The sequence below is a fragment of the Colletotrichum aenigma genome (genome assembly GCF_013390185.1).
Source record: "Colletotrichum aenigma strain Cg56 chromosome Unknown KSG_Cg56_contig06, whole genome shotgun sequence".
NCBI classification, from domain to species: Eukaryota; Fungi; Ascomycota; class Sordariomycetes; order Glomerellales; family Glomerellaceae; genus Colletotrichum; species Colletotrichum aenigma.
Window position 1 is genome coordinate 3,034,573 of NW_023500912.1, and position 224,941 is coordinate 3,259,513.

The 224,941-nt window shown below is 52.6% G+C and overlaps 43 protein-coding genes across 43 annotated transcripts; 26 read left to right on the forward strand and 17 right to left on the reverse strand.

Moving 5' to 3' along the window:
* Nucleotides 1-2,629: 2,629 nt before the first annotated feature.
* On the forward strand, nucleotides 2,630-3,640 carry CGCA056_v009847 (uncharacterized protein; the record flags this gene model as incomplete). Its single annotated transcript, XM_037325094.1, has 1 exon — nucleotides 2,630-3,640. The coding sequence occupies one exon, from the start codon at nucleotides 2,630-2,632 to the stop codon at nucleotides 3,638-3,640; it is 1,011 nt and encodes a 336-aa protein (XP_037177063.1).
* A 7,159-nt stretch (nucleotides 3,641-10,799) lies between these two features.
* Nucleotides 10,800-11,994, forward strand: CGCA056_v009848 (uncharacterized protein; the record flags this gene model as incomplete). The annotated part of the gene is made up of 5 exons (XM_037325095.1): nucleotides 10,800-10,944; nucleotides 11,015-11,308; nucleotides 11,369-11,647; nucleotides 11,842-11,855; nucleotides 11,962-11,994. 5 exons carry the CDS (start codon nucleotides 10,800-10,802, stop codon nucleotides 11,992-11,994), a joined length of 765 nt encoding a protein of 254 aa, XP_037177280.1.
* Nucleotides 11,995-17,517: 5,523 nt separating this feature from the next.
* STB2 lies at nucleotides 17,518-20,282 on the reverse strand (the record flags this gene model as incomplete). The annotated part of the gene is made up of 2 exons (XM_037325096.1): nucleotides 17,518-19,993; nucleotides 20,044-20,282. The coding sequence occupies 2 exons, from the start codon at nucleotides 20,280-20,282 to the stop codon at nucleotides 17,518-17,520; spliced, it is 2,715 nt and encodes a 904-aa protein (XP_037176935.1).
* A 1,246-nt stretch (nucleotides 20,283-21,528) lies between these two features.
* Nucleotides 21,529-22,918, forward strand: CGCA056_v009850 (LisH domain-containing protein; the record flags this gene model as incomplete). The annotated part of the gene is made up of 3 exons (XM_037325097.1): nucleotides 21,529-21,664; nucleotides 21,743-21,876; nucleotides 21,935-22,918. The coding sequence occupies 3 exons, from the start codon at nucleotides 21,529-21,531 to the stop codon at nucleotides 22,916-22,918; spliced, it is 1,254 nt and encodes a 417-aa protein (XP_037176440.1).
* Nucleotides 22,919-24,038: 1,120 nt separating this feature from the next.
* On the reverse strand, nucleotides 24,039-28,341 carry CGCA056_v009851 (UPF0658 Golgi apparatus membrane protein; the record flags this gene model as incomplete). Its single annotated transcript, XM_037325098.1, has 4 exons — nucleotides 24,039-24,530; nucleotides 24,583-25,045; nucleotides 25,103-25,632; nucleotides 28,315-28,341. 4 exons carry the CDS (start codon nucleotides 28,339-28,341, stop codon nucleotides 24,039-24,041), a joined length of 1,512 nt encoding a protein of 503 aa, XP_037176439.1.
* Nucleotides 28,342-32,007: 3,666 nt separating this feature from the next.
* On the reverse strand, nucleotides 32,008-32,387 carry tim10 (Mitochondrial import inner membrane translocase subunit tim10; the record flags this gene model as incomplete). The annotated part of the gene is made up of 2 exons (XM_037325099.1): nucleotides 32,008-32,191; nucleotides 32,290-32,387. The coding sequence occupies 2 exons, from the start codon at nucleotides 32,385-32,387 to the stop codon at nucleotides 32,008-32,010; spliced, it is 282 nt and encodes a 93-aa protein (XP_037176319.1).
* Nucleotides 32,388-33,216: 829 nt separating this feature from the next.
* Nucleotides 33,217-35,092, forward strand: CGCA056_v009853 (Lysine--tRNA ligase; the record flags this gene model as incomplete). The annotated part of the gene is made up of 2 exons (XM_037325100.1): nucleotides 33,217-33,595; nucleotides 33,675-35,092. The coding sequence occupies 2 exons, from the start codon at nucleotides 33,217-33,219 to the stop codon at nucleotides 35,090-35,092; spliced, it is 1,797 nt and encodes a 598-aa protein (XP_037176317.1).
* Nucleotides 35,093-35,819: 727 nt separating this feature from the next.
* On the reverse strand, nucleotides 35,820-37,946 carry CGCA056_v009854 (uncharacterized protein; the record flags this gene model as incomplete). Its single annotated transcript, XM_037325101.1, has 3 exons — nucleotides 35,820-36,994; nucleotides 37,049-37,442; nucleotides 37,497-37,946. 3 exons carry the CDS (start codon nucleotides 37,944-37,946, stop codon nucleotides 35,820-35,822), a joined length of 2,019 nt encoding a protein of 672 aa, XP_037176312.1.
* A 12,185-nt stretch (nucleotides 37,947-50,131) lies between these two features.
* On the forward strand, nucleotides 50,132-51,941 carry CGCA056_v009855 (uncharacterized protein; the record flags this gene model as incomplete). Its single annotated transcript, XM_037325102.1, has 3 exons — nucleotides 50,132-50,397; nucleotides 50,454-50,643; nucleotides 50,700-51,941. The coding sequence occupies 3 exons, from the start codon at nucleotides 50,132-50,134 to the stop codon at nucleotides 51,939-51,941; spliced, it is 1,698 nt and encodes a 565-aa protein (XP_037176311.1).
* A 3,381-nt stretch (nucleotides 51,942-55,322) lies between these two features.
* CGCA056_v009856 (uncharacterized protein) lies at nucleotides 55,323-57,795 on the forward strand (the record flags this gene model as incomplete). Its single annotated transcript, XM_037325103.1, has 3 exons — nucleotides 55,323-56,770; nucleotides 56,825-57,219; nucleotides 57,269-57,795. The coding sequence occupies 3 exons, from the start codon at nucleotides 55,323-55,325 to the stop codon at nucleotides 57,793-57,795; spliced, it is 2,370 nt and encodes a 789-aa protein (XP_037176438.1).
* Nucleotides 57,796-57,956: 161 nt separating this feature from the next.
* Nucleotides 57,957-59,640, reverse strand: davD-2 (Glutarate-semialdehyde dehydrogenase DavD; the record flags this gene model as incomplete). The annotated part of the gene is made up of 4 exons (XM_037325104.1): nucleotides 57,957-58,971; nucleotides 59,028-59,397; nucleotides 59,470-59,560; nucleotides 59,629-59,640. 4 exons carry the CDS (start codon nucleotides 59,638-59,640, stop codon nucleotides 57,957-57,959), a joined length of 1,488 nt encoding a protein of 495 aa, XP_037176437.1.
* Nucleotides 59,641-60,854: 1,214 nt separating this feature from the next.
* On the forward strand, nucleotides 60,855-62,656 carry CGCA056_v009858 (Beta-glucuronidase; the record flags this gene model as incomplete). The annotated part of the gene is made up of 3 exons (XM_037325105.1): nucleotides 60,855-61,098; nucleotides 61,151-62,061; nucleotides 62,108-62,656. The coding sequence occupies 3 exons, from the start codon at nucleotides 60,855-60,857 to the stop codon at nucleotides 62,654-62,656; spliced, it is 1,704 nt and encodes a 567-aa protein (XP_037176355.1).
* Nucleotides 62,657-73,804: 11,148 nt separating this feature from the next.
* On the reverse strand, nucleotides 73,805-75,197 carry CGCA056_v009859 (uncharacterized protein; the record flags this gene model as incomplete). Its single annotated transcript, XM_037325106.1, has 2 exons — nucleotides 73,805-74,004; nucleotides 74,198-75,197. 2 exons carry the CDS (start codon nucleotides 75,195-75,197, stop codon nucleotides 73,805-73,807), a joined length of 1,200 nt encoding a protein of 399 aa, XP_037176352.1.
* A 2,276-nt stretch (nucleotides 75,198-77,473) lies between these two features.
* Nucleotides 77,474-79,072, forward strand: GWT1 (GPI-anchored wall transfer protein 1; the record flags this gene model as incomplete). Its single annotated transcript, XM_037325107.1, has 2 exons — nucleotides 77,474-77,581; nucleotides 77,690-79,072. The coding sequence occupies 2 exons, from the start codon at nucleotides 77,474-77,476 to the stop codon at nucleotides 79,070-79,072; spliced, it is 1,491 nt and encodes a 496-aa protein (XP_037177106.1).
* A 13,038-nt stretch (nucleotides 79,073-92,110) lies between these two features.
* On the forward strand, nucleotides 92,111-95,363 carry FRK1 (Fatty acyl-CoA synthetase and RNA processing-associated kinase 1; the record flags this gene model as incomplete). Its single annotated transcript, XM_037325108.1, has 3 exons — nucleotides 92,111-92,734; nucleotides 92,790-93,383; nucleotides 93,438-95,363. The coding sequence occupies 3 exons, from the start codon at nucleotides 92,111-92,113 to the stop codon at nucleotides 95,361-95,363; spliced, it is 3,144 nt and encodes a 1,047-aa protein (XP_037176089.1).
* A 4,543-nt stretch (nucleotides 95,364-99,906) lies between these two features.
* VCX1-0 (Vacuolar calcium ion transporter) lies at nucleotides 99,907-102,914 on the forward strand (the record flags this gene model as incomplete). Its single annotated transcript, XM_037325109.1, has 6 exons — nucleotides 99,907-100,589; nucleotides 101,049-101,064; nucleotides 101,125-101,232; nucleotides 101,285-101,356; nucleotides 101,410-101,487; nucleotides 101,535-102,914. 6 exons carry the CDS (start codon nucleotides 99,907-99,909, stop codon nucleotides 102,912-102,914), a joined length of 2,337 nt encoding a protein of 778 aa, XP_037177104.1.
* Nucleotides 102,915-104,735: 1,821 nt separating this feature from the next.
* Nucleotides 104,736-105,986, forward strand: splA (Dual specificity protein kinase splA; the record flags this gene model as incomplete). The annotated part of the gene is made up of 1 exon (XM_037325110.1): nucleotides 104,736-105,986. One exon carries the CDS (start codon nucleotides 104,736-104,738, stop codon nucleotides 105,984-105,986), a length of 1,251 nt encoding a protein of 416 aa, XP_037177105.1.
* A 120-nt stretch (nucleotides 105,987-106,106) lies between these two features.
* AFT3-1-0 (Enoyl-CoA hydratase AFT3-1) lies at nucleotides 106,107-107,006 on the reverse strand (the record flags this gene model as incomplete). The annotated part of the gene is made up of 1 exon (XM_037325111.1): nucleotides 106,107-107,006. One exon carries the CDS (start codon nucleotides 107,004-107,006, stop codon nucleotides 106,107-106,109), a length of 900 nt encoding a protein of 299 aa, XP_037177102.1.
* A 536-nt stretch (nucleotides 107,007-107,542) lies between these two features.
* Nucleotides 107,543-109,591, forward strand: CGCA056_v009865 (uncharacterized protein; the record flags this gene model as incomplete). Its single annotated transcript, XM_037325112.1, has 2 exons — nucleotides 107,543-107,658; nucleotides 107,830-109,591. The coding sequence occupies 2 exons, from the start codon at nucleotides 107,543-107,545 to the stop codon at nucleotides 109,589-109,591; spliced, it is 1,878 nt and encodes a 625-aa protein (XP_037177103.1).
* A 700-nt stretch (nucleotides 109,592-110,291) lies between these two features.
* Nucleotides 110,292-112,309, forward strand: CGCA056_v009866 (D-lactate dehydrogenase; the record flags this gene model as incomplete). The annotated part of the gene is made up of 4 exons (XM_037325113.1): nucleotides 110,292-110,574; nucleotides 110,650-112,016; nucleotides 112,069-112,149; nucleotides 112,217-112,309. 4 exons carry the CDS (start codon nucleotides 110,292-110,294, stop codon nucleotides 112,307-112,309), a joined length of 1,824 nt encoding a protein of 607 aa, XP_037177101.1.
* Nucleotides 112,310-115,563: 3,254 nt separating this feature from the next.
* On the reverse strand, nucleotides 115,564-116,433 carry CGCA056_v009867 (uncharacterized protein; the record flags this gene model as incomplete). The annotated part of the gene is made up of 2 exons (XM_037325114.1): nucleotides 115,564-116,116; nucleotides 116,189-116,433. The coding sequence occupies 2 exons, from the start codon at nucleotides 116,431-116,433 to the stop codon at nucleotides 115,564-115,566; spliced, it is 798 nt and encodes a 265-aa protein (XP_037176492.1).
* Nucleotides 116,434-125,818: 9,385 nt separating this feature from the next.
* dhkK-0 (Hybrid signal transduction histidine kinase K) lies at nucleotides 125,819-130,473 on the forward strand (the record flags this gene model as incomplete). The annotated part of the gene is made up of 2 exons (XM_037325115.1): nucleotides 125,819-130,309; nucleotides 130,363-130,473. The coding sequence occupies 2 exons, from the start codon at nucleotides 125,819-125,821 to the stop codon at nucleotides 130,471-130,473; spliced, it is 4,602 nt and encodes a 1,533-aa protein (XP_037177099.1).
* Nucleotides 130,474-131,245: 772 nt separating this feature from the next.
* On the forward strand, nucleotides 131,246-132,481 carry CGCA056_v009869 (uncharacterized protein; the record flags this gene model as incomplete). The annotated part of the gene is made up of 1 exon (XM_037325116.1): nucleotides 131,246-132,481. One exon carries the CDS (start codon nucleotides 131,246-131,248, stop codon nucleotides 132,479-132,481), a length of 1,236 nt encoding a protein of 411 aa, XP_037177100.1.
* Nucleotides 132,482-132,702: 221 nt separating this feature from the next.
* Nucleotides 132,703-133,614, reverse strand: CGCA056_v009870 (uncharacterized protein; the record flags this gene model as incomplete). The annotated part of the gene is made up of 2 exons (XM_037325117.1): nucleotides 132,703-133,489; nucleotides 133,547-133,614. The coding sequence occupies 2 exons, from the start codon at nucleotides 133,612-133,614 to the stop codon at nucleotides 132,703-132,705; spliced, it is 855 nt and encodes a 284-aa protein (XP_037176261.1).
* Nucleotides 133,615-134,519: 905 nt separating this feature from the next.
* Nucleotides 134,520-134,907, reverse strand: CGCA056_v009871 (60S ribosomal protein L30; the record flags this gene model as incomplete). Its single annotated transcript, XM_037325118.1, has 2 exons — nucleotides 134,520-134,671; nucleotides 134,730-134,907. 2 exons carry the CDS (start codon nucleotides 134,905-134,907, stop codon nucleotides 134,520-134,522), a joined length of 330 nt encoding a protein of 109 aa, XP_037176260.1.
* Nucleotides 134,908-136,561: 1,654 nt separating this feature from the next.
* CGCA056_v009872 (uncharacterized protein) lies at nucleotides 136,562-138,489 on the forward strand (the record flags this gene model as incomplete). Its single annotated transcript, XM_037325119.1, has 3 exons — nucleotides 136,562-136,623; nucleotides 136,685-136,733; nucleotides 136,861-138,489. The coding sequence occupies 3 exons, from the start codon at nucleotides 136,562-136,564 to the stop codon at nucleotides 138,487-138,489; spliced, it is 1,740 nt and encodes a 579-aa protein (XP_037176264.1).
* Nucleotides 138,490-138,823: 334 nt separating this feature from the next.
* rad50 (DNA repair protein rad50) lies at nucleotides 138,824-142,801 on the reverse strand (the record flags this gene model as incomplete). Its single annotated transcript, XM_037325120.1, has 2 exons — nucleotides 138,824-142,543; nucleotides 142,598-142,801. 2 exons carry the CDS (start codon nucleotides 142,799-142,801, stop codon nucleotides 138,824-138,826), a joined length of 3,924 nt encoding a protein of 1,307 aa, XP_037176262.1.
* Nucleotides 142,802-145,896: 3,095 nt separating this feature from the next.
* CGPB (Cutinase gene palindrome-binding protein) lies at nucleotides 145,897-147,647 on the forward strand (the record flags this gene model as incomplete). Its single annotated transcript, XM_037325121.1, has 3 exons — nucleotides 145,897-145,974; nucleotides 146,216-147,422; nucleotides 147,481-147,647. 3 exons carry the CDS (start codon nucleotides 145,897-145,899, stop codon nucleotides 147,645-147,647), a joined length of 1,452 nt encoding a protein of 483 aa, XP_037176266.1.
* A 1,280-nt stretch (nucleotides 147,648-148,927) lies between these two features.
* On the forward strand, nucleotides 148,928-150,157 carry CGCA056_v009875 (uncharacterized protein; the record flags this gene model as incomplete). The annotated part of the gene is made up of 5 exons (XM_037325122.1): nucleotides 148,928-149,030; nucleotides 149,182-149,205; nucleotides 149,453-149,644; nucleotides 149,748-149,929; nucleotides 149,996-150,157. The coding sequence occupies 5 exons, from the start codon at nucleotides 148,928-148,930 to the stop codon at nucleotides 150,155-150,157; spliced, it is 663 nt and encodes a 220-aa protein (XP_037176265.1).
* A 229-nt stretch (nucleotides 150,158-150,386) lies between these two features.
* Nucleotides 150,387-152,427, reverse strand: FAAH-1 (Fatty acid amide hydrolase; the record flags this gene model as incomplete). Its single annotated transcript, XM_037325123.1, has 5 exons — nucleotides 150,387-151,445; nucleotides 151,495-151,511; nucleotides 151,572-152,088; nucleotides 152,140-152,242; nucleotides 152,297-152,427. The coding sequence occupies 5 exons, from the start codon at nucleotides 152,425-152,427 to the stop codon at nucleotides 150,387-150,389; spliced, it is 1,827 nt and encodes a 608-aa protein (XP_037176834.1).
* A 2,540-nt stretch (nucleotides 152,428-154,967) lies between these two features.
* On the reverse strand, nucleotides 154,968-156,380 carry CGCA056_v009877 (uncharacterized protein; the record flags this gene model as incomplete). The annotated part of the gene is made up of 1 exon (XM_037325124.1): nucleotides 154,968-156,380. One exon carries the CDS (start codon nucleotides 156,378-156,380, stop codon nucleotides 154,968-154,970), a length of 1,413 nt encoding a protein of 470 aa, XP_037176816.1.
* A 4,103-nt stretch (nucleotides 156,381-160,483) lies between these two features.
* Nucleotides 160,484-160,735, forward strand: CGCA056_v009878 (uncharacterized protein; the record flags this gene model as incomplete). The annotated part of the gene is made up of 2 exons (XM_037325125.1): nucleotides 160,484-160,522; nucleotides 160,574-160,735. 2 exons carry the CDS (start codon nucleotides 160,484-160,486, stop codon nucleotides 160,733-160,735), a joined length of 201 nt encoding a protein of 66 aa, XP_037176489.1.
* Nucleotides 160,736-164,174: 3,439 nt separating this feature from the next.
* Nucleotides 164,175-164,539, forward strand: CGCA056_v009879 (uncharacterized protein; the record flags this gene model as incomplete). Its single annotated transcript, XM_037325126.1, has 3 exons — nucleotides 164,175-164,285; nucleotides 164,342-164,393; nucleotides 164,454-164,539. 3 exons carry the CDS (start codon nucleotides 164,175-164,177, stop codon nucleotides 164,537-164,539), a joined length of 249 nt encoding a protein of 82 aa, XP_037176488.1.
* A 6,021-nt stretch (nucleotides 164,540-170,560) lies between these two features.
* CGCA056_v009880 (uncharacterized protein) lies at nucleotides 170,561-170,947 on the forward strand (the record flags this gene model as incomplete). Its single annotated transcript, XM_037325127.1, has 1 exon — nucleotides 170,561-170,947. One exon carries the CDS (start codon nucleotides 170,561-170,563, stop codon nucleotides 170,945-170,947), a length of 387 nt encoding a protein of 128 aa, XP_037176552.1.
* A 5,270-nt stretch (nucleotides 170,948-176,217) lies between these two features.
* Nucleotides 176,218-178,000, forward strand: HAS2 (Hyaluronan synthase 2; the record flags this gene model as incomplete). Its single annotated transcript, XM_037325128.1, has 4 exons — nucleotides 176,218-176,303; nucleotides 176,419-177,273; nucleotides 177,396-177,690; nucleotides 177,755-178,000. The coding sequence occupies 4 exons, from the start codon at nucleotides 176,218-176,220 to the stop codon at nucleotides 177,998-178,000; spliced, it is 1,482 nt and encodes a 493-aa protein (XP_037176554.1).
* A 6,770-nt stretch (nucleotides 178,001-184,770) lies between these two features.
* CGCA056_v009882 (uncharacterized protein) lies at nucleotides 184,771-185,118 on the forward strand (the record flags this gene model as incomplete). The annotated part of the gene is made up of 2 exons (XM_037325129.1): nucleotides 184,771-184,898; nucleotides 184,947-185,118. 2 exons carry the CDS (start codon nucleotides 184,771-184,773, stop codon nucleotides 185,116-185,118), a joined length of 300 nt encoding a protein of 99 aa, XP_037176556.1.
* A 5,675-nt stretch (nucleotides 185,119-190,793) lies between these two features.
* Nucleotides 190,794-194,558, reverse strand: CGCA056_v009883 (uncharacterized protein; the record flags this gene model as incomplete). The annotated part of the gene is made up of 3 exons (XM_037325130.1): nucleotides 190,794-192,081; nucleotides 192,136-192,591; nucleotides 192,859-194,558. The coding sequence occupies 3 exons, from the start codon at nucleotides 194,556-194,558 to the stop codon at nucleotides 190,794-190,796; spliced, it is 3,444 nt and encodes a 1,147-aa protein (XP_037176398.1).
* Nucleotides 194,559-195,620: 1,062 nt separating this feature from the next.
* On the reverse strand, nucleotides 195,621-197,744 carry ROK1 (ATP-dependent RNA helicase ROK1; the record flags this gene model as incomplete). Its single annotated transcript, XM_037325131.1, has 1 exon — nucleotides 195,621-197,744. One exon carries the CDS (start codon nucleotides 197,742-197,744, stop codon nucleotides 195,621-195,623), a length of 2,124 nt encoding a protein of 707 aa, XP_037177047.1.
* Nucleotides 197,745-198,159: 415 nt separating this feature from the next.
* Nucleotides 198,160-199,964, forward strand: HET-E1-0 (Vegetative incompatibility protein HET-E-1; the record flags this gene model as incomplete). The annotated part of the gene is made up of 2 exons (XM_037325132.1): nucleotides 198,160-198,413; nucleotides 198,467-199,964. The coding sequence occupies 2 exons, from the start codon at nucleotides 198,160-198,162 to the stop codon at nucleotides 199,962-199,964; spliced, it is 1,752 nt and encodes a 583-aa protein (XP_037177049.1).
* Nucleotides 199,965-200,182: 218 nt separating this feature from the next.
* On the reverse strand, nucleotides 200,183-203,133 carry CGCA056_v009886 (Isoleucine--tRNA ligase; the record flags this gene model as incomplete). Its single annotated transcript, XM_037325133.1, has 3 exons — nucleotides 200,183-202,770; nucleotides 202,828-203,027; nucleotides 203,084-203,133. The coding sequence occupies 3 exons, from the start codon at nucleotides 203,131-203,133 to the stop codon at nucleotides 200,183-200,185; spliced, it is 2,838 nt and encodes a 945-aa protein (XP_037177051.1).
* Nucleotides 203,134-203,699: 566 nt separating this feature from the next.
* CGCA056_v009887 (uncharacterized protein) lies at nucleotides 203,700-204,742 on the forward strand (the record flags this gene model as incomplete). Its single annotated transcript, XM_037325134.1, has 2 exons — nucleotides 203,700-203,940; nucleotides 204,087-204,742. 2 exons carry the CDS (start codon nucleotides 203,700-203,702, stop codon nucleotides 204,740-204,742), a joined length of 897 nt encoding a protein of 298 aa, XP_037177052.1.
* Nucleotides 204,743-205,629: 887 nt separating this feature from the next.
* CGCA056_v009888 (uncharacterized protein) lies at nucleotides 205,630-205,934 on the reverse strand (the record flags this gene model as incomplete). The annotated part of the gene is made up of 2 exons (XM_037325135.1): nucleotides 205,630-205,650; nucleotides 205,743-205,934. The coding sequence occupies 2 exons, from the start codon at nucleotides 205,932-205,934 to the stop codon at nucleotides 205,630-205,632; spliced, it is 213 nt and encodes a 70-aa protein (XP_037176979.1).
* Nucleotides 205,935-223,701: 17,767 nt separating this feature from the next.
* Nucleotides 223,702-224,605, forward strand: CGCA056_v009889 (uncharacterized protein; the record flags this gene model as incomplete). Its single annotated transcript, XM_037325136.1, has 3 exons — nucleotides 223,702-223,818; nucleotides 223,878-223,961; nucleotides 224,342-224,605. The coding sequence occupies 3 exons, from the start codon at nucleotides 223,702-223,704 to the stop codon at nucleotides 224,603-224,605; spliced, it is 465 nt and encodes a 154-aa protein (XP_037176980.1).
* Between the last annotated feature and the right edge of the window lie 336 nt (nucleotides 224,606-224,941).

Below are 224,941 nucleotides of genomic sequence, written 5' to 3' on the forward strand. Positions count from 1 at the left end.
CAGCCACACGCATTACCACCTCACCACCCGATAACCGGTTGCTACCAAACGTCGTCCCGTGGGGCTGAGCATGAGCAGCAGCAGCAGCTCTTGTCGTGCTCTCACAGGCTCAGGTCAGCAGTGAGAGCCTATCTCCGGTCGTCTCACCCGACTTGAAGCTGAGGGCTGACCCTTCACAGTGACAGGCGGAACGTGGGCGATTGAAAACCCGGTGCCAAGTGGTTTAGAGTGTCTTTTTGAGGGTGCAACCAACCTGCAGTAGCGAATGCAGTAGTGAGCTGCCGCAAAGGGACAGCAGAGGGAAGAAAAAACAAAACAGCTGAGCCTCCGCAAGATGACGACCACCACGCCGGGCCACTTTAATTGCGTGGACTTATGGAGCCCGACGTGCAGCTCTGGACGTGTCAGACAACGAACTGTTGTCGATCAAGGCAAATCTTGATGTCGATGGTCTCCTAGGGTGCCAATGGTGTTTATGGTGACTGAGCAACAGACCACCGATCGGCTTCCAGTGGCTGGTGATGGACGGTGAATCCTGGCAGAGAAGACGGGAAACAGGACTTTGCTGTGCCCAGCAGATGTTACTGCCATAGTAGGCCAGTAGACTGGAGGCAAGCTCATGTACCGATACTGCGCACAGTGTGGCAACACGATTCACTCTCTTCCCAGTTCTCATCTGAACCACAAGCTCACGACACACGAGTCCGACCGGCCAAACACGTCAAGGACGAATGAGAAACGCGAGAGACAGGACGCGTACCATGACCTCTTGCGGTCTAGCCCTGAGGTTTTACAGGCACACGAAATGTCAATTTGCTTGACTTCGCCGCCGTCGACCCGGTCTTCGGATGGAGGAGATGGGCAGGGTCGGTCGCTAGCACTCGCAGGCTCTCAGCCAGTGTTGGGTCGGTCTTGGTGTTGGTCTTGGCCCGGCAGTTTCTCATCAACCCGCGGCAGCATCGACAAGGCTCCTGTGCAGGTGTGAGCAGATTTGATGTGAGATTGGAATTTGGAGGGGTAGTCTTCCCTCCACGATCCCGCAGAACTGATAGGCTGCAAACCTAGCAAGGTGACGACAACGAGCGCAGATGCCTCTTTACATGAAGAACACCGACTTCTGGAAAGACGTCGATGGGATCACGGGAAGCAATGCCACAGGGCAGCTGGTACCTGCTCGTAAATGCAGCACATCCGCCTCTGCTAGGTTTGACGCCAGTGTCAGAAAGAGGTAGCCGTGCGCAGGCAGCACAGCCAAAAGGTACTTTTTTTCTGTCTCTTTTCTTAATTCTGGCGTCACCGGTTTCTGCCCTACGGATTCCATGACCCCTGTCCGCCGCTCGCAGACGCTATCCGTAAGTCGGTTCCGATAACCACCCCAGATCCTCCTCCTCATCCTCATTTCCGCATGTAGGCATTCGTGAGGATCAAGTGTTCGGCCATGATTCTCTTTTGGTGTTGGCGTTTTTGTCGTTATGCATCGGTCATCTCCAAAGCCCCTCCAGCAAAGAGTCAAGACACAACGTAAAAAGCCCTGCGGACATGTTCGAGCATGGATGATGATTCGAGCGATACAGTGTTCCCGCACGGCATGTGGGAGGTGGAGGATAGCTCTACTCTATCGCCGTACCGCAGTCGGCAGGTATTCGTAAGGCGCGCAGCCACGACGAGCAGCAGCAGCAGCAGCAGCAGCAGCAGCAGCGTCTGCGCAGTGTAAAGGTGTGGATTGGCCGCTCGACGCCGTTGCTCGGGCGAGGGATTCCCCCAACGGTCATGGGTGTTCCTAGAAGGACCGGGGGCTGAGTCGCGCCGCTAAGCTGTGTGGAGGCGAGTTGCAGCCCGTCAGCAGCCAGCCAGGGGACAGTGACGGGAGCAAGTGGGCACACCGTAGGGCAGGTCTGTTGACTTTCCTTCACCTCAGTGACAGTCACTGATGATTGCGGGCATTGTTCCGCAGGCAGGGCACGCACCAGGCTGAGATCATAGGTACGGGCTGCGGTAGAGACACGAGAGAGAGGGCTGGAGGAGCACTGGCAGCAGGCCCCACTGACCGCGACCGCGTCCGCAATGGCTTGGCTGCCAGTGCCGACCGACCGCCTGGTGCTGGTGTTGGTGCTGTTCCTGCTGCGCATCACTCTCACTCTCTGCTGCTGCTTCGTCCCATCTCCACCAAAAACTCGTCGCTGTACTGCGCCACGTCCGCGTCCTTGTCCCTGTCCCCAGTTCCGTCCCCGTCCCCAGCCTGCCTGCTTGCACTTCGCCCTCTGACATCGACGTCCCGGTCTATGGATACCACACGCATGTACGTAACCGCACCCCCAACCTACTACGAACGACCAGTTTTATAAACATCAACGCTCGTCCGTCTTATGTGTGCCTCTTGCTTCTTGCTCCCATCACACTCACATCCGTTTATATCTCTCCCACCTCCTCCCAACCAACACTCAAGGGATCTCCTCTTCTTCCCTTTTCACCTCCTCTCCATCTCCCAAACTTTAAATCAACCAACCTTCGCTTTCCGGTACATTCGTTGACCAACAAGCCACTCGACCCACTCACTACCCGAGATCCATTTACAACCTCGACGACTACTACTACTGATTTTCCGATACACAACACACAACAACCGAAAATGGGTGTCGGCCGTGTTATCTGTGTGGCCCTGCCATTTATCCTCACCGTCGGTTCTCTCATCTTCTTGATGGTGGCCGCTCTGGGTGGTGTTTCCAACAAGGACCTTTACTTGTTCCGCGTCAACCTCACCGATCTCGAGATCAACCCCGTTTCACTATCGAGCGTAGTAAGCCGCGATGTGAACGCTCGCGCTCTGCTCAGCGGCGGCTCCGCCCCCGGCCTCTCCAAGGCCCAGACCGACAGCTCTGGCACCCAGACCAGCAACGTCACCGCCGCTGACCTCGGCCTCGACAACCTCTACGACATCGCTCTCTGGGGCTACTGCACCACCGACACCAACGGCGACAAGACCTGCACCAAGGCCAAGTTCAACTGGGCCGAGGAGTACCTGAACACCACCACCCTGACCACCATCGGCTCCGTCACCGGCAAGAAGGTTGAGCTTCCCGACGAGATCACCAGCGCTCTCTCCGCCTTCAAGACCGTCAGCAAGTGGACCCAGGTCGCCTACATCATCTCCTTCATTGCTCTCGGCCTTGAGATCGTCTTCGGCATCTTCGCCAACTGCACCCGCGCCATGTCCTGCATCACCTTCCTGATCGCCTCTCTCGCTTCCGTCGCTGTCTGCGCCTCTGCTGCTCTCTCTACCGCCACCGCCGTCGTTGTTGTCGGTGCTGTGGAGGCTTCCGCTAAGTGGTACGGTGTCTCATCTTCCTTCAACAACAGCTTTCTTGCTCTTATCTGGATCTCCGCCGCTCTCGCTCTCGGTGCCGGCTTCTTCTGGATGTTCACCATCTGCTGCTGCGCTCCCAACCACACCCGCAAGGAGCGCAAGCGCCAGAGCGACGGCGAGAAGCTCCTGCCTACCGGCAACACCAACGCCTACCAGCCTATCCACGAGGAGAACGGCTACTACAAGCAGCAGCAGGCTACCCAGTACGGTGCTCCCCGCTACGCCAGCGGTGCCCGTGGTGACATGGCCTACGAGCCCTACTCCCACCGTTCTTAAGCGATCTTTTGGACTAATGGGCGGTAATGTCTGTACGAAGAAGCTGTGCGATTTGGCACTCATTTGATTTTGCATCGTTGGCGTTGGGTAACGGACTTTATTATCACGAGCACGAACGACATGCGCGGAGGAAGTGGTTTACGAATGGTCTAGCTTGACGGGAACAATGGGGGAGGGCGAGGATTCCTGGGGATGGATGATACCCAACCAGGCTTATTGTCTATAGAATTTATCATGCTTATACAGCACAAAAACAAACACATTAGATTTTTCACACGTTGTTTTTCAAAACCACTTGTGAGCCATTTATTCGCTGGTTTCAGCGTTTCATGTGGCAGAATTCGTCCGTCAGTCATCGTGACAGCAACGTGCATTCCTAGGGCCACTCGCACTGTCGATGGATGCTTCAAAATTTCTCCCACACAAATCACGAACCAAAAAAAAATCTCTCCACACACAGAGCGCGAGAGGGGTGGTTGATGACTCGATCCACCAACCTTGCTGACCGGAACTGAGGAGTAGAAGGATTTCCTACCGCCGATGCGACAGCTCAGCCGCACAAGCTAGCATCATGATCCTGGGACAGTAGGCAGCAACAACAAACTAATTCGCTATTTTTTTTTTCTTTCTCATTTCTGCAGTAGCTGCGACGGGGAAACGAAACGCTCGTTCCTGCGAGAAAGGACTACATCAACCCCTCCAGGGTCTGGTGAGATTTTAAGACCCAGGGAAGACCGAAACCGAAGGACTTCCCAATGAATCATTATGCAGTTAGTCATCATTCTTTGATATTCGTCTGCCTTCTCAACTTTTCAAAAATAGCCGCGCAAGAGGAAGAGAGATGGTTTGGCAATAAGACCCAGGTAGGCTAACCGCCTCAAGCAGCAGAAACCAGAGGTAGCCCGGCCCTCACTACGGCGGGACCATCAGCTTACCCCCGTCACCGGCCTCTGCTTCCTAGACCTGGGTGCCACATCGAGTAGTGATGATGGCGGGCAGCAGCAGTACCTCCTGGCCGGAGAGGACACGGACCTCAAGGTCTACGACGGGGAAGGCATCCTGCAATGCCAGCTGAGGATCTTCCGCGCCCAGCCCATCCACGGCATCAGCGTCGGGGGCGGTAGCGTGCTGCTCTGGGGCAACCAGGCCGTGGCGGTCCTGCCCGTCAGCGTGATCGAGGCGTGCTTGTCAGGCAAGGCTGACGACCACAGCCCGCCCAAGATCGTGGAAGCCAAGGCGCCGGACTGGATCTACGACGGCGCCATCTGTCCCGAGGACCCCTCCCGCGGTGTGCTCGTGACGGCGCACAACGAGGCTCTCGAGTTCTCCATCACGGACGACGGACGGCACGTCGTGTTCGGGAGAATCGTCTCCCCGTCCCGGCCGATCCTGTACTCGGCCAACTCGACGTGGGTGTCTGGCTCCTGCGTGCTCATCGCCGGAGGCACCGTCTTTGGCGAAATCCTGCTCTGGAAGTGCCACTTTGACGATGGCAAGCAGCAGCCGTGGTGCGAGGTTCTCTTCGTCTTCACGGGCCACGAGGGGTCCATCTTTGGGGTGGACATCTCGCCCGAGATCGCGATGGGCGAGGACGGCAAAACGGCACGGCTGCTGGCGAGCTGCAGCGATGACAGGACCATTCGCATCTGGGACATCTCGGAGCGCGAGGGGGCGCCGCGGCTGCAGTACGACTCCTTTGGCGAGGCGCGGGAGACCGGGTTTGGCGGCGGCAACGACGGCGGCGCGGCACCCGCGGATCTGTCGGCCACGCGCGTTGCGTCGAGCAGGCCGCTCGCGATGGTGATGGGACACATCTCGCGCATCTGGCATGTCAGGTTCCCGCGCACGTTCGGGCCCGCAGGGGGCACGGTGTACTCGTTCGGCGAGGACTCGACGCTGCAGAGGTGGAGGTTGGACGTTGACGAGGTGCAGTGGCGGCAGGGCCTGAGCGGCGAAAGCAGCGGCAGCGGTGACGTAGCCGCGAGCCTGACGCATCTGGAGACGTACGCGAAGCATGACGGGAAGCATATCTGGGCGACCGCGTTGGCGGAGAGGAGTGGTGGAGAGGTGGTCGTTGCAACGGGCGGGCAGGACAGCAAGATCAACCTGTTGACTGACCGGTCCACGGCCAGGGTCGGCGAGCTGCCTCATGGGCTGAGGACGCTGGTTCTGAAGGATGTGGTTGCGAAGTTGCCGGCCAGGGGCCAGGAGTTTGCGATCCCGGCGGAGACGAGGGAGGCTTTTCACCGGTTTGCCTTCATCAGGAAGGATACGCTGCTTGCGACCAGCACGACTGGGAGGTTACTGGTCGGCTCGTTTGGGACGGAGCTGACCTGGGAGGAGATTGGGACCGACGGGACAACTTTGAGCGCTTTGAGGGCTTGCACGAGTCTCAAGAGCCCGATGGAGGGACTGGCGTTATTGGGTACTGCGAACAAGAAGATTTTCTTGTTCGGGGGAGGAGAGATTCGCGAGATCGGGACGGTGCCTGGGAAGGTTGCCGACATCTTCTGTCTGGGTTCTTCCGAGAGCGGAAAGCTCGAGTTCCTGGTCACGATACTCGGCGGCGAGGAAGCGATGCAGCTCCTCACGCTCGATCTGGAGACCTCAGCCATCACATCCATGATCCCCGTCGACCTCGACAACCGCTTCGTCTTCACAGCAGCCTGTCTCGTCAACGACCTCCTCGTGCTCGGCTCGCGACACGGACACATGGACGTGTTCCGTCGTTCGGGGGCCCAGCTCACCCCCTTCCCCGCCCCGGATCGCCGGACGGCGGACAGCACCACCTCCATCAAGCCTCTGGCGACCTCGCCCGAGAAGCACATCATCACGACGAGCAGAGACGGGAACTACCGCATCTACGAAATCGGCCCGTCTTCGCTCGTCCTCCGCCACGAGACGGCGCCCACAGCAGTCCCGAATCTCGAAGACTCCTGGATGTCCGGGACGGACCTGATTCTCTGTGGTTTCCGCAGCAAGAACTTCGTGGTGTGGAACGAGACGCGCCACGAGGAGGTCCTGAGGCTTGACTGCGGAGGCGCCCATCGCGCTTTTGCGTATGATAGGCAGGACAGGGTCAGGTTTGTCTTCAACAAGGCTGCTACGCTCGGCGTGTATGAACAGCCCGAGACGCAGAAGGCGGTGGCCTGGCACAGGACGTTGAAGAGAGGCACGCACGGTAGAGAAGTTAGGGCCATTGCGTTCTCCGGGCGGTATATCGCCACGGGTGCCGAGGATACCGCTATCCGTATCTGGGAGCACAAGGACTCGGAGAAGCCGCTTCAGAGGAAGATGCGTTGCGTAAAGGTCGTCAAGGTCCACACGGCCGGTCTTCAATCTCTCAAGTGGCTTGGTGAGGAGCTCCTCTTCAGCTGTTCCGGTAACGAGGAGTTCATGGTCTGGCGGGCGACGGATCTTGGCGCCGCTGGGCTGGGACTCATGCGCGAGGCCGTCTTCGAAGACAGAAGCGCCGACGGAGACTTGCGAATCACGAGCTTTGATGTCGCGCGGGTGGAGGGGGTGGTGGGAATCACCATGGCATTCTCCAACTCGGTCGTCAAGACGTATCGCTACTCAGCGGACAAGGGATTCGAGCTCCTGGCGACGGGCCGGTACACGGGCGCGTGTCTCACTCAGGTGCGGCATTTGAAGGTCCAGGACGGCACGTGGGAGGTTGTCACTGCCGCCACGGATGGCTGTGTTGGTGTCTGGAAGAGCGAGGGTGGAGAGTTCGTATTGGAGCACACTGTCAGGGTACACCAGAGCAGTATCAAAGCTCTGGATGTCCACAGCACTAAGGAAAGGGTTGTACTCTTGACCGGAGGCGATGACAATGCCCTTGGCATCACGACCCTTGACCCGAAGGACGGGTTCAAGCCGGTTGGCAGGGCGGGTGTGAGAAAGGGGCACGCAGCTGCCATCAACGGGCTCACGGTACTGAGGGTCACGGAGCGTGGGGAGATTGTGTACGCGACTGTGAGCAATGACCAGAGAGTCAAGATGTGGCGGGTCGGCTGGCGACAGGGCGTTGAAGAGGTCGCTTTGTTAGCAGACCAGTACAGTGGTGTTGCTGACGCTGGTGATTTGGAGGTTATCGAGGGTGGCAAGGTCGTGGTTGGCGGTGTTGGGTTGGAGGTTTGGGACTTTGGTGCAACGGTTTGATGAGCATAAGATATCCGTGGATAGATAAAAAGGACGATTAGGGATAGAGGCGAACAGACGCAAGATGAAGTCTATATTGGCTATTTGAGTCATATTTATTACGTTTACCAATAAGTGAGCAATAACGACGACCATCATGGCATGTTCCATTTGTAGTAGTCAGATCCATTCTGCGGTACATCACACCGGCCTCATTCTTTTAGTTCGATGTCTAAGCCCATGGCCCGTCCGGTTATTACGCAGTCCCGAGGTTGGCGTTCTCCCGGAGCTTGTAGTAGTTCCTACAAGCCTGGTCTTCACACCATGTGACCTCCTTAAACTCATCGTCCTCGGTGAGGTTGTGAGACACCAGGTCCAGAGCAAGGTACCACCCAGGGCTCGAAGGCGTCAACGGTCGTCCTCGATCATCCGTCGTGGAAAAACAGCGAGAAAGTTCTAGTATCAAACACTTTTTATGCTTGCCACAGCGGCGAAATTCAGACTGTAAATACGACTTGGCGTTCTTTGCCCACTTGAAATTTTCATGGCCATCTGGATTTAAGTGAGCATTGGACATCGTCAAGACCTGGCCCGGTGGACGAACAACAACTTACCAGGACTACGAGGGCAGTCTGCCAGCCAGTTCGGCGCTTTTGGTGCTTTGGGGTGAAGAAGAGGTTCGAATATGCCTCTGCCTTCGGAATGTAGGCAGAGACAAAGATTGGGGTCGAAGCAACCCATAGGGTCCAGGCGCCGTGGCCCTTTCTCGGGATACCACAGCAATGGGTCGCGCGCTTGTTCTTCTGCCAGTCTTTGTCGCAGCTTATCGGCGTTCAAACGAAAGGCCCGGGGAATACGGGGAAACGACATATGCACCGTCTTCACCAAACACATCCACTGGCCTAATACGAAGGCATCGTACTCAACCGGTGGTAGGCCAGGCTGGTGAGAGGCGTGCTCGCACAATCTCAAATAGCCGCCGTCTCGGGGAAATTTTGATGCCTCTGAAGATGCCTTGACGAAGTCATCCCAGGTGAATGTCTTGTGCTCACACAAGCGGATGTTTCCCTCACGACCGATGCATATTCGTTCGAGTGCCGCCTTGTTGCGCTCGGCCGCCGAAAACAAGCTGGCGGTGTGCTTTTGTTTGCATCCAGAGCAATACAATTGACATCTTGCTTTGGAAAACTTCCAATCAAATAGGTTACGATTCGCATAGCAGGGCGCGCAGAACACACTCGGTGCTCCAAACTTCAACGCGTCCACCGAACCTGGCGCTTGCACTGGCGATGCCCATAGGAATTTGTAGTCGCTGCCCTTGTACCGCCACTTTTCGAACTCGTGAGACGAGAATAGGCGCAGGAACTCGCGAGATGCCCGCCGGAGCTGACATATTGCCGTCAAGTCGAGTCGTTGCATCATGTTGAGGAGTATGTGGTCGGGCAGTCCGCATAGAGGGCTCTTCGCGGCGTTCTGCCAGACCGCAGCCATCCACGGGTCAATCCTTGCGTTCTTTGGCCATCCCAAAGCATTCAAATTGTTTCTGGACTTGGAACCATGTGTCTTTGGAGTGCTCGCCGCTGTAGTTTTGTCGTCGGTGGCACAAGGCCTGTCCACATAGCACACTTGGACGACGTCGCTTTCTTCACTGTTCGCCGATCTGTCGTCCTAGCTGATATCAGCTTTTGTGCTTAACAGAGTGAACTTTTCTAACCTACTGATTCTTCGTCACTTTCTTCATCACTTCCTTTTCCACTCTCTTCATCGTCAGTAGTGGCCCAGTCGCTAATTTCCTCTTCACTTTCTTCGTCGTCGGTAGTGACCCAGTCGCTGCGTGCATCGTCGATTGTACCATCATCCTTCTCTTGGAGACGCATCGATTCTTCGAGACTAATCGAATCTTCGAGATTCAAGATCCTCTGTAAGAAGTAAACCAGGCAATGTGCCATTTTCTGACTACCACGTCGGAGCGTACCATGTTGGTTGCTAGAATTCTCGAGTCCACGCGGACAACAAAAGTCTTAAACACAGATAGCCGTCTAGGTTGAAGCCACATAGAAGCCGTATATACACGTCGTGACTTTACCACTGCACCATTGGCTGTTCTCCATTGAGGCATACGGCCAAGAGGGTTCCTAGACTTTCGGCTAGGCTCGGAAGCCTACCTTGAGGACAGAGAGTCGAAGCAGGACTAAAGACATCGACAACGAAAATAAAAAATCCAAACACCCCCAGTTCACGTGCCGACTTGCTTTGGACGACATCTATGGACAGACTCAACACAACAGAGACAGAGATCTGAATTATGTGCCGTAGATCTCTACTTACTAATGCGGTTCGCGAGTATGCCTTTCCGCAGGCTGTATTTGCTGTGTTCAACGTCCTTACCGTCGTCTAATTCCTCATTATCACTACTTTATCCATAACCCGCACTACCGATCTGCGAATCTTTCTTCAGAAAACCAACTAACCACGAGATGCCCATGCTCAGCGACTTTGAAGTTACACAAGTCGTCGATGTAACCACTAGAGCATGCGGAGAGCTTTAAACCCCTGCTCCATTCGCCAGCCTTAAAACCGAATCTGCCACTCAGGGTGTAAGCGAATCTGACATGCATACAACCAAGCCTCTTCCTGCTCCGCCAGAATGAGCCGTTCTACTCCGTTCGTACGCTCGAAACAGGAATAGATTGGCCCGTCTTCGTCTCCGGTAGGTGCAGGGCCCTCGCCTTTGCATCGCAGACAAGCTCCTGGCCCTGGTCGCGCTGAGTTTTAGTTTTTGGACCCTACGATCCTTCAAGAGAGTAGGTATGATTAGGTAGCAGCGGTCTGCCTTAACCCACCCTGGTCGATGGACGGTAACTGAGACTAGGACTCTGGAGGCAGCAGAATTAAAATCGATGACGCCCTTTCTTCCCGTGTTCCTTCGTTTCTTCGTAGTCCCCTCCGTCTCTTTCGGTTTTGCCGCTCGAGAGGCGTGTGTTCCTGTCTCACGCAGAGGCGTACAACGGTGACCATGCAATCCCTGGCTTTTGTCAAAGCCTGCGTCCTGACGGCGGCGGCGGCTCTCGCGTCTACAGCGATAGCTGAATCAACCTGGATCAGGCCAGACGCGAGTGGCGACTCCAACTTTAGGGGCTGGCACATCCAAGGCGTTACCAGTAAGTCGCCACTTCGAGACTATCACGAGCTTTCTGGACATGACTGACCTTGCACTTACATGATGAACAGCGAGTCCAAAGTGGTGCGCAAACGGCCAGTTTAGAACAACGTCCGCGGGCTACGCGGGCTGTTGTACGGATACGAAGTGCCCCCTTCCTACCGACTGCCGTAGTAATGTCATTACTTGGGATGGAGGGAGCACGCATGACTGCAATGCCGGGGCGACCTGCTGGACGATGTCGGTTTACGCGACACCACCTGCAGATGGGGCGTTCAACAGAGACATCTGGTGTGCTGGTGCCAACACGGAGACGGAGCTGTTTTTGTCGATAGCAGCAACAGCAACCTCTTCGTCTTCTACCGGTTCGTGAAAACCCAACTCTTGCCAGCAACTCGCTCTGTGTTAACTCTTAGACGAAATAGGCCAAGCAACTTCCACTTCCACCAGCGCGAGCACTCCGACGAACACCTTCGCGGGCTCAGATTCGAGTTCAGGTTCAGGCTCGAGTAGCAAGGCATGGATAGCCGGCGTCGTCGTCGGCCCGCTTGTGGGAATAGCGCTTGGAGTGCTGGTTTTCTTCATGCTGAGAAGGAGATGGAAGAAGAAGCATGCTGCTGCGGCCGCTCCAGAGGGCCAGGAGGGCGCTGCGGCCAGCCATGGAATGCAGCAAGACTGGTCCAAACAGACACCTCCTGGATATGGTCAGCAACAATGGCAGACTAGCCCACAGCCTCCTCCATCGGAGATAGAAACAAACCGGTGGGCTGGGGGTCCCAGGGAGATGGACTCGGGATATCCTGCAGCTGAGTTGGACGGAGGACATGTGGCAAGGAATTGACTGCTCTGCTTACAGCCTGGATTGCTTCTCAGAGGCACGCTACTGACACTGTGCTAGACAGGATATCCAAGGTAGCTTATCGAAACATGATTGGTGAACCCCTCTACTACAAGAAAACACGTTATTCAGGAATTAACTTCTTCATCGTCAGCCGTTGTTGCGATTTGCTGACGGTAGGAGATGCACCAAGTCTACGACTTAGTAACCTGATAGTAGAGCTAAGCGAGACTACAAGATCCCCCTAAAGAATGTCATTGAAGAGAAAGCCAACCTTTTCTGAATTTTCATGCTTATTGCATTCGCATTCACAAAGATTCAAAAAATTAAAATTAAGAATTCACATAAGAATCATAAAACAGTACAGTCTGTTACACTAATAGCGTCCGCCCCCCCTTTTTACTGAAATTATATATATATAATCCCTATATATATATATAAAATTACTTAACACTATATAGATATTTATAATATAGTAATTAACCTATTTTAATAGCTTTGATTAATCTATTCCTATTAAATCTTATAATCTAAAGGTGGTATAATACCTCTTAAATAATACTATATATTTTAGTAAGTAAATAACAATTTATCTAAATATTATCTATTACTTCTTATTAATAATATATAGAAATAATAATATATATAATAACTAATATAAAATACTGTTAAAGATTCTCTTTAATATTTTATTTTGCTATTAATTAGAATTATTACACTTATGAAGAGGACTTATTAAGCTATTATTATTAAAATAACTACTAAAGAAGTTACTAAAAAGATTATTAAAAAAGTTATTATTCCTAAAACTAATCTTAAAACTAATAATTTAATAGCTTTTAAGTCTATATTATAAAGAAAGTATATACATATAGCCTTTCTATTATTATAAAAACTTTAAAAATATGTTTTATTAAAAAATAATAATAATATAAAAGAAATAAAAAAAGGATTTATCATAGAAAATCTAGCTTTAAAATACTTTATCTTTATTAATACTATTATTTTAATTAAATTTGACTTTAGTTAACCTAACTTTTTATTAAATTAGTTATTTAATTTATAAATAATATATCTATTAATCTTTTACTATAATATTAATAATATATTTATATTATTTCTTAATATATCTAAAAAAGAGAAAAAGATAAATAATAATAAACTAGTTTTATTATAAATCTACGTTATTTATAGCTTAATACTTAAAAGTAATAGTTTATTTATTCTTAATTTAATTATTAAAAGTATTATATATAATAGATTTAGCTTTATTAATATATTAAATATAAATAATAAAAACTAAAAACTAAATAGTAGTATTTAATTTAAACTAGAAGTAGTATATTTATATAATCTAAAAAAAGCTAATATTACTATTATTATTATTTAGAGAAAACTAACTAATATATTTAAATTAATATTAATCTTCACTTAAATATATCTATCTATTAAAGAAGTTATTTAGTTAAATATCTTATTAGTTAATATTATTCTTTCTTTTAAATAAACTAAAAGAAAAATCTACTTCACTATTAAGTAGTAATATAATTTTATATTAATCTCTAATAGAATAGTAACTAATATATAAATATTTTAACAAATAATTAAATAAGCGTTTTAGCTAGTATATAAAAAGTAATTAATTATAAGCTTAATAATTTTATAAATATTAAGTGTTAAAAAGAAGGTATGTATAGATAACTTCTCTATATATATATATCTATTTAAAATACTATAAATATAAAAATAATTTAAGGAATAAGAAGTTTAACTAATACTATATATTAAATTAAAAGTATTATAAGATTAAATCTTACTATGTAGAGAAATAAATAAAAGCTATTCTAAATAAATAGATTAATATTAATAATATAGAACTGTTTAAAGAACTATTTAGTAAGATATTTTATAACTAGTTTATTAAGGATTAGAAACGCTAAAATAAGAGAAATAAAAATATTATTAAAGTTAGTAACAATTAGAAAATAATAGTAATAATAGAAAAAAAGGCTAAAAATGTTATATTTCTATTATTAAAATTAAGATTTAGCCTAACTAATATTAATAGTAGTAAGTTATTATTATTAATATATATAGTAATATAGAAATACTAAATTATTATTTTTAGTATTTTAACTTATATATATAGCTATTATTACTAATATTATTATCATTAATATATTAGCTACATATAAATATCTTATAATATTTATTATTAACTTTTCTATTATTAAACTTTCTAAATATTTATTAACTAAATATTATACTTCTAATTTATTTATTCTTATTAACAATACTAAATTTACCCTAAAAAACTTTAGATTAAATAGCTAGTTTTATTGAATAGTTTATATTTATTATAATAAATAATATAATATGAATAAAAAGTTAAAAAAAAAGCTATAGAAACTATAATTAATAAATAATAGCTTAGAAATGATTTATAAATTACTAAATATTTAGTTAACTAAATAAGGTTTTATTTAAAATCTTATTAAAAATAGTAAAAACTTAATTAAATCCTTTATAAATAATAGGACTTATTATAGAAAGTAGTCTAACGCTCTCTCTAATATAATTTCTTATCTTAAACTTTATTTATATTATTAAACGTTAGAAAGAGATATTTATATTAAAATATATACTAAACTACTAAAAAAGATAACAATAACGTTAGTTAAAAACTTTATAGCGTTAATTTTAAATAAATTAAAGTTATTTTAATATGTTAATACTTTAATATTATATTAATTTACTAAATAAAAGATCTATAATATATTAATTAAAGTTAATTAATATAACAAATATGTATAGATCTATTTATTATTAAATATAGCTAATTTTATAAGTATTTTAGAACTTTTTAGTTTTATTTTATTAGTATTCCTATTAATATTATAGATATTATTTATATAGTTATAGATTAAATAAAATAAAGTTAAGCTAAATAATAAAGATAGTTAAATTAAAATCTTAAGTAATATGTTATTAATAAAGATATATTACTTAGAAGAAAATAAAAAAAAGAGTAATATAATAAGAATAATATGAAGTGTAACTATATATATAATTTTTATATAGTATATTTAATTATAGAAAAATCTATTTATAGTTATAGATTTAATACTACTACTCTATATATATAAAATAATAAAATTATTATAATCTTAGATCTATAAATAATATAATCCATTTTAATATTTCCTAGTTAGTTATACTTAAAATCTCTAATTATACTTAAAATCTCTAACTATAGTAATATATTATTATTATAAATTATTACTATAAATATTAATAATATATTTCGGCTACTATATAAATAAAATTAATATATATATGTAGCTACTAATAAAAATAATAGATAGTTATATATTTCATATACTTTAGTATATTTATAGTTAAAACTTTTATAATGTTACTAGCTATAATTATATATTTAATAATCCTCTTTCTTATAATAATATAATTAAAATCTATTATAATTATATAATAAAGATTTAAATTACTTATTAACGTTTAATATTTATAATTTATCCTCTTTTTTATAATTTAATACTATTAAATATATATTTTATTCTATTAAAATTAATAAATAAATAGCAAAAATAGCTTTTAATTTGTAATAGATAACACTTAATCTCTATAATATAATTATATAGATATTCTATAAAATCCTAAATATTATTCTTATTATTGTTCTATTTTAAATATATCTTCTTAATATATTATTTTAGATTACTAAAATACTCCTTAATAAAACTAAAATCTGATAAATATAGAGGTAGAAACTTAAAATTAATACTTAATATTTAGTATAAATCTTCAATTTAAGATATATAATAATAAGAGAAGTTATTTATATTAATAATAATAAAGTTTAGCTTTAGAAAATATTTATATTTTAAAATAAAATACTCTTTTAACTAATGTAAAAAGCTATTACTATTAGTTATATTATAATATATAATTAAATATAAAATACTATTTAATATAAAAACTAATAAGATTAATACATAAAAATTTTAAAACTAATTAATCTCTATAATTTAAAACATAATAAGCTTTTTTAGTATTTATTTAGTCTTCTATATCTTAATATCCTTATTAATACTAAGTTTATTAATAAATACTAACTAGTTAGAGTAATATTATTATATATAGTATAAATATTTATATTATAGTTTGTCATTTTATTAAGTAATAATAATTATAAACTTCTTATTTATTTAACTAAATAAATTTAATTATTAACTAATTATAAAATAATTAATCTAAATCTTAAAAGTTTTAAATAGGAAATCTTATATCTTTTTAAGAAATAGATTATTATAATACTATAGTAGTTTAAAAAGGTTTATATAATATTATATTTCTATTTTCTATTAATTCTAATAATATTTCTTATATTTTTATATTTTATTAATAATACTATATTATAATCTATATTATTAAATCTTTTATTTAGTATAGCTAATAATACTTACTAGCTTGTAAGTTTTTTAATCTTTGAATCATAATATTATTATAATTGCTAACAGCTATAAATGTAATATTCTAGATATTATTATATTATTATTATTATTTAATATCTTTTTTAATATATCTAATATAATAAACTGTAAATATATACTAACTAATAATACATAAGTAATAATTAATAACTAAATGTAATTTATATAATAATAAATCTTTAATTATAAATAAGCTAAACTATCAAGAGAGTTATTACTTTTATTAACTATTAAAACTATTTATTCTAAAAAACTTATATTAAGCTTTTTAATATATTTTTATATTACTTAAAACTATATAAACTATATATTAAATAGATATATAAAGTTATGTAATAAGTTTCTTCTTCTATTCTTTAGTAAATATTATTTTAATTTCTTATAAAAATAAAAAATACTTTTTACTAGTTAATTAGTATAGAGATAAAATAACTAACTAAGTTAGTAATATCTCTATAAGTAAATTAACTACTATAGAAGTATTAGATATGTATTTTATATCTCTATCACATAGTTATATATTTAAATATTACTATAATTAGTTATAATAATTAATAGTAATTAAAGTACTAGCGATAGATTTAGTGCGTTTTACATACGATACGGAAAAATATATATCATAGCGTAAAATTAGCTTTTTTTTCATGTTTTTATATAAGCAGGGAAAAAAAGGGGGGGCGGACGCTATCAGTGCAACAGACTATAGAGACAACAACAGCAGTAGAGGACAACAATAACAACAATAACAAACAATAACAACAACAGCAGTAGACGACAGCAACGGCAGGGAACGACAACGACGACAGGGAACGACAACGACGACAGGGAACGACAACGACGACAGGGAACGACAACGACGACAGGGAACGACAACGACGACAGGGAACGACAACGACGACAGGGAACGACAACGACGACAGGGAACGACAACGACGACAGGGAACGACAACGACGACAGGACAGATAACAACAATAGAGACAACAACAATGGAGACAAAAACGATACTTAGCGGTCCAAACTTGCATACAAAAGGTATTATTGAACTAGCTGATGTAAGGACAGTCTGCTTTTCTGGCAGATAGATAGATATACAATACCGTCGCGCCTAATAACACACGCGAACACAACCTATAAATACTGTGATAACTTATATATGCAAACCCGCGAGGAGGTATTCCCGATGCCAAAGCCAAACGAACCACGCTATGCAGCCCACCACTCTGTCTACGATCCCCTTGTGATGTTGGGACCAGTCCCGATACCGGTCAACGTCCTGACAAACCAGTGTGCCCAGCTTTCCGTTTCGAGACTTTTCTTTAACTCCTCGGCGCGCTTCTCAACGTCCTCGACCTGTCTCTCGAACAACCTGACTCCATCTTCGACGTCGTCGACCTTGCTTACGAGACCGTTAACCTCGTACTCTAGTCGCGCAACCAGTACCTCCACCTCCTTAATGGCTTCAGTGATGTGCGCTCGCTCTTCGGCGATGAGCTCCGATGAGCTTTGCTTAACCCGTTGGTAAGCCTCGCTGAGCTGGTAGTAGAGGGTCTGAAGGTCTTCCTGTTCGTGAGCGTAGTGCTCGTCCATCCCTTCAACAGCCTTGACCTTAGACTCTACCCAGGGGTTGACGTCTCGTTTGATAACTGCGATAGAATCGTAAAGGCTACGGGCGAACTCGGCTAGACTGGCTTGCTGTTGCAGAGCATCGGCTGTAGCAAAGTGCTTATCGTCATAGACCTCGGTGATCTCCTCCCATCGCAGGACGGCTTCCTCTGCTTCACCAAAGGATAGCCTTCGAGGCCACCGAGCTTCATTGAGGGGATGTTTGTAGGAGAGCCTAGAGACCGCGATAGAATGACGCCGCTGCAGAAAACCCACAGCATTGTTATCACCTCGCTCCGCCTCGAAAGGCCCATGGAGGTCCGCTTCATCAACCACTGAACCAGCCACAGATGCTTGAATCTTTTCAGGCTCCTCTGTCACGGGCCCGTTTGGAGGTGTTGCGTAGGCACCTTCTACACGTGTCGAGCTGGGCTCAGAAGCTTCGCGAATTTGCTTCACCTCTGGGGACTTCAGCAGCTCCGGGGACCTCACTAGTTCCTGTGATGATTCCGGAATTGCCTGCGCTGCGTCCGCCTCCTTCTTGAACTGTGCCAGGTACTCTTCTGGCTTGTTCTTCCAAGTGAAGGCTCTACCAACAACGACGGGAGACGATAAGGCTGCTGCAGATGTATGCGCCAGTGCTGAGATGGGGGCGCTGTTGCTGTAGCCATTCTCACCAAAATCGTCTCTGCTAGGACGACTGGCATGACCTCTCAAACCCGTTCCGACGACGTCTTTAATGCGCCCAAGCCCGGACTTGGCATCGCTGACTCTGCCAGCAACCGACTTGAAGACCGTTTTCCTAAGGGCGTCTTTATCTCCGGGTGCGTCGACCACACTAACGGCCGAGGCAGGCGCGGGAGCTGAGTAGACCCCGGAAGATTCCTCTCTATGCTTCTGAATTTCTTCTTCGAGAGGCATTGATTGTGTTCGCTTGCCTGCTTGGACAGCTAGCTCGTCTTTCCCAAATAGCGGAGCACCAATGTCCGATGATTTTTCCTGGAGTTCAGGAACCGTCTTTCGGGGTCTGCCGTACCAGAGCCATTTTGCACGCTCACCATAAGCCAAGGCAATGAACTTGTCAATGTCGACGGTCTCGATATCAGCAATGCCAGCCTTATCTTTTCCGCCACTAACCATGCCGATGACCAGCTCACCCCTCTTGCCGCCAATTTCACCGACGGCAGACTTGACTGCTTTCTGCACGCCCCAACCTTCACCAGCGGCTGCTTTCGCAGTGGCGCTATGGAGCTTCAGAATAGTCGGACGATCCAGTCGTCTCGTCCGCTCGAGCTTGTTTGATTTTTGGAAATAAGCAATTCCTCGCTTAGTGCTTTCAATGTCGAAGACATCTTTGGATACTGGAGCACCGTAGTAGTGTAGACGATTTCTTGCACCCATCAGCATGCCCAACAGGGCCGCTACCGTTGTTGGTCCCAGGATGCCATCTGTCGGTTCGACGTTGTACGATTCTGCGCCGAGCTCCGTCCACCAGTTTCCGATGGACTCCTCCGTCTTGTCGCACAGTAATCCATCGATGTATTCGTTATCCAACTTCCCAAACATGAACAAGGAAACCTGGCACAGTTTGACGAGTTCTATGACTGACTGTGGAAAGGGGACCTTCTCGCTGGTTTTGTAGAGCTGGTAGAATTTGGCTTGAGTCGGGGGTATGGGGTCCGCAAGAGTCATGCCAGATCGACCGGAACATCCCAGTCGCTTGAGGTTCTCGTTGACGATGAAGGCCTGGCGATGGGTGCGAATGTCGCCCTCAGGCACGGGTATGACTGTCAGGGCCGAGGGAAAACTGCTCAGGTTGGTGACCATAACATCGCCCAGCGGTGTTTCCTTGGGTCGGGCATGGTATTGGTGGATGGCCCTGAAGTAGAATCGCAGTCGATCTGACCAAGTGCTCTCGTCCGCGGGGACGGCCAGCACGCCAACCACGACGGAATGCTTTGGGTCGCCCGTGTAGGTAACAATCACTAGAGTAGGTGACTTGCGCGAGCATGCCCATTGTTCCACCAGATATAGTTCGTAGCCTTGCAAGACGCCTCGTCGCTCGATAACGGTCACAGCTGGATCACTCTCAAGGTACCTGCAGAAATGTCAGAAATTCGGCCTCCCTACACTCGACGAAAACCTCACCTGAAGGCTACAGGATCGGCGAAGACCCATTTCTTCTTGGCCGCCGGTAAGGGAGATGGTGTCGCGGACTCGACAGAGGCCTCCTTTCGCGCCTCCAGAGGCAGGGGTGTGTCCAGGGGAGAAGGGCCTTTGCTCCGTTGCTGTTGCTGTTGCTGAGACGCAACCCTCGCCAGTGTCAAATCCTCCCCACGATGCATTCGCGGGTCGTTGGGGAAGGGAAATCGGAACGCCATCCCCATAGGAGCGCAGCATCGACGACACTAAAGCGCCCAGCAGCTCTACCTCCACGCGGTCGCAGTCGAGATCATAGTCGCCTCAGATCGTTCGGTCGGTCGAGCTCGCAGACTGTCACAGATGCAGAAAAAGGCGCAGAGAATTGAATGCCGCCCTGCATGTGACTTGCGCGTCTCTTTTGGTCGTTCTATATCGTTTCCTTCTGGTTCGGAAAGCGGTCGGCATGTGACGCAATGTAGGTAGGTGCTGCTGTCGTGGATTGGTTGGGCCGCTGCAGGAGCTGTACCACGGGCTGCTTCAGCGAATGGATAACGGGCAAAAAAAAGGGTGGCCGCGGTCAACGCTAATGTTCCAAGGTAAGGTCCCCCGTCTCTCCGCGATGGCCCAAAGATCTACCGGGCTCCCAGCCGCAGCGCGACAGCAGCAGCTACCCGGCCCCCTGCCCGTAATTATGCGAGACTACTGCCTGAGCACTCACTATTGTCATTGCTATTGTCGTCGCTGTCGCTGTCGCTGTCGTCGTCTTCATCCGCTGTCGTCGTCCGTTACTGTCGTCTGTAATCGCCTCTATCGTTATTACCATTGTTATTTCTACTATCGTCATAGTTGTACCCGTCGTCGTCCCTTATTATGATGATTTACAGTCGTCCTCGATCGAGGTTATGTTCATACTACAGGTATTAAGTACATAAGTACGAAATACATACAACCGCCGCAGCAACAGCAGCTACCCCGGCCCCCTGCCCATAATTATGCGCCCCCTCCTCGCCCACACCTGCCCGACTTCGTGCTGGACCTGACCCCGGGCCTTACCTGCCACCCGGGCCGCCCATTTCGCCGTTGCGGCAACTCAACCTATGCACTCTGGGCGGGCAGTCACAGCACTGTGTCACCTATGGGCCTGCGCACTTAGCCACCCGTGGACCTCCCCCGGCAACTCTGGCCACTGATTCAGCTACCGAGCACGCTACCTGTTGACGGTGACAGCCGTGTAGAACTCCATCCTGGACAACCATCCAGCGGGACTAGCAACATTCACCCTGCCGGCTCAACGACTGCCGTCATTTTCTCGGAGATCCGATAGACATCACCACTTCGTTGACGACCGGAGCTTCGATCGAATCTCCCGCTACCATGACCTACCCGTCGTAACTTCCATCACTCGAGCCCGCCGCAACATACACTACGCCATTTACACTACCAATTCCCACTTATCACCATATACGAGCCATCCCGAAGACCGCCCCCAACATGGCGGAACAGAACCCCATGATGACGCTCCAGGCGGAGCTTTCCCGGTTCCGCAAAGCGACTCTCAACTCGGCTGTCAAGGACGCCGATAAGCTCCTCGATATGCTCGTCCAGGCGCGCGAGCAAATTGCCAATGGTACGTTCGCTGTCCCAGGACGGAACCCCCGCCATCGCCCGCAGTCGTGTGCTCACATTCCCCCTCCTCGTGCGACAGCATCCGATCCGCACCGCGCAAGCTTGACCATGACGAAGTTGCAAAACCCCGTCAACGCTGGCTTCGATTCCATAAACAACGACCTAAAAGACGTCTCGAAAGCGCAAAAGGTCTTTGGAAAGGCCCTCGACAAGGTGCGTCTCACGAGCCCGCCATACATGGGACGAACATCAACTAACACCAGCTACACAGTCATTCCCCCTGCGACCTCTCCCGACAGACTACGATGCGATGGCTTCGTATCCTTCATTAATAAATCGGGCAGTTGCCATGCACATGCTGCGCGAGGGCCAGTTTAGCGTTGCTTCAACCTTCCTCCGCGAAGCCCATGAGCGCCCTCCCCCGCGCGCCGCCTCCCCCAACGGCAACTCACCAAACGACCTCGAGACCGACATACACTCTCTTCAATCTCAGGAACTGCAAGACAAGTTCGCAAACATGTACAGCATCCTCCATGAGCTTAAGAACCGCAACCTGGTGCCCGCCATCGAGTGGGCCCAGTTGAACGGTTACGACCTCGAGGCTCGTGGCTCCAACCTCGAGTTCGAGCTGAGCAAGCTGCAGTTCGTCTGGCTCTTCAAGGGCCCAGAAATAAACGGCCTCCCTGACGACCCTCCCGGCTCGAATGGCCGCGCAGGGGCTTTGGCCTATGCCCAAGCCAACTTTGGACGCTTTCAGTCGCGGCATCTGAAGGAGATTCAACAGCTGTCGTGCGCTATGGTGTACGCCTCTAATATTGGCCAGTCCCCTTACGCCAATATCTTCGAGACCTCGGCTGCGTTCGACGACGTCGCTCTTTCCTTCACACGGGAGTTCTGCTCCCTGCTGGGGCTATCGGCCGAGTCCCCGCTCTATGTGGCCGCGACTGCTGGTGCGATTGCCCTCCCGCAGCTCATCAAGTACACGACCTACATGAAGGCCAAGAGGACGGAGTGGACAACAGAGAACGAGCTTGCCTTCGAGACGCCCCTGCCCCGCAGCATGATCTACCACCCCATCTTCGTCTGCCCTGTCAGCAAGGAGCAGACGACGGAGCAGAACCCGCCAATGATGCTGCCCTGCGGCCATGTTATTTGCAAGGAGTCACTGCAGCGTCTCACCAAAGGATCACGGTTCAAATGTCCGTACTGCCCCAACGAGGGTCACATCAAGGATGCCAGAGAGATCAAGCTCTGATAGAGAGAAGAGACGCCCACATCGTTTGGGACATGTCATTCGATCGAGATACAATTCCTCTTTGCCCAAGCGGGGAAGTGTAGAGTACATTATTGATACAGGTAAACATTACAAACAAGGTGGGGCGGTGAACAGGTGCGACTTGGAGGGGATTGGGACCACAAAGGCGTCTAGGAACAGGGGAAATTCTGGTGTTTTAGGGGTTGGCGTTTTCTTTTTCACTTTGATGACCGGGTCGTTGGGGGGTTGGGAAGCGTCTTTTAGTTTCTTGAATATGAGATACAATCAAATAACCCACTTCACACACGTGTCTCAGGCCTTTGATAGATTCTGTCCGGGAGTGAGCTGATCGGGTACTGAGACCTATGAAGGTCAACGGCAACAACCGAGTGTAAATTAAACGCCCTTGTTTCTGGGGTTTACTTCTTTAGATTGGTTTGAACCATGCCAGAGCATCTTACATGTTAAAATTGCACTTTGGCTTTTGCGATGAATCCAGTACCTCCGTAGGGAATCTTAGAATTGGAAAAAACTGCTCATGAAAACTACTTCACTTCATAGACGGAAACACATTTCGTGGACACATTGTTTCATCAACGTTCTGAATTATCTCATGCTAGATAGGTTACAGCAAGGAAAGGTGGTGAAAGCAAATCGCTGTCTAAACCCAGAGGCGGCCTCGACGCTGTGAAGAGCCAGTGGTCCATATGGGCGCAGTCGGAGGCGCCGGTCCCAAAGGTCATCGTGGTATCCTGGGTTACAAATCAGTCGCCAGTGCGACCAAAGTAGAATAATCCGTAAACTCCGCTCCCAGTCTTCGTCCCCCACAGTTCGGGTGGCGGGAGCGAGCATCGTCAACGCCGTACAATGTGCACAAACAAGGAGAAAAAAAAAGAAAAAAAAAAAAAAAGCCGATGATGGGGAATCTCAACCAGTCCAACACGCTACCGGCCCGCGTGTCACCGTTCCGTCCGTCCACGATCCCTTCCTGGGCTTCAAGTCTTTTTTTGGATAAGAAAGGTGGCATTGTTCGTAAGTCATGTCTTTGTACAATCGCGCGGCGTCTCTTTTTAATCGTTCGGTGCCTCGGTTTCATCGGGTCAAGCCAGCTCCACCCTTCTTAGTCGATCGTCATTCGGCTCGCGACAGAGGGCTTGACATCTTGAAGGTTGATGGAGTTCAAGTCCGGATTCTTTTCCAGATCCTTGGAGGGCTTGCGCAGGTGAGTCTTCAGACCGGCGTTGAAGTTGCGCATGCAGACAACGCAGTTGACAATTGTGCAAATAATTAGGAGGATGGTGATGACTGTGAAGGCGGTAAGAGACTTTCTGACCGGTTGATACTGGTCGCGAGTCGCAGGTTGGTAAATGCGGACGAGCTTGAAAATGAAGTAGCTCAGAGCGCCGAAGTAGAGGACCAGAACACAGATCATGCCAATCTTGTTCTCGATTCTGGTGAACCAGGCCGCCATCAGAAGAATGGCAATCGTGACGGGGATCGCGGCGATGGTCAGGCCAAATTCGGCATCGGTTCTAGCGTTGACGATGACGAGGAATTGAACGGTGAAACCAAGGAAAAAGAAGAAATCGAACTTCAGGAGTGCGATGTAAATCTAGATGGGATTAGCAAGGAACGCCGGGGTGAAATGGCACAAATGAACGTACCTGGTAGTGGAGAAATCGCTTCTTCATTCTGTAGTCGGCTCCTATCGTCTTCAGAATGTCCCAAGCGAAGACCTGGTACAGCTTCCAGGCGACGAAACCCATGGTGATGGTGCCGAACGCAAGGATGCAGGGAATGGCGACAAGATACGGCTTGACGTCAGCCCACATGTCGTCGTTGGGGTTGATGAGCGCGTTGATTCTCTTGAGCTCGTCGACAGCCTCGGCGATCTGGTCCACCTGAATGGCAGTGTATACCATCAAGGCAAGGTTGGCAATGCAAACACCAATGACCTGAATGGTGTTTTTCGCCCTAAGAGCATCCCAAACGATAACCAACTCGTACAAGAATCCGAAAATGAAAAGCGTGAGAAAGGTGGGAATCGTTTTTCTGGGCGAATCCTCCTTGGCGTTGCCGGTCGGCGCATCGTCAGTCAAGCTGGTCTGGAACTTCCAGAAGACATAACTAAATGATTGTCAGCGACATGCGATCACACACTATGCGATGAAGCGATGGGCTTACGCCTCAAAGGCCAGGCAGATTATGGCCTGGACGAGAGTGATGCCGAAGAAGATTCTGGGCCATTTGGCACCCATGAAGCCGAAGCCCATGAAGCCCTGGTTGCCGCTAGCGGGATGAGAACCGTTCATTGTGGATGGAGCGAGACCTTCGCGAAAGGCGTATCCTTGATTATATGATGCTTGGGGTGGGTTGTACTGTTGCTGGTACTGTTGTTGATACTGCTGAGCGTACTGTTGCGCTGCGAGTTCTTGGTCGTAGCCGGCAAAATTCGGGTCACCGCCGAGCAATGAGCGGCGGGAGTCTAGCCTCGTAGCCAGGTCGACGGTGTTGGCGACTCCCCGGAAGGAGTCGAGAGTCAGGTGGTTCTTGTGAGGCGGAAGGGGGTCGTCGATCGGGAAGGGAGACGACGACACGGCAGGGCGGTCGAGACTGTCGTCGTGTAATGCGATTGACACAACGGCAGGCGGCGCCAGTCGGAGAAGGAGGGTCGGGGGCGGGTGAGTGTGTCGGAAAGCGTGAGGGCGACTTCTCTATTCGGGGGTGGCAGTGGTTAAGGGATAAAAGCGAGTGGAGAGCGAGGGAGGACCCCGTCGGAGGAAATTCGACAAACAATAAGCAGGCGCTTCTGGCAAAGAGGAAATAAGAAGAAGGTTAAAAGAAGGGAGGAAGAAAAAGCGACGACGGGAACAGAGAGTTTCGCTCGTGCCTTATTCTCCTTAAGGACGGGATTGTTTTTGGGTTTGAGTGACAGCAAGGGGGCAGCTGTTGTTGAAAAAAATAAAAAAGAGGGAATTGGGAGGGGAGGAGTGGTTGTTGGTACGAAGCTGAAACAGGTTGAGGAGTTTGATCTGTTCAGTACAAAGACGGCCCAGGGCCCTTTTTCGCTGTCTCCGGGTTTTGACAGGCAGGAAGGAAGGCTGGGCGTGGTCTGTGGTCTGCGGTCTGCGGCTGTGGAGGGAGATGCGAGAGCAGGAGGGGGGGGAGGTGGTAGTGTAGTAAAAGCAGGAGCCAGCACCCGACTTGCTGCAGCTGCGGCAGGAGGCAGAATGGCAGGCACACACACACACTCACACACAGGCAGGCAGGCGCACCTTACTGCACAGTACCACTGACCTGACCTGGGGGTAAGAGTAGGCAGTGACCGGGGTGTGCGCTAGGCGGAAAGAGGGAAACCTAGCAGGGGGGTGGAGACCCAGGAGTGAGCAGGTCGAGGTGTCGCGAGAGACGGGTGGAGCAAGGACCAAGGACGAAGGACCAAAGGGGGGGGGGGGGGGCCAAGCGACCAAGGACGACGGACGACGGAAAGGCTGGACAGGGAAGCCTGGGGTTTTGGAGAAGAGGAATTGGGCAATTAGTGGGGTGCAGAGGCCGAGGAACTGCGAACTGCCCTGGATGGGTTGATTGATGGGGATGCGAAGGGGGCAAAATAAACAAGTTGAATGAAGGAGAGTGTCGAAAGTCGAAAGTCGAAAGTCGGCGTCGCTCGATGACGGACGGCGGCAGCGATGATATGATGAAGTCAGACGGTAGCGGGATGGTGGTCTCTGGAAAGGTCCAAGGAGCTTTGGGACGGCCTCGATTCGCTGGTGCGGTCGATCAACACCTCATGGGAAGGATTCAGTGTCGTTCTGGGTGAGATGTAAGGCGAAAAGGCGGGTGGGGCGCTGGATGGTCTGGCCGCGCAGTGCGAGTGCGGTTTGCGTCGTCTGGTCTTGGGGGAGTTTCTTGGTATTGCGGAGCAGAGGCGTGTACTCTGTACTGTGTGTCTTGAGGCGCAAGTGCAGGTGCAGGACTCGGCGTCCTCCTTTTCTCGTATTAGTGCGGCGGATCGCGGATGGATCGATGGAGGGATGCGCTGTAGGGCGGCCGCGATTGTTAGAGGTAGGGACGGTAGGGTATTCGTCGTAGTCGTAGTCGAGTATACTAAGGTATCTGGCAGTAGGTATTCGAACGAATATTCGTCGACCGGTCGACAGTCGTGTGTTGCAGATCAGTTCAGCTGTGTGTAGGCTGTTGATTGATGTTGAAGAAGAGGGGGGGCGAAAAGTAAAGTCACAACCGCATCCAAGACAGCATATGCCCGGTTTATCATGAAATGGATAAAGGAGACGGAGAGGCCTCAAAAAAAGCACAGCACAGCAATCCTAGCTCCCCGTTCACCGTCACCGTCATCATAGGCAATAATTAATTACAAGACACTCCATCGACAATTGTACGTACTTTACTCCGTACCTGAGCAAGGACTCTCTCAAGTGTGAAGTAGTGCCGGCAACGCACAGCACAGCACAGCCAAAACGCCAGTGCACTACCACGGCCATGGACGGCCACGGCCGCTCCAGTCTCCAGACTTTCAGGCTTTCCCCCCCGATCCAATACCACCTCTTCCTTGGAGGGTGGGTGCTCCTCGCGCCAGTCCTGGAGGCAGATTGGGTGACTGGCAGACCCAAGAGAGGCTGGCTGGTTCTTCTTCCAGGGACAGTAGGGCTGTGCAGCGAACCCGGGTCCAAGGTTGCAGCGTGCAGACGGGACTGCGCCAGGAATAGAGTCCTCGACTCCATCTGACCAAAGGACCGACGTCTGCATTCGTGCAAGTACGAAAGTACAATTTGCTAGTGCACGACTGGAATCTCACTCCCACCGCCTGCCGAATGGCTGCCTCCAGAGTGTTGCCTGGTTGCTGGAGACGGCTCATGCAAGTCAGCCTGCAGCGACAGCAGAGACACGCACACGACCCATTCCCCTGCTAACATGCACGACTTGTGTTGACAGCACCCAGCCCGCGCGCCGCTAGAAGCCAATTATGGGACCGAACCTTCTCTTCGCTAATTACCTGCTGTAGAATGTCGCTAGATTCTCGCCGTGGTGGTCTTCAAACTTGTTGTGCAGCCAGCCAAAAGCAAGCAAGCAAGCAAACACCCTTCTAGTAATAGCAACCCAGCCAACCCTCCCTCCCTCCCCCGCAGGTGAAATCTGGAGAAGATGCAAGCAACAACTGCAACATGAGGCTTGTACAGCCACAGGCTTCTTCTTCGTCCTTGACTTGAGGTGCATCAAAGACCCTGACAGACTGCCCTACCGTACCACTTAACCTCACGGTAATGCACGACCTAAACATTACGCCCACGAGACTGCCCAACCTCGTCGCGGTTCCGGCACGACGTGCCCAGCCGGACGACGCCGTGGCTCCCGAGCTGATAGGCCCGTCAACGAACCGTCAGACCCATGTCCTCACATTCCATTGTGCGACCTAGACCTGCGTAGAGGGGGCTGAAATAGAGGCTGACTTGTTCTGACGATCCCCATCTATAAAAATATTCCGTCACATGCAGTAAAGCAGAGACGACTGAGGCTGAATCACACAATTTCCAAATCGTTCTTTCAGTTTTTTTGACTTGTTTTGTTTTGGTCTTGGCTTCTTACCGCACTACTTCAGACCAAAACAACCGTAGTCCACAGCACGGGAGAGACAGACACTTTTAGCGTCCGTATCCTTACCAACCCGCAGTCTCCACGGCATGCTCCGCCATGCGTTCGGTTCTTCCAACGGGGACCAGAAGAAGCAATATGTCCTCTCCTAAGACCCCGTAAGCGAAGGCAGAGAATACGCGTCTCTGGATACGCTCTCTCCCGTTCCCGTTCGTTTTTCTTCGCCGGGAAGCTCTGGTGAGGTTTGGTGGCTTTTCTTTCCTAGACTGTTTCGATACTTCAGACGAGGCCTCCTCTGCTGTGCTCTACCTTTCCATCGGCTGTTTTGTCTGAGTGAGGGAGATGCGTGTTTTTGCAATGCCACTCAACGGCATACAACCTACGTCAACTTCAAGACCCAACCCGACCCTACCTTCTTCGCCGTCCGTCATGTCATCTCCACGACCCGTCGGCCATGGCACCGTTGCACTCCCTGCATCCATCTCCATCCCCCCCTCCCACCTCGTCAATGCCGTGCCGCGTCTCTCTGCGTGTCCCACGGGCTCCGATCCCACACCACCAACCCAACCCAACCAACCCATCATCCCCACAGGGAACCCGTCCGTGTGAGCGTGTGTGTGCGCCGCTCCGAGAAATGGGCGATGGTGAAAGCGCGGTTGATGGCGATCGACCCTGTGCAGTGACGACAGATGCAACTTGCAAGGGAGGGCCGCTAAGCCACGCCGTAGAACTCCACCGCGGCACCACGGTTTGAGGCTCAGTCAATTGAACCACCATCCACCGAAGACATTTTGCCAAACACCACCACCAACATCAGACCTTGCCGCATGCCAGTGACATTCTTTGCGGGAGAGAGAGAAATCGGCCACGGCCAGGAATGGAAAAGAAGGGTAACCAACCGTCGCAAATCTCCCATTGGTCTTCCCTCACATGTCGTTGTCTTGCATATGCCTCTCTCTCATGCCAGGAAAACAAGCTCAGTCAATGCTCGCAGGCTTAGCCGCCGTAACCCAATGTCATCCTCATCATCCGAAGTATTGGAACGCATCAACCACACATTCTGTCACTCAACACACCCACCTAAACCCAAAATCAGAAGAAAAAAGTTTGCCCATCTCTCGTCCAGGGACAGCCTCCTCGCACGATCCTGCAGACCCCGTCAATGCCCGCCCGTCCCTTGGTGCCGCTGCCGCCGCCGCCGCCAGCCAGCCAGCCCGCCCCCTGTCGCAGATCTAAACGAGCGAGGCCCCAAGCTCTCGGGTTGAAGTGCTTGACAGAGTTGGGATTTGCATCATTTTTGCTAGGTAATCTTTCCCTTTCATGCCCAGCCCAACGACAAACCAGATTTACACGCGCGCATATCCGTGGCTAGATGCGCGACAAGCAAGAAAGGCCGGGTAGATGAACCGGCCACCACATGCTCTGCGGGGGCTGTTGGCTGTGGGCTTCAGGTGGTTCTTTTTCTTCCCTTTCCGCCGTTCGTCATTACCGTCCGTGGTCTCACCCACGTACCTTTTTTTATGTCGACGCATATCCGGCGAAGCGGGGAGCGCGGAGCGGATCGGCAAAGAATGGGAAAACAACCAAGGCAAAATCAACAGGTAATCTTGGGCCTGGCTAGTAGAGGAATTCTCGATTTCTATTTTCTGCTACAGTGAAAGCGAAGCAACAGGAGCCCCGAAAAAAAGGGACGTTCTGGACATGACCGACTTTTGTTGGGCAGTTCGGCACCGAATGAGGTTTCCATAATCTCGCCTCGAGGGAATCCTTAATTCCTCCCCGAACGAACCACAATCCTGCGGAACAATATTTTTATCCCCTCGTCTGCCGTGTACGAATACTCCGTATAACCATCCTGGACAATCCGGGGGCCCAGTGTTTTTGCCCGTCGAATACATTACAGCAGACGTGCCTTCATTTTGGGAGACCGTGGACGACCGTTTACTTCTTCTTGCTCTGCTTACCCCTGGTTGTCTGGGGTAACATGAAAAGACGGTCGACATTGGATCGCTGTTCAGTTCGCAACATTTGTGACGGGGGAAGAAGCAGAGTCATGTAACAAACTCATGACTTGGCTTTTTCTCACTGCTTCCCCCCTTCCCTCCATCCCTCCCAGTCCATGTACGGATACGCGAGCATGTATTGGTGGATGTGCTTGCATTGCTGGCCAAAGCCGGAGACTGGCTCTTGCGCGCATGTCAAATTCATTCGCGCCCCTTTTTATGTATTGTTTGAAAAATCGACAAACTCACTTTGATGACTTCGGATGACCAATCTAAAAAAACCAAAAGGTTCGCGACATCGTGGTCCAAATCTGGGTTCTCGCGGCACCTTATCTAATTCCAAGCCAGTAAAAAGCCAAAAAGTCTATCAACCGTAGTCCGGCACCCGATTTTCTGGGTTTATCCGTAATTTCTTGATTGCTCTGCCATGGGAAACTCAGATGTCGGGCTGATTCATGCCTGGCTGCCTCCTGGGCTGTGCAACGTCGCCGTAATATCATTTCACAAACTTGCTGTGTGTTGCGTGGGTTTTCTCCGACCAACAGAACGGTCTCGAGATGCGAGATGAATCCGAGCAGCTGGCAAGCCTTAAACTCACGTGGACCTTCTCCTCAACTTTGCCCGGGGAAATTCGATCGTTTTTCCTTCCGCGGGATCGGTGAGAGCACGTGCGGGCGTTTCTCCACGAAGAGCGTCTGAAACGGCCAGCGGTGCCGACTTGATTGCTGATGGGTGTAGATGGGTAAGAAGAAATCCACACTGGAGACGGCCAAGAGCCGCATTCGACATGCCGACTCCGGGCTTGCCGGATCTCTACACGATGAGGAATAGTTAACAGCATTCATCGGTTTGTGGAAAGTCCCTCTGCCCACCTTCATCGTCGAGGAGATGAGGATAACGTGATGCGAGATTTCTCGGATGAGATGATCGGGCTCTGCATGAGAAGATATAGGAAATTATTATGTCTTTACCAAAAGTCAATGGCCGACATTGATCCCCGGACCAGTCCCGACCTTGACAGGGCGAGTTATTCCCCTTGGTTTCTTGCCGTTAACATCGTTCGTTTGTAGTTAAGACTAAAGCTTTCAGAACTGTCCCCGATGTTGACCAGCCCTATGGCTATGTAAGCCAGTCCTACCCAAGCAAAGCAAAGGGTGTCACCTAGAGCAAAAGGTAAGGTGAAAGTGTGAGGGTGGTTCATTGATACTCCAAGGACATTCATCACATCCCATATTATACACGAAGCCCGTCTCGGTGCTTCAAAATACACCCAAATCCCTGGTGACCATCCAGACCATGCAAAGCCAGGCTCGCAATGCGAATACGAATCCGTTCACCCGGGACCTTCAATCCGTACAGTCTGTATTCACGGCAGATTTGCCGCACGGAGCGTCGTCGTAACGGCCTTCCAAACGGTCCCATCCATCCCGCTCTTGTTTTTTCTCCATCGCTCATCATCTCGGTTCGTCAAGAGACTTAGAACATGCCGCCGCCCATACCACCGCCTCTCTTCTGACTCTCGGCCTGCATCACCTCCGACGCCTTCATGTGCGCCTCGAAGAACTTGGCAGCGCAGCGGTCGAGGCAGACGGACTCGCCCTTGTTGAGGTCAGCCTCGCGGTAGTCGGGCAGGCACTTGGACTGGCAGATCTTGGTGAGGCTGGCGCGGAGCAAAGTCAGCCCATGTTGCAATCCAAGAATACAGAGCGACATCAAGCATATAGCATATGGGATTGGGAGCTCCAATGTTCAACGTACCGGTTGTGCATGTCAGCAAGCAGACGCATCTCCTGCTCAGCCATGGCAATCTTCTCCTCCGAAGAGAGCTTAGGGCGACCCATTCCAAAGAAAGACATCTTGACGGTTGTGTTCGAGGGTTTTGTGATGGAGAGATATCGGGGAAACGGTGACGTCGTCGGGTGTGGTTGTTGATTATTCGTAGCTTGTTTGCTGCGGCGGACTGCTTGACGTCGCTGAGGTCGAGATTTTACGAAGCTCCTCTGCTTTAGCCTTCCTTATCTTATCGCATCGCGACTGGACAGGTGCAAGCAGGTTTGACGGTGTGCACGGGCCTCTCAAAGCTTTACGACCAATCACGAACAGGGAAGTTTGCTGAGTAACCAACACCCAAGCCGGATCCCCTCATGTGTCTCTCCAGCACTCCTCTGACCCTATCCATCGTACTGTAGCCTTCGGAGTCTTCGCGGCTTCTTGAGTCTGGTTAATTAAGAGGTCGCGACATAGAGCACTTACGAAGACAGGGACGACAATAGCCCCTAATTGAGGCTTCAGGCGTCGTTTAAAGTGGGTACTAGAGGGAACCCCTCGGGCCGTCTTGCAGGCCGGCCAACTTTTTTCTTATCGATAACGTCAAGGATGCGTTGAACAAAATCGCGCCGTCACAAATTTTGCCATCCACCTAGTCGTCTTTTCGTCGGTAACTCAAGAAGAACAAGCATCTTCTTGAGCCACCCAAGTATGCTGGTAAGTGGGAACGAAACACTTTCTTATTCTCCCATTTCTCCTCTATGATGATTGCAAGCATTAGAACCGCTGCGGCTTACGCAGCTTGCTGCGCGTGATGTATAACCGCCAAATACCTGACACTCACAACCTCCTTGTTCTTCTACCTACAGCTCGCGCAAGTTTGGCAAGAGACGTCACTAACAGGAGAAACCAGGCACGATGACCTCAATTCAGAGATTACGGCTGTTACGGCCCATCGTACGAACCCCGCAGGTCGCGATACCGTTTCGGTCCTTCCATGTAGGGCGGCCAAGTGGCACGAGCAGACTCCAGAACGGAGCTGCGGGGAGGACGCAGGATGGCGTAGAGGCCGAGAGAGAGAAGGATCTTTTGCAAAAGGGGGAGCCTATGTCAGAATTCAAGAAGATGCGCATTAAGGCGCTGGAGGAGGTCACCGGGGACTGGTCCGAGGCTCTCGTTAAGGACCGGTACCCGCGATTGAAGCACATGACCAAGAAGGTGTCAGTACCGGTTTTCAAGAAGAGGTGGATTAAAGAGAAGCTGGAGAAGCCGAGCGAGGAGATCGTCACCCTGTATGGTACGCAAAATCAATGTCACCAGGCGGGCTACACTGCCACAGCGATATCCAATTTTCCCTTGCTGACCCAAGGCCACAGGCCGCGTCCACTCCATCCGGACCCAGGGGAAGAGGCTCCTCTTCGTCACCATCGTAAATGAGTTTGAAAAGATCCAGGGCATGATCAACTTCGGCAATCTGAATGACAAGATAACCCTGGACAAGTTCGGCCTCCTCACCCGCATGATCGAGAAGGGCGACCACATCTCCCTCACCGGCAAGCCCTGCCGCACAAAGACGGGCGCGCTCACCCTCAACGCCGTCGTCCTGCCGCAGCTCCTCGCGCCCACCATGGAGCAGATCCCGCAGTCCCTCACCGACCCGGAGACGCGCGCCCAGAAGCGCCACGTCGACATGATCGTCAACCCCGAGGTCGCCGACGTCCTGCGCATGCGCTCGCACATCACAAAGTACATGCGCGACTACTTCCATGAGCGCGCCTTCCTGGAGTTCCAGACGCCCATCCTCGCCGAGAACGCCGGCGGCGCCGTCGCCCGCTCCTTCACCACCACCGCCACCGAGTTCCCCTCGCGCGAGCTGTCCCTGCGCATCGCCCCCGAGCTCTGGCTCAAGCGGCTCGTCGTCGGCGGCGTCCACAACCTCTTCGAGATCGGCCCCGCCTTCCGCAACGAGGGCATCGACGCCACCCACAACCCCGAGTTCACTATGTGCGAGTTCTACAGCGCCTACACCAACCTCCAGGAGCTCATCGTGCGCACCGAGGAGCTGCTCACCGGCCTCGCGCACCACTGCCAGGAGCTCATCGACACGCAGCTCACGTCCCTGCAGCCCGTCGACCTGACCAAGTTCAAGCGGCCCTACCGCCGGCTCGAGTTCATCCCCGCGCTCGAGGCCGCGCTCGGCATCCGCCTGCCGAAGCTGACCGGCCGCGACGCGTACGCGGAGCTCCTCGCCGTGCTGACGCTCGCCAAGATTGAGATCCCCGGCGGCGTGCCCCCGACGATGGCCAAGCTCCTCGACCGGCTGGCGGCGATCTACCTGGAGCCGAAATCCTTCGAGGGCGGCCCGCTCTTCATCACGCACCACCCGGTGTGCATGAGCCCGTTGGCCAAGAGCTTCCTCTGCCCCAAGACGCTGCAGCTCGTCTCCGCGCGCACGGAGCTGTTCGTCAACGGCCGCGAGCTGGCCAACATGTACGAGGAGGAGAACGACCCCGAGGCGCAGGCGCGCAAGCTTGCGGAGCACCGCGTGCTCGGGACCGGCAAGAGTGTGGAGGAGGAGGAGCAGGAGGCTGCGAGGGACGCGCCGCTTGATCAGAGCTACATTAAGGCGCTTGAGGCCGGGTTGCCACCTACGGGCGGCTGGGGATGTGGTGTTGAGAGGCTTGTCATGCTGTTTTCTGGCGCGAACAGGATCAGCGACTGTCTGAGCTTTGGTACGTTGAGGAATGTCGTGGGATTGACGTCTGGGGAGCAGAACCGATCGGGATCTTCCTGAGCTGCGGAGGATAGACGAGAGGAGACGAGTGTTTCGAGCATTGTAGCGTGTACCACTTTTGTACAACATCACGAGATAGATGTCAAACCTGTAGACTACCCCCGGCATCAAGAAGCCGGAGGATTCAATACCACTATTCAAGAGTCAATATCGACATCACCGACAACTTGAGTTCATGGGGCCATGTGCGAAGAGTCCATTGCGAAAATATCGTGCCTTTTCTATGTACATGAGCGAGTCGCCGCTCGAGCTCATTATTAGCTCCCAATGCCAAATCCATCCTGATGTCGAGTCGAAAGAAATAAAAGAACCAAGGAAATAAACCGCAAAGAAAGGGTGGAGGTGAACACCTCGCGGTCCTTTCCGTTATCCATCCGTCCATGAAAAGCAAGCCGTTATGCCCATATCGTGGCATCTTTAGGTTCAAGAAGAGCTCTGTTGGCTCTCGATCCAGTGCTCCTGCAATGCCCTGCCTGCTTCTTTGAAAGCATGATTTCTTTGATCATGCTTGTGCGCCCTTGTCGTCTCAATTCTCCTTCTAATAATGATGCTGGCAAGCATCCAAGCGCCATTGTACAACCCAATCCTTACCCATATCCTGTATTATATACTCTCAATCATGTTGCGGATGATGAGGAGGAGGGGGTGTTTCGGAGTTCAGAGAATCGATATTGGTGTTTTGCTGAATCGAGCTGTGCTCGTAACTCGGATGAGCAATGTGGAATAATTACCAGAAGCCGGCCTCTCCCTTGCCGACCTCCCGCCAGATGTAATGCTCCCACGTCTTTTTCATGCTCTTGACCGTGGCCTGACGTTGTCGAGTGAGCATTGGATGGTCTGGGTAAACGCCCTTCAAAGCTGCAATCTCGTCCGCAACGTCCAGGAAGGCGGCTCTACCCGAGGCGCGGAGAATGTCGTACTGCCGGTCCGGTGACACAAGGGCCTCTACAGTCGGGAGCCTGTAGTGCCACAGGAAGGCTAGCTCACGATGGCCGCTGTTAATCGCTGGGTCCCTCACGAAAGGATTTGGAAATGTCGACGCGAGGACATTGTTCAGGTCGTTGTTGGGGATCTGCATGGTGGCAATATGGGTCTGCTTGATCATATCCTCGTCTCTGTTGAACAACAGATCATCGACCAGATCCCGCTTCTCAAGAAGACGATGATGAGTTTGCCCGTCCAGCTTCTTCTGAAGCTCGCAGATTCTGCAAGTGCGCTGATCGGCGCGGCGAATTTTCATCTCCTCCCGGAAGAAGGCCGTGATAAGGCTGTAACCACAGGAATCGCACTCATAGGGCTTCTGATAGTAAGTGTCTCTCTTGTAGAAAGAAAGCTTCGTACCACAAATGGACAAGAGCACTTGGTCCTCCAAGTCCTTCTGGATCTCCTCGTCTAGCGCTTCCCAAGTGACCGGGTCTTGGATAGTGTCAATGTACACCGTAAGGTTGTGCAAAAAGAGGGTCATCGCTCCTGGTCGCATCGGGATGATGTCGATGAATTTGCGGAATTCGCGGTGCTCCGACACCAGGTCGATGCCCATGGGGACGGCCTTGACGACGGCCATGAAGACGGTTGACATCACTGCCGACGGAATATTGTTGTATTGGATGCCGTCGAAAGAAAGCACCATCGTGCCCTGGCGGCCGGTGTCGGTTCCGAGCCACGTCTTGGGGCGGAACTGGAGCTGAACAGGGTTCTTTTCAGCCTCCTTCGAGTTGACATGAACAATGTCCAGCAGCTGCACAATGCTGCTGAAGTGCAGCAGCTCGCATTCGACTATGTCCAGCTTGGTCAGACTCTTGCAAGCTGACAGGACCAACTTGGTGACCCGGAGGTCCAGTCCAGGGACCTCGTGGAGGCGGAGGCAATTGAGATTGGCTCCGTACTGGTGCAAGGACCGAACTGTCATATTGTTAGCTTATTACCCATATCAGGCGCAATGTGGAAAAGACTCACGCAATGGGATTGTGCATGTAGCCTCCCGTAGATGATGATGAGTCGGAGCTCGAACGGCCACCTGACCAAGGCTTTGCTGCTTGGCGCTCAAGTGACGCTCGATTGTGAGGAGCCGACGCTCAGTGGCGTAGTAAGGAGCAAGCTTCACAGTCATGGCAAAGCTGCCCGTCTGGCTTTCGGCCCATGCCCACATCCGATCACGATTGTCATCAGACTCCCAGAGCGTGGGAATACCCGTGATTGGGGCTGCCAGCGCCAGAAGATCTTTGCCAATCACGACAAGATGCTTGTGAAGTCCATCACTCACATTCTCTGGTCTCTCTGGCATTTGGACCAGAGTGTACTCGGTGAAGTCGCAGAAACTGAAATTTCTGCTTGGCATGTGGAAGCGAGACTGTGACATATTAGTATTGGAGGACATGAAGACTGAAAAGGGAGTAAAACTTACTACACTTCTGCTGACGGCTTCCTTGAGAGCCTTGGAAGTGCTAGCCAGACGTCCGATGTTCTTCGCGTCATGAGACCACAAACTCGATATCAAAGCAGTCGCACCCTCGTAGTTCGTATCCAAGAGATGCACCAATATTTTCTCATACTTGATTGTCTGTTCCGTGCCCTGAGAGCCTTGCGACACGAACTGCGACTCGGCATTTGGGGTCGGTCTCGATCGCAGCGAGTCCCATTCTTCAACAGATGGCATTCCATCTCTCGAAAGCTCAGGCAAGGGTTGGGAGCCAGCGATGAGCGTCGTGACCTTTTTGAGCTGCTTCTGGTACTGCTCGTCGTAGGTGCCGCCCACCACAGGATGGCAGGGGCCCTGAGGAATGATCAACTCCAGGTGACTCCTACCCTTACGGGGTTTCTCCCTCGCGGCCAAGATTCTAGCCAAGTGACTCATTTTAACTATGTCTGGCCGATGAGGATGACGATGAGACTGCTGTTGAGTAAAAGACTGGCGGGCTTGAAGTCGGCTTTGGGTAAGTTGATGAGCTGGAGTAGGAAGGTCGCGAAGAGAAAGCGTGTTAGGGAAGACCCAGGGCCGAATGGAAAGGCGTACAGGTTTCTTGCGCTGATCCAGAAGCCAAAGTCGGGGATGAGATTGTATGTCCTGTGGATGGACTTGAGAGGTTGCCACGGGAAGGAGCAGTGAGGCTTCTGGAGAGATAGCTCACGTAGCAAATGGGAAGGAAGAAGCAGGCGCGAAGCAAAGCAATGTGAGTCGCGGAAGGTAGAGGGGAATAATATCTGCAAACCAAAAAGGTTATCAGTGGGTGGTGGTTGTAGGAGAAGAGGTTGAGTAAGGCAAGTTGTGTTGGGGGGGGGGGGGGGGTTGGTGGTGATGAAGAAGAAGGGAGAAAGCGAGACGGGAGGTGAAAAGAGGAGATGGTTTTATAGGTGGCCGGTGGCCAGGTGGTTGTGGAAGGAAGGAAGGACCAGATCGCCGCACGTCAGGAATGCCATTCGGTGCTCTCGAGAAGTCTCTGAAAGGAAAATAACGTACCTGTAGTCGGGATGAATGCTGATGTTGTAAGGATACTGCGTATCTATGCGGTTGCTCGGGGCGACGCAGGAGAAGTTGGGACGGTATCGTCTGTTAAGGAAGGTGGTGCCGCAAAGCCTTCACGATCTTGGGAAGGCCGAGCAAGTGTGTTCAATGATGATTAGGAATAAGCTGAAGCTTCTTCTTGTGTTGATCTCGTCGTTGTTTGTCGAGATGGTAAGATGTCTTGAGTCGAGTTTGACCGTGGGTAGATACCAGGAGAGGAGAGGAGGGCTCTTTATACCTGGGACGACTGAAGAGAGGGCAAGCGATACCGTACGGGTTCGTAACGCGGAAACAATCAATTGGAGGTCTCTTGCCTTGATGGGTATATTTTCAGAAGAAGGAGGTGAATACAGATGACTCTTGGTCAAATGAGATCAGTCGAGGAGTGAATATCGTTGGACGGTCTGTTTATATCACTCCTGACGAGTCTGTCGAAGATGGGATGAGGACGCAGGCAGGAAGGGTTGGTTGCACGGGTTGGCTGGCAGCCTTAGGTTTGCCAGAGCTCTGCCATCAGGGCAGCGATGAGGGGGAAGGAGGTCCCGGAAGGGAGGTCCTTATGGTGATGGGGTGGTCTCAAGGTTGTCTTCACGATGACATCCTTCTGATCTTCTAACTTTCGGAAAGACTTATAGAGGTAGATGGACACTTGTCGGGACACTTTTGGCCTTGAGGGCGAGGGCAAGGACTGGACTGATACTTGAGGCCACGGATGAACCAGAAGGGCCACTTCCACAATGGCATTGAGGCGTATACATCGGTCTTTGTGACAGACAATAGGCATGGAGTGGCCACGACGAGGTCTTCTTTGATTGAAAGAACGGAACTACGAGACAAAGAACTGTGTACTCGAGGCCTCGGCAGGCTATTCATTGGAGTGTAAAGTATCGATGTGCTCATCTTCAATGCAGAGCTGTTCGAGGGAGCTATTGCCGTCTTCGTGAAGACCTCCTGCACCTCTAGCCAGATTATTGAAGGCGACAGGGAGATCGTCTACAGTCTCAATCAAGAGGAGAGCGACAGTCAAGGTGTACTCTCCTGCTTGAGTAAAATCTTGCCTTACTGGCATGGATCACATTTACGAAGGCACGTAATCAAGGTAGATATATCATGGAGCCTTCCTGCCCGAACTGGGCAGGAAAAGCGCAATCATCAGGGAACAACATCTCGCCTTGAATCATGAGAAGTCTACTGGTATGAGCCGAGATACGAGAAAGAACGATGCGCGAGCTCCAAAGTGGTGGAAAGCTCCCGAGGGACAGACGATTCTATGACGTTCCCAAGGCAGCTGGTGTTCACATCAACGCCTTCCACCTCACGATTTGTTGGCATCTCGAGGGATATTTCAGACGTCGACAATGGCAATATAATGCTAGCATAGTAATATCACAGATGACGAAGAACGATGGCAATCCACACGACCTACTCTAGCCCATGGTTCCAGTAGCAGACGTTGGTAAGCTCGATGAGGCTCATTCAGGAGAATCTCACGCCCCCAGGGCAACTAAGATTGGATTTAGGACGGCAATGTCAAAAGCTCGGATGGAACTGAAGGAGCCAACTTTCTTCAAACCACAATCTATGGCAGCCAGTCATACAAATGTACAGTCAGCGGGCAGCCAAAGGCAGTTGATCCAGAGAAACGTAGTTTAGAACGATGGCCCTCTCAGCTTGCCAAGAACTATCCAAAATCGCTCAGGCTTGTCGGGACACAATCAAAGCAGCAGATTGAAAGTAACTTCAAAAGTGGCCCGGATTTCATTGTTCAAGATCGCGGATCCTGGGCCAAGGTTAGAGCCTGTAATCCAAGACAGCCAGATCCTAGGACGACAGAGTCGAAAGCCGCAAAGCCAGAGGAACGTGCCGTCTGACGGTGGCTTGACGACCTCCTCAATGAGGGTGATAAGAGCTGTAACCCCTATTGGAAGCACCGGGTCGAAAGACAACAAAATAGCATCTCACAGATGACGCCAAATTGGCCACTAGGCCGGATGGTACGGTTGGATGAGCCTTTGGGGGTGTTGAGCGGCACTGTCGGCGACGAACGAAGTAATTAGGAAGGCCCAGGAAATGGCAAGACCGCTGACGTCGTGGGCATACAATGCGACATGCGCTCCATGGGACTCATGCGCACTCTCCGGTGCAGTCGATGGCGGGCACTTGACTCGCCATGGTGCGATGGATGCAATGAGACGCGGATCTAGAACTCTGCGAGGGGGAAGAAGCCGAGAGGGAAGGCTGCATCATGTGCATGCCAAACGGCGGGGCTTGCATGAACGTTTTTGATGTGTGCCGGGCTTTGCCAGCCATGGTGTGCAAGACATGAGGATCAATACCGCAATTGTGGTGTCGAACCCTGGGCGGACCAGTATCGGAGGCCGTCACCGCAACTTCGTGCGAGCGAGCAGATGTCGGCTGCGAAAATCAGCCCCGAAGAGGGTTGCGGCAGCAGAAGCCGGCGCAGCGAGCCACTGGCTTTGACAAGGAATACGGCATTAGCATCAGGCGTTGGAGAAGAGGTTGAGACTTTGTCCACCGCTGTGTCATCAGAACGACGGTTTTTCGGTGCCCGAAAGACTCAGAATCCGAAGTATTAGCATCACTGCTTGGGTTTAGCGGGCAACGGACGTTGGAGATTCTCTTTGTTCGGGACAGCCCCTCAGCCTTGAGAAAAGCACATGAACGTTGCCCAGCAAGCTACTCAGCTTGGAGCTCGGAGGAAGGGGATGGGTTCGGGGACAGGCACTGGCACGCTGGCACTTTGGCAGACCCGGGATGCCTTGGCAGCGGTTTTGCCAGCATGATAATCCGGACTTATCATCCAGGTAGACTTTGGACCAATTGTGGCGGCCTCACTCCCTCTGCAGCGGAATGCCTGCCTTTCTCCATGTGTCTCGACCGGCCCCCCACCTGCGTCAAACGAGCAACTGGTTGTTTCACTTGCGACATCGCGGGCATGGCGGGCTAGTGAGTACCAGCTGACGATAGGTGTCCAGTGATGGGGTTGAACAGCTCACGGCGGTGGTTGGTTGTGTTCACTACGATCGACCGGATCTTCGGTGTGGGTTATCAGAATAAGCTCCGACGAACTGCGCAATCGTGGCGAAATAATGCGTGCTGAGTTGGTATGGTTGCCGATGTTCTTCTGCTCGACGGGTCTGCCGGTAGAGGCCGTAAGCCGGGTCAACGCGGCCAAAGTTGGGGAAGCTCTGAGGTCGTGGGTGATCAAGTTCAAACCGTCGAAACTGCGTTTGATCAAGCCGACAACGAGCTCTTATCCTAGCACACCGGAATCGTCGGGGGCAAGCTCGCCTTTCGTTGCATGAAGCTGGCTTCGAAAGTGCCGGTGTCAACCAGGGACCGGCTAGGGCCTTTCTTCGTTTTCCCGGCCGGTAACGGGGCAGCAGCTCCATGTGGCATGTGCTGGCTGCTCAGAGTGCAGGCTAACGGAGCAGCTCAGCCGAGCCGAGCAAGCCAAAGGGTGTCGTGGGCTTGCCGTAGTGTAGCAATGTTTCACTCCGCAGGGCGGCCTCGAGCTACCCCAAGGCCGTCTGTCTCAGACATTAGACGACGGCATAGGCGGCCAATCAACCGGCGACGGAGGCTTCCCCAGACGGAGGTTGCTGGATGGCTGATTCAGACGTTCGTGGCGATGGGCAACCAGAGCCAAGCACAGCAGCAAGTTGAGAGGGTTGCATAACGATCAATCTCTGTCTGTGGTGATGGCGGTCGTTCGACATACGACACGGCGGACGGCGGTGCCACGGAGCCAAGAAAGTTGCAAAACGGCCGGGTGAGGACGGCATTCCAAACGGCGGGCCCCACTGTCCTGAAGAGGAATAAAGTGTGATCATGCGCATGCGCAGGAAAAAGACAAGGAGGAGGGGTGATCTGTTGACTATCACCAAATGCAGCCGGAAAATCCCACAATCAAGCAGGAAAGGCGAGGGGAAGGATGCAGCATGACTGTCCGCTGCAACGAGGCCAGTCCATCAGGGTTCGTACCTTGCCTTGCCCTGACTTTTCCGTGTAGTGTACTGCGTACTCGATCGAAGTAGCTGGTGTGATGTGTAAGTCGCCCTCAACGTGGGATGACGAGAGTGGTGGGGATGGAGACCAGATGGGCCTCGACAAGAGGAAGAACAGGGCGGGAAATCTTCAGCCCAGCACCAAGAACCAAGAACCTTGGAAACCATGAGCAGACTAACGAAGCTTGTGGAAGCAAGGCAAGAGCGACCGGCTGGACCGCAAGACTGGGAAAGAGTGACTTGAGAGAGGGAGGGTGCGATGATGTCTCTGCTGTAAGTGACCTTCCCGCCGGTACCTCGATGTAGACGGGGCCAAGATGAATGTTCCTGCCTGAACCTTGAAACCCGACTTCCAATTTTATCTTCACTTGCCTCGTCTGCCAACTACACCGTACCTCCTCCCCCGCGAGGGAACAACGGAACCTACTCGGTAGACGATGGCGAATGACTGCCCAACGCATCCCACCGCCCCAACGTGACCTTACGTAAGGCAGACACTGAGCAGGGCGCGTGAGTGTCATCAGATCACGATCCGCCGACAGAGAAACCCAACAAGATGCAAGATCCTGATCAACCACTTACCTACTCCCGCCGTCCGTCCGACGTTGCTATCTCTCGACACACACCCCATCCAATCAAACGAGCCGAGCCACCATCTGTTCTTTGATGGGTGGTGCCGCCCGCCGCCGCTGCAGATTCACCTGCTGCACCGCCATGCCCTGTCAAATCATGCCTACCTGGCAATCCGATACGATGCCTTCAACGACAGACACCATTCCCAGCCAGGCTACCCGAACCCTTTCCAAGTTCCCTCCCCCAACCTCCGTGCACCCCCTCCGGTCATGTGTATCTGTGACTGCAACGACGGCCCGAATTAATCAAGTGCCCTTTTTTCTGCGCGATGCTGCAGTTCGTCAACCTAGATTAGGGAGATGGCGACATGCCCTGCAGCGAGATTGAGGAGAAGATGACGATGTCGCCATCCAGCCAAGCAGGGCTGTACGTGGTCTGATGAACACCTTTTCTGCGGTCCGCCGAAGATCCCATTTACCAACTCTATTTCTTCATCTCGGTCTCAGACGAGCTGCTAGTCTGCTGGTAATAGGCAATAATATAGCCCGTGATCTCCAGACCCGGACGAACCTAGAATACTTCCGTCCGGCTCGCCTGGAAAAACCCACCCTTGGACGGGGCCTCAAATCGAAACCACCACCGATCTTGAGTTCGACGACAGGTCCTCGTCCGGCTCCGAAGCCTCGTCCCACGCAGCGATGAGCTGTTCTCCGGCTGCCGGGCCTCTCCCTGGAGCCCACCGCCAGCGTGACTGGTCACTGCGTGGGGCCCGAGATGGAAAATCTGCTGCGAATGCGACCTGTTCACTGTCCGACCCAGGTCGAAGAAAAAATAAAAAAGGAGAGATGGGACAGGGATCAGCTGACAGGGTTGTGGGGGGAGTAGTCATGAGGAGGGATGTACATCGTACGCGCAACCAGCACCTGGCAAAAGGCAAAGGCAAACAAAGGCTTGTCGGTGCCCATTTGACGGCATAATTCAACAATGATTTTGGCTTCGGCCATCGTCCCCCCTTCCCTGGACGACGTCGGATCGCATTCCACGAGTGGCTCCCACGTCCCAATTCAACCGCACAACCCACGGAACTTCCAATGGTTTATTGAACGTATTGGCCGTCAAGAAGACCCTAGAGCGGACAAACCCAAGCAAGAACAGGCCGGAAGCCTTGCCGGTCCTCTCTCTCTCTAAGGACAAGCCCAGATGGCCAGGCTATGCTCGCGCCGTTCAGGGGCAACCGCATAATAGTCGAGCATGACTCTCTGAACTCTCATGTCCTTTCCGGTGGCTTGCTTGCGTCGTCAACCCCCTCATCCCGCCGCCGGCCGCCTGCTGTCTCCCGTCAGGCCGCGCCGTGGACACTCGTCGTACCTTGCGTAAGGTTAGGTTAGGTATGTTCTGTAAGGTACAGGACGAAGACAGGACAAGGACAGCCCGTGCCTCGGGCTGACTGGGGATCAAACCTCGTTCACCATTCGGGGCACAATCCTGCAGGTTACGCTTCAGGCGGAAATGGGCCAAAGTTGGGTTAAATGGGAGATCGCGATGGTAGCGCCGCCGCTGGAACCCCGAAGCCAATAGTGGCCGACCCGGACGGTCGCCCCAAGGCTCTTTGTTGAAATGAAGCGCCGCCGTGTCCCATCCAGCGAAAGTGTTAGCTCGGCAGCGGCCGCAATTTACCGTCCCTGCGCATCTGCATCTGGCGCCGCCCCCCTTCCGTGTGGTTGAACCCACCAGCAGCAGATGGGCTAGGTACGCCAATATCCAAAGTGACGGACAACGGGTTTACGAGCCCACGAGCCTCAATAGGGCCACCAGTGACCAAGGGACCTGCTAGACTCGTGCGGTAGGACGGACGGTCAGTGTCATGCCTTTGGGGAGTCCAGACGGTGTCGAATGAATGAATATCGGAGGGGGCCTTGGGGGCTAGAGTCAGCCTCGCGCATCTTGGCAGGTCTGGACTGAAGAGATCTGTCTGGACGAGACGGGAGTGATCGTTCGGGGCCGCAAATGTCGGACGAGTTGGCGGCTGACCGCCAGAGTCAGAAGAGCGGCTATTTCCAGGGCGCATCTCAAGGACCGGAGGGTGGAGGCAGATTTAATGTATCCTGTTCTTGCGCTATAGTCCTCGAATCTGCGAAAGGAACAAAAAAAAAATAAAAAAATCCCCGTATGTATCTCTGATTTTTGCTTGCTGCGCTGATCATGAGAGACAGGGAAGCCGGGCCTCCTACCCCCTACATCCCCGTCAGTCCCTGTCGGCAGGCTTGCAGGGGCTCTCTGAGAGAGAGCAAAGAACCAAGACTAGGCCTGGCGGCAACTAGGATTGTTTGGATCAAATATGCGGAATGGGTCCAAAAGTCAAGGACCCGGTGGATCTCCGATTGATTGGTAGTGGCACAGTGTCGGGCGGCTTTTGTTTCTGATTGTCATGAGAGTGGTGTCTCTCTCTCTCTTCTCGTCTCCGTTACGGTAGGTGGGTCTCCCAATCGTGCTGGCCTCAGACGAGTCTTCTTTGAACGACTTCTCCTTTTTTTTTCTTGCTGCTCTTGCTTGCCTGTTACGATGGCAGGACAGGTATGCAGCCGTTCTCTCAACGGTTCAAGGGTCAGGCTGGGTATGCAGTATCCGTGGACGAATGGCAAAGGAGGTATCGCGCCATGCCACACATCTTGGTTCTGCACCAGATACAGATACGACACGCATCGTAAGAATTGCATCCGATCCGCGGGACCAAGAACACACGCCACGGAAGGCAGAGGCCGAAACGTTCTGGATAGCTACGTCGCATATGTCCGTACCGACCGCATAGTATTAGATAAGTAGCTCGTTCCATGCATCGCGAGAAGGCAGAACGGCCGTTCCATGGGGTATCCGTGGACGGGACAGTCTGTGCTGTGTTCAATACGGGATATTCTGAGGGTTAGACCCCTCCTCCGAGATGGCGAGCGACACGCACACGGACAACGGTGGACGGTGACTGGCAGGTGGCGGACAGTTCGTTCGCAGTCCTTGCAGAGGAGGATATCGTGCCTCTGCGTGGAACGTACATGATGCAGCTGCAGATGGAGTTGCAGTCGTCGCAACGTGTGTGGGTGGTGGTGGTGTCCTTTTTCACACGATCTACCAAGTACTCGTAGCGAGACATCTGCGAGTATCTCTTCTTTGACCGCCGCATTTCATTGCCCGACTCAGACGTCTTGCGACATTCCTCGAGGGGAAAAAAATTCTCCTGCGCAGGCTGGCTTCTTGCCAATGAAGCGTCAGGATAAGGTGCGCGCAGCAGGCTTTGGATCGTCAATACCCGCTCAGGACCTTCACTTCACCTATTTTCCTTGGCCTAGCAGCAGGTCTGGCCTGAGTCACATGGTTTTAAAGAGGATGCAGCTAGCAAGCTAGCGGCACATCTCGAGGAGGAACGGCGGCCCAGTCACTCGCCCCCATTTTCTCCATCGTGGCCCTATGGCGTGGTTGGTTTAATAGGGGACCACCTTGGCTCCTCAATTTTTTGTGGTAGATTTTTATTTTTTGCTTACCCGTTCGAGGTCCCGCCTCTTGTCGTTTTCGAACCATTGTGGATTCTGGGCCAAGTTTAACGAAACGAGTTTGTCTCTTGTTCCTTTTTCTGAAAAGTGACCTGACACTTGGGCCGGAGGAACAAAGGCGCCTGTCGCAAAATGCCCGTAGTGAGATGGACCCCTTCCCCTTTTTTATCCTAACGAGGAGGAAAGGAGGGTTTTCTTTGGCGATCGCCTTCTTAATGTTGGAGTCGTGGGCAACGGTTTTCAGGGAACGGTACAGTCAGCGGGTGGGAGGCGAAAACGGCGATGCAGTCGACGGAATGCCTAGCCATGCCGGCACTTGGCCATGTGCTCTCATGTGGTAGGGCAGAGGACGACGGTCTGACAGTGGGGGATTGGCGCACATCGTCCAAAAGGTGTGTACACGTAAGTAGTGGTGGTGGTGATCTATCGGTTCTGTTTCGCGCTCATTACGGCGAGAATATGCCTAGCAGAACTAGATGCAGCCCCAGCGCAGCCTGTGGGAGCTGTCTATCGGGTCTCGAGACTCGGGGATTCAGTACTGTCCCAGCAGATTCAGTGCCGTGAGTGCCTCGAGCGGCGATCTCATCAGAGCTGTCTCGACGAAAGGGCGCGATATGGGCAGTGGTGGTGGGATGCGTGCAGGACCTACATCTCGTGTAGGGTACCTAAGGTAGCGGCTAGAGGTGGGCTCCAGTAAGAGTGTGGTTGCCATGCAATGCCTGGCCTGCATGCAATGCACGGGAATGGAGTGCATCTACGGCACCCCTCGAGGTGCAATGACGTCCGTCATGGGCTGGCTGCAGGACATCACGCGAGTCTGGCCGGAGCTGATGCGGTCTCGTTTTGGGATTTTTCTGTGCATTTATGTGTTTTTTGTCGTATTGTTTCGAAAGGGGCTTCCAGACCGCCGAGAGAAGGACGAAGAAGCCGCCAGCAGAAACAGTGTCGTGTAAAAACTCCCAAGGGCCGCATGGAATGGCATCGTTATCCGTCCATCCGCCCCGTTCGCCTATCCACTTTCGATCGTCGCGGCTTCAGTTTCTGGCCATCGAATGTAACGGTATCCGGTACAGAGTAGACGAGCATGATGCGCTGTTGTCAAAAGGAGGTGAGCGGGTAGCAGTCGCAGAGTCGCAACGACAAACATGTTCAGATACATGGCTGAGCCCACAGTGCGAGTAGTCTGAAGACAGTCCATGGCACGCATCAGTCGATGTTGATGGCCGAGGACCCTGGGTGGTGGTGCTTCGGCATCCCAGGCGGTTTCTGACCTTAATTACACATCCCGTTGGTGATAAAACACAGCAGCGAGCAGGTCTGCGTCTGCCGTGCTGCCGCCGCCGCAGCGAGACTGCGAGAGGAAGAGAGTGCGGTGGACGAGGGCGCCCCTTTACTTTGGGCTCCTCCGAACGGTACCTTATCTTGAGTGGGCGTCCAGGCCCAGGTCCAGGTCTGGGTTCAGCGCGCATCCAAATCACCCAGCCATCTCCCGTGGTCCACCTCGTGGGAGCTGTGTGGTTTGTGGTGGTTTGTTCGTCCGGCCTCGTCAAACGGCGAGACGGTTGGCTGCTAGGGGTTGCTGGGCTGACGGCGCGTAAAAGTGTGAAGGTGCATCTGGCACTGCTGCGACCACCCAGCCTTTTGCATTCATGATTCGTATGGTGGTGGTGATAAGGGGCTGAGAGCTGAGAGCGAGAGTCGCATATACGGTATCCGTAGGTGAGGCAGGCCAACAAGCAGAGAAAAGCAACTTTTTTGCAGATTGGAAGAAAAAAACGAAATAGGACGGCGACTAACGTCTGGCAATGGCGGCCAAAGTGGATCTCGCATGGCATGTTCCCGGCCAAGCAGCAGGGTCCAGGCAGGCGCACCCCTCGCCCGTCGTCGACCCCTGACGCTGGCCGTACTGTGGAAAGGCTCGCTCTGAGTCGATGGGTACGTATCTCGTCTCCCGTGGTGGATGTGGATGTGAATGTGGATGTGGATGCGACGGGTCTTGCAATTTCGTCCTACTCGCTTGCGTGCAGCACGGGCCACGCCTTTCTCGCACCTGGCCAACAACGACAGGGAAGGAGCTACCTGTGCACACTCTGAGCAGCCAGATGTCCATATGGCCCCACTCGCCAATTAGAGTACCTGCGCCAATGAGAGGTACATGTGCCAAAGTAGATTTCCCACGGGACGTGCTCCGTCAAGTACCCTTTTTTCCTTCCTCTTCCCCTGTCGTTCTGCCTTTGCTGCCCTTTTTTTTCTTAGCAGACGATGGACACATATCAAATTGCATCTGAGAGCGCAGCCAGTGAGTGTGCCGTTTGACACTGACTGCTGTCTCTGCTTGCCTGCCTCAACGATAGGTGATGCCAGGGCCGCCACAGCGAACCACCACCGGGAAAGCACCACCCACCCCCCTCCCCACCAAAAAGTATCCGTACGGGACGGAGACCTCACCTGCCCATGCCTGCCAGTCGCACCTTCCCATCGTCGAACCTCACCTTATGCCTTCTCTCAAGACTCACTAGACAGCTGCTCTTTCTGCCCACGGCGGCAAACCAGACAACAGACATCCTGCCGCAGGGAACAAACAATTCCAACAGCTTCTGCTACTTACCGTAACCTCGCTCGTGACCGTTTCATACCGTATTGCACCCAACGAACACTGCTGCCCACCTGAAGCTCTCCCGTCGTCGTCGTCGCACCTGTCCTCCGTCTCGTCTTTCTTTCTGCTCGAGGTGGGCTTGTGCCTAAGGTACCCTGCCTTCCTCTTTCCCATTCAACGGGCGACGACTCACACTGAACCAGTCATTTTCACTCCCTCATCCCTCCCTTCTCTCTCTCTCTCTGTGCTCTCCCCACGCCCACTCACTCCCACTTTGCACACCACCCACCACTCCCCCTCCTCGCACACACTCCTTGGACGCTTCTTTCCCTGCGCGCACTACGCAAGGTAGCCCGGAGAGCCACTCATCAACGGGGCCACGCCTCTTTTCCCTCCTTTCGCAAGGGACCTTGACTGGACCTGACTGGACCTGGGCCGTGTACCGCGTACCGTGTGTCTGAAGCTCCTCTCCATCAAACCAGGCCTCCTGGCAAGGGCAAAAGCCGCCTCTTGTCACGCCTTTTGCAATAAGTAGCCCCAGCGTCCCGCTCGACCTCCCGTTTTACTTTTCTCCCTTTCCCGTCTTCCCTCTGCCACCATTCACAGGTCTTCTTTTTTCCTGCCATTATTCCCAAGAGATCTTCTTGAATCCTAAATCAAGAGATCCTTACCCACCCCCGAACCAACGACCATAACAGTACTTTTATTAGTACTTTTGATTTACACCTTTTCATTGTGATACCCAAGTCAACTTTAAGATACCCAACTCCCCTTTTCTTACAACACCACATCAACACAATGGCCGAAGAACAGAAGCCCGTCGAGGTCAAGGAGACTGCTCCTGTCACCACCACCGACGCCCCCGTTGCCGCCGAGACGAAGCCTGCCGAGACCACTGAGACTCCCGCCGCCCCTGCTGCCACCGAGGAGACACCGGCTGCCGCTACCGAGACCACCGCCGATGCCCCCGTCGCTGAGGCTGCTGCCGCCACTGAGGAGGCCAAGAAGGAGGTCGTCCCCGTCGAGGAGGGTACCCTTGAGCACAAGGGCCTCAACTTCCCCAAGTAAGCCCGTCTAAATCGCCCAGACTCGATCTCACAATCTTACACGTGCCTCCTAGGAACTTCATCTACTCCAAGGAGTTCTTCTGGTTCGGATCTGACGCCGTCGAGTCCAAGAACCTGTCTTCTTACCTGAAGACCGAGAAGTCTGCCGAGACTGCTCACCACAACGCCGCCTGGGCCTCTCACACCGGCAAGGGTCTCCTTTTCTTCGGTGACAAGACCGCCCCCCAGGGTGTCATCAACCTGGTATGAATACAACGGCTCATCGCGAGTATTGAACAATCAAGCTAACAATCTCCCAGGCTGATGCCGCCGAGCCTGCTGCCGATGGCGCCAACAAGTTCCACTTCACCGCCAAGGGTCACAAGCACGTTTTCAAGGCCGCCAACGCTGAGGAGCGCGACAACTGGATCTCCCAGCTGAAGATCAAGATCACTGAGGCCAAGGAGCTTGCCTCCACCGTCACCGAGACTGAGGCTTACAAGACGTCTCTCGAGAGCTTCAAGCCCGCCAAGAAGGAAGAGAAGAAGGAGGAGAAGGCCGCCGAGGCCCCTGCTGCTGATGCCGCTGTCGCCACTGAGACCCCCGCTGCTGAGGCTGCTGCTCCCGCTGCCACCGAGGAGTCTGCTAAGGAGACCCCTGCCGTTGAGGAGCCCAAGAAGGAGGAGCCCAAGCGTCGCTCCGCTAGCCGCAAGCGCGCCTCCATCTTCGGCAGCCTGCTGAGCAAGAAGGAAGAGTCAAAGAAGGAGGAGAAGAAGGAGGAGGAGACCGCTACCACCGAGACTCCCGCCGCCGAGGCTGCTGCCCCTGCTGAGGCCGCTGCTGCTACTGAGACTCCTGCTGTCGAGACTCCTGCTACTCCCGCCGCTGAGACCCCCGCTGCCACTGAGGCTGCTGTTGAGGACAAGCCCGCTGAGACCCCCAAGGAGGAGAAGAAGCCTGCTCCCCCTACCAAGCGCAACTCCATCTTCGGTGTCTTCGGCAAGAAGGAGAAGAAGGCTCAGGCCGCTGCTGAGGCTGAGGCTCCCGCGACCCCCGCTAAGGAGGGTGAGGTCACCCCCGCTGCTGAGACCGCCCCTGTCATTCCTCCTGTTGAGGCTACCACTCCCCTCGCCGTCGACGTCTCCAACCCCAGCACCGTCCCCGTCGAGACCAAGGAGACCACTCCCGCTACCAACGGCGAGACTCGCCCCGAGCTGAAGGCCGAGAAGCGCAAGTCTTCCCTCCCATTCGGCTTTGGCAAGCGTGACAAGTCTCCCGCTGCCAAGTCCCCTGCCCACTCTGACAACGAGGAGGGTGAGAAGACCGAGAAGACCAGCGCCTTCTCCAAGCTCCGTGCCACCATCAAGGGCCGTGGCAAGACTGCCGACAAGCCCGCTGACAAGCTCGAGAAGACTGAGGAGAAGCCCGAGGAGCCCGCTGCTGAGGCTGCCAAGACTGAGGAGACTCCCGCCGCCGAGACCTCCAAGGCCACCGAGGAGCCTGAGAACAAGCCCGAGAACGTTGCTTCTTCCACTCCCGCCCCTGTCACCGCCGCCGCATAGAGTGCTGCAACGAGTTCGAAGGAGTTTCCCCGCAAGTGGAGGTTTGAGTACAGCTCTGAATGACCCAAAAAATGAAACAAAAAACACATACAAAAATTGCACGCATCGGATCGAAATCGGAGGGAGAGCAACATCACGTGATAACTCATTTCACTTGGATGGGTTTGTTCGGGAATCGGATCTGCATTTCAAGATACCCCGTCAAGACTGGTTCTACCTGATACCCTTTCCTATTTCCCTCTTTACAGCACACGCATCGGAAGGCGAAATTCGGCGGGAGGTGATTCCGTTCCACTTTCAGTCTTTTCGAATCATTTCCTGTCTGTTTGGCTTTGCTTTGTTTTGTTTGTTTTTACCAGTATCGTGCTTTGATGCTTTGATACCCAGTTATACCCGTCGCTCCAGACAAGAACACGAAAAAGAAAATATCCACGACAAAAAAAAACGAAGAAGCCTTAGGTCGACAGGATGGACGGACCTTATTGCGTTGGTTCTACTCTCGGGCTGGGGTTAGGAATCGTCAGACTCGAGTTTGGAGATGTTGTTGGTGGAAAAAGATTGCATGGAACCGTCTGTGCCATGCCACTAGGGCTGGTATCAAATTGTTCGCATTCACTTAATACTTAATAGAAGTTCGTTGCGTCTGCATTCTGTCTGTCAGTGTAATGTGCCTCGTGACTGAATGTAGTGAGTCAGTTCCAGGTGCTCGGGGCTCCTGCGCTCAAGCGTGCTTCCATCTCTATCTCGTATGCGTCTTTGACGTTTTGACATGTGCAAACGGTCATGTCGTCGATCCTTGGCGCGCATGTCTAAGCACCCGCATCCCCTCCCAACCTGAGATCTCGAGTTCCAGAAGATCAATAAGCGTGAAACGAATGCTACGCTACGTTTGACACGATGGTGATCTCACAACAGGTCCAACACCACATTTCCATCGGCCGCATTGCGTTGGATGTCGCCTTCCCAGTTTGGGATGTGCTTCAGGAGACTTTCCGGACGGCAAGGCAGATTTTCTGTCATGGAAGGATTGTAGAATTTGAAGGTTTCGATTGCAGGATGCTGACTGCGGCGTGCATACTGCACGGCACGGTGATTACGTACGATATATCTGCGTCTGACTTACACAGTATGCGTGCGTGCAGGAAGATCAGACCTTGCCCTGTCTGTGGTTTGCGGCGTTCGGGGTTTAGATCTCTCTTTTGCGTCACTCGCGTTCGTATTACCATCCCCTCCTCCTTTCTGCAAAGCTGAAGAGGTGAGGCGAAAGGGACGGGTTTTGCGCCTGCAGGTTGAGTACGATGGGTGGTCACGAGACGGGGCGATTTTTGGGTGTTTGAAGTTGTATGCAACCCAGCGTTTTGGAGACGGTCATGCTCCCCGATAGAAGGTGTTTCCATTTTCGGATGAGAGCGAAGGACTTTGCAGATCAACACGAGCGGTTGATGGAGGTTGTATTCTATAATTGCTCCCAAGGCGATGGTGATACGTCGAGGTGAGGCGAGCGGTGTTGTGTTGGGCAGGGATGACGAGGGACGAAGCATGGAAAATCGCGACCCCTCAAGGACAGAGCTTCAATGGGAAGTCTTCTTGAAATGGGTAGTCGGGAGGACGGACGAACGGTGGGTTGGTGCTTTTCCCCCTTGCCACGCAAAAAGACATTTGGGACTTTTCACCCCCTTCTTTTGGAAACGGTGGTGTGTTTGCGGCAGAGAAGGTCTCGTGAGCTTTGGACCTGGAGGGAGGGTTGGTGTTCGTCACTAGGCCTCTGCGTTCGGTGGTACAATGCGAGATGGGTTTGGTACTTCGAGGTGAGGTACTCATCCTACTCGAGGGACTTTGCTTTACTGGTTTTTGTGTGCTTGGGCAGCAAGCTGGGAAGGAGCTGAAGGGAAGTTGGGACCTATGGATGAACCGAGTTCAACTGGACTTTTTTTCGCTGAGGAGGAGGTGGATGGGCACGGTCGTTAGTTAGCACGTGTGATGTTCATGTTGTGAAATGGGTTTGCGCTGTTGTGATGGCAGAGTTTAGGGATTATGAAGCTTGGAGTGATTATGATGTCTTCTCAGAGCCCCTGCTGTACGGTTGTTAATGGGCTTTGGGGTGCATTCTTCACCCATAATTCCGAACAGACTTCTTAGACGTCGTTTTCACTCGAACAAGCGGGTCGTAGTCGACTACAGTCGGAAATTTTCTATCAAAGCGGAACTGCTTTTCCTCTAACCTCCCAGACCCATGTGGGGTTTCCGTCATCAAGCAATCAAGAAAGCGTGGTGTCCAGAACCTCGAAAGTGGAGAGGGTATTTATGTGGGTGAAAAAGGCCACTTTACCATGCAGTAGTCCTGTGGGTTTGTCGTTGGGCTCTGTATTAAGGCTCGGTGGGGATTGTTGATCGTGTGTTTCCGTGGTGGAGGTGGGCGTGACGTGTTGATGATGGGGAGCGGGAGAAGGTCCGACTTGCAGATTTGATGAATGGCGGAGAGTCTTAGAGTCGGGATGGGAAGTCTTCATGGTTCTTCGTAGTAATTTTTCTACTGTGTGCGATTGTCGCATATGGGATATCTGACAACATGACCCACATGAATGATTTTGCCCCCAGCATCATCGTGAAGCGGATTACGAACATGCCCCAAATCGATAGTGCGCTGTACTCATATCTCGGCGGTATCGCATCATAACATCCCGAGCCTAGTTGATGGCTGCTTTATCTTCTTGCCTTGAGGCTACCCCGATATCGTCAAGTTGATGAGCCTGGAGAATCCCAAAGCCACGATCCTGGGGATGCGTGCCACCAATAGAACGGGTTCTGGATCGCCGTCGGATGTATGCTTAAAGGCAATCCAGTCCGTTACTTGATACGTCGCCACCATGTCAAGATAACAACATCAATGGTCCACGGAACTATCGCTGCGCCCGCTTGCTTATTTGACCAAAAATAACCTCTCAATTTTCATGGCGATTCCGGGAGTCTCTGCGACTCCGTTCGTGTAAATCGACGTTAGAAAGGGGCTATCATGGAGACGGGCCAACATGGGCATCTCGACGTACCAGGAACCACTCAGCACAGTTGTCCTGCCGAATAGAGCTTCCCGTCAATGTTTCTTCGCCGTCATCGTCATGAATAACACTTCAAGATCTCCATGTAGAGTATGCTTATCGAGCCGAGCCAAAATACGCCTTCAAGCCACTGACCCGTCCATTCCGGCACACCATGACAAGCTTCATGTTGTGCCGCGCGGGGCAGAGCCCGAAAGGGTTCTTATACTTCGATAATATACAAACCAATCGCGTGCCCTCTTTCCCTTGGAGACAGTAAATAGCTTCTTAATGTTTATGATATCGTTTGAAACTCCATGAGGAGAAGCGGGCAACAACCATCGTGATGCGGATCTACGGCCAACGCCCCGTCGGATGGAGGATCAACACCCTCATCTGCGCCATCCTGGTGTGGTTGATGACGGTGCTGCTGTGGGTGCTCCTTCTGACGTCCTTCTCCAAGAACCACGATCTCTCGGACATGCCGCCCTTCTACGCCGCCGACTGTCACGACACACGCAGGGTCATGGTCGTTGTCCGCCTCCTCGTCGGCGCCCTCTCGACGCTGGTCATCGTGTCATCGTACATCTTTATGCAGCTGTTGGTCAGCCCGACACGGGAAGACGTGGACAGGGCCCACGCGCAGCGGAGGTGGATGGACATCGGGTGCATGTCCGTCAAGAACCTGCGCTTCATCTCCAACGGGCGGAGGGTCCTGTTCGTCCTCTTCGGGCTGATATGGATCCCTTTTCACCTGCTGGCCCCGGCGTCCGTGGCCGAGACGGCGCGGACTACGCCGTGGGTGACGGTCCTCGCCACGGAGTCCTTCCTGTCAGGGGGGAAGTACCACCTGCCCGGCCTCGGATTGGGAGCGTACCTGCAAGACACGCCTGGTTTCTATTCAAACAACCTCAACATGTCTGTTCCGGAAGCGGTGGAGTACATTGCTGCCCACGCGGCCGGGTGGGAGCGTCTCAGCGGTAGGGAATGCTTGCAGAAGTACGAATATTGGGTCAACGTCGATAAGAGACGGCACGTGGTGGCCGTCATGTCTACGGATGATTGGGACGGCGACTTCCTTGACAGCCTCTCCAGCGTCTGGTACGCCGGCATCTGTGGCTTCGAGGCCAACAAGCAGGACCTGCCGTGCGGCGGTCTGACCCTCGGCCTGAACGTAACTTCAGACAGCGTCAACGGGACGTACAACGGTATCTCCATCGTCTCAGACAACAGGCCGAGAGTGCCCACCAGAGGATCATCGAGCAAGGCCGAGATCGACGGGATGGTGGACGAGCACGGCAACTGGATCATTCCATGGCACGCAAAGGACAACCTCCACAACACCCCGGTGCTGAGGAAGAACCTGACCGTCAAGTACTGCCTCTCGGAGCCGTTCCCGACTCACTGCAAAGCCCGCGTCAGCAACACGCTTTTCCTCGCCATCTGCCTCCTCGCTCTCGCCGTGAGCGCCTTGTGCGCGGTTGCTTTGCGCATTCTCTGGGGCCAGGACCGCCTGGTTGCCATCGGCGACGCCGTGGACTCCTTCATACGGCGCCCGGATATGACGACGAGGGACATGTGCACGCTGAGCTGGCGCGACTTCTCTTCGACCACCATCGAAAGATTGCAGAAGCCGAAGATGGAGGGCTGGGTCCACAGCCCGCGACAATACGTACGGCGACGAGGACGCTGGGGAGATTCGGTTCACGTCTCCGACTGGGTGAAGTTGCTGTTGCCCGGTGGCGTGGGCTTCATCATCTGTCTTTTGTCGTTGATTTCCTTCGTTGAGGCAGGGTGAGAGCACCTCGTGTGTCATTCTGAACAGCTTTGCTAACAGGCAGCTACCAGGGGTGGATGGCAGAAGGCGCTTTCTGCGAGCATTTTTGGGCAAAATTCCAGCAACCCCATCCTCATGATGAAGTATCCGTCCGAGAATCTGCGTGCCTTCATGGTCATGCTGGCTTCCAGGCCCATCGGGGCCTCATTGGTCGCCACCATGCCACAGCTTCTCCTGGCCATCCTGCCCCTGATCTTGCACCACACGTACACGCGCATGTTCATCGCCAGGACATGGTCTTCCTACGCCACGAGATTCAAGACATTGCGTGTCAACGAGCCCAGGGGTCAGCAGAGAGAAAACCATTTCTTCGAAATTCCCTCCAAATATTTCCTCAGCTTTGTAACCATCGGGACGTTGACCCGCTGGCTGTGCTCGAATGCAATCTACGTCATACATGTCGAGTGTAAGTCAGCCCAAACCAAGCCCTATGGTGCCACTGACCTGTTTTGAAGCATTCCATGCCGACCCGTCGACCGTTGAACCGTACCATCCGTACGTCAACGTCTTCGTCTCTCTCAAGGCGGCGCTGGGGACCATTATCACGCTCTTCTTCATCCTCGTGACTCCCATCTTCATGGCGCTCATTCCTCTGCCTGGCGAGTCTGTTCTGGTCGGAAGCTGCTCGGCGGCCATATCGGCAAGTTGTCATGTCATCGAGCCGGAACATCTGCAACGAAGGACACCAGGTGAGAAACAGCCGGAGCTTGTCCATCTGGAATCAGATACATCCATGGCCAAAGAATATGAAAAAGTCAAGGTGTCTTTAGTCGATGGCGACTATGAGAGTAGGCCCGAATATGATTGGAGAGCTGAGCTGGCGGAGGGGAGGATTCGATGGGGTGTTTTGCGGGAAGCGCGGTCAGCAACAGACCGTGGAGGTAATTTGGAGGGTTTGGCCCAGGTCCTTTCGTTCGGATCGGAGGAGACGTATCTTGGGAGTCCCAGAGAGGATGAGTTTTATGGCGGCACGAGACTTTGAGAGTCTTCATAGCGACCCTGCCCTAACATTTGGCTTATGGACTTTGGCGGATGATTGAACTGAACATTTGACTTCTTTTGTTTGGAAATATCTGACCCGTTTAAATTAAACTCCTGACTCAGGGTTGCCCGCTAGATTTTCTTTGCAATCCTTCACAATCCTTACTTTTGCAGGGGCTGGCCCATACCGCCGTACGTAACCATCTTCGTGATCTGGTACTCCGAGATGCCATACAGAGATCCCTCCCTGCCGAACCCGGACTCCTTGACACCGCCAAACGGCGCGGCGGGGTCCGAGATGAGACCCGTGTTGACGCCGACCATGCCGACCTCGAGGTGCTCCGCCACGCGGTGCACGCGCTGGATGTCGCGCGAGAAGAAGTACCCCGCCAGCCCGACGTTGGTCGCGTTGGCCAGCCTGACGACCTCCTCCTCGGTCTCGAACGCGAACAGGCCCGCGACGGGGCCGAAGGTCTCCTCCTCGGCCATGGCCATGTCCTTGGTCATGCCGGTGATGACGGTGGGCTCGTAAAAGTTGGAGCCGAGGCCGTCGAGCTTGTGGCCGCCGACGACGACCTTGCCGCCCTTCTTCTCGGCGTCGCGGATGTGCGCGTCGACCTTGTCGATGGCGCGGTCGTGGATGAGGGGCCCGTGTGTGACGCCCTTCTCGAAGCCGTTGCCGACCTTGAATTTCTCGACCTCGGCGGCGAACTTCTTGGCGAACTCGTCGTAGACGCCGCGCTGGACGTAGATGCGGTTGGCGCAGACGCAGGTCTGGCCCGAGGAGCGGAACTTGGAGGCGACGGCACCAGCCACAGCGGCGTCGACGTCGGCGTCATCGAAGACGATGAAGGGGGCGTTGCCGCCGAGCTCGAGGGACAACTTCTTGAGGGTGCCGGAGCACTGCTTCATGAGCAGCTTGCCGACGTTCGTAGAGCCGGTGAAGGAGATCTTCTTAATGGTGGAGGAGGTGGTGAGGGCCTCGCCGACCTCGGGGGTGTTGTCGAGGGCCGTGACGACGTTGATGACGCCTTTAGGGATGCCGGCGCGGTGGCCGAGCTCAGCGAGGGCGAGGGAGGTGAAGGGGGTCTCGCCGGGGGCTTTGCAGACGACCGTGCAGCCCGAGGCGAGGGCAGGGCCGATCTTGCGGGTGATCATGGCGGCGGGGAAGTTCCATCTGTAGAAGTCTCAGCATTGTGAATGAAGGAAAAGTGGTTCAGTCTGGGAACATACGGGGTAATGAGACCGCAAACACCGACGGGCTCCTTGATGGTCCACACACGGTTTCCGGGAACAGAGGACTGGATGGTGTCGCCGTAGATACGGGGCGCCTCCTCGCTGAACCACTCGAGGAAGTTGGCGGCGTAGGTGACCTCGCCCTTGGCGTCGGCGACGGGCTTGCCGTTCTCCCAGGTGATGAGGGTGGTGAGGTCCTCGGCGTTCTCCATCATGAGGTCGTACCAGCGGCGCAGCAGCTTAGAGCGCTCACGGCCGGTCTTGGTGCGGAAGGTCTCGAAAGCCGTGGAGGCCGCGGTGATGGCGGCGTCCGTATCGGCCTTGGTGAACTCGGGACATGTTCCGATCTTCTCGCCGGTCGCCGGGTCTGCTCTGGATTCAGCTTCCGGGGCCGATTGCGGGGTTCATGTTCATGGTGGGATGGACGCGACAAACGTACCAGTGACTGCGAAAGTCTTGCCTGACTTGGCCTTGATCCACTCGCCGTTGACGTAGCAAACGTCCTGCTTCAGCAGCGACGGATCTTTGAGCTGCAAGTGTTCAATATCAGTCACCCGGGTCCAGGTAGGGCGGGAGCTATGTTCGTGTGGAGATGTACCTTGGGAACCATTGTGGAGGCTGCACGGAGTGAGAAGGGAATGAACGGTGTCCGGATGGATCTGAGTGAAGCTCTCGCGACGAATCTCGACGCCGGAGCGACGGCCTTTTGTAACGCGATAGGCATGGTGGAGAGCCGAGGCAGGATGGATGACGATGAAGAAGCTCTTAGCTCGCGCAGTGGTTGGAGCTGCGGAGATGGGATGCGGGGAGGTTGTAGTGGTGGTGGTGGTGGCCTTTGGGTGATCTGGGCGTGCTCAAACACTCCTGTGCTCCCGCTGAGGCCTTTTGGTGAGGTCAATTGGGGTTTATGATGTGTTTATGATGAGTTTTTCACACTCGACAACGCTCAATGGCAGTTATCGCAAGAGTTGTAGTGTTTGAGCGACAACGGAGAGCTGCGAGCTGCCATTCCAAGTGACGCTCGATGACGTCCCCCCCACATCAACCGGCCCGGTTGTTAAGGGACCGGCAAGTCCGCGCTAAGATACGGTATCGCTCAGGCAGACTGCCGGGGATTGGTACCCGCGGGTCGCTAACAGATAATAATTACTCAGTCCAGGACACTGATGAGGACTCCACTAGAGCTCCAACATGCTTCATCTTCTCAATACCTACCTCCGTACAATACACCGAAACCTTCAAAATCATCTACTGACAGTTAGATGTTCATTTAACGCACCCTACACCATGCTAGCCTTTCAGGCTTCGTATGACATTTTTCCAAAACAAAAAAGACCAGCTGGGTCTTCGTAAACCTTGAGCTCCTTCAATCTAGGCCGTTCGTCTCATGTTGCAAGACTTTTTGAGACAGACGCCAGAATGAGAGCTTCCCATGACCCTCTGCAGGGTGCCATTTGACATACATCTACAGTCTCACTGGCCTTAGGTCTCGTCAGGTTTCTCGCCATGCTCCCAAGAAGGGGTCTCGGCCTCCCCCGCTCGGAGAAATACAAAGCACCCCAGTCATCCTCAAAGCCAAGCTCTTCGTATTGCCATTCAGTGGTGATCTCGCCCCGTTTCTGACAGCCCGGTCGGCCTGCATGCCGTCATGCCCACAGCACCGTTGCCCCCGCGCCTTCCCGCCAGACTGAAGATGAAAACCCGTTCCTTCCCCGCCTCCGCGTGCGATTGTGGTACCCGATGAATGATCATGCGGGGAAGCTTATTGCTACCTTCCACCACCTCCAAGCCGAGTGTCTCTGAAGCTGTTTCTTAGCTTTCGTCATGTCGGCCCGCGAGACTATAAGCGCCGTGGCCTCGGCCATGAGCGATGAGCTCTGGTGTCTCTTCGCCACACACATACCCAGCATCAACATGGTCAAAGGGCCCCGAACACTGCTTTCCGCTGCGGCCTTGGCGCCGAGAGCCTCCGGTCTCCATCCCGTCCCGGGACCTGAGAGTGCCAGTGCCGTCTTCGACGCCTTTCTAAGTTACTCGCTTGAGTTTGCCTTCTTTCCAGATTTTGCAGGTAGGCGTCAGATCATGAGGATTGTCAAGGGTAGGGCTCACCAATCTGCTAGGAAACAAGTCCTCCCCCAACACCTTCTCAGATAACTTGTTGGTGAACTTGGGCAATTTGCAGGGCACTCGACCTTACATTCGTGTTGGCGGAAACACACAAGACTACGCCCTCTCCGACGAATCACTTCCATACGCCGTCAACGGAACCTATGACTTCAATCGATCCAAGGACTATCCGACCACGATCCACATAGGCCCATCATTCTTTGAATCTTACAGCACCTTCCCGGACACCAAGTTCACCCACGGCTTCAACCTTGGACTAGGCGCGAATCGCTCAGAAGGATGGGAGACTCTGATCGCCACCGTACCCCTGGCATGTAAAGCCATTGGTGTCGACAACCTCGATGTGTGGGAGTATGGCAATGAGCCCGACCTCTTCTCTACCTCAGCCCAAGGTCCAGTTCGGCCCCCGTCGTGGAACGAATCCATTTATGTGGAGCAGTGGCTCAACGGCACCCGGGAGATCGCCTCCGTCCTGGCCGAAGCTTGCCCCGAGTTCCCGGCCCCAGTGTTCATGGCCCCTTCGAACGGAGGAACAGGAAACAGACTCCGCGCCCCGGCGCAGTGGGCTGCTGGACTGAACACCGACAACAACATCGCCCTGTTCTCAAGCCACAACTACATCAGCGGCGCCGAAAGTCCTGGAGTTACTTTGCAGGGCACTTTGATGAACCATACCCGGACCGTCCAATCTGTTCAAGCTCATGAGAGGGAGTACGCCAACATCACCTCTCGCTTCGATGATGTGCCGCCGCAGATCCTGGGAGAGCACAACTCGCTCTACAACCAGGGCAAGCCGGGGTTGTCAAATTCGTTCGGTGCGGCTCTATGGGGTGTCGACTTTAACCTTTATGCTGCCACGGTTGGCATCAAGCGGGTTCATTTGCACATGGGCACTGACTATCGAGTACGTATCGTTTCCTAGACAAAGGGACTTTGCTGACATGAAGCAGTACGCGAGCTGGCAACCGGTCAGTACAGAGACGACATCTATCGGGACCAAGGCCCCCTATTATGGCAACGTTGCCATCGCTGCTTTCATCAACCCAGGCCTCTCCTCCGAGCCCGTCTCTGTCGCCCACGTTCCATTATCAGACGACAACGAGAAGTCCTCCGCTTACGCAGCCTTCCAAGGAAGCGATCTGACGCGTGTGCTCGTGATCAACTTGCAAGCATACAACTCCACACTCGGCGGTACCGGTACAAGCCCAGACCCTAATGCTCCTGAGCGTCCGACCTTCTCGTACGCCTTTGAGGTCCCCTGGCAAGATGGCACGGCGAAGGTTCAGCGGCTACATGCCAATGGTAGCGACGCCGTCTCAGGCATCACGTGGGACGGCTGGAGTTACAACTACGAACTCGACGAGGGTAAACCTGTGAAGCTTGACAACGTGACGGTTGGCGAGACTGTAGAGGTCAAGGATGGTCAGGTGCAAGTCGAGGTAGCTGCTAGTGAAGCCGTCGTGTTGAGCCCGGTAGCCGGATGCAGCAAGCTCTTCTAGTTCAAGGGACGGATGTGGGGAGATAGATGATTTCAGAGCAGTTACCAATCTCAAAGTAGCCCACAAGAATCACAACATTGAGCCACGGATGCTGTCCTGACACATGAAAGCGAGTTTGCTCGTATTCACGGTAGTCAACACCCAGGATGAGACCATCCCTCGTCCTTGTTTATGTTAAAAGTATCCGTGACCCTGCTAGGTTTTCAAAGTAGGCACCGGCTAATTCTGAAGTAAAAAGTGTAGACCAATGAAAGATTTCTGGAAGCCTTGGCATGAAGTGTGAATATTAGGCCTTGAATACCTGCAAAGCGCATTCCTGGCGCTTCACGACTAATATCAGTGTCACAAACCGGGCTGGAGCACTTGGAACAATAGTAGTCAAGCTGTTGACTTCAAGGGGCAACATGGGTTACAGGCGTCAGAAAACAGACACAGAATACTTGCTTATGAGTTCGAAGAATATACAAAGCTCTGAACGTATCCTCTTTTGTTCCACGGTGATAGCATCACATTGGTCACTGAAGCAACCTCGGCATCCATTGTTTACTACAGTAAACTGCCTAGAAGAGAAACCCGATCTTTCAATTAGTGTGTAAGCTTTCACATCATAACAGTGGCAGGAGAGAAGCTGAAATCATGTTACACATGGATAACAACTGCCTTCTAAACGTTTTCTTCAGGTATGTGGACTTGGGCTTCTACCCCTGAACTAGAAAGCACCAATCTACCTGGAAGGCGGAACGGCTTGTTAAAACCGCCGCGGTCGAGGGATCCATGGATCTGACAGCTGGTAAAAGCGGCATTCAGGATGGTTGGATCCGCTGCCACACCAGACCTATGCCACTTGAGAGCCTAGGATTAACACGTCTTGGTTGCGCTGTCCTTCGGTCGTGAGGCGGGTAGCCTATTGTGCGATGGATATGTGTGTGTGTATGTGATGCGTGTGTGATGCGTGTGTGATGCGGGTGCTTTCTTCTTTCTCTCTTGTCTTCCTCTCTCTCTGTCTCTCTCTCTCTCTGCTGCCTCTCCAGGCTGACTGGTCTGTCTGCAGTCTTCCTGGCTGAAATGACCTCTTCGGTCGGTCAGAGCCGTTACGGTCTCCACCCCACCACCTTCCCAATCAGAGTTGCATGAGTCCGTCTCAACACACTAAAATTGAGCAATGGACCAATGAGAGACTGGACGTGCTAGGGATGCTGCTGTAAACGAAGAGACGACGGGAAAGACAGGACGGCGGGAAGAGGGTTCCCAAATGGTTTTACAGTTCAAGGAGGGTGGGCGACAAAAACGTCTGGATAAGCGTAGCCAAAAAAGCAGGAACGCCCCCTACAACAGCACTAAATTCCAGCTGGTACCCCTGCCAAACACACCACCTGCACGAGACCCGTGCTCCACTTTTGCCGGTTCCTTCTCACTGCCTCACCCGCACTTCTTCGACCCCCCTTCCATAGGCTGAGATGAAGCAGTGATTAAATGTATCATATGGAGGCACAGGCGTAACGAGTGGTAAGGAGTGTGATGTGTGTGATCAAACTAGCTAAGTGGGCTGCCTGGCTAGGAGGCTGGAAGAAGGTCCTAGTAGGCCCTAGGCTATATAGGCCACTTAAGGCACCTATAGGTAAGTACTACTACACTACCCTTTAGGCTCTAAAGCTTAGTAGTAACTATTAATATATATAAAGTAAGTAAAAAGCTAGAAATCTTATTAAGAGCTAAAACGCTTAAAAACGAGGAGGTTTTAAGTTTATATTAATTTAGTTAATCTCTAATTAAACTATGAAGTAATCTTTATTTTCTAATTAGTTTAAAGCTTTAGATTAAATTAATCTTAAAACTAGCTAATATTAATTTATATTATTTTTAATCTATTTATTAATTTAAATATTCCAATACAATTATAATATTTCTATATTTTAAGAGATTTTATAAAGCTATTAGTAACTATTTTAAAGCTATTTATAAAGTAAAATATAAAGGTTTTATTTATAAAATTTCTTTAATAATTTATTTTTATTAAATATTAATATAATAAATATAAATTTAGTTTAATAGATTTATAATATAAGAGTATATATTAGTATTATTTATGAAGAGAAGAATAAAAGTATTTATTTCAGTATTAAATATCTATTTAATAGATTTTTTAATTTATTTAAAAATAAAACTAATAAGTATTAAGTTTATAAACTTTATTTTACTTACATTAAGAGTAATAAATATCTATCTTTTAGTTTTCTAAGTAATAAAAGTATTATTAAAGAAAATAAAATGTTTTTTAGTTAAAATATAAGATAGCTAGTTATTAGTAAAAGAAAAGTTTATTATTTTATAGAAAGCTAAAACTTAGTTTAGATTAATTCTACTAATAATAATATTATAATAAATAGTTCTTCAGAGATATAAATAAAATATTGAATAAAGTATAAATATATCTAAAATAAGCCTCTATTAGTTTAATAGAGCTTATTGATATAATGAGTAATATTAACATAAATACCTTAAATAAGCTAGTTAAAATAACTAGTCTTTTTAATATACTTATTAGCTTTTTTAATAATATATTCATTCTTATTTTAATAAATAAAAAGGGAAAGAAATCTTTATAAATTATAAATCTTAATAGCTAAATTAATAAAAAATAGCTTTAATATACTTATATTAAGAGAAGAAGATCTTCTTAATTAAGATATTATATTTAATTTAAAAACTAAATGTAAGGGGCTGGCCCCTAGGCTTGTTCAACGTAGACGTGCCGTCGATTGACTATTCTAAGCTGAAGAAGGAAGAAAGGACTTAACAAGGGTAGGCACCTAACAGCGGTGAAGCAGGCCGGGTTAGGCGGCGTACTGCGGCAGAATAGTGGGTCCAACGGAGCCGGATCTCGGTAACTGCTCCGGCGAAGCCGGAGATATCAATCCGGGCTCTAGCCCGTGACACTAAAGAACTATATAGCTTTATTAAGCTTTTAAGAATATATATTTTCTTACGATTATTATAAATATGTTTAATATATTACTTATTAAGCATAATAATAATATCATTATTAATATATATTAAGGTATAAATATATTCGTTTTTATTTATAAATAAATAAAGCTTATTATTAATAAAAATAAAGCGAATCTTTTTTATCTTAATATAAATAAGATTAAATTATTAAAAAGAAGCTTTATATAGATTATAAAGTACTTTTTTCAAAAGCTAGACTTCATTATTATTAATACTAAAGCTAATACGTTAATAAATATAGATCTTAATATTATTAAGAATTAATATTATAACAAAAGTAGAGTTAAAGTTATATATTTAATGCTTAGGTTCTTAAAAAGTAATAATAATAAAGAATAATTAAAAAGTTACAGTTATAATAACTACTATATATACTTCTTAAGAAGCTCAATCTCTATATTTAAAGTTACTATATATAACTAAGTAAACTTTAAACTAAGTAATAATACTATTAATAGTAGTTTTAATATTAAAAACCTATTAACTAAAAAGAATTTTAGCGTTATAAAGAAAGTAGATAAGTTTATAAACCTCTTTTATAATAAATTATTAGGTCTCTTATTTATAAGTTTTTTTCTATTAAAGCTAATAAAACTTATTTCTAGCTTATTTAAAGGTCTTTAGAATACTATAGCTTTATAGAAGTATTTTAGAAATAGTAATAGCTATAAAGATATTAAAAGAGTACTTAAATATATTATTATATACCTAAATATTAATAGTAATATATATCTTTTTATTATAGCTATAAATATTAAAGAGCTACTTATAATAATTAAAAAACTTGAAATCACTTTAATAAAGTCTAAAAGAAGTAGCTTTACTATTTTATAAAACTTTAATAGCTTTATTTCTATAAGTTTACTATCTATAAATAAAGTTAATATTATTAACTTCTTAGTTAATAATACTATAAAAGGACTTATTAAAATTACTATTATTATTATAATACTTATTAGCCTTTTTATTATAGTTTGTAATAGCTATATTATTTTCTAAAAAGGACTATAAAGTTAAATAAAATATAATTTTATTTAAAAGTAAAATTATTAAATTTAATCTTTTTACAGCTATATTAAAAGTATTATTATTGTTAACATATAACATTCTTTTGTAATAATAATAATAATAATATAAGAATAGTAATAACGCTGAACTTACTTTAATATTCTATATAAAATAAACTAATAAAGTTTAAGGTATAAAACCTTATATAAAAATACTTGATTTATTATAACTTATAACTATAATATTGATTATGTACTACGTATAGTTACGTAAGCACCTTATGTAATTAGCAGTTTAGCAGGTTACGTTTCAGGTTATCTTTCCCCTCACTTTTCCCTACTAGAGGATGCAACCTGCGAACAACAACAACCAGACTCATCACAATACATCTGTTCCCTTATTCTTATCTATACAATTAAATGCTCATAAATGCTCAGAATTATTACCTTTGATCATAACATTACCACATCTATAACCTTATACTATATAGGCACATATACCACGCCCCTGTATACGCTTATACCTGTGCTAACAATTATTAGTATTTAAAGATATTAATATTATAATAGAAATCTCTAGAGACTTCTTAAGAGAGTTAGAAGTATTTATAGTTATATTATATTAGATCTAAAGATTTAGTTTATTAAATAATATATCATATTTTATATTATTAGTAATTAGTATATTATATATAAATTAAAGAATAATATTTATTAAACCTTTATAAAAATAAATACTATAGTAATAAATAACTTTCTTTTTTTCTAAGATATAGATATAATAGATATAGCTATAGAGAGAGATATATTTAATAACATATATTTTTATAATACAAGCTTCTATTTTTTTAGAATAAAGAAAATAGTTAATACTTTTCTTATAAATATAAATAGTATAACTAAAAATATAAAGATATTAAATATAAAATAGTTTATAAATAGTAATAAAATTAAGTTTATAAACTATAATTTTATAAAGGTTTATTTTATTTCTAATATCTTCAGGTAGAAAGTTAGATATTTAAATAGTTAAATTAAGTAAATAATCCTAAAGCTTTTTAGATAAATTAGTATTAATTAACTATATATTAGTGACCTTAATAATAGTTCTTTTTATATACTTAATAAAGCTATTTATAAAAAAAGTATTAATAATAATAGAATTAATATAAATATTAGTAAAATATAGATTATAAAGAACTTTTTTAAACTCTAAAATATTATTGTAAACTTAGGTTTTAATATTAAAACTAGTTATATTATTAAATCCTTTATAAAAGTTCTTAATAATATTATATATAACTTTATAATAATATTTAAGTATAAGAATAAATTAATAATATTTATTATATTTATTAAGAAAATATAAAGGTATAATATTTATTAGTTATTAATAAAGGCTTAACTTTAATAAAGTTAAGATATATCTCTTCTCTAATTTAAATAAGAAGTAAAAGAGAATTATAGCTAATAATCTCTATTAATTTAGTTAGATAGTATACTTTATAACAAAAGTTCTCTATCTCCTCTTTATTAAATATAATACTTATATAATAGTAAACCTTAATAACTTTAGATAGATAAATATAAATTAAATAGTAATATATTATCTTAAGAGTTAGCTTAAAGTTATAATAAATACTAATAAAAATAATAATAGTATTAATAAGAATATTAAAAGCTATATAAATCTAGAGAACTATAATATTTATAATCTATTTAACTTTATTAATTAAGTAAGTATTATTTATATACATAAAGCTATTAAACTTATATTTATAATTAATACTAGCTTTATGAAGTTTACTAAAGCTAAATAAGTTAGTAAGACTTAATAAGCTATACTTAATATTATTAATTTTTTAATTAATTATTTTAAATAGATTAAAAAAGTTATAAGTCTAAAAGAACATAGTATTGATACTAAGGGAATAAATATTATCTTTCTTATTTATTATAAAGAGAAGTAAATTATTATAAAGAGTATATTTTATAAAATACTCTATACTATAAAAGAAGTAACTAAAATATCTAAAGTTAATAACAATATTATTATAATAAATTATATAGCTATTAATAGTAGTATAAATTAGAAAGCTAGTAATATAATAATTCAATATAGTAATATTAATAAAAACTAAGTTATTAAGAATACTAAATAAACCTTTTATAAAGATAGAAATAGTTAGAGTAATACTAATACTATCTCCTTAATAATCTTTATTATATTTATATTTATTAGCTTTCTTAAAAAGACTTATTTAAGTCTTATTAATTAATAAGATTAGCTCTAAATAAGCTATTTAATACTTCTTAAATAAGTAATTTATATTATAATAAATATAAGATATTTTATATTTATTAGTCAATAAGTTATTATTATTATTATTAATATAAAAAGTATATAAATAAGATAACTAAAACTAAGATCTATTTTTATAGAGTAATAAACCTATTTTCTATTCTTTATCTTAAGTAAAAATATAAATAGTTTTAATAATATTAATCTATATAAGCTTCTTATTATTATTAGTATAATACTTATAGATATCTAATAAATAAGTTTTAAAGTAGTTTAAAAATAGTATAGCTTATAAATAGTTAGAAGAGTTACTTATAAAGTTAATAATATAAGTCTATACTAAATATACTTAAAAGTATTATAAAGAGTTTTATAGTTTTAAAAAGAGCTTTTAGTAAACTTATTAATAAAAGGGTTAATAGTATTTTTAGAAACCTTAAAAATATATTTCTTAAGTATTTATATAAATATAAAAAGATTACTATTATCTTTCTATTTTACATTAAATAACTTATTAATAAAAGTATTATATAAGCTAATAAATAGTATAAAAATAGTATCATATGCTTTAGTTTATATCTCTTTAATAGTAATATTACTATTAAGCTTAAAGATATCTTTATTAATATACTTCTTAACTTAGTTTAATTATAAAATAGTATTAATAAGAACTAACTATAATTACTAGTTAGATTTACTCTTTAGCTAAAAATATTAAATAAGAACGTCTTAATATTTTTACTTATATTATTAGTTATTTAGAAAGATATAAATAAAGTAATAAAGAAGTAAAAGAGAGAAAATATTACTATTTAATATATTAATAAATAAAGTGAATTTTTATATAAGTAATAGTAATTTAACATATCAAGAGTAATTAGAAACTATATTACTATTTACTTATTAAATTAAACTATATAAATATATAAATAACTATAAAAATAAAGAAAAATTTATAAAAGTGTTATAAAGTAGGAAAACGCTTAATTTAAAGCTATAGATACTAGTAATCTAAGCGCTAGGCTTATAACCTATAGAGGTATAGGCGTAATAAGTAGTAAGGAGTATGATATGTGTGATCAAACTAGCTAAGTAGGCTGCCTAGCTAGGAGGCTGGAAGAAGGCCCTGGCGGGCCCTGGGCCGCACAGGCCACCTGGGGCACCTGGGGGCAGGTGCCGCCACATATCATTATCATGTCCGTTTGTATACAAGACCTACATGCCCAGGTTATTGCAGCTTCACCAATTCCCTTTCCGTCAATACTTCAGATGAGGCAGTCTCAACTACTCGTGCGTTTCTGAGCATTCTACTCCACTGGACTTCAAAGTATCATCTCCTCTCAGACACTGCGCTCTGTCTCCTCCCAAAGAAGTTGCCGTGTCATGCTCTCTACTGAGGCGTTTCTCGCCTCATGTAGTCTACTCATTGCTATACCCCCGGCAATCCTTGCGTACCTGCAATCGCGGAATATCTGCCGGCAAAGACATGAACATCGGGAGCTTCCACGTGGGTACCCGATCTTAGTCAGGCAACGCAGATGACGGAGATCGTTGAACACTTACACGTTGAACTTGTAGTCTATACCGTACACAACCCACGCCAACGAGGCAACGAGGAATACCAGCTTGACATAATATCGATTCGAGCGCATGGCCGACGGCAGTTTGGATATAGCTCCTAGCTTCACATCCAGGAAGCGATGACATGAAAGCCTAGACAGGAGACAGTTGAACTGTCGTGGCAGGATGAATCGACTGCCACCATGTCCGTCGCGCTCACCTGGAACGACCATACCCATCCATTATGACAGCCATCGAATCAAGCGTGCGCATCAAATCAACACACACGCATCAAGAAAGCCGCTCCATCTATCAATCATGAGATCTGACAGCCCGACAGTCCCATATGGATGACAGGACAAGATGGGCCTGCATGTACTCTAAGCAAGGAGTTCTTTGATAAAAAGGAAAGCATTGAAGGATTAAATGATAAATATTATTTTCATGATGCGAACTTATCCTGAGACCATCATCTTGTACCTGAAATTTGGAAAAGTTGAGTTATGCAGGTTTTCTTTCGTTAACAAAAACCTGAATGTAGGATAATAGGCCTTAGGTTACCTAGTTGGTCTGCAGCTCAGTGCCCGACCCTCCTAGAATGAGTTTTGCTAGTCGGGCAGTATTATTTTCTTATCCGGGCAGTATCCCCTATAATCTAGAAATACAGAGAGAATAATAGTAGCTATAATAAGGGTAACGACGAAAGACGACGACGACGACGACGACGACGACGATAATAATAAAAAAAATAGACGAGGATAATAGATATTAACGATAACGAAAGTAAGAATAGGAAATATAGTTACTTTAGAAATAGGCCACGGATTACATACGTGTGTGTAGACACTGCCCGGATAGCCAGATGACACTGCCCGACTAGCAAAGCTCCCTAGAATTTGAAAGTTGACTTTCATCTCTTTCCTCCGGGCACTCAACGTATTCCATTTGGGCGCATCCCTTCGTCACGACATACGCAATTTCTCTCCTCTCCCGTCGTTCCACATGGACAGTATTCAGAGAGGCATTGTTTGGTTACCAAGTAGGTAGGCGTCCATTGATGCTGACTTTCCATTAGAGATTGTTCGAAGTCTTCCGCACACTCGACCATCCTCCAGCCTTGAGGACGGCTGTCGGACAACTTTCCGTGCATATTTTGCTTTTTGAGCACATTCATACACAGCTATCATGTGCAGACAAGAGCACCTTCCCGAATCCACGAACAATAATGTCGACCTCGGACTTTGGCCAAGGTCAGCGAAGCTTATGTTTCTGCGCAATTCTCAAGCCTAGCTTTGCCTCACCTGCAGCAGTCGAATATGTTTGCAACGACGACTGTGGACGAGTGGCCAGAAAGGCACGATACGCCAGTTGACCCCTTGCTGGCATTCAAGTGAGAACCATGGCCCTATGTATACACCTAAGCCACGAAAAGCTATTTATCACAAGACGGTTATTACTTTTGACGGACGTAATGACTGGCCTCCAATCATCTGCTCAACGGCAATCTCAGGGGTTATGTGTGTATTGCGCGGCAACCGTTCATCCGGCCTCTTTATATGCGCATCTATTTGCCTCTTCGTACACTGTCTCTGGTCACGAGATGGTTCTGTCCAAAAGCTTGGCACACGATACTTCGAGCCCTCCAGATGAGCTCATCATTGTGCACCAGGCCGCCTTAGGGTCATCATCCGGTACCGCGGCATCGCAATTGTCATTGTCTGCAGCCCATACGGACCAAAAATCGCCACGACGGTGCAGAAAAAACAGTGAATAGTCACACCCGCACCCGGCATGAAGGCCCGCTGCCTCGGACCGGAAGCATCATCATCCCACCCATCCCGACTCCCACCACCCACCCGCATTGGCCAACGGAACGCACTCCGTCAGCCGCGGCCTCGTAATCACCGCGCGCCGGAAGCAGCGACCTTTCTCACCGTCTCGTCGATGATGTCGATCTCCAGGCAGGAGAAGCATAATAGTTCATTCAAAGAAGAGGAAGTTGAGGAGCTTGAGGGTTAAAAGCAAAGCAAAACAACAAGACGCAAACCGTCTTCCTTCCTTTGTCCAGCTCCGTGCGTTGGGCTTGGCGAGAAGCATCTACCGCGGCACACCCGCTCGTGGCAGCCTGACAGCTTCCCGAGAGACAAGCCACGATCTTGGGTGAAGATCGGCCCAACACACGCAAGGCGCAGTGGTAAGGCGGAGGGGAGTGGGATCGGCATCAAGAAGGGGGGTGGGTGTATGTTGATTCATCTCGGGATGAACGGGGGAGACGAGGAATGAGGCCTCCTCGTGATGGAGAAAGAAAGAAGAACCGTGATGGAGATGTCTGGGAAGGCAGATAGTTTGGGAGGCGAAGACATGAAAACGTTTGTTAAAGTCGCAAGGCCGGTAGAAGCTCGTTGCCAACGTCGATCTCTTCCTCACCTCGGACAATCAGGTCACACGCACAGTTCCATCCAAAAGTCGGAAAGAAAAAGAAAATTTCGCTGGTATTGCCAAGAACGTCAGAGGCATGCGTGTGAAGGATGAAAGAAGAAATCCCCAATTAGATGGATGGAAGAAAACGGAAAGTGGGTTAAAAGAGAAAACAAGGTTGTCCCTCGTGGGAAATCGTACGTTGGGGCGCGTTTTCCCGCATAAGCTACGTTTGCGGAAATGTGGTAATTGAGGAAAACCTAAGTATTTACCATGTTCGGGCGTTCCTCCGGATGTCCTCTTTTGACAGGTGTCAGGCGGATTGAAGTTGCCTGCCACGCAAAAGAGCGTTGTCGGAAAAAGACGTGGCTGTGGCTTTGTGGGCTTGGGATGTCATTGAAGTGTCATGTGGCTATTCACGGTGGAAGTGAGATATGGAAGCAGATATTGTTGATTTGGACGATACTTTTTGATTGTTCTCGAAGCAATCCTTGCCCGATGCTCCAAGAATGGTTTGAAAGGAAGTTCATTAAAATACATGGCTCGTCATATAGGCATGGTTGCCAAATTCATACGGGAGAATATCGGTAAGTGTTTGCCCATGGGGGTAGACACTTAACAAAGGAGGGATATCGAAGAGAAAGGATGGAGGAAAAGAAAACGCCTCCTGTAAACCACAGCTCCCACTTCTCGCGTGATCATGGATGAGCAAGCAAAACAAGGAAAAGAGATGCCGGATTCGAGTTGAAGGAAAAGGGAACGAGTAAGAAAGGAGAAAAGAAAAGAGTCATCAAGTCGTGAACAAGGAAGTAAAAAAAGAAATCGGAAGCCTCGTCCACCCAAACATGCGCCTTAGACTTTCCCGGCGAGGTAGAGGATGTTTTCCCTGACTGCATCCGTCAGGTCCCCTTGCCCGGTGTACACGTAGGCCACCGTGCGGTCCCAGACCTCGGGATAGGGCAGTGGCAGATCGATAACGTCGCCAGCTGTAATGTGGCCGGAGACAATGAGAGCAGCCAACACCGGCAGAGAGGATCGGGCGTATTGGAGATCTGCGGGTGGGTTGGGGTTAGCTTGGTGTGCTTGTTCCTTTCTTTCTGTAAGAAGGTTCGCGCCTCGGGAAGGAGACCGCCGGCCTTGGAGGCTACGGCCTAAAAAGGGCTGACCGCAAACGTCGCGGCATGGGAAAAATGGTGGATGTGATAAAATTGGAGTGAGACATTTGGGAGGAGGGTGTACACTTACGGATTGGCATGGTGGATGCGCCACGCGACGGGGCTCGCGAGTCTGCGCGGCTGTAAGGGAGAGAGGAGCCGTGCGCGGCACTGCTGGATCTCCGGCGGGCCATGGCCGGCCGGGGAGACCTTTGCGGCGGGGAGCCCGCGAGGGATGGGCGGCGGCGGGCGTCTGATGCCGGGGGAGTGCTCGGGAGCGGGTCTGCTACTGTGGAACGCAGCTGCTCGATGTCGAAGGTGCGCTGGATCAGGAACGGTTTGCGTTCCAGGGCACGGGGGCGCACGCGAGCGCGGATTGCGGTCTGGTTGGAGGGGATCGTGGGCGTCGTTGGCATGCGGGTCGGGGATGAGTCGCCAGCAGATCCTTCTGAGTTTGTGGATGCGTTGGAGTCGCGGCGGAGGGACACGGCGTTAACAAAGACATCTGAGGTCTTTGCATCGCCGAGGTAGACATGTCCCCAGGCGCGAAGTTGCTCAAGTTGATGGCGCTTGTCCGCATCCTTGGATCTTGGGAGATAACCTGGGTTCGGGACAGACTGGCGGCGCTTCGCCTCGTCTCCCAGGCCAGCGAGGAGCATGGAGCGGTTCTCAGCGGCGAGCGTCTGGCGGCGGTTGCCTGCGACTGGTGGTGATCGAGGGGAAGGCGGGGGAGGAGGTCGGCGGGGGCTCATTTGAGCGGCCGAGTACCGTCTTCCATCAACGGAGTGCTCGGCGAGGGGAGAAAGCGGTGATGGGCGATGAGCAGTCTTCCTTGGGCTGAGGTCGAGGCGCAGTGCTGTACGAGGTTTCTGGCCACCAAGGCGGTCGACCATGGCCCGTTCATGTTGTCTCATGGAGCCATCATTGGAGGGGAATACCGGCGTAGGCAAGCTCTTGGGAGAGCGGTCCGAGGAGCTGAAGTATGAGGCGGAGGCAGAACGGCCCGAAGAGGAGCGAGGAAAGCCACCCAGATTGTATTGAGAAGTCCATAGCGGATGGAGGCTAGGACGGTTATCAATGGGAGTAGCCATGATGGTTGTCGTGGTGATGATGAATGCTTGGTGTTGATGCTGAATGCTGAATACCGGCACTGAATAACCGCACAGGCTTCTTCTGTTTGATGCCAGGTAGGGTAGAGGGTTAAATCAATTTGGTGGTAACAATGAATGGACCCAAAGATCGGAATGTGCAACCGGTTGATAGGGCGATGGTGGAAGCGAGAGTCTACAGCCCGGTAAGGATTATCAAGGGAGACCGGCTTTCTTATGTCTGAGAGAGAGGGACGTCTGAGGGGGTAAATATCTAGACCGATCGTCGATCACCCTTTTGGTCTTGTATATCCGTCCGTCTTTCTTTCCCGCGCGCCAGACAGTACGAAGAGGGTAAAAAACGAGTTTCTTACGCCAACTGCCGGGGACGGGAAATGAAAGGATTGGTAAGGCCTCTCTATCAAAGGACTTTGGAGGGCCGCAGCCTTGATACGAAGCAAGAGAGACATACTGACAGAGACTGAAGAGCAGAGGGCGTGTAAAGAGAACGGCTCAAAGGCCAAAGCTCCCGGCCGCAAGTCGCTCTGTCACTGCCACACCTCTTTTCTCGCCGGGATGGGGCTTGGCAGGTCGGTGGGCGTCAGTGGAGTGGAAATCGCAGGATGCAGTCGTCAACTCTCAGGCGACAATGGGCGGTTGCGGACGACAACCTTGACCATGTTGCCGCACGCGAGAACAAAGGACAGCAGCTAGCGGCGTGTGGGTTGTGGTAGCAAACCCAAGGGTGTGTAAAAAAAAAGGACCCAACATGGACGGGCTTGGGAGGGGCTTCTCAACTTGGGATTTTCTGCAGATGGGACTGGGTATTGCAGGGTAGAGAACAAAGAAAGTGTGGCTTGTCTGGGCCCTCATTCGTCATGTTTCTGGCAGAGTGCTCCTCGCCTATCGTGTTGGAAATGGAATGGGCTTCACCTTCTCTTCAACCCTGAGGGAAAGAAAGATGAAGGCTTTCCTTTTTCATTCTTCTGGCTTGGGCTCTGGACTTTTGATGCAGGCGCACGGCACGGTATTCCCTTCTTTTCCTTCTTTGCGTTGACCTCTTTCGCTGCGTCCGGGGTTCGGCAACAACTGATGGCAGGGAAGAGAGAAAGAGAGAGATTGATTTTGACAGGCGCCCATCACGGCCAACCGCAACCTTGTTGAAGCTGGCGGGGTGCACTTGCACCTGCCACTGGCGCTAGGAGTTGGCGTGGCTGTATCCGAATCCGTCAGGTCAGCTGTAGCTGCATCTCCATCTTCATTTCCATGCTCGCAATGCTGTCTTCAGTTGCCGCAGTGCGGCCGATGGTGTGTGAGAAGAGACAGATACATCGAGAGACAGAGAAAGCAGACGATGAGTGAGAGAGAGGAAGTGTGTGTGGAGGCGGAACGGGACAGAGACCAACAACGGCGCTGGCTCATCAAAGTCTCAAGTGTCTGAGTCACAGTGTGGTAATGTCTCGGCTGGGTTCGTCCAAGATGGCAAAAAAAGGGAAAACGGCCATCCTAATCGTCTTGTCAGGCAGGCAGCAATGGCGATGGACAAAAAGCTGTGATGAACCGAGCACCCGAGCAAACCGGCCCGGGGCTGGGCTGGATGGAGTTGGGAGGAGACGTGGAGCGGGATGAGACACCAAGTAGGAAATGCTCCCGTCGAGTGCAGGTGACGTATTTGCCTCGCGGGCAGTTTGGAGTGCTGCGTGGCCGTGATGTCGATCTCTTGCGAGAGGAGGTCAGAGGTCAGGACACCCAAGACACCAACCCCGGGACGGTGGGAAAGCTTCCTTTGAGCGGCGGAGGAAACACGGAGGTGGGAAGAGCTTCAGCGTCAGGTAAGGCTTTCTGGACCACCCGTGCCTCCGAAGCCATTCCGGAGTGGATCCGCACGATGCCTCAATTTGGAGCTCCTGATTGGGCAGGGTGCACCGTACGGCACTTTGGAGGGGGGACCCTGGAATTGCGTCTGTCACCTGAAGGTCGGGAGCTTGGACCACCCTCGAGCATCCCACGCAATGAGGTGTCGTTCGTTGGTTGTTCTTTTCGGCCGCAATTTTGGAGACGCTGCAAGTCGGGATTGACACATCGCCAACTCTTTCCAAAGGTCCCACGGCCTCCGTTACCCGCCCATTTACGCGTGTGTCAAAGCAGACACATCTACAGAAATGGTATCGGGCTTGCAGACGTCTTTTTGAATACACAGGCCCCTCCTTGGTCCTCCCTCCATCCACCAGATACACCCCGTCCCTATTTCTTTCGACCCCCATCTGTCGATCGCAAACATGTCTGCCACAACGGCCGAAAGCTACAAGAAGCTCAAGGAGGACTTTGTCTCCAACCTCTCCGGCGGACCCCCCAGCGAAATCAACTACGTGACAGCCGTCGCACCCGTGCGTGTTTCCCCCTCCAGATCCCTCCCCCCTCCCCCCTCCCCCCCTTCAATACGGCGCGCATGCACCAAAGGAACAAAGCAGAAAGCTAACCTGGCACAACTCCAGGTCGCAGTCCTCCTCTGGTCCGTCCTCCAGTCCCGACAATCCTTCTTCAAACCTTACACACCGCTCGCCGGCCTAGTCGATTACCTTCTCAACGTCACCGCCATCCTCCTCTCGACAACCCTCTACGCCTCCTCCCCCCTGCTACTCAACCTCCTCCTGCTCGCCCCGGCCGTTGTCGTCTACGCCTTCCCGCCAAACACCCGTCGCAAGAAGCCCGTCGTCCCTCCCAATGCAAAGTCCAAAGCTGCTGCCCAGGGCCCGCTCCCTGCTCTCTCCGTCAAGCCGTTTCTGACGCATTACCGCGGGAGCATGATGGTCGTCACCTGCATCGCCATCCTCGCCGTCGACTTCCGCCTCTTCCCCCGCCGCTTCGCCAAGGTCGAGACCTGGGGCACGTCCCTGATGGATATGGGCGTCGGCTCCTTCGTCTACAGCGCCGGCGTCATCGCCGCCCGTCCCGTCCTCAAGGAGCGCGCCGAGGGCCGCTCGACGCCGTTGGCCACGCGCCTGGCCGCCTCGATGCGCCACTCCCTGCCCCTGCTCGTCCTGGGCGTCATCCGTCTGCTCAGCGTCAAGGGGCTGGACTACGCCGAGCACGTCACCGAGTACGGCGTCCACTGGAACTTCTTCTTCACCCTCGGCCTGCTCCCGCCCTTCGTCGCCATCTTCCAGTCCGCGCTGAAGATCGTGCCGAGCTACGCCGCCCTGGCCGTCATTCTCGGTGGGCTGTACCAGGCCGTGCTCGAGAGCACGAGCTTGAAGGCGTTCATCCTCACAGCGCCGAGGACAGATCTGATCTCTAAGAACCGCGAGGGCATCTTCAGCTTCATCGGATACCTGGCCATCTTCCTCGCGGGACAGGACACGGGCATGTACATCCTGCCGAGGAGCGTCAACCCGAAGAGCGACTCCACGCCGGCGACGCAACGCAAGACCCTCATCATGATGATGGCCATCTGGTCGGCCGTGTGGACGGGTCTGTACTTCCTGAGCACCAGCTACAGCTACGGCGACGGACTCAGCGTGTCGCGCCGCATGGCCAACCTGCCGTACATCCTCTGGACGGCGGCGTTCAACTCGACCCAGATCCTTGCGTACTGCATCGTCGATACCGTCTTCTTCCCCTCCTTCTACAACGCGACGGACGCAAAGTCTGAGAAGGAGGCTTACGAGACGGCTACGAGCAGGGTGTTCCGTGCCTACAACCGCAATGGTCTCTTTTTATTCCTGATCGCCAACCTCTTGACTGGTTTGGTGAACATGACAGTGCCCACATTAGACGTCAGCCCGCTCGCTACCATGGGCATTTTGATGGCGTATAGCGGATTCTTGACTGCTCTCGCATTGGCACTTGACGCGTACAACATCAATATCAAGTTGTAGGGACTTGAGGTTAACTGTATATGTGTATATGAATGTGTAGATATGGCATGAGCAGATACCAATTGAAGCTTACCGCAAATGTTTGGCACTTGTGACATCCAGACGATGGGGACGTTACTACTTCCATGGCAACATCTTGTACAGACGTGCGAGCGCCATCAGAGAGGACAACGGGCAGAGACGACGGCACATGCTATCGCAATTTCGCAAGTAGTGAAGCACCAACCCGATATCCGGCCAATATCGAACATGGCCTGATGCCAACGCCCACGAACTTGGTACGTCCGCAACCCTCGGGAAGAGATGGCGCAGGCATCCCAGTTGATGGGACGAACGCTCCTTCGTCGTTCCAATAAACCCGCCCAGCAGCCCCAGCGAATCCAAGGTAATGGGTTAGGGCGTGATAATCTAGAATCAGCAAATAAGAAAACTGGCGCTTAGGTAGTACTTTAGGGACTTTAAGGCAGTAGATCTATAGCGTAAGTTAGTGCTAAGATACCTTATATAGCTAAGATTAAGGGGATTATTTTAGTTAAAAGTAATAGAGCTTACTATAAGCTTTATATTACTAATAGGATAGTTCTATTATTAAATTTTCTTTCTTATTATATATTTTTTATTTTATATATATATTTTTTATTTATTATATATATTATTAGTATAATAGAGGTACTAGTTAGTTAATAAGTAGCTATTAGTAGCTTATTTAATAATAATATTCTTAATTAGTATATTATTAAATCTAATATTAAGAGTAAAATAGAGTCTTAGTATCTTAATCTTAGCCTTAGTACATAGCTAATTAATATATTTACTAATAATTTAGAAGCTAATAATATATTAGTTAATAAAACTTAGCTTAATAATATTAATAATACTTAAACTAATAGTTAAGTTAATAATATTTAAGCTAAAGTAGCTAGTAGTAAAGGTAGTATTTAAGCTACTTAGCTTAATAGTAATATTTAATTATAATAGTAGCTTAAGTATATTAAGAAGTTTTTAAAGTTATATTTTAACTTATATAAGTAAAGAAGACTTTTTATTATAAGGAATAAAAAGACTATTTTATACTCTATAATATTAGAGATTCTACTATTAATAAAAGTAATATTTCTTAATATAATTAGTTAGTTTATAGTTATTAACTTAAGTAATAAGTATAACTATATATATTAAACTTATTAATGAGTACTTTAATTTATTAATAAATCTAATATTAAGTATAATAATAAGAGAAGTTAGATTAATATAACTAAAGCTATATAAGTAGACTAAATCATTAAAAATATAAAATAAGCTAGTATTAAGTAGTAAAGGTTCCTTTAAATACATAGCTTCTTTAATATACTATAGATTAATATTAAACTAATGAGTAATAATAGTATTAAAGTTAATAAATAGAGGTATTATACTACTAATAATAATAATATTACTATTGTAGAAGTTATATTAACTAAGCTACTTTAGCATTATTAAGCTACTAATTAAGACTTTAATATTAATACTTTAAGCTTAATTCTTACTAATAATATATTAATAATATATTAAAATAATATTCGTATTAATAAGAAAGTAGTAGTAGCTAAAATAAAGAAAGAGGCTAGAAATAAAGCTACTTAAGTAATCTAAAGTAGTTTTAATAACTTAATAATACTAATAGGTAAAGTAATAATTACTTATAAGATTAAGACTTATAGTATTAATTTTAAGCGTTAGTTTAATATTAAGGGTATTTTAAAAGCTAGTTTATACTTTAAAGAGGACCTTTTAAGTACCTCTATATTTAATATACTACTAGAAGTAATAAAGTTATTATTCTTAGAAAAATATAATATTTTAAGTAGTTATAAGAAAGTTAATAAAATTAATAATAAAGAGGTAGCTATAGAAGGTAGTAATATTAATATACTAGTAGAGGATAATAAAGAAGATAGTTATAATAATATTCAACATTAATAAAACTTTATTTCTTATATAGCTAATAAAAAAGCTTAAATTTAATATTTAAACTTATAAATTCTCTTTTTAATATTAAAAAACTCTACTAATAATATTAATAAAAATAATAAGTATTTCTTATTAGCTTTTTTAGAGGAGTAGAAGAGTTAAAAAAGTAAGCTAAATATTATATTAAATATTATATTAAATATTAACATTTTTTATTAAATTAACTATATTAACTTACTAACTATTATACCTCTTCTTCTAAGTTTAAATATTACTACTAACATACTTTACCAGTCAGCCGCGCATATCAGTCAGCCGCGCACTTTTTCCATGACGCGCTTTATTCCCAGCCACTTAAACCTTTAACGCGTAATATCTCAACAACCGCAATGCCAATTTACACCCAAGAAGATAAGATCATTCTTGCTATTGAGGCGATCCAATCGACACGTGCTCTAGGTTATAAACTTAGTACGCAAGGCGCTGCAAAGATATATGGTATCCCCAAAAGTACCTTATGCAACAGAATGAATAATTAACTACGCTGCGACTATATCCAGCCCTAACGATATAAACTTGATCTGATCGAAGAGAAAACACTTCTCTGATATGTTATTAAGCAGGATTCTAGAGGATTTCCCCTATAACTTGCTAGTGTGGAAGATATAGTGAATCTCCTGCTGTGGATGCAGAATAGGATGCCTATTAGGAAGTATTAGGCTAAGAGGTTTATTAACTTGCAGCTAACTCTAAAGATTATATTTAATTATCTATATAATTATTAAAGGGCATTTTAAGAGGACCTAAAGGTTATTTTGAAGTGCTTTATGTTATTAGGCAATATAATAGCTAAATATAGTATTAATTGTTAACATAGGTATAAGCGTATACAGGGGCGTGGTATATGCGCCTATATAGTATAAGGTAATAGATGTGGTAATGTTATGATCAAATGTAATAATTCTGAGCATTTATGAGCATTTAATTGTATAGATAAGAATAAGGGAACAGATGTATTGTGATGAGTCTGGTTGTTGTTGTTCGCAGGTTGCATCCTCTAGTAGGGAAAAGTGAGGGGAAAGATAACCTGAAACGTAACCTGCTAAACTGCTAATTACATAAGGTGCTTACGTAACTATACGTATTACATAATCAATATTATAGTTATAAGTTATAATAAATCAAGTCTTTTTATATAAGGTTTTATACCTTAAAACTTTATTAGTTTATTTTATATAGAATATTAAAGTAAGTTTAGCGTTGTTAGTATTCTTATATTATTATTATTATTATTATAGAAGAATGTTATATGTTAACATTAATAATAAGGATCTATATAACTTTAATATGACTGGCTTTATAATAGGTGTTATTATTAGTTTAATAGTTGTTATATATGCTAATAGATATAGAAAAGCAAAATCTATTCAGCTTAGTAACTATAAACAAGCTATAGTTATTAAGTGTATTAATTTAAAGGGATAATATATCCTGCTTTTTATGATTATTTAAAGGTCTTATCACCTTACTAACTAGTTAATAGAATTAGGCTTTCTAGGTAATTAAGTGATTAAACGAACTACTAATAGATAGACTAATAATAAAACTAGCTTAGATTAAATTAAGCATTTCAAAAAGCATATTTAGGCTTATATAAAAGGTGTCTATTAGATACTTATAATTAATAGATATAAAAGCTATTTATTAGCTAGATTTAATAAATATTATAAATAGAATAATATTATAACTATTAGTATACCTCTATATTTATCTCACTTACTCCAGGTATTAGATATTACGCTATACTTACCTTTAAAATATATATATATAGGGATGAAATCAACCTATTTATTAAATCCTCTATTAACTATATTATAAAGTCTAAGTTCTTTATTACCTTCTATAAGGCTTATAATAAGATCTTTATAAATAAAAATATTAAATCTGCCTTCTATAGAGCTAATATTTTACTATAGGACCTAAATCATATAATTAAGAAACTTAATATATATATATATATAGACGCCTACACCTCCTGCAACTAATCCCTTAATATTACCAGCCTAATAGTTATAAACACCTTCTAACTAATATAAAGCGCTTTCACAGTTAAACTTTATTAAAACTTAGATCTCAGCCTATTAGGAAAGCTCTTTAACACTAATAATTAAAATAGTTAACTAGCTAGCAAAAGGTATATAAGTAATAGCATATTTAATTATAATTTTAATAGATCAGATATATATACTTTAGGATGCTAATATAACACTTATTAAGCGCTAGAGAGCGAAAAAGATATATATCCAGATTAGAGGAGCACTTAGTATAGCAGAATCTCAGGTTATCCTAGAAGAAAAGGGCAAAAGGAAACGTCTAACGCCTCAAGAAGGTGAAGATAGGGGTCTGTCGAAGAAGGGTCGGTCGGCTTAACAGCGTTGCAGTGTGTGCAGCAAGACAGGCCATAATGCGCAAACGTGTTCTAAAGATATAGAATTATCTAGTGAATCAGATGCTGATAAGAGCTAATTAATTTTCTACGTTCTGGTTGTAAAAACTTATATGATGTTTGAAAGATGAGGAAAAGTGTGCGGCTGACTGATATGCGCGGCTGACTGGTAAAGTATGTTAATGCTAAATTACTAATTAGTAATAAGTTTATAGTCTTTTTTTATTTTTAATTACGTTATTTACTTTTATTATTACTATAGTAAGGATCTTAGCTTTATTAGCTTTATTAGCTTTATCTACTTCTTATTACTTTTCTTTTATAATCTTAATAAGGTTATATAAGTTTATTGCTTTGTATATAATCTTAACTCATCTTTTAAAGCTATATTTTAATATACTATTTCAAAGAATTATAAGCATTTTCTTTAATATACTAAATATCTTTTTAACTTCTATTTTTAAATATATATACTATAAGTTATATACTTCTTTTAAGGTTTTTATATATAGCTTTAGTTTAAAGTTTTTTAAGTAGTATCTTTTACTATTAAATAGTGTAATAATTTTATAGAGGTTTTATATAAATTTTAAATTAATAAAGTAATACTTTTTTTATAGTATAATAAAAGATTATGTTAACGTTTAGTTAAGTAAAGTTAAGTTATTTATTAAACTTTTAGTATTAGTTAATATACATATAAGGAGGTAGTTAAAGTTAATTATTATAAATATATTTTGTACTAACTACTTCTTCTAATGAAAAAACCTTTTTTAATTATTTATAGTAATAAATATAGAGATATATATCTTATTCATTATTTTAATATACTTATTAAATTATACTATCTTCTTATTAAGTTTAACTTCTATTAAAATATATAATTAGTCAAGTAACTTAATAAAGTTCTTATATATGATATATATTACTTTAAGTATAATATTAAAGATATAAGATATAATTATTTATAATATATTAAATTAATTAGCTATGTTATATTAAGTTACTAACTACTTTATAATATATAGAAAGATTATTATTTTTTATTTAACTATTGAATATTTTGTATTAAAAAGGAGCTTTTATTACTATAGCTAGTCTATAAATAAAGTAAATTTCATTTTAGTTAGGTATACGAGATTTTAAAACTAAATATTAAACTTTTTAAAAGTTTCTATAGTAATTTTAGCTTTTTTTTCTAGATTATTATAATATAAAACTAATATATATCTTATTAGCTATATATATTAGTTAATAACCTTTTTATTATCTACTTAGAAAGCTTTATTAATTAATAAACTAGCTATTACTATTAAGTTATAAGCTTATTAATTTATTATTTATAGTAGCTAAAAGTTACTTAATGTTTTTTTATATTGTAGTAATTAACTTAACTTAATAGTAGAAAAATTTAGTTAATTTTTAAAATAAAACTTCTTATTTTAAGCTTTTATTATAAGGGGTACTTTATATCCTAAGGGGGTAATAATATATAATTCTAACTAGAGTAAGTACTTCTTATATAAGCTAAAAGTCCTACTAAAAGAGGTATAGTCTTCTTTAGAAATTTGATTTTCTATTATTTTTTATCTCTACTTAACTTAGTTTTCTTACTTACTGATTCTAGATTATCACGCCCTTACTGAAATGGAGCTGTTGGAAACCTACCTATAGCAAAGACAGACGACGACGACTGGTTCCGCCTCATCTCCTGAAGCCCTGGACGTACGTGCTCTTTCCCGAGACCGTCCAACATGAGGGCCGTCTCGGTTTGCACTGGGAAATCGCGAACAGCCCTGGAAAATCGCAAACTTGCCCGGGCGATATCCCCCCCTTCGTCTGGTCCGAGCAGAAAGTCATCTCTTTCAACGTCCTGGCCCAGCCCAGGCCCCCTTGCATGAACGTCTGCTTTAGAAACGGCCGCTCGGCCCTCCTCTCTCGAACCAAACCACCCCGCTGGGTTTGGAATCATTCTAGAAGAAAATTCAAAGGCGAGTGGGTGAAGTGTGAAGAGAGTGAGCTTGGCCATGTTCTCGGTTCACCAGTTAGTCACGTCTTATTTTTCCCCTCCTTCCCGTCTGTCGGAGACCCCGTTAGCCGTTTGGCATCTCGCATGTTAGCGCTGTATGGCAGAAATGCAATGTGATTGCGTGTTCTCCGCGAGTTGGCAATGGACGGCGGACGCTATTCCCCCGAAGGACGATACTCGACTGGACGCTGGCGAGAAGGCCGGGATCGTCCCTGGGAATGGCTCTGAGTTGGACGGTCTCCAGTTTTTGAAGTTGGCGATGGGCGGGGTCAGGACGCGTCGCGTTTTTCCCGCGATGTTATGGGACTCCGTCTAAGTGGGATCGTCGATGAGGGATTCTGAGATGGAGCAGCATGAACATGGCATATTTTTTGGTGCCTTGCGAGGCGTGTGGAGTTGTAACTCACCACTCCGAACCCTGATGCTCTCTGATAGTGAAATGTTACCGCCTGAACGGTTGACACCCAACGTGAAAGCGCCGTCTGAACGAAGCTGATAGGCGGCGTATGATGTCACTAGCCACACGTACTTAGGGCGAAGTGCCGAGTATGGCTGGGTTTACCCGGAGACTTTGTCGATGGGGCAGTTGGCTTGTCTCCATCAATGGCCCAACTGGGCAGCCAAATTGAAGGTAAGCGTTAGCCCGATGGATGGTGACAGCCGGAATGGCCTGGCCGAGGCATTGAACGAGCTCAAGACGCCATGTCAAATAAGACCCAGCCGCATGTTTCTCGAGACCTGGCTCAGAATCTTAAGAGCCCCATATACAGCCATGGATGAAGACCATGGCTGAAAGTCTCCAGAGCAGATCAAAGAGAGGGTCTCGTTGCTCTATTCGTACTGGAGACGAATCAAACTTGATTCCGTGGACAGCTTGATTTGAAGCCTTGCGCCGGAGCCGGCAGACCCCTGGTGTGAGCCGTGCGCCTCATCTCCGACATCAATGCTTGCTTGCCAGACTTCGTGGCCTAACTGCCAAATGACGGCGGAAGAAGATGAGCCCTAAATCATATGGATGTCCCCTTTGCGCCTGGTCGACGTTTTGTTGGCTCATGCACGGCGAGACGCGTCGTAGAACCTTTTTCTTTCCACACGTCAGCTGGTCCCGGTGAAAGAAGCAATGGCGCCATTCGTCTGCCATGTGTCCCTGTATTGTGCAAAATTCGGCATAAACACCGAGAGAACTCAAAGTTGTCCTCGGAAGATATCATGTCTTACATAAGACGAGAGCAAGTCCAAGACACAGTTTAGCCGCTTTTGATTGCTGTGTTTCCTTCCAGGATCTGCGGATTCGAGACAAGCGAATATTAAGGTGCGACGGAGCCCGATGGGACCTGCACAACGGGAGCTCGTCCGTGAGGGTGGGCGCATAGGTACGTATCGGGTACGAGGCATCGAATTGCGCGTTGCAAGGGAGAGAAAGCCATAGAGAAGGCTGGAAAGATGTCAAGATGCCGAGATCTGGGCATGCGAGGTGCTGATGGTATGTGGGAGTAGCGAGGTGTACATTTGATACGTGCGTACCTTGCTATGCCATGCCTTGTGCTGACGGGAGACGGCTGAGTGGGCCATCCGGAGTAATAAGACGATAGAGGCACCTTCATTATGGTGAAGGATATTGCATCAAGGTTAGACAACTCTGCGTGTAATCGAACAACGCCTCGCCAATCCGACCCGTGTTATGGCGCGCATGAGGTAACAAATGGCAGACAAGACGGGCGCAGCCACGGTGGCATCGAGATGGATGTGTGGAGGCCAGAGACGCTGCAAGAAATGCGACATGCGCAAACATGTGCGGTCCGTCGTTTGAAGGCGAGAGGAAGGTCGGCCGTCCGGTCTCGCAAACATTGATGGTCAGCCAGTCAGACTTTTGTACGTTAATTTGAAGAAATGCGTCCTGCCATGTTGATGCAAGGAAGCTCGCTGCTGCCTCAATGTCGTTCGCTGGCAGTAGTCTGCAACTATGCGATTGCAAACAGGACAATCCTGCCTGGGCAGAGCTATGTGGTCACGTAGTGAGGTGGTGGGCAGGGACCACTGGAGGTGTGCGTCGCAGGATGGCGAGCTGTTTTCCCATGTGCTTGACTTGAATGACTTGACGGGCCACACCGCACCACTGGCAGTCAACGAGCGACTGAGAAGAGACGGGATGGCATCGGACGAAATGCAAAAGTTGCGGGCGGCGAGGAGCGCTGACTGACTCTGACAACGCTGTAGCACTGTCGCGCTGGTTGCTTGTATGGATTATGATGACAACCGAGAATGACAAGACCCCCTGAACCATGTCCTGACCCCTGTCCTAGCAGCTTGGATGCCCAGCCCAGCAACAGGGATGGCAAGAGTTTCGTTTGACAGACGTCGGCAGGAGTCTTGGTTACAAAGGTATCCGTCAGTTTAATCGCGATACGACTCTGCAGCGTCTGCATCTGCTGTGCATGAGAAGAGAGAGATATTCACAATGCAAGTCGACAGTCGAAGGTGGGATTGAGAGGCCGGATTGGCCACCCACGGCGGTCACGAATCGTGGAAAGCCCCATTTCGTGGTCCTTGAAGAGGCAGGCGCGTTCGGCAATATGCAGGACCTCTCATCTCAGGTACAGGGTATGCTGCACTGCACGGCGCATGTGGTCTTGGGATGGTGCGAGCACTGAGCAGATAGACCACATACTGCCAAGATGGCTCACAGGATGCGTTCTTCGTTGCCTCTTCTTCCAGAGGAGCCACGGAGCCTCATGTCGGGATGAACAAGATTTGAAGATGGGGACAGAGCAACGGGGCGGACGGACGCGCGGGCAGATGGGCTGCATGATCCGCGGTTACCCTTGCTGGAAGGGCCATCCCATCTCAAATATGTGGCATGGATTGAGGCGGGCATGAAGTTGGATCCCGCCGTCGCCTGTTAGTTGGGAGCTCTCGGGCTTCTCGAACGATGTGGAGGCGCTGTCGAGGCTTGATGCCAGTTTGCGTTGACCGACTTTGAAATATCCAAGATGAGAATTTGATGCCTGGCCCGCGGGGTTGCTGGAGATTGAGGCCCTCGGAGAAGCGGTGCCCGGATAATTGGCAGGTTTGAAGAGGTGGTAGTGATGTCTTGAGGCCGGATCCCGACGAGTTGGAGAAGCTAGAAAATCTAGAGTGACGGACTCAGATTGGGTTGTGTCGTGGAGATGGTGGAACGTGTGTGGTGTCTGTGAGATGTGGGATCATGGGATGAGGTGACGGAAATTTCAGAGAAAAAGAAAATCCAAGATATATCGGGAAGGCTTGACTTGGAGAGGGGCATCCTCGCGCTCTTCCCCTATTGTGTTGTTTCCCTTTCCGCATCCGTAAGCAAGAGCCATCACCGACCGTCTGGTCCTTCCATCCGTGAAATATCCATGTCGGGCTGAGTTCCGGCCAATGTCGAATTCCAGCTGCTCCCTTCACATAGACCCAATCTCAAGTCGAGGCCGCAGCCAAGACTTGCAATATCGGCGTCAAATATCAGTGCTAGCGTCCGCATCAACACCACCACCAGCCACATCCACGTTTCGGCTGTCGTGCAACCCACTTTTGGTCTCACATGGTGGTGGTGGTGGTGGCTGCTCGTACCTTACGGCTAAATGGGTACGACTCAGAAGTAGGTAGGATAGCTTCGACTTACATCAGGAAGCCTGCGAAGTACACGCTGCGAGAGGTGCGTGGGCTGAGACCTCACCTAAGACAGCCCGCGTCGAAAAAGACTCGACAACTCCTACCCCGAGTGGGAAGACGTGCCTATTGTCCGAATCATTGTTCGAATAGTTCATACTGCGCGCCGACTGCCATTTCACCATTACCTGTGATCCGCGCTCTTCTCCAGCAGCTAGGCAGCCAGGTACGGAAGGGCAGATCCATCTATTCCATCCTTTCCGGCTGCCGCTGCCGCTGCATTGACGGCCATAATTAATACTCTCGGACCAGCAATCCAGTCCAGTCCAATCCAACCCAAGCCCATGGGAGAAAAGCAACGACGAATTGCCCACCCATCTTCCATTCATCCAGCCTGCGCGTGGTGGTGCTTGGACGGCCACGGGTGCCATAATTTAACGAGACGACATCTCCTCATTTTCGATTGTCAGCCTGAGCGGCCCCAAACACCACCGCCAAACAACCTCAGTTGAGGCGGATGATACCGACGATACGGGCAGAAAAAGCTTCGGTGCAGATAGTCAATCAATCTTCAGCTCAGGTCGATCCTACCTCGACGTCAGAAGGTTGCTCTCGATCCGGATACCCTGCCGAAACGACGTCCAACACGACACGATAACCGCAAGCGCAACCCCGTTACCCCGTCCGGGCTGCTTCAGAAGCTCAGCCATCATCTGCACTTCTCCTTCCTCTTGCATACCGCTGCAGCAGGACAGCAGCGGTCGACAAGTCAGTCGCAGTCGCATGCGCATGAGCGGCCTTCGTATGTGCAGAGGTAACTAGCTACCTAGTCGCAGCATTAGCGGGTTTGGGTGTGTATCTGGTACCTGCATCAGCTCCTAGTTGCATGTACCGCACCTGCTGTCTTTTTCCCGCTTTTCCCCCCTGAGGCCCACGCACATCTCCGCCTTCACTTTCCTGGGCGGTACTTGCATTGCACACTACCCCTGCAGGTACACGATACCCTTGAAGCCACTCTTGAATCCGCGCTCTCTCTTCCCAGCCAGGTCAACCAGGGCAGCCAGCTCGTCTCCAATCTCGCTGCCGTTCTGCTTGCTTGCTCTCTGCTCCTCCCGTACTCGATCCGTACGGCGGATACCCAGCAGCAGGAGACTGGAGTGCACCGCACCCGCACCAGCACCAGCACCAGCAGCCCGCAGTTCCAAGTTCCTCGTCGCGCTTCGCGCTGCGCTGCTGTTCCAAATATCGGGCGCCCTGCAACCGGCACGCCCCCAAGGTCTCATCTCGTCAATTTTACTCCAACGAACGACGGGAGTCTGACCGTTCGCTGGCTCTCCTCCCTCGCAGTCCAGTCTCCCCTCGTCCAAGCCAAGACAAGGCCCATTCCCACTTCCACCAGCGCCCTTGCCAGCGCCAGCGCCAGTCCTTCTCTCATTCTAGTCTGGTCTCTGATCCCTCTGGTCTGGTCTGTCCCGCGCCGTCGCCGCCGCCGACACCACTCCTCCACACCTTTCCCTCCTACCGCTTCGCTTCAGGTCGGGCCGCACTCAACTCACCTCATCCCACCACCACCTGCGTACGGTGCAGACAATACCTTACAACACGCAGCGCACCTACGTTGCCGTTGTCGTTGTCAGCGTCTCGTCTCGTCTTGTTTTTCCGACCGACGATCCAACCTCGCCCCGATAGTCTGCCGCTAGCCTCGACCTTGCGAAGGCGACGAAGCGCACCATCGACAGCTTCGACAATCAACCAAAAGTCAACTCCAGGAATTGGGCCCGCGCGCCCATACCGCTGCTGTCTTGCCTGGTATCGTTCCAACTCCTTAAGAGCTCCAAAGTCAAGTCAGGCGACCTCAATTGGCCAGCAATAGGGGGTTATCAACAACAACGTTAGGTTGCCCGCCGCCAAATTCCAGCCTGCGCTCTCCCTCAATCAAACTACACCACCACCAACACCACAGACAACACCACAGCTTTGGCTGTCTTTCACTCGCTCCCTCCTCCCACTGTCTGCAGCAGCCCCGTGTGGTCTCAGACGGTGTCAAGACACACACAAGAGGGATAGGCTCAAAGCCCGCACTGCTGCTCACAACAACGAAGTGTGTGCGTGCGTGAGATCGCCCCCCCTTGTCGCGTCTTTTTTGTGTGTTGCGGTGTTGACTCGACCTACCACAGACGGTCGTCGCAGACAATTCGTCCTGGTTGAGCTGCAGTAAACAACAAATCGGCAGCCCTGGTCCAGAAAAAAGCCCCTCCCAAAGCGATACCCTTACACTCGCGCCATGAAATAGCCAGAGCCAGAGCCCGATTCATTGGTACAGCAGACAGACAACGCAGCCCAAGGTCCATAATACCTCCAATCGGACTCGACCATCTCATCCCAATTCTGGCCGACTTAATTCCTGCAGCTCATTAATTCCTGCGTCCTGAAACCTGCTGCCAGACCGCCGCAGAGAACTTCAATTACTCACTCTCCTCGCTCGCTACTCAATCCTGCCCGCCCAGGCGACGATTTTCTCTCCCTTGGCTCCTTCAGCGCACCAACATCGCAGACCAACTGGTTAGCGATAGCCGCGAAACAAAACACGCCAAAATAGAACGGCTGCTCAGTCGAACTCTATTTTCCTCCGCGCCTGCGTTTTCAGCGTCACAGAAGCATGTCCTCGGCCACCCTGCAGCCTGCCCATCAAACACCAGCTTTGGCATCACCGCCTCTAGTCGCAGCCTCACCGAATAGCCGCCCCTACACGTCGAATCATTCCTCTCCAACCCGCGAGGCGTACAATGCGAATCTGAAGAACACGACTTCCTCTCCTGCATCTTCACACCGCCCCTCGAGACGACCGAGCGGAACCGGCGCGTCTGTAAACAGTCCGGATCCAGTCTCGCCCATGACGTCCCGAGCTGGTCCCGCCAGTCCCGTCGCCGTCGCGCCTTCCTCCCCAGACTACCAGTCTTCATCTTCCGAGCGACGAAAAAACATGCCGCCCGTCGCCCCCCCTCGAACGTCTTCGACGAACTACACGGGCACCTCCAACAGCGCCTCCTCGAAAAGACGCGATCACGCAGCCGATAAGGCTACCTCTTCCCCACGACGTGCCCAACCTGACGGCACCAACGGCAATGCCGACTACTCTTATTCAGACGACGCTGCTGCCTCTCGCAGCAGAAGATCACACCAGCAAATGGCTCCAGACTCCCCTCACCGCTCCAGCGGTCGTCCGGGAAGCCAGCCGACGGTAATCCCTGTACGATCCCATGCGGCCCCGCAGTCGACCGCATCTCCCAAGCAGCCCATCCGCGAGGGAAGCGATGTCCTGAACAGAATGGTTGTTTCTCAACCCGAAGTAGACGTCGCCCGCGAGAAGGAGCGGTTGGCGGAAGCTCAGCCTCAGCGCGTCGGCTCCTCCCACGACGACGCCGTGCCACCCCCGATTGGCATGTCCGAACATGACGATGGTAGGCGAGGAGGCAGAAGTCGACACGACCACTCTGGAAAGCGCGATAAAGTTGTCAGGTTTGGCGACTACATTCTCGGAAACACCATTGGCGAGGGCGAGTTCGGAAAGGTCAAGCTCGGATGGAAGCAGGACGGTGGTGTTCAAGTGAGTTTATTGATCCGATGGTGATACCCGCCGCAAGCTAATTTTACGGGTCTAGGTCGCTATCAAGTTGATCAAGCGAGACAGCGTTGGCAACAACCCCTCCAGATTGGCCAAGATCTACCGCGAAATTGCCATTCTGAGAGGCATCTCTCACCCCAACATCGTTCGGCTGCACGAAATGGTGGAGACAGAGAGACACATTGGTATCATTCTCGAGTACGCATCTGGCGGTGAGCTCTTCGACTACATCCTCAATCACCGCTATCTGAAGGACAATGCGGCACGCAGATTGTTCGCCCAGCTCGTGTCTGGCGTGGGCTACTTGCACAAGAAGGGTATTGTTCATCGAGATCTCAAGTTGGAAAACCTACTTTTGGACCGTAACCGCAACATTATCATTACCGACTTCGGCTTCGCAAACACCTTCGACGCCGAAGAAGAGCTTTCCGAAGAGGAGGAACTGAACCTTGGTGATCGTGAATTCGTCAAAAAGTTGGGGCTTGATAGGGTCAAGACCAACGGCACAAGGAAGGGTGATCTGATGCAGACGAGTTGCGGCAGTCCTTGCTACGCTGCACCCGAGCTCGTTGTTAGTGACTCGCTTTACACCGGTCGAAAGGTTGACGTGTGGAGTTGCGGTGTTATCTTGGTGAGTACAGCTACTCTGGTGATACAGACATGATTGAAGCTGACAAGAACTTAGTACGCGATGTTGGCAGGCTATCTTCCCTTCGATGATGATCCGGCGAACCCCGAGGGCGACAACATCAACCTCCTGTACAAGTACATTGTCAACACTCCTCTCACATTCCCCGAATACGTTACCCCCCATGCGCGCGACCTCCTCCGCCGAATCCTTGTCCCCAACCCCAGGAAACGTGCCGATCTCTTCGAGGTTGCCCGGCACAGTTGGCTGAGCGAGTATGCCCACGTCGTGGAGTTCATTACGAGTAGTACCACGACGCCTACTCAGATTCAAAACACAACAGTGCCCTCCGAGGAGCAGGAGGCATCCGGTCTTGCTCGCAGCGCTTCGGTGCGCGAATCGTCCAAGACGAAGGCCAACACGCCCACATCTGTGGGAGGTCTCGCCAGCAAGCATGCCAAGATCGACGCCGACGCGGAGGCAGCCGCTATTGCCAAGCAACAAAGGGACAACAAGCGCCGTACTGTACAGGTTGAGTATGTTGCGCCGACGACGCAGACGCAAAGAGGAGAGTACGCGACCGGAAGTAAATCGCGGGCGCGTTCAAACAGTCAGGGCCCCGTCGAAGTGGCCGAGGAGCCGGTTGCTGCAGAGAAGCCACTGCCGAGAGACCCTCCCGTATCAAGAGACTCGTACAGGTCCAGCAGACAAGGCACGAGACCGCCGAGTGCTCACCGGAACACGGCTGCGGCGCCGCCGACAAGGCCAACCCGCGATACTCGTGCAACCTCCGACAATGCGTTCGTATCATCAGTCTCAAACCCACCACCCACCGCGAGACCTCAGACAGGAGGCTCAATGGCATCAGGCTCCATGGGACTGGGAGCCGGTGCTCGAGGATCGTACGGCCAACCTATTCCCCCGGCCGTCGCAGGTACTAATGCTCAAGGAAGGATTCAACAACCGAACTCCCAGGACCCGCAAGCCATGGGACGACCCAGTGTCGCCGTCCCCGCCAAATTCGCCAAAGTCGCCGGTTTCCCCGAACAGCAGCAACCCCCGCAGAGCCAGACACCGTCTCAATCGAGTGACGGCAGAAGCCACGGCCACAAGCGATCCAACACTATTGGTGACCTTGGATCGAAGTTGCTGGGTCGAAACGGGTCCATTTTCGGTGGTAAGAACCGCAGCAAACGGCCCGATTCGCAGAGCGCAAACCGGAAGTATCCTCCAGTCAGCATGCCTAACAACATGCCGCTCGAGGGTCAACCCCGTCCTTCGATCGACTCAAGGGCGTCCCGGCGGTCCTTCTCACTGGGTCTTGGCAAGAAGCGGAGCGGTAGCATCGCAGATTCGCAAACTTCTCGCGAGAAGCCAAACAGGCGGTTTTCACTCATTCCTCAGTCATTCTCATTGAAGGCCATCGGGCTTGGCAGGGATTATGACCACCACCCACCACCGTCCGAGCCTCAGTCTCAGCCCGACCTGCCTATCCAAGACCCCCCTGAGGTCGACGAGCACGGCAGGTACGTGGATCAGCGGGGCCAATCTCGTGGTTACGATGGAGGATACGATCAAGGCTACCGCCAACCTGGGTCCAATTCAGCGCCGCAACTCCAACGTCAAGGCTGGCAGGAGCAGCAGGGCCAGGATCAATACGTGGGCCCGATTGGTCAACCAAGTGCGGTGCCCGGCCATATGCAACATGGCGCCACATTGAACACTGGATCCGAATCATCCTTCGAGAATCCTCAATCACGAAGACGATCAGGAATCCCGCAGCCAACTGGTGGCTTCAGCTCTGAAGGCTATGACGGAGGTCGAGGCAACGGTCGGTCGGGCGTGCTACAGAAGAATAAGAGATTCACGGACGCCTACAACCAGGACCAGTACCACGGCCACCAAGGCAGCAGCGGAGCAGCCAAGAGAGTTATGGATTTCTTCCGGAGGCGGGGCAAGGCGAGAGGCGGCGAAGAGAGATAGAGGACTCTTGATGCCCTTGATTGCACGCCATCAGTGGATTCAAGCTCACGGCCTCTTTGCGGTGCTCGTTCGTCTCAGATGAGCTTATCCCCGGCACGACGTGTGGAGCGTTGAGAAGGGGGATGCAACACCACTCACCCCTCTATTCTACAATTTCGAGGTTTTTAATGTGTGAATACCAAGCCAAGAAAGAGAATGTGGTTGGTCTCTTGGTCTCATTGTCAGATGTCCATGTTGTCTTGATCGCCTACTGCATTGCAGGCGAAACGGCATAGAAAGGTGGAAGGAGTTTTCGTTCGTGGTTCCTCACTTCGTAATAGGGAAGTTTGTTATTTCTTGCGTCGATTGACGAAGGGGTCTGGGAAAGGTCTTTTTTCGGTACAGACGGATTGGTGGTTTTTCTTCCTCAGCAAGGGATCATTTGCAGTCGTTGGTTCAACTCGTCGTTTTCCTCTTAATTCGATGGCATCACAGCGACTATCCTCGATTGCTCGCTGACGGCGGCAAAGGCGTACGGGAACACTGAAGAAGAGAGCCAGAGTTGCGGTGGTCGAGTTGTCAAGCGTATTGTGTAGCGAGGTAGAAGACGGCCCAGCCTCGTGTAGTTGTTCCGTGTAGGGTTGAAGCGTATTGAGAGCTATATTGAATGGCGAACCTAGCCAGGCACTGCTTTGCGACCAAGTGAAGTCATACCGCGATCCCATTACGAGAAGCAATCACGCAGCTCAATCATCTGGAAGGTGCTCATCGCATCTAGCAAGCTGCTACTGATCAACTGATGACGGGATGACCCGCTAGATGGCTTGGCGGTGGCCATGATGTCTTGGCAGAAGCCAAGACTGCGCATGTTCCACCGGCGTCCCCTTCTGGAGAGGAAGTCCGGATGTTTTTTCCTGCTTTTTCTTCTCTCTCATCTCGGGGCTCGCCATTGCGGTGGCACGGGTGGGTGGCTCAACACTAACACCCCTGTGCCACCCGTCATTGTGGCTTAGGGGCGACGGATACGTGGCGCAGCAGGGAATGGACTCCGAGAATTTGACGTCACTTCCGGCACGTGGGCTCCGGCTTGGTATTCCTTTGGCAGGGCTCTCATTGGATGTGCGTGAGTGGAAGCGGCTCCGTTCGTGTGTGATTGAAGCTTGACTTCATTAGTTTAATTCCCCTGATTATCTGGGAGTGTGACCGGTGTGACTGGTGAAGGGAAGGGAGTGTGAGAGAGAGAGCTGTCGTCAGATCGCGCGGATGACGCGTTCTTTGCGGCCGTTGGAAACATGCACGAATGCACTGTTGATCCTCTTTTTTTGGGTTTTCTGTTTCCCATGTTTCTTTGGGATGCAGGTCGTGCAAGTGCCCTCTCTCTCTCTCGCTGTCTATCTCTCTTCTCCAATGTTTCGCCCAGCACATGAATTAGGTTGTGGGCTTGTTACTGCAGATGGGGACGGATGAGGGCCAGACCGGCCGGCGGTGGGGGGATGGGAATTAAGTTGCAGAGACGTGTAACTGTTTCTGAAAGATGGGCTCGGCCAAGCAAAGCAGAAAAGTAAGGCGAGGCGAGGCGAGGCAAGGGGAGCGGTTCGTCGAAGGTCGGAAAATTCGAGGTAAGGTACGAGGTGAAGGGGAAAAAAAGAGTGGTTCCGTGCACCGGGGAGGCAGTCTTTGCAGATGCGGTGAGAGAGAGAAACAGCATGAGCAAGGGCCTCTATGTCTTCCATGTCTGTTCCATTGTTTGGGAAGCCTTTTTGGGTTGTCCTCCGCAGGTTACTGGTGGGAATAGTCATGACTCTCTCACTCTGCATGTTTGGTTGTCTACAACTTGTAGTTTTTGCGTATGAGGTGCAAATAGCCGGGCCGGATGGATCTTCCTCGCGTAGAGATGCCGCTGCACAGGGTACACGTGTTGTTGACAATCACACAAGGGAGGTTTTGACAGCCGGGCCAGGTGCGAGGGTCATCCTCGAGGTGTAGTCTGTCTGATAAGGCATTTGTGCATTACTGGGCGGGAGGGGGGAATGCGAAATGCGTGTGACCTGTGTTGCTACATTTTGTGGATTTTACGGTTACTGGCTCTACACTGGCTTTTGTGCTGCCTGTCATGAGGAGCAGTAAGAAGAACAAGCAGCAAGAGGAGGCATAGTGAATGGATGGACGGTTGGATCATGAGAGTACCATAGTGTCTTTCTACCGACAAAGCATCCCGCGAAACTAGAAACAAGACAGATGAGGGGAAATGGACCGACCGTCCGTGTCTTTCGGGCCATGTTTCGAGATTCTCCTCTTGCTCTGCTGCGTTGCGAAGAGAAAGATGGAGGAAGAAAGAGAGAGAGAGAGAGAGAGAGAGAGAGAGAAGGGGAGAAAGCGTCCATCATCTGGACTCGCTGTTCTTGGCGCACGTTGCGACTTGAGTCGGAGAAAAGGCCGCGCGAGAGTTGCGGTGGTGGTCTAAGTGCTTGTTTCTTGAACAAAGGTGGACAACAGTGTTTGGTTCCTGTGCTCTCTCTCTCTCTCATTTTCACATTTAGGGCGTGAAAGAGAGTGTGTGTTCTTTGCAGGTTTCCTGCTTCAGTATGTTTCCAACGGGTGGTGTTTTGTTTGGATCGTTTGAAGTGAACATGATTTAAGCTCGTGCCGCCCACGGCTTGGCTTCCGTCCGGTGGGAGAAAGAAGGCATCGTCGGCCGGTCGCAGAGGGCTCGGACGCGAAGCTGTGGTTTCTGTTTGTTTGGACGGTGGGTGTCAGTGTGGCGTAGGTTAAATTCGCGGCCGGCGCCTTGATTACTACACTGGGCCACGGTCTAGTGTGAGTGTGTGAGTGTGTGTCCCTTCTTTTGCTCCTTCCCTTCCTCTTTACTAGAGCGGACAGTCGGTCTTTGGCGATGTTGGGACGGTGCGAGACGAGGGTTAGTGCGAATTAGACTACGACTGTGAGGCTCAGCTGCACAGTCCGGGCGGAGCGGGCGGAGCGAGGGAGGACACACCTAGCACTCACAGTGAGAGGAGAGGAGGGGAGGGGAGGGGAGGTAGGGTCAGGGATGGGTGGCACTTGGGAGCATTGGAGGGTATCCCACTTTCCGTTGCGCGAAAGGCCGTTGCTGTCCGTTGTCACAGTCATTATCTGATGGTTGCTTATTAGTGCGTATCCACTGTGAGACTCGGTCGACGGCGGCCCTTTGTTGAGAAGGAGGCTGAGATGACCCTCGATGGCGAAAGACGTTGAGGCGAACAGCAAGCAATCGAGTTCGGTTGCCAAGAGGCCTCCTCCTTAGCCCGCAGTCCGTCAATCGTCGATACGGATGCTATGGATGCTGTATGTGATGTACAGGCAATGATGTGTATCTCCCCTTGCAGCGGGTTGGTTTGATGATGGGATGTGATATCATTGCCAATGGATGAGCCGGACGGGACCTGGATCTGTCTGGATTCGCCATGGTGGAAGTTGATAGGCGTGGGGACTGTGACAGCATGTACATGCAGGCAGGCCGATGATGCATTGTTGCCGCTGCTGTACTCGGTATGGCGTCGTCGTGGTCGTGGTCGTGGTCGTCGTCGCCTTCCTACCGGCTCTCGCCCAGTCCTGCTTCCTCCACCCACGTGTACGTACCGTTCCATGGCGAAAGCTTGGTGCGACCGCAACGCCCTGTGGTCCACGGCACAGGTTCCAGATTGCAGTGCCTATGACATCCCTTGCACAGTACTGTGTAGTGTACCTTAGCCATCCGTCAGGGACCTTACACCGCGGGATCAACTCTCCACTTCCCTCCAGAGTCCAAACATGTCATCAGGAGAGCTCCGGTTATCTGATGCAGCGTTGCTAATCAGGGTCACGGCCAACTGGAGTCTTCATACTGCGTATGGAAATAGAAACAGCGGTAATGGTAGAGGAAACAGAGACTCACGAAGGAAAAACAATCAAAGACGGAGAAATTGTGGACGCGCCACGGTAGTGCCTGAGGCAGGTGACCAGCGCTCTCTTACTGTATCTGGCGCTGGACTTCGGCGGCGGTTCATCCACTAGAACGTTTCGACGTTAGCGATTGGCTTCAGGCATGCCAGATAGCGACAGGGGCTCCCTGCAGCGAGAGCTGCCCCATGTTCGGCGGGGGGCCACCCCTGTCGTGATTAGGGACCTTGATTTTACCTCCACGGTAGCTCTGGCGGCCGGTACACTTCCGCGTTCCCACCATCCATCGGCCTTCCGTCCCAACGTGAGCGAGACTGCGCTGCGCTGCGAGAGGGAAGGGAGCGGTGCGGTCCAGTGCAGTGCAGCGAGCTAAGGTCCCCCGGCTGGGACGTTGCCTCTGCCTCATGCCCATCGCATCCGAGTTCTTTAAAGCATCCCTCGTCTCGCGCGTCCGACCGCAGTCTCGCCTTGGTCTTTCTTCTCTCCCTTACTTGCCCTTCCTCCCCCCTCTCGAAGCTTGTCTTCATCTTGGTTGCGTCCCTTCTTCACCCATCAAACATAAACAACAACAATATAACACTTTCTTGTGCCCTTATCTCAAAAGTAGCAGCTCCGCCGAGACACGAGTGTCCGGTCATCAATTTCGATGAAGAAAGCCTCTACAGAACCGCCCAATATAGACAGTCGTGCAGCAGAAGCAACCGCGCATGGCGTCCACCGCTCCTCCTCCAAGCGATCCAAAGGCAATCCGGCCGCTCCCATAGACGCCATCGAACCTTTCCCCCTCTCAAACACTACGACCTCCAGCTCCAGCAGCAACAATGGCCGTGCCGACGACATCATCACTTCGTCCAACATCACAAGCTCCTCCGCGAGCAAGAACTACCTCCCCGACTACGAAAAGTCTGCTGCCCGCGAGAATGGCCTCACATCTACGCAGGTTGAGGGGAAGGGGTCTCTCGTAGGAAACGGGGTTGGTCCTCAGGACAACAGCAATAACAACAACAATAACACCCACCCTCAGCAGCAGCAGACAGCCGCCCCGGCCCAGACCGAGAAGCCCAATGTCGCTACTCGCTTTTACGAGACGAGCAAGATGATTATGTTCCACAGCTGGGTCAACCTGCTCCTCGTCTTCGTGCCCGTTGGCATCATTGTCAAGGGATTGCACGTGAACCCTGGCGTCGTTTTCGCCATGAACGCCATCGCCATCGTCCCCCTCGCCGGCCTACTCAGCCACGCCACCGAATCCGTGGCCAGCAAGCTCGGTGACACCGTCGGCGCCCTCCTGAACGTGACCTTTGGTAACGCCGTGGAGTTGATTATTTTGTAAGTCCCCTGCAATCGTTCTTGTTGGACCATCCAAACTGTACCGCTCGGTGTGGTTCCACCCGTCGCCGCCAGCTGGTGTTTCGGGAGGATGGTGAGAGGCGAGGGGACCATGAGATCCGACATGTTTTGGCTTGGCTTGGCTCTTGTCTTGGCCATGTCGCACCCCGGATCTTGGCCCTTACTCGCCCCTCAAATCCGCGCATCTCGCATCTCTTGGCAGAACCTTGGCTAATGCTTAATTCTTCTAGCATGTATGTCTCTACTACACCAATGCAGGCGATCAAGACAAGAAAGACAAGAGAAGTCGATGCAAAAAGACACTACCACATCAATCGAGTCCCAAACCATGCAGCTTTTTCTCCCCGCCTTCGTCCATTCGTCTATGCACACACGTTGCCTTCATTTTGAATTTGTATTGCAGTGTTACTGACATGAGAATCTTTTGTGACGCTGCAGTATCGCACTTGCCAAGGTAAGCATGCTTTCCCCCACCAATCGCAAAGTTGGAAATTGTCCACTAACACCATGACAGAATGAAATCCGTATCGTCCAGGCGTCGCTCCTTGGCTCCATTTTGGCCAATCTGCTGCTCATTTTGGGCATGTGTTTTTTCCTTGGTGGCTTGCGCTTCCGAGAGCAGGTATTATCGCCGACTCTGCTAAATTGACGAAGGAACACTAAACTCTTGGCAGATTTACAACAGCACCGTCACCCAGATGAGTGCTTGTCTGCTCAGTCTGAGTGTCATCAGTCTGGTCCTGCCCGTGCGTACTTCCTGATTCTCACATCGACATGATCGCTGACAAATCGCGCTTAGACTGCCTTCCACGCTTCTTTCACGAATCTCAAGACTGCTGACGATCAGACGCTGAAGATCAGCCGTGGTACCAGTGTCGTACGTAGCCATACGCAACTGACGATGAACGCTGCTAACCAGAACAGATCCTCCTTTTGGTGTACATTGTCTACCTCTTGTTCCAGCTCAAGTCTCATGCCTACATGTATGAGTCTACTCCTCAGCATATTGTCGATGCTGAGGCTGCACCTGGTCCTGCCGTCGGATGGTTGGATACTTCCAGCTCTGAAAGCGATTCAGACTCCGACACCGACTCGGACAGCTCGGACAGTTCCGCCGGCACCGTCCGCCAGCGGATGAAGAAGGTCTTGCGTGGCGGCAGAAGACGCAAGTCCAGCGTGGCCTCCGTCGACATTGAGGGCCGCCCTCGCACTCGCAGCACCTCCGTTGGCACCCACAGCACTAAGGGCTCTCCCAGTCGCCCTCGTCTTCCCCGTTTCGGTTCAAGCGTTGGCAGTGAGGATGCCCTTGAGGATGAGAAGCCTCGCAAGCATCGCAAGCACCGCAGACGTCACCACAAGCACAAGAAGTCCAAGAAGAGGTCAAAGAACACCCTTGTCGATGTTGATGAGCCTGTCAGAAACGGTCCTGAGGCGGCTTCATTCCAGAATGGCGAACCTCGTCGCGTCGACTTCGCGCAGCAGGATGCGGCGCCCATTGAGGGACCTTCTCAGCCTTTCCAGGCCGAGAACGATCGCAGACCCCTGCCCGCCCTTCGCGGCCTGTCCATCAAGAACTTTACCCCTGCTGTCTTCACTCAGGGTCCCGGTTCTCCGGTCGTTGGTCCTGTTACTGGTGGCCCCGTCCCCCGCGTCCGTTTCGGTATCCGCCGCACCAACTCCCTGCCTGACCGACTGAACCAATATGGCGCAAACCCTGGCGTCAGACCCCCTGGCGCCTTGTTCCCCGCTCAAATCCCCAGGAATGTTATTCACAGCAGCGACGGCACGGAGGAGAAGGTTATGCCCAATGACCACTTGTCCCGCACTGCCGCCATCCTCCTCCTCCTGTTCTCTACTGGTCTCGTCGCAGTCTGTGCCGAGTTCCTGGTCGACTCCATCAACGATGTCGTGGAGTCAAGTCCCTTGGGCGAGGTTTTCATCGGTCTCATCATTCTCCCTATCGTCGGTAACGCCGCAGAGCATGTCACTGCCATTACGGTTGCTATGAAGAACAAAATGGATTTGGCCATCGGTGTCGCCGTCGGTTCGTCCATACAGATCGCCCTGTTCATCACCCCCATCGTCGTCATCATCGGCTGGGCTCTTGGCAGGGACATGTCGCTGTACTTCACCCTCTTCGAGACGGTCTGTCTCTTCGTCTCGGCCTTCATCGTCAACTTCCTCGTCCTCGACGGTAGGAGTAACTACCTCGAGGGTGCCCTCTTGTGTGCGACATACGTCATCATCGCTCTGGTGGCGTTCTTCTACCCCAACTCCGACGAGGTCAACGCTCTGGGTGCTTAAGTGTGCGAGACGTTGTAGGATACGTGTCAACGAGGCTGAGTTGTTGGTGAGGGCAGCTTATGACTTTCATGATGCTTTATGACTCTTTTTTTCTTTCTTTCTTTCTAGCCGTTTGACGTCGCTTGATGTCGATGGCTACTTTTTACCAAGGGGATGATTAGGATTGGGGTATCTCTTTTTTCACATGACCAAATTTGTAACAATTTGAGGCCATTCTTAGACGGCAGTAAATAGAGGCGATACTCGACCGTCTTTCACTTGAGAGGCGAGGACGGGTCGTCTCACGCCGATTATCAAACACTTTTATTCATCAATGTTTTCAATTTGGTTGCTTCGTGATCGCGTCGAGTACATGAGCAGAGAATGATGTTGGAAGTAGACATTCAAACGTCTTTTCAAACAATACTGGATTAAGCATGTGGGTCTCTGCCATGCCGAAGGCGCTAACGGTGAGGTGGTGTTGTCATTTAGCAGGTATTTAATATGCGTCTCCCCCAAGCATCATGACCGACCGTCGTGCCTTGTCTGTCATCACTTCACCTTCACCAATGGACCCACCACGCCTCCTGCTTTCCCAATGGTATATCATTACTTGCGTCTCAGGATCTGTCACCAGTTCAGCGAAAACGGCGTGACCTAGTTGGTAAAAGCACACGTTTAAACAAATTCTTCCCAAGGGTTTCTCTGGTAACCTAGGAGGGGCGCTAAGTTCGAATCTCGTCACGCGAGTAAAAAAGGGCCTTGAGGATGCGGACCTAGTAGTCCCATTTTTGTATTTTGCTCTTTCTCTATGTTTTCCCTTGCTTCGTTCGTTTTGTCACTTTGCTTTTGCCGTGCAAGGCTTTTTCGCGTGAGTATCACGACAAATTATTCGAGATATTGTCGGCCGGTGATATCACACCGATGCATCGAGATCTGGTGGCCCACCGGGTAAGCTTAAGTTTTAGCCGCAGCGCCCGACAGGACGCGCCCCCCACCCGACCACTGGAAGTTTGCGCCCGGCGGCGCCGTGGAAGGCAGGCGGCCTCCGCCAAATATCAGCAGTGGCTGAGCATTCTTTGTCCTAGCCTGAAAGGGTTGTGGTTCACCGTTTGCCTACCTTACCCGGTGTGATTGTTTGGAACCGTTTTCTGGTTTTAGCCGGGCTGCAATCGGATCTTGAAAGAGAGAAAACAAAACTGTTTGATGTGACCTTTTTGCGCAAACGAACGAGTGGACTGCAGCAAGGAGGCGGCGCGCTTTTGGGTGACATTTTGTCCCTTTCATTGCGGGGAGCTGCTGCCGCAGCCTGCACCAGTGTAAAGTGCCCTGCGGGCGGGCGGATTCATCATTCAGGTGCCCTGCAGGAATAAAACTGGAGCGGCTGCCTAAACCGGATAGCTTCAGTGTGTTTTATTGGATTCACCGGTGCGAACCTCTGTAGCCAAGCCACACAGCCACATCTCACCTTCCATTGCCCATATCTCAACCGCCCATCCCGCATCATTCATCGCCATTTCCATCTCGCATCATCGTCAAAAGTGCAGGAAAAAGAAGAAACACAAGTGCATAACTCGAAAGCTGCGCGACATCCGCGATACTACTGCAAAACGCACAGCATCCGGTCCACGCCCAATCGCAGTCCTTGTTTCAGATCCCTAACCCCAGAAAGCTCAAGCTTGGGCTTTATTTCAACGTCAAGGCGGCCCAGCGACTCTGGCGGTTTCCGCAAGCATCCGACACACCAGACGAACACACGCATTGAATTCTTCTCCCCTCCCTCCACTACCCATCCCGGCCAAAGCTTTTCCACCTTCCTCGCCACCCTTTTTCCCTGGAACGATGTGTTTCGGCGGGAAGGCCGACAAGGATGACTCTCCTGCACCGAGACCCGCGCAACGACCATCTTCAGCGCAACAGCAACACCGCCAGCAACAGGACGTGAAGATGAGCGGCAACCAGTACGCGGCACCCGCCGGGCAGGGCTCTGGCGGCGAGACATATGCGCCGCCGAGCGGTCCGCCTCCGAGTCAGACGTATGCTCCCCCAAGTGGCCCACCCCCGGGCCGGACACAGGATGAATTCGCACCTCCGCCGGGACCTCCACCTGCTCAATCGTACGCCGCGCCGCCCGGCCCTCCGCCCAGTCAACAATATGCTCCGCCTGCTGGACCGCCGCCCTCTCACCAGCAGGGAGAATATGCACCGCCGCCGGGGCCCCCGCCTTCAAAGCAGGACTACACGGCGCCACCCCCCGGTCCTCCTCCCTCCCAATCCAAGCCGAAGCACGATTGGGAGGAGGCAGTCCCTGACACGTCCCTGTTCCCTCCACCGCCAGCCTTCTTCAGCGGCTGGGACCGGTCGCCTGCCAACAACTCAACCGAGGCGGAAGCCGAGGCCGGCGAGGAGTGGGTTCGCAAGTACCCTCTGATCCAGCCCATCGACCTCGACCAGGCGGCTCTCGCCGCCCTCCACACGAGCAGGATCTCATTGCTTCAACCCAGCGGCTTCAAAGGGACACTCAACCAAGTCGCCCCGGGTGTCTGGGAAGCCTCGACACCAAAGAACGCTCCAGACGGCACCATCATCGGCTACCCGCCCCTCTACTCCGTGAAGAATCATTCGCCCCTGGCCACCGGCCGCCCATTTACGGCGTACTACGAAGTTCAGATCCGCCAGAGCGGCAACAAGGAGGTCGACGTCGCCATCGGCTTCACGGCGCTGCCGTACCCCAATTTTAGACTGCCGGGATGGCATCGTGGCAGTCTTGCGATCCACGGTGACGATGGGCACAAGTACATCAACGACCGTTGGGGAGGCAAGTCGTTCACTGACCCCTTCCGGGTTGGCGAGAGGATCGGTGTCGGCATGACCTTCTCGGCCAAGGATGGCAGAGTCAATGTCGACGTGTTCCTGACCCGCGACGGCGCGCTGAGGGGCCAGTGGAACCTGCACGAGGAGATTGACGCGGAACAGGATGGGCCGGTTGAAGGGTTGGAGGGGTTTCATGACTTGAGCTGCGCAATCGGGTCTTTCAACAAGAATATTTACGAGATCATCTTTGACCCGAGTCGGTGGAAGTATCGGCCTTGAGGACAGATGGTTTCTTTGTATCCACAGGGTGAGGCAGAGCGTTGATTAGTATACAAACAGTTTTCACTTCATCCTAATCCGATTCTAAGTTTACACAATTTCTCCCTTCTCACAAAATGCTCATATCTTGGCCTTGACATCCGTCTCTTTCCACCACGGATACGCGCTCGGCGCATCCTTCTCCATAGTCGCCTCAAACTTTGGCGGCCTCTTCTGCATGAAGCTATCCATGCCCTCCTTACTATCCTTCCCGCCGAACAGGTCAAAGAAGATCTTGCTCTCCAACAAATGCGCCTCCTCCGGCGACGCCGGCGTCCGCAGTATCATGTCCCGCATCACCCTTACCGCAACCGTGCTCGTGTTCGCCGCCACGTCCTCCGCGATCGCCAGCGCCCTCGGCAGCACCTCCGTCGGCGCGACGATCTCGCTGAACAGGTTCCGCAGCAACGGGTCCATCGCGGGGTAGACGGCGCCGGTGGTGACGAGGTGCAGCGCGGGGCCGGCGCCGATGAGGCGCGGGAGGTAGAAGGAGGAGCAGGCCTCCATGTTGAAGCCGCGGCGGGCGAAGACGAAGCCGATCTTGGCGTCGCGGGAGACGACGCGGACGGATGCGGGCAGGGCCATGGTGATGCCGACGCCGACGGCGGAGCCGTTGAGGGCGGCGATGATGGGCTTGGAGCAGTTGTGCATGGCGAGGGCGACGAGGCCGCCGGTGTCGCGGTGGGCGTCGCGGTTGGAGGGCAGGCGGACGGGGGAGGTGAGGTCCATGCCGGCGCAGAAGGTCTTGTTGGAGGGGTCGGCGCCGGTGAGGACGATGGCTTTGACGCGCGGGTCGGCGGAGAGGAGGGCGTAGGCGCGGGCGAGGGAGTGCGCCATTTGGTCTGTGAAGGCGTTGCGGGCGGCGGGGCGGTTGAGGGTGAGGATTATCACGGGGGTCACGGTCGGGGAGGATGGGGGGTGGTGGGAGAGGAGGAGGTGAGGGAGGGAGAGGGTTGTGTAGCTTTCTGGAAGGGCGGTCATGGTGCTGGTTGTGTTTTCTGTTTGGATTTGTCTATTCTGTGATCATGAAATTCAAGGCGATTTTTCTTGTTGAAACCTGGGATGTTGAGGATGGTATATGAAGCTATGATGATGAGCATGAGTTGGAGATGGAGGGGACGTTTACAACCGAGGTCCGTTATGGCTGCGGGAGCTGTCAAACGTCACTATGAACTTTCTCGGAGTCCCAAGAAAACGACATAGACAATACGAGATACAGGGCATAATCGATACTTTCAAGTCGGAAATTATTGTAACAACACATTTAAGAAGCCTCCTCTTCCAATACCATGACCCTTGGCTGTAATGTAAGTCCATGGAGCTGCGTTCACAGTAACATGTTCACCGAGCTCACCGGGAGCTCCGATAAGGATGCGATAAAGACAGTGCCAAGAGCCGTGCTGGAGACCCACGACACAGTACGGCTGACTCAACCAACCACTTGCGCATCGAGAGCCTCCGTGCTCGACCAAAGGCGCATTCTCGACATGCCGTAGACATGCACCATCCTAAAGAGTATGGTCTATGATTGGGATGCCCACGAGAAGCTATGTTTCCAGCTGTATATCAACGAGAAAAAGTCCCTCGAGGACATCATGGAATATCTCAAAATCCACCATGACTTTTCGCCCTGGTAAGCAACCGACTCCCTATTCTCTGGTTGGGGTACCCCTTCGTCCTCGGTGGTCTCTCTCGCCGGCCGGACCATCCGATCCACCCAGCAAGCTTCACCTGCTTGCCGGGAAACGGGGGACAAAATCTGGGGTAGAAATTAGGGGACCTGGGCTGATGACGTATCGTGCAGTAAACGAGCTTTCCAGACGCAATTCCGCAAATGGGACTTTCCTTCGAAGCAGAACCCCGCGTACAAGAATGATCGGCTGGTCGCGCGGGTCAAGGAGTTGTGGGAGAGGAATCTGTCGCAGACGGAGATGCTGAGGGTGTTGAACGAGGAGGGATTCGACATTAAGAAGAGGGAACTCATCCGGGTGAGGACGAAAAATCGGTGGCTACTCAAGGCTGCGAATGGGGAGAGGGCGAAGGACGTGCCCGACCCTGAGCTGAGGCCGTCGCCCTTGCAAGATGGCTTCGGGGGACACAACGGTGGAGGTACACCTGACACCTTGACAGACCACGAGGTTCTGGGAGCGATGCCTGACGATGTCGGCACGGCGTGGGATCAGGATAATAACCGGAGGAAGAGGAGGCGGTTGAAGGCCTTTGAGAGTGCGTCACTGGATGCACCTATTGCCCCCCGGTTTCCGTCCGAGACCACTCTCGACGAGGCCAAAGTCATACTTGGTCTGGCGAACGACGTCTACCGACAGCTGCGGACCACGTTCGCGCGGCTCTGCGAAGAGTCAGACATCGTCAAGAAGACCATTGCTGGGCCCGACAGGTGGGAGACTGTGAAGGAACGGCTGATACAGGAGATGCCCCAGCTTCAGGCCGCCATGTGGCAGTCCAGGGACAACCACGAGTCCAAGAAACTGGCCCTCGACGTTATTTGCACCGACATTACGAAGCGTGCGAGGACGCTGGAGAAACGGATCACTCTTGCGGAGGCCAAGAACATACTTGGCATCAATCCCGAGGAGGCGAGAGATGTGCGCACCGCTTTCGAGCAGATACTGAAGGAGAGTGGCCTCAGCTCCAAGTCTGATGCCGGGCCTGCGCAGTGGGACAGCTTGAAAGACAGGTGGGTGGACGGATCGGATCTCATCCAGCGCATTCTCGCACTTGGACCCGCGGATCCCTCTCATGCTGAGAAGGTGAGAGCGCTGGATGTGCTCGCCCGAGACGTCATGAAAAGGCTGCGAGACGACATGTCGAGAAAAGACAAGCCAAAGAAACGGGGCTCCACCAAGACGGGACGGCCGAAGGTGTCTGGAAATCAGCACAATCAGCATGCGGAGGTGGCTCAGCCTCAGCCAGACATGGTGGAGGACATACAGGGTAACACCGACCTGGTTAGCCAATACGGAAACGCAGGACAAGTCTCGTCGATGGGCCTGGTCCCCAGTTCCGGAGACAACCAGGCACAGCTGCTCATGCCCGTGTCGATGCAAGCCCAAGCCGCCGACCCTCTCGGCCACTCTGCGGCACGCATCCTCTCCAATGCTCTCCTCGGCCAGCCGAACATGGCGCTCGACTCGCATCTCGGGTCTTCCCTCCTCCTCGCCGCAAACGCGCAGGCAGCCTTCGTGGACCAGCAGTACGCGCAGCAGTTCACGGCGGCGCAGTCTGTCTTCCATGCCGCCCCGCCGCTGCCCACGACCGTGGCTATCTACATGCGCCTGCACCCGTCGTCGACGTTCGTGGTGAATGCGAACCTCTGGATCGCGACGCTGAGCTCGCACTCGATGCAGGAGCTGCGGCACGTGGCGGCGAGCAAGTTCCCCGGGGCCATTTGCCTGAGAGTTGAGGGGGTGCTGAAGGATGGCAAGGGCGGGGAGATGCCTTTACAGATTGACCAAGATCCGGAGCTGGCTGCATACCTGGCGCATTTGCAGGGTGCGACGCCTACCTTCAACGTGCAGCTCGTCCCCGGATGGAAGACTGGCTGAGGTGTTCCATGCGGGGAAAGTGCGGTACACGAATTATGAACCAAATAATAGACTGTTAGGATATAATGACCCGAATGAGGGTAGAAGATGCTCACACGAGCGAACTATCGATGCTGGTGCAGCTGCCGGAAGGGTACGGGAGACACAGCATCGGGCCACGAGATATCTACGCTAATGCATGGCTGGAATCCAATTATTTTTCATAAAGTCCAGTCCCTCATCCGATGAGTGCATGGTGGCGCCCCTCTCCAATGTTGCTCCAATGTTGCAGTAAGCCAAAGTTCGCCTCGGGCTTGGTAATGTAGAGGGCGGGCGGAAGGGGGAAAAGGAAGCCACGGCAAAGTGTGGAGTTGCGCCGGTCGCGGTGCACCGCGGGGTTCCACAGCTTCCCAGGTCGTCCACCACGCTTGCCGGGCCGGCCAATCATCCCCGACAGCTGTGGCAGCTGCAAGCTTTTGCATGGATTCTCTTTCGCCATTCGAGCTCCAAAAGATCTAAGACCCGGGGGGGTTTTGCAGCTCCACCACCACCACAACCACCACCTACAACCTACACACATCGTTACCTTTGTCACCCCCCCCTTCTCAACCCGGATAGATTTATAAACTATACCGTCTTTTCCTCTAATTCGAAATTGTCCCAATTGCTCCCTAGAACCGCTCCTACGATAATATCATTCCTCGCGACCCGAGCCAGCGCAATGGCGCATCTTAGAGCCAGAGCTCCGCAAGCAGCTTTGCAGGGCCTCAGAGCCGCGAGCCCGGCCCCGCGGCGACGATGCGTCGCCCTCGCTGGCGCCGCGCGGCAAATGTCCAGCAAGCCCGAACGACCGGCGTCGAACGAGGAGAAGCACGGCAGATCCTTCCAGGGCCAGGTCGTCGGTTCTATCTCCCAGAGACTGGCGCGTGAGCGGGCGGAACGCGAGAGGTTCGCTGCTGAGCGGGAAAAGACCGGTCCCGGCAGAAACTGGGCGTACACCTTTGGTGAGCACAACAGCAGCCTTGCCCCGATACACAAGTGCCCTCGGTAGCTAATGTCTTGCGTGCTTTCTTTTGCAGTGCTCCTCACATCCGTCGGTGTGTCGTACTACCTCGGCACCCTCGTACCCTCAAGTCCCAACGAAGAGTCGACGCTGCCGCTGCACAAGACGACCGCACCGCTACACAAACTTAACAAGGAGAACCTCGAGGCCGCGTGGGCGGATTTCGTCAACATCGTCGGCAAGGAGAACGTCAGTACTACCAGCACCGACCTCGACCACCACGCCAGCTCGGAATGGTCGTCGCACGCGGCGGGGCCCGACGAGAGGCCCTTCTGCGTCGTGTTCCCCAGCTCCACGGAGGAGGTCTCGCAGATCATGCGCATCTGCCACCAGCGCCGCATTCCCGTCGTCGGCTACAGCGGCGGCACCAGCCTGGAGGGCCACTTCACGCCCACGCGCGGCGGCATCTCCATCGACTTTGGCCGCATGAACAAGGTCCTGGCGCTGCACCAGGAGGATCTCGACGTCGTCGTGCAGCCCGCCGTCGGCTGGGAGTCGCTTAACGATCAGCTCGCACAGTCGAACCTCTTCTTCCCGCCGGACCCGGGCCCGGGCGCCATGATCGGCGGTATGATCGGTACGGGGTGCAGCGGGACGAACGCCTACCGCTACGGCACCATGCGCGAATGGGTTCTTAGTCTAACCGTCGTGCTGGCGGACGGCACCGTCATCAAGACGAGGCAGCGCCCGCGCAAGAGCTCCGCCGGCTACGACCTCACCAAGCTGTTCATCGGCTCCGAGGGCACGCTGGGGCTCGTCACGGAGGCGACGCTCAAGGTCACGACGAAGCCGGCGTCGACGTCCGTGGCGGTGACATCGTTCCCGACGATACGCGACGCCGCGAGCTGCGTGGCCAAGGTCGTCGCGGCAGGCATCCCCGTCGCGGCGGTGGAGATCCTGGACGACCTGCAGATGCAGTGCATCAACAAGGCGGGCATGACAAGCAAGGCGTGGGCCGAGGCGCCGACGCTCTTCTTCAAGTTCGCGGGCACCGAGAGCGGCGTCAAGGAGCAGGTGGCCCTCGTGAAGCAGCTCGCCGCCAAGACCGGCAGCAAGACGTTCGACTTTGCCAAGAACGAGGAGGAACAGCACGAGCTCTGGAGCGCACGGAAGGAGGCCCTGTGGAGCACCATGGCGGTCAAGCGCGAGGGCGACCACGTCTGGACCGGCGACGTCGCCGTGCCGATGAGCAGGCTGCCGGACATCATCGAGGAGACCAAGGAGGCGCTGGCCAAGACGGGACTGTTCGGAACCATCGTCGGCCACGTCGGCGATGGCAACTTCCACACCATTCTGCTGTACAACGACCAGGAGCGCAAGCGGGCCGAGCACTTTGTGCACAACATGGTCAAGCGCGCTGTCGAGATGGAGGGCACTGTCACGGTATATCATACGGTTCACACTTGAGAGAAGTGGTCACTGACAGGTTTTGCAGGGTGAGCACGGTGTTGGTCTCGTCAAGAGAGACTACCTCCCCCACGAGCTGGGCGAGACGACCGTCGACACCATGAGACAGGTAAGCCTAAGTTCCGCGGAACGGCGCGGTGGCCAGCTATCGATTGCTAACTGATTTTTCTCTACAGATCAAGAAGGCTCTCGACCCCCTCTGCCTCCTCAACTGCGATAAGATCGTCAGGGTGCAGCCTCCCAAGGCTGGCGAGGTGAGCGAGTGGTAAGACGGCGTCTAGATCCGGACTGGTGTATGAATAGGGCACGCGCGATTCGACCTAAAACTACTACTCTTGTACATATATACCTCTACCATTCCCCGCTGAGGTTGCGCCTGTTGGGCTGGAGTTTTGACGGCTGTTGTCCTCACCATGGCGCTTAAGGCGCCGGGATTCACACGCTCATGACCTACGAGATGACTCGTTCAAAAATTTGGGAATAAACATTACAACACCAACCGTGAAAAATTGCGATCTTGACATCTGGGTGAAAACGACAAAAAGTAATCCTTGAAAGGGACGAGACTCGAACTCGCGCGGGTTGCCCCACCAGGAAACAGATGTTAAGCTGACCTTAACCTGGCGCCATAACCAACTCGGCCACCCTTCCTGAGATTGTTGAGAATTTCGCCATAGTGGAGGTGCCATGAAGCCCTCGCCAACCAGGGCTTGTGGGATCCACACCCTGGCGGCCGGAGAGGGGCCGGCCGCAACGGTAGGTCCGGCTGCGTTATCCCTGTTGTGCGAAGTGCTAAAGACATTGTTATTGTATAAATACAAGCTTGTATTCTGTAAGCTATGGATCTATGGCAATCAGCCCAAGCTTGCACTATGGTTTTAAGCACTTTGACCGTCTCTAAACTGGGATCCACCGCCGAGTTCAGTGTGACTTGTATTGACTCGTATCACAGTTGGTTTTCCTTTGGTGTCTGTCATTCTTGCCCGTGGTGTATACTGGTAAATTCATAAGAGAAGTCTGTGACTTTGTGTTGGCCGAAATATTTCTCTGCCTAAAGCATCACATCTCGGTTCTTCAGACATCAAGCTGACGCAGGGGGGCCATTGCGACGAGCGGTGACTTCATCCATGAGAAACCTACTATCAGGGATGTTTGGCGCCGTGCAGTACTGCTCAGCTTGGATGGGTACTTTGTATAGCATTGATATTTGGCGAGGGGTTAGCATTGAATGATGGACAGAACGTAGCTCTGGGAGCTAAACGTGAATGTCATTTGGGTGCCCGAAAGTTATTTGGGAGAGGCACATGGCGCGAGACAAATGAAGTAGTCGCCTCGGGATTATGAACAGGTATGAGATTCATGCCGTACCTAACGTGGCCAGTAGCGTCAGTCAGTTTTGTTAGTCTTAGTGTGTTCCGTTCGAAGTCTTCAATGAGACCGTACACATTCGATTCACTGGGCTACCTGTAAATGACCAGCTCATTTCGTAGCTCCTTCCATCTCTGGCATCATGATGTATCCAAAGAAAGATCACGGGAAATGCCTAATTACTACAAACTCGATGCCTAGGTTGAATTGTTTGCGGATTCTGAGTTAGCGGCTTCAAATCGACCCTTAATAAGTTCCTTGGTCTTTCTTTTTTGCCCCTGAGCCTGTATCTGCCAGGAAGCAGCCTGGTTTCCTACTTGTTATCATACTTGAACCCGTGTAACTCGGCTCTCAGCCACTCCTAAGATTCTCGAGAAGATTATAAAGTCTTTGAATACTCGCGGTCAGCTTAGTTCTTACGCCAAAATCCAGGCGATCTCGTGGGTGGTTACATTTACACGAAAACTCATAACACGACCATAATCATGCACAAGATCTGAGCAGGCCCCATGATTAATGCTTCTTTTCTGGTACAGTTTTTACTTGGCGTCCGGCAAGACTGTTTAGTTCTAGTGCATGAGTATTTATCTCAAATCAGAATGTATTCAATACCAAAACATGTCGGCAGGGGCCTGGGGAGAGAAAGCCGCGGTTCATGTTGTCGGTTGTAGACTGATGGAAGAAAAATCATTTGAATCAGGGTCATGTGCTTATATGGTTATGTGCCGGTGATTGGATCAATCTGCACTTCTATAAATTACGGTGCCATCATCGCTGTGGTTCGTGTTTTCTCCAGCAATGTTTCGGTATCGGGGCCACAGATGGTGATGGGCAAAATGAAAGTTTCTGACGACACGATCAATCGTCGCCAAAGTAGAAGGCAAGGAACCTTTCAAGTGAGAGCTCGTGAAGCCCCAGCAGGACCCCTGGCCTTGCTGATGTATTCGTTGGTTCGTATTCCCAAGAGACGTCTTTATCATTGTCTTTGCTTGATCGTGCTCACTTAAGTGCTGACCCTGTATCGTACGGTAGTAAATCGGAGCACAGTTAGTCGACTATGAAGGCAAGTTGCACAGGACAAAATTCCTAGAGAAACGTATCGTCGTGAAGATTGGGTGGGCGTCCGGAAATCCCTGCCTCTGATGTACTGATATATGAGAATTGTATCTCGTAAACTATCCGAGGATCCTCCAAGCGACATATCAGGGGTCATGACCTAAGAAAGAGTCACAAGGTAGTCACAGCATGTGTAGAGCCATATGACACGAGGAAAGATACTCCCTCTGTGCGCATGCATGGAAATGGCACTTGTAAGGATAGACCGTTACGCGCAGATTTGGTTTCAACGAACAAGAAGGTGCTGTGGTCATCTCGTTTCGAGAGGTATTAAAGCAGCTAGCATGTACTCCGAATATCCAGGCTGTTCTCCTCTTTCGGAACAAATATTAGGATTAGATGTAGACGACAAATGAGTGCGCGCGTTCATAACGTTCATCTCTAAGAAATCACTGGCCTGACCACCTTTTTAAGAACAATCGAAGTACCGACCTGACCGTTCGCATGAACGCACTCGGTTGGAATATTACAGCAGCTTCTATTCAGTATAAACAAACACAGGCAGACGTCAGATAACGACGACGGATAGCGAAAGCCTCTAGGCAGCTAAGTTTCCACGAGCGTGCCATGTTCCGAGTTACCAACTCAAGCGTACACCAAAGAACCAGAGTGACAACACGGGTGGGAAGCCCAAGCATTGGGAGATCGCTGTTTCGTCATGTCCACCAAGGCCTCCCATGTTTTATACAGAATCCAGTAGCTGATTCCACATCATGGTGATCAGCAAAGGACCTTCGTCTCGTCGTTATTCGTCGCACTGATATCAGATGTGCCACGGCTGCTTCTTGAAGTGATTGATATCATTTGACGCAGACAAATAAATCCGCTACTATACATCCAGGGTACTTCACCCTGAACACTTCATCTCTCTTCGGGGCATCATTGAGAGCTTATTTCCGCGCTGGTACCATAGACCTAAGCCGCGTAGACGACAAAATGAAAAGTTATGTTTAGACGGTAAGGAAAGCCAAAAAAAACCCACCGCCCTCCCTCTCCTCCACCACCACATATGAAGATGTGAAGACATCCCGTCTCACGCTCAACCGTACTGCTGCCTCAAAGGCAACTTCCGATCCAGCGTGTGAAAAGCCATCGTCCGCGGCGTGTACGGCACCGTCCTTGGCGTCGCCGGGCCCTTCTGCATGTCCCTCATCTCCCACTCCCGCGCCTCCTTCGGGTCCACCGGCGAGCTGCCGTCACTGCCCGCAGCCTCCTCGTCGTCGGCGCCCTCCTTGTCGAACTTGTTCGGCAGGCACACGTACACCGCAATCCCCAGACTGCACAGGAACAGGAACAGCATGTACACCGTCACGGCGAACGTGCCCTTGGCGAGCATGCACGACTTCTCGGCCCTGTAGGGCGCCGCGTACGAGCAAGACTTTGAAATGTACCACGCCACGTTGGAGGGGTACCGCGAGTCCGCGTGGTCCGGGCCCATCTGCCCGTAGACGGAGACGGTGTACATGGCGACCATGGCGACGTTGATGCCGACGGCGAGGAGGGGGAACCAGAACTTCATGATGAAGAAGACGAGCTTGGTGAGGAGGAGGAAGAGGGTGATGACGGAGAGGGCGACGTTGAAGTCGGTCAGTCTGTTCATTTGAGTGTCAGCTTCCTTCAATTTCCAAATTTCTTTCAAACTCATCCACAAGAACAAAACTTACGTCCTCGTCCATACAAAGGGAACCGTCGGCAGGGACTCATAGTTGGCGTAGGCGTAGAGCACCATGTTCGGGCTCGAGTTGAAGCCGTAAGCGTGCCCGATCTCCCACATCTTTGTGCGGTAAAGGTCCGGCTGAGCGATGCCGAAGAGTACGAGCAGCGGCACGAGGCCGGCCAGCTCGAGCGGGAAGATGGCCCACATCCATGGCCTAAGAAGCCATTTCCTGTGCAGGATCTTGTATGCCATCTTGGCGAGGCTGTGGATTTGGTATGATGACTAAAGCGGTTTGCGATATGCCCGCGCGCGCTCGCGCCCGTTCGAGGTTCGAGGTGGGCGGGTTGCGTTATTGTACTGCCCCCGCGGGTGTGGCAAACGTCTTGTCCTACTCTCTCCTCACTATTCCTCCAGCCTGGTTGGAAAGCTTGGGGGTGTTGGTCGGCTATTCTTATTCCGCTGAAGGCGTAGTCGTCGCCGAGGCAAACAATGGGAGGGATTTCACATTGGTCAGAGTACCAGCACCCGACCTCAGCTGTTAAACGAAAAACAGCACTATTCCGCCGTTCCCTTCGTTATCGTTATTGTCGTCGTCGTCGGTTCCGCTCGCGAATCTTCAAAGAGGGGAAAGGAGAAGAGAGGTTGCAAAGCGACCGCCGAGCCCGGTTGGGGCAGGGTGGCAGTTTAATGGCCATCTCTTGCAGATTCACGCCTTCACCCGGGCCTTGCTTGCCCACACACACATTCGCTCTCTTCGCCATTCACCATTCACCGGTTCACAGAGAGGGGGGCCGCTGGCAAGCAGGTCGGTGGCCCGGGTCAGCTTAGGGTCGCGGCATTGGACGGCTGCTGCATGTGCCGTGGTCGACAATCACAGCGGCGGTGCCCAATGAGGAGCGGAGGCGGGCAGAGGTGCTAAGCGCCGGGCTGGGGAGGGGCCGTTCGATTGGCCGGCCCCTGGGCGAGTTAGCCAATGGGCACGGCGATACGCGACGTTGCGCACAGTACCCGCCCGTCTTTTTTTCGACCGGGGGCAGGGTGAGGACGGGACAAGGGTCTTGGATGGCTGGGGGCCGTTTTTTCCGGTCACTCAATCACTGTCCGTTGGGGGGATCTGTGGACTGAGAGAGGAGGGCAGATCAGCCTTTTCGTGCGATGCTGGTGCGATGCGACCGCAAACGCAGCAGAAATCAGGGATGAAGCGGCGTGATCGCTTGCGTTGACGCACAGTGATGGACAGGTGGAAACCCCGGATGTTGGGTGATTATGTTGGTTCTACCGAACGAGACTGCACACTCGGCGCTTGCTGCGAAGCGTCTTGTCTCGCGATGTGATGGGGCACCCGTTCATGGATCTGATAAAGCGGGCCGGCCGGTTGACGGCCTCCCGTCTGCTTCCCGGAATGGTGGCGACGGCCCACGGGCGGGAACAACCAGACGCCGCGCATGGCACGTGTCTTTGGAGAGCACTACCTTAGACTGAAGATACCCTTAGACACCGACGATCACACCGTGCTTTTTTCGCTGTCAAGAAGCTGCCATCGTCTGTCAAGGGAGACAAGCTTCTAGCGGTGTCCGACAGCAAGGTAAGGTGTTCGTAGACCGGGACGCTATCGGGAATCCCACATCGCGGGCTTAGGTGAGCGACGATCCGATCTACCGGCAATAAGCAAAGGATCATCGACGAAAGATATTAATAGGGGGGCAGCAAGGCACGCAAGAGTGCCACGAGAATGGGACTCTGACTGCCACCTTCAGATGACAAATGAGCTTGACCCGCGTCGTGCCTTGCCAACCACCACGAGTGACTTGCATGTGCTCTGCCTGCTTTGGGTGCCATCGGGTGAAGTATTCTGGGTATAGCTGACTGCCAGCTTGACAGACAGCGAATCAACCGGACGAACCCATCAGGCTGGTTCAACGCGTCAGCACCGACAACACGGTGACCGAAGTAGGTACTACACTCGTAACAGCCCCCAAAGGACGACGTACGCAATGATGCCCACTGTCGTGCGTCTCCGGAGAACAAAACTCAGCCGTGTGCTCGGTCGTTAGCGGCTCCGACAATGCGAATGCTCGGACAACACCGATGGCGCCTCGTGGTTGAAGCGGAGATGAGGTTTCTCATGCGGAGAGGGAGGAACGAGACGAGACATGGCTCCTCGCGACTCCGAACCCCACCCGGGTGAAGAAATGGGCAGGAATGCTATGCCTTGCCAAATCTCGGTGCTCGCTCCAACCAATGGGCGTCTTGTTGGCCCGTTTCTCCTTGCGTCATGCACCCAGGAGATGGAAAGACCCCGTTCCATTTTAACGAGAGATAGGGCTGATTTCTCGCTTCTCACAGCGACGATGTTCGATGTTGACAAGGCCTAGACCGCGCTCATGGATACCAGCCGGTTACATCTTGGTGACGGCGGGATGACGAAGGGGGCTTCGGCGCTTGAATCCTCCTGGTATTTTCATATCGGCCACAATTTGTTCTCTGGAGAGATTGTGTAACCTGCTGCTACAGATACGCCGTTGACCTGAACAACATGGACGTCGAGCGTTTTGCTCGGATTCGCGACTTAACACGCCGGGGCAATTCGTCCGTGGAAAGGCTCAACGTCTCGCTTGCGCCCTTTGGTTGGCGCAGACGTTCGGAACACAGGCCGTGGAGGCATGTGAGACGGTTGAGGCGCTCCCTCGCCTGGCATTCTTCTGGTTGGAAATCCAATGAGAGAAGAATAGAAAGCAGATAGCAGCTCGGCTCCTGGCAATCGCCTAGTCTCACCAGGGTTAAAGGCGCGAGGGCTGCGAGAGAGATTTCCGCGCACTTCCCGCAGAGATCAGTTCGCCGGAGAGGAATGCGTGCCATCCCTCCACCGACATTCAAGGCTGGCTGGCGTTGGCTCTGCGCGCTCGAGTTCTCCCCCGGCTCCGAAGTGAGACCTTGGGGCTGCCTGGCATCGACGCTGCCCTCGCACAAGGAGGCATGCGAAAAGATGTCGGTCGCTTCTTTGAGGACACCGCAGCGTGCGGTCTCTCCAAGCCTGTCCCAAGCACACCCTCTGTCAAAAGGACCCAGCAAGAGACAAGAGCACCAGCAGGTCTCGGTGGCGGGCATGCAACCGTAAAAGTGTATTTTGGAAGCAAACAGCCCGACAGCCCCCAGAAAGGGCTTACACAGCTGGTTTCCGCCTGCTTGGCCAAGTCCCGGGCGATCCGCTTGTTCAGGCCCCCCGTTCAGGCGCTGGAAATTGTGTTGGTGGCGGTCGGGCAGCTCGTCCGCACGAGGCCGGACAGCCACAGGTGCCTTACGGCCCCACAAACATCGTATGATGATGGATGATTGGCAATGATTCTAAACGGTGTCCTTTGAAAGCCTCGGGATGCAGGAGGCGGGAAGATCTATGCCTCGTGCTAGGTGGAAGAGGAAGGCTGTTGTGCTGATCAGACGTGGGAGAGGCGGCAGTACTTGCTCGCCTGCTTGACAACTACCGGCGTTTGGAACGGCCAGGTAAGGTACGGCGCGGCACTGGATACGGAACGGGGTACGGCGTCTTTGAGAGAAGAGGTGGACCGAAGATCATGGCTGAATGCAACGAGACACGGCCTTTGGTGCTGACCAGCAAGGCGAGGTATGGAGTGGGTGACTGCGCTGCGCTTACTTGAGAAAAGTCCCAACAGCAGCACCTCCAGGTAGGCGCAGGCTCCCTGCTTGCTAGGGGCCAAAAAAAAAAAACCACCACCACCAAAAAATTGCGTGTTGACCTGTCAGAAGCATCAGCAAAGAAGAAGCTGAACTTGGACTTACCCAACACGAGCAAGCCATCGAACAGCGAATCATCCGCGAAGAATAAAACGGCAAGGCAGGCTGGCAGCGCAAAGTGCAGAGTGCAGACAGGCAATTGACAAGCGTGAAGCCGGAATGGGACCAATGAAACCGGGCTTAGGCGATGGGGGGAAACTGGCAGGTGACGATCATCGATCGGCGAGCTCGGGGTGGGGGCGACCACAGTCTGGACCGCGCCAGTTCGAGACCGACAGGGGAGCAGGAGCCACAAGGTCAAGGGTGTCCCTGCCTCAAATCGGTGCTGTGCTGGCGTCTGAGGGCACGGGCCAAGTGGAAGGAAACTCACACTTTCCCATCCCAAATTCGTCCACCAAGATGGGTACCGAAATCCAATCGCCATTGCTGTTTTTTTGCTTGCCCGGTGCTTTTGGCAGCCGTTGCCGACGACGGCGCAACCGCACTTCTTCGGTGCCTGGGTTCAAGGAATGAGGAACCACGACATACTACTGCCACGGACTTCTACTCAATGTCTGGCTAGACGACACTAGAAAAAGATGCCGCACCATTGCAGAAGATTAGGTGACGTAGCGCATGTCTCTCGTTCATTGCGGTGCAGATACTCCGCGACAGCATGAAGCTATCCAGCGGCCTGTGTGCCCATACACACAACAATTGACTGCTGCATGCAAAAAAATTGCCATATGCTTCGAAATGATTACTTGCAGCAGGCGCGCATCACCTCGCCATCCTCAACAGATTGAAATGTTTCCTGAACGGGTGCTGGTGCTGGACGTGCATCATGGGGCGCGCCGAGGCAAAGACACTGTAGGGACCGTCCATTCATGCTCGCTCAGTCGTTGCTTTTCTCTCTCTCTCTCTCTCTCTCTCTCTCTCTGTGTGTGTGTGTGTGTGTGTGTGTCCATATTTCTCTCATGGGTTCCCGTTTCGTTTTCCAATGTCTCAAAAGAGGTTCGCTTCGTCCAGGATTGCATTCCTGGCCATGGAGAGAGAGAGTGTGGAAGAGAGACGTCCGGGAGGGGATGTCGGACCGTTGCATGCAAAGGACAAGTCAAGTCAGATTGATATCATGTGAGCGCGAGCCTATAGGAACTAAGCCATGGGGAAGAGATTAGAGATACCGAAGTACAACAGCACAACGTACCTGTTGAGCGCGAGATTTCAACATGGTGACTCTCTTTCTTCCCCCGGTCTCTTGTGACATGTATCATCGTCATTGTCTGTCATTCTCTGAGAAGCAAAACCTTATGTCCATACAACGTAGCGTTGATATCGCCATGGCAAATTGGCATGGTGGTTTTGCTGTGACTGCCAGCGGTTTCCCATCTGGAGGGTGAGATATTCACTGTCGCGGGCAACGGCAGCAGTGCGCGCGCAATTTTTGATGTGCACACAGTAGAGCATCCCATGTTTCGCCTCATCCCTCGTTTCCTTACCAGGCGAGGCAGCGATCATCAGGACTAAGGGCAAAAGCCGAATTGCTTCGTGGTGGAGCGGTTTCCATCCCGTCTCTCCAATCCCCTGGACGAAAATCCCATGTTGCTCGAAGCTTGTTGAAAAGTTCCCCCCCTCTTCCCTTTCCATTCCCCACGTTTCGGTCCTCGGACGGTACCCCCCTCAAACGCCCCCTCCCCAGCGATCTGCTCGCTTCCTCCCTTTTTCCTCGTCTCTCATGCAAGGGTTCACTACTGACTGATACAGCCACCACCATGTCAATGTCGCATGCCACAATTTTTGGACGCACACGGCCGAGTGACTGCGGGAGGAGAGGGCGTGTGAGGTGGGAAATATCTGTTGCCGAGCGCATCTAACGCGCGACGCATGAAAGCCCTTAATGAGCTGGGCAGCTTGGCTGCTACAGACAGAGACATGGGCCAAAGTCTTTGCTTACCCGCCCTCTTCGGTGGAAGGGGGCCGGCCCTCACCTTTGTACTTTCGGGGCAGCGCGCATCTGATTTGAGTGTACGGCGCAGGCCGGCCACGGCCACAGGCAGGGTGTCCAGGCTGCTGGGTTGGAGGCGGATGCACGATGAACAAGTTCTGACATAAGGCCCCCGACGAGCTGGATCCCGCGGCTTGCAATGACTTTTTCTTAGCATCCCGTCACACTTGGTTTGAAGTCGGCGGCAATTATAGTTTCCGCGTGGCATCAAATTGTCAGCCGTCGTCTGTTGATGCTGTTGCTGCTGCTGCGAGTCCTGGCGCACTGCGTGAAGCAAAAGAAGGGACCCACCTGCAGGGTCAAGCTGCGGCCCTGACTGGACAAAACGGGAGAGCTTGGCGCTGCAAGTGGGGCAGCCATGGGGACCGGAGGCCAGAGCAGTCGCTGGTGGTGGTGTTCCTCCAGGGACTTGACTCCGAAGCAGTATCATTGGCTCGCTGGAAAAGATCAGCAGGAGTCTGGAAGGGACCTGTGGGACACGACTTGCATGTTGTTGCACAGCAGACAGCCCAGCAGCAGGAATCCCCTAATGACGAGAAGAAGACGACATGAGAGGAGAGAGAAGCACCGGCATGGTCCCCCGTTGCATTATGCAGATTCGCGCTGCTTCTGGACCACCAAAGCAGTCGCCGTGTGGATGTGTGCTGTGTGTGTTGTGTGTGCGCCTGGTACTCGTACCGAACAAAGCACAGGTCGTAGTTCTGTGGGAAAAGGGCGAGTCGCGACAAGAATCCAGACCTGGGTCCAAAATGCCACGCTGCCGTCTGCCAGCTGTGCCCCGTCTCAACCCCGGTTCCTAGTCCCAGTTCGTGGTGAACCCGAATCCCACCTCACCCTCGACCGCGGCGCGGGACCCGTCGCAGGCCCAGCATTGGTCGGTATCGGTATGGTAGGTGAAGTAGCTGCGGTACCTGAAGCCGAGGAGGGGGCAGAGGTTAGAAGACACACTGGCCGTAACTGGTCGTAAGCAGGTCGGGAATAGGGAATAGGGTGGACTCAGACACGCGCGCCGTTCCAAGTGCCACAAAAGTCCTCTGGTTTTTGTCTGGCGCAACCGCAGTTCCGTTGCCGCTAGTTATCAAAACAGCGAGGGCCGTCATTCTTGTCGATGTTTCCGTCGAGTGTCGATAGCGCCGCCCATTGTCGGCAGGGCTACCTAGTGCGAGAAGGGGTAAGGACTCGTCGTGCTTGGCTTTAACCTCACTCGTTGTGGGGGAGGATAGATTGGTCCAAGGTTGTGAGTAACGGAAACCAAGCAGGAAGAAAAAGCAAGAATATGGCGACGCCGGGAGGGAAGGAAGGAAGGACGCGGATGGATTTGGCCGAAGGGTCTTTCCTGTTCGTAGCGTCCATGCCATGCGATGCCATGCCATACTATCTATGACATAGCATAGGCAGCTGCTGTCCACCTGCGCTGCACCTGCCATGTAATCAATGTTTTCTTTCCCATCTGTTATGCGATGGTGACTGTTGGAATATTGACTCCTTTCTACATCTACGTCTCTCCTACCTTTTCTTGTCGTCTCTCTGCCAGACCTACCTGCATGCCTGCCTACCTACCCAGTAGTTACACACGCATACAAACACATACACACACCCAATCGACCTGCTTTACACAACACACGCGGTCGCATATCTTGCGGGTTTGGACTGGACCTTAAGGCATTCGAGTGCGGCACACTCTCTCCCTACTCATTCACACCCTAGACCTTGCCCTCCTCGCTCCTCCTCCTCTTCGTTCTCGTCCCATCCCGTCCCGTCCTGTCCTCTGCCTCCTCCGACCTACCTTGCCTCGCATTGCCTTAGTCCCTTTCGTTAGCCTCCGAGGAGAGAGATTACCTGAGCAGACACAGGCCAGAGGGCCACCAACGCGCCGCACTGCAGACCAGACCGCACCAAACCAGCCGCAGTCCAGACCAAACCAAACGAGTCCAAGTCGGTTTTTGCTTAGCCGGATGGTATGCTTTGGCAGAAGCAAGCGCAACAAAAACAGCCGAACCCGAAGCAGAGCTAATACGACGTTCCCTTGCCTTGTCCTCCCTCTTCAACATCGAGATACCGATTTCCCATAGTGCCCCTCGATTTCTCTTCCCCGATCCACGTACATCTAACCCACCGGTCCACGACAATTGCGATACACCCCTATCCCGTCTTGTCCTTGCCCGCCGCCATTTCGCTCAGTCGCCAGTCACCAGTCGCCCGTCACTTATCCTGTTGTTGAGAAGACAGACCTAGGACGAGGGTACTCGGAAGCACAGGGCTCAAGCCAGCACGGCCGCACGGCACAGCAGTAGCAGCAGTAGCAGCAGCACCTCACGCATCGCAGCCACCTCACACGCAAACGCACACGTACCGCACACGACTCTCGACGCACCTTGCGCCAGCCAGCACCAATACCGACGACACCAGTAATTACCTACCGACTGTTCACCCTTCCAAGAGCCCTTTCAGCAGAGCAGCCTCGGCAGCGCATTGTATCGCATCTCACCCACCGCGTACGCAAAGTCGTCCACCGCACTTCGTGTGTGGTGTTGACCCCAAGACCGACAGACTGGATTGGACTAAGTTGACGCATCCTTATCCTGGTAATTGCTGTTCCTTTTCCTCGTCTCCTCGTCTCTCCTCTGTCTCGTCCATCGTCGTTGCTTTCTTTCCTTTCCTTTCAACGTTTATTTCACTGTCACTGCCACAACCGGCTGCTGCGAACTGCGGCTCCTTCCGCGAACCTTTCCTCAGCTCCTGGGCTTCCCTTGTCGGAGGTGGAAGCAAAGTGCACTTCAAGGGGAGGGGAGGAGCAGAAAAAAAGAGAGAGAAGGCCCCGAGTCCAGCCCAGTCGATACGACATCCACCCCCCGTCCGCTGCACCGCTGCACCTATCCACCCCCGGTCGTACTGGGAAAGTCCCCCCTCGTCCAAGCCTCCTCCAGCCCATTGTGCCCTGCCTGTCCTGGTCAGGTCCAGGTCGGAGTCGGGTCCAGTCCGTCCAGCCCCTTCCGCTGCAGGCCTTTCCCTTTCTTCTCAGTGGGTGGCCCCGGCCTCTGTCTCCGTCTCCGTCTCCAATACATCGTCGCCTGTCGTTGTCGTTGTCGCACTCCGCTCTTCGCCGACGACGACAACGCCGACGACAGACGGGACAGCACAAGAAAGAAAGAGCCGGGTACCAAGCCTGTGATGCATGCGCCTTTCACCCGCTGCCCGCTCTCTACTTTACACCTTACCCGCTACAGCGTTTCTTACCTTCACCTGCCTGCTTTACCCTTACCCTTACCTTGAGGTACTACCTCTTACACCCGCTACCACTACCACGCTAGGTGAGGTATCTGAGATGGGCAAGGTTCCTTGAGGTGCCTGACCTGAGGTTGACCACTTGCACGCTACCACCGCCAACTCGAACCACCACAATCTCCTCCGCTTCCTGCTCGTCGCTCTCTGGTCGCTGCTGCAGGGCAAGCGGTGCACCTCAGCTACTCCTCCCCACCTCCAACCCTCACCTTACCACCTGGCCAGCATCACCCTGCCCTCCACTGCCTTATTCGTACCGTACCTTACCTCTTCCCATGGTGCGGTGCCCGTGCTCACCTGCCCGCGCCCGCCTATTCCGCCTATTCGGTGCTGCGCCTGTGCCCGCCCTTCCCGTCCGTGCCCTTTTGTCTTTCAGTCGTCGTGCCTTTCCGCCTCTGCGCTGGCCTTGCCTTTGCCTTGCCTCGCCTGTTGTTGATGCCGCTGCCGCTGCTGCTGCTACTACTCTGCTTCACCTCCCGTCTCCGCTGTCGCTAAGACGATCATTTTAGTTTCGGCAGGGGAAGAGAACCATACACTTAGAGTAGCCACGAGACGAAAATTTCCAGACCGGTCCGACTTTCTGGGCCCTACCATCTTTGCCCTCCCTCTTGCGCATTCATGCCGAAGGGCGACGACTCTTTTCCACAACCCGCCATCCACTATCTGCCACAGTCCTCCCCGACGATCCGACCCCATTACACCACAGCAGGATACACCGCGAATCCCCCGAAGAACATCAACAACACCACCACCAAGACCGCGAAAACGAAGACACCGAACCCATATCCCTTCGCTACCCCGGCTGCGAAGACCTCCAACACCGCCGCTGCGACACCCGAGAGCCCTGCCTTTGCTTCCCCCGCCGCCGAGTCCGTCAATCCTCTCCAGGGCCCGGGTTCCGGTTCACGGTCCAGCAACCCTCGCTATCTGCCCGCCTCGCCGCCTCCCTCCACCAACGTCTTCAGCCCCGAGGGACAATGGACAACACCCGATATTAGTCGGTACGGTTTGACGTATAGCGCTACAACTTGCGAAAATCCCTTTGACAACGTCTCAAAGTCCCTCCTCACGCCCACCTCCGATCCGACCTCTCCCACCACATACTCACCTACCGAGGAGCCCTCTCGCCCGCGCCTGACGAGGCCAGCACCCCTACAAGCGAAGCGTCTATCGGATGAAGAGACTCATCAGATCGACACACAACCCTCTCCGCTGAAGAAGCCGCGCCGTCTAGCTCCCCCGAGAACTATCGACTTACCTAGGCCTCCCACTGCAGCGGCAATACTGGCTGCACGAAATCAAGGGGTTACGTCCCCTCTGTTCTTTTCCCGCTCCAACACCCGCCGACCCATGCCCACTCGCCCGAACCCTCTACCTCCCTCAGACGCCGCCGCTGTTCTGCTGGCCCGTCTGAGGGAGGAGAACGATGGCGTCCATACCGTACGTCTGGCCCGCGGCACCGTACATGCTCGCGGCGCTGCTAGGTCTGGTAGCACTCCCGGGAGCAGCAGCTTGTCTTCCTCTGCAGAGGCCACCTTGACCTCGTCGCGAAGCCCAATCAGCCAGTCCACAGGCCCAGGCATCGCAGAGCTGAGGAATATTGGTGTTGTCGAGCTTCTCGAGCAGGATGAGCGCCCAACCTTCATTATAGACCTGGCAAATCCCGTCAACAACCAAAGGACGGCCCTTCACCTGCTGTATGCTAACGCGGCCCTAAGAGCTTCGCTCGGTGTTTTGGAGTTACTGTCAGTAGAAGGGGACGACGCCATCAAGAATTCTGAGTATACGCATTTCAAAGCGTGGGTCATGAGTTTCGTAAAAAACCAGGAGTCGTTGGATGTATGCCTTCCATCTCACAACTATGGAGGGATCACGTGGACTTGCTCAACCTTGCGCAAGCGCTATCGATTCGTGAGCGGCAACATGAGTGCTGTGTCAACCGCTCCCGACTCGCCAGCCCCACTAGCTGAAGAGTCGGCGGTCCTTGAACAACGGCACAAAGGTCCTTCTCCCCAGCCGACAATCTTGCAAATAGAAGAGGAGCCTGACTATTTTGGTGATGCCGTCTCGGATACCCACGATATGAATGACACAAGCATGGGCGAGGATTGCATAATGGCGGACGATGGCGGGAGGCATCACACGGACGAGTTTACTCAGCAGGTGTTCCAGACAAACATGATGAAGCCCTCTTTCGACTGGACACGCATTCAAATCACCGACGACCTTAGCGACCACATCCGCTTTGCTCGTAACGTCGACTGGGCTTCCACCGCGCTGGGGCCTATCGAGCACTGGAACTCGGATCTCAGAGCCATGGCTAATATGGTCATGGGCAGCCCTCACCCGGCGGCCATGTACTGGAGCCGAGACAATGTCATCCTCTACAACGAGGCGTACGTCGAGCTCGCCGGTCAGAAACACCCACAGCTCATGGGCATGCGGTACAAGGATGCCTGGGCTGAAATTTGGTCGGAGCTGGAGGGTGTGGTAAGCAATGCTTGGGATAACGGCACATCAATCATGAAGAACGACAACCAGCTCTTCATTATGCGACACGGCTTCTTGGAGGAAACCTTCTTTTCATGGTCAATCATTCCATTGCTGGGAAGCGACGGTCAGATTGTCGGTCTCTACAACCCTGCGTTTGAGAACACCCGCCGCAAGGTGAACGAACGCCGCATGTTGACTTTGAGAGAGGTTGGCGAGAAGACCGCGGCCGCTAAGGATGTCCGGAACTTTTGGCCAAGGGTTCGTGAAGGCCTCGAATTCAATGACCTGGACGTGCCCTTCGCCCTTATTTACTCTGTTAAGGAGGACAACGAAAGCGAGGTGTCTTCAATGCATTCCGGCAGTATAGCACACCCGCCTCTTTTGCAACTTGAAGGCTCTTTGGGTGTTCCTGACGGGCATCCGACAGCCCTCACCCATCTCGATCTCAAGTCCTCGGATGAGGGCTTTGCGCCGTATATGCGTCAGTCTATGACCATGCAGGGTGCGCCCATTGTTCTCTCTCAGGAAGCCGGCAACCTTCCGACCAAGCTGCTCGAGGGCATGGATTGGAGAGGTTTCGGTGACCCATCGAAGACGATTGTCATCTTGCCTGTGCATCCTACAACGGCAGGAGAGTCAGTGGTGGGCTTCATCGTCTTGGGTACTAACCCCCGCAGACCATACGACGACGACTACCAGCTTTTCATTCATCTACTCTCCAGACAGCTGGCAACGTCGATGGCCTCAGTTGTGCTATTCGAAGAGGAAATTAAGCGGGGCCAGAGGGCCGCTCGTCTTGCTGCACTGGATCGCCAAGAGCTGCAGATGGAGCTTTACTTGAGAACCCAAGAGGCGGTGGAAAGCGAGTACAAGTTCAGCCGAATGGCCGAGTTTGCACCAGTTGGCATCTTTATTGCTAATGACAAGGGCCATATCAACTTCGCCAATGATATGTGGTGGCAAATATCCAGGCATCCGCGCACCGAAGACAGCGTCAACACATGGATGCAAAGTGTCAGGGATGAAGACCGTTCAGGTCTCGAACGCTCGTGGAAGAAGCTTATCGAAGACAAGGAGGCTGTTACCGTCGAATTTCGATTCAAATGCAGTCGGCAAAACGGACGCAACACCATCGACACCTGGGTGTTGATGAGTGCGTTCCCGGAGAAGACCGAGCACGGCACCCTCAAGAGCATCTTTGGCTGTATCACCGACATTTCGCCGCAGAAATGGGCCGAAGATTTCCAGAAGCAACGAAGAGAAGAAGCGGTGGAACTCAAGCGACAGCAGGAGAACTTCATCGACATCACCAGCCACGAGATGCGCAACCCCCTTAGTGCGGTGCTTCAGTGCGCAGACGAGATTGTCAACAGCATCACGGAGTTCCGAAGACAACAGCCAGACCATAAGGAGCTCGAGGTATTGTTGGACGGCTGTACGGAGGCTGCCAACACAATCAACCTCTGCGCTAGCCATCAGAAACGCATCGTAGATGATGTTCTGACACTCTCCAAGCTGGACTCTCAACTGTTATTGGTAACCCCGGTCGACTCACACCCCGTCACGATTGTGCGACACGTCATCAAGATGTTCGAATCGGAGTTGAGCACGCACGACATTCGTCTGGAATTCTCAATTGAGCAGGCATTTTACAAGCACGCTGTTGACTGGGTCAGGTTAGACCCGTCCAGGTTAAGACAAGTCTTGATCAACCTGATGACCAACGCTATCAAGTTCACCCAAGGCCGTGAAAAGCGCGAGATCATCATGAGCATGAGCGCCTCCAAAGATATCCGCGAAGTTACCCAGAAGGGTATTTCATTCTTCCCCAGCCGTAAGGAGGATGTTAAGGCTCTGACCCAAGAAAAGGATTGGGGCGAGGGAGAAGAAATCAACCTTCACTTTTCGGTCCAGGACACAGGCCCTGGTCTTCGGGAAGACGAGAAGAAGCTCCTGTTCCAGAGGTTCTCGCAAGCCTCACCGCGCACTCACGTGCAGTATGGCGGCTCAGGTCTAGGCTTGTTCATCTCGAGAATGCTTGCTGAATTACAAGGCGGCCAGATCGGCGTCATCTCGGAGAAGGGTATTGGTAGCATTTTTGCATTCTACGTGAAGTGCCGCAAGACGCCCGCGCCGAGCGTAGACTCGACAACATTATCGGCTTTGAACCTTGCCAGACCGATCAAAGCACCGACATCTTCGCCATCGACACCCCCTCCCCCGAACTCTCTGCCACGGCGGGCATCCTACCGGAAGCCTGTCCCAGAGGGAACTCCACCTCTGGACGTCTTGATTGTGGAAGACAACATTGTGAACCAGCGAGTTCTCCAGAAGCAATTAAGGAATTGTGGCAACAACACGCATGTTGCGAACCACGGCGGGGAAGCACTGGATCAACTCAAGAAGTCTCGTTTCTGGTCTGGAAAAGAGGCGGAAGGTTTCGACCTCAGCGTTATCCTGATGGATCTAGAGATGCCGGTCATGGATGGCATGACGTGCGCGAGGCGCATTCGCGAATTGGAGAGGGAAGGAACTCTCATCACTCACATCCCCATCATTGCCGTTACGGCTTACGCGCGGCCTGAGCAAATCGAGAGCGCGAAAGAAGCCGGCATTGTAAGTGGTTATTTTCCGGTACCTCAACTCGGGCTCCACTAACATGTTTACAGGATGACGTGATTTCCAAGCCATTCAGAATACCTGAATTGATACCCAAGATCAATGAGTTGGTTGCAAAATATAAGAAACTCTCTACCACAGAGACTGTCGTCTCAAATTGAGGGGCAGACTTCGGCATACTCAGTTAGAGCTTGACACCAGCAAGCCCGAGTCGTGTCATCATGAGCATTCAGAGTGCCCGGATACCGGGCCCGAAGCGGGGGGTGGGCTTCCTTTTACATATCTGGTCGCAGTCTCTATCGCATAGAGAGACTAGCCAGATTGGCGTTCATAGGGGGAACTGGCATCAAAAGACCCTGGAGGATGGGTTGGTTTAATTGGTTATGGGACTGGCATTTCAGAGACGGAAGCATCCGGAGAATCAAAGACGTGGAGTCTGGAGCGGATTGCATACGGAGTGAGAACGCAACACTGGTATACCGGCGGCGGGTGTGTAAACCCATTGACAATGAAATGTTTCTCAACGAATTCATAGTGCGATACGCTACGTTTGGACGTGTTGTGTAGATCCTTGTGGGCTGTGGCTCGTGAGCGCTGTTGGGTTGATGCATCCAGTAATGACCAACCCAAACGCAAACCAACATGTTCGAGTTCAGCAACTCTTCTGTCATGATAGACTCTCGGCGTTGGAAAGCCGAGCCAGGATAGGATTTTTTTTAATCAATACTAGTGCCTGATTGGGTAGCTTTACTAGACACCGGTCGTGATGTTGAAGGCCTCTCCCCCTACGTTCCCCGGGTACTCAGACCCACCCACACCTGCTTACCTAACCGCGAATATTTCTCAAGCTTCAAACCTCACCTCAGTCCAGCAGCACCACGACGGCCACGCCAAAGCAACGCATCGCGGCCTCGGTCCTCAAAACCTCCAACAATGCACCCCCAGGCCCTGCGATCGGCCGGCGGCCGCATAAGGCCAGATGTCGTTGCCGTCAAATCATACATCCGCACCTTTTCCACCACACAATTGCGCCTCGCCGAGTCCGACTCCTCGAACAACTCCAACGGCAATGGTGCCCCGACGAGAGCACCACTCTCCGGCCGCGAACGATCCCGCAACGCCGCGAGCGAAATCAGCCAGATTCTGAGCAGCGGATCGACCAGAGGGGTGTCCAAGCCTGACAACACAACTGCAGCCCAGCCCGCGCGCGTCATCGACGTCAAGACACTGCCGAAGCGCGGCCTCGGCGGTGGCCTGGGCAGCAGCTCAAGCGGTTCCACCTTCGTCAAGCTCCCCGCCAGCTTCCGCGGCCGTGGCGCCGGTCTTGGTGCCAGGGGCAGTGGCCGTGGCGGCTTCGGCGAAGGCAGAGGCGGTGGATTCCAGCGCGGCCGCGGCGGCTTCGGTCGTGGTGGAGGACGGGGCGGCATGATGAGAGGCCGCGGCGGCCGTGGAGGTCGTGGAGGACGTGGCGGCCGTGGCGGTCGCCGCAGCCGCAATGCGGACGGCGAGGAGGATCGAAGGGAGCGGAAGCCGAACGAAGCAGAGGAATGGCACCGCCCGACGACGGAGGAGGAGCACCTGTACTACCGCAAGCGCGACATCGGGCTGCCGGAGCGCTTCGAGCCCCGCTTGACCGCGGAGAGCCTGCTCGCCTTCACACCGGCGCTGGCGACGGGCGCACCGGCGGACCAGGCGGTGCAGGTGCTGGACGCGCTGAGGGAGGTCGGCGGCGGGGCGAAGCCTGCGCCGGGCGTGTGGGCGCTGCCGAGGCACGTGGCGACGGAGCTTGCGTTCCGCGGCGACGGGGCGCACTTCTTTGACGATGTGGAGGACAAGAGGGCGTTTGTGGAGGCGATCAAGAACACGCCGCAGGAGAAGATGACGACGAACATGAGGGTCGTCAAGAGGTCCCCCGAGCAGCTGGAGGCCGGCGCGGAGAAGGCCGTGAGGGAGTACATCATGGACAAGGTCGTCAAGGGTCAGCATGTGAGGCCCGAGTTTGTGGAGCTGGGGGCGAAGCAGCCGCTGGAGGTCGCGCGGGCGAAGCACCTGCATAACTCGAGCTACCACGCGATTGAGAGCGGCAAGTTTGACGAGAAGCTTGCGCAGCTTGTCAACCGGGCCAAGGGTGCCGCTAAGCCTGCTGCTGCTGCGGGTGCCAAGGCATGAGTGTGATGGCATCGCGAGCATTTGTATGATTAAGGTCCCCCTCAAAACAAAAAGGAGAAACACGAACGTTATTGTACATTTAGATACAAAGTCTCTTCTACCCCAACTCTGTGAGGCTCGTGATGAATCCACTCCCTGATGACAGGACACAAGGAGGGGGGAAAAAAAAAGGGAAACGTGAACTCTTTTCTACAGTTTTGTATACACACAGGTCATCATATCTACGTGAGCTTTCTGATAGTCTGCTCCTCCACCGCATCGACGCCCTTCATCTCCTTGTCCTGAATTTTCTTCAACTCCGTGTCCGCGCGCCGCTTCAGGTCCGGCACGATGAGCTTGTCCTTGTTCCACTTGGTGTGCAGCTTCTTGCGCTTCTCCGTGACGGCGCGCATCTTCTCGCGCCACGCCTGCGCGGCGTCCTTCGCCTTGCGCACGACGGCGTCCTTGTTCTGCGGCTCGACCTTGAGGATCAGCTCGAGCTCGTTGTCCGGGTCGCGCTGCGGCTGCTGGTTGAAGTCGGGCGACGCCTGCACGGCGGACATGACGGGCTTGAGGTAGTCCTTCTCGTGCAGCAGGAGAGAAACGGTGCGGCCGCCGGGGCGGGGCACGATCTCGGCGAGCTCGCGGAGGGGGTAGGACTGCGCCGGGTCCTTCTTGTCGGGGTGCACGGCGAGGGCGCCGATGGCGTCCGGGGAGAAGCGGTCGCCTGTCTGCATCTTCTTGAGTATGTCCATGTGGTGCGTGGCGAGGGAGGCGAAGCGGGAGGCGACGTCGCCGAAGTCGAGGGGGTCGGCGGGGTCTGGCTTCGGGTGCTTGGAGCCAGAGGGGTCGTCTGGGTCGGAGTCGTGGTTGGGCGCGGCGTGGGATGTGCGGGAGACGACGGCGGGGGAGTCGGCGGTCGGGTAGGAGGGAGGAGATTTCTTCTTCTTCTCGAGGGGAGGGCTGGAGGTGAAGGTGCGGCGGAGGAGGAGGGTTTGGGATGCGATTAGGCGGGGAGCCTGGGTTTGGCTGGGTGTTTGTCTTGGTCAATTGAGTGGTTTGCTTGGAGATGGGGAGGGTATTTACCTTCGCGAAGTCTGGGCGAGGCCATTGGCGCCGCGGAGAAACGAGCTGGTGGCTCTGAAGGGGCGCATCTTGGTGGGTGGTGGTGTGGTGTTCTGGGTGCAGCCGTTTTGAAGCTTGGAGCTTCACAGTTTGAAGCTGGTGTGACGTCGGATTTTGGCAGGGACCCGCCAAGCTTCGGTCAGGTCACCTACCGGCGCTTTTCAGTTAGTCAGCACTTTTTTGCCCATGGGCAGATCGTAAAAAGGTGGAAGGGTATGAGTCGCAAATCCAATTAAGTAATTGGCTTGTTTGTTTGTTTGGTTATCGAATGAATGCTTCAAGAGGCTGTGGCATGGTCACGCTGGGGATGGGGAGAGATGTTGGGTTCTTAAGAAACAATGTGTTTTGATCTATCTACTAGCTACAGCCTTCACGTATCATGGCGTCGCGTCGATAAAGTTGGGCTGTTCCTTAAGAGGACTGCGCGTTGAGTAAATTACTGCAGCAGTCCGGTGTTTTATAGTCTGGGGTATCATGAGGTTAGTCATAATCCTCCACATGCTGGTATAAACATGCTTCGCAGGAACCGATCCTCCACACGCCTGGCAAGGCGTGCTTCGTAGGAACAATCCTCCACACGCCCATTAAGGACGCGCTTCGCAGGATGCTTTCCTCCACGCATTCAAGCAGAATGCGCTTCGCAGGAAATTGAAGGTTTGGAAGGGGGGGCGTACCTCATGATCAGGTCTCCTGGCAAGTGCGGTGCTTGCTATCAAGAGGACGACCTGTTAGTCGGCATTCTCCACGTGTGTTCCGGCGTAACACGCTTCGCAAAATGTTTTTGGAAGTTTTGGTTCACGTACCGTGACATCAGAGCCATTCACAAGCGTTGGGCGGTCTGTTGGAAGGGAGGAACGGTCAGTCGAGACATTCTCCACGTGGATACACACGCTTCGCAGAATGCTTCCGCCGCGGGAGGACATACCTCAAAGATCTAACCGATGGTCTGATCGGCGAGAATGTCTGAGTCGCCAGCATCGAGGATGACCATGGTGCCGCAGCGGAAGAGACGACCGCAGGCGGTTCCCATCTCGATGTTGGTGCCGTTGAAATGGTGGACGGGCACCTTGGCCAGCATCGCGTAGTCTGTGACAGAGTCAGTACATTCAAAGTCTATCATCGCAAGGGCAAGAATTCGCCATACACTCGAGCTCCGACTTGCGAAGGGGAGGGGCGTTGGCGGCGATGAGGACCAGCTTGGCCTTGCCGGTGCGCAGGGCTTTCTTGGTGCTGGCGTGGCCGAGGGAGATTTTGCCCGACTTCACTACGAGAGCGAGACGCTGGGCGAGGGTGTCGCTAGCCTTGTTCTTGACGCGAGCCATTTTTGAGAGTTATTGGAGAAGGATATGGAAGTTTGATGGTGAAAATAGAGGCTGTTTGTTGCGAGTGTGGTTGGCAGAATGAAGGTGAGAATATGTGTGGGAGGAAGAAATTTTGAGTACCTTTTGTTAATTACCCCACTAGCGTCACGTGTGGGCTGTTGGTACTTCTCTGGTGCAGTTTGCGAAAGGTAGAAAGGTTGAAAATGATACCACAATGTCTTCTTTTCCTTTTCCCGTTCCTGTTTTCCAAAGACACCTTGATTTTACAAATTCTGGGGGAATTTGGAGTTATTGTGTCTAGAGGAAAGGGAGACAACGCTACAGGGAAATTTACATTTTGTCCTCGCTGAATTAAGGAGGCCTGCGTACCTGCAGACCAAACACGATGTATGCCTCATTCCAATGAATAATAAGAGAACGTAAGGGCTTGCAACTAATCACTTTAAGAAACAGCGCCAGTTCGCGTGGATATATGAATACTCTTGAGTTAACACGAAGGTGTGGTACTACAGGTAGTAAGTTTCGTTGTCAACTCTTTCCTCCACCAAAATTGAAGCTCAACGGGCGACGCCCGATGGTCCCCTCAAGCTCCTCATTCCCCACGTCATTCGAACCAATGTTCATTTGATGTCGCAGGCAATATCTAAACAGATCACGGCTTGGAACTCCAAACGATCGAGAAAGCGTTGACACGCTGGTGCATGTGAGTTTGTTGCTGGTCTGAGACAACAACAACAGTTTCCGCGCTCCTTAGGTGCTAAAAATTCCGCATTAAACAACGAACACCGGTCGATTGGCCCAGCGGTTTAAGGCATCTGCTTTACACGCAGAGGATCGCAGGTTCGATCCCTGCATCGATCATCTCATTTTTGCCCTTTTGCTCGACATGCACTCGGTCCTAGCACACCGCAGCAAGCATACGCTGGGACGCAGACAACGGAATGCTTCAATTAGACGACTGCCTTTATGTTGATGCGACTGGTGGTTTTTTATGTGGATGCTGCCATCTGACTTTTCAGGAAAACAACCACGATCTGAAATACCACGATAAAAAAGATGAGACCCGAAGTGGATGTTCGGACTGAGTGAACAAACATGAGCAAAGAAATAGCTATGTCATTGACCATCATGACAATAACACCAGCGCGCAAAGGCCTTAGGAGTATATCCCAGCATGTTGTTATAACATATGGATATTATTAGGATGATTTTCTTCTTAATTGTCTCAATTTCTTGAAAGCCAACTTTTTTTGCACTAGATTTTCTAGTGAGTGTGCAGTACCGACTTGTCGGCAACTCGCCATTGCAACTCTGGCGTCACACTCTGTATCCACCGTAGCTTTGGAGCCTCGGGAACCTCTGCAGTCTTCCTGCACCCCTACTACCCGGTAACAAAACACAGGTCACATTTTCGACGTCTCCTAGAATCTTTCAGGTTGCAAAAGGAATTCCAAACACAACGGCTCAACGTTCCTGTATCTGCATTAACCTCTCTACGCGAAGCTATTTTTGGCGCGGGGCGCAACCCGTTTAAGCGCATCTCTCCAACTTTCCGACCAGTCGCGCTTTCCTTGCCCCCAGCACGCGACGTCAGCGGGAATAGCTCTCTTCTTCCCAATAAAAACACCACCCCAACGACTCCATGCCCTCAGAAATGGAGATCGAGGTCGACGACGACCTCTTGCAGACGGTCGCGTCAGGCGGCCACATGGACTAGTAAGCCAATCGCCACTCTCTCCCACCAGATCGACGCGCCATCGCTAACCACGTCGCAAAGCGGTCTATGGCCTGCCATGTCGCAAGACATCATCACGAGGCTAGATAAGGTATGTCCCGATCGCCGACCGACCTCAACTCACTCCCGCCTCCCCTCCCTCAAACCGCCCATCCGAAAACTCCTCTTGGCCTCCCACAGGGCGCGCTCACACGTTCGCTTTGCGAATGTTCTTCTAGATAGCTCACAATGACTTTCCTATCCCGAATCTGCCACCCCTCCCTCAACACATTAACCCACCAGGCCAACAACAACCGCCACCCCTCGACCCCGCCGCCGAACCCTCGTCGTCACAGGAAGCAGACAAGGAGAACAGCCAACCGACTGCCCCGGCCCCGGCCGCCGAAAGCGATGCGACCGACGCCGCCGCTGCCACAACGGACCCGGGTTCCCTACCGGCCCAGATCGAGGCCATGCTCATCGAGATCAAGTCCGTCCTCGCCAGCTTCCCAAAGTACCCTCCGCACACGATCCAGCGCCTCGCGGAGCTCGTCATCGAGCCACGCCGCCATTACCGCCACCTGGCCTCCTACCTCCACGCCGTCGACCGAGTTGTTCATGTCACCAGCGGCGCAAACATCTACCCCCTCCCGCCTGCCATCCCCGACGTCTCGGCCATGACGCTCCTCTCCAACGGCGCTCTCGGCAGCAATAATAACAACAACGCAAACGGCTCCTCCTCCCCCCCGGACCCCGCCGCCGCCGTCTCCTGGGGCAACTCGACAAACTCGGTCGCCTCGACCGTCGGCACCGACGAAGCCCTCGGCGGCGCCCTACTAACCCCCATCCCCTGGCTCACGCGGCGGCCCTCCCCGGGCTCCGCCTCGCCCGCCTCCTCCAGCGGCGGCGGCTCCAACAGCGGGCCCGCCGAGATCCGCACCGAGTCCACGGAGACCATCGACGGCCCCAACGGCGTCGGCAGCATCGAGACCGTCAGCGTCAGCGTCAACGGCATTCCGTCCATGGGCGCCACGGGCCACATCAGCACGGCAGGCGGCCCAGCAGCAGGCCCAGCAGGCATAACGCAAGGTGAGTTACTGCGACAGGAGCAGGAGCAGGGCGTCGTTCCAGTCAACCAACTCGCGCGACAAACAGAAGAAGCACATCTGCAGGCCGCCGCCCTCCGCGCCGCCGCGGCCGCGGGCGGCTCCTTATCCCCTGGCAGCGGTGGTGAAAGCGGCGGCGGCAACAGCCCCGAGAAGCAGCAACCTGGCGGTGGTGCTGCGGCTGAAGACGAGAGCGAGGTCCCGCACGCCCGCGGGCCCGAGGAGATCGGCGCCGAGGACCTCGGCCCGCAGAGCGTCACGACGAGCTTCGTCGGCGGCCCGGGCATGGAGATGCAGGGCATCGACGTCGAGGCCGCCGTGGGCCGCAAGGCCGCGTCCAACACCCCCCCGGCGGCTGACGAGGACTCGCAGACGGAGGACGCCTCGTCGGTGACGATGGAGGCGGAGTCCACCACTGCCGGCGACGACGCCGCCTCGGAGACGAGCACCGTCACGTCACATTCCAAACGGGATGCGGACGCGGAGCTCGAGGGTCTCGCGAGCAAGAAGATCAAGGAAGGCGATGGGGACGTCGTCACCGCGGGCGAGGATGCTCCTCCGGTGAAGAAGGAAGACGACGACGAGAAGAAGGATGGTGAGGTCAAGGAGGAAGCTGACGCCGACGTGAAGCCCAAGGAGGAAGACGAGGACGAGGAGATGAAGACTGATGTCAAGGAGGAAGAGGAATCAGAGGCCAAGGTGCCCAAGGTTGAGGAAGAGGAGAAGAAGGAGAGAACTGCTCCGCCGCCCGGGATTGAGTAGCGTTTGAATGCTCGCTCTCGTGCATAAGGAAGGGGGCCATGATACCATGAACCGTTTTCACTCCGAACCTCTTTTAGTGTCAGTGATAATGCGACATGATGGCATTCTCATGAAAATAGGACGAATGGGACTAAAATCGCACAATTGAGGACGATATCACATGTGATTAAGGTATCTTCGTCAATTGGGCTCATTTTTCGCTTATCATACGTTTAACCCTAAGCAAACGTAGTCGTATTGACTACAGTGACCATAAGAAATGACCAGAACGCCATGCTTTTTGTAAACCGTCCTACCCCAATCCGCTGTAAACACCAGAATACGCACATACGCCTTACAATACTCTCGTAATGCTCTCCTTTGTAATAACACTGTTCTGCTTGTCGTCTCTCCTGACGCGGAAGAAACTGTCGCAGAAGTCGCTGCAGCGCATGTGTCGCAAAAACTCCTCGTCGTGGGTGATCACAATGAGCTGGAAGTTGCTCTGTGCTTGGCGGGCCTTAATAATGGCATGAAGACTCTCGGCGAGACTCTTGATGTTGTCCTTGTCGAGGTTGGTCGTCGGCTCGTCGAGGGCAATGAGGCCGCAGTTGACACCAAAACTCTCTGCGAGAGCTAGGCGAATGATGATACTGGCCAACACCTTCTGTCCAGCGGAGCAGCGGCCACGCATGTCCATCTCCGTGTCCTGCTTGACCATGCAAACCCGATAGTTGTACGAGCGACGACCAGTAGATGCGTTCTCGTTGTCGGAGCGAATCAGGATGGTGTCAATGTCGGTACCTTGGTAGGTACTCTGCCACAGCTCGCCGGCGATACGGTTCACCTCCTCCATCTTGAGACTGTGATACTGCATGATTGCTTTGTCCAGGGCAGCACTGTAACGACCCAGATCTTCAATAGCAGCCTTGGTGGTCTCGACTTTGATGTGCGACTCGCGGAACTTCTTCGCCGCGTCCTTGTATTCCTGGTTCCATTCTTCCAGCACTCGCTCCAGCTCTTTGTCCTTAGTCGTCATTTGGCCCATGACAGAGCCGCGTTCGGCAACGAGTCGGCTGTGGCGATTCTCCAATTGCTTGGCTTCAGCGGCCAATGTCCTGTAGTCCTCGTCGGCATCACGGGCCTCGAGGTCCTCAATGTCACGTCGAAGAACCTCGAGCTGCTGAAGATTCTGGCGGTACTTGATGTTGTTGCTAATGTTCTGCTTCTTCCGGTCGCCATTGTCGATGTCTTGCTTGAGCTTATTAGTCCGCACCGTCAAGTCCGAAATCTCCTTGTCCAATCCAGCGATGGATTTCTCGAGAGCAGCAATGGCGCGCTCGTTGGACGCAAGGTTGGACGGGCCGCCTCGGTCGATGTAGTCCTGAATGTCGCACTCAACCATCTTTAGTTCCGTAACGGAGTTGGCAACCTTGTCGCGCTCCTCCACAATGCCCTGCTCCTTGGTACGACCTTTCTGCAGAGTATCGTTTCGCACTGATCTCGCCTCGGCAATCTCAGGCTCGATCTTCTCCAAATCCTCGTCTGCCTTGCTGATCAGTTCTCTCTGGTGAGTCTGGTCATCCTTCAAGGTCTGAATCTGGTTCTGGAAGTCCTTCTTGCGCTCAAGCTGGTTGAGGGCCTTGCTCAGCTTGTTCCTCAGCTCACTCTTCTCCAGCTCAAGAGCGTTGAGCTGATCCTTCATACGTTGACGCTCAGTCGAAGTCTTTAAAATCTTGTTCTTCAACGACCTGATCTGCTCGTTGCACGTTGCCTGGAGTTCGTGTATCTCGTCAGCACTTCGGCTAGCAACGCTCGACGATTGCTGAGACATGATCCTGTCAACCTGGGACTCCGAGTCCTTGATGTCCTTGAGAGCTTGGGTGATATTAATGACAGTCTTGTTCAGGGACTCAATGTCGTTCAACTTCTCTTCCTCGGCGCTGACGATGGCATCGTGCTCCTCTAGTTGCCTTTCCAGAGCCTCGCATTCAGCTTCCAGCGAGGAGCACTCCTCCTTAACGCCAGGAATTTCGGCCATCAGTCGCTGATATGTTTCGTACTGCGGCTTGACTTTGCGCAGCGAGTTGAGAAGGTTTGTGGAGTTGGCGAGATCCTCCTCTGCCTTCTCCTTCTTGTTAGGGTCGAGGAACTTGACAAGCTTGTCGGAGAACCTTGATTTGGCAACATTCTGCTTATCATCGAATCCACGATCGCAGAGTCGACATTTGTTCTTATCCTGCAAGGTTTTTTGGCAACCACGATAGTAATCGGCCAAAGCATCCAGAAGGCTGATGTCGGTTTGGTAGGTTTCCACATCTTCCTCGTGGAGCTTGTACTCCTCTTCGTAGTCCTCGATGGTGGCACCGTCGCGAACCGACTTCAAAGCATTGACCACGGTCTCCTGGCAGCGCGACGCCTCGGCTGTCTTCTTTTGACCGGTCTCCTTGGCGTTCTTGAGACGGTAGTCGATTTTTTGATGTTTGTCTCTTGCCGACTCACGCTTTTGACGAGCTTCTGCAAGCACCTTGTTCTGGCTCTTGATGACATCGTGGTATTGCGATTCGAGCGTCTCTGTCTGCCAAGCAGTGCCAACATGCGTGTCCAGCTTGGACTTCCACGTGTTTGTCAGAGTATCCAACTTGCGCTTACGGTCCGATAACTCCTTCTTGCGCAGATCCAGCTGTGCACGCTCGGATGCGAGTCTTGTGCACTCCATCAGCTCACGTCCTAGCTTCTCGTTCTCGCTCTCGAGCTGCCACAGCTTCTCGTTGTCTTGCTGAAGCTGCGCGTCGAAATCAGCAGCAACCAATGACTCGTTGGCTTTCTTCAACCTGCTCTCGACATCCTCGAACTGGCTGTCCAGGATGGCTTTGGCGCCCTCGTCAATGTCCAAGCGGTTGATGTCCATCTGCAAGACGTTGACACGCTTCTCAATCGCACCCAATCGTTGCTTGGCAAATACTCGGTTCTGGGTCATAGTTGCCTTGCGGCCCTCGAGCTCGGTGATGACGCTCGTTGCCTGGTCCAGCTCGCGGGCGTTCTCCTTCTGTACGCGCTCCAAGTCGCGCTTCTTGTCTGCAAAAAGTTTCTGGATGCGCTCGTTGAAGGTCTTGATCTGGCTGTCCTTCAGGTCGCCGTCGTAGCCCCGGAACCCGTGCATTTCCGCGGCCTGTCGGACCAGCTCCATGCGGGACTGAAGTTGACGCTCGTACTTGTCCTTGTCGGATTGATGCTTTCCCTGCTCCGCCAACTTCAGAGACAGCTCCTTGCGAGAGTTGGTCATGTCCCTTTGAAGCTCGTTGTATTGGGTCTTATTTTCGTCCGCTTCCTCCTGGTATCGTGACATGCGCTCTTCGTACTGTTCAAGCGCGTTCTTGAGGTACTCGTCGTCCTCTGAGAGTTCCTCCAGGGTCATCTTGAGATCGGAAATGGCGCCCTCACGGTAGGTGAGCTGATCCCGCTTGAACTTGAGATCGTTGACGATGCGGAGGAAACTGTTTGCCTGTTCGTGCTTCTCGCGAATCTGCTCTTGAAGGTCCTCCATCTCAGCCGACATTGTCTTGCACTTCGCTCTGGCTGCTTCAATCTCGGCCTCTAGCTCAGTAGCCCGCTTCTCAGCTCGGTCGCCTTTCTCCTTATTGATCCTGTCCTGCTCTTCAAAGATCTTGAGTTTGGACAGCTCCTCACCCTGCTTTTTCCTGAGGAGCTTCAGGTTGTCAACAGCCTTGGTATATCGCATCGCCTCGAAAATCTGGTCAAACTGTTTCTTTAGCGCGGCGGGTTCGCTCATGGGCCAGAGGGACTCGTCCTGGTGGCAGAAGATGACGTAGTCGAGGATGGCTCGGGAGACACCAAGCTCTCTGGGAATCCATTCGTCCATCTGCGCCACTCTGCTGGAAGTGACTGTGCGCTCGCCATTGTTGTTGCAGGCCAAGGAACCCTCGAGGGTCTTGAGTGATCGTGTGGTTTTCTTGACGGTCAATTGAAGGCTGCGAGTAGCAACGAACTTGAGGCCGCTAGTCGATGTGAAGGCGAGCTTGACCTGGGCTAGGACTTCCTTTTCTCCGCACAACTACAAATTGTCAGCTTGAGAAGGCTGGAGAGTTCTGGGTGGGTGGGTGCATACCTTAGGGTCATGGACAAAAGCACCTCCTTTGCTGTTGGGCGGCTGCTCGCCGGTGGTGGCATACTTGAGGCACTCGATGATGGTCGTCTTTCCGGACCCGTTGTATCCAACGATGAGAGTGAGGGGTGTGTAGAATGAGATGGCTTCACGGCTGCCGCCGAAGGAGCGAATGCCCTGGACGGACAGCTTATCGATCTTGGACATCGCGGGCAGTGCCTCGGAAGGCTGTTAGCCCGATTCGGATGATACTTTGGTAAAAAGAACAATGTGAAGCTGAAGAAGGGTAAGGTAGATCAAGATCGAGGTGGAGATGGAAGAAGTCTATTTTGTGCTTGGAGGGGTGCACGGGATACAGTCGTTCAAGGTTGCCTTGAAGCAGGCTGCCATCGGCTTCTCGACGCGCAGCAGGCATTCACGCGTCGGGAACCTGGAAGGAGTGCACCACTGTGATCGTGGTCTGATTAGATAAGATATGGCTTGGTGTCGGATAAGATAAACGATAAGACTCGGATCCACTCTTTTCTCTTTTTTGCTCGGCCCAAGGTCGGGCTAGCTTACCTGGCAGGCCTAAGTAGGTACCTAAGCTGGGCATAATGAAGGTAAAATAACAGACATCCTAATATGTTTTGTGTGCTAGAGCGACTACTGTTCCTGTGTGCTCGCCATCGTCGTTACCGTTGTAGCCGCTATTATCGTTGTTATCATCCCGTCGTCCCTTATCGGCGTCGTCCCCGGGCATGCTTGCACTGCACGGCGGTTCGGGTACACAAGGTCGCCGAGTAAGGTAACCAACACTCATTTGCCTGCATGCATGACAGCAAGCAACGAGCTGTCAGACTCGAAACTTCAAGATTTGGTTTGCTGTGTAAGTTAGGTAGCTGGAGATTGAGAAGAGCGCACACGTTGCTCAAAGGTAAAAGGATGCACACTGCCTTACATGGTGGATTGCATCATCTGACAAGCCAACCAACAGTCTTTCCTTACTTCGGACCAGACCACAACCACCACCACAACCACCTCGGTTCAACGTGGCAGTCAAACACCTCTCGTCATACAGATGTCGAACGCGACAACTGCACTCTATTTATTCATGCCGACCCAAGTATGCACGTAAGTGCGGTACCTTAGTGATGCACGACGGGATCCGAATACGTGATGCTGGGTATGGTGTTTCCAGAAGGCCGAGAAGGATCCACGGAAGTTGGCAATAATGCCTAACCGATTAAGGCAAAGCATCCAGCGCGGGCTGTAGCGGCAAAGCAGATCCACCGCGACCCAATTTGATGCCTCACGCAGCCAAACAGCAGCGGCGATGGTTTCTTTGACCGCCGTGATGCCGGGGCGTTTGCTCCGGACAGTGGCTCCGCAGGCGGCAGCCACAGGGGATGATCGTTGCGTAGAGCCCCTGGAATCTGAGCTCTGGAACCATTGCAATGGACAGCTGGACCGTGCAGTTCCCCAAGGCATGGGCAAGGCATGGGCAAGGCATGGAGACATGACGTGCCAGTGTAAGGGAGAGCACGCACCGTAGCAGGTGCTGGACGGCCCATTGGTGCGCTGGAAACTGCCCAATCCAGGGCGATTAGCAGCCCAGTTATCCATCCTACAGCGGTGGCAGAGGTGCATTATTAGTGGGAAGGCGATTGCGTAGGAGGTGTTCTTGGGCGGGGTGGAGGGGTTGTTTTTGCAGAATTCCATGTCCCGGACGCTCAAAATTGCCATATGCTCCATTTCCATTTTGCAGTTTCCCATGTTTTTTTCTTCCCCTCCCGTCCCCGTCCCCTTCCTTTTCGCAGGTCCCCTGGCATCCCACGCCGCTCCTCTAGCTTCCTTCCACGTCTTTACCCTGCTTGCATGCACCTATCCTGCCTGTACCTGTGCCTGCCCACCACACCTATCTAGTTTTTTTGGTGACGACGTGACTTGGTTTCCCTCACCTTCCCTACCGGCCATTTTCACAAATTGTTTCCTCTGCCCCTCGTCTTCCGTTTTCTTGCCTTTTCCCTCTCCCCTCTCTCTGCACACCTCCCTCTCCATTACTGGTCCCCTTTCGTTCCCTCCCCTCGCTTCTTGCATCAACCCCGACAGTCTGCATCCTGCCCGCATCTCGCGCAGTGTCTCTGGCTTGCCGGCCAAGCTCGCGGTGATCCGACCCCGACGACCCTAGCTGGACACGCCCCCCCGTGTCACGAAGCAAGTCAGCCCCGACAGACAGGACGAGACAACCTTACCTAGCTCCCAGCTGAGTTGTGTGGAATCCAGCCGACAAGACCTGCCTGCCCTGTCGCTGCTACCTCACTGGCCTTACCCGGTTGCTGCTATCTCTCTGCCTTACAACTGCTACCGCTGCCCAAGTCTCGCATCGCTCCGCACCACACCAAGCCAGACTCTCATTCGGACTGGACTGGCTTCTCTCTCTTTCTCACTCACGCACTCTGTGCTAGTGGTCACCCAATACCCGCCCTTTATTAATGACTACAAGCCCCCGTCCTCTGGAAATCTCGCGCACAGAAATCACCCTTCGATCAACTCTGGTCTTGGCGTCGCCCTCGTTGTCGTTGTTTTACGTCGGTTTAATGCTGCAGCAACCTCGCATCCTGGCGAAATTCTTCAACACCGGTCGCTATTCTGTTCCTGCCGCTGCGAATAGACCGTTCTGGACCAAGGAAAAAGAGATATGAAGGGCTGAGAAGTGCTCCCGTCGACGCACAACGCCCCATATCCCGTCCCGTATCCGTACCTTGGACCTAGCTGTTTCTAAGCTCTGTCGGAGTCGAGGCCCTGCTCCGAAACTCACTCGTGCTTGCGAGCTGCTCGAGCCCAGCCCGAACCGATAGTCAACGTCCTCGGCAAGCAGATAGGCATAATCGCTTGCATTCACCAGCCGTCGTCGCAAGAGCTGTCGCTGGTGCTCGTGCAGCTTGCTGGGCCCTGCTGTTGCAGCTGCGTTGCTTGCTGCTTCTGTCGCGCTGCAGTGCGCATGGTGCGGTTCCAATCGAACACCCTACCGACGGATACCTCGCAGCACTGGAACTGATAGCCAGCATCGATACCTAATCGCGGTTTGAGTTGCCTGCCAACAGTCCACCAGAAGGCCCAGGCCTAGATCTATCTGGACTCGCACCTCAGCGCCGTGCCGCCGCCGTCGCCGTCGCCGCCGTGACCACTACGAAGACGTCAATCTCAGTGGTCAATCGCCCCCCGGGGCACCATCCGAATCGCTGCACAAACCGCCAAATGCCTTTGTTAGAAGCCGTCTGTGCTAGCAGCATCAGTATTGGAACAATACCACCACAATCATGTCTCACGGACCACCTCAACCGCCCCCAGCCAACATGTTTGGCTTCGGGCCCCAAGACTTCTCTGCCTTTGATGCTGTTAGTTGCTCCCCGCACCGCTGCCCGCCCGCTACCCGCCCGCTACCCGCCCGCTCCTCCTCCTCCTCCTCCTCTTGCTCCTCACAGCCTGATGCACATGGGACCTCACCGAACCAGCCCTTCCACCACTCTCGCTTACCTCTCCTCTTCCTTCACCTGACCCGCCGACCCCCGGCGCATTGCCTTTGAACCCCATCAAATGGCTACTTACCGCTCCCCAAGCCGTGCTGACGCAATGCAGATGGCCGAAGCCGACCCCAACATGATGTCTACTCTCCTAGACTCAACGATATATGGGAACTTCGATGCCATGTCCATGAACGTCGACAACCCCGGCGACGACAACGGAATGTCCAACTTCTTCGTTAATACCCCAATGCCCGACGGCCTTACCGACGAACCCTCCGGCATGAACACCAGCTACTCGAAAAACGGCGACGACGCATCTAGCGTTGTCGGAGGGGGGCCTCCGCCCGTTGGCGGCTTCAATTCCCAAGCTATGCAACAAGCGGGAAGCAGCACCCTGACCGAGTTCACGAAGCGACGAGGCTGGCCTGCTAAGGTCATCGAAGAGCTCAAAGATTTCCTTCAGATTCTCGACGCCAATGGTCGCATACGATATGTCTCTCCTAGCATTCTTAACTTAACCGGATACACCTCCGAAGAGATCATCGACACCTTCCTCAAGGATCTCGTACACCCAGACGACGTAGGCGTGTTTGTCGCCGAGCTGAACGAGTCGATTGCCTCAGGGAACCCTCTGCGCCTCTTCTTTAGGTTCAAGAAGAAGGATGGTAAATACGCCATCTTCGAGTCAGTCGGTCATGCCCATATCGCCGCCGCCAAGTTCGCCCCCAACCCGCACAACCAATCGCCCTTCTGTCAGGCCGTGTTTATGATGTCGCGCCTGTACCCCACAAAAAATGCAGGCCTGCTAGACACGTTCCTCGAGCACAAGATGGAGAACGAGAGGCTGAGAAGGCGCATCACTGAGCTTCGCAGGGAGGAAGAGATGGAAAATGAGGAGTCGCAGAGGATATGGCAGCAAAGTCAGGAAGGCAGATCAGACGTGACTCCCTCAGAAACCACCATGACTACCTCCGCCCCGAGCGTATCGCGTAACGATTATTCCAATGACCGTACTTCAGCACTTAACGTCGCGCTCACCCGGGAAGCTTTGGAGGGTGTCGCAGGAAGTCGTCCAGACTCACTGAAGGACAAGATGGCTCGATACGAGGGCGGTGCCTCGCATACCGATACCATCGAGATGTTGACAGGGTTGAGATATATCGAGGGGGAGAGAAGTCGTGGCATCACGACAGGAAATGCAAGCCCAACTTTGATCAAGGGCGATGCCGGAATTGCTATTCCTTTGGACCGGGATCCTCGGACAGGCGACAAAAAGAAGAAGCTTAAGACTTCGGAGGAATACGTCTGCACGGACTGCGGTAGGCTTCATTTTAACCAAACGACAACAGTGATGTTCATTCTGACGATGTCAAACAGGTACCCTCGATTCACCCGAATGGCGTAAAGGCCCGAGTGGCCCCAAGACGCTATGCAACGCTTGCGGGCTTAGATGGGCTAAGAAGGAGAAGAAGAACCGCCATGGCGGCAGCAATAATGCAGCGGGTTCACTGGCAGTCGAGCACTCCACGGGGGCTCACAGTTAAAATTAGTTAATGGGTCGACGCTGCCGCATCTATCGACATGTGCCCCCGGAGAGAGGGAGGCGGAGGAACTTCATGATGTCCACCGGCGTTGGCGTCTGGAAGAGGGCACGGCGCAGCTATGACTATGACGAACATACGGCCGTCCGTTTTGTTTTCAGCCTTTTTTTGCAGCAACCGAGATACCTAAACACGACACCAGGTCATGGGACAAGGAGCGCGAGATTTCAGATGGGCAGTCTCAACAGCGAAATTCAAGCCACGTTGCTTTCAATTACCAGCCGCCCGCCAAGCCTGATGCTGCTGGTGGCATCGAATTTTGTCGGCTTGGCGGGCCCTCGCGGGCTAATTGTCTATTTTGAGGCGGTTCGACTGGCGGTCAGCCAAGACCCTGGCCAGACAGGACGGACTGCAGAAAAAGTGATATCTAAATGGAGCCTCTCAGATGAGGGGCTTCCAACGATGCATCTCGTTGGTCACGGCGGCTGTGAGCATGCCCACTGTCTACCACTGAGTGAGTAAGCCCAGTCATGGACGACCTCGGCTTTTTGTCGAACATGACAGTGTATGGTGCCTTGAGAGTCACTTTTGACCACCACTATCGACACACTTGTGCTGCTCATAGACGTCTACAGGAAGGCCGGTAGGTTCCTGAAACAACTCGTTTGCGCTGAGCCCTGAATACTGCTGAACAGGCTCCGACCTTGCATCCAGGACAAATCAGGCCATCCCAGCACAGAAGCCATGATTGGACGGTACGAGCATGCACCTGCGGATGCGACCATGGTGGTTGATCTTGAATGGGGCGGGTGGGACTCCGTAGCACAGGCACATCAGACGTGGAGGGGGCCAGGCACACGCAGTGCTGGTCATCAGCCAACCCACGAAGCGGGATGGGAGACGACGTTTGTATCGTAGGCGCGAGCTGTTGAACCAGTCTTTACGCCAGGTCTGCTGCGTCACTGGTATCAATCTTCACGAAACGGGGCGCGCTAGGCACGGCAGCTGAGAAACGCATGTTGCTCCCCTTTATGGCTGCAACGCGCATCAGCCATTGGCTCGTTGGATATTTCTCGTCGCAGCTGCTGGTGTGCATGGCCAACTCAGGGTGTCCTGAGACAATTGATCGCCCGTCTGTCCTGCGGAGACGTGGCTGGCCTTCCAGCTACAAGAGCTTGCAACCCAGACACATGTAAATCCCTCTTCTGTTCCTAACAAGAACATATACTGCTTCGTATCTTTGCACCTTCGCAACCACATATCACGTATCATACGTAACAAACATGGACAAGCTCGCAGACCTCGCGCAGTCAAAGGTGCAGGCGTACCTGAACAAGGACGACGACGACAAGCCGTCGCAGCACCAGTCCTCCTCGCAGGGCTACGGTACGCGCTGCCCAAGCTTCCCCTTCCCCTACCTACCTTTACCCCGCCATCCAGGTGTCCCAGTGCCGGCAGGCGCCCCCTATTACCCCGCGCCCCTCATCCAGCGAGAAAGCTTGTTACTGACGATAGTGTGTGTATTGCCACGTAACAGGCCAACCTCTTCCTGGAGGCGACAGTAAGTTTTTGATGTTTTGCATTTTATTTACTTTTTTTGGTTTCTGCGGTCCCCCCTAGTCTTCATCCAAACATCGGTTTATCTATTGTAGATCTTCCAGGGGTTTGTCAAGATTGCATTTTAAGAGGGATTGGGAGGGGGGCTTCTTTTGCCGAGAGAAAGAATCCGCATATCTTTTTCTTTGCTCTGGCAGAGAGACATGAGAATTGTTCACAAAAGTTCCCGAAGCTGATTGTTCGACGCGCAGAGGCTCACGGCGGCAACTATCCCGCTGGCGGCGGCGCGTTCCCCGACGACGACGATGACGATTATCGACAGGCCGCCCACCAGGCCTCGCGCCACGCGGGTTCCAGCGGCGACGCGGACCTGTTCTCAACTGTCTTGGGCGCCTTGACGCAGAAGAAGGGGCAGTTGGCGAATGAAGATATTGATGAGGACGGTATGTGGTGGCACTCCTGCGATCCTTGCGTTACTACAGAGTTATGTTGCTTGTGTTATGTGTTGCGATGCTCATACTCAAATGTTTATTTTGGTAAAAACAGATGCCGTCAAGAAGCACAAGAAGTTCTTTGGCGACGACGACGACGGCGAGAAGGCGGACGACAAGGGCCTCGGTGCCGCGGCCGCGATGCAGGCGCTCAAGATGTTCTCGAGCGGCGAGACGGGCGGGCAGAAGCAGAGCCAGGGCGGGTTTATGGGACTTGCCATGGCGGAGGCCAGTCGGGTGAGTCTTTTCCTTCTCCACGCCACGCTGGAGACGGGATGGCTAACGCGTGAGTGTGTGTTGCAGTTGTTCGACCAGCGCCAGTCGCAGGGCAAGGTGGCAGAGGGCACCAGCAAGGAGTCGGCAATCCAGCAGGCCGGCGAGATGGCGCTCAAGATGTACTTCAAGAGCCAGGGGGAGCAGAAGGGCGGGTTCATGGGCTTGGCGTCCAAGTTCCTTACCAAGTGAGGACTGGACTCACATTCTGAGAGCAGGTGGGAGAGCTCATTTGGTACGATGTGACGATGACGATTATGGATGAGAGCGGTAGACGTGACAGCTACTTGCCTCTTTGTACTGTCTTTAGCGCTTGATAGAATTCCGGTTATTGTTGTCCAAACACTACAAGAATATGACGTGATATATCACAATCCCTCTTCCCCCGATTTTCTTTTCCACAATAAGTGCAGCACTGATTTTAGATGTTCTTCTTGGCTTCGAGACCTCCGTTCTTGGTCATCTCAATCACGTCCACCCAGCCCTCGGGCCTCTGCCGTCCCTCCTTGTGCAGATACGTCTCCGCCTCGCGCGCCCAGCCGAGCAGCTGCTCCTCGCACCCCCACTCCGCCATGGCCATCAGCCCGACGGGGATCTTGCCCTCGCCCTGAACGGGGTCGACGTAGCCGACGGGCGCGGTGACGGCGGGACACCCGCTGACGTTGGCGACGTAGACGTAGCTCATGTTGGCGATGGTGGTGTTGGTGTCGGAGACGCCGTAGGCCTCGTCGCCGGGGTGCTTGGGCCAGCCGGGGAGGGGCGTGGTGGGGGTGACGACGAGCATGCCGGGGTTCTCCTCGAAGAGGTGGGCGAGGTGCTTCATGAGCAGGTCGCGCAGCTGGTTGTACTTCATGTAGTCGCCGGCGGGGGTCTGGGTGCCGACGGACATGGTGACCTTGTTGGCGTGGTTGATGATGGACTGCCAGGCGGCCGGGTCCGGGTGGCGGTGGCGGGCGAGGTCCTGCATCTCGGTCACGCAGGTGGCGGAGTGCATGAGCTGGATCTCGCGGAGGTAGGGGATGCGGATGTTGACGATGGAGTAGCCCTGGGATTTGAAGTTGTCGACGGCGGTGCGGCAGATGGAGGCGACGGGACCGGAGGCCTTGGACCACCACGCCTCGTCGATGGCGATCGTCTTGGGGGCGGACGGCGAGGGTGGGATGGACGGGGTGTAGAGGCCTTGGATCGGGTCGTCGGGGTTGGGCCGCGACATGAGGCGGTAGGCGATGGTGAGGTCGGAGACGGTGGCGGCGAGGGGTCCGACGACGCACATGGAGGAGTTCATGGCGCAGGTGCGGTGGTGGGAGGGCTTGAGGCCGTAGATGCCGTTGAAGGAGGAGGGGATGCGGATGGAGCCGCCGGCGTCGGTGCCGATGGAGATGGGGACGATGCCGGCGCCGAGAGCGGACCCGCCTCCGGAGGAGGATCCGCCGGGGTAGTAGGACTTGTTGTGCCAGTTTGTGGGCGTTCCCCAACGAGGCTAAGAGGGTTAGCAATGGTGACGAATGGGAGCTGGATTTGTTTCTTACGTTGCAGCCGTTTGTATCTGCGTGGGAGGTTAGCTTGCGCTTATACTAGATGATGAGAAAGGGGTTTTGTGACTGACCACCACCGAGCTCATGCATGGCATTCTTGCCCAGAACGATGGCACCGGCTGCCTCGAGCTGTTCGACAGGCCACCAGGTCTTTTCGGCGGGCTTGAACCAGGGCAGGTCGGGCCTGTACTGCATGCCGTTGTGGCTGACGTATCCCTTCACGTCGATGTCATCCTTCACTCCAATGGGAACACCGTCGAGGGGTCCCAAGGGCTCGCCGCGGCGCCATCTGTCGGTGGAAGCTCGGGCAGCATCAATGGCGAGGTCTTCGCGGCCGTGGGATGCCACCCAGGCGTTCGCATACGGACCCGTCTGAGGCGGCGGGTGGCCCTCGGCGCGTCGGATCAGGGGCAGCAGGGCCTGGACGACGTCGAGCGGGGTGACGGCGCCCGTCTTGTAAAGGGCATGGTAGTCTGCGCTGGAGAGGTAGCGGGCCGGCTGGTCTGCTGGCGCCGGGGTGGTGACCTCTGCGGAGAAGGGGATGGGCTCCGGGTGGGATCCCGTCTCGGAGAGACAGATGACGTCGGGCTGGGGACTGGGTTAGAGTCTGCGACCGAATCAAGGTCTGGGCATACCAACGGCGAAGCGGTATCTGTAGTCATCTAGGCCTGGAAGGTCCCTGATGGAACCGAATTTGGCGTTGCTCCAGAAGAAGCGCTGGACGGCGCCGGAGTTTGCAAGACTGTGTTGGAGGTTAGTGAGTGGACCATGGCTGGCAATGAGCGACTGAACGTACATGGTTGAGCCAGCGACTAGAGGCCAGCCGCGAAGGACGGGGTTCTGATCCTCCTTCTGGATGTTGGTGTTGACCTGGGTCGGGCCCTCCCGGGCGCCGGGGTAATTGGCGTATTTGCGGTTCGGGGCCATGATCCCGGACTCAATTGAGGTTTAAGCTGTGTTATACTATAGTCCCTTCGTTCCACAGAGAAGCTGGGCCGTACGTTGCGATGGAAGCAGTGGTGACGGTCAAGCAACTATCGTGGAATACGAGAAAAAAAAAAAAAGGACGAGGGGCTGAAGGGGAGTGCACCGCGAGGCGGAACACAGGATAAAATGACCGTTCCTGCTATTACAGCTCAGGCAACCGGCATCAGATGCTGTTGGGAAGACGTTGGGGGCGGGAGCTTTGAAGTTCAGGCTCGGCTGGAGCTTTAGAGTTTCGGAGCTTGGGGTAAGGTAAGGTAGGACGGGGGAGAGTTGGAGCTTTGCAGTGTGTTGGTTGTGTCGTCTCTGCCTCACCAGCGAACGGACGGACGTTGGGTTGCCGTGGGATTCTCAGAGTGCTTGGGCTGTCTGCCTTTAGGGCGAAAATGGTTGATGAAACGAAACAAATTCGGGGCTCTAGATCTCTTAGCTTGCACTATCTTGGGTAGGCTGCTACAGATCTGGCTGTCGATGTTTGGTACGGGAGCGACGCCAGTGTCTCCCGTCACGTCCCATTTCCACGCACTCGAGATCCACTGGAGCCACAGGAAGCTCTATCCTTTCCTCACGGCGCCGAGCTTACCTAGCAGCTGAAAGCCCCATATTTCAGCAGGTGCGATAGCCTACCAGCGAGGCAATGCAGGGATGGTCATCTTCACAGGAGCTTCCTGCCTCGGCATGGCAAGTGGTGCGAGCCGTCGGGAATATTCTGGGTAATAAGCTTGTGAGGCAAATGAAAGTAGGCAATGCAGCACGGCCAGATAATGCTCACCTCACACAACAAACAGCCACGTTCAGGAACGAGGGAGGTGGCTCTGTCAAGGACATGATGCACCGATATGTGCAGCCCGGCCGTTTCCATCACTGGGCCCTATTAAACCTGATGCCAAGTTTCTATTTGTATCCCGTCCGCAGTCTGTCTCTGTGCCGTGCAGACCGCTCCAGCGTCAGAAAACGCTGCAAGCGGTCTGATATCCATTCGTCCCTCTCTGCCTGAGGTAGATACCTCAGTTCATCAGGTACCTAGTCTTCTGGTCTTACCTTAGGTCAGCGCTATCGATAAGGCCCAGACCGCTCTGCGGAATACACGTACCTGAGCTCTCACTAGGTCGGTCGATTCATCCAGCCGATCTCCCGTCGGTCGGACTGTGGTTGTGATGTCTGGGACACCACTCACGCGACCTGATGAACACTTAGCGCCTACCCCGTCCGCCAAGCCATTATCACCACGAACATGTCCATTCTCTGCCGGGACATTATAGCTCCAGTGTTCATCGCAAGGGGGATCTGCGCTACCTACTCCGCAGATACCACGATAAAGGCGCAAGATGGGGGTTGCATCGCTTAGATTGTGAAATGTCGCAGGCGCCGAGGTCACCCGTTTCGCCACGGGAAAACAGATGAGATGCTCAAACACGCGCCCCGCGACGGGACGCCTGAAATTTCAGGGTCCCCCGTGATCAACGAACTCCCACGATGGCCCGGCTTGTGGGCGCTAGGGGCGTCAGCGTTTGTGTTTTGACACATTTACCCCGCCATCCCACTACGGGCAAGCTCTGAAGCTAAGGCGGCGCGCGGCGGACGGGAATGCTTCGACAGGAGCCTCTGCGAAAGAGCTTGTCTACCGGATGGCTTGTAGTCGGACGACGGGATGAAGCCTCACCGCAACTGGCTCGGCGGGGAGCATCATTATTCAGCAGATGATTATCACATGGGGAGCAGGAGGAGAAATCGAGTGTGACCTGAAGGAGCCAATCCATTGACTCTATACTTCTACATACGGCCCGGCTTTCCACTGTGGGAAGCAGTCTGCCTGTTCTAGGCCAGACGAGCCCGTTTCGCTTGCTTGATCGCTCGCTCGAACCAAACGCCGTCCCAAACCAAAGGTCCCTCCTCGAATGCCCTTGGGCCAAGGTCGGGGTGCCTTCCAAAGTCTGTCCAAGCCGTTTCCGACGGCACCCAAGCGAGTGTCCTCCCTTCCTTTTCCTGGGGGAGGTGATGTGTGGTGGTGTCTCATGCCAGAGAGAGAGAAAAAGATTCCGAAAACGCCATGCCGATCCATAATATAAAACGAAGGAAATAGAAACCTTTTTCTTTTTTTGCTCATCTGCCCATGCCGATACTTCGTGTGAATGCCGTTCATAATCGTGGGATATGAGAGCGTGAAATAGTGATGAAAGGTGCCCAAGCCTCTGAAAGGGCACTGGCAATGTCGTAAAAGGAGGCATTGCGCGTGAAAGGGCGGTGTGTGGTGTTTGGGGGGTATATGGTGAATGTGAAAAATGCAGGTGACAAGTTCTGTCTGCCCGTGTCATGATGATCGAACCTGTCTTAATCATGCTGGAAGCGGTCGCTTGTAATTCATGTTCCGTGATGGTTGAGATATGTGGCGTCAGTCGCGTTGGATCCGCCCCTGAGAGAGGTCCTCAGCAAGTTGACGAGACAGATCAAGAGTGGGCGTAGAAGGATATGTAGAGAGAAGTTTAGCGCTTGGCCATGTTGTTCAGCCGCAGAATTCTAGTCCGGAACCACAAGACGAAGCTGGTCCAGGCACCCTGAGTCTTGCGCTTGGCTGTCAGGGAGCGGCGAGGACCCTCGAAGGTGCTCTGGTCAGCAACTGGCGCCTGGCCTTGGTTGGTACTCTCGTAGCTGCGACCGGCAAATCCAAGCTCACCCATGGCCACCTTCTCAGCATCAGGGGCAGTCTTCTTGCGGCTGATGGAAGGGCGGATGATTTCGCTGGAGCTGTTGCGGGCGCTGTTGGTGAAGCTCTGCTTGCGTGCAGCCTCCTTGGCCTCTCGCTTAGCCTGGATTTGCTGCTCTTGTTGCAGCATCTGCTGTTCCTTCTCAAAGCGCTGGGCTTCTTTCAGGATGGCGCGCTCCTGCTTGCGCTGGTCTTCTTTGGCTTTCTTGGCGTCCTTGAGGCGCTCCTTCTCCTGCCAGCGGCGTCTCTCCTCTCGGATGCGTTCCTGGTGGTAGTTGGAGTCCAGCTCAGAGCGGGAGCGGAGGCGGAAGCCCTCGAGAGAGGTTCGCAGGGGAGACATGGCGGTAGTTGACGTGGAAGGGGACGTTGTTGACAATGGCGAAAACGTAGGCGCAGTGCTGGACACCGTGGCAGACTCTGACTTCCTGCCGACAATGTTGATGTCGGAGTGGCTTGAGACGTGGACGAGTCGCGACGAGGCTGCGTTGGAGTTTGTGCGGCTGGTGGTGATGCGCAGAGAAGGGGGTCCGGTGGTGTGGATGTCGGATAAAGATGACGTACGGCTGGTTAGTGACGGGCGCCGGGGATACGATGTTGAGCTGTTCACGATGGTAGTGGAGGAGGGGGGTGTTGGGTGGTAGTTGGGGCGTTGGTGACTTGAGGTTTTGCCAAAATGATGCTGGTCGAGCAGGTCGTCGTCGTCCTCGGTGATGGTGGGAGAGTAGTCGCGAGGGCCGCTGGGGACGGCGGCGGTGGTTTCCCTCTCGAAGCTGGTGAAGGAATTGGCGTACGAGAGCGGCGGGGTCGAGGTGCGCGGCGTCTGCTGGAAAGGGTGGACGAAGCTGCCGTTTCGCTGGCCGCTGCCGTTGGTTGCTATACTGACGTGGGAGGTGCCGCTGGTTGACCGCGCGTGGCTGAATTTGCTCCTTCCGTTGCTGTTTCCAGTGTTGAGCTCTGTAGCCGAGATGCTGAAGCTGACGTCCCGCCCTCCAAACGAGCCTTCCCTTTCTCTCCCCAGGCTCCCACCGTAATTGCCAAACGACGTCTGCTCATCCCAACCACGGTCTAGGTCGAGCGAATTCTTCTCCGAGTGCGACAACTTTTTCAATATCGGCTTGACCACCGTCTTGCTGCGCGACTTCGACAGCTTGCCTGTGGGCGCAGAGCCCGGCAAGTCTGTATACGACGCCATTGCGACAGTTGCAACAACACCCGCAATCCTTCTCCTACACGGCTCTTCCTCTGCTGCACTGTACAACCAGAGTCGACGTCGAGGTCCTGCTTTCCTTGCGACCAACCGAGCACCACTGCTTGATCGTGGTGGCCTGTCGTCGTTTCCAAGCGGTCTCGTCCAACTGGCGATTGGCTACGGCGTACTGCCAGACCAGAAGAACTCCTCCACCATGCAGGCCGGGCGGCAAACCGCTCCCCCGTTTGGAGACGCCTCTCTCTTACAGCGACAATGAAGACCAGCCGAGATGCATAGATCGTACACCAGGTGAGCGGAACGACGACGACGGAGGAGATGGCTGCAGCGACGTTGAGCGGCAGCAATGGTTCGGTGCCAGAGACGAGTGTCTGTGGAGGTGACGGTGAGCACACGACTTAAATCCACAGGGTCAAAGACGCGTCGGTCATGTCATTCAACATACGGTGAGTGTTGGACCCAGCTGGGAGGGGGAGCGAGATGAGCGGCGCCGGGGGGTTATCTAATGGGCGAGATGAAGGGTGGGAGCGACAGGCTGACGCAGCGGAATGGGCGGAGTCCAAGGCGGATGGGATGGGACGGCCCAGGATGGGGGATGGATGGATCGATGGAGAGAGAATGTGGCGGTCGTCTCGGCCTGCCTCACCCGTCGCTTTCAGCAACTCGCTCACTCTGCCCTCGAGGGTCTGAATCAGTGATTGCAAGCCTGCTCGGCTCGACCCGAAGCTCCCAGAAGCCAACAGACTCGGCGTCGACCTTGCCGCTCTTATTGTTGACAATGCCGCAAAGTGCAAGATGCTCGCCAACGGGACAGCGGAGAGAAACAAGGTGAGGGGAGGGGAAACGAGAACGGGGAAACGAGACACAAGAACAGCCAGACCGACACCCCAACCGCAGAGCCAGAGCCAGCTACACAAGGGCCAGCGTCCGCATCGGCGGCAGGCCAGAGACACCGCAGCAAGCCCAGGCCACCGCCAGACCTGCGCCGAGTATCCGCAACCCGCTTGGCTACGCCTGATTCAGCCTCATTCCTTTCCCAACTGGCATGGAGCACGTGGGGGAAACCAAGAAATGCGCCCGGAGGAAGGATCAGAGGCGACCGACCGACCGAGCAGGAACGAGACGAGACTTTGACAGAGAAAGGAGGGGTCACCCTTCTAGAGCAGAAGCAATGGTGTGGCGTCCTTGGAACCTTTTGCCAACCGGTTTTAAGGTTGCGGGCTCTCAGGACAAGCCCAGAGGCCTGTTGTTCCACGGTTGCTTTCGGCGTTGTCTGGGCCAAGGACCGACCAGATGGCGGTTTTTTTTTTCCTACACTACTTTCTATTGCCTGGGTTGGGTTTGTTTACACGACCAAGATGTTTTGTTGATGTTGCGGCTTTTTCCAAGGGTCTCCCCTCAAGCGGGCGTTACCAATGTTGTGAGAGAAAAGGCGGGTTCGTGGACCTCGGGCGGCCGAATGAGAGGCCTCAAGAAGGGACGGAGACCCGGACTGGAGGTTCTCGAAAACAAAACTAATGAATATTTTCTGGGTCCGTCCCGGGGGGTCGACGAGTGGAACGGACGGGGGGGATTTGACGTCGCTGATGGCAAAGAAGCTGGGCGAAGCGAAGCCGTGCAAGCGGTGGTGGGAGGGAAACGGAAGGCAAGGGAAGCTCAGGAGCCTGTCGAGGAACAGAGGAACAAACACCGACACAAACCAGCAGCAAAGAAACTTGCGGTGGGAGAGGTACAACAAGCACTGGCGCTGGGCTGGGCGTTGGCATTGGCAGTGGCAGTGACATGGGTTGCCTCTGCTGAGCACATCCTCGACGCCGAGCGCAGTCGCCAAAGAACGTGACCTACATACACGAGTTCCTCGTCGTCGCCCACTGCCCCTCGTTACTTACGCACATACGCGCGCGCACACGCAAGAAGTGCGTCTGGCAATCCTACGTTGCGCCCAGCCAAGAGGCCGAAGCAGCAACAGTAACAGGGACAAAAACGGTCTGAGATTGATGGGATGAAATGGGATGGACGTAGCGGGCAGACTCAGAGGAACGAAACGACCCAGTTCTGCAGAGACCTTGCGTCCAGGGCCGTCAGCATGCGCACACAGGCACAACCTTACACAGTTACACAGAAACTGGACGGTTGGCAGGTCACCCTCAGTTTGCTCTGCTTCGGAACAGTATCATCTATACACCACAAACCCGCCGACTCAAGACTTACAATTTCTCCAGCTCGCTCGCTAGTGGCGAATGCAGCTCGGGTGGTAGCTTCCAGGAAGCTGGTTGTATGTTTGCGGATGTATAGCCAGAGAGTCGCTCCGAGGAAGAACAAAAGGCAGCACAGGTCGGAGGGACCACGACGAAGGACCAACGCGACAAAGTCTGGGGGGGCACAGGTCGATCCCGTCGTTCTCGAATTGAAACAGCGCTGCATCGAGCTAAAGGCGAACAGTCTGCGAATGAAAAGGCGCCAAATCCCAGGGCCGTCAATGTCACGGCCCCGTTTACCCCCAGCATCCGGCGCATCCCCGTCCCCGGTCCCCAGCCACCCCATCCTCGTCTTGACCACTCACCGTCCGGCTGCGGTCTATTCCCAGTCAGGCTCGCAGTTCACGGGATGCTGTCCCCATGCGAACGAGACTCGAGGACGAAGGGAAGGAGAGGACAGTCCGAGGAACGGGCACAGTTTCTTGTTTCCGTTGGCAGCAAATCATGGTGTTCCTTGGCCACCACTATCAGCCATTCGCAAACGCCAAAGGGCAGAGAATCTTCAAATCAAATCACTCAATCAACATGAACCTTCCGGCCCGAATTCCAGGCGCACCCACCCCCACATCATCCTGCATCCTGCGAAAATGACGCCGGCTTTCCCCCCAATCAACATCGTCAAATGCCTCACTCAAACAGGAAGAAGCTTGTCTCTGACGCTTATTATATCAGACTTTGTGAGCGCGTGTGTTCTCTCTCAAGAGTGAAAAAGTCAAATGACAAAGTGGCATTCCTTGGGTCGATCTTCATCGTTCGATGCAAAGCCAACTAAGCTGGAGACAGTAGCAAAGCGGCCCGAGGCTCGTCATCGTCGTGGCTGGTCCTCAGTGGTATCCGGCGGCGCCATTATCGACGATTCAGGGCCCTGCACCTGTACTCAGCTGCGAATGTCTCCCGCGCAGCCTAGTTGGCCCGCCGCCCGCCACCACCACCATGGTCAACAACCACAACTGATTTCTGCTTTGCCTCCTTCCGCCTCCTCTCCATCTGACAGGCTGCTCCCCCGCACCTGGCCGGGTAGCAGTTTCACGAATCAACTTTCACAGCGAGGCCAGCAGAGTGAAGCGACGAAAAAGCCCAGCCCGGCGCAGCAACGCACCACCACCAACCACAACCCACTCTGCCCAAGCCTACTGGACCGTCTACCCCGCCACCGGAGCGCCTTGCAGCTTCGCAGCGGATACTCTAAGCAATTACATATGAGGTGCAATAATTGCGCCGCCCGGCCGCTGTACGTGGGCTCTCGGAAGCGTTCGTGTAGACCGGCCTGTCCGCTTTTGAGGGGCTTCATTGGACCTGAACCCGCCCTGTCTTCCGTCGGCATCCTGTCACGCCCACGCATACGTCTTACACAGTGAAGATAAGATGGTGCTCGAGTCCCACGATGCAGCAGAAAATTATCAAACCACCGGATGAGGTACGACACATGGCCGGCCTCGCGATGCCAACATCGTCCACCACTCTGAGCAACGCCTTGCCGCTCAAACCCGCACCTTAAGCAGTCCCACTCACCTCCGACCCGGCCCCTCTCCCCGAACTCATGCCCATCTAAACTCAATCTCGAGTTGTCGCATCTCGAACCATGTTTCGTCCGCTGCACGGATGTCGCGAACAGGCCAGCGCACATTCTTGATCATGCAAAAAACCCCGGATCCAGACGTGTTCAAGACTTGACCAACCTCCCTTCCCGTCACACACACACATACGCACACACGCATACCCAACACACAATGATCGGGCATGTCGGGAGGATTTTGCAAGAAATTCCGTGTGTAAGAAGTAGGTTACACCAATCAACGCACAACTCTCACATGAGCGTCCTGCGGTAGCATGCAGGCAGCAGGCAAGCAATCACACAAGCAAACCACAGTAAGCTGTGTCCTTCCTCTTCATTGAACCTGCTTACGCCTGCTTCCCAAAAGCACCCCCGCCCTTTCCTCCTCCCCTCCTCTTCGTCCCATTCGCCGACCCTCCTGCTCGGGAAAAGATAGCTCCCCAATCCTGCAGGTTGGCGCATACGTCCTACGGGAACTATTGCCCGCGCGCAGCATCAACAAGCCAGAAATAGATGACACACCATGATGGACTGAGGAGTCCAACCTTGCGTGTTGGCTCCCTCGACCTTGTCCGTCCTCCCGCTTCCCGCATCGGGGTAGTCCCAGCTGCCGCCAACATACAATTCCGGAACGCGAACGGCGCACGGCTGGATAGTTGTTCTCTTCGGGCTCTCTCCATCTGCCTACCACAGTATTCTGTTGGAGAACTCGGGCGCGGAGAGAGATAAGATCAAACGCCACTTGACACTTTGATGCTAAAACATAACGGCTACAACTGACAGAATAAAAGAAGAAAAATAAGTTCGTCAGATTTAGACTTCCGTCGCCGGCGTTTGGCACCCGGGCCAGCAAACGACACCCACCCTGTCCAAGTTCTCCAGAAAGCGAATCGAATCGCACATTGTCATCCCCTCGGAATCTCACCGGTCTATCTCCATCTGTCTATCTCACGGACAACCGGCCGTCGCGTGGGAGCCAAGAACTGTCCCTTGCGTAGGCGTGATGTGTCACAAAGTCTAGCCCTTCCTCCTCCTTCCTCCCTCGCCTGAACGAACAGACACGGGGGGAAGCATAAAGATCAAACCGCTTTAACCTCTTTGCTGTCCTCGCCCAATATATGTTAGAGTTTAAAGAAGGAAACTGGTCCTTCCTCCCCAATCCCTTCGAGTTTCTCTTGAGAGCAACGACAACTGGCCATTTATCGTGTATGCATTGTAAACACGGGCTCCTGGAGGAAACCAACTCCTTGTTTGTTGTCTGGGAGGAGAAGAAAGCTTTTTGTTCATCCAACAATGTTCTCGTCCAACAATGCGGATAGCTAAAATCAGCTCAGTTGTTGGCTAGAAAACGAAACTCAACTCATCCTGCAGGGCTTACACGGAATATAGATACCGAGGAATGGTGTAATACTCAGAAACGAGGCCGACAAGCAATGCTCGAATTCCAACACGTTGTCAAAGGAGAATTGTCGAAAGAAAACAAACCTTGCGTGGCAATGACTGAACATTGAAAGTTTGCTAAACGCATAATTGTCCTCTCAGGACCCCATGTTTGCCTCAACAGTTCATCTGCCTTTTAGAACAAGGGGGCAGTATCTCGATCGTGAGCCGTATTCCTCCTAGGGAAAAGACTTGTACGCGATATGTATGGGCTGTCATTGTACGTGATCAATCATCTGAGACGCCGCAGAGGCGTCACTTTAAGCATACCCTTGAGTGCGGGCAATGCAATCAAGACAATTCAATGTTGCTCGTCCATGACGGCGACGCTCGCATCGTTGGCCAAAGATTTCTTGCTGTTGCTGCTGTCGTTGTGTCTGGCACATGTATGCTTTCCAGCATCACGTCCTTCTTCCAGAAACCTGGCATCATCTAGTTTCTGCCCATCACTCCGTCCGCCTTACCGTACGTGTCCAAGACCTGGCCCGAGGGGAAATCTGCCGCCACCTACAACACAACCCGTGGATGTATACAAGCGTAGTACTTCATTAGAAGAATGTCTATTTTCCGTGCCTACTTGATTTTGTACGACACATTCCTTTGTCTTGGAAATGACGAGGCGATCCAGGTAGAGGGGGTTACAAGATTTCAAGGATCGTATTCTATATTGCATTTCGGAGAAAAAGCAAAGGCACCCGGTATAGTTCCCAGGAAGTTTGCGTGGCTTGCGTGTAGGCAAAGCCAGACGCTCCCTCACCTCGTGAAAAGAAGATCATTTACGTTCCACGAAGTAAAAAGAGGCTTGAAAGCGAATTTCGCGATGATGTAGGCGATAATGATGGCTCGAGGGAGGGGATGATCAGGGGGCTTAAAACGTCCCGAGTGAAAGCGTCGCGTAGCCCAATTCCTATTCCACGCCAATCTAAGTTCGAATTTACGTATCTAGATAAGCCTCCAATATATCACTGCTGAAGAATGCCTGCCATTCCGGACGCTTGCGGGGTGGTGAGGTTGGCATGGGAGAGAGAAAAAAAAACGTGGGGTGGTTTGGAAGTGTCGTTCGCGGCTGGTCCATTCCAGAGAGGGGGGAGGGGGAAGAGAGAGAGAGAGGCGGAAACGTCACTTCCCCCGCCGTCGTCATCGGCTGTCGACGGCATTTTCCCTCTCAATGTCACCTACGCGTGTGCCAATGCTGATGTATAGTGTGTATGTAGGTAGTATGTCGGAAGGGTCTCGTGATCCCATCCAGTTTCCTTCTGCGTGGGATGATGCCATCATGTGACGGCACGGCGGCATCCGCTACTGACCCTGGTTCGCTGCGGCCGTAATATCATCTTTGCGATATCCGGTCGTCTTGGGAGTGGTCTGATATCTGCGATATTTAGGCATACAACACTGTCGCACGTCCGGTATCCCTCCTTCTCTCAGCCAAGGCGGCAGGCTCATTTTGAGATTGGGCTACGATATGTTGTCTCACCTGACCCGCTGCCCTTTGGAGTTAAGTATCGTGTTCCCACAAAGCCAAACATGGAATCTGCGCATCTGACTTTCATCAGATGTCGAGGCCGCGCGCTTTGTCCACGAGCAGGCAACCGACTGTTGAACCTGAAGGGAATAAAGTGATATCAGGTCATCATTGACTTGGATAAAGCCTGGGTCAGTATCTCAAAGTTGAGATGACGTCCCGAGGAGCGGCTAGCCGCGCGGGATCGTCAACGTCGTCCGTCGCTTGACGGAACAATCCCCCACACAGCACACGGCGTCCAGTCGCACGCCGTCACCCGGTCCCGCGTCGCACCTCTCCAAGGTCATCGCGCGGCTATCCAAGAGCGAGACAAGGCCTTGTTTCTTGACGAGCGCGGCGCGCATTCGTCAAAGCAGTTGTTTGCCTCTGGCTCGAAGCTTGATGCAGATCAGGGTGTCTCCTGTCTTTGCCACCCTCGTCTAGGTGAGAAGGCTGCCGCGTGCCGGCCGAATGCTCCTGTCGATCCTTGACTGAGTGCCCAACGGGCCACCTAATGCCAGGTCCCGCAATTTTTGTCTTCTTTGTCCCACGTTGTTTGTTCTCTTTTGAGCAACTGCTAAAACCTGTTGTCTCTCAGAGCCGCAATTCATCGACACTTGTCTCTGTGAATCCTCAATTGACTCAGGATGAGCGTTCAACCACTCTGTCAGCCAAGCACTGACCCTGAACCCCTGAAGAGTTACTGCTTCAGCCTGATATTCAACCGGCAGCAGAGGTTGTCGAACAGACGGCGAGTGCCATGCCTCATTTCGTTCAACACGGCCGCGTTTCTCGACCGGCTCAGGCATCTGAGACAGCACAAATCTCTGCTCGAATTCCTTCTCTCCCCGGAGCACAACGTCCACCAAAAGATCCTTGAGGGATCTCGCACAGTGACCACACTCGCTTGCATTGGAACTTGATTGTTCCCCTCCGGCTTTCCAGAGCTGCAGGATGAAGATCCACTGCGTGTTGAAGCAGCCTCCCAGAGGACTCTGCGCTGCCGCTCCGGTACCGGAAAAATGGCACAATCCCGACCACACCCCGTGTATATGGAGAGTATAGCCACTCGTTGTCCGTCGAGGCGCTTAGAGGATCTTCAGGTCTCGAGCAATGGCTCAGGGAAGTACTCGGTAGGTAGAACAAGGTATCTCGTCGGTCCTTGTTGGTGTCTGATCCATGGACCTAGATCATTCTCTCGGAGTCTACGGCAGGCTGTCCGTCTCATCAGGCCGGATCTGGTAAGCACGTCGAGGCTTCAGGGCCGCCCGTCCAGGGGCTTCACCACTGAGGATCGTGAGATTTGAATTCGCATGCGGGGAAGGTGGCGATTGTGGAAAGGTCCGACGATGATCATGAAGGCCAGTACAGGGCGTACGATGCCTAGGAGGGCGTGTGAAGTCGAGATAGGAAATGGAAGGACGCCGAGGTCACTTGACAGCTATCCCACGTTCTTCAACGGGCCTACCAGATCCTGGGGCGACTTGCCGGTCCTTCTGGACGCGAATCATTCAGGTCCCATGACCGTTTATCTCTTGGACCGCGGGAAGATGGGACACGGCAGGACAGGAGGCGAAGTCATCCTCGAGCAGTGAATGGCTCGTGTTTGATAAAGGAGAGACCTTTTGTGGAGGCTTGACTCACCTGGGGCGAAGTCCATATCATCGCAACTCTCAGCAGAGATGCATCAATGCGCCAGTTCTGTCCCGTAGCCCGCACATTGCCACCAGGCTCGTTACAGTGATCAATGAGAGTTGAATGTACTGACTCTCTCTTGAGGCGTGTCCTCATCACGACTTGGAAGCACTTGGTAGACGAGCGCAAAGGCTGGTCTCCAAACGGCGCAGTCCATTAGAAGGCTCATTCGATCGGCCTCAACAATCATGCCGTATGATGGCAATGTAGGTCACCTTGCATGGTGATGGACACGCCTCCGGCTTGAAGTTCCCCGAGACCAAGCGAAGTCGTGCATTTTGGATATGCGAAGGAATTTGCCCAGCCAACAGAATCCGTTTCGTCTGTGTGAGGGTTTGGCCCTGGTCACCACACCGCCATAGCAAATGGCGGCGGCAGAGGCGTCTTCGGTTACACAGCCATCATCGTATGAGTTTCGACACTGATGTTCCAGAATCGTCCAGATAACTCGCAATAGCGCAAGTGTTATGATTTCGCCAGAAACGTCCGGAATAACAGAGTCGACAGCTCATCTTGGTCTACCTAATGGACGAGGCCGCATCGACCCTTGGGCCTTGCACCCTGTGAGACTTGCATTAGAGAGATTGGACAGCTCACGACGCTGCAACGTATGCAGCAGCGTGTACGCACTCCAACGCCGCGGATAACTGAGTTCATAATGACAAAGCGGAGTTGGAAGGGAAATCTCGCTCACAGAAGGGTTTCCTTGGCCTCTGCAGCCTGTGCGGCGTCAGTATGTTCCAGCAAAGACGATTGGACCTGCAGTTCTGTTTAGCCAGCAGACTGACAGCAATAACGGTGCATGAGACTGGGAGGATGTACTTGTATGCGCATCATCCAAGATCGCCCACTCCGGAATGTGCTTTCCTGCTTCCCCGAAGCATGCTTCCCGCACTATTTCACCATTCCCACCTTGGGTTGTCATCAGGGCCTGGATCCATCGCAGGCCGCGTGGGTGTATAGACCATCCAAATGTGGAAGTGAAGCCTGCCCAGATTTTCACGAGAAGGACACCCAAGGCACTCCCCGCCGCACCCAAGGGACTGGGGCCTGACGTATGATGACGGAGAATCCTTAGGACACCATCACATAAGCCGCGGGGGTAGTTTTTGGCTGGGCAGGAATGACGGAACAAGAAGGCTGCTGCATGAAAAGACACTGCAAGAGGTCACAGTAAGCAGGACCATTACGAGAATGTACATGCTCTAGCCCACTTATATGCTTTCCAAAGACGATTGCGATATGCTTGGGGATCCTTCGAATGGCCCGGTCAGGATGAAAATACTGTGAGCCATCGATAGGAGACTGCCGGCCAGGGCGAAACACGCAGGCGGGGGTTCCAGTGCGTCTCTTCCAGCGAGAATCAGACCATGGATATCCAGCAGTTTGGGAGCGGTTCCAGCGCCTCTCGACCAAGGAAATCACGTTCTAGGCTCCGTGACCTCGCTTCTTGGCTTCGACTGTTGACGAATGCCGGCTTGCAGCACGCCGGGTCTGCCGGCGCAACTCGCCCGCAGTTCCGACGCTGGCAACCATAACGGTTGGCTGCACGGCCGGTATCAGCGATGAGAAGCCTGCCAGACGAGTATTTTAAACTGCATTGTGCAGGGACCTGACACTGTGGAGACGGCCGAGCAGCTGAGATGTGAGGAGCTCGTGGTAGGACTGATCTTACTCCAGCTTGGTTGCATCAGATCGCGATCTGATCAGGCCATTGGACCTACACATGCTGTCGTCAGGTCAGACGTCAAGATATGAAGTTTGCCAGTCTCGCCCTCTGTCTTAGTCTGAAGCTGCGTCATTGAGGTTCTGTACGAGAAGAGTGTCAGCATGTTGAGACTCAAGAGAGCACACACACGCGGAACACGGGCGGCACCTGCGTTCTAAACACGAGCCTAATGTCGATACTTGACAGCTCACAAAGTGATAGAGGCCATTCTGTCTGAGTCCGGAATGGAGTCGCCTGGCAGTTTGATAGTCTGCATACTCATGCCGCGATTCCATGCAGAGTTTTCCGAGTGGGCTCAAGCTTGAATGCTGTCTCTCGAAAGGTGCGTGTGGGCGCAAGTAACATAGTGGACCCTGAAGAAACATCCGACGAAGCAGGACGAGTGAGTGAGCGTGTGTCACCTCCCTCCACCCTATGCAACCTCCACCAACAGCTCCAGAGTGGGCTTGTTTGCCTTGGAAACTTGATTATTTGCAATGCTTCCGTTGTTAAGAAGCATGCGGAGCTTCCTGCAAAAGACAACCTTTTCGCCGTATATGTTGCAATGCTGGTCGTGGAAGTGGGACAGTGCGACTTGCAGTTGAGGTTGAGAGTTGAGTGGTTGCGAGTGCATGGCGGCCGATCTGACAACCAGCGACTCTCTACGTTTGGCATTTGCTTGACAACGCCTGCTCCGTGCTCTGGTCCGTGTGTCATCCGAACCGGACAGCGGCCATTCTTCAAGCACGCCTCTTTGAGGCATACCTAGGTACCTACCCATGGACTGTGTCCGAAGAGGCTAAAACATTCTGGGGAGTCCCTGGCCGCTTGCCCCAGAGTATCAGTCGCGATTCGCGCTCTAAATAGACAAGGGAACAGACGATCTTCTGCCCGGGGCTTGACGTCTCCATAAGCTGCTGGCTAGAGCTCCAATGTGAAATGAGAAATGAGCCTCGATTGTTTGTGTCTTTTACGCTCTCCATCGCCTCTTAGTACTGAAGGTAGGAATGACATCCTACTGTGTGATACATTTCGTACCAATGCTGTTGTTGCTGTCTCGGTACCTCGGCCTGGCGCCAGGGAAAAAAGAAAAAAAAACCTTGCTTTCCGGCAAAACGTAGCCAAGTAAATAGCTCTACGGGTCCTGGGTGCGACCGGAGCGTGTCCAGTTGCAGAAAAAGAGCCTGGTCGCAGTGTGGAGGGAGATAGCGAGGCTGGGCAGGCAGGCAATTGGGGAGGGGGGCTGAATGCATGCTGTAAGTACTGTCGTACACTCAGTGATCCTAGGCCGGATGTCTCCAAGACGGGGGTTCCGCTGGCGTCGGCTCGGTCTTGAGGCGTGCGGATTGCGGGAGCGCTGATGAGGAGCAGGTCCCGCAGTGTGCCGGAATCGCAGGCTGGCTGGCCGCGCTCACTCGACGGGGCCATGACTCGTCGTGGCCACTGAGCTCCGACTTGTTTACTTGACGGGTATATCGTGTCAAAGTATGCCTTGTTGAAGTTGATAGCGAGCGGGCTTTATGCATAATGGATCGATTCGTGGTCGTGCGGAGAGCCAATGTGGTTCGTTGTATATCAATAGAGACAGGCAATCCGGCGCGGGCAACTCTGCCGATGCGCCTCGGCAGTAAGGACAGAGTGACGGCTCTGATTCAGCGGCCGCGCAAGTTGCATTCCGCCCGGGGCCGTGTCAATCATGACAGAAGACGATGGAAGGACAGAGCCATAGTTTCCAAACATTGGGTGCCCGTCTCAAGTTTCTGGAAGTCCGGCTGGTAGCGACATGCAAACTCTTGTGCAAGCGGCTGCCGTTGGTTCAGCGTCCGGTGCGGTGCGGCTGGACAGAGCAAGCTGAGATGGTGTAGCAATTGGGACGGTGGCGGGCGGATTGCAGAGCAGTAGATCGATCAATTCGCCATTGACGGCAGCAGAGGCCATTGGATGACGGAATGCAGTTGGCGATGTGGTGGGATCAGATGCCAGCCAAGACGAGGTAGCTGAATAGCATCCAGTGGCATCGTACCGGTGCGTACGGCTTGTCCATGGCGGCCCACCTCGCAATGTCAAGCTACTGCGAAGTAAGGTCGAGCTTCCCTGTGACGGTGATCTGTGGTGGACTTTAGCAGTTCCCAATGGGGCCAGGCGCATCCCACCATGCCCTGACTCCACGCTGCCTGCTGGTGAGTGTCAGAGGACGTAGCATTCAAAGTGCTGCTGCTGTAGGCAAGGCAAGGTACTTTGTTAGCCCACACCCGTGTCGGTCATCGACCGTCCAAGGTACGAGGCAGTTGAGCAGACGAGAAGGAAGGGACATGGTCGAGTATCAGAAGAGACGATGTAGCGTGGGCGAGAAGGCGGGTTGGGGATCTTTCTTGCGAGCAATTTCTGTCGAATATCCACAGACGGACGATGGATGCGTTGTCGCATGGTTTTTGGACGTGAAAGGTAAGGTACAGTTGCAGTATCCGTTTTCTGTAGCCAGGTACGGACATTGAGCGACAAGCATCCCGTTGACGAGGGCCAGACTCGCCAACAACGAATGGGACCCTCCGGGTGGCTCATTGAGACCCCCATGTTGCCGAACGGCGCATGCGGCCGCCGAGTTCCATTGCGCACGGGAGAAGTGGCCGAGGCAGGGCAATGAGAAATCTGGCACCTGTACGTGTCAACGATGGTGGCTCGTTGGCGACGACACAGCACGGCTTTCCTCAGGCTGGAAACATGATCGTGGACCAAGTACGAGGATGTCTTGACTTGAGGTAGACCAGGTCGTGCGACGAAGCACGATGGAGGGAACTTTTGTGGGCACGGCAAATCCATCGAAGCCCACGATAAGACCCGGGGCGCTGCCGTCGACGGTCGAAGTTGACGGGACAGACTGGAGCCGACATGGCTTCGCCGGAGGAACTCCGGAGCAGTCGACGGGAGAACCCCAAGTCAGGAACCTCGCCTGACAGACAGCGTGGAGGAAGGTCGTGCAGAGCCCGAGGTACCTTAGCAAGGGGAAGGGAGCATTCGTGGAGAAGGCTGTCCGACGACCCTATCTCAATGCATCCAGGTCGGTAAGGTATGCATATTCGTACACTGGAGGGTACCCTTACGCCTCTCCATGCTCGAAGCAGGCCAAGAGAAGAGACATTGGACATGCCTGGGAGAAGTGACGGCTCGTGTCAATCAACGAAGGGTGTGCGTCGTGTGTGTGCGTGTGCGGTTGATGATGATTTGCATCAAACATTTTGTGGGCACGGCGGGAGAAAGAATCCTTGTGAGATTAATTTGGCAACACCAACGGGCGACGGGATGCTTTCCGCGGCACGCTTGAAGCGCAGGGCAGGCGGGCGGGGGACGGGAATATCGACGAAGGGCAGTCAGGCACTTGCTTGGGGAGGAAGGAGCGATCCATAGCAGGTCGCGGTGCACCTTCCATCACCCATCACCACGGGCAGTCATGAGCTACACCTACCTACCTGATGGTAAGGAAGGTAAGGTAGAGGTAGTCGGGGTCGTGATGCTGTGCTGGGTTGGGTGGAGGTGGAGAGGCATCTGTGAGGTTAAGCAGGAACAGACGTCGTCGTGCTTGCCATCCCTGGCCTCGGTAAGGCACCTGCCTCACCTTGCTTCACCTCAGGCAGGTGGCTCCGGGGTAGGAATGCTGGGTTTCGGCAGGAGAGGCAGGAACCATCTTGGACGTGCCTACCTTATCGCGTTTGGGCTGCCCGTCTATCGGTCTTGCATCCGCTGTCTGTGTTCTGGAATTCTACGCAGGACCTACCTTACCTGATCCCGTATGCATCCATCCCATCACACCGAGGCGGCAACCAACGCACTTCCGTTGCCATGGGAAAGTGCTCTGCTTCACCGAGGCAGGTAACCTTTGTTGCCTTACCTTGGGTTGGTCGGTAGGTAGGTAAGGTAGGTACGGATACAGATGGAAACCTGGCAGGCGGAAAGGTCCATGCTGGCCTGGACCTGTCTCTCTGTCTGTCACTCCAGATGCCGTTTCGGATGGCTGAGTCAATCTGCAAGCGCCTCACCTCTCACATTCCGTCATGGCCAGCGGAAGAAGCGCTCAGGGCCCTCTCCATGTCCTCTCGCAGCCCTTCCATCGCATCCATCAACATCGCGCTAAGGCAAGCTTCGCTTTTTCCCCAACTAGATTGGACCGAGACATTCGTCAACCCGCCTCCAACACCTCTGAGCCATCGTAAGCCAGTAAGTCACGCCCGTTGCCATCTCAAAACTCACAAAAACAACAGCCCTCTTGTTCATGCAGCTGGACATATGCTAATGCTAATGCTAGTCTTGATCACATCCCATCACGTTATTCCACCTTCCCGCCCGCACCCAAGGAATGTCTCTCCGTCGCTCCGTGACGCTTCCAATCACGATTGAGACCGCAAATGCCCTTCGGTCAAGAGGGGCACGACCGGACTTATTCTCCTCCTGCCAGACTCGAACGGCGGGCTTGCTTGTATCATGCAACAAGACAACGGCTTCACGAAACGGGACATCCGCATGTGGCAGCCGTTGCCGAATGGCCGATCCGGCTGCCACACATCCATCCACAATCGAAGCCCACCCAGCAAGATAGCCACACCCATCGACCCAGCCCCGGCCGCTCTTCGCCTTCACTCGCCTTGCTACCTCCAACAACTCCGACTACGAGTCTCAACACCGTTGTTCTTGTCTCGTTCCATCCCGTCCATCCAGATCCTCCGCAGCGCATTACCTAACGCAAGCCCATGCCCCGATCATCTCCAGCAGACCCTAACGGATCCCTATCTCGTCTGGGTAAAGGCACGACGTCTTTCTGTCCTCATACAGCAAGGCTTCGTCCTGCGTGCCCTCCCCTCGCATGTAATCGAGATCATGACAGAATAACAAGTCCGCAACTTGGCGCTACACACCACACCTAATCTATTCATCACACCTCGCCCTTGCCGTCTTGCACCTACACCATGCAAGTGCTTTCTGATGTCAGGTCTAAACGTGGGTGTGATGGACTGATCACTGTCTCACGCAGATGCACGCAATTCGCAGTTTTAGGTCTTTCCCATCAGGTTAACGGCTTCAATGGCTTGCAGCTGCAGGACACACCAGCTCGATGTGGTGGTCAGTTGAATGAGGGGGGACCCCGAGATAGCGGCCGGCACAAGCCAAATCCAGTGGCAGATACTACCTTTTGACAATTTGTTTCTTCCCGCCTCGCACGAAAAGCGCGAAGCAAATGCCTGACTTGCGGATTTTGTTGCCTACGCTGGCTTGTACTATCCTTTGCACACGTACTCGGACGGCACGGGTGAAGTCAGAGGGCATGTAAATCGTGTGTGCGAGAAACAGCCGGCTGGGCTTGTCTGTGCATCCGGTCCGGACCTCTGGCAAGAATAGCCTCCATGTCGTCCGAAGACCAGCAGAAATGAGACGGGAAACTACGGACCAGTTGATTGATGGAGACTCAAATGTCAAATCTCCACCGCCGTGCCGCAGCCCTCGCTCCGCAGGACGACAAAGCATGGGGTTTTGGTGGCTCTTCGCTTGCTCGGTCCAACGTGTGGTCAAAGTCAATCAACCTTGGGGATGGCGATCTACAGACTACGGGAAATATTCGCGCCCTCTTGCAAGTGCTAACCCCGGGGCCCGTTATCATCACCAAAACAGCATTCGCCCCGGCCAGGGAAGGCAAGGATCATGGCCATCATGGAACGTCAACCCTGTCGGTCCTGGCGTCGGAATATGGCAGGTCAGACTGAAGAATGCGAGTGCAAAAGCAACGGCGCTGCGTCTGCCACTGCTCTGTCTGCACCATTCATCAGATATCAGAATCGTCAGAGCAGCAAAAGCCATCCAACCACGACTTGTATTGCATTGTACGGTGTTGCTCTGAACTGAAATAGTCAAGCACACCTCGCGTCACTTACTGCATGCACATACGCACACACACACACACTCACAAACACACCCTCTCTACGGATGCTCTCATCCTCGCTCGATAATCTCCAGGGTGGAGAGCAAAAGCCATGTCCGTTGCAGACAGGCTGGAATTAAGAGGGAGACAAGAAAGACGCAAGAAGCGTCCCGGTCTGTTCGGAGGATCGATCAGTCGAGGCACCTGCAGGTCCGAGAGAGATAAGTTGCGCGGTACGGGTACGAATGCCATCTTACGAGATACAGACGAGAGACAGATACAGATACGCATACAGCCCCCGCCCCCCCAGGCTAGTAGCAGAGGCTGAGGAAGAAACAGAGAAACGCAAGCCGTAGCAGACAGTCTGCGTGCCTCCGCTCCGCTACGTGCGGCGGCATGCTTGTCCCAGTCTGGTCTGGTCTCTGCTTGATAATGGGCCAGACAAGAGACGAGTATCCATAATAAGCAGCGCAAATGCTTGTTCATCCGCTCGATTTGACTCCACGCCGTCCGCTCGTTTGTCAGATGCGAAAACTGGGGGTCTTGACAATGGCCCAGGCCATTTTCGGGCCAGGGTCTGGTCAGTGCGCGCGAGCCTTCCTCACGCCTACGAATAGCTACGAAGCTGCTGCGTGGAGATTCCTGTTTCTCCAATTTTTCTACAGGATTTTACCCCTCCCACCACAAGTTTTGCGGGCCTGCGGCTAAAGGTGCCAGTCGCATTGCCAGCCCGTCCATGTTGCTGTCTGTTTTTACTGATGGATGCTTGCTGGCCTGCCTGGAATTAGCTGCTGCCGTTGCTGGTGGCCTGCTGCTGTTGCTGTCGAAATCTCATCTTCTCTCCCATCTCGTTTCGTCTCCCATGCCCGTCTGCTGTTCTGGTTCTCTTCTCTTGCAATTCTCCGGCCAGTTGATTTTACACCATCTAGCCTGTCTAGGCCAGATCCATGTCTCCCTCCTTCTTCGACTGCTGCAACTGACCAGGTCAATTCCTGTGTCTTTTCCGCGCCAGGTATCTTGCAACACCATCGACGGAAAGGCTCTGTTCCTGGTCCTTGTCGCCAGCAGCTCCTCCAGGCGTCTGCTCCCCACCTTGGTCTCTGGATGTGCAGATGGCCGGTCGTACTCAAACGAATGATGGAATCTGCCCACCCGAGCAGTGGATCTCCAAATCTCGCCGTGCTGCCATTTTCCACAACAACTAGCCGCTCAACCACGGAGACTGGAGAACAGTCACCAACCAAGAGCAAAAGGACCCTCCCTGGTGCGCAGGGTATGGCGTTATTCGCGCGCTACACTAGGCTCTGGCAGGTATCATCCATCCAACAAAAAAGCTGCTAACCTCTTCTTGTCGCCCGTCGTCGCCTCCTCGTCTTCGCTGCCCCTCTCAACTCTTCAGGCCCGTCTCCTCTCTATCCGTAGCCTCCACAGGCCGCGGTCGTTTCGCTCCCATCCCCACCAGATCGCCTCCGCCCTGTGATTCGCGCTTCCCCAGTCGTCTGTCCATAGGACAATGGGGGCCAACAGGAGCGAAGGGAAATAGAGAGAGGCGAGCAGGGACCAGCAGCTCCAGCCGCCTCTGACTGCTTACCTGTATTATCGTTTCGTTCCAACCTAGGGTCGAGGATCGAGGGTCTAGGACACCGCCCGTGGTCCGTGTTCCGTGGTTGACTCCATTGTCGAAGCTAGGTAATGACCAGGGAAGATGGGCGCAGGGCAGGGCAAGGCACCTGGTGGCCCCCAAACCTGCTTCCGTTGCCATTTCGTGCCGGTCGACGGCGCACGACGGGAGCGAAGACTCACTTCTCGGTGGTGAGGTTGGCGAGATGGGAACCAAAACCATGCTATGCAAGAAGGTATCGGTACGCTACTGTTCGCAAGTGCTGATGCCAGGCCGATGCGATGCGTCAGCCGGGAAGAAAAAACCTGCCAATACCAGGGCCTATCTGACTGTTCTGCTAAAGAAGCGTCGTCCCAACACGGAGCCACAAAAGCCAGCCTCTGGGTCCCCCATCCACAACCCCAGCACAAGCACAAGCCCCAGTCCAAGCCTAGCCGGTCGCCAATCCAGCCCATCTTAGAGACAAGAGGCAGCAGACTTGCAGCATACATGGCAGTAGTGGTGGTGGTAGCGGCAGCGGCAGACGCAGGCTGGAAAGGCAGGCAGAGAGGGCACTCGTTGTGTGTGTGGGAGGGCAGTAAAAGACACCGAGAGAGAGATACCTGTATCGTGTGGGTGGACTCTTTTCCTCCAAGTACGCGCAAGTACCTGCCATGTATCCTCCAAACCAAACCCTTGCCGGGGTCTGCATAGGAGGGACGTCGATTTAACGCGCCTTTTGCCTCTTTTCTGCAACGCCCACACGGCCGACACACGCCCCCCCATTCCACCCCCGATACAACCGCCGACCACCCCTCCCCCTCCCCCTCTCCAATACCCTTACAGTGAACGTGATGCATACTGCCTTCTCAAGTGTGGTGTAGCTGCTAAGAAAGTCGAAAAGTCGAGGATGTGACAGTCTAGACGAGGTACCTTTTCAGACCCGTCGACTTGCCGTCCTTTAGACAACAGCACTCCATACATCCATCCCATTACATTAGACACCTCCATGCGTACTTATCATATACTTATGACCTTGTTTGGATGGGGGAGCAGCACCGTCTTGATGCATCGGTGCATCTGTTCAGACAACCCATGGCATGGCTAGCAACCCACCTCGACCACATCTGGCTATATATCCTTGCCTTGTCCCTCACCCAGCTCTTCTGACCTCGGACGACCTCATCACTTCTTCCCTTGGGTCATTGTTGTTTTTTTAAAAGACCAATTGGTCCGCGCAATGGTCTGAGTTTCCATTGTCGTCTTTCATCTCTGTATAATACCTTTGTTTGACTCCTCCTCGACCCTCTGCCTTGTCCTCCTCCTCCTCCTCCTCCAGCAACCCATACACGCGGCTTGGGTGTTGGACATCATCCGTCTTGCCCGTGTCACTCTTTGATACCACACACTTGAACGGACGCAGACAAGGCGCTCTAACAGTCCGATCTGCTACTTCGATCGCTTGGGTCCTTCTAGACAGAACGGAAGAAGAGACTTGGAGAGATAGAGCGAAGACGGAAAGCGAGAGCGAAAAGACGAGACGCGAGAGAGGCTTTGGAAGCAAGCTACTCGACCTGAGAGAGAGGCACGATCCTCCCCCGGAAATCTCGACTACCACCCACCCCATCATCCACCGCTGTTGGCCTACGAGCGTAATACCTTGCTGGTAACAGGGAATTTTTGGGAGCTGGTGTCCAGATTCCTCCTCTCACACTCCATCTCCAGGCATTTACACTGTCTCGAAGCAGCAGGAAGCTCTCAAGCGTGGTTGCCGAATTCACCACCTCAGATTCTTCACCTCAAAAGTGGGTCTCTTTCACCCGAGAACGACGACCTCTGCACCATCAAAAACGGCAGGAACCACCACCCGGCTACGAGGCAACTCGAAAATTCACCACCACCACCACCACGACCTTTGAAAGGAAGGCACGCTAAGGACCGGCACGCACACCTGCAACCGAGACCTCTTTTAAATATTTCTCTCAGAAGGCGCACAAAAAAAAAACAAAGCCTTTCCTCCTCCACAACAACTCACCACCGTAACCTGCAACTGCTTCTCGCAGGTTTTCACAACCACTCCTCCCCTCTTCAACAATCTTCCTCAGACTTCCCCCTTCCCCCAGTATCACACATTCACAAACCAAGGAATTCATCACCATGGCTTCCGTCATGGAGATCTTCCTGCCGAATCTCGGCTTTGGCTGGTCCCCCAGCGCCTGGATGTACCTCTTCATCGCCCTTTGGTAAGCGCGCCTTCTCACGATCTGCCTCACCTGCCAGAACCATCTGGCTGGATTTTTCACTTGCCCGCGGTGTTTGAATTTTTTCCCAAGCTTCTTTCCGCTGACAGTTTTCAAGGCTTCACCGATACACCCGTCTGCTCGTCCACTGCGTCAGCCACTGGGTCTACAAGTCTAAGCCCATTCCCAGCAAGCCGACTTTCACTGCCGACGACGTGACTGTCATCATCCCTACCATTCACAATGTCTTCGAGGAGCTCCGTCCTTCTCTTCTCAGCATCCTCGCCTGCAACCCTCACGTTCTGATGCTTGTCACCACCACCGAGAAGCACGCTGCTCTTGAGAAGCTTGCTCGCAGCCTTCCTCACCCCAATGTCCAGGTCTACTCTACTCCCATCGCCAACAAGCGCCTCCAGGTCTGCGAGGCTCTTCCCAAGGTAACCACCAAGATCACCATCATGGCTGACGACGATGTCACCTGGCCTTCGACTCTGATGCCCTGGATTCTCGCTCCCTTCGAGGACCCCAAGATCGGTGGTGTCGGCACCTGCCAGAGAGTTAAGCGCGTCTGGGAGGGTGACTGGTCCACTCGCATCTACAACTGGCTCGGCGCTGCTTACATTGAGCGTCGCAACTTCGAGATCTCCGCCACCCACAATATCGATGGCGGCACTTCCTGCATGTCTGGCAGAACCGGCGCCTACCGTTCCGAGATCCTCTCCAGCCACGACTTCCTCGAGGGCTTCAAGACTGAGAAGTGGGGCAAGTACATCTTGAACGCTGACGACGACAACTTCGTCACCCGCTGGCTCGTCAGCCACCAGTGGAAGACCTGGATCCAGTACGAGCGCGAGTGTGAGCTTGAGACCACTCTCGAGAACAGCACCAAGTTCCTGTACCAGTGCTCCCGCTGGGCTCGCAGCAATTGGCGCAGCAACTGGACCAGCCTTGTCAAGGAGAGATACGTCCTTACGTGAGTGCAATTCTTTTCTTCCCCTCCATAACCAATGAGCAAGGATCCCAATCCCTGCTCACCCCAAATCTGCGCCGCACCTTGCATCGATGTCTTAGAAGGCTAACCAATCACGAATGCAGTCAGCAGCCTTGGTGCACCTACGCTCTCCACATTGCGACCTTCACGTCCTTGGCCTTCCTCTTCGACCCCCTCATCATCTTCGCCTTGTGGAAGGGTACCGCCGACTGGGACATGGAGAGCCGCAAGCAGGCTCTGTGGGCCCAGATCATCTTCGTCTTCGGCTTCACCAAGGTCGTCAAGCTCATGGGACTCTTCCGCCGCAACCCCAGCGACCTTATGTTCCTGCCCGTCTCCATCGTCTTTGGCTGGGGCCACGGTCTGATCAAGCTCTACGCTCTGTCTACCCTCAAGATGGTGAGTGATCGCTCTTGATGCATGCTTTTCTTCGTTGCCAGTCTAGCTAACACCTTGTCAACAGACCTCCTGGGGCAGCAGAGCCGACGGTGACACCAACGATGACATCCGTCTGACTCCTCGTCCCAAGCGCGCCATGAGCTTGACCACTCCTCCTGGCGGCGACCTCGTCCGCTACCGCATGACCGAGAAGGTGGTCTCCGAGTGGCAGGAGCCCCGCAGACCCCAGGCTGTCCGGATGAACACCCATCCCGCCAAGGGCATCAAGCCTCACGTCACCTTCTCGCTCCTGGAGCACCCTTCGGGTTAACGAAAGCATGACCTTCACTTTACGAATTATGAATTTGCAACGAATGGAATTTGCCAGAGGTGAAACGGGACTCTGGCCGGGTGAGACTCCCTACTTTTCGGGAGAGGGAACATGGGAGGATTGTTTGGTCGCGGTCACCATTTCGACTGCGACATCATCGCCTTTTCTTGAGACCTTTTTTTCTAACCGGAAAACAAAATCACCCACCAAAAAGGTTACTGAGGCGGGGGAAAAAGTTGTGTTGTCCTTTCTTCTCTTTCTTTTTTTTCTTTCAACGATGGATACACACACGGTCGATCGCATACGGAAACGGAACCACAGCACAGCAACATTGTGTGTCGGATCATAATCATCCATGGCATCTATGAAGCAGCATGCATGGGAGGACAGAAGGGAGGGTTATGGGTTTGGTCATCTGTTTCTGGAGACGATTTTGGTCTCTGGAATTTCTCTCTACCTTTTTTTTTTTGCCAAAAACTAAAAGGGGGGGAAGGGAAACGGTGGATCGTTGGCCTTTGTGATTTCTCTATTTCTCTGTTTCTGTTCATTTTCCGGTTTTCATCATTCCCGAAAAGAATAGCGGGAAGGGCATCGCGCGGCGGGCGGGCAGGCAGTTTGACTTTTTTTTATTTCCCCCAAAGACCTCCAAAGAACGGCGGCATTTTCTTTCTGTTATCCATTGCGAAACCAAAAAAGAGGCGAGACAGACAGACAGAGAGAAGAAGAAGCATTAGACCCATATGGTCTCTTATTACTACTATTATTACTTCATGGTTTTCTCCTCTCTCATCAGACGATAGGCTTTCGGTAGACTGTGAAGAAATGAAAGCATTCTCAACACTATTTTCCATGAAAACACCATGCGTGAGATGATGATCATGATGATATTTCGTCACGGCAGGTACTTCGTCATGTCACGGCAAGCTGCAGTTGTCAAAGGAGAAATGTGATCTACCGAACCAATAGGGAGACACGAACATCATCAACCTAGCACACGACGTCCGCGTTGACGAACTGGGGGATCGACCAGCTGCTGCTACTTGGTACTGCTTGTTTCTCCTCGGGAACGAACACCCCCCCTCCCCGATCGGACTAAGGCTGGCAAGGCAAGGCAAGGTATCGTGCCTTCCCACGCGGTGGGCCGTTACACAGCAGATGACTGCGTCTTCGTATCCATGTCCGGGGATGAGGTTCCGAATGTCCCATGGCCCCCAATAATTATCGATGATACGCGCAGCAGACGCGGTTCCGGGGAACCCGCGATATCTGGTTTGCTGCGATGACGGGTTACACAGCATGGGGGGTGAGGGGAGCCACAGGTGCCAGCTAGAGAAAAATCTCCGGTTCGTGATGAGGGAGAGATATCACCCTTTCTGGGGGGTGATGGGGAAATCCCACGGCTGTGCCATGTTCATGCGCCTCGTTAACGGTCGTCACGGATGGGAAGGTGGTGGTGGGTTTTGGGTGTGGAGGTGTCATTCTCCAGTGTCGTTGTCTTACATGACGTCTCTGCTTCCCAGCTTTGGTGGGGTTCCGACCAGCTAAGGTAGGAAGGGGAGGGGAGGGGGAGGGGGAAGGGTGTGGATGACAGATTGCCGACGAAGCACGAGGCTCTCGGAGGAGGGATTTTGCCCGGGCCTGTCTCCGCTCTATTTGATGGGTATTTGGCTCATCCGGCTCATCCACAACGGTATGTGGATAGAGACGACCGTTGTGGATGACAACGACACTGGCGGGTGGTCGTTTGTTGCCAGGACTCTTGTTTCGTGGTGGTGGTGTTGTTGTTACCGAATCGTAAGAGTCCATGTGCCTCTCTGACTCTGAGGTCGTTTTTCGTAGGTTGTGGCACAATGTCTCAGTGGCGGGCTGATTGGGAGTGGGCTAGCCTGGTAAAGAGGATATATGGTGCGCGTACTCTCTCTTTCTCTTTTCGTGGCTGGTGGTTGAGAGATCTCACACACCCCTCCATCCCTACTAGCCCATCGAACGGTTCGAGACTTGGCTCGATCAGGACGAGAGCTCTCCAGACTAAGCGGCCGGACTCAGATACTTGAAGGTTTCCCGTCTCCACTCTCGACGAGTAGAACAGGCAGGTGACGACTTGAATATACGTAAAAACCCCGCAGGCCGGCAATCTTTGGATCGAAAACCCGTACTGCTGCTGTCGGAAAGAAGAGGGTGGTCCGACTCACAAGACGAAAAGAGCTGTGCCTAGCAGGTACCGGGTGTTGGTTCGTTAGGAGTACGAAGACGAGTCGTGATGGGTGGATGGGCGAGATGAGATGGCCAGACCACACGGTCCAATCAAGACATCGGAAGCTAGGCTTCGAGGTCAAGAGATGAGGTTTGGCAGCCTTCTCGACGGACTGGGGATACCGTCCGGCGGCCTTGTTTACGTTGTCGAGCAGCTAGCTCACCGTGTGGTCCCATGCTCTCGAGCATGCCTGGGTTGCCCCTCCCCCTCCCTCCCATTCATACCCCTGGCCCTGATGCTGCTGCAGGTGGACGAAAAGAGGTCCATTGATGACATAGGTGAGCCTGATTCCAATCTGATCGTGTTTCGCGCTCGACTCGATTAATATGGATCTGTGTTTCCCGACCCCTCTTATATGGGGCTAGACGTAGTCTATGCTAGACATCGCACGTCGGGATGGGGGCAGTCGGATGGAGACACGCACAACATGGTACAGTCGAGAGCGCGCGTATCTTAATGCCTTTGCAGAGCTGCAACAGATCGGAAGCGGCATTGTGGGGAAGAGAAATAAAAGAGCTCACTGCTCAATGTCTCATTTTCGTGGTTGGTTGTGTGCATCCCGAAGCCGGGCCTCCAAAGAGCCGATATGTTAGAGATGCAAGCGGTCGTCACAGAAGTCGGACTAATAAGGTGCTGTGTGGGCTGAGTTGGTGGGCTGAAATCCTGGCAGCCGTGTGTGTAGAATTTGAGTTGAGTCGTTTGCGTGTGTGTCGCAATCAAGTTGAGAAGACGTATGAAGCACAGGGAGTTTGCGGCGTGAAGGAAGTTCTAGGCCTTGTGCACTGGGGTTCTGCAACGCCTGCAACGTCTTGAATCATGGCCACAGGTTGGAGTATTCTGTTGTTTCTCGTCAATGCCAATGCCAATCCGTCGTCCGTAATGAGAAGTGAGCGACAACAGGCCAGTGATGGTTGGTCGCGACACCACAGTGTGCTGCGAGGACTGACTAAGGCTGGTGGTCGAGGGGAGAAAAAAAATCTCTTTTGCTTCTTGTTGTTGGTTTGTTGGCAGGTCTTCTCCAACTTGATGGTGCCACACGCTCCATTGTGAGGTGACGGAGGACGAACCAATGCGACGGCACGAGTCAAGACGCATTAGGAATGACGGCAACCGAAAGCCCGCAGGGCAGGAAATAGACGGAATTGCGGCGCGGCAGCAAGACGAAGAGAATTGCCGCCGGACAGGATCCGTAGGGAAGAAAATAGTCTGCCCATGGCTCCGATATTGACAGGGCCCGATTGTGTCAAGAATGTCAGTAATAGAGACGGCGTAAATGGACGAGGGCGAAAGGAAATGGTTGAGCCAACAGACAGGACGGGATCGGACGAGCGGGCCTAAGACGAGGAGCTAGGAGCCACAGGCGCCGAGAGCGCGATGGAATGTCTAGCGTGGCTGGAACGAGTGAATGGTTGATGATGATAAGACGGTTATTAGCCTCTCTCATCTGCATCTGCATCGGGGTCTGCGACTGCGTCTGCGTCTGCATCGTGCTGCCATGATAAGATACCGCGCCGTGGCCGTGGCATTGATTGTCATCTTCGTCGCCTGCCAGCCAAGCCAGGCCGTCCGATGGGCAGCCCGGTCGATGGAGGCACACCCTTCTGGAACTGACTGATGTTGCCGTCGTGCGCACGGTCGTTGACATGTCACACCAGGCTCCGCCGCCACGGCAATTTGTTGTCTTTTTCGGACTTGTAGACGAGGGGCAAGGAACATGATTGTATGTTTTGGGTGTGGAATAGCGATGCCCGCGACGATCTGGGCCCTTGGAGCTTCTGAGAGTCAGAGAGTGGCAGAGTGCACGAGAGGACGCGGAGGACGGTGGAGTTTGAACAGCGAAGGGCGAGGACGAGGACGAGGACGACGACGACGACGATGTGACCCGCGGACGGCATTGGCACTGGCATTGGCACTGGCACTGGCACTGGCACTGGACACAGGGGCGTGTTGTTGGTGGGGAAGGAACAGGCTGGAAGCACAGGCCACATTGTACGCGGCGCACGGACACCGACGACGATGAACGGGAAAAAGGGCAGGGACGAATGAGGTACTTGCGGTCCCTTGAACGCACAGGCGGCCGCTGTATCTCCACGACCTGAGCAGGTACCTACCTACCTACCTTACCTTCCGCCGTACGTGCTTGCCTCTTGCCCTCCCGTCTCTTTCCAACAGCCGCAAGGCAAGGAAGGTCCTGACCTTACCCCAGCCTCAAATTCTTTCCTCTCAGCAGGCAGGCAGGTTCTTCCCTCATGCCTGCCCTGCCCTGCCCTGCTCAGATAGCCAAATGCAAGCTTGGTCCGAGGAAGGAAACAAACGCAGCAGTACCTAAGGTAGACAACCTGAGACCTGAGGTTGGATGGACTCACCACCACACCTTCTTCAAAGAATAATCAGTGAAGAGTTTTCTTTACGATGCCGAAACGCGCAATCCCTCTCCACTGGCAGTCACATCTCAGCTTCTTTCCGGCCTCGACATCATCACATCATGTCATCTCTGCGCCCTCGCCCTCGGTGCGTCCTTCTTCTCCATGCTTCTGCCGCACTCTTTTTTCTCTTTTTAGGAACTGAACCAGCACCTCTCTCTGTCCTGGCTGCAGAGCTCCGTCGGATGGGCGAAAGAGATGAAGAGGACATGCCTCCTCAGTGCAACCCACCCTTGCCTGCTGCCGCGCTTATCCTCTTCCTCTTGGACCTGCGTCTGCATCACCCATGCGAACCGGGATCATCGCAAAGGGAGGGGGTGGGGTGCCCAACCGACGAAGCCATTCCCATTCCCATGTTCGTTCCCACCTCACTCAACAACGCTCCACAGATTGCCTTGCCTACATTGCCTACCCAGGCACCGCGGAAGTACGAACACACCCTCCACTTCCTCCTACAGACAAGGTACCTGCTGCACAATACAACAGATATCTGGCGCTACAAACTACCTGCTCAGTGCCCTGTGTCTGTGTAGCTACGGCGTACGCAGTGCCATCCCACCATACCACCACCCCCTCGCTGCCCGTTTGGGGCATCTGGTGATCTCGGTCTTTGAATCCCCTTCAGATCTGGGGGCTTTGAGACCGACCTCCTCCTACCAACAAGTACCTTGCTGGACCACCGAGGTTCCCTACCTACCTACCTACGCGCGCTTCTTGTCGGCTTCGGACGAGCACGGTGACTGCCACCCCCATGACCTCACCCGACCATTTCTGTCCGTACCACGCAGCAGCGAGAATTCGAACATGTCGGCTTCGCCGTACCTTGGAACTGGCGGAATGTTGGTCTCGGGCAAGTCTACGTTCGGATGAGCCAAGAGCCTCTATTTCGACCTACATGTACGAGGTTGCAACGCTACCTAAGCTAGCTAGTTGGCTATCCGAGTCTAAAGCAGATCCTTCCACCTCGACACCCGCCAGCTACGGAGTGCTATGCACTGCGTACACCTTGCCTCACCTCATCTCACCTTGACCACACCTTAACCGCACCTCAACGCTCGCCCACCCACTCCTTGGCGACCTGCGGCCCTTTGGGGTTCCCACCATGCCCAGATCGTCATCTCCCCGACACCCAAAGTGCCATTCTCAGCAACGCCATGCCCATTCTCCAGCGGGTAAACACATGAACATCAGGTCATCAGCTCCAACTCCTCAGCTTCAATTGTAACGACAAACCCTAGCCCCGACCCTCGTCACGATCCTCCGCACGCCCAGAGCTTGGAGGCTGATCAGGGCCGGAAGACGGTGGAGACAACCAGGTGGACCAGCGTCGTCTTCGCGCCGCCTACAATGTACCATACTCATCCCGTCTCGCCGACGTGTAACGCAGGACGGACACTTTGTTGCTCGAATCATCATTTCTGAGAAGCTATAGACTCGCGCTACAGAAACACTTTATGCGCTGTGAGGGTTAATACAGCACTTGGCATCAACTCCAGCAGCTCTGGCCATTGAAAAAAAAAAAAAAATCCCAATGCATCTGCGTCAGGGTCCGCCTCGGGACCGTGATCCTGCGGCTACAGTAGGAAATGGTTGACATCAACTTGCATCTCAGTCGTTCATGCCCCCAACCGAGATCCGCCGGGGAAGCACCTCGCACGATCCAGGCCGCGTCGCGCGCCTGTAGTCTTGTGCGCTATGCCACGTCTGCCTGTCAGCAATCTGCTCTCCGCAAACTTTGTCCGTAGCAAGCCCGGATGGGCAGGCTCACGATCTTCCCGCCCTCGCGTCGATTCGAGGACACTGGCTGGGAGGAGGGGTGGATGGGGACCTGCTGGAGCAGTTCCCCTCCGTGTCCAGGCATCCCCGCAGGATAGCATCATTCCATCACGACATCGACCGGGCCAGCTCTTCTTCAGCGACCAGGGTCTGTCGTGTCCCTTGCACCTGCCAGCGAAATAAATATGGGGAATTTGACCACGACAACCAAGAAAAAGAAAGGAAATGGCAGAGCCTGCATCTCGAAAAAATCCCGGGCCAGGAGGGGGAGCCCACTTCACCATCCTTGGTTCGCTGCGACCTCAACGTACATTATCATGCAGGTTCGCGAGACTCGGAACCAACAATGGCAAAGACCTTCCAACCCCCAACTGGCCGTCAGCAATCCCTCGATCCACACAAGCATCTTCGGCGTTGTTGAGCCGTTGAAGAATATGTCGCCAGGGTACGTGTAGTTACCAATTGGACCTTGCCTCGAGATTCTGATGTTCAGATCGTCTGGTCTCGTCCAATGGGCGGCCACCGGCTTCTTGATTCGTTGCGCCTGCAGCGAATGCAATGTGACCTCGAGCTCTCGTTCCTTGCACGGGAATACCATTTCGGAGAAAGACGCAATCTTGAGCCAAAGTTGTCGAGGTCCAGAGCATGCAGGAGAAAGGCGCTGACATGTTTGGCCCCATTGATTCAGGCTGTTCGCTCACCTTGAACACGCTAGCTGCAGTGAGAGGGCGTAATGGCCAGATGGGCCGCCGCAGGAGCTTTCGCTGTCAATCCGCACACTTGACACTGGAGGAGACACAGGATCCATCTGTGGACGGAGGAAACGTCCAGGGCCCTTGCCACCAACAAATGGGCCCTCGACCTCTCGACCTCGGGGTACAACATCAGTACCCGCCATGTACCCTCAGCATCCTGATTCAGAGAAAGCCCTGGAAACCAGTTTGTTGTGTCAGCGCTGCCTTCGCGTCCTTGTATGCACCAAGGTTCCTCCATCTCGTCCTTGGAACTGGCACAGCTGCGCATGAGACGAGCCGACGCCTCATCAGGTCGGCTACGAGATGTGAATCCGCGAATTGTAGGAGGACATGAGATGGTCAGAGGAGGACGATAAGCTTATTGTGGCAGAGGGATCAAACAGGCGAAAAGAATCAAGGTGTCAGCCCGTGGCAGGCGTCCGCACCAATGAAGGGCTCTGCAGAGCACGTCGCCAATCTCAGGCGCGTGCCTTTCCATTCCGACCTCGTCATGCAATAACGGCGTTGGCCCGTTGCCCGGCCCCCCACGCACACCACAACGTTGAACTGATCAACAGTATTCCATTCACGTTTTAACGGGAGCCTCATTGCCCAGAAGGCCGCTGTTCGGAGACCTAAGCCGAGCCGTGACACCCTTTTCGCATCGATATCCACAATTCTTCGAGTTTCTCGGCCGTCTTTGGTTGCGTACATAGGTCAGCGAGAGTTCGGTTCCATTCTCGCAATCAAGGCCCGTTGAGGCTCGGCCTTGCAACTCAATGGTTCGCTTTCTTTGAGAAGAATCGAGATACCGGCGGGCAGTGCCATGGACCCCATCGTGGTCCGGACAAGCCATTATGTCGCGGCTGCGGCGTCGTCCGCTTGTTTTTTATGAGGGGTTAACGACGTAAACGAACGGGCCATGGAGAGCGTCTCTTTCGATTTCGCACCAAGGAACGAGGGTCATCCAAAGTAAACACACCCCAGAATACCCCCCCACTGGCGTTTAAGGACCGACCGAGACCTGGCCGAAAAGTGCGGAATTGGCAAATGCTGAAGAATTGGCGAAGAGAAAGTATTGGCCGACTGTCAAGACCCTGCAAACACGGATGTGGGCACGCCCTGGTCGCCTTTGCCAGAAACCGGCCCGGGCACGAGGGCGTGAGCCTATCGTCCGAAGAAGGCTCAGAAGCACGCCCTCTCACAACCCCTCCAACCTTTCTCCCCACCACCACCACCACTCTAGGTATAGCAGTTGGTGGAGTATTGAGGTTGGGGTGGTCGTTCACCCATAATGACGAGGTCTTACTTGTCGCTACTCCGCGAAAGATGGCAAGATGGTGCGTGGCTGTACGCAGCGACCTCGCACAGAAGCAAGGCTAGGTCTGAGCGTACATGCTGCAGGATTGCTTGCAGCAACACCACTAAGAGGTTGACAATGTGCCCACACTCGGACTTTGGCGTTGCTCAGACGAGAAGCTTGCCCGTGTTGAGATGGCCAGATGCAAAGGGGGGGGGGGGGGGGGGGGGCAACCAAGCAGCATGTGCCCGTGTCTTCATACCTGCTTGCGGACGGCATTCTTTGAAGCAAGTAGGAAATGTCACGAGCGTTGAAGAATGTTTCTCCATCAGGCTCTTCTTCTCTGCTTGTGGCGAGGAAGCGGGCCAATGGAAACAAGGCGCTACTTGGTGGCTCGTGGTTCATGGTCGCGCGTGCTAGCGTCACATGCTGAACGGTCCCATTATCAGATATGCTCATCGTGGGATGATCTTACAAAGAGGAGGAAATTCGCGAACGACATGCCGGCTAAAGATGGCCGAAAGAGATGGTGGATTGGAGGGGTACATCGGGCTACGAGATGCCTACGATCTAACCCGTCGCTGCTGACGCTGCTACATCATGACAGACGGTTGACGGGACTGATGCCTGGTTTAAGTCCGCCCGGCTCTTCACGTCGGTGTTTCCTCTTCAGTATATGAGGCCGCTGGAATGGTGAAGCCTCGCCGCTGCTTCGCCCGCCGTGTCGAGCTAAGGCAAGGTAGTGCATGCATGTCTCTGATGTGACGGCCGCGCTTATCTAGGCCAAGCGACGAAGCGAAGCGGATGGATGTGGAAGGAAAGTAACACACAGACTTTTCCTCAACCCATCTCGAACACGGTTTTGCAAGCAGATCTTATCTTTGCATTTTCCAATCGCATGTGCCATCCCACACGAGATGGAGGTTGGCAGAGTTTCGTGCCATGGGCCATGGAGACCGTCTTCTTTGGGATGGGTTGCGTCGAGTGGCTTGTCGCGCTTGTCAAAACCCCGCGGGGAAGGGGGAAATTGGCGATGGGGGCTGGAACGTGGGGTAATGGCACTGACGCAACTTTTGAGCCGCTGTCGATCATTCTTCACATGCTTTCTTTTTCCTTGCCCTTTGGCGTGGGCAGGAGAGCAATAATTTCTTCTTTTGCCTCCCCTTTCTCCCGGTGGATGTACCGATCGACTGGGTGCGTTCGGACTTGTACATCACGGCCCCAAGTGGGGACCAGCACACCACCACCACTGCCTGTCTTAGTCGAGACCCAGGTATCGGCGTCGAACTTGAGTTAGTGTTTGAGATGGGGTCGTCGGTTTCTCTGGCTCAGCTTTTACTGTGGCTTTGTGGCTGCATTACTGCAACCTGGCTCCGTGTCGGCGCCGATGCTGGGCCGATTACATTGGAGTCAACTTCCGAGACGCGGAAAGCATTACGCAAAATGCCTCACGGAGCTAGACATGTGAAGCAGAGAATTGACGCGGGCGATTGGGCTTTGGCTTGACTTGCTCTGCCTGATTATCGCGTTAGTTTGGATCTGTCTTTTTGTTTCTCCTGTTTCCGCCTGCGGATTGGGTCTGTGGGAGGGATGGAGGGGTTCGATGTCGATGTTGCATAATGGAGCGGGGGACTGTCGGCGTCACCACATGTCAACGGCTTTTGCATTTTCTGATGCTGTCAGTGCCTTCCCGCCCGGTTCATTCCCGTTGGAGGCGGGAACGGCAGCCCCCCCCCCCCCCGGGATCACGATTTCCTTAAGCGCCCAGGTCTAGACTCTGGATGGATTGAGAACGTGTCTGTCGCACGACATGACGGGCCGTGGCTTGGTTGGAGGCTTAAATCTTACGGCAGGGCAGCATCGGTAGGGAGTTTGGACAACGGTAGGTTTTGTTATATCGGCAGAGTTTCGTGCGCATGTGGAATCTTGGGGTGATGAGTGTGTTGGGAGAGAGCGCGAGGGGGTGGGTGGGTTGGTAGGTGGGTAGGTTTGGTGTAGACGCGAAGCTTTTTGAGGGGTGTTCAGCTGGACTTGTTACTTTTGTGATGTGTTTACGTGTGTGTTGGTTTTGAAGGAATATCAGTCTTTCGAAGGATCTCAGCTTTGTGAGGTGTCGTGTGTGTTGTTGGAGTTATGTCCATCTTCTTTGGGGGTTGACTTTGAGATGGCATGATAAAGGTTTTCGTGGCGGTGACTTGATGGTTTCCTGACTGATGAAAGTCGTGATTCGTCAAGGTTCTCTGTAAGACTTTGATGCTTCAAAGACATCTTGCATCTCCTCGTGATGAACCAAACCCTCCATGGCTTCCTCGCGCTTGTCATAGGTACCTGTTTTATGTGCGTCTGCGCGGTGCCGATCTATGTTACCAGCCAGCAATAAATCTCAATCATTACTCTGAAGGGTTATCGTGTGCAGGGCGATGTATCCTCTAGGTGTCCTGCAGAGGATTCATATATCACTGTCGATGAGATGTTTGCTTCGAGAAGACGGGGTAAGGGTCGGACAGACGTGCATGATTGCGTGATGAGGCTTTTGGAATGGAAAGGCTCTTGAGAATGCCATGACCACAGTCTCCGGGCAAGATTCGATGAGTGTTTACGTGACAAGGGATTCAAAATAATTGCGAGTGCCGTGGCCACGGTGTCTTAGGCTCGACGCTCGATGCGTGACCACGTAAAGCCGTCCCAGGTTAACCTCCTCCAGTATCTATAAAACGATAGCTTCTTGTTGTTCTTGATGAAAGACAGCACCGCGACGAAACAAATGATGGAAGATATCCAGTCCTACTTGCAATCTTCTGAGAACTGAAGAGCCTGCTTATGGCAAGTTTGAAACCTGCCGGTCGTGGGTAGAATTATGCTAGAGTCTTTTTGCCGTCGTTATTGTCTGGTGTCTGCTGTTTATACTAGAATAAGACTGATGTGTTTGTTATGTTCGAGATTTCGCTTCCAGCAATCTTGCATACTTCTTACTCGGAAGTCACGAGAAGCTTTGAAAATGCAGACCGAGGGTTGGACCATCAACACTTCCCATGCAGTCATTTTGTCTTAAGAAGAAGAGAAGAAGACGATTACTCTGTCTTATGTTGGCTGGTTTTTACACTTAACGAAAGGAACAGCATTCTCGTATTTGCTGGAGGTGTGGTGCATTGTGGATCAGAAAAGTGAGAAATTAGGCCATGCGGATAAGTCTATGGCACTTCCTAAGGGGCATCGCGTGCTATATAAGCGTGGAGCAGGGCTCGTAAAGTAAGTCGTCAAGACAATGACCTGTTGGCTGAATTGGTACCTTGTGAAGTGACAGAAGATACCGTCAAGCGTCGGCAGGTAGGTGTATCGAACGCCAACCTTGGAACAGTAAGTCGAGCTACTCTAAAATACCACAATGTCCCGGCCGTCATCTCCATCGTATTAAGCTTATTCTGGTGCATTATGTGCGATTTAATGATTGTGATCCGCTTTGGACTTGTTGATTTTGAGTGAAGTCGACGTGATCACAACGTGGGCGTCAGTGAGTTCGCTGTTCGAGGCCGTTCATCTTATTGTCAAAAGTCAGCAGTACCATTCTTCATGTTTCTTTTTCACATGGAAAGATGTCCTTTTTAAACCATGGAAAAGACCGACAGCTTACCGGTGCTCACACCTCCAGGCTGAAAGCTTTAAATCAATATTCAAGTGACGGTTCTGCTCCATCCCAACCAAATTAATCTCTGATGGTGTTTTCTGTGATTGCCAATCAAATTCTTTGAAGTCCAGCTGGAAGTTTATGGCTAGTTTGCGTATATCAGACGCAGGCATGCCTTCAAATTTCTCAAAAATTAAGTAGGAGTCAGTGACATGGATTACTCGAGGTGAATACTCAAGGAACTCCAACTTTGCAGGACTACAACCGCAAATTACCGACAAGTATCGCTTTCTCGGCGTCGGATTCGGTATAAACACGACAAAGCTGGGTAATGAAGTTTCGTCTCATATGAACGAGCAAACAATCCAATGATTCATCGTTTTACTAGTCCAGATACAGTGTTATATAGGTATGCCAGGGTCCATCCGAGAAGGCTTGCGTGGTAAAAGCTTTCCTGGACGCTTCTCTAGAGATTCATTGCAACTCACAGATTGATGCTTATCCCGGGACTGTCACTGGCGTCGCTCGGGTATTCCGAAAACGATTTCGTTCCAGCACCGTGATTCCTATCACCAGGAACCAAATTACCCCAGTGTCAGACCCATAGCAAGGTTACGTCTGATGCGGGCCAAGCCTCTATAGTGTTAGAAGAGCCTCTGTCCAGTACCCAAGCGTTCGATGTCAAGAGTATGACATCGCCAGCCGCGCCCTCAAGAGGCGTTCCTCAGCAGCTGGCCTCCTGAACGCACTAACACTTCCCACCTCGGCTTGCCACTTCGCCAGGCTGTACGTCAGTTTATCTCGATAAACACCTTTTGGAAAGACGATTCTGATATCAGCCTCAGCGTTGTCGAAAAGTCTCGTGTAGATATCCCAATAATGAATCGCATCAATCCCTAGCACAAGCTGGCAGGGGGTCAGCCAATCCCGGTTGCGCACGTTCACCGCTTCCCTTCCCTTTTTGTGGTTCAACAGGGTTTCCAATGGCCCTTGGTTGTTCTGGAGGCTTGTAGGATCTTGCTTCAGGACTAGGCAGTGAAGTATGGTGTTGCCGTCGTTGTCCGGTATGCTCACGCGAGCACCGTTGTCCAGCAACATGTACGTGAGCTGACGTTCAGTCCACAGGATAGTTCGACCATGTGCATCGCGAGCGTTCAGGTCGAAGCCGTTGGATATAAAGTCCTCGAGAAGTAACTCTCTGACTTTCCGGGAGGCCGGCATTTGAAGATCCTCACGGTTGAACCCATAATCTCTGAGAAACGACCTGCCACCTTGTTTCAAGAATCGGGCCACGCACTTCAGACTTGGTGTCTGCTGGGGACAAAGCCATGGTTTCAAGTCAACGCCGAAGCGTAACAGCTCGTCTGGCCTGATAGACTCGGTCTCCATCCAGTCGATCACAGCCTCGAGGCATGTAGACGCTCTCGGACTGCAGCCGTGATTTTGTACCCTGGAGCTATCCACATTGTTCACCGACAGGCTGATGAGTTCCAGTAGCTGTGTTTGATGAAAATCCTTCTCATTAAAGAAATCAGCCTTCGAAAGAAGCGGAAGTAGTGCCTCAAGTTGATGTATGTTGGAAGATCGAGCCTTCTCGATTGCCAGTATTTTGGTCATTGACGACCGTGACTGCTTATCCGTCTTGTTCAAGGTGGAAATAATGAAGTTGAACCAGAAAGGAGTCTGATCTCCCCAGCTCAGCCGTGCAACCTTTGTCGCTACTGTCTGGGGGCTTTCCTGCGACGGTGTTTGTGGACTATTGTACCCAGGAACGCTCCGCAGTTGCTTGAGTAACTGGTAATTTGAGATAGCGCGGGAAGAGGTGATCTTGGCTGACTTTCCAAATGGAGAATCCATGGCGCCGGAGAAGATGACCTGGCCCGTATGTCGTTTGTCACACTGAAAGCAGGAGAACTTGGAGCCACTGCCCACGCAATCTGAACAGAAGATGTGTTTGCACGGCAAAAGTCTATGAGCTATGAGCTTAGTGTTGCGCCATTCCCAGAGAGATGGTTGAACTTACGCAACATTGCACATATTCGTCTCGCACTGAGGACAAGTGATGACCCGACGCTTACATCTAATGTCGTCCGAAAGTGTTATGTCAAGGGCACTAATGGACTTCAAATCACATGTAGTAGCAATTTGTGTCGCAGAATCGTATGTGCTCTCCGCTACCACTGGCAACCGCAACATGCGCCCCTTCTTGCGATAATCCAGCAGAGATATGGGTGTCCAAGCCGGGATACCCGTGACGGATTTGAAAGCCGCCGCGTTCAGTAGCTGAATGTTCACCAAACAACTGTTGTTCCAGTCCCAAGTCAGCTCTTTGCCGCGGTGTATTTCCTGAAGAAGACGTGCTCCGGCACCGAGCGACATCTCCCAGCCAGCTGAACTGGGTGATTGCCCATATTGGAACCTGAATTGATCAGGGCGACTGTCTATGAAAGGCGGGGGATGAATATACGGGACGCCAGCTCTGTATCTGGTACAGTAAAAACATAAATCACCAGGCAAGGCGCCTGATTCGGCAACCACTGCTTCCACGGGATGGTACCTAGGCGGCCAGTCGTACATGAAGGGTTCCTTTCCCAGCAATGAGAATTGCCATACTGGGGGACTCGAGAAAAACTCGGATGTTTCGCAGCTTTCACACTGGCCGCATTTGATTCCGTGATCATGAAGGCACTTTGATGTAATAAGCCCGAAATCGAGAAAGGGTGAGCAACTGAAACTCCTGACGAACTTGAGTTCACCTGATTGGTGCCTTTCATCTCCGATGGTGAATTTCAGTTCAATAGCCACCGAAAGGACGGGCTGGAGGCGAAAGGTCGAGGTAGGACCTAGGTTTTGACCACCACGTCTCTGAAGCAAGTCCTGGACCGTAGTGACGCGATGCAGACCAGTCTCATCCATGGGGTACAGCAGAGGGTTGGACCGGCCATGAATCTGCCACCTGCTGCGGTCTGTGAATGAGTGCTCAAACTCATTCAGGAGCTTTATGTCGGGGTCGAAGTCGGACATGGCGACGACAGAACCAGTTGCCAGCCCCAACTCTGAAGCTGTGGCGGAGCATCTAAACGCCCGCCCCAAGTTCCATAAGTGATCCAAGGCACGGAACTCCACGCAATCTCTAAGACGTGGCGCGATTTGTAGCTGGATTCCGCCTACGTCTTCCTTGTCAGTCAATTGGTGTTCAGCCGAGTACTCCCAGCCAAGAGGCATCGCCACAAATTGTCGAGTTTCGTTGTCTGCGGACTTGAAGCCGTCTAGCCTCCTCTGTCTAGGACAGATTATGTAGTCCTGCTCATGTGGCACGGAATCGGTGACCTGTTGGCCAGAGACGCAGTTGATGGAGCCGGAGTATACTTTAATGGCAAATTGCTGATCGCCTTCGTCTTCCCATGCCCGCCTGTCACCCTTGCTGGTGTTCTCGAAGGAGAAGGCAAGTGCCTCTCGTTGAAAGATTGGGAAGAACAGTCCTCCCTTTTGTTTCATTTCCTTCGGAAGCCTATCTCTGTATGCCTCAGTGTCGAAAAGAGGAAATGGACCCAAGAACTCTGAGACACCTTGAGCCTTTTCGTACATTAGATAGTGACTCGTCGAGTTTTGCCTTGGGGTTTGACAAGACCGCTCCGGAAGACGCAACGTTCTTTGGAACGTCACGCTGGCAGCACGTTCGGAAACCGAGGTATTCCGTACCACAATGCTAGATTGCAGCTTCTCAACTACCGGCTGTCTCGTTCCCGTGATATCCAGTCGTCTGCGTACACAGCCATTGTAGAAGTGGATCAAACTCTCGTTGTGGTTGATCTTGAGCCCAGACTGAACGTCGTAGCAACTTGGGCCCTCCGTGACCACCACGAATGAGGTGCTCCAAGGCATGAATGGTGCAACCTTGGTTCCGTTATCCACGATCGCGAAACCGCAGATTCGGTCAGGTCCTTGAAGATTGTCAGAGCGGTCGCGTTTAGGTGGTTGTAGGGATTCCTTATCGAGTTGGAACATGATATCATACAATGGTGTGTTTGCGGGTGTGGTGATCTCACTTGTCGCATTTCCTTTCTGGGCTGCTTGCGGGAGACCTTCGATTATCAACTTTACGTTCTGCGGCGGCCGGCTAGATGCAGTGCCAGATTCCGAATTTAGATGTCCTTCCTTTGGTGATTGGTCAGTTAAGGATGTAGGCTGGCCATCTTGGTCGTCTGGTGTTGCCCATGTTGAGAGCCAGTCATCAAAAGAGGGATGCACATGCACCACAGATGGAGTGCTTGCGTAGCCGAAGTCTGCTCTCATTGAATTGGCGAGCACGCCATTGTCAATATCCTGAGGAGGCGTGTTCATGGGCTTCTCTCTTTGAATGATGGCTCTGAATTCCTCAATGGCGTTGAATATCATGTGCAGCATCTTGCTCTGACTCTCTCCGGTGCAGTTCCTATTCGCCATGATCAACCTGTGCTCGCGATGTGATAAAATGAATGCAATGGCTCGAAGAAGCCTTGTCGAAAACGTTGGGTGAAACCTACTGCATTGCGATCAATAGCGTTGTCTTCTGCCCCTCCAGCATAATCTGTAGCGTTGAGATTTCCCTCAACACCTCTGGACGAGCAATCCTCCCTCTCATACTATGCCACGAGTAGCCCTTTATTTCAAGTTTCTGGAACTGCATCTCGATGTTTCTCAGTGTTCGCGCACAGGACTCGATAGGCTGCCTCAGAGCTTCCTCTCCAGGATGATGGAATGCTTGGTGTTGAAGACTCTTGTTGATTCGGATCAGCGCCGAGTCAAGAGTCTCGACGTTTCCCCGTATTGAAGCAGCAGCTTTCTCGTTGTATCTATTTGACAACGCCTTCGCCAGTTTCGCGGTTGAGGCGGCAAGAGTAACGAGGCCCGCCACGCTGGCGGCGATGGAGAGAGGATCTGCCATGGCTTGTCGTCTGCGATGTCCGCTCTATGCCTGCCCATTCCCGACGATCCAGATTACAAGAGGAAGCGAGGGATTTATGAGCAATCAGGCAGACCGTAAAGCTCATGGCTGATCTGCACAGCCGCTTTGAGTGGCATGGTGTGGCACCCCTAGGCACACTTCTCAGAGGGGTCAGAAGATGCTCAGTGATTTCCGTCGCGGTGCACCAATCGCAATGGTCGTCAAATTACTGAGCTGAACTGCGTTGCAGTAGTGTCAGGCTTCTTTCGCAGTCGGCCTATCGCAGCCCATCTGTGCCTCATGCAGCCACACACGGGGAACACTTGGGATGGACATCTCGCCGGCTAGTCTTCTTATCTTCAGGGCCTCAGTTAGACTGTTGAGCAGGGGGCTGACCGTCGTCACTGAAGCATACGCCTCTAGCATCAATTCTCTCGTGCGTGAGGTTCAAGTAGGGATTCGATGAAAACACCATTGACGCGTAATGATGTCTCGAAACATAATCCCGCAATTATTCCAGTCGTCACACGAGCGCTTTCTATAGCCATACGTAGGTAAGTGTTGATTTATCCCATGACAGCTCAGTCGTCAATGCCACCCCATTCGCCGCCATCGCTATCATCGTCCCTCCTAGATTGCTTCGCCTCCTTCTTCCTCTGCTTGCTCGCCGCAGCGGCACCCTTCTTATTATGCTCCTTCTTCCTCTCCCACTTGCTCTCTGTCGAGATCATGGCAGCACCATGGCTTCGTCTGGCCTCAACACCCTTCTCCCTCAACTTCTTCTTATCCGCCTGGCTGACATTCGGCAGAGCATCGAGGAGCCACTTCTGCACGTTGGCCTCCTCGCCCGTCTTGCCAGCCTGCTTCTCGCTCGCGGCAATGACGTTGGCGACGGTCTTGACAAAGGGGATATCGTCTGTCGTGTAGAAGGTGACGGCGACGCCGCCCTCACGACCAGCTCTGCCGGTACGGCCCGCGCGATGGACGTACGCGGCGCTGGAGCCGGGGACGTCGTAGTTTACTACGCCGTTGACGCCGGCGAAATCAACGCCACGGGCGAGGACGTCTGTAGTGATGAGAATCCATACCTCACCGGCGCGGAAGCGGCGCATGATTCCTGCGCGGGCTTTGTCGGTGAGACCGCTGTGCAGGGCGGCGATCCTGGTGGAGCCGCCAGCGGCAAGGGGAATGTCGTATTTGAGTTCCTCTGCGAGGGCGGTAGCACGCTCGATGGTTTGAGTAAAGACGAGGAATGGTGGCCGGAGAGGCGGGCCGGAGTCGTCGCCTGCTGTTGGGTGAAGGAGCTGGCGGAGGCCGAGGAGCTTTCCCTTCTCTGTTGCGGTGTAGACCAGCTTGTGCGTTACGTTGGGAACCGCAGTGTCCTTCAATCCAACCACGAGACGAAGCAAGGGTCTGTTTGATGCTCTCTCGGCCTGCATCTCCTTGACAAGAGTCTCGATATTGGATCCGAAGGTTGCTGACCAGAAGGTAATCTTCAAGTCGGGGTTTGAGCAAGCGGTCCAGATGGTCATGGTCTGCTCACGGAAGAGTGGGTCCAGGAGGACATCCGCCTCGTCGAGGATCAGCGACTTGACTGTCGGTAGCACACGCTGGGTCTTTGACGATCCCGACGAGAGGAAGTTGACTAGCAGTGTAGGCGTGGTAACGAGAATGTCTGCCTTTGTGACATGCTTGGAGCTGGCAGGCTCCGTCTCACTGTCCTCATCGTCGTCTCCGGAGCCCTCATCCTGCGACTCATCGTCCTCGCTCTCAGAGATCTCGTCCTCCTCGGAAGCTATCCGCATGCCCTTCTTCATGCCCACCACCTTGATGCCAGAGCCTTGAGCAAGCTTGCGCCCCTCGTTAACGATTTGGAAAACAAGCTCTCGCGTCGGCGCAACAACGATCGCAGAAAGCTCGCGGTCATCCTGCTCTCCGCCGGCAGACGCCCTCTTCTGCGTGATCGAGTTGATCGCCGGGATCAAGAAGCTGATCGTCTTTCCGCTACCCGTCGGCGCGACAGCCAAGAAGTCGACTCCGTGCGACACATCGCCCAACTCCTCCTTATTCGGGACCTTCTTCAGCGCCAGCTCAGGCTGCAGAAGTAGTGGCAGACTGCCCAGCTGCACCTCAGTGGGAACCTTGTAGCCCTGGTGCGCCAGGTTGTCCGCCAGCAGAGATGAGATGTTGAAGTTGGTTCTCAGCTCGCGGAACGAGGTCAGCGGTTGCGGGTGCAGCTGGTTCGTCTCCTTCTCGACCTCGACGGCAACCTTCTTCTTTTTCTTCGTGCTCTTGGTGACCTTGGATTGGTTCTTGTGGCGCTCGGAGAGGAGGGTGAGCTTCAATCGGTGGGAGCGGAGGATCTGGCGGCACTCGTCTTCGGGGAGGAGCTTCGGCTTGACCTTAGGCGCTTCCGCCTTGTCCGTCTCCTGAGAAGAGGTCTCCTTTGCCTCGGCGGCCTGCTTCGAATGGTCGGGCTTGGGAGCAAAGAAGTCGACCTCGGGCAGCAGCTCCTCTTCCTTCTCCTCGACCTCGTCCTTGGTGCGCTTCCTCTTGTGGCCCCGCCCGGAGGGGACTTCGTCGTGGAAAAGCTGAGGGTTCGCTCGGTTGCCGGCAGATGGCAGGTTCGCCGTCGCATTGTTCGCGGGTTTGGCGCCCTTGGAGGGCTGCTTGATGCCGCGCGACAGCACTTTGAGGATATCCATGGTTGAGGGTGCAGATTGCAGACGAAAGTGGCCTGCGTCTTTGTCGCAGCTGCAATTGACTTGGAAATTTTAAAGTGGAACACGGACTGTGCCCGCATAGTGCATTGACTGTGCGGCGCTTCGGAGCCGACTTACCTAATCTCACCTCTGCTCACGACCTTTGAGAGGACGGTTCACCTCCCAATTCTCAAGTTAAATCTTAAAGATAATGTTGATGTTGGTTTAAATCTTCGTCGCCCATACGATCTTGCAATTACTGAGGGAAAATGGTGGATGAAACTATGAGAAAGCGATCATGTGCTTAGTCCTGCCCCTGGCAAGGTAGCGGCGCAGCTTCATTGTTGTCTCCTTCAACCACCAAATCGTCAATGTCGCTCATTCTGCAAATCCTAGTGCGAATTCAGTTGCGATCCAAATGAGAGTAATTGACACGGAAACGCTCAAACTTGTTGAATTCCATGATCTACCACCAGACCCATATGTGACACTTTCACATACATGGGGCGAGGATGAAGTCACATTCCAGGAGATGACGGCGCTGAGCAATGGCGAAACCAGCTTACGAAACAGAAGTACCATCGAATCTAAACATGGTTTTGAGAAGATCAAGTCAACCTGCGCGAAGGCGAAGAATGACGGATTCTCTTGGGCATGGGCCGACACATGCTGGTAGAACTCCAACCTCTCACCAACAACTCATCGCGCTGACACAACGAGTACAGCATCGACAAAACTAGTAGCGCGGAGCTCTCCGAGTCCATCAACTCAATGTTCCGCTGGTACAGGGGGTCTGCAATATGTTATGCGTATCTGGCCGACATAACCAGAGCTGACGAAGTTGTTGACATCTGGAACGAAGACGACTTCGACCCCGCAGGACTCTTCAGGAATTGCCGGTGGTTCACTCGAGGCTGGACGCTCCAGGAACTCCTTGCTCCTGACGTGGTCGAATTCTACGCCGCAGACTGGAGCGAGATTGGCACCAAATCGTCGCTTGCGGCGCGCATCGCGGATATCACAAAAATCGACATTGACGTGCTGGAAGGGCACAAGTCTATCCACAGACGTTGCGCAGCAGAGCGCTTATCCTGGGCCGCCTCAAGACAAACGACTCGTACGGAAGATGTGGCGTATTCGTTGCTCGGTATCATGGACGTTAACATGCCCTTGCTGTACGGAGAGGGCAAGCGCGCTTTCATTCGATTGCAAGAAGCCATGTTGAAGGAGAGAGAGGACTACTCTCTCCTACTTCCAAACCTTGCGATTCAACTTACTTCGAGGCTCAAGGAGTACGGCTCGCTTCGTAGCGATACTGTCGTTTCACTCGGGCCAGACTCGGAACGGGCACCGCCACTGGCGGAGGATCCAAGCGATTTCTTCGTGGAGGACCCAAATATCTGGTCTTATGCGATGATCAGTAACTGGTCAGCTGCAGAGTCCGCCATGGGCATCGAGAACCATCATGCGCCGTATCTCACCCCAAGAGGCCTGCAAATCTGTCTACCGCCAGCTGTGGATGGTTCTACCCGGGTCATGTCCAAGCGTTTCGATACCTACTGCAGAACGATGAACTTCTGCATCGTGATAGGACTTAGTGGCAGTCCAGTCGGAAGGAACTACGTCCGCACGCGCGCGTTTGACCTGGTTCCACGCGACGGAGTAACGAGACGGGAAAAGTTCGTCCACAGGTTTCAGAGCATTTGCATTATCCATCTGTCTAAAAGAAGTCTTACACACCGAAGCACTCATAACGCAATCACTGGACCACAAGACGCCTCTCTCTGGTGGACGATCGCCGCTGCCTCTCTCTCACCGATTATGGACGTGGAGTGGTTGGAGAAGCCATACGACGCCTTGGCCATTGGACCCGAACTCTGGCACAGGGTTCTTGCTCTGGGATGGTGCACGCGGGCCCCGGGCGAGACAGAACCTTTTCTGCTCGCTGTGGGAGACCATTGGGCGGCGGTGCTGTATGAGAGCGAGTGTAGGAGAAGAGGCATCAAGATACGCGCGCTTCAAAGCTCTGGCGGTTCTAGTCTGGAGGTTATGCTGGTTGCTCTGCGTGAGAAGGTGTCCCGGAAAGGTCCTGACAGAGTCTATGTTCGTCTGCGGGAAATGGCAGTTGGTGTTTCGTACAGGAAGATAGGAACAGACGAAGACTACAATACTCTCACACTGACTGCACATCCAAGAGCGGGCATGAACGAGAACGGAACGTAGAAAACATACTATACACAAAAGAAAGACGTCGCACTCAGACCTTTTAAGCCCTGGCACGTAAACACTGCACTGCCATTTCGTATCAGAAAAGATGTTCATGCTGTGAATTCCGGCTGTCGAGATGATGACTCGGTTTGTATCAAGAAGAAAATGGTATCTTTTTTCTTAGATTCTTGGGAGGCGACTATTTATACACATCTATATCCTTTTTAATATTCTTACAAAGTCGCCGTGACATCTTCGCAGCGACCACAAAGATTGTCCTCCTTGGGCGCAATGTACCGCCAGCAGCGAGGACACTTGTGGTCCTTGGGCGGCAGTACGGTAGCATGTACCAACGCCTGAGGCTTACCCGGCATGGCGGACTCCACGGCGTATTTCCACTCGCTGGCCTCGGGAACGGGCGTACCAACATCGACGGAGGACACGACGAACATGGCCTCGAGATCATGCTTGTACTTCTCCAGGACGCCGAGGATGGCGGGGTCCTCGCTGTTGAGGATGACGGAGGACTGCAGCGCCGAGCCAAGGACCTTGGCGGAGCGGCCGAGTTCCTGAGCAGCTTTGATGGCGGAGTTGGCGGTGAGGAGAGCGGGAATGTCTTTGCGGAGGGAGGTTTCGTTGATGACGGAAGAGGGAATAGTATGGGCATGGGCGTCATAGGGGGTCTGCAGGGGGTGGGCGAGGGGGAGCATCCATTCCGGGCGATGGTCCCAAGCTTCTTCGACGAGGAGGGGGGTCATGGGAGAGAGCATGCGGAGGAAGCCGTGGAAGATGGGCTCCAGGACGCCGCCGCCGTCGCCGCAATAGAGGCGGTCCTTCATGGCCTCGAGGTAGAATGCGGACAGGTCGTTGGAGACCCAGCGGTTGATGGCGCTGAAAGCTCGGTAGAATTCGTGGGATGCGTAAGCCTTTTGGACTTCTTCCATCACGTCCTTCAGTTGGACCAGGGCGATGTGGTCTAGGGTCGTCGTGGGAGCGGTGCGAGCGGACTCATGCATCGAGCCGAGCAGCATCTTGATGATGGTACGGTACTTGACCAATTGGATGTGTACTGATTTGAGAACATTCTGTCCGATGGCGACGTCCTTGGTATACTCGGAGCTGGCGGCCCAGAGGCGGATGGCATCAGGGCCGAGGGCCTCGTAGGTCGGTCCAGCGCCGGCGACCTTGGCCTTGCCTCGAAGCTTAAGAGGCGGCAGCAGCGTACCATCCATGATCTCGCCAGGGGTTATGGTGTTGCCGAGAGACTTGGACATCTTCTTGCCCTTTGAGTCCAGAGTGAAACCGTGCGTAATGAGCGTCTTGAAGGGCGACTTGGGCTGCGTCTCTCCCTCTGCTCTTTGGGCCGCAACGTAGGACAAGAGACTTGACTGGAACCAACCGCGGTGCTGATCTGAGCCCTCGAGGTAGACGTCAGCTTGGCCGCCGCTTTCGGTCCAGCTGCTACCGCTGTCGAACCACACGTCCATGGTGTCAGTACCGCGACGGTAACGACCTTGCAGAGAGGGGGCGACCCAAGCGGGCTCATCAGGGGCGTCGGAGAACCAGGTGTCAATGCCGCGCTTCTGGATGACCGAGATGATGTGGTCGACGGACTCTTCCGTAACCACAGCATCGCCGTTGGCATCATACAGGGCGGGGATGGGAACTCCCCAGGCACGCTGGCGAGAGATGCACCACTCGCTGCGGCCCACGACGAAGCTCTCGAGTCGGTTTCTTCCAGAGGCGGGGACAAACTTGACATCCTTCAGCGCGGTGATGGCGTCGTCCTTGATACTGTCCACATCGGCGAACCATTGTGCGGTCGACCTCATGACTACGGGCTGCTTCGTCCGCCAGTCGTAGGGGTACTTGTGCTTGTACTTGGCAGCTTGCAAGACGTCGTCCTCGATGAGGGCGAGAACAGCCTTGCTGCCACCCTTGAGGATCGAGGAGGATTGGGTCAACTTTTCTGGTGCATCAGGGAAGGCTTCGCTGGTGAAGTTTCCTTCGTCGTCAATGGGTGCAAAAGCGTCGATCCCGAGCGCGGCGCAAGCTTCGTAATCTTCGAAACCGTGACCAGGAGCAATATGGACAAGACCGGTACCAGAGTCGGCAGAGACAAAGTCTGCGTGGATAATGGGCTGCGGAGTCGACTGAACGCCCTGAAGCCTGTTGTGGTATTTCAATCCACTCAGCTCGGAGCCCTTGATGGAAGGCACGATGACCTCTGGTTCGGCGTCTGTGAAGAGGGCCTTGACGGCCTCAAGACGAGTGACAGCCGTGAGGTATGCGCTTCCGTTGACAGCGACGACGGCATATTCCAGATCGTCGTGGATGGCGATGGCCTTGTTTGCGGGAAGTGTCCAGGGTGTGGTAGTCCAGATGATGGCGTAGAGCTGACCAGAGAAACCGGGGAGGGCAGGACCGCCGATGATGGGGTATCTGACGTACGCAGCCGTCGACACATGGTTCTCGTTGTACTCCAGCTCGGCCTCAGCGAGCGCGGTTCTCGAGGACGGAGACCAGTATACGGGCTTGTTCTTGCGGTAGATGAGGCCTCGGCGGACCATCTGCTGGAACAGACGCAACTGTCTAATCTCAAAGTCGGGATCCATGGTCGTCCAGCGTGCGTCCCAGTCGCCCATGACAGCATATGATCGGAAACCCTCCATTTGTTCCAGAACTGTCTTGGAAGCGAGCTGCCTCGCAGCCTTTCGAATCTCGACGGCGGTCATGTCCTTGCCGCCAGAAGTGCCTACGGCTTTCAATTCGATCGGAAGACCATGGCAATCCCAGCCTGGTCTGTATCGCACTCGGTAACCTGGGTATACAGAGTCAGCTGCCGAAGCATTGGTGCTGCATGGTCAGTGGTTCCAACCTTGCTGGACCTTGACTCTGGAGATCATGTCCTTGAGGACTTTGTTCAAGGCATGGCCAACGTGAAGGCTACCATTCGCGTACGGGGGCCCATCGTGAAGCGTGAAGCCCGGTCGGGAGTCATTGGCCGACTGCCATTTGTAGAAATCATCGGCGCATCGGCGCAGGTAGTCGGCGCGGAACTGCGGGAGCGGACGAGGTCTAGAACGGGCCGGGTCAGCTGAGGCCGGAGCGGAGGGCGGGGGTCAGGTTCTTACGGGAAGGTGGACTTGGGCAACCTCAGCGTCGATGCCCATGACTTTGACATGGTCTGCTCGTGGGCATCACCGCGGGACGGGTGTGTGGGTGGTGGACTAGCCGCAACGACGATGCGCTCTATGGGATGCTGTCGATGTTGACCTTCGCCGACGAATTGACGCGATCCAATGCATCCATCGACTGTGAAAATATTAAGTGGGACACGCCGCCTGCACCGCACCGAGGTCGTCGCAGCAATAGCGCAGGTAGCACCGCTGCAAGGCTGACAGTCCACTGTAAAGTTCCATGCTTGGGAGCCGCCAACGCTGAGTCCCTCGGCACGGTGGGGGCCTTGCTCACATCACATCAACAGCGTCACTCTCCCATTGACTTCCTTCCCTCCAAACCACGTCGCATTCAACCCTGGACCTTTCTTTCCTGCTCATCTCAACTGCCTCCTCTTGCGGTCATCTAGGTTTTCACCAGCTCCTCGCTTGACTGACTTTTGCATACAAAGTTGCCAGCCTCCTCATCTTTTCAGCGAAGCACGTCTCGTCCTGGACACACGCAGCTGAACCTTTGAAGATTCCCTGCTACCGCAACACCATCCAGCACGACCTACTTCGAACCTGAATAATGGCACCCCTTCGCCGATATCTCCGGATCACAAAGTACTCGGTGCTTGAATGCCGCATCTATCTCGACAACCCGGCCCTGGCACAGAGCTGGCTGCTCAACCCACGGAATCCCATCCTGCCCAAAGTCATTGAGAGTGTCCGCCCCCTGGTATTACCAAAACTCCGCGAGGAAAAGGATCGCGAAATATCCAAAAAGAAGAGCTCCAAGAAGAAGACCATCAAAGATATCGTCGTTCAAGGTTTGCCACCCTGTTTCGCAGCCTTGCACGCTGCCACTTCCCATCCAAGCACTTCTTCAACGTCGTAATCAGCCTGGTCTGGACCACCATATACGGTATGAAAGCATGGTTTGTCTGAACATTAAACTGACCGCTGCATTGACCAGACGAGTTTGAGGTCTCCATGTTCTTGACTGAGACCAACACCCGTCATTCGCTGCTCACTAAGCACAAGCATTTCCGCGACAAGGCACAGAGCAAGTTGAAGTCCAACTCTAATAAGCTCATAAACGAAACCAATGACACACCCATTGACCTGGACGCCGAATCCGCCGATACTGCGGTGCACATTCGGCACGAAAGTGAGTCCGAAGAAGAGCCCGCCGGTCTTTCCCATATCCCCGCGGTTGATGAAACAACACGGCCTCGGCGCTCCAAGAGACAGCGCGGGGCAGCTCGTGATCAAGACGATGATCACGACTTTGCTTCGGACGACGATGTTGGCGGGGAGGCCTCGGCAATCGAGATAGACTCGGACGACGACGCTCCCCGCCCGTCCAAGCGCCTGAAGAAACAGACTACCGGGTCTGGCGACGACCAGGAAGACGACGACAAGAAGAAGATGGCCATGGATGTCTCTTATGAGGGGTTTGCTATCTACGGTCGTGTCCTGTGCCTCGTCGTCAAGAAACGCCAAGGTCTGAGGCTGGCGTCGTCGGGCACTTCTGGGAACGCCAAGCAGCCGGCTGGCCAAGCCAGCATGGAGAACTGGATCACCTCAACTCAGATGCCTAACCCTGGTGCCGAGGAAGACGCCTTGTGAGGCGTGGGTCGAAGAAGCAAACAAGGCATGTCTGCTACACACCCAACCCAACACGAGAAGCATGACGAGATGATGCCGCTTTTCCAGCCTAAGTTGGGGTCTCTGGTGGCATGAATACGCGATGGTACGATGACAGCCCGCTTCGGATCGAATTTGACACTCCTGTCATTTGTTGGGATGCAATATGGCTATAGGATGATGGTATTACTGATGGACTGTCATCCTACTGTTTCGTGTGTATGGATACCCGCCGAGCGCCCTCTCGTGATAGGACACGCGACAATCATAAGATGCACCCTCACAGTCAGATCGAGATCTGGAGTTTTTCGCAGGCCTTGCAGCAGGAATAGGCGAATATCCCAGGGACGGTTGTTTCGTGGGAGCCCCACTACATGACCATGGCGAGAGCGAGATGGTTCAAGAATCATGTCGGGGACACGTGTGCCCAGGGTTGATGTTGGCCAAGCCTTGGGGTAACGCTGGGGAAATACATGGACATCCTGGGCTCGATCACCGGACTCTGGCCAAATGGCCGCCCGTGCCGTGTGAAAGAATATTCCGGCCTCCAGACGGCGCTTGGCCACGCGGACGGGCTCCGGCTTGCTCGCCAGGAAAGTCCCCGGGTTTCCAGTGCTCTGTCACGGCATGGTGCCGAGTCGTCGATCCTCGAGAGCCATGGGCAACAGTTGTTGAAAAACGAGCGCACGGTCGACGATGTTTAGCTAGACGGGCGACAAGTGAAACGAGCTCAATGACACGCCAATTGATTGGCAGACGACAGCCTAGCCTCATGGTCTGTGGCTGATGGAGCTTACGACGTTACGTCTTAGTTTGGGGCACTTATGCCAAGCCAACGCTAGATCTACGAAGTTCCCTCTCCACCGGAATCATTGAACATCAACCGGCGCCTGCGCCAACTTTAGAAATTCGTTTCTAACCCCTCTTCTTGACTGTTGCGGTGTCTTCTTGGCGTGAACTACTGAGCAGGAAACTGACTCACCTGAACTGTATCGACGATGACATCTCGATGAGCAAACGGCACATTCTGACAGCGCAAACTCGGTCCGAAGCAGGCGGCTGTACAAGTGATTACCAACAGCGTCACATTTCTGAAGTTCGCTTTCAAGCGGTCGCCGAAGCTGCCGGACCCGAAAACGACCAGGGGACACGGTGGTTCACCGCTGAATGACATAAGTCGTTAAACGCACGTCGGCTGTCTCAAGAGTCGCTGTGTCAGGTCCTTGCTGACGGAGTTACTCGCACTCTGGAAGGTCCATCGCGAGTATGGACATCACGGACAACCGAATCGGGGACCTCCAACAAGGATGTCACACACAGCCGGGCCCAAGATGGGACGCTGACGCCAACCTTGCTGAACACGCAACTGAAGGCTAATCCCACGCACCAACTCTGTTCAAGAAGAAGATACATCCCATCAAAGTACCGGCCAACGTGTTGCCTACGAAGCTGAACTACGTCGTGGGCGTTGAGCAATGGTGTCGTGGGATCCTTGGCTGCACAGCTGCACACCACCCTTTCCAGCGATGGTGGCTTAGGATCCCGATAACGACAGCTTGATTACAGCTGCTTCGGCCGATCACATCCAGGCTATGGCTCAACGACAGGTAGAAGCGCGGCAGTCTCCCGTTAGGCCGTCCGGCAAAGGCACGGGCGGAGCAGTCGGACGACTTGACGAGGGCCTCTGACACCATGCCAGCGGGCGCGGACGGCAATGCGGCCTCAAGCATCTTGAATCCAGGCAGACCGTCCAGTCGATTACACACCGTGGTCAACCCCGCCGGTACCGAGGTTTGCACAGCAACCCACGCTGACGGACGGCCGCAGGTAATCTGATAAGGATTGCAGCCTCAATACCGCCTTTGGAAAGCCTTGCAGGTTTGCAGGGGATTACGATAAGATGGTGATCGTTACCCGTTACCCCGCTAAGCTGACGGTTTATAATTGATTGCAGCAATGGTGTCAGCGCGGCACAGCAGATCCTCCGTCGAACCGCAACCCAGTTTGCTGGCCGCATGACGTCCATCTGCGAGGTAGCGGAGGGTGTGGGTGATCGTCGAACAGGAATAGCATGGCAACCAACTATCGAGCCATTGACGTACTTGATAACGAAGCTGCGGAAACATGCACGTACGACTTGGCCTCGTCCCATGGGGAAGACGCCATGCTGTACGGCCGAAAGACCGTTTCCTCCCCCCACCGATCCGGTCGGCCGGTGGGTGGGTGTTCACGAAAGTCGGCCGATGTTGACCGTTTCTACACTCCGTCACCGTTCAGACGGGACGTGCGTGCAGCATCTGTTGCAGACAGACCTTCGTCTCAGAAATCCCCCACGCAAGGATACAGCAGGCGGAGTTAGGAGCACGGGGGGACATTTCTCTTCGTTTTGCCTAAAATGGCAGCGTTTTGGCTTCTCCGGATTACCTATTTTCGACAGATCGCGTACGACATCAAGCATAGTGGGTCAGCAACACCGCGATTGCGGCAAGATGGTATGGGGTAGAAGGGGTCAATTTTGTCCTCATTTACGAGATGAGCTTGTTCGTCCGCAGTTTGAGGCTGCTTCAATACGTCTAGCCCGACGTCCGCCGTGGTGTCCCTTGCTTGCTTCAAAATTGCTGCAAGAAATTGTAATCAAATTCAAGGGGCCGAGGGAAGCGTCTCGGAAGCCGAGAGGAGCGGAATACAAATTGGACAAAAACTGGAATGCGGGATATCGAATCAATGCCGTTTGCCACCGTACCTGCAGTAGTGGTTGTCTGTAGCTTGGTGTTGGCCAGGCAGTCTATTGGGCGACTAAACCACACCAGCTGATCAGCAAACGCGGCATCGCGATGCAGAAACGCAGCGAACCACAGCGCTGAGCCTGAGTTACCAACCACTGAGCTGCGTGAAGAACGGTACGTGATTCGAGCCCGGACGTCGCAGTCGCCCGTTGAGCCCCTGTTCAAGGTATGATCGTCAGGGGTGCTTGTTCTTGCTCGTCAGCCCGCCCCTTGCCCACCACGTGGGAATACGGTGAGTGGCCGAGCTGCTGCGGACGTGGGGCGGACTTTACTGAACGTTGTTCGCCCTCTCACACTTTGTCATTTGGGGGCTTGCGTCGCACTCGTGTCACTGCGGAGCGAGGACGAGAGAGCATCGTTTCAGATGCCTCTTTACGGCTCTGTGTCTGGGCTCTCTGATTGGCTATGCAACGAGAGTCGACCGTATTGCCTCTGTTCAGACTGGCCATGCCGAGGCTGCCGACGCCTCCCTTGGCGAACGGCCAACGGCCTGCATTCTGTCGGACTGCGGAAACCAGAGACAGCGCGACGGAGCGCGAAATGACAGAACACTTGGCTTGTCAGTATCGTGACGAAAAAGGCCAGTGAAACGATCATGAGGTCGCGCGGGATGAGATGGGGCTCTGAGAGCCCGTCGAACAAACGCGAACTGTCTGAGACTCTTGAGATGAGTACGACAGTTGCTCAACCGATGAAGCAGCTTTCCGAGACTCTTCTGTGCGGTGAATTTTTTACGTGAATAGTAGCATCGACTCATTTCCAGCTCATCCGACAATGTCACGATCGGAGTGCTGCGAGAGGCAGTGCAACGCGCCGCAGCCGCGGGCAATCTATGACGGCATGCCTGCACTCTATGGCACCTTTTCTGACTTGTCGCTTTACTCAATATTGCAAGCACGATGCCCTTTACGGTAGCTAGCTCTCACCGAAGCTACTATTTTGCGTTCCCGAGGTCACTAAGACTCCCGCCGATGGGACACTACATAGTACATACACCTAAAAACGCCATCCGTCGCACAGCCTTGCTGGAGCTGCTGGGACCTGCAGGAATGGCGCGAAGAGGCGCTTCCATCTTCTGATCGATGCATCGATATCAAAGGCACTGTAACGTGAGCTGAGCTCAGCCAGGCAGGCAAGGCAATAGCGAGATTGGTTCCCCAGCCTTTTGGGGGGCTATCGTAGGGCTGCAAGTCAGGCAAGGATGCCATCGAGGACTCCAGAGACACGGCTGGCTCCTCGCATCATGTAATTCAGCCACTCGGACCACCTGTGCTTCCGCTCTTGATACTCGTCGCCCGGGCAGCCAATGTCACGAACGAGTTCGCCTCACAATGGTTCGAGAATTGTCTTTCGCTCCAGATGCACGGAGCCAAGTCGTTGAGCTGTCAGTGTTGCTAGTTTCGGCGGATGTCGCCGTCGGCAGAGACATGTTCGACAAATCTTCAGCTCAACTTGCAGCAACAGACGTTAAATCAGAGGCATTCCACTAGCTTTGAGACATGCCAATGTTTCGCCCGCGCAGCAGTCAAATTCTTGTTTGCGTGGTGAAGGTCTCTGACAAACCCCGTCGCTCGCTCATCAACATCGATCAACGAACGCCTGGCTCGACCGGGGGACTTCCAAAATAATCAATCGACATCAGCCTGATGTCTTGGCCACGTCTCAGCCGACCAACTTGCACGATTCCTTCAAGCGGTGAGTGCAGGCTTGGGTCTGGGGTTGGTTGGGGGCCCAGCGTAACTGGAGAAATTGCGATCTCTGACATGGTTTGACATGCCCGTCATGAGAGGGATTCTAGTCCTGGCTCATATCCCAAAACATTGGCGAAGTCGCATCCCCCGGCTCACCTGCAGCTGAATGGTTGGCACGGCTGGGGATTTGGGGGCCAGTGGATGGTGATCGTGTTCCGTGTCACCTTGATCACCGCAGCGGCGGTCGCTTTCTGACGGCGCATTCTCGACAAAGTGAGCGGCGTCAAGCCCAACAAAGTCAACCGAACTGCCGAGCCTCCGAAAAGAACCGCGCGAAAACAGGGTTCGTGATGGGGTTGTCGATCAGATGATGGCTTTCCCAGGGCCTTGTGCGACCCTTTCGGAATCAAAGCTGCAGCCTTTTGTGTGTTGGACTTTTTCCGGGTTGATCACCAATATTTGCAAGGGTTCGTCCAAGGCAGCCGATGTCGCAGGATTGCCGAAAGCAGCAGCCCGCGTGGAGGAGCGTGACGGTGGGTGGTTGGTTCGTCTGAGACTCTGAGAGAGAAATGACAGCAAGCTGTCGTGTTAGTGACAGCTCGTCAACGTCAATAGCCCCATCGCTATGGGCACAGAAAAGCAACCAAGTTTCTAATGTCATGATACAGAGATTTCGATTTCGGCCGAAGATGAGGAGCTCCTTCCTCTGACTCAGGCACCGTTTGTGATGGGTTGCCGGCTAATTGAAGCAATCGAGCTACCGCGACGCTAGACATGCGAGACAGGACACACACAAGACACCAAGCGCATTTGTCTCTGTGATCGTGGAATGTAGCTTGAATCGATGGCACGGACTCTTTGTTCCTGAGCAACATGGGTAATATTCGAACGACTAGCGAATGCATACACTTTAGCCATTTTCTTGCTCTTCCGTCTGTGGGGGAGATGCCATTCCCGTGGGTTCTGGAAAAAGAAGCAAGCGGCGGCGGCAAGCAGACATCCCAAGGCTTGAGCGCACACCCCCCCCCCCCCCTTCCCGCGTCGGCATCGTGAGAACGGACGGCAGAATACGGTCTGCAAATGGAACTTCACCGAGATGGGATGGAGAAAAAAAAAAGAAGTTGGTCGGAGACATGCCGCCTGTTGTGATTCCAACTTTTTGGCTTGGTACCGGCTCATTGGAACCGTCACGGGACTCGTTGGATGCGACGCTGCATCTGCAGGACGGGGCGTGGCACACGGCTGGGACGGCTAACCCCAATGTGTTCGCTGTGCCTCTCGGTTTTCTGTGATTGCTGATGACTGGATTTTACGAGACAATGGTACCCTGACCGGGATGACAGGGCGGTCGGTGTGCGTGCGGTGTAGCCAAAAATTGCAAAGTTGGCGGCTGACTGACAGGACGGGGGGCGGCCCACGGAGAGCCGATCACACACCTGCATCGTGGAGCATCATGACGAAGCTATTCCCAGTGTCCCACCGCACACGCGTGGAGTAGCAGTTGGGCCTTTGGCGCGAACGGACGAGAGAGGTGGTGACCGCAAGTCCCACACCTGCAGCCTCAACAAGCGGTGCCGAACCGGCGAACCTGCTGGCTGGTAACGGAGGGGCTGGTTCTGGAGTCTCTGGAGAAGTTCACGAACCATCCAATTTCGATGGAACAGGGAAAGGCATTGTGAATTTGCCTCCCAATTTCCAAGGAGCCATATTTTCCTTCGAATGCGAGATCCATCATCCCGGCATGGAAGAAGGCGGTGGACTTGTGGTTCCTGACTAAAATTCTAGAGAATGCCCACAGCTTCTCTCTGACGATGGAGAACATACAGGGACAGGGAAGACGGAGGTTGGGGAAAAGGAGAACCGTTACGGAAGAGCAGACGATTCGAAACGGAGGCTTTGGAGACGTGGCCTGAGGCGCAGCGCGCTCTATCTTCATCTGCCTGCTGCAACACTGCACAGAGGGCAGAGGCGACGCATAGAGCTCATGAAGCAAGCGAAATGGCCATTGCTCGTGTCGGAGATTTCTCACAGGCAGTCCGAGCACACACATACGGTTGCTATTCTTGAGTCTAAGTGGTGTGTGTACTCCATACGGCGCACGGTGCGTGTCGTTACCGAGGACGCGTCTCGTTCGTCAGTCGTCAGTGCATGAACACCACCCACCCCCTTCCCTTCCCTTCCATATGCCGGCTCCCTCGACCGAGCCTATCAGACGAAGAAGCGGCGGCGTTGAACGGACGAAACGAAACAAACGCCGCCATCGTCACCGACGAGAAGCTGCCGACGACTACAAAGGGTGGTGAATCGGGGACCAAAAAAAAACTTGCAACTTGGAATCACGGCATTAACGGACGACGCTTGCTCGATCGGAGCCGCGTTGCCTCTACCCTTTCACTGCCACAATTTCAGCGGGGAGCTTTTCCCATTGTCGACGGCGTGTCTTCCCGGCATCGCGGTACGCTCGGGAAGGACGCCTCGTGGGATGGAGGCCTGCTGAAGGAAGTCAAGAGACATCAATCGCGATCCCGGGGATCCATCCGCATTCTTGGGGCCGATACGTGCGTGTGGTTTTGTTTGTTGGCTCCGGCGCGGCATGTGTTTGTTCCCACGCAGCGGCGGCCATGCTTCTCCCTCGTGAAAGGTGCTGCAAGTGTCTGCTTCGATCGACCTTGTCCCGTTCCGGCGAGGAGCGGATTTGTGGTTTTTACGATGCGGCCTGTAGGCAACGTCCACCGGGCATTCAGTTGTCGTGAAGCAAGCCGCTAGAGAAATGCCGAGCGGGAAAATATGCGATGCGTCTTACACAGAGCAGAGAAAAATTCTTCCTTCTCTTCAGTAAATGGGCAAATATGAGACCAGGAATTGGTTCCCCGGGAGCTAGTACACCAGCCCGACTCCTAATGCCCAGCGACGCGGTTACGCGGACCGTCTGACAGAGTTCTGACAGCTCTCAGGAGCAAATTGCGCAGCGAGTCTAGTGAAGCTTAATTGGCGTTACGGCGATATGAGGTGCTGTTATTTTGAGACTTGGGCTAGAGGTCTCAAACGGAGGACACACCCCTTTTTGGTAGGTACGAGCCATCAATACGCTCATCGTCAACCATGAAACCGTCTGTTCCCACGGGGCGCCAAGATACTGAGGGATTCTGCCGCCGTTTGCTGATCGGTAGAACGTAGAAACGTTCCATGGGCGTGGGACAAAATGAACGGCGCCGCCGAAATGAGATCAGGAACGGCGCAACACGGTCCAGCGAGGCCATCCGTACGAAGCGGTATTGCAATGGTCAGATCATATTGTTCTTCGGGATGGAACAGATCGCAACACGGGCAATGCATCACAATTACAGGCTTCAGGCTTCTTTCCCCAGCAATTCTGAGGCTCTAGAAGGACTGGAGAACTTCCATTTGTGGGAACCCACCGGGTTCTCGAGGGGATGACTGGCATGGCTCGAGCCCTCACTCTCCCTTTCTTTTTTGGGGTTGAGGGCGAGCAGACGGGTTTCGGTCTGATGTTCGTCTCAAGTATTCGCGGTGACCGAGGCAGGGGGCAGGTTCAAACGCATGGTCCATACCCTTATGACGTCCGACAGCGATATCCCGGCCGGCGTTCTGTGCTTCATAATAGAGTGTTCTCTATGACAAGCGAAAGGGGGAGGCGAAAAGGCAAGAGAATCGGGTCATTACCGAACGCCGCGGGAACTGATCCACTCCTTCTGGAAGAATTCTTGGAATCCTTCTAGACGTCGGTGGAGATGGGGGGGGGGGGGTTCAGAATTCCATGGAGCCCTTCCTCGTCCACTTTTGTGGCCATCTCCACAACACAGTTTCATTCTGGGGTTTTGAGCAAAAACTCCAAGGTTTTTGTCCAAAATGACGGTGTTGGGGGAATGCGGTCTGGCAGCAGCACGAGAGCAAGACCCACGTTACACCTGAAATGGGCACCCATTTTCTCCCATCTCGCTTTGGGGGAGAAGAGAAGGGGAGGGGGCGTGTTGCTTGTTCTTCGTTCTCGCGGTCAGAGAGTTTTCACACGTTCACGTGAAGAGTTTACCTGACCCTCTGGGCATTGGCATTGGCATTGGCACTGTCATCGCTACGCGCTCTCTCTGCCCGCTCTCTGTCTGCGTTGGAGCTAATGATGTAGGGGTACCTGACGACCAGGCGCCGTTGGACGGGGCCCATGATATCCATGTGTATGTATGCGCGCGCGCGCGCGTGGCCGTGCAAAAGAGCGCACATCTTTTCACGGGTCTCAGCCTTGAATTTTGTCGCAAACGGTTAAACGAAGCAGAAGGAAAAAAAGTCCGACTGACGGGGTCATCTCCGGCGGGCCATTGGCGGTTAGGTTAGGTAGGCTGGGAATGCGCCAGCTCAGTGTGAGTCACACATGCTGGATGTTCATCAACAACACCAACGGGACGGCACCCATGAACAGCTGCGTGCGTGTGTTTGCTTTCCAGGTTCAGCCAGAGAGAAAACTTGACCGCCTCTGTGCTGCGATACCTGGTAATTCCTGGCTTGGCGGTGGAGGGGGGGCACTTTGTTTTTTTCCCCTTGCCTTCCTTCTTTTCGGTCTTCTCGGCACGAAGCATCTGACAGGGATTGGCCTCTCCACCGTTGCGGTTCGTCAGCGTCAACAGAGCCAAGTCCCCTTTTTTCTCCATATCAAATGCAAGAGAACCCTTTTTCGATGGAGCCCTTCTTTTTTGACGTTTTCTCGGTGGGGAAGACAGAGACAGAGACGGCGAAAGTGGGAAGGGGGGGCGTTTGTTCATCAAACGGGGACGGGGCTGCGTTCACGGTGAACAACGTGGCCTTGGAATTCGCGAACCAGCATCAGCCCGATTTTCTTTGGTGATCATTTGTTCTCCGAGGACTGTGACTCGTTCGTGGGTGTTGGCGTTTTCCGGGAGAAGGGAGGCAGGGAATTGGCGCGGTATGACTGGATCGGCGTGACGGCGAAAGGCCCAAGGGGCCCAGCGCAAACGCCGAAGTGACTGTTTCTGCGTCCACTCAGGCAACAGCCCAACCGCAAAAAAGCCCATATTTCAAGGGCTTCCGAGTTGGAGGATAAGGCTGCATGGGAGAGGATCAACATGCAGCTTGCCCATGTGTCATCACAGACACTCACACTTCGATGGGCGGTCAGTTGGTTGGTTTCCCCCCATATCACTCCGTCGTCATTGATGGGATAATCAAAACGGAGGGAAGGGGTCGTGGAAGGAATGGGGACTTCCAGAACATGTAGCCTCCCGTCGGCCGTGCTCGTGCTCGTTGCCTTGGCGCCGGCCGGCCGTTATCTTGGAGGCTCCCTTTTCCTTGGTCGGAGGATACGGTGCGCGTCGCGTACGGATTTACACTACACCACCAGGCACACCATCCCATGCGGAATCCGGTGCTGCGTGCCTGGGGCCTGAGGCGTCTCCCGCTCCGCACCTCCCATCCAAGTCAGCAGAGTGCTGCGCTGTTGCTGACGGAGGGGCATGGGCTGTGTAACACAAGGAAGAGAGAGTGTGTGTTACACAGTATCCAAGGCAGCAATCAATCAATCAACCAGCAACGGCACAGCTGGTGAATTGAATTGGGTTTCGCTGGGGCGGGAGGTTCCAGTCAGCCTGGGCTACTACGCACACATGGATTGGTGGATGGTTTGACGGCGCGGACATGTCTTTGTTCGGGAGGTCGTGAAGCTTCTGACTGGAATATGTCCCCCTTCGCGAGGCACCCGTGGCCTCCATTTGTTCGAGAGCCTCGTTTTCGCACCGGTGGAATTCTACACTTTGTGTGACTTTGTGCGAGATGAGGCCAACTCTAAGCCGTCTGGACTCGGAGCAACATGGCGTTTCGTTCGTGTGCCTTGTCGAAGAAGGGCGGGCATGGTCTAAAGCGATGCGAAAACTGGGAAATGGGAAATTCCGATATGTCCTGCCTGCCTGGAGAGGTGTGGGAGGATACGACGTGGTCGACTTACACGCTCGTCATTGATGACATGTCGTCGTGCGAGAAGACGACGCTCATCTCACGTTACTATTATGCATGCATGCAAGGCCCTATCACCCAAAACCCGACGACGTGGAACGTTGCGAATGGGTCTATCTTCGATCCGCGCAATGCAATGCGTAGGGCCAGAAGATCCTCAAGACATAGCACAGGAATCAACCACGGCAAGACTGGCGCTTGGTGTAGCGTCCAGGTCGGGCATCTCCAAGCTCGTGCTCCGCGTCAACGACCGCGCCGGTATCCAAGTTGCCGGGACTGAAACGACACCAGATGTGGAAATGAGCCGGCAATGTCAGCTACAATAACAGCGCTGCTGGCCACGGCAGAAGGATTCACTATACTACCATCGCGATTGCAATTTTGGCGTCGAGTGCAGCCACCAGCGGGGACCATCTAGTGAGGGGAAATTCAATGCTGTATGCCTCTCTTCCTTTGTCTGCGCGGGTCGATTTGGGTGTGGCTTGCACCTGCGCGCCTCTTCTCACTCGGAGCTTGCACGCAAGAAGAAGGTGTCGCGAGGGCGTTATCCGACGTAAGAAACTCAGTCTCCTCTGCCGCCGCGGTGGCGTTGCGTTTCCCCTCTCATAGATGCGATCTTTATGAGGAGGAATTGCACCACTGGGTGCCTCCCTTTCCCAATACCGTTGACTCGCCCGGCGCGGGGCTTGGAGCGGCGCCATTTCCGACAGTCCCAAACAGCTGGGACGCAGGCAAACACACAAGTCACGTCGCGGCAAGCCATGATCCTCGCGCGAGTGACAGCTGGTGGGGATGATCCGGAGATCTGGGACCGCCGCGGGGGCGCTTTCGCTTCGCTCGGCGCTGGTACACGCCGCGCCGAAGCACTGTGACTGAATGACCGTCCAAACGTGAACTGTCCAGGTGCTGCGGGTCGTCCTGTGGTTGGACCGTTTTGTTTCACGATTCCGTTTGTACGGTTGGTCTTTTGTTTGTGTTATTTTACCTGCCGTTTGCTTGAGGGGGCTATATTCAGGACCAAGGCAGGACTTATCGGGCGTCGTGGTAGCGGCTCAGCCACCACAGCCATCATCACCGTCAATCAAACAACACGATGTTGCAGTGAAGCTGCTGACTGCAGTGAACTGCATACTTCTTACACGACGGCAGTTTGGACGGTGTTACGGTACCCGGCCGCCGGCTTCGCGACCGGTGGTATGGTTCTTCTTCTGGCGAGGCACAGCAGCAGGAGTAACACTAACACTAACACCGCCGCCGCAGCCGGGAGTTGTTTGGTTCCGTTTCGCCCAAAAGGTCGAGATGCAGCCGTATCCGCCGGTCGTGACCGTCAGCAATACGTAGTCAGTCAGCATTGGTACCGGATTTCTTCATCCCTCCCCTACCCTCCACCCAGCCCGGCGCGGCAGGCTGTAGGCTGTGTGTGTGCGTGGTGAGCAAGAACGAATCCGGGCAGATGGGATAACGCGGGAACGGTGCTGTGCGATTTGCTCGTCGCTTGCGGCTTCGCCCCTCACATGCAGCGACAACGTGGTCATGAGCAATTAAAGAGGGCTGGCTAGGCTGCTGCAACTCTACAGATACCTTGCTCTGCTGCGGCGCAATGCGGGATTACGGACATGGAAGGGAACTTTTTTTTTTTTTCCCTCTCTTGATGTGTGTGTTTTGTGGTCTAGTGTACTCTATTGTGCGTAATTTTTCTTCTTTTGCCTGGTTGATGTAGGGCCAGCTGACCACGACGTGCAGGCTGGGCAAAGGCCGGGGGGTGTGTGCGATTGTCGACTACGACGCTGTGGTGTTGCTGCAGGATGCGATGCGGTATGCATGGCATGGGAAAGGGTGAGTCGTCGATGTGGTGGTGGTGTTGGTGTTGGTGGTTATGATGAAAAAATTACGGTGAGGCCTTACGGTGGGGAGGCAGGCAAAACGAAGGAGGAGGGGGAGGGGCAGTTGAGTGGATGTCAGCCCGCCAACACTCGAGACGGTGTGTCAAGTTCAAACGGTGGGCCGAATGCGGAGCTAACCAACCATCTTCGTCACACAGGGGGGACTGAGAGAGATGATGTTCAAGATCAGCGTCGGTTGCTGATTATCTGCAGCCTACCAATCTGTTGGTTTCAGCTGAGACTTGGACCGGTGAGGAGGGCAATTGACTGATCTCCCAAAGAATGACGGGAAGAAGAAAGAATGGCGGGCAGACAGGAATAGCTCCTCGGGATGGGGGGTTCCCGATTCAGCTGCCTCCCTTTCACCGAGAGAGGCTGCGCATCAACAACAACCAAAAGGGACACGAAGGGAAAAAGCAATGATTACGGACGAGAGAAAGCTGAGCGACGTCGCAATCAATGCTTGTTGTTCCCTCGGTGAAGGAGGAGAAAGAGAGAGACAGACAGCTGCTTGCAGGCTGAGTGAGACACTGACACGGGCTGTGGCTCGCTTGTCTTCATTGGCAATAGACCCAGGAACAGAAGTACAACATGTGAGACAAGAAACAAGGCTATTGTTCGCCCATCACTTTCTGTGTCTTGCCCCACGATCTCTCCCCCAGGGCTTACGTCGATGCGACACTCTTTGACCCGAGCCATTGGTATCTTGTGTCGTCAATGTTCCTCTTTTTTTTTTTTTTTTTTTTTTCTTCTGCTGCTGTGTTTGCCAGCAGGGGGGTTAGGTAGGGTAGGGTAGGGCGGCTGATCAATCGCGTCCTCGATCAACAACAAGGCCTGCCCTGCCCTCTCTTTCTTTTGTTGCTCATCTGCGGTGTGACTCGTGATGTGTTGTTCGGTCTCGGTGTGCCGGGCTATTGGAATTTCTTGCTGGACCCCTTGCATTCCCGAGCCTCTTTCTTGCTTTGCTCTCTCTCCCGCCCAAGTAGCCTTTTTAAGCCTTCGCCTTTTTTTCCTGTTCGCCGCTCAGGGTTCAGGGCTGGATGTCAGTGATGATGATAATTTCCGTTCGGGGGCCCGTCAGGCCACGGGTTCATTGGGAATGGAGTCAGGGAGAAAGCCAGATTGACTGGTTCACGGGTCATGAGTCCAAGGTTTTTTTTCCATCGCTCCCGCAGCGGTGTAGTGTAGCAGGCGGGCGGTTGAGCGGTAAGGCAGACAAGACAAGACGGGCGGGCTTTAGGCTTAAAACGCCGAGGGCATGAGATGAGCTGCAGCTTGCAGCTCTTTTGCGAAGCGCGGTGAAGAGGAGCGACGCAGGGATGTTCCCTCTGTCTTGGGTAGGGTGAAGTCAATGTCTGAAGATGGGGGGCCCCCCGAGGAACCGTATTGCAACCTCCGTACGGCAGTCCGGAAAATCAAAATAACATTTTTTGTGCGAGTGTGTCACACACACAAGGGACAAAATTAAACATTGAGGTGGACTTTATGAGCAAGTTTTGGGGGTCCTGCGCGTTCCTGTCTCGGAGTTTCCTGTAACGGTGACAACACACACGGGTTTTGCGACAAGGCTGAAGGAGGAGGAATCTAGACTTTTTGGGATGTGATTAAGCATACCAACAAACGTTAGTCATGGCAACGAAGAAGATTTGCAACTGTGAAATTGCGACGGAGATTTGTGAAAACAGATTGGGATGGTGTACGGAAGAGGAAGAAGAAAAAAAAGTTTGCACAAAATTTTTTCCCATGCTTAGCTCGGCTTGGAAAGTGTGAATGAAAATCCGGAAAATAAGGCATCGTGACCAGCCCAGCACTGACACCGCTTCTTCTCGGAATCCACTGGAGCAAATGGAAAAGCAGCCACCAGATTCTCACACAGACACTTCATACAGACCCCTGGGGGCCCTGAATTTGCGGGTTGGCTGGCTGGGGGGGGGAGCAAGATCAACCCAACAAATCCTGGGCTGGCTGGCTTCTTTTTGGGGGCTGGAGACCGCTTGAGATGTGGGAAATTAACAATGATGGAGGCCGCGCAAAAATTGGGGATGGGAGGCGGTCGACGAGTTCCACGTATTTTTTTTTCCATGAGAGCTTCCAAACGTTCTATGCAGGGGATTGAGGGAAGCAAAGCGGAACCACTCGCATTTGCACGCCCCCTTCCCTTCCCCCTTGCTCCCCTTCTTCAAGGACTCCAGCCTTTTTTGTCCTCTAGCGAGATCCCAATTTCCCCTTCTCCATGTCGAGGAGCTGCTCTTCAAAGAGGCGACGACGGTACTGCGGGTCCGCGGCCTCGATGTTATCAATTTGCTGGTGGTTGATAATCCGAACCCTGGGCGATTTCCTCGGTTCGTTCGCTTCATTATTCCCGATTTCGATGCTGGCGATGAGAGAGTCCCCTTGTTGGCCTGCCCCATGTGCCCTTGCCCTGCCCTTTCAGCCTGGTCCGATGCAAGATACGATTTGCTCCCACTCCGAACCCTGGGACGGCGCTTGATGACAGGCAGATTTTCTAATTTGATGATGATGCTCTGCCCGCTATGCGAAGGCCCCCGGACAGCCTGAAGTCGTGGCTAGCCTGGAGAAATCGTACGTTGCGACCCCCAGGCCTCAGCTTACTGTGTCTGCGACCCTGGGTGGGCTACCTCAACAACAGAAGCAGCCAGGGGACAGAGGACAGGGCCGCGCAGGCTACAGTACCTATTTCGCACCCTGAAGTGAGGTAAGGTCAGCATCAGGCTGGGGGCGCAGCTGTGCAGTAGCGGCAATACGCGGGCGCTGTTGAGGTGAGAGTGAGGCCCCTGGAGAGCACATCAAATTTAGCAGCGTCGATGGGTAGGTAGCCTTCCATTCGAAGGCAACGTTGACGGCCGGTACATTAGCCTTGTACGACGCGAAGATGCGCGGCCGGAAGACTGCGGCATCTCGGAGGTCAGAGGCCCGCAATGATGGGAGCCCGGGGATCTTCTGTACAGATGGCCGTTTGCAGACATCTTGGTGTTTTAGTCGTCGTCAAATATCATAAAGTTTCCGTAGAGCTTTGGTGAAAGGGCTACGGCCGTAACGGACGGCTCGAACGGGGGGCTATGCTATGGACCATCGGCCGGGAGGACGGGATTGCGCGGGAGTGGCACACATCAACGTCGTCACAGATCGTCTGGTGTATTCTATTTCCTTTGACGATGAGAATTCCCAAATTGGTACTTTCAGTTTGGACAGGACAATTTTTAGGTACGCTCCGGCAGCGGCAGGCGGCTCTCAGGCAGAAGTTTGAATGTCAAATGGCGTACGCGTTTGGATTGGGGGGGCCTTTTGTCCGAAGTTGCAAAGGTTGAACAGAGCTTATTCAACCTTTTGACAACTAGCCAGGCACCGCTTTGAAGTTTACGGCCGCCCTCCCTGCCTCCCTTTCCCTCGGGGGCCTGAAAGGGAAAGAGAGCAGCGGGATGATTAGGCGGAGAGGGAGGGGAGGGTTGTGTGGTGGTGGTGGTGGTGGTTGTCAGCGCGCATACGTGCGCTGTTGGCTCTTACTCTGACACGCACGGCGAGTATTCGTTGTCGTCAACTCAAAAATATTGGCTTTGTGTGCGGCCGTGTTGCCGGTTGATTGATGAATCGTCTGAAGATGGTCGCAGAGAAATGGGAGCTCTGATCGGACTGTGGGTTGCGTGCTCACTGCTACTGCTGCTGCTGCTGCTGCTCTGCCCGCTGTGTTTGGGGGTGGTGGGTTTGAGCGGTGAAAGGCAACTACTGCATAGTATCCGTAAGGTACTTTACTCTACGGGTAAGGTGAGCGTCGCAATCTCCCAGACGGTTTGAGATTGAACCATACGGAGGTGCCGAATCGGTTCTCCTTTCTTTGGCCCTACGGATACGTATGCACGTCGATCTGAACGGTGCGGGCGGTACGGAGTACGGCAGCAGCAGCAGCAGGGCAGCAGCAGGAGCATGACCATCTGCCGTTTTCTGGAAATATGCTGGAGATGACCGCGAGATTCTGGTGGATACGGTGGTGCCAAGGCCTGGGCTGGTGTGACAGGGGCAGCACATGCTCTGGACAAGGGGGGCCCCCCCTGGTGCGCGGGCTTGTTTCATTTCCTTGCGTTGCGGCGGTCAAGCCCCACGGTGACTCTGGCACTGCGTCACCGCCAGAGGGTAGACGGAGCGTACGAAATGGGACGAAACGGTGCGGCGGAGTAAAACGGTTGAATGACAAGACCGTGTTCGGGTTAGCGTCTGGGTTTCAGCGTTTTGGCAGGGGACAAGCCCAGCTGAGGTGGCCCCCACCGTCCCGGCGACAGCACCGTAAGGTATGGTAGGTACTCAGTTCTTCGTACGAGCAAAGATGGGAAAGTGCGGATTACGGGAGGGGCTGACGGAGGCGCCCACCCCCTCCCAAGGCTCAGACTCAGGCACAGGACCAGGACACAGGCACAGGCACAGGCACACACTCATCACAACACCACCTGCGTCTCCCTACCGTAATGCCAGGCACCGCAAACCGTAAGTTACCGCACACACCCACCGCGTCTCCGTCCCCGTCCGCGTCCCAGTCCACGTCCGCACCCCACCACCCACCACCACAGCGACCACACACCAGACGGACGCTCGCCCCAGGGCAAGCTTTAAATTTGGCAGTGTCAGTGTCAGGTACAAGGGGCCAAAGTACTGACGTATTTCGTCCCCTACGGTATTTTGCACCAAGAAGCAGAATTCCTTTCTTCACCTTCACTTTAACCACACACCACACAACACCCCCCCCTTTCTGACCCCTGGACACCCACCGCCCTCGCACCCCCCCCCCTCCCCCCCTGGTCCGCTCCAAGAGAGACACCAGTGCCCGATCCAAGGTCAAGCTGGGCTAACCCTTGCAAGGTTTCTGGCTGTTCCAAAATTGCAGAGTCTCGGACAGCTCGCTCTGCAAACAGGCACCGCCAGCCAAAATGTCCTCCCCATGGCCGCATCCGTAGATACATAAGGCACCCGACTCCCCCCCTAGCATCGTCTGTCGAAGAATCTCAACCAGATCACCATCGACCATCACCAATTCAGACGACTCTACTCGCAAGCCAAACCAAACCGTTTACTCTACATATAACCTCTCAAGACCTTCCATCTACCAAACAAGACTCTTTGTCTCTCCTCAACGGCTTCTTCTTCGCAACCACCACCACAACAACACCAAGGCTTCACTTAGACAGCCTTACCAACCACAACCACCAACAAACATCACCACCAGCTTTATGGCTTCCTCCGCTCTCGACTTCAACATGCCTGCTCAGCGCCCCTCGCAACTTCCTCCCTGCCCCGGCCCCCCGCCTCAGCGCCCTCTTCCTCCTCTGCCCACCAGAGGTTAAAGAGTTGCCTGGGCGGCGACAGCCTCGCAACCAAACCGACAATGACGACTTCTCTCGTATTTCGGAACACTCAATCAGCTCACTAGAGCAATGAGTTCAACAAACCCACCGGTGTCTTCGCAGTCGGACAGTCAGGACAGCCTCCCGCACATGTCAGGACATGAATTGCGAACGAACATGACCACCACCTCTTCAACAAGCCGGCCCATTTTGGCAGCCCGCATGGAAAATCAGGATTACCAAACATCTCTTCGGATATGCACGCCATCTCCATGTGCTGGCCATGCACGGTCGACCACCACCTACAACCACAAACCCACACCACCCACACCCGCTCGGACGGAGGAATTCCAACTTCTCTCTCAGCCGCCCTCGATTTGAACCGCGCCGGACTATTGCAGCCGACCCCTCCCTCTCGAGGGCCGACAATCATCATCTCTGCATCACGATAACGTCCGCCGCGATCACGAGGTCGCAGCCTGTCTCCTGAGTGGGCAACGCCCTTCTCTATCTATTCTTCCTACCCTCTTTTCGTGCCGGTCACAGAATCGCTTCTCTTCTACCTTGGCTTCGTCATTGATTGCTTCTGAGCAATATTCCAACCAACTCTCTACTACAACCATTGTACCACCACAACCACAACCAATCTTTTAATCAATGACCTACCAACGGAACGAGCGAAGCATCATCACGGGACCAGGATACAACTTGAAACGTCATCCCTCATCATCATCATCATCACCAACCATCATGTATCAATAGACATCAGCATTGTAACGGGGCAACTCGGGAGGGAAGGAGTTCACAGAAGCCCCTTCCAGTTTTTATTTCTTTTCCACTTTGTCGTCGCCGATACCCCCCTTCCCTTTCTCAGAGAGATGGATGGATTCGACGGAAAGTAACGAGCGAAAGTTCTCTTTTTGGGTTTTGCATCAAAAAATCTGGGGGAAAGATTCGGAGTTCTTTCACATTTCTACTACATCAAAGACCACAATCTAGATGAGAGAAAGCTTTCATAATACCACACAAATAATTCATCCAAACCAACATGACTATCTCGCTCCTCGTTCGCCTTGTGTGAAGAAAAATGAGCTCTGACCTCGACAAGCAGCTAGGAAACCTGTCAGCGTATGATATGCCCATGGGGTAAACAGATGCGGCTCGCTGCTCTGGGCCGACTTGCGAGACGGGAAGCGAGGCCCCCTCGCTGCTGTGAGACAACAGATGGCGTGAGCGAACCATTCGACCCTCATGCCAGGTTCCAGACAAGCAGCGTCCCCCAGCCTCCCAGCCTCCGTGCCTGCCGCAACGAACACCGGGCCCAGACGCGGGGTTCCTGAATCTCCCTGGGCCGATCAATCAAATCTCGTGTGTTTTCCCCCTCCTCTTCAATCCCTCAGCCTGCCTGAGCTAACACACACCTGCAGCATCTTTTTGGGGGTGGTGGTGGTGGTGGCCTGCGGGCTACGGCTACAGAGAGCTACATGGGGGGGCCATGCGCATGGTTGTTGGCAACGTCGCAGCGGCCCAATGGGCCGACCGCCATTTTCCTTTTGCTTCGCTTTGCGGTGTTATTGTTTGATTTTCCTCTCTCTCGTTCCGTGAGAGCCCTATCTGCAGGTTTCTGTTGCTGACTTTTCCTTTGGGTCCCGGGGTTTGAGGGGGGGATGGATGGAGGGGGACTGGGTTAGGTAGGCCACGCATAACCGACCCGAACCGCACGATCCAAGGTTATCACCCATCACCCATCACGCAAACACGACAGCACGACCGTAACCACGGACAATGACCGTTGCTGTTTATCGAACATCGGCTCGGGGGGCGGCAGGCCGGGGTAGGACGCAAGAAAACTCCACACGACGGCTTGATTTCCGCGACTTACTCGTCGCAGACGCCCAACTTTCGGCATCACAATCACATTTGCGGGCTGTCATGGTTCATACATGACGATTATCACGGTGTGGTGCTGCTGCTGCTCCACGGACAATCTGGCGTGTTTACGGAAAAAGAAGAGCAGACTGGCAGAGTGGCAGACCGGGTAGCGTCATGCGTCATCGTCAACTTGATACCGCCGGTCTGGCGAATCGATACCGAGGGGGGGTGCAAGTGCAAGTGCAAGTGCGTGCGTGTGCGGTGTGCAGCTGTGTGTGGGTAAAAGGGAAGATCATCTGAGATCTTTACCCGTCCTCGGTGCTTCCTCCTCGCGACATTCACAGAAAAAAACCTCGGGCAGGAGATGGAGAGTGGTTGCGCCAACGGCGTGAAAGCGCAAGAAAGCAGCAGGCAAGGGTGGGTGGGTTGGACGGGGGAGGGATTTGGGAGAGCGGGTAGGGCGCATGACGGGCAGAGCCGTAGCGACAAGCAAAGCGGGTAGTATTGGGATGGATTTGGCATTTGCCGCGGGCCCTTTTTCCCTTTTCCTTTGCGTGCTCACTCAAATTCTCTCACAGCAGATTTCGGCGAGGCGGCGAGGGCACACTGGCATCGTGCT